Source organism: Thamnophis elegans, chromosome 1, assembly GCF_009769535.1.
Source record: "Thamnophis elegans isolate rThaEle1 chromosome 1, rThaEle1.pri, whole genome shotgun sequence".
Classification (NCBI taxonomy): domain Eukaryota; kingdom Metazoa; phylum Chordata; class Lepidosauria; order Squamata; family Colubridae; genus Thamnophis; species Thamnophis elegans.
In genome coordinates, this window is record NC_045541.1 from 128,412,423 (window position 1) to 128,700,780 (window position 288,358).

At 37.5% G+C, this 288,358-nt stretch overlaps 3 protein-coding genes across 5 annotated transcripts; 2 read left to right on the forward strand and 1 right to left on the reverse strand.

Moving 5' to 3' along the window:
- The first annotated feature begins 11,998 nt into the window (after window positions 1–11,998).
- On the forward strand, window positions 11,999–13,336 carry INSM2 (INSM transcriptional repressor 2). The gene has a single exon (XM_032213708.1). The coding sequence runs from the start codon at window positions 11,999–12,001 to the stop codon at window positions 13,334–13,336; it is 1,338 nt and encodes a 445-aa protein (XP_032069599.1).
- A 1,850-nt stretch (window positions 13,337–15,186) lies between these two features.
- Window positions 15,187–147,443, reverse strand: RALGAPA1 (Ral GTPase activating protein catalytic subunit alpha 1). Of its 3 annotated transcripts, none has more exons than XM_032230895.1 (40): window positions 146,965–147,443; window positions 141,107–141,217; window positions 139,573–139,622; window positions 136,960–137,017; window positions 135,251–135,294; window positions 134,437–134,614; window positions 133,389–133,504; window positions 132,469–132,607; window positions 131,745–131,953; window positions 131,216–131,455; window positions 129,179–129,370; window positions 126,916–127,053; window positions 125,260–125,408; window positions 124,901–125,030; window positions 121,721–121,958; window positions 119,753–119,914; window positions 99,844–101,403; window positions 97,968–98,092; window positions 95,191–95,407; window positions 93,582–93,755; window positions 89,946–90,098; window positions 88,692–88,885; window positions 88,494–88,592; window positions 88,223–88,378; window positions 85,067–85,195; window positions 84,452–84,577; window positions 81,094–81,152; window positions 80,408–80,516; window positions 69,373–69,483; window positions 67,536–67,604; window positions 65,354–65,488; window positions 63,409–63,592; window positions 58,511–59,375; window positions 57,233–57,304; window positions 55,626–55,749; window positions 53,351–53,506; window positions 45,465–45,623; window positions 40,631–40,758; window positions 25,911–26,035; window positions 15,187–16,386 (listed from the first exon to the last, which is right to left on the reverse strand). In XM_032230895.1, exons 1-40 carry the CDS (start codon window positions 147,068–147,070, stop codon window positions 16,238–16,240), a joined length of 7,638 nt encoding a protein of 2,545 aa, XP_032086786.1. In that variant the 5' UTR covers window positions 147,071–147,443; the 3' UTR covers window positions 15,187–16,237. The 3 variants fall into 3 exon arrangements, with proteins under 3 accessions (XP_032086786.1, XP_032086803.1, XP_032086795.1); XM_032230912.1 differs by having other exon boundaries at window positions 101,236–101,403; window positions 146,965–147,441; XM_032230904.1 differs by lacking the exon at window positions 15,187–16,386 and adding an exon at window positions 25,345–25,375.
- Window positions 147,444–152,503: 5,060 nt separating this feature from the next.
- Window positions 152,504–180,505, forward strand: BRMS1L (BRMS1 like transcriptional repressor). The gene is made up of 10 exons (XM_032230924.1): window positions 152,504–152,741; window positions 160,502–160,592; window positions 162,179–162,306; window positions 166,903–166,982; window positions 169,725–169,821; window positions 170,727–170,810; window positions 172,317–172,381; window positions 173,548–173,587; window positions 174,259–174,385; window positions 178,181–180,505. The coding sequence occupies exons 1-10, from the start codon at window positions 152,507–152,509 to the stop codon at window positions 178,302–178,304; spliced, it is 1,071 nt and encodes a 356-aa protein (XP_032086815.1). The 5' UTR covers window positions 152,504–152,506; the 3' UTR covers window positions 178,305–180,505.
- Window positions 180,506–288,358: the final 107,853 nt, after the last annotated feature.

Here is a 288,358-nt window from a genome sequence, read left to right on the forward strand (position 1 = left end):
CAAAAGAAGTTGTGATTTATGTACCTTTGCTTTCAGTGAAACAGAAAACTGTTATAAATTTCAAATTACCAGTGGCTTACCTTGCCTGGTTTGACATATTTTTAAAAATTCATTGTGGGCATTTTTATGTTAAAAAAACAAAACAAAGAATTCTGAAGAAAATACTTTTCCTTTAGGTGAATACAATTGCTCATGATAGTTTGATACAGTATACAATACTATATTATATATTTTTGATTTACTTTCTTCTTTTCATATAGAAATACATTTTCAGTACCAACATCTGTGCTTCAAAACATATTTTAAAAAGCCTACTATTTTAAAAGCTGAATATAGTCACTAAGATACGTAATTTCAAATGGAATGGCATTTTAGGATAAACATGTCATTTCTTTTTTCAATTAACATTTGCTTCTTTGTTTATAGTTTTTTTCAATTTTTAAAAGAAATATTTTTATAGTTCAATGGAAATAACATTGAACTTTGCTAATCAGCATGTCTCATATTATTGGAATATCATGGTAATGACCAATGTGACTAGACCAAGAATATGAAGCAAATTCAGCCGTTTTGGACCAGTTTGGGCAAACTGGATGCTAATTTTACATCTGGCTCACCCAACCGGTAATTGGAAGGACTAGTTGACCCTGCCCACCATGCCCCTCCCCTTCCAGGAGTCAACATGCAGCCCATTCATCATGCCAGGTAAGTGCAGAGTCCGTGTGGAGGCTCTGGAAGGGCAAAAAATGGGCCTCCCAGAAGTCCAGAAATGGCCCATTTCCAGACTCCAGAGGGCCTCCAAAGCCTGGGGGGGGGGCTGTTTTTTCCCTCCTGAGGCTCGAGAAAAGCCTCTGGAGCCTAAGGAGGGTGAAAAATGGACCTCCAGTAAGTTCCGGAAGTCCAGAAATGGGCCTGTTTCTGGTCTCCGGAGGGCCTCCGGAGCCTAGGATACCATTTTCGCCCTCCTGGAGGCTTGAGGAAAGCCTCCGGAACCTGGGGAGGGTGCAACCACCCCCGCTATAGTGCAGGAGGCCGAGTAGGCCACGCCCCCATGGCCACCCAGCAACCGGGCAGAGAACTGGTTGCTAAAATTTTTCAATCCCACCCCTGCTTAATTCCTATATTATACCCCGCCATTTCAGAAAAGGATTAGCAGTCTGCCTTGTGAAATATAGATCAAAATAGATAAAGAATTGGTGAGGGGATACCTATTTGCCCTTAATAAATTCAAGTGTACTGGAGCAGATGGATAACATTTCAGGAATTAAAGGAACTGGTCGATGCCATTTCAAAGCTAGTGACTAAAGTTTTAGAGAAATCATGAAGCCCAGGAGAAGTTCCCAAAAGACTGCAGAAAAATCAAGACTGATCCAATATTTGAAAGGGGGAGGCAAGGGAGATCCAGGAAACAATCAACGTGGCATCAAAACTTCAGAAAATCCTAGAAAAGGGAATTAAGCAGTGGGCTTTCAAACACTTAGAAATGAACAGGGTGACCAACAAAAGCCAACATGGATTTCTTAGAAAGGGGTCACTCTAGAGCAGTGTTTCTCAACCTTGGTAACTTGAAGATGTCCGGACTTCAACTCCCAGAATTCCCCAGCCAGCGAATGCTGGAGTTGAAGTCCAGGCATCTTCAAGTTGCCAAGGTTGAGAAACGCTGCTCTAGAGACATCCTATTGATTTCTGTAACAATATGACTAAATTGGTGGACCAAAGAAATGCTATAGAGGCAGGGGTGGGTTCCGGCTTTTTTTATTACTGTCGGTTCACTCGGGGATGCGCTTCGGGTGCATGCACACATGCACAGAAGTTAAAAAATTGCTTCTGCACAAAAAACAAGATGGTGGCGCCTATGGCACCGCCCAGAACCGGTTTGGGCACATGTCCGGCCAAGTTACTACCTACTTGGCTGAACTGGTCCGAACCAGTAGTTTTATGTACGAGAAGGCGCTGAGGTAATTTCAAGAACGTTTTATTAACAGGAACAATACAACTGTCAGATCAGAACGCGCGCGCTGGACAGCGCCGCCTGACAGCTATTTATATGAATAGTTGTCAGGTGGCCAGCCAATGGGAGAGTCACAATTCTCCCGCCGGCAGCCAGCCGCGCGTGGACCAATCGGGTTCTTGCGAGGCGTGGCTTGGCTGCCGGCTGCGTCAGGAGGACGCAACAAGTAGGAACCCACTTCTGTATAGATGTACTGAACTTAGACTTCAGCAAAGCATTTGAGAAAGCAGACCATAACCTTCTTCTTGGAAGGTTTTTGAACAATGTGGGAGGGATGATTCCACTGTCAGATGGATTCATAGTTGGCAAACAATTGTAGCAAAAGTATGGTCCTCAATTGATCTATGTCCACATGGAAGGAATTAGGCAGTGGGCTATTTCAGTGTTTTAATAGAAGAGAATATGATTTTATGATATCTAGGTAGGGAAAATTTAACTACTTTGACTACTCCTACGTTTCCACTGTCTTGCCTTGTTTGTAGATAATGCTAAATTGGAACTTGTTTTGCCTAACTGTAATTCGATTGAATGTCTGGCTATATCTCAGGAAGCAAATCATGCTTTCTTTTGTTTTGTTAAAACTATGTTATGAAACCACAGCTCAGAATGGATTTTAAAATTCTGCTTGGTTTAAATAACATATTATTTTTTTTGGCTGGCATATTGGCTTATTCCTAATGTCATCCCAAACTTCTTGCCAGCCCACAGAAGAAGGCGAGGGCTGCTGAAAAAGGCTCCTTCTTCAGGCTCTCCTCATTCTTTAATCACCATGGCAACGCTCTTCTGTTCACATCTAAACCCTCCCTGGACATAAGAAAGCGATAGGGATCTGACCTCTAAATGCCAAATCACAGGTTTGTTTCCAGAAAAACACAACCAATTTCCCATTTCACAAAAGGCAAAATAGTTTAGCTCAGGAAAGGCTTGCCTTCCGTTCAGAAAACCCATAGAGCTCCCCCAAACAAATCCTCCCATAAACCCACGGGGGAAGTGAACTTTCCTCTCACAGGGGAAATGCCCTTTAACTGTCTCCCACAAAAAGAGGCAAAATACAGACATCAAAAGCCATTAAAAAGGACAACACAAGCACAGTAGCAAATACCCACAGTGAAGCAAACAAAACAGATTTTCTCTCACCTACACAGAGAACCCCCACATTATATTATGAACACCTAGAAATACAGCACATAAAGAGATGTCCTATCAGGTAATTGTAATTCCCATTCTATTTAATTTATTTGTTTATTTGTGCCCCACCTTTATTATGTTTACAAATAATTCAAGGCAGTGAACATATCCATCTATCTCCCTCCCCTTATTTTCCACACCACAACCACCCTGTGAGGTGAGCGGAGCTGAGAGAGAATAACTGTCCCAAGGTCACCCAAACAGCTTTTTACAGCTAAGGTGGGACTTGATTTCAACCGATATTGGGGACATTAGCCATCAATTGGTCAAACAAACCGTGTTTACTTTGCTTCTTTGTCAAACCATTGATACGAATCCTGGTTTACTATTACATTTAAAGCTATCAATTCTGAGCTATAGATATTATATAAAGAGCTTTCTGTTACTCTCTGCTGACATTTGCTGGTCATCTAGAGTATTGCAGGCCAGATATGGCCACCCTAGACATCAATTTACAGATTACCGGGAAGACTGATTTGTTACATCTTATCTTTCTTATCATTAATCTTGTCACTTGATGCTTTTTGATTCCTTATTATACTGCTTCCTTCCCCCTCACATACACACACCCAGACTTTTCAATGTGCTCTTATTTGGCTCACTTTATTCTGCCTTGAATGAAGACTTAGAGTTTAAAAGGCTCACTGCTGACAGTATCTGGAAAAATATATCATAATATTCATTTTAGTTAATGTCTAAAGCAACTGAAAGTTATACTGGGAAGCCTTGAATATAAATCTTGAACAAAAACAACACGCAGTTATCTCCACGTGATATGTTCTTAATGGGAACGGACAAAAATATTTTTTAAATGTTTTGCACAATATCATGCTAGGCCATATGGTGAATTGGAGGTAGCCGCTTAACCAATAAATATTGATTCATCCCATAGGAATCAATAGGGATTTTCAGAAGTATTAGTACATTAAAGCAGTTCAACATTAAGTAGAGTAATTTTTCTCTCGTGTGAAGTAATTTGTATGTTTACTGGCACTTGGGGGCAATTTTTTGAACATCAGGAGACTCAAAAGACACATTAATTGTTGCCTCTCAATACTAAAATATCCATTTAGGATATTGTCAATGAGACCACACTTAGCAAAACCTTAAACTACAGGTCAAGAGCATAAATGGTTTGGCATCTGTGGTTTTAAAAAAATGGCATGTCAGATCTTTTAAGCTTATCCCTCATATGGCTGAGTAGCAAAAACTCTGTCTCAGCAGAAGGTCTTTTTCTAGAGCAAGTATTTCTTCAGGTTTTTCCTCTCTCAACACCCCTTCCCATTTTTTAAAAATCATGGAGGATCTCAAACAAGGTCATGTTTGTGTGGGTAATATTTATCACTATTTACTGGATTAAAACATAACATTGATGCATTTGCTGCTGCTATGATTTCTCAAATTGTTTAATGGGATTTAAATGTTGCATTATTTTTCAACATAAGCTGCCAAATAATTTTGATTTTGCAACTCCTGAAAGAGTGTTGGAGGTCGGTTTGTAGGTCTACATTTTAAGAAACACTGTTGTGGAGCATGGCCTGCCTCAACAGGTTCCTTTGTTAGTATACAGGTCAGGGTATGAGACACAGAATGGTAAAATTGCAACATTTTTACTGTCCCAGGAGAAATTCACACTCATATGTTCTAAAGAGGAAGAAATCTCATTTTTTCTTCCTGTCTCAATAGTGTCATGTTACTGTAGGTCTTCCTGTCTCCTACCATCCTCTGGAGTCCATTTAAGCTCACGCCTAATGCTTTGGTGACTCCATCCATCCACCTCATTCTATGTTGTTCCCTTCTTCTTTTGCCCTCAATCATTCCCAGCATTAGGCTCTTCTCCAGTGAGTCCTTCCTTCTCATTAGGTGGCCAAAGTATTTGAGTTTCATCTTCAGGATCTGGCCTTCTAAAGAGCAGTCAGGGTTGATCTCGTCTAGGTCTGACCAGTTTGATCGCCTTGCAGTCCAAGGGACTCACGGGAATCTTCTCCAGCACCATAGTTCAAAGGCTTCAATTCTTTGGCACTCAGCCTTTCTTATGGTCCAACTTTCACAGCCACACATTGCAAGTGGGAATATATTTATAGCAACAAACATATATAAGAATAGGGTCTATTGTCTCTTTAGCACAAATAAGGACACAAGAATATATCAGAGCAAAGATCGAGCAAGGCATGTTCTTTGTTCCTGTGACCAAACTCTTAACTGATCCAAAACTATGATTTCTTATGGGGATTTAAGAACATAACAATAGCCCTGCTGGACCAGGTCCAAGGCTCATCTAATCTAGCTTCCTCTTTCGCATGACAGTCCTCAAGATGCTTTTGTGAGAAGCCCAAAAATGAAGCAGCTGGCCTTTCTTGCATACCCAGAGCCAGACTCCCATCTCATAATGCCCTTCAGACTCAGAGCCATGATTGACCATGAATCCAAAGCTGTCCAAGTTGATGTCCATCATCCCAATGAGAGGCATTATAAGGGGCTATTCTAGATAGGTCTGAGGTCTGTTCTTGTGTTCTTCCTAAGAACCTTGATAATAATCCAGAGATGTTTATTATTCTTCACCTGTTTTAGTCATAAAATCTCACTGGCTCTACATTTCTTAAAGTCTTCATTTGCAAGATAGAAAGTCTATTTGCAGCAGCAGCAGCAGTGGCTCCTACTCTGAACAGGTTATTTTCTTACCCGAATTTGTTCCTTTCCTGCAATCAGACAGCTACCTTGTTGACTTCTTCAAAGAATTTGAATGATGAACTAAGGGATTCTGGGCCTTGAAGTTCTCAAGTCACTAGACTTAGGAAGATGCACTACTCTCTGACTTTCCATCTGAAATGCAACAGTCAAGAAAAATTATGGGAAATCAGACTAAAACCTGCAGTTCTATCCTTCACGAAGCTTTTCTTTCCTACTGTTTTTTTTTTCAAATAAATAATTGCAAAAGTGCTAAGATATTAGGAAACAACTGAAGTGATAAAATCTGTCTTCTTTAATTCTAGAATGGCTGTTTAGGCTTTAATGAATTTTACTTCTTTTCTAAAAAGTTAAAATTACAGAATGGAATTAGCTAAAGGTAAACGTTGACAAAAACATCTGAAAAGTAATTAGTTAAACGTCGCGTCTACCTGATAACTCAGGTAGCTATGGGAACATGATTCCTCTTGATATCTACAAGAGAAAAACACTTCTGTGGTGTTTCAATTTAACTATACTGAGGCATTTTCTTGTTTCAGAAGTACAAAAAAAAGACCCCATTTAAGAGCACAGAACCAATGGTGAGAAATAAGACCCAAATGTTTTTTGTTAGGGATAATTGAAACCAATAAGTTAAATGTTGGGGCACATTAAAGTATGAGGTCTAGCCAATTACAGACAGACAGACAGACAGACAGACACACACACACACACACACGTTTGTCAGGCTTGGGGATTCCCTGGCAGCAGAAAGCCTGCACACTGGTTGCACACCCACCATATAACATCTTAATTAATCCTCTTGCAACCTTGCCTTTTACTCATGTTAATTATATAATTGTGTGAAGTAGTTTTTATATTCTGTTTTAGTAGTTGGTTTTATTGTACACCTCCCAGAGTCAACCTTATGTGAGTTGGGGAAGCTATATAAATTTGGTAAATAAGTGTGTTTGTGTATGTGTAAGTCCAATATAATTATATGAAATGATACTTTCTAAAGGTGCCATTGCAACCTCCCTAGGTCTTGTTGATGGATGGAAAGGCTGAGAATGGCCTACTTAAAGTTCAAATAGAAAGATGGGTGATGGATGCCTAAGCAATAGGAGAAGCATGTTTAAGCCGCATTAGTCTTGTGCAAATATTTTTTTCTAATAGTATTCTTATGTACAAACTTATCTATTTACCCTGATTTTATTTTAAATGCATTTTGGTCGGTGTGCTGTGTTGTAGAGCTACTGGGTTCCTGTTTAACAAATCATTTATGGTCATCATAAGAGGCATACACATAAAATAAATGAATCTTGATGCATAACTGTGCAGGAGTACAGATGTTTTATTAATGAAAATGAATCCAGCTTTTTGTAAGTCATGGCAGTAATATAAGCTATGATTGTTTAGTTTTTGCTAGACAGTCCCCGCTGTTTTCACATAGAAATTCCTGTAATACTTAATGGACATCTGGAAGAATTCAGCCAATTAATCGAATTCACACAGGAGCTAAGCTAATGGCTGGCTGAAAAGCAGTTTACATTAAATCAAACTTGCAATATGAATGAAAGTACTTAATCATACATGCAACATTCATTAGATGCAGCACAGCAAGTGTTTTGATTACTTTAATGAAAGATCAGGTAAAGTGCATCAACTGAACAGATTGAAGAGACAGTCTGCTTACAAATGTTTGATTATGAAGACTATCAACAGAAACAGTGCCAGTAATTTACAGCAAAATATAATTTGCAAGGCCAGAAAAGTTTGCTGCAACAAGTGAAAATTGGGGTTTGTTTCCAAACACATTAATAGACAGACATAACATAAAATGCCTGCAATATAGGTGCAAGCCAACTTAAAGATATTTGTGCAGGAGTTCTAATAATGTCTTATAAATCATAGAATTGATTGCTTAGTATGTTATTAAAGTATTAATGTCTAACATTCAATTCATATGTCATATGGTTTTAACTCTTTATACCCATCTGTAATCCTCTTGTTATTCTGTTCCATAAAGAATGAATGAATAGAGAGAGAGGGAGAGAGAGTGGGGGAGGGAAGGAGAGACAGACAAACTGACACACAGATCTTCCTCCTTTCTTGTCCTCAAGATATTCATTTGAAAGTAATAGAGCTACCCATCCACAAATCTTGTTTCAGCTTTTTGAATTAGAGCTGTTTGTGGCTAACTATTGCTATTAGATGCTGAAGTCTGCTTTTTCAAGGAACGGTAGCAACTTTGATCAGAGATGGTATTCAGCAGGTTCTGATGACTTCTGGAGAACCGGTAGTGGAAATTTTGAGTAGTTTGGAGAACAGTAAATACCACCTCTGATTGGCCCCGCCCGCATTTATTCTCTGCCTCTTGAGTCGCAGCTGATTGGGAGGAAATTGAGGTTTTGCAGTAACCTTCCCCTGGAGTGGGGAGATGGAGATTTTACAGTATCCTTCCTCTGCCACACCTATCATGCCATGCCCACCACATCCACCACGCCATGCCATACCCATCAAGCCACACTCACAGAATTGGTAGTAAAAAAAATTGAATCACACAACTGACTTTTATACTTTTCCTTCAGATGACAGTCCTCATGGTAAGCTTGTGACTAATAGCTCATTTCTAGTTTGAAGATGCTGAATCATCAGCGGGTAACTATTTTGGGGGTAACTAGTCAAAAAATCATCATCCCAGCTACTTAACTCTTCTCAAAATATTTTTGGAGCCAATTATATTGTCAGGCCTGCAGCTTTCTTGTGGATCTCAGGCCTGCCACACTTTCTATTATTCTACTATGCCTTTTTCTATTGTGGGAAAATGGGAGGAGGGATTGTACGGAGTTACCTACTGTGTACCAAGAAACAAAATTGTTTCTAGAAAGCCAAGGTCATCCTTTGTCTCTGCACCTCTGCACCTGACTGGAACTGGATGGGTGGAACTGCCAGCATGGCAGTGGGAGTTTGGACCATGTGATGGAATTGTGGGTGGGGGGCAAGATCTTAAACTTTCAACTAGTTGGGGAAAACCTGAAAGCTTTCAGATTCAGGTTTTTTCAGATGTGCCAACATGGGTCTCTTAATAAATTGGAACTTTGAGCAATACTTTGCCTTGGACTCTGATTTACGTTTGGATTCTATTTGGAACCTTGACATTAACCTAAATGTCCCTTAAAATACTTCACCAGCTACCCCAAATTTTGGGATGCTGTCCAAGGTCCTGAACCCCAGCACCGACCTGAGCCCTGGCAACATAAAGACTCAGGGAAGATGGACTTATATTTCATCACACAGCTAAAATTTTCTACGAAGAAAACCTGCGTTATCAAAGGTACATGGTAGCTTTTTGGTGTTATTTTGTACATGGTAATAATGGCATGCCATTAAGAGTGCCAGAGCGAGATAGACTTCTTCCTTTAGCCATGTAACTTCTCCAATCTTGTGGACATAGAGGATTTATGTCAGACGATGGCTGATTACACATTCAAAACTTTAGTTTAGGCAATCCACTTACCAATTCTTGAGGACATGAATATATAACATCATGCTCAATCTGTCCTTAGCCAATTGTAAAGGCAACCTTTCCCTGCCTTTTCTTCTTTCACAACAAAAGTTCTATTATCCAACCTCTAATGGCACAAATAGTCTTGGAAGGTCTGTCTCATTCAATTCATTGTAGGTGGTATCTCTGTTACCATTGCTCATTTGTGTTGCAGTTCCATGTTTAAATCTTCCACAATCATTTTATCCTAGGCTAATGGAACTAGTGAAATAGAGAAGCTTTTCCTTGTGTAGCTAAAAGTTTAATTTTTTTGTTTCCTTAAATCAGTGCTATAGAAATTGTTTAAAAGCAGTGAAATGGTGGATGGATAGAAGATCACAGAGTGACTATTTGGGGTAATGGTGAAAAGATTGCAAGAAAGAGAAGAGGCGGAGAAGAATCTTGTGTTTGGATGTACTTATGTATAACAACAGCAGCAACAACAAAGGTTTTCTCTTGTCTCAGTGCAGACGAATCTCCCAGTTGTCTTGGACTAGAATCTAATAAAGTTTTTAAAATGTTGGAATTCTTCTAATGGGTCTTGTAAAGCCATGACCTGGCATAAGGTACCTGTTCAGACTGGACACAAGAACTGCTGTGAAATTGACAAGAATTAGTTTTCCCTCCTAGCTCAAATGCTATCAGGAATAGTGAAATCGTAAAACAATGGTGTACTCCCCTCATTCAGAGGTGGATTGATGACATGTTTGCCATAAGCAAGCAAGTTCTGCACTGAGCATTGGACTGTATGACTTCTAAATTCCCAACAGTATAATTCTATGATGGGTAGATATTGTTTGCTCCTGCAAAGGGAAACTACATGTCTTCAAAGATACACCCAGATAAGAAAAGTGATTGCTTGCTTGTTTCTCTGGCACAAGAGGGGGAACCAGGCTTTGGTAACAATGCTGGCTATGTGTTCTTCCTGATGTGGGCTAATATAACAGAATAACAGAGTTGGAAGGGACTTTGGAAGTCTTCAACCCCCTGCTCAGACAGGAAACCCTATATCTTTTCAGACAAATGGTTGTCCAATCTCTTCTTAAAATATTGTAGTGTTGGAGCATTTGCAACTTCTGGAGGCAAGCTGTCCCACTGATTAATTGTTCTAGCTGTCAGGAAATTTCTCCTTAGTTCTAGGTTGCCTCTCTCCTAGATTAGTTTCCATCCATTGTTTTTTGTCCTGCCTTCAGGTGCTTTGGAGAATAGCTTGATTCCCTCTTCTTTGTGGCAACCTCTTAGCTATTGGAACACTGTGACCATGTCATCACTAGTCCTTCTTTTCATCAGACTAGACATACCTAGCAATCATTCTTTATATGTTCTAGCCTCCAGTCTCCTAATCATCTTTGTTGCTCTTCTGTGCATTTTCTCTAGAGTCTCAACATCCTTTTTATATGCCATACTGAATTAATGGATTCCCCAACGTTTGTGGCCAGCATTGTTCCCAAAGCTTGAAATTTGGACAGTGATTTCTTAAACCAGCTTCATTTCTAGGTGGAATTAGCACAGGAGGCAAGCAGTTTAAAGCTATTGTGTAAAACTATCCTTATCCTTCTCTCTCAACCAGCATGAATGGAGACAACAATACTGATGTTTCTGGCAAAGTTGTTGCACTCTTGATAGCATTATGCAAATACAATGCATTATTACCCTTATTGAAAAATAGTGTAGCTACCAAGCCAGTTCTGGATTATTAGAATTAAGGAACACCCCAGTCTGCTGCAGCCCAGTGATGAGATGGACATTAATCTTCAGCTTTCCATGCTGCGTGTCTGGTTGATAATGGGAAGAGGTTATACTATTGTGTCATGGATGAGCTCCATCATCTTTTGGGGGTGGGTGGGTGGGTGGGAGCTATTGAAGTAGAAATTTTCCTACTTCAATAACTCCCCCCCCCCAAAAGATACTTTTTTGGGGGGGAGGACCAGATACTTTCAGGAGCTTAGTTTACTTCGGATTATTTTCATTTTAGCAGAGGATATTCCTTCGGCGATCATTTCAGCCCCCAGAGGAACTTATTTATCGAATGAGCCAAACTTTATCTTACACCCCATCTATTGCAGGTAAAGCGCCGTCGCCTTATTGAATTCTCTGCCCAAAGCATCTGGAACTTCCTGGCCAGCGCTTGCTCCCTCAACTTCGCCTTGGCTTTTGAAGAAGGAAACCGAAGGACAAGCCTAAAATAATTATTCCAATGATGCTTGGAAAGAGACTTGCCTGTCTGGGAAGATCGGACCAGAAGAAGGGAGGGTGCAATGTGTTAGCACAAGCGATCAGGTAAGGGATGCCTGGGCGGCGAGGCAGTTGCTTTCCCCGGAGGTAAGCAGTTCGCCGTGTCCGGCCCCGCCCCTCGCCAGCGCCGATTGGGAAAGTGCCCAGGCGCTCTCCCAAGCTCAGATTCTCCCGCCTTTTCCAACTCGCCTCTCCCCTCCCTCCACATTTGTCCTCTTAACTTCCTCATTGGCAGCCTTGGGCCGAGGGAAGGATGACGCACTCGCTCCCCGAGGGACGTGGGCTATAAACGCCCGACGGGCACGCAGCGCCGGTGCAAGTGGAGCGCTGCCATCCGGTGTACCCGGAAGATGCCGCGAGGGTTCCTGGTGAAACGGAGCAGGAGGCCGGGGGGCTCCTATAGGATGCGCCCCGCAGGCGGACTCTCGGCGCTCCGCCTGGAGGAAGCGCCCCGCCTCGCAACGCCTTTGCCAGAGGCGCCGCAACAGCCCCAGCAGCTGCCTCAGCCCAACTCCCCAGTGATGGCGATCTGGGACGCGGGAGGCTCGGACCCCGTAGCCCCCGCCGCGGAGGAGCCCAGGCGCTGCGCTCCTTCTTCCGTGCCTGCCGAATCCTATCCTCTGGGCCCCGCCTTGGCTCTGGCAGAAAAGCTGCCCCTGATTCCGCGCACTCCGGTGCCTTTGCCGGTGCCACTCCCCTTGCCTGCTGCCCCGCTTTGCCCGGCTATCCCGCTCAAGCGCCCCTCCCGAGCGAAGGCGCCGCCCGCCAAGAAGCCCAAGGCCGTGCGCAAGCTGAGCTTTGCCGACGAGGTGACCACATCGCCCGTGTTGGGGTTGCGGATCAAAGCTGCTTCCGAGGCGGGCAGCGAAGGGATCCGTGTGGCTCGTCCGACGCTGCTGGGTGAATTTGTCTGCCAGCTGTGCAAGGAACCCTATGCCGATCCCTTGGCTCTGGCTCAGCACCGTTGCTCCCGAATTGTGCGCGTCGAATACCGCTGCCCGGAGTGTCACAAAATCTTCAGCTGCCCGGCCAACCTGGCTTCTCACCGCCGGTGGCACAAGCCGCGCCCGACCACCTCTGCCGGTCCCACCCAGGACAAAGAAAACAGCCGCGGGGAGCCCGGCCGAGATCAGCACCACGGCGCTGCGGACAGCTCCTGCTGCCGGGACCAGCCGGCTCCTCGTGCCGCACAGCTCGGTCCGGCCAGTGAAGCTGCCGTCGCCGCTGCCGCTGCCGCCTCCGTTTCCACTCCTGGCTCCGGTTTGGTAGCTCCTCCTGGCGAGCTCTACTTTTGCCCTTATTGCCACAAGTCTTTCCGGCGCCAGGCGTACCTGCGCAAACACCTGGGCACCCACCAGGCTGGTATCGCCAGCTTCACCAGCAACTCACCATCTCACCCACCCCCGCAACAGATCGCCTTTTCCTGTCATTTGTGCGGCGCGCATTTCCCGTCGGCGGACATCCGAGATAAGCATCGGGTATGGCACACGGTGCGTGAGGAATTGCTTCTGCCACTGGGGCAGCCTGAGGGCAGCCTTAACCACGGTGAGCAGCAGATCTTTTCCTGCAAACATTGTCCCTCGACTTTCTTCAGCTCGCCCGGCCTTACCCGACACATCAACAAGTGCCACCCTTCGGAGAACAGGCAGGTTCTTCTATTGCAGATGTCGGTCAGGCCGGGCTGCTAGACTCGTCCAGCAACGAGTTGATTCTTCTCTCCAGACAGAACTGTGAAATTACACACGTTAAGGCTAAACATTTGCCTGACTCTACAGAGGAGGTGCTCGGACTGTTTTCCCATTATCTGAAACTGCATTACATTTTATTTCCTTTGTCCCTAAGCTTTGTACCTTTTTCTTTGGTGATCGAAAAAAAAATCCTTTCCAAAGTATAATTCCAATGGGAAATCATAACCAAAAGGTATCACCATATTTTGTGTCAAATATTTTTAGTCCAGAAAAGCCAATTATTCTTGACAATTTTTCCTTGCTGCCTTATAGTGGGATGAGTGCACTGTACATTTTGTGAAATATCGAACTCTTAACTGTTTTCATACTGAACTGTTTACCATTTAGAAGCCTACCTTCTGCTTTAGGACTTAAAACATGGCATTACATTAAAAGAGGAAACATACTTTTCTGCCTGTGCTTAATACTGTAGCTAAACCTAGAACCAACTGTGTGCCTACCTGTGAGTAAGTCATCTGGGGAAAGTGGAACTGTGAATATTTAATTCTGGTTACTCTTGTCCCTAGGACCTTAAGTACATTCCAACACTGTTTAATTAAAGCTTAATTGGGAAGGAGTAAGTCAGATTTATATATTCAATTAGGGGAAGTTGTCTCCCCCATTTTCAAGCTTAAAAAAAGTAGTTTTTGTAACTGTTTTGTTCAATGTGTTCTGTAATATAACAATATATAGTCAGTTATTCATAGCAGATCAATGTCTTGTTACAAAATGCTCCTTCTGTCTGCTGTTGCTCATTACTGGTTATTAAAATCAGCATTAATTTTTGTTTGCTTCCTGAGTATATTGTGAAAGTTTTCAAGCTCACTAAAATACAGATGATAAAAGGAAACACACACACGGACGGATGGATGGGAGGGCTGCTTTAAGATTTTGACTGATAGGTAGAGATTCTTGGGCAATAACTATAATAAGCACAAGAGGTTATTCGCTTTTTAAACTTCATCGTCCATGGAAAGTGCTTTCGCAAAATTATAACCTCTAGCTCTTTCTCCTGGGCTCTTAATTAGAAACTAAATCACAGGAAAATGCCCAATTGGATTGAAAGAATAATAATATAAATCTTCTAAATCTGTTTAGATTTAGAATATCATTTAGGGGGTTTCCAAATAGAAAGCAACTTTGAACTGGATCTCTAGCTAAAACTCCTCCTTTGCTTCTGGTTTTCAGTTTGTTTGACAAAATATTTGGAAACTAAGCTAGCAGGATGTTGTCCAATTTCAATATAGTTTTCTAAAGATCTATTTTTTTCTGATTTGGGTTTTAGCTTTTATACAATAATTTATTAATATTTTAGTTATCCTAGTCAACAGGTATGGTTCAGTGAAATGTTACATCGGGCAAAATACTTCTTTTTCACTCTAGCTCATTTATTGAGATTTCTCAAATGCTATGAAAACTTAAAAATGCAACATATTTCTTACACAATAATTTTAATATACAATTTGCTTAAAACAGTAGACAATGTTTAGTAAGCTAAATGATTTTAGCTTAAAATACTAAAAATCTCTTTCTAAGCAGGGGAAAATTAGGAAACATTATTAGTTGTTTCTAGCATTATATGCTGTAGTTTGTGACTTTATGAATACTGTTTTAAACAGAATATGTGCTACATGACACAAAATCATTAGAAAATTACATTTGGAACAAAAGAATGGAATAAAGAAACTGATCAAAAAGATTTTGCATTTGAACAACTAAATCATCATTCCATGCCACTCTTTTAATGATATTTGTGCACCAAAAAGGTTTGCATAAAATAGTTTTTGTAATGAAATACAAAACACCCAAAGTGGTAAGAATAATTTTATTGTATTATTAAATAGCATGTCTTTTCTTCAACCATTACAAATTTGTATATACTACATGGCGAACAAATACATCAATATATAGTTCTATAGTTGCCCAGGTGAGGAACATATATTTACACATGCAGTTAGTACCAGTGGCATGCTACATTTTTGTTAAAGCAGAATACGGCAAACAACACAGTTGAATTTCTTCATTATGAAAATATTTCTGAGTAGTAGTGACAAATTGGAGTGGAATGTATTTGTGTATATATTTGCTACTATAAGGGCACAGCCTCCCCCCCACCCCCCTGATATTACTTGATTGAAAGCAAATGACTGAAGTGGCAAAGTGCTTGAAAATAGGTGATTGTACATATGTATACTTATACAGGTATACCAAGGGACGATCTCAACTTTTGGAAGAGAAAGATTGTGCCAATAGGGCCAAAAGAAAAGCAAATGTTTAGCAAGGAAGTTGGAAGCTGTTGATACTTAACAGTAAATACTTGCTGTTAAGTCTGTCCAACAGTGAATGAGAATAATGGAGCTGAGGAAGAGTCTCTGTTAACTTGGTTTATTCTTATAATATAATAACTCTGTACATAATTCTGTGAATTCTAGTGATATTTGCGGAGAACTCTGGAAATACATTTTAGTTGAAAAGTATACATGCATCCCTTTGAAGATGACATCTTTATTATTTTGAAAGGGTTATACAATAAATAAGAGTGGAACATGCCTGCAGTTTCCAGCTTCAGGGGTGGCTAGTAATTAATCACAGATGTTAAAAGAGCCTTACTTTCGTCTCACAAGGAAAAGTATAAAAAAAGAAACACAGTTTCTGTGTTTCTGTGCAGAAATACTCTGCCTTGATAAACTATGATTAGCGGGAAGCTGAATATTCTAACACAAAAGCTAAAATGTTTTCATTTTGAAATAAAATTCCATGTTTCTTTAAAATAAAAATAAGAGCAGAGGAATGAAGGAACAATATTCTTCATAGAGGAGAAATTTATGCCTTGATAAAAGAGGCTGGAGCCTTTACCCCTCGCTAAGTCTTGTAGGCTGAGCCGGAGGATCGCCGCAGTTTCATGGACATGCGACTCTTGCTAGTCCGTGGAGAAATGGGGAAAGCTAGATCGGACCTGTCCATCTGCGCTGCTGCTGGAACTTCGGACGCCTGAGCCTCTGGGTAGGGCCCTATAGAAAACAGAAAGGCCTCACGTATTAAAACAATCTGATTACCGAAGATGATTTGCAGAGTGCAAGCCCTAAAACAGTATCCTCTCTCTTGATCTGTCCCATCAACAGCAACTCATCTGCCAGAATCATTAACAAACCCATCTAGGTTAGATTATGAGTGGCTGGAGGACAGTTTCAAACAAACTAACTAATAAGAAAGGACTGGGAAGTTATTAAAAAGAAGCTAAGGTGGTATCTAATCAATGTTATACATACAGTATATATGTATGGGAAAGAAGTATGAATAAATCATGCTAGCTGAATATACTACGTGGCTCCTTATCTTTGTAAAAGGAACAAGATAATTTTGACAGGACTTGGTAGTATTGTTGACCCAAAGCAAAGTAATTTTCCTTGGACTGGCCCCAAGGCAAATAGCAGAAGCAATAGGTTAGGTTAATACGGTTATTGCAAACCCCAAAAAATCAGAAGCATGCAAAACAGGGCAGATTTTATGTACAATATATGATCATTCCTACAAGTTTCAGGTAAAATTCCATTCGCCAAAAAAAGAAAGATATTTCTTTCTTTATGCCGCCTTTTAAAATAAATTGTAAATCAAAACAGATCATGTCTGCATTCACCTGCAAAGATATTTATTTTTTAAGGAATGAGATGACATGGCTAATATTAGCAGAGATCAAAGCTCAAGGTATCAGTTGGCTACTACATGCACACTGCCCTGTATTCGGATCCTGCTATTTATAATTTAATTCTGTAATTATAATTCAGTAATAATTCTACATTTTCCCACTGAAAATGTGAAAAAAAATGTTTTTGAAAGTTGATAAAATATAGCTTTGTTCAACTAATCCAACTTATTCATAATATTTTTGGATTACTTGTTTTCATTCAAAGAATACTTGGTTATGTTGCACTTAGTAAATGATAATAAACAAAATTCTTATTACACAACAGATCGTGGCCATAAAGCCAGTTTTTTAAAAATCATCTATCTCACACATGAGCTACACATAAAGTGTAGTCAAAGATGGAACCAAAATCCTATAGTTATTTTAATGGTCCTCCATCATAAAGTATTCAGATTTATGTTTGTATATTTATATTGTATTCATCTTAAAATAAAAGTATTTTTCTCCAAGAATTAAAATCACATGGCAAAATTTGGTTTGAACCAAATTCTAAATAACACAAAATAAAAGGAATCCATTTGCAACTGGAAAAAACTTTCATTAATATGAAAAGTATCAGAATTGAGGGAGTCTGGTGCTGCATTACACTGCAAAGAGTTTTCTAATATTTAGGCATTATATTTTCAGAGGATAAGTGGATGCTATGACAAGATCACTCTGTAAATATACTCTAGTGTATTTCTATGGATGGCATTTGACAATTATAGTAAATCTCAAAGTTGCATTATAATTTAATGAACAGATTCTTCTGAAAAACACAAACACCCTTAAAATGATGTTTTTAGTTTTTCCAGTTTACAAAATACATGTTTATGACTCAAAATATTTTTGAGAATCTCAAGAGTATTTCCTCCATTTCAAATCTGAATGTACATTTTTTACTTTCATTTTGAAACATGCTGCAAAGTGATCTCTGCAAGCCATGTCGACTAAGTCACGAACGTAACTGCTTTTAAAACCAGAATGCCATAAATCTAACCTAATAATTCAAATGCTAGACAGGTAGTCCAGACTTATGACCACAATTGAGCCCAAAATGTCTGTTGTTAAGTGAGACATTTGTTTTCCCCCATTTTACGAACATTTTGTGTCACAGATGTTAAGTTAGTAACCCAGTTGTTAAGTGAAACTTACTTCCAGTTTCATAAGCTCTTTTGGACTAGAAATGATCCCACGTGTAACTTAAACTTTGATATTCCAAAACAGTTTATTCTCTTGTGTTCCTACCAATATTGCTCAGTTTGATGGTTAGAACGCTATCTCCTAAGCTATTTGATATGGGACATTTATAATGGGAGGATTGCTCTTGCAAATATTTTAATCTCTCAACCTCCTCTCCTTAGGAAGACGACTAGTATCTTTACTATAAAGACCGCGATGTTGAACTGTGTTTGGAAACAAGCTGGTAGCCAATACAATCTATAGGAAACTGATAACCTAATAAACAAGGGACGTGTCAAAAAGCAAGTTAATTGCTGCAGTTGCCAAATACCTTTTAAAGGCATCCACAGTTGAAACACAGTTTGTGATTTTCAACTGATTTGGTAATGGAGTATATAAAGCCGCAGTAAAATAAAATGTATTCTGCCTTAAAAAGCCTCCTCCACACGGGAGAATAATTTTGGGGGGCTTGTTTATTTAAATTCATTCCCACCTGCCCAGCACACATCAATATTCAGGCATTCTATCTTGTTCACGTTTTACAAGGAATCATAGCACTCCAAATGGTAGGGTAGTGCATAAAAAGTCACAGCCTACCATTCCCAGCTAGTGTGAAAGGCCTTCCAATTCAAGCCTTTGTGCCCTTTACCTTGAAGTGGCCAATTCTTTCTAGAGGTGGCTTGGGAAGGAGAAGAAATATCACACCATTTCTTTCTTTGTTGAGAATGAAGAAGTGATGGAGAGGTGGACAGAAGTAAGGAAAAAGGAAGAAAGATAAAAAAGATAACAGGCGTGAGACATGAGACATGAACAGTAGAGGTTGGAGGGCATTTACAGATGATGACAGAAAGGAGAAAGTTAGAATCTGTTATGTTGCTAACATGCAAGCTAAGGTTAAAGAGGGATGCATTAATGTGAAAAAATGATTCAACAGCTTAACAATCAGGAAGGATACTCACCAACTACAGGTTACAAAAAAAGAAAAAGAAAAAAAAAGAACAGAAAAAAGAAAAAGAATTCTATAAAAAGAATTCTGATCCAACAGCCTCATTGATACAACCATTACGACATAAATATGTTAGAGTGTTTTAGAAACTGCTTATAAATACTGTAAAAAAACACTGCAATCGATAAAACAACAAAATGTTAACACCCCTCCCTGAAAGCAATTTTTTTCAGCTCACATGAAAAATAAAATTCTTTCTAAAATTCTGCTGTGTAGCTTTAACATACATATATTAACTGAAAAACATTCGATATTAAAAATCACCAACTTGCAAAAGGAAGTATATATAGTTATAATACATTTTACATGTCTAAAGAATTCAAAACTGGTAATACTTTTTAGCTTTTATGAAAATAGAAGCCAGGTAAACCTATAGTATACATGGAATACAATCCATTTTTTTCTATAAGATTTCCCCTTTTTATCATTCTTCATATTTATTTAACTTGAAGGTAGTTGAAAAAGAAATAGAAATGCAGTGATTTATGTTGATATGTTCCAACAATTCAAATACATATTTTTATGTCATAAAATGTTTTCATTGTGTCTTCTGAGGTGGGCTATAAGCTAAGATCTGAAATGATGTAGAGAATACAGTGAATTAATAAGGAGCTTTGGTCCCAGATGCCATCTGTTGTGTTTTACCCAATATTGTCAATTCAGGAAAAAATTTAGACTCAGGGAAGATTAATTTTGTATATGGTAACAGCAGCAAGATTAATGTATACATAAAGATGGAAGAATACTGAAATTCCCACAATGGAGGGTCATAATTAGGAGAAGCTAACCTGTTTTGTCAGGGAGCAAAAAAGAAGTCAAGTTTTTTGTTAAAGACTGGAAAGCTTTTATGGACTTTTTTGCTAAAAGAAAAGTGAAATGAAGATTTACAGATTTAAAGACAGAAAAGAATGAGAATTTAATATAGGGTTGAAGGGATTTCTGGAAGAGATAAGAGGGAGGAGAAATGATGGGGTTGTTAATATCTGTTGAAGAGAAAGTTGGAAACCATTAGTTTTCTTTTTTTTAAAAAGTATTTTTATCAAAAGTTTTAAATACAGCAATGAAAAATAATACAAACTAAAAAGAAAAATTAACGTGCAATACTGCTACTGAGAAAGCAAACCTCCTGTCCCTCTTAGTTAACAAATATAAAATTCTTCATCTGATAGCTCAACTCTTATCTATAGGCAACTCCAATAAACAACATCTTTTCCACTCCAGGCATAGGCAAAATGTCCAAATAGAGCTGTAAAATTTATTAACAAATATAAATCCCATCATTCCACATCTCAACTCTTAACTATAAGAAAATCCAATACACGTCTTTTCTAGTCCACGTGTCAAAAAGTTCAAAAAGACCCCCCACAACGTATCTGATTTGAACAATGCTCAAATAAGCCAACTTTATGTTCCTTCTTTTTACATAAAACTATCTTGCTCTTTAATCCATTCAAATGATCATTATTCCTTGTCTTGAATTTCTTTTTAAAGTTGGAAGTCATAATTTTTCATAACTTTAGCTTTCTTTTTTTTCTTTTCTTGCATTCTTTTCTTTCTTCTTCCTTTCCTAACCTTTTCTTTGGATTTTTCTGTTTTATGTAAGATTCTTGATAAGTCTAAATAAAAAAACTCAGAAATAAATTTCATTAGATTCAGACATAAGTTTAGCTGAATTCCACTGCCAAAAGAGGGAAAGGAGCAATTGGATCTTCTGTCCAAAGCATCATGAAAAGTAACTGGAGAAGGGGGAATGAAATATTTTGTCCTTTTTTCTCCAGATCCAGTGAATTCCATCTGATCCTAGCTCGCTTCCAAAATAACTAAATAATAAAAAACCCTTCAGGTCAATGATCAGCAAAGCTAGACTGTAAGGATATATTGGAACTCAATGTAAAAGTCATTTTGGGAACAAAGGGGAAAGTCTTTTTTTAATTTTTTTTAAAATTTAAACTTACTTCCCTTCTCCTCTTTTTTGCATACTAACTTTTCTGTATCTCATTTAGCAGCTAGGATAAATTGTTCTTGACAAGACTTAATTAGTCAGAATTGAGTGCAAAGGGCTTCTGAAAGACTAAACATTATATGTGGTCTAGGGCCTACCTTAAGCCAGCAATATTCTGTTTCTATCAATATATATACTGGATATTATTTTGGCTGGGTAACATTTTTGGAAATTAGTTGGTAAATGCCAACTTGTAAAATATTAATACAAAAAAATATTCTATTTCCTCTAATAAACTTTTTGTGGTGAGCACGACAGACTTGGAATACTGCATTTTGGAGACTCATTATAAGTTACATTGAAGAAGTGCTTCAAATATACATTGTACAATAATACACTGCAGCAGCTCAGCAGCTTGCTCTTTTTCATTTACAAAGGGTATGCATGTTTTAAGGAATTCACTCATTGAAGTTCATATTTGTTAAAGAACTCTGACTTTTTTTCCAGGCTCATGTAAAAAGTATGACAATGACTAGCAGATGGGGTTTGAAGCACCTTTTCTAGATCACTTTTACTGTATGCAGACCTTTAAATTTAAATATTCTTTTTGATCGTCCTATGTTTCTTGATTAATGGTATTAAGGGGATTCATCGGCAAATTATATAACTGCCTTGAAATATGGAGTCTTGCTGATAGATGAAATATCTAATTTTTAGGCCTAAATTATATATTTAGAAAAATACCTAACATTTTTTTCTAAAATATCTGCAATTAACATAAAGGTTAATATCCACGTCTTACTGCAGTAACCCTTCATAAATGAACCAGCCTTCACAATCTCAGCAAAAAACAAAATCCAGAATTTTCAGTCAACAAATCTTAGGGCCATCACATCTTGTGGGACTTGCTTGGGGAAGGCTGGTATAAATTTTACACTGAAAAGATACAAAACTTTTTGGATTGACTACGTTAGCATTGCATTTTATTTTGGGAGGTTTTTTGGGGGGGGGCTTTGCACACATAAAAATAAAGCTTTGCTAAAAGGTTCTCTTCCTCTAATCAAATTACTTTTGGTTTGGTAGTTTAATTTATTCAACAGGTAACTGGCAAATGATACAGAAGATACATCTAAACATATTATGGGCTGAAAAGACCCAGGGCTGTTTTTGTGTTTCTTTCTAAATATACCATTAGAATTGTTTCAAATTCTCTGGGGGCTCTTACTAACATTATTTATGCATGCAAACAATTTCATCAAAATGGAAAGTTAGCATTGATAGCAATGTAGAAATAATTCAGGAGGCATTATGCTTTATCTGGAAGTTTCATTACAAGAGAAATTTATTTTAAGAAATAGATAAGCTGCAAACCTCTGCACACTGGCCTAAGAATAAGTTGTATTAAATATAGAGATTAGTTCTGGTAGTTGTGCTAAGGGGGACATTGTTTATCTTAACTTTTGAGGTGGATACTATAAACCACTAGCCTCTCTTCTGTAATGTTTATGATAAACAACTAGTTGATTAAACCTGCTACAAACGGTCATAAATCTGCTATTACTTGAATTTCTGAATCAATTTTAAATTGAGTTACAAGAATTCTGTTGCGACTGTCTGAATATTGAATCAGGAAAGAGGTAAAAGATCTCCTTCAAATTGAGGTGGATTCCTAGTGGGTATATGGACAGGTACATGTAATATCCTTAGTAAACAAGATTCATTTATCATTGCTGTCTTATTTTCATAGTTTCATCTTTAGAAAGCCAAGTGGAAGATCAGACACCCAACCATCTTTCTTTTCCTCTAACTTTCATTCCCATCGCACAAAGAGACTTTCTAGAGAGGATTTTTAAAAATACTTATTTATGGAAAATCTCCTGAAATTGAGCAAATGAATCTTTTACTGATACTGCAAGACACTGGAGAAGATCCACCTGGAGAAGATACTTGAGCAGAAATCTTCCATAAATTAGTACTTTTTTCCGTCTACTACAAGGTCTCAGATATGGCTGAGAGCCTGACCTGATACTCTGAGGCTGAAAAGTTTATCCGTCACTATAGTCATAAACATGCACACATTATTAATTTAATGAGGAATTGTTCCTGTCCTCACTGAGATTAGTGTGCATGTGCAGTTGGTTGGCTACTGTGAAAACAGATTTCTGGACTAGAAGATGGGCCTGGGGTCTGATCCAGCATGGTACAGTTTATGTTCCGGCTTTCAGCATGTTTTTCATTCCAATTTAGTCTGTTAATGTTAACCCACAAAATCTTTCACAATATCTGAAAGAGTGCTTCTTCCCATGCATGGCTATCCTAAGCTCTGACATAATCAAAGGACTTGAACAAAATTCCTTCAGATGATAAATTAACTAAGTACTCAAGAGTAGGTCTTTTTAATGAAGACAGTCTAGCCCTGGAATTCTCTGGGAAACAGCTTTTTCTAAAATGTCTGCTTGGAATCTACTCCATTGCTTTTTCTGCCTGGCAATAGTTGTGTACTCTGTCAGGGCATTTATTCATTCATTATGTCTGTATATGATGTGTTAATGAACTTTATCTTTTAGAAACCTTTCTGATTCATTTTAAATTGCTGCTTTAATTAATTGTGTTTTACCGTTACTATTTTTCCCAGAATTCTGATGCTTTTAGAACACATCACTCTTTCAGCATCCTGGGAATTAATTCCTCAAAGAAATAAATTAAGCCATGAATTTACTCTACCAGATACGAATTTAGACATGCTTAAAGTGCTCCTGCCAAAATCAATGGGGCTTACATTAGTCATTCCAAACATTTACTTGTTGCTCTGTAACATACATTTTATTGAATGATAGGGAAACCTTCAGTAAGAATATTTCACATTCAATATAAATAAATGAGCCTTCACAAAACATAATGATCATGGGATCAGGTACCAAAATAGTTTTAAAATTTATTTATGGTTGACTATTCTATTGAGCATTAGAACTACATATTGAAGGTGGAGTTCCATGATGGATTCTGAATTGGGGATGGGGCAAATTTAGAACTGCATGCCCATTTTGTTTGAATTAATCAGAACCCTGATCTTCTTTGGGTACAGACTGAATTGGAGCATCACAGATATTTTATTCATATATAAAATGTTTTGCTTTGTGCTTTAGACATGATAGGACAGAAAAATAAATCTAGGCCCACAAATTATTTCTGAAAAGTACAGTAGTCAATTCCTGCAATCACTATTCTTGCATAGTGAGATATTTTATATGTTAAAGTTTAACATCAGGTATCATAATTACTGACCAGACCATAAACAAAGTGTTTATTTTCAGAAGTTATTTCCCAATGTTAAAAAATATTTCTTTACCTTTTTTGATGTATATTTATTTACAAAACTCTTATTTTTCACTTAGATGTTTATTACACTCAGACATTTTCATTTATTGTTAAGTTTTCACTTTATCGTTCAATATTTACTGTTCGCTATTCATTTAAAACCTGTCAGTACCAGAATAAATAAATATTGTTTTGAGTGGTGATACTCATATTCCATATATTTTGCGTTATCTTTAAATTTTATATAAAAATCCAAACATGGTTTTCAAAGCTTCTGTTTCACTGATGACCAAATTTCCATCTATCGTATTCAGGGAAAAAAACCTGCTGAGATTTTTCTCTCTTGCAAGTAGGTGATGATAATAACACTAGTAATGTTTTCAATTTCTTTCATGTCATTACAGTATAAAACTTTATCACCAAAACCAAATGACTTTTCTCTTATCATTCCTTGTTACACTGAATTCATAATCTATCTGCTGAACATCGAAGAAAGACAGGACAGGGGACAGATCACACCACTGCCATCCAGTACTATTTGTTCATGCTGAGAAACAAAAGGTCAAACACAATCAAGAATGACTTGCTCAACAGATGTCTCTCCATTAGTTACCTTAATCCCAGAACCACAGTGTTAGTGTTTCATGCAGACCTGGAGTTAGTAAAATACTACACTTGAATAAAATGTAGTGGTAATTTGTCAGTGTGAATTTCTCTCTTGTTTAATAGTAAAAATAAGGGCAGTCAGGAAAGTTTGCATACAACAAGGTTACAAGCTTAGTGCTTTAGTAACAGATTAATAAAACAGAGGGTTTTTTTTAGACACTTTGTCTTACCTTCTGATAAACAGAACTGACATTTAATGATCTAAAGAGGGGAAATAAATGAAATAATCATCAGGAATTCAAATTATTTGTACAGATAGGCCTTGAGAGCCACTCACATTCTTAAGTGATTACTGTTTTATTAGTAACTGAAAAATGCAGTATCTTTCTTTATAGAAGATTTGATTTATTGGTGAAAATGACAATGTAGCAACATATTTTAACAGGATAACAGTGGTGATATTGTTTCTGGTGTACCGACCAAGACTAGAAATGGTTTTTCTTAAAAACAATGTAGATCAATTAGGCTTATGGATCAGTCCCTATATTTAGAAATCTTAAGTATTCAGAAACATTCACAAATAATATAAATATGAAAAGTTTTATTATAGAGTATAAAGTGAAAAATTTAAATGCCTTTGATTTTTAGAGAAAGAATAAAATGTCATTGTTTGAGATGCTATACATACACACACATACACACACTCATACACACATATACATACATGGTTACCTGTAAATACTGCGTTTTAGGTATCATTTAACCAACAAAACCTTTATTTTTATTATATTCTTACCAGTTTCAGGGGGCAAATGGTGGCAGGATGCTGGGCAGAAGACCTGAGATGCATAATCCTCAAACGTTGAAGGATCTAGGTGGTGTTGAATAATTGTTTGGAGATACCGAGCCCTTTCCTCATAGCTGAATTCATAGAATTCAAATGTTAAGGAGAATTTACATTTTAAAGCAAAGAAAATTCAGTCTTAATCAGTGATATTTTTGGTTTTTAAAAAATGGATTTATGTACAAAGTATTTTACAACTGAACTGTAAATCCTTATTTCTCAATCTCTAGAAGCTAAAGGATCAAATAAAAGAAACATTTTGTTTTAAGATTTGTATACATAGTACTCCACTGACACACTATGCTTATTTTATAGCTTTCCAACTAAAATTAATAGTCTCTCAACATCTACTGATCATTCCGTTTACAAGTCCTGATTGTGTTAATTTAAGCTCTATTTTTGAATAAGCATTTTATTTTCAAATTAGTCTGAGTTTCTCTTGAATTCTTTTAAAATGATCACACAGTTTTATAACCACTCTCTTGATGCCACTCCAAAGTTTTTGGAAGAGCAAAGCCATATCTTTGTGTGATCACAGTCATAGAATGTGATAATAAAAGTGATAACAACGAAAGTCCAATGGCTTTGGTAGGATGTGGGGTTTATTTATTAGATTTCTAATCCCAGCTTTATTACTTTGTAAATAACTCAAGGCAGAGAACATACACAACACTATTTCCTCCTATTTTCCACACAACAACCAAAATTTGGCTCAAAACCATTCAGCTGGCTTTCATGCCTAAGGTGGAACTAGAACTCACAGTCTACTGGTTTCTAGGCTAGCACCTTAACTACTGTACCGATATGACTCATAATTTCTTTCATCTAGCTAAAATAAATGGTTCAGAAAGCTGGGTTATATTTCACATTCAGTAATCCAAATCAAAAGCCACCAATTTTGAAAATAACTTTCAGACAAATGTTCTGGTAAGTGATCCCACACACTGATGACCTGAGGCACCCTACAATCAGTTGAGGTGACCAAATCCAATTTGTCCAAATTTTGACAAGCCACATATATATTTCTGCATTACACAGCAGTTTTCAGATAAAATATAGCATACACAAGTATAACCAAACCTCTTTCAAACTACCTTGGGTGCCTGCATCTTAGCTTATAAAAAAGTTTTATTTTAAAGTCACCATACTCTCAAAATAGGATTTGACACTGAAATTCTGTACATATTTCCTTATATGTTAGTAGCAGATGAGTGCAAGACTTCAGTTTAAATATAAGTAACAAAACAAACTTTCAAAACCCAATCCAGAATGAAAGCATGTAATGAATTTCATTTGTAAATGCAAATTAAAATATTTTGCATAAGGGAAAAAAAAACCCGATAGCATCCCTGAGCACTGATTAAGAAAGTAAGCATCCCAAGCATGTCAAAAGAAAAGCACCGTCTTCGTTCTTTGCCTTTGTCCTACATCCTCCTCTTTCTGAAATTATTGACAAGAGGCTGGTACCTTGAAGTGCTGCTTTTGAAGAACCCTCTCCAGGCTGCTTGTTCCAGAGGCCCTGATTTTATTGTTAGCAGAGAGAAAGCGAGAAAAAGAGAGAATATTTCCAGTGTTCATGAAAGCAGCTATGGAAATGGCTGTCAAAATGTAAAACAGCAGGCAGCAACATACAATTATCAAGAAAAAAAATATCATGCTGCTTTGGTGTTATAGGCTGCTTTATTGAGCTTAGAATCAGTTCTCATGCAACTTGCAAAAGTTGTCTTGCTATATTCATTGGATCAGGAAATCTTTGCCAGTCTGTATTTTATTTTATTTTGTATGCAAAATGATGCTTAACATCACTCAAATTTATTCTTCTAATAAAACAAAATTATTTGTAGGCCTGTTTTAAAATGTGCAAGTGAAACAAATGAAAAGTCAACAGTGGAATTTTCATTGGAAAATAAATTCTACTTGCTCTAAACGGTTAGATGCTAATGTATTCCACTGAAGGATATTAGAATCCCATTCCTGTTGATTTTGAGATCTTTTGCTAGAACACAGAACCACTTTTCTTAAATCTACCTACGTCAAGAAAAGAAAGAGTGTTACAAAGACTCATACGTTATATTCAAAGTACCTTCTACAATCAAACTTCAATAGACCTGCCCATCCATCCATTTCTCTTTTCTCCTGGTGACATAAAGTAAACATGCATGAGAAATTGTCATCTACTTTGTGTCTGGAATATGACACAGAAGTATTTTAATTGCTTATTCTTTTGCAAACCAAAGGATGTCTGCTATGGATTGTCATTTCATTTTTCCTTGCTTTTTCTTAAATTTTTCATCTCAAAATACAAAACTCATTCCTTGTCTTTGGGACCTTCAAAAACTAAACGTACACATTCCTAAACCACAACCTCAGGGCTGCATTCATTTTACAGTTACAGTCAACCAATTGATGTTTATCAATGTATCTTCAATCCTGTAAAATACTTTTTTTTTAATATCCTTATATCATCGACCACAGAAAAACAGCCAAATATCTCTTCATTATCCTCTCTCCTGCATGAAATGAATAATTCCAAGCTCTTACCTGTAAAATAGTCTTTATTTTTGATATATTTCCTTTTTATTTTTGCTTTTATTACCTCAGTTTTAAAACATTATTTCTTCAAATAATTTATTAGAAATGGGGAAATAACAATTTCCTTTTCCTTTTGAGGTATTACTGTTTTATCCATCACTAATAATAGACTAGCAAAGATTTCTCTCATGATTGCAAATGGAAATTTAAAGAACAATAAATACTGAACCCTCCACCTTAACCTTTATATTCAAATAATTAGCTGGATTTTGCAGTGATCGTTACTTTAATTATATATAGAACATGTGCATAGAGAAAAGTGCTTTGAATCAGAAAACGCAATAATAAACCTGATTACTATATTTATATGTTGCTTTGGCTCAACTGTCTCTATAAAATTAGACTGCAAATCATTTTTTTCCTTGAAATAATCACAACTAATAGCATAAGTAGTAGAACAAGGAGAAATAGAACACCTCCTTGTTTTGGAGCTTCTTAGGTTGTGGGACATACACGAGATTAAGCCTTAACACAGAAGAGTAATATAGTACTGTTTTTAAGAGGCAGTATATAAGTGGTAGAGGATGAAACTGATGGTTGAAGTCTAAATAATACTACATATCTCACAACTTGTTGAAAAGCACTTTTTCCATTGGGGGAGATTCACAGCTGCTGAATTTTCTGCAGTTAATAGAGTCCTTTGATTCACAGCAGTGCCCCTTGCACAAAAAATACTGGCCTTTGTGTATTACCAGAAACTAATTTTCTATTTGGCTGAAAAGGGAAAAATTGGGTTATTGCTTCTCCCTCCTACGGAGCTTTTCATTATGCCTGATGCACTCAACTTCTAAGCTCTTCTGAGAAAAAAAATAACTGAAGAGGCAAGAGGTAGAAAAATGAGCTTGTTAGCACATTAGAAGTGAAGTATCTTGGTGGGCCCCAGAAATTCCCAGTGGTGTGTTAACTTATCACTCTATGCATGCTGGCACTGATAGTCTCCCAATTGAGCACTCTCTTTTCGCACCAAAGGTGCTGCCAGGAAGCAAAGGCTGAAGGCCCACAGGAGAACAGCCTGCTATCAAAACAAGCTGTTTTTAAAAGTCTGTTTGAATGGGTACAATGCTTTATGAAAAGCAGGGTGGAGACACCTACCTGCTTTCAAAATGTTCCTGTTTCAGAGGTCTCTAAATGAAACCTTTTTAAGGTTTATTTTATTATATATAGGGTGCATAGATCCAGAGAGGACAAAAGTGAAGCAAAGTTTGTTTTCAATGCTTGCAGTTTGAGTAAAGAGGCTGCAAAGATAAATCATCATGAGAACTGCGACAATTGAAGGATAGCATTATCTTTTCTTACAAAGACGAAGGCACAGAAAATAACAAAATAGAAATTGTCCTTCCGATTCCAGAAGAAATGGGGGAAAATCTGTGAGTCCTGATCATTCTGTATGGCTTGTCTTTAATCATATGAGAAAAGCTCAGTTGACAGACCAAATAGCACTTTCTTTAAACCATATTATGGTAGCCAAAGTTGATGTAACTGTATTCCATACTCTTCTCATTTCATACTATTATTAGAATATATACCTATTAACTACAAAAACAATCTGCTATGAAGTCTTCTTGACGAAAGATATGTTTTTGGAAATATATTTGCAGGCTATATCTACTTTACAAAAGCCTCTTTATATACTGATATAGATGGGATAGTTAGAAAATAGCTACAGATGTTAAATCCTGTTAACAGTTTTAATAAGAGATTGTTAGTAGTAATAGCCATAATCATAGATTCAAAGAAGATAAAAGTTAAGCATGAAAGCTTTCAGGAAGAGATCAGCTAAACAACTTCTAAATGCTGCCTATATAATACTTGGCCATACCTAAAATTCTGGCAACAGAATGTCAGTACTAGAGGCTACCTGTCTTTTTCATTACCAAGGAAAAATTTTTTTTCCTTCTTCACCTAGATGGCCCAGCAAAGCCCCATTAAAGCCCATGGGGAATTTAATTCCTTTCTATTGTCTGTGCTTGGCCTAGGAAAGAGACAGAGGAGACACTATCATCTATAATAGATAGAACAAACAACGTAAAAGGAAAAAAAATCTAGGTGAGTTATAGGTTTTAGAAGTAAAAACTGAAATTAGAAAAAGAAAATATATGAGGAACAGTTAAGGGAACTAGGTATGTCTATTCTAATGAAGAGAAGAATTAGGGATGACATGATTGCTGTCTTCCAGTACACAAGGCACTGTGACAGAGGTGTGTGGTTGATTTACTCTCCAAAGCTCCTGTGGGCAGGACAAGAAGTGATGAGTGGAGGTTGATTAAAGAGAGATCCAATCTGGAACAAAGGTGAAACTTCCTGACAGTGAGAATTAATGAATGGAATAGCTGGTCTCCTGGAGTAGTTGGTGTGCCATCGCTGGGAGTTTTCAAGTAAAAATTGGACAACCATTTGCCCAGGTTAATATAAAGTGTCCTGCCATAGGCAGGGATTTGGATTAGAAGATCTCCAAAGTGCCTTCCAGCCCTGGGATTCTATGATGCTGGGAGTTTTTACTTCAGCTAAATAAATCCAAGTATCCTATTTTTACTGAACATGCACACTGACAGACTTCATGAAGAAAAATAAATATAGAAATTTTACAGTGCACAATTACTTAAGGGCTATCTGTATCTAAATGTGCAGTAATTTGATTACATTTCTATTTAATATTGCAATGATCAAGAATACAAAATAGTGATTTTATTATCAGAGAAAGCAGTAATTTTGCACAGCAAACCATCATTTAAGACTGTGTCACAGTATCTTTGATAAGCTGCATATTGGTTTAAGCTAATGCATTATATGCCTCTAGGGAATGGCAGGTCAAGAGACTGGATTTTAACATCAAAAACCATCCATTAATCTTGACTTAAATATAATTTACCCCTGTGGTAAGCGGAAGAATGGGTATTCAATGAATTACTATTATGAAATATAGCAGTAATATATTTTCCCAGTAATATAAGCAGAAATTTTAGTTTGAACTCTTATACATTCTAATCAATCAAATGCATGAGTGGCTTGGTTTTACTTTGTTTTTATGTTAACTGAAAAAAACTGAAGAGAATCACAGAACTGTGCCCATGCAACTCTATCCCATCAATTCCAACTTACTTTTTAAAGTATTATTATGCCATCCTATGCTTATCTACTTTAATGTGAATGACAAAGAAGTGAGAAACTTTGTGGAATACTATATTTAAGATCAACTTGTCATAATGTTACCTAAATTATGGGAAATCAAAAGCAAATGCACGGGCACAAATTGACAAATGTTTTGTGCTAGTTTTATTTTAAAACGAACACAAGATTTTGTCTAGGGAGCTTGGAATCTGTTAAGGGTTCCCTTACATGGCTTTACTATTAGTTGATTAATGGCTACTGCTTATTCTTATTTGTTTTGGGGATCTTTTTATTATTTTAATGGTGTAAAAATTGTTTTGTTTTATTGTTAGAATGGTTAACTGCCCAGAAACACTTGGTTAAGCTGGGTGGTTATAAAATTTAATTAATTTAATTAAACAAACAAACAAACAAACATGTTAAATCACACTACCAATACAAATTTAAAATAAACAACTAATAAGAGTAAATTATTAAGGAAGTCATATGAATACCATATGACCCTTGCATTATTATCTAAAGATCTATGCACATGAATATATACCAATTATATTATTTTCCTTCATATGCTGTTTTCTAAATTCACATCTCTCTGAGGATTTCACCAGCTCTATTCAAAGAATACCACTTTTTTGGTCTTACAAATCCTTTTGATTCATTCACTCTTGCTTCAAGCAGCTGCTTTGCAATTCAATGCTCATTCATTATCTCTATATGACCAAATCATCCATGTCAATGTACTAGTCACAACACCCTTTCATTCTTGACTCAATCTCTTTCTCCACTCATTCCCTTCCCTGCTTTTACCCACCTTCTTAAACAACCAATTTCCATTATATATACTTTACTGTTTCCCCTGGCACATACAACTCTCAAATGAGGGCAGAAGTATGATTCTTAAGCAAACATTCGTTTGTTGCAACTGACCAGATATTAACCACAAAATTAACTATTGGCTCTCTTTTTTTGCCATTTTGAAATAGATGCTTTATTTTCCTGCCAAACAACTATCTTTGTCTTAACTCTATTAACATTAAATTCATACTCCCCACTGCATTGGACTATCTGTCTAACATTTGCTGCAAACCACTCAGATTGTCAGCTAACAACATGGCACTGGCTGCACTCACATCCATGGTATTCACAAACAATGCACCACTAATACCATTACAAGCATTTCTTATATATTAATTGAAAAATGCATTAAGCAAATAGACATTTCATGTCCTTCTCTTACTTCTTACTCAATGTTAAATGAATTGTTCAGCATCCCATTTATTCACTACATCAGAGGTGGTATTCTGCTGGTTCACTCCGCTCACATGTCTGCACATGTGCACACGCTCTCGGTTCCGAACCGATAACGAAGGTAAGAGTATTTCATGCCTCCACTATATGCTTTATTTCCATCATACATACATCATACATCTTATTCCATTCCCAACTCCATGATTTATGCAAAACACTCCCATATTCAGTTGCTCTAAATCTACAATTATACTATAATTGCATACACATACATGTGTGTGTAGATGGCATGACCTGCTCAGGAACAAAACACTGATTTACCCTGGGTCAAGCATAAAGCTGTCCTGCATTTCCCAAATTTTACTCATTATCAGCTCTTGAACCACTTCAATAAGAGTTCTGCTAAACATCTTCTCAGGCAGATTTAGCAAACTAATTCCCCTGCAATTTCTTCATTCACTTTTGTCACAGTTCTCTTTGGGTAAAATAACAATTATTTTAATTGTCAAGCTCAGAAATCTTTGCCAATATTGAACAAGAACTCTGTAAGCAGTTCAGATTCATACTCTACCATTTCATCAGTCATAAGCAATCTTACTATTTTTTTTTCATTCTCATAATATTTATAACTTCTTATACTCATTTTATAGAACTCTCTTATCACATTCACTGGAGCATAATATGTGACAACTATGAGCTTTTATGAAACCTGAAATAATTTGTCAAAACATACAATACATACTTTCTGGCATAAAGTTTAGCTCTTCCATTCATAATTAAATATTTACTCTTATTCCATGTATGCGTTCATCAATTCCATTCCATAAGATCAGAGACCTTTTGATTTCATAAACAATATTGTTTTCATTCAATTTATATATCATGTTCCTTTACTATTCTGTTATCTTCCATATGCTATGATTGGCAACAGATGGACCCATAAATATTGATCTCTACTTCCTACCTTCAATCAACCAGTTTTTATTTAATTTATTTTCCTTCAATACTTTAAAACACTTATCAGAAAATCCTTTTTACTCAATGTAGGTAAAATACTTTAAGACAATCCATATGTTCCTATTGTGACTAGGTAATGGTTTTGTGTGTCATCACCCAAAGAAAAAACACATTTATCCAATTTTGGGTAATTTATCCAGGTTTGGGAAGCACTGCTTTTGTATAATGATTTTTAATAAGAGAGAGACAAGACAAGATCACCCAACATAGTAACGTGCTTTCTCTGTTAATGTTAACAATACAATACTTGTCAGTCCTGTCACATTTTACCACTAAGACACAATACTTGTCACTTCTGGCACATTTTACAGCAACTGCATCCTTATTTTATTTTAAGCATGCTCCTGCTAGTATCCTTAGTCTAACTAAAGAGTATCTGACAATTCAGGATACAGTTACCCGTATGCCACAAACTGTGAAATATATGCAGCATACTGATTGGATATTGTTTAAAAGCAAACTAAGTCCATGAAATTCCAAGAAGCTCTTTATATTTGTTGACAGAATAACGGTTTTCTCTGAAAAAAGATTCACTGAAATTGTTTTATAATTTGCCAGGCAGCTACAATCTGACTCATGTATAATAACAACAAATTGAACTTTCCTACACATTGTAAATTATTCTGACCAACCCAAAAAGGCTGCACTGGATGTAGAATTTTGTGCAGACCATTTTCAGTTCTGATTGCCTAAACAAATTATTAGAGTAAATATGATATATTAATTGGTGAATAATGTAGTTCTGGTAAAAAATGAAGCTGACCCTACAACCTTATGTCAGCAGACTTCTAGAAAAATTTCCTGCTTTTCACGATCAATTATACTCATGATCAAATACACTCCCTTAAAAAAATAAAAAATCAAATACACTCCCTTAAAATGTTTTTGCCTTGATGCAGCAGGTCCTCTGAAAATCAGAAGTTAACAGATTTTATTTGGGTTGCAATAGTGATGAATCTTTGGACAAATAATTTGACTCCAGGGTCAGAAAGTTCAGACAGGTTTTAGGGTAAAATATGTACCAGAATGCTCAATCCACAAAATGTCTATATCTACACTGATGAGCAGCTATAATCAGGGAGAGGTGGTCCCTCAGATAATCCAACCCCATGCCATTGAACGTTTTAAAAGGCAAAATAGCACCTTGAATTGGACCTGGAAGCGAACTGATAACCAGTGGAGCCCATGGAGCACAGATGTAACAAGTACTGTTCCAGGGGCAGGCAATTGTCCATGTTGTTGCATTTGGCAGCAGCTGAAGCTTCCACATAGTCTTCAAGGCAGCCCATGTTTAGCGTATTGCAGAAATCCAAATGGGAGGTGATTAGGATATGAGTGACAGTGAGCAGATCTCCCCAATCCAGGAATAGGTGCAACTGTGCACTACATGAAGCTGTGCAAAGATCCTCCTAGACATGATAGCCAACTGCTCTTCAAAGCAGGAGCTGTGAGTACGGGAGGATCCCCAGTTTGTCCATCAGATCTGTCTGAGGCAGTGCCACTCTACTTGGCACCAAAAATGGCATAGCCTGAGAATAGGAAAGCTCCAAAACTCAACACCATTCAGTCTTGCCAGGATTTGGCTGAAGCCTGTTGTTCCCCATCCAGATACGTCCCAGGTACTGGGATAAGATATTTTCAAAATGTTATGGCTCTCAAGTTCAAAGACTGCTTAAGAACAAACTAACTTTAGTTAGTTTGTCTAAGCCATAACAAACTAACTTTACTATTAAAAGCTCTATCTGTTGACTCAGAGGGGTATCTACTTAGGAACTTAGGAGACAATCCTGATCACTGAATATCTGGCTTAGAGAGAATGGACAATAAAGAAGGCTTAGAAAAAAATCATAAAATTAAGACCTGGCCAGGATATTAATATTTTTATCTGAACAGCACAGTGTATATCATGGGTGTCAAACTCGCAGCATTATGTTGCTGACGTGACAAATTGTGATGATTTTCCCTGGGCGGAACTGGGTTGGGCATAGCCCATGGGCCACTAGTTTGACACTACTGGTGTATATAAATAGAAAAGAGCAACAGAAAGAGAGTGGTTACTGAAACTATCGTTTATGCATGGTATCATAAAGGAGCATCTGATGGGGCACTGGGTTGATATTGATAATGTTCAAGCAGCCATGTTGCAGAATTCTGGTAGACAAATTATCCCAAACAGATGTGGATGCTTTTCATCAGAATGATGCTATAACTTTGGTAAATATCAATGGCAAATTATAACTAGCCACCACCTATACAGGGCTCTAGAAACTGACACATTTCTGTCAGTAGACTATATTTTGGGAAATGAATGTTGCTAAAGGCAGACAATTGAATTATTCTGAATGCCAGAGAGCCATTCTGACAATCATCCAACTCTTCTGTACCTTAAAAAGTAATAAAATATTCTAAATCATCAAAGAAAAGAAGATTATTCATCATTCATTCATATTCAAGGAAGTCACTGTAAATAGGACTTTGGGGTTTCTGCTGCCAAAATATCTACTTTCTGTATATAAAGGCACACCAACTCAGTACAGTACAGGATATGATCTCAATGTAGTGCATATAAAGCTGCAGATTGATTTTTCTGAGTGCTTTATACTGTTTAATTACATCTCCATGTAGAGCTGAAAAAAATTACCTATGTTTATATATAAACTGTGTTGCTTTTGATGTTGTGTTTATTGCCCATAGCAATGTGGGCAATAAAGTTTTTGCATATGGTCCAGGTAAAGCACGAAAACATTGCAAGTTAAGTACTGCTTCAGTTCATTGTTTACACTGGAATTTTTTCTTCCCATGGAATGTAAGTAAAACGCAGTGTTTGTCCAATAAATGGTAAATACTAAAAAAAACACACACAAAAAAAACAAACACCTCCAACTCTCATTTTTATGTATTTTATCAATCTGGATTTCTATTGTTTCATGAAGGCAGTATAGATACTAAAGGCTAGAAACATTAAGAATACTTACCAATATCTTTCCCTTTCCCTTCTAGTACATTAAAATATGCCTTCCTATATATTTCTTTGAAGACTAATGGAATTTCTTTTCTGAATTTTGAAAAATAGGAATATTCAATCTGATTCATAGGATTAAAATAAATGTTTTAGTTACATAGGTCAGCCTCCCTCAAGCTGTATAAGACTACAATTACCACCAAGGAAACTAAAGTGAAGAAAAGGATGGGGAAGACTGATTTACTGATATCCAAGTGTTCTAAATTATATTTTTGCTCATGGATCTGTATAGACTATAGCAGATTGTATATCTTCACAGATTTAATTAGAAATTCTTACACTAAAATTTGTTCAACCCAGAGACTTGATAACTCCTGACCTTTTATATTGCCATTCCTATATATGATGATTATTATAGTTTTTTTTTAAAAAAAACAGGCAACTGTTTATTATTACAAGCTGATAATATTATAGAGAAAGAATCTTAATAAATCAGCACTGTGTTTTTCACATCACTCTTTTGAGCACCAATTTGAAAAGCAACACTTCTCTCCCCCTCCTTAAAAAGCTGTCAAGCTGTTCAGAGTAGTTTGCAATATGACAATAGTACTATTGTGAACTGTGCCTGGGTTTCCTTCCCACCGTGAGTTAAAATGGGCAGTTCCTGTTGCCTATGATTGGTGTCCAGTGAAACAATACAGAGCCAGTTTTTATCAGCTTCTCACTACAAATGTAAAGCGAAGGAACCCAAGCCTCCATATCATGCAGAACCATATGCCAACCCTGCTGGTTTATCACTAAGAATCAAGATCCATCATGTCTTCTGTGAAATTTCACCTCACATACCTTCTGTGAAATGCAGGGTTTTGCTGAAAATTGAACCTTTTCACAACAGCAAGAACAGATGGATAGGAACTGTGGCTTGGCAACAGGGTTTTTAAAAAAAATCCATACTAGTAATAAGTAGACACACTCTAAATGAAATGGATAATGTATGACCTTTATCCCATTTCTTTTAAAAAAAGAACACATCACTTTGTCATAATGTCAGCTTTTTAAAAAAAAAATTCAAGATTTTATTCTACTAGAGGTAGTATTAAGAGAAGATTCTGTATAAACCCTTCTTTACTTCGCTTATGTCTTAACTAAACATTATTTATATATATGTGTGTGTGTGTGTGTGTTTTAATTTGTGCTGATAAATAAATATTTATCAGCACAAATATAAACTCACTCTCTCTCTCTCATCTATCTATCTATCATCTATCTATCTATCTATCTATCTATCTATCTATCTATCTATCTATCTATCATCTATCTATCTATCTATCTATCTATCTATCTATCTATCTATCTATCTATCTATCTATATATATATATATATATATATATATATATATATATATTCTGGATTATTATACCAAAGAATTGTGCAGTTACAATATGTAAAATATACATTTTTTTGTTAAAGGAGCACAATAGTACATTGATTTTAGCAATTTTTCATAAAATAAGTACATTTTCTCCAAAGTAAAAACAAAATTGATCTCACAAAAGTCACATCTTGTGTATTTAAATCATTAAAATTTTAAAATAAAAAAATTAATGGAAAAAATAGATAAGTATACTCCATCATATTAATTTCATTTATGTTTTATTCCTTCACAAATTTGTCAATCCCTTTTTAAACAGAAAGAGCAGAATTTTGTTTGTTTAGAGGAATTCATTCAGTTACCTGTTAAATTATCCCTAACTAGATCTCTATGTTTAGTGCAAATAATCACAGATTAGAAGAGTTAGCAGAAAAGGTGATATGACATATTTTCAGTATGATCCTTAGGACATACAGATGCATAATGTAAAAAAAAAACCTTTTAAATCTCTGAAATGAAGATGTGTAAACAACCTACCAGTATATTACAAATTTTAAGAGAAAAGTTTAAAATTAATCACAGTTTTCTATTGAATCTAAAATCAAAGATATTTAAAGTGATGCTTTGGAATTACTCATTACTTCCCTCACCATAAAGATACAACCAAACCATACTCTTTCAACGTCTAATTAATAAATGATTGATAACAAGCTTAAACTGCATTCGCAACCCAATTGTTAGGCAAAATATTGCCTACCCATGCTCCCTGGTGCTGTATTTTATCTCTAATTTCATGATCAAGCCTATAAATTGGTTTCAATCGACAAAAAAGGACCATCAAGTATCTACCATGACAATACAAGATGCTTACAAGAAAATGCACTTTAGAAACAAGTAAGAAAAGAAGACAAATGAAGGAAAGGTACCAACGTCTGAAAGACAGTCATCAATACTGACAGATTACTGTAATTTTGGCTGTCAGAACAATTGATTTAGGCAGCATATGCCAATCAATACACTTGTAATTTACTGAACAACATTTGATATACAGTTAACCAAGACATGTTGCAGTCCCAGACTATTTTTAATGGACACAAATTTCACAATATGTGCTTTGGAATCTCAGCACTATTTATTGAGTGGAATTTAGCTGACATTGCTATATAATTATTATCATATAATTAAGTAAAATTGTTAGAATTTTGATATTTAAAGATTCATTGTTGTCGCCTATACTATGTATTACGATCTTCCAGATATTTGCTAAAAAGATCATTTAGATAAGTGTTAATTTAAAATGCGTATTTTTGACCTCTTATAAAACCTTAAAATTGTATTTAATTACCATAATCAGGTATAGATTTTAAACTAGGTACATATAATTAAATCTAACTTCATCAAATAAAATACCAGTTTCAACTCCATGGGAAATGTCCAAAAAAGCCTGACTTACCTTAACATATTACACTATGTCCAACCAAGCATCCTCTATAAAAAATAATAATTAAAATACTAACCAAACAATAAAATAACACAAACCTGTTCACTACAAATAATTATGTCTAATAAAGAAATGAATATCATTGACAAGAGATGCAAAGACTAGCAGCTCACTACTACAATTAATGAAATTTAACAGAAATATATGACAACAGCATTTATATAACATATGTGAAATGAGTGTCCTTTGCTATTGATTTTGAAAATTATTTATGGATTGGTTTGTAGTCAAAAAATGTTTCTTCACGTAATTTAAAGATGAATAAGTTTAGAACAATATATTTTTACAAATAATTTTAAATGTTTAGAAGTCATTCAAAATAAAGTATTTTAAATCAAGTTAACTTTGTTTTCACTTGGAGACCACTTCTGGATCGTGAGCATAAGGCTGAAAAAAAATGAAATTCTGAGTTTGGATTTTTCTGATTAGATGGGTTTTATGGTAATAGAAATGGCTAGTATATATTGAAAATTTGAGACTGTATTTATTATTTTATTCTATTGTGCTATAGTAAATCAATTCTTTTCTTTCTTTTTTGCCTTTTCCTTAAACTTTTTCTTTTTCCCTTTTTCGTCCCTTACTTTCCCACTATTCTCATTTTTTCTTTGTATTTTATATTTTGATAAACTAATAAAAATTTGGATAAATAAAATAAAATAATCAAGTTGGAGCCAAATCTTTCTATCATCTCATTTTATTCTTGCAATTTATGTTAATCAATATTATCTTAAGATTGATCAAAACTGAATATATGGAAACCCCGGATATAAATCAAACATATGATACAGTCCTAGGCATGATTATTTGAAAGCAAATTACTTTATGCTCAGCTGAACTTGTTTTTGAGTGTTTTCTTTTTGTTAAAGGATACAAATTTTGGTATAATGGAATGAGCGATTTCAGAGCTCTGCTAGCATTTATAGCTGTTGCTCGAACCATAATAGGAAGAATTTTTCCATTTACAATAGCACCATCAAATAATGGACCAAAGAATGGGACCTGAATTCAAAAAGTTGAGAAATTCAGCCATTAAATTAGTAGTTTCTACAACAATTAGCAATCAGCTTTAACCTCTCATTAATCATAAATTATTTAAAATACTGCTTCTTGATGACAATATGATCATCTGAACATTTTCAAAAAGAGAGAATTCTTTCTATATTAATGTCTGCTTCAATAATTACTTATATTCAAATTTATTTTAAACTTAATCTGATATACGCAATAATATCACAAAAAATATTCTCTTAAAGGCTAAAGTATAACAAAGGCTGTAGAGGTTGCAAATTTACTGTGGGGTATTGTTGTTTATGAAAAAATATGAATAGTTTGTGGGCACCTTAACATACAATTAATTGTTGAATGCAATTAATATCAAAATATAAATATATGTTTAAAAGAGATAATGGTAATTTATGCATGTATAAAAGACCATCCATATCTTACTATATCTTACAATAATAATTAAAACACAGAATATACCCTGTTTCCCTGAAAATAAGACCTTCCTAGATAAAAGGAAGGCGGGGCCTGACGTCGCTACAACTTGACATGCAATCTTGGGGCTCCAGGATTGCTGTCGAATCTCTGTTGCTGGACGGTTCTTTTTGGACCTAAACTGTCCCGAAGAGACAGTGATAGAGAAGGGCATGTCCTACTGATCTCAGGGACATCAGAAAGTCCCTGACTGATCCAGGAGAAAGCTTTTTTTGCCAGCTACAAGAAAAGCAGCCATTTTAAGCTGCATAAGGTTGGGACAGACCCCTGTGCAGGAGAGTGTGTCGGAATTGGTGAGATAAACTTTACTATTTACTATGAGAGAAGATAATACCCAAAAGACTTAAAGTAAATTAAAATTGAAGATAGAAGAGAGCAAATGAGGGATTAAGCCTGTATTAAAATTAGAGTGTTATCTTTCTTTTTTTAACTCCGTTTTTATTGGGTGGAACTTTCTTCCTTTTTCTAACATTTGGGTGGATTTTACCTTTTAAGCATTTTTTCCCCCTTAAACCTCATAACAAAGAGAAGGGTAAAAGCAGAAGAAAATGAAGTAACACTGTCATCTAGAGGCTGGAGGCTTGGAAACACTAATTCCTTTGATCATTTGACTGATATGTTATGTGTTAAAGTTCTAGATTTTGTTTACTGAAAGGAACAGTGGGAAGAGCACGAGTTGTTTATACAGGTGTTTTTTGGAATATTATCAGTAGCTGGACTGGAGTAAAGATAAAGCTTGGACTTGAAAGACTATAGTAAATTTGTTTAACATTTAGCAATAAGCCTTGGATGTTTTAGTGGCAGTGTTTACAACTTGGAAAAATGGTGCAACAGGAAGAAGAAAAAGAATTTTGCAAAAAAATATGCAAGGAATCCAAAAAGGCTAATAGGTACAGAGAACATTGAAAAGAATCTTGAGATTATAGAGCAAAGAGTAGAAAAAATGGGAGGAAGAACCAAGAATATCCATAAAACGATGATGAAATTTGAGGATAGAATTAAAAAAATTGCAGAAAAACATGAACAAAGTGATAAGAAAACTGTTGATATTTGAGAGGTTGATGAACTGGAACTCTATCTTAGACCTTAAAACATGGAAGAAGAAAGGGGAGAAAATTTGGCAGAGATAAGGAGAATACCTTTGGCAGAAGCACCAGTGATAACCAAAGACAAGCTGATGGAAAGAACAGATGAAGGGTTTCGAGCCTTTAAAAGATATGCAATGAACAATAAGTTGCTAAGAGAAGGCCACATAAGATTTACTAAGAAAACTAGGCGAGGAGAGCGGAGATTGCGATCTTTTTGAGTTGTGGTCTGGGACGAACGGAGTTGGGAGGCGCGTGGGAGAGGGAAGGGTAGCGAAAGCTTAATTAGACTACCTGGGGCTAGAATGCAAGCTGATGTTTGTTTGAGTTGCTATTTCAATATAAGGTCAAGAAAGATTGGTTGGAGAGTCTTCAGGAAAGTGGAGTAAATATGGGAGGAGCAATGGATGCGGATAAAATATATATGTCGATATGGATAAAGGCAGGGTGGAAGGTAAAAAATTTACATGTGGAGGTGGGTAAGGATAGAAAGGGAGGTGTTGGAAATGAAAAATGAAAGAAGTACTTGAGTTTAATGGTTTTATAGAAAGGTTTGGATATTCGGATAAAAAAGAGATAAATTAAAGGTCTGAATAGATAGACAAAGCAATGAGACTTTTAGTTGGGGAATCCTAATTGATCAACTTACCTGGCTCTAATACAGTTTGAAACCCTGCAAGTAGTAAAATAACCGAAATTTGGAATGAGCTACATTGTTTAAGATTTACAGATAATGGGAAGCTGTGTTAACGTAGTGGGTTTATTGACCCTTCTTGTTTCTCCTTTCTTTTTGTGTATGTGTGTGTGTGTGTGTGTTTTTTTTTTTTAGTTTTTACTATTCTCTTTTTTTTTTGGCTTTACTTTTATTTTATGTTTTTAATTTTAAAGTTAGCTGGCCTTATTATACTCAAATGCTTGTTAAAGAATTATGCCGGGTATGGGACCTGCGAAGCCGTAAGGGGGTTAGGGAGGGGGGATTATAGGGGGGAGGGGGGAGGGTGGAATTACAGTTTCAATTCTTAGAACAATAAGAATTCACTTGTATACTGCGGCTTGTTTTTCTTTTTTCTTTTTTTCTTTTTCTCTTTTAACAAACTGAATTGTATGGATACACCAAAGCGAGGAGAAGAGGGAAAGAGGAGGGAGAAGTAAAGAGGGAGTGAGAGGGAATGTAAGGAGGGTGAGATGGAGGGAGGGGGAGATGTCTGAGGGGGAAGGGAAGTAGAAGAGGGGAATGCTGGAGGGGTGAAATGAAAGTTGGAGGGGGAGAAGAGAGGGTGTATGGGGGAATGATGTTGGGTTTTTTTTTTCTCCTTTTTTTATGCACAGTATATAAGTGATTGTATAAAATGAAAATGAAAATGAAATAAATAAAATGTATTTAATAATCAAAAAAAAAAGATTTACTAAGAAAACAACTAGAATACAGATTTTACAAATGGCAAGAGATATTGGATGGCACTATTTCTGGAAGGATACAGGATGACAAAATGAAATGTTACAACGAAAATTAAGTTAAACTTAAGTTAAATTTTGAGTATTATGTATAAGATAAAGTAATATTAGTTATAGTTGAATAAATGATTAACAATGATAATAATGTATCTATATATACTAGAGGGATAATATGGAATTTTATATAAACTGCAAGTGAGAATATAAAGATGTAATATCATTGAATGATTCCAGGATGATGTAAAGAAATGCCATAATATATAATTTACTTTAAATTTAGCATGCTTCACATAAAAGGGAGGTAATAATAGTTATACTCAATGAATGTTTTATAATCATAATAATTGTATCTATATATTTGATTGATGATCTGAACAATGGAATGTGCTGAAATGAGTAAGTTGACATATGAAATTAGAGAACAAGAAGATAAATAAATTTATAGGATATGGGATTTATCTTATCTGTGGTTAGATTTAAAAAAATACACATGGAATTGAAAAGTATTACAGAATGTTACCAAAAATGAATCAGAATAGGGTATAAAAATATTTTATTATTGGATATATTGAAGATGATGTAATGAACTACGACAATCTAAATGAACCCATATTTAGAATATTTTGTTTAAAATGAGGACACAATAGTGAAAGTCAAATAAATGAAGTACTATAATAACAATGTATATAAACGTATTTGACTGACAATGTCAGTCAATTTATATAAAGTTTAAGTGATGACTATGGAAAGGATGCACAAAAACCTTGTAACCAATCGACACACTGTATGTAATGGAAGATGTTTTTATGTTTTATGTTTTATGTTTTTGTCTGTCTATGTTTGTTTAAAAATAAAAATAAAAACTTTTTATATAAAAGACCTTCCTAGATAATAAGCCCCATCGGGCTTTTGAGTGCATGCGCTAAAATAAGTCCTCCCATGAAAATAAGCCCTCGTCGAAAATATTGCAACACAGCAGCAGCCATGAGTGACTACGCTTGCGGCCTCCTGCACCTCACAAATAATAAGACCGCTCCGAAAATACGGCCAAGGGATCAGGGATCAAAAGAAAATAAGACCCTATCTTATTTTTGGGAAAACGCGGTATAATCCAAAGGAAGCTTTGGAAAAAACAACAACCATGAAATAAAAAATTGAAACACCCCACAAGGAATCTACAATCCATTCTCACTCAGAACTGGAAACAGACCCAAGTTTTAAAGGTTCCTTAAAAAGTACGGGGGAGGGCTACAACTCTCAGATGGGAAGGTTGCAGATACTACAACAGAGAAAGCTCACTAATATATGCTCTGGTTATCCATAGCTATTGTTGAACTGCAGCTATTTAATTACAAAAACAATACTAATGCCATTGTTCTATAGCCCAAACAATCTGTTGAAATCTGTGCTGAAGATGAACTCTTCAAGATGTTCAACTCAGGAACAGCACAGCACCTCATCCTCTATTGATGGATATAGCATAAATCATTAGAAGATGCCTTATTTTTTCATATTCTTAATGCTGAGCATATTAATTTTTCACTGAATATATATTTTCAAATTCTATAAAAATGATGTTTTCTTCTGAAATCCATAATATCCTTTGACTAGACAGTGTGAACATCATTTTCTAAACGTCTTAGCTGAATAGGAATAGTTGGAACATACCTCAGGTTTTTTCATAATCTGAATACTGAACATGTAATTTTTCATTGGATATATAACAATAAGTACATCTCCAAATTCTGTAGGAATGATTCCTCTTCGATAGTCTCGAATATGCTCTGACCAGACAATGTGAACTTCATCATTTCCTAAATGCCTAAGCTGAAACAAGAGAAATAACATAGTAGTTCCCAAATGTCTATGGAGATTCTCAGTTGTCCAGGTCATAGTTGTCCCAAAGGTGCTTACTTTCAAAAGGCAACTGGACTTTCTTGTTTTGCTAGAAGACATTTCGCTTTCTCATCCAAGAAGCTTCTTCAGTTCTTCATGACTGCAAGGAATATAAATCCTTCCGTTTTCCATCATTCAGTGAGAACTGAAGAAGCTTCTTGGATGAGAAAGCGAAACATCTTCTAGCAAAACAAGAAAGTTCAGCTGCCTTTTGAAAGAAAGCACCTTTAGGATAATAGTTCCTATATAATACATTAATCAAGAAATTCCCAGAAATGAAAGAAACATTCAAGATGGCTACATTGCATATAATATCAAAATGCTTTATCCCAGTCTTTTAAAGAAACATATATTTTATTCATTTTATTTATAAGTTTTAATATTTGCTTTATGGTTTATTTTATTGTATACTGCCCAGAACAACATGTGTGAGATGGGTGGCTATATAAACTTGATGAATGAATGAATAAATAAATAAATAAATATAGGAAATGATCTTAGTAAACCACCAGACTGTATCCCTAGAATATAATGATGCTACTACAACAGTTACTATTAACAACTATTTTTATTACTTTTTTTTTTATAGTTTATAATTATGTTTAAACGAACAACTTTTTAACATAAGGTTTTTGTTTTGCAATTATTGGTAGACAGAACTGTCATAAACCAATATGATCAGTTAAAAGTATTTCTATAGTTACAGCACCAGGTTACAATTTCTACTAAAGCACTGAAAAGAAATCAAGCACTGGAAAAGCAGAGATATCTGAAATTTCATTAAAAAAAATCGAAATAGTTGAAAACATTCTTCCTTTATAGCCTCATCATGTGTCAGCTTTCATAATAAGTTTACGTTAACTGAATACAAAAGAAATGTGAAATAAATATAACCAGAAGGGACGATCAAATTTAATTTTGATACATTAATGTCATATGCTGTATATGTTACAATACCAGCCAGAGTTAATACTAAGCTGCAGGCTACACTGTGATTTCCAAATGGCAGATCATTCTAAGTGATACCAGGTATAATTGAAGTAATAAACAATAGTAAAAGCAAAGAACACTGGCAAGAAGAATTCAAGTATTTACTTTAAAAAAATTAAGTAAGTTAGTTTTGGAAAGAGAAGACAAGTGAAATAATGCAGGCTCAATTTCCTTTTATTTATCTATTACATTAACCCTTGAACTCTTGCCAAAATTATCACTAATGTGTAGAACCCACTGATCTAAAGAAGAGATGAGGACATTACAATTTTTTGATGGCTAGTTGCTTTTGTTTAGGGTGCTTTTGTTACCCACTTCACTTTTTTACCAATCCTAGTTAAATTGTTAACCTTTTTTCTTTAAAAAAGGGGAAGAGGAAAATGTACTCTCAAAATGGATATATTCAAAGTACCCATAATGCAATTCTCTTTTAGCATAAATAAAGATATGCAGAGCACAGCATAGGAACAAAAAAAGCGAGGAAAAAAAACTAAAGGAGAAAGTAAATACACTCCATATAATTTTTTAAAACATACGTTTATCTTTCTCTTCATTCTAACAGTATATAAAGCAATTGGAAAAAAAACATGAAAAATGGACTTTGTAATCATTTTTTTAACAAAAAAATAGCAAATAGATTACACACTTCCTTCTGTGCAAAAAAATAAATGCACCTTTGGTATTGCCTTCTTTGGTAGAGAACCACAAGTAAGTGTTCCTTATAACCGTGTACCAGTGTCAGATATTGGCTGGGAAGAACTTTTTTCCTATTCCTCCATCCAGGTTATTTTCAGCTGTGTGATGATTTAAATGGTTTCAAATCACTTTACATCCGCATGATGGGATTTAGATCTGACCTGGCCACTCCCAAACCCTTAGTTTCCTTTTAGTCATTCCTTGGTGGATTTACTGGAATGCTGAGGATCACTGCCATGTTACAAGATTTTCAGTTGAACTTTGATCTTCTGATAGACGATCACACATTATCCTCAGGCATACACTTATTCAATGAAGAATTCATAATGGATTTTATTATGGTGAACTGCCCAGGCCCTATTGCAGCAAAGTAAACCATAACATTTTTACTACCATGCTTTGCAGTTGGTATCAGATTCTTCTGGTGAAATGCTGCTTTCTTTCTTTCTTTCTTGGCCAAACATGTTTTCTAGCCTTACAACTAAATAACTCTGTATTTGTCTTTTGGTCCAGAACAAATTTTCCAGAAGTCCTAGGTATTTATGAGCAAATTTTAGTCTCCCCCTGATGTTCCTTCAGGACAGTTAAGGTTTCCTTCTGGGATATCTCCCATGCAGAGTTTCTTTCTTTTGATAGACTCATACAGCTTTAATATCAATAGTGGTGAGAACTCTCTGTAGGTCACTTTATGACATTAGGGGATTCTTTTCGCATTGTGTGTTCTGTTCTCTGACTGAACCTACTGGGATGGCCTGCCACAGGCAAGTTGGCAATTGTCTGAAATCTCCATTTGCAGATGTTGTGGACAGTGGAATGATTGACGTCAAATTGTTTGGGTTTTTTTTTTAAATCCCTTCTCAGACTTACAGGAATTTATACTTTTTTTTGAAAGGTTCAGAGAATTCTTTTGACCTAAGCATGGTGACACTACAAACTTTAACAACAAAGAGCAAATGAAATGTCTGAGGATTAAATGAGATAGGTTCTCCCAGATTTCTCTAAAATGTTCTAATCATCTATACCTGATTCTGATTTTAGATATTTGACATTGCGATAAATATAGGATGCACTTATTTTTTTCTGCATGTAAAATTTGCATTTATTTTTATTTAAATTACACAATTACACAACGGACTACAACATGTAAATGGTGCATGATATTTGGTAGAGATATCCCCCTGAAACCCACAACTTCCTCGCCCAGTTGGCATTCCAGGAAACCGAAGTCCTGGATTTTTTCCAAATCTTAAGGTGGGTGGAGCCCCTTGTTGGGGGCATCTTTTTGATTTTTGTTTTGGTCAGTTTATATAACATCTCATCTTGATTTGTGTTGGGCTTTTTTGTACTGTATTGTGTGCTGCCCAGAGTCAGTTGGAATTGGGTGGTGCCTAAACTGAATTAATTAATTAATTAATTAAATATCATGATCATGCAGATTATCTCTGTGGTATTTTCTGGGGATTTATCTGTGCTCTCAGAGTCACCTCAATCAAAGTGCAATTGGTCCATTTGCATTTGAAAGGCAAAAGCCACTCTTTTGAAGATGGCAAAGTTCACATTTTGGATTGGGAGGACCATTGGTTTGAAAGAAGGGTAAAATAATTCATCTATGTTAGAATGGAACATAGAGGGGGAGGAATAAGACACTATCTATCTCCAGTCTACATTGCAACCCTTGCAGCAGTTCCAAGAAGATTCCACAACCAATTGCACCCTGATTCAAGTGGCTCTGAGGACATAGATAAACCCCCAAGTAATCTCAACAGCTCTTAGAGAGTGCTAATGATTAGATGACTGCAAAGAAATACAATCCTTCCATTCCCCCTCATACCACCTTATCCTTGCATCTTACCACCATCCAGTCTCAACTGTCAATACCTGTCCTTTCATTCCCCACCCCCATCAGAACTGATGAAACTTCTTGGATGTGAAGTGAAACATTTTCTTCTTCTTCCTCATAGGAAAAAAAAACCAGCCGAATTTCCTTTTGAAGAAAAAAAGCACTTTTGAGATATTTCAGCAAAGGAACCATTCTTTATTTAGAACTGAAATATATCCATTTGCAATGTTTAGGGACTTTCTGATTTCTTTTTCTCACTGACTTATAGTGTGGTGGTAAGAACACGAGTCTTTTTTCTAATACTGGGACTCTGTAATAGTTGCTTAGTTCAACAATAGTAATTTGAATGCTAATCTATCTGGGAACCAATCCCTGCCACCTTAATTTCAAAACATGTTTTTTTTTAATTAGGGCCTGAAGAAATAAATTTCAGTTCCCAATTGTGCAGAATATATACCATGTCTTTTTGCAAATGAAGTTTGTTTAATTGTCTTTACCATGGAGAGCTACATTCTCTGTCAGGTCTTCTCATAGTGCTTCCTTTGTTGAATCTGATAAAATACAATTACTTAAGAGCCACTACCCATTCGGTCTTCTGACTTGTCAAGCACTGCTATTAGGTTACAAGGCTGAATTTGTTGCAAATATGTACCAGGCTGTTCTCAGGCAGAAACACAAACATGTCACCAGCAGTGCATCCCAAACTGACTTCTGTCTTTTAACCTTCACTTTTGTTATTGAAGGAACTACCAATAAAGGCTTCATTTCTTTTTTCTCAGTCTCTGAGGTTAGCACACTCCTGACTTAAAAGAAAAAAGATATGCTTCTTAAATTTCTGGATCAAACTCCCATTATATCTCCACATGTGCTTGTCCAGTGAGCTCTTCCTGGAACATGGCTGCCTTATATTCCTCTTACAATCTCTGCTTCTTGAGCAGGAAGCAGTCACTCCATCAGCTACTCTCAGCAATCAGCAATCAAGATATACCCCTTGAAATCAGTAGCTATTCGAGAGATTACTTTTTTTACTCCTCTCAGCTAAACTCCTTAGAACAGTTTCTGTGATATTCTTCCTCCTTTTCCCTAATGAATTTCATGGCAAAATGATCTTTGTTCATTCAGTAAAATATACAAATTTTATGATTTAATTTTTAACTTTAAAAATAATTGGATTCCATTTAAAAAAATCAAATTGGAAGGAAAGGTATTGCTTTCTTTTTAAAAATATGCTGGACTAAAGAACACAATGTGGAGTACAGAAAAATCAATATTTCACTTAAATGCTATACAGGACAATCATACTCCTTTAGTTGATGTACTTCTATGTTAAAGGCTCCAATATTTCTAAGATCTTTCTGGAAGAAATGAGATGAGCCACATTTGAATCTTTTTTTTCCTTAGCTGGCTCAAAAATATGCTTCCTATTGGGGAAATACTTTAGACTACCTCAAGGAAAGATCATGTTTTGCTGTAGGGTGGAATTATGATTTGGGATCACTTCAATCCAATGAAGTACCACTTTTGCTCTGAGTATACATAGTATTTTCTTTATATATTGAATTAGTATTTCAACAACAGAAATGCAAACTCCTTAAAGGAAGAGAAATGTTTCTGTAACAGTTAGAGAGATGGAGAATTGAGAGAAATCTGATCAAAATTCAAATGGAATGCACAAAGACTGAAGGATAGCAGTCTTTATTGTCTCAGGTAGCTGTTAATAATCTATTAGGTTTTTGTTCTGTGTTCAAATTTGCCAACTATTAGCAGAAATTATCATGCATATAGAGGCCACTGTATATGAATTAGCTGAAGACAGGAACAAAATAAACTATAAAAATATCTAATAGAGGAGACAATTTCACAATTCAAAATGCACTGACGATGTCTTCTCGAATGGTAACGAAACATCTGCAACCAAATTGCCAAGCTCGGAGCTCAAACCAACAGCCTAACAATTTCACAAATCTAGAAAACAGATGCTGTTATGATGTCCCTTTAACAAGATGTTTGTAATCACTTGAGAAGTGGAGCACATCCAGAGCTTTTCCCAACGAGGACCCAATTGTTGGGGGCAATATGCTGACTGTAAAAGCTTAGAGAGGGCTGTAAAGCACTGTGAAGCAGTATATAAGTCTAAGTGCTATTGCTATAAACAGCTGTCATGGGAATGAGTGATTCTGAGTTTCAATTCTGCATGGTTTGATGATGTTTCACTCCTACAACAATGAAAATCCCCAATGTATTTGCTTATTCTGTTTTAACTGCAGTTTGCTATGATGCCTGAATCTGGGCATCTTTAGGTACTGTAGATGAAACACGTCTAATTCAGCCTGAGCTACATCCGTAATCTCCCAATCAGAATTGCTGAGTTCATGTTATGAAATACTGCTTAGAGTCTCTGGGTTTGTCAGTCTATATATCTAAATAAATAGGCATTTTGAATTGTAGAAGAAAAATGGCTGTTTGATGGGAGTTTTTAAGGTATCAGTGGAAATTTTTAGAGCACAAAGTCTGTTAAATAATAACACAGGAAATTATTAGAGACTGAACATAGAACAAATCTGAAAATTGCCAGAGGCATAGCTATTTCTCTGTACTAACTGTTGATGATATAATTCAGTTACAGGTATTAAACTCCATGCTGAGGTCAATCTGCCTCACTTCTTCCAATATTGCACTTCTACAAGTGCTCATTAATGTGTCTGCGGAATGGATTAGAACATCTGAAGATATATGTACAGAATAGAAGGTTTTAAAATCTAATGATAGCTAACCATTCATTGTAATAAGACAAATATTCCCTCTCTCAATTTATGTCAGTAATGTGGAATTTATTGGATTTTAAATGAAAAAAGAAATACCAATAGTGCAAAACAATTTATTTTTGAGATTGTTATAAAAGGTCTGGAGTTGCTGATTACATATACTGGCTACAAATATATGTAATTGTTAGATGATAATGTATTTTTGATATGGTTGTTCATGGTAAAGTGTGCACCCCCTATCTATTTGGTCAGAAGTCAATGTCTAAATAACCAAGTTGGAAGTGGATCAGGAAAAAAAGAATTTTAAACTGCCCCAATACTTTTAGATCCTGGATTTATATTATTTTGAAAGACTCCCCTATGCTAACATGCATGTTAATGAATTTAACTCAAAATGAAACTCTTTTTATTACCCATTCCAGATCTGAAGAACTGGGCAGTTTACAATAAATGCAAGCCAAAAAAAAACCAATTTCACAATAAAAAAACATAATTATAGCCACAAAGTGCCAGTCAAATGGGGCCAAAATGTTTGGAAAAGAGCTGCTTTAAATTGTTTTTCAACTATTAATAAATTTGGGTTATTTCTTGGGTGAGGATATACCTGAAGCATAGACTATCAGAGACATGTGTCATTTTTCCTACAGTTCACTTTGAGACTACATGTATTGCTTGTATACAAAATACAGAACAATTTTACAAGCTTATTCTTTAAGATTCCTCCCATTATTCATATTGTCTTTTACTATGACAGACTATAATTGAGAGGATGCAAAATCCACTTCTTTAGATTTCCCAAACTGAAACACTTCACATCTAACAAGACAAGACGATGGCTTGGCCAACTCAACAGGATCTGGCTAGAAGAGTTCAACTCAATAGTGTAACCAAGTGAGTTTATTTGCCAGATACATAGAATATTTTTCATAATGCCCTATAGATACTGAGATTCACACTGAACCAGTTCCTTTAAAGAGGGTTACTATCTGGCTCAATTATCACATGAGAAGAGTAAAAAATACCTGAAAGGAAATAGCCTTTCCTGCTTTCCTGCTAGTGTGACTCTTGCCAGGTAGCTGTGTATGGTGGAATGGCAGAACTTTGAACTGGCCTCCCAATCATGTAATGAATCAGCCTTTATAGTTGTTAGATTTACTGAATATCCTGTTTTTCCTCTATTAGTGTGCATCCTTTCCCAAGTTTTGCCAAAATAACTCAGTGAGGTGGATTTGATGGAGAGGCAGTCAGTGGCCCACGGTTAATCAATAACTTTTATGACTGAGAATCTCTCGGGTTTTAGTACAATAACTTAATCACCACACCACAATAACTAATTAGAGTGTGAAAGGTTATTTTGGAATACCTACCTTTTTTGTTAGGGAGTCATCTGAATCAGAAGGCATTCTGGTTGATACATGAAACATTACTTCAACCATAGAGGTAGCAAAATATGGAGTGGTCAATCCAGTGCTTTTGTTTTTCTGTAGTCCTCCCATAAAACCACAATGATTTGTTAGGTTCACCTAAAATAAAAAGCCATTGCAACATAAAGTATCTGTATAATATAAAGTAGAGATTTTTTGGACTAGGTCTAAAGGATATGAAATGGAAGGAGGAGACATGTACATTTGTTCATTGCCATTCGAAATCCATTCGAAATCAAGATTATTGATTTTTTAACAACAAATATTTCGGGTTCACAAAGCTAAAAAAAATTAGCCCAACCTAGTGAAATCTATATAAATAATTCTACTCTGCCACAGAATTATTCTTAGGCACATGTTTTACGGTGGTTAGATGGCATACCTAGCACATGGGACTCCCAAAAGTGAGCTGATCTACATTAATCCCATCTATTGTTATTTCCAGTAGCAATTGGAATGGTAATTTTCAAGCATACTACAGGTAGTCCTCGACTTACAACAGTTCATTTACTGACAGTTCAAAGTTATGTTACTGAAAAAAGTCACTTATGACCGTTTTTCACACTTGTGATCATTGCAGCCTCCCCATGGCCATGTGATCAAAATTCAGACACATAGCAACTGGCTCATATTTATGATGGTTGCATGTCCCAGGATTAAGTGAGCACCTTTTTACTTTCTCACAAGTAGTGTCAATGGGGAACCAGACTTACTTAACAACCATGTTATTAATTTAAAAACAGCAGTGATTCCTTTATGGCAAGAAAGATCGCAAAATGAGGCAAAGCTCACTTAACAAATGTTTCCCTTAGCAACAGAAATTTTTGGCCTAATTATGGTCTTACGTTGAGGACTACCTGTACTCTCATACTGGTGGTTTAACAATGACTATGACATTTTAGTAACCAAAATTAGGCTCAATGCAGTGGACACTGGAATTGTGAGTGGGAAAGATCTGTCGTTCAGAAATAACATTTCCTCTTAATAAATGGAGCTCTTCTAAAGAGAGCAATTTTAAACAGGTGCTAGCTAGGATTTGATATTGTTCCTAGATGTAAAAGAAGCAGAGCTGGTCTTCCTATCACCAAATATAGAACTGGCAAATTACACAAATATTGAAATGATTATGAAAATTTACAACATAATCTCCAGGTATTATAAGAATAATTGTGAAACTAACACATGTCCCTGTTCTTCCCACCATTCAAAGAGAACTTGGCTTTTAAGAAAATCACATACATCACAAACTCCAGTGATGTCTATTTTTTCTGCTGATAAAAGTCTGTTATGACAAAAAAAATCTGCTTCAGATACATGATAGGAATGTTAACCACCCCCTTATAAGTCCTATAAGCAGCTTGTGAAATAGGATGATAGTTCTTTCAGACTGAAAGAATAACAGAATAAGAGTTGGAAGGGACCTTGGAGGTCTTCTAGTCCAAGCCCCTTTCTAGGCAGGAAACCCTACACCACGCCAGACAAATGGTTATCCAATATCTTCTTAAAAACTTCCATTGTTGGAACATTCAAAAATTCTGGAGGCAAGTTGTTCCACTGGTTAATTGTTCTAACTGTCAGGAAATTTCTCCTCAGTTCTAAGTTGCTTCTCTCCTTGATTAGTTTCTACCTATTGCTTCTTGTTCTACCCTCAGGTGCTTTGGAGAATAGCTTGACTCCCTATTCTTTGTGGCAGCCCGAGATATTGGAACACTGCTATCATGTCACCCCTAATACTTCTTTTCATTAAACTAGACATACCAAGTTCCTGCAACCGTTCTTAGTATGTTTTAGCTTCCAGTCCCCTAATCATCTTTGTTACTCTCCTCTGCACTCTTTGTAGAGTCTCCACATCTTTTTTACATTGTGGCAACCAAAACTGGATGTAGTATTCCAAGTGTGGCCTTACCAAGGCATTATAAAGTGGTATTAACACTTCATGTGATCTTGATTCTATCCTTCTGTTTATGCAGCCTAGAACTTGGCTTTTTTGGCAGCTGCTTCACACTGCTAGCTCATATTTAAGTGATTGTCCACTAGGACTCCAAGATCCCTCTCACAGACCACTATTGAGCAAGGTACCACATATACTGTACCTCACAAAGAAATCTCAAATTGTTTTTAATGTTTCTAATTCTTAAATAAATGCTGTTATTTAATACATCACAACATTTTAAAAAAATAAATGAATTAATTAGATTGGGATGAGATAGAAGTGTACCTCCCAACCAAGACCTGCTACAAAATCCTCATATGCTTGGCTTCCTCCAGTGTTAGTCAGGATGGAGTGTTTATCTTCTTGTCCCTCAGCAACATAAAATACTGCAATTTTGTGTGTCTCTCGGCTGTAAGACATATGATTGCAATTATATAAGAATATTCTCTGACATCACTCATAGTGGACATATAGAAAGGCTAATATAATTTCCTTCATTCTGAAGGGGATTGAAGGAGATTTCAGTTTTTATTTATACGTGTCTTTGCTTATTTATTTATACTCCTAAAGCAAGGATCATTAAAAAAAAAAACTCTCTTCATAATATACTGTATAATCAAAATTATGTACTTTATTATACTATAGAAATACTTTTTTTGATTATATAACATTTGTAACATTGCAAAAATAAGTTTCACAATTTTTTCGGGGGGGGGGGGGGATAACGTGAGAAGCCATATCTTAGCTTGGTTTCTAAATGTTTCAAATCAAACATTTTCACTACTATATCTTAAAATAGGTCAATGCTAAAATTCATATGCACAGAAGACTGTAATTCCAAAATTTGTTTGCATTCATACAAACAAGTTTTTCCCCCCAAACAGCAATAAAATCTGGCAATCTGCAATATTTTCTCCTGAAATGGCTGAAAATAATCTTTAAATTTGCTCTAATTGGAAGATATGAACACACATATATTAGCAATATTTTCACAAGTTATGGAGTTATACCTTTCTTTCATTACAATTAGTTATAAGCTTAAAGACCCTATACACTTCATAAAAACTGACCTTGTGGCCAATAAAGAAATACAGTTCTCTGGTTGAAATAAAGCTCTTCTGAAATATGCCTTTTTTTTTTTACATTTAGCCCTTGATTAATGACTGTAATTGACCCTGGCAATTAAGGTTGTAAGACATGATGGTTGTAAAGCGGTCATCATGTGACTGACCTGATTTTATTATCTCTTATGCAATGGTCATTAAGGAAACCCACTGTTTGTTATGGGCCAGTTTTTGCTGGTAACTGGAAGTGAATGCTAGTTTCTGTCAAAAATATTGTAAATTGCAGTCATGTGACTGTGAAACACTGCAAATGGCTGTAAATTAGGCCAGTTGCTGAGTGCCCAACATGCAGTTATATGATTGGGGGTGGGATGATGTTGAAATGTTAAAACCATCTTAACTATGAATGTCTACTAAATGGCCAATTGTAAGTCAAGGACTACCTATAAGCTGACAGAAATACGCTGTGCTTCATATCTAGTCACTTCCATTTCTGTTAAAGCATGAAAGAATCATTAAAGAATGATTCAGTTCAAATGTTAAGAATTAACATTAGCTATTTTATGTTTTTAGAATGTAAGAGTTCTAATAAATTAAATAAGATTGTATTAACTTAGAACTATAGGCACTGGCAGATTTGTGCTAAAAACAATTACTAAGAGGCAAATCTTTTAATTCATTTTTTAAATAAAAATGTCTATTGTCACAGAAATTGGAATATCTTATAACAATTTGAATTCTACATGATTTTAAAAAGTAATGACATTGAAGTGCAATTTAAAAAAGGAAATTACCACACTTAAAAATTGCTTATAGCAGATAACTTGCCATTGTCTTGAATCCAAATTTCGAAGTTCTCGAAGTAGTTTTTCATTTTTTTTCAGAAGATGAAAGCTTCTCCTAAGTAAGGAAATTTAATAAAAAATGTTTTCATTATCTGTGTAGAATGACAGATATAGCAAACAATTACACCTTTTCATTTCGATTTATTATCTCCTACAGTTTCCTTGCCTTTTGAAAAATCTTTTCACATAAAAAATGAAAAGATCTTTATTTATAAAAAGCACACACAAACTTTTTTTTATCCCCGATAATTTTCTGAATCCTTATTAGGGTCTTTACTGTAATTCTTACTCCATTCCACTTCTTTAACCTGGTGACTTGAACAACATTTCCCTTGGAACATATAAACCACTAAACCAAACTGGCTCTCAAATTAGGACTAGAGATTTGGGAATATTAGGAGGCATCTAGGAAGGCATCTTTGAAAAGTAGATAGGATTTTGATGATTCATTAATACATTATGGCATATATTTAGCTGTTCCTCTTCTATAATGTGTCATAATACAAACAAAACAACACCACTATCCTCCTACAGTTGTGTAGTAATTTACATTATGTACACTCATGGCTAAGAAAATCTTAATACAGAAGTGAGAGAACATTTGGATTTAATTTCATTACATCCTTGTCTTGTTTAGCGACTACAATTTGTTCCGTGATTTTGTCGTTAAACAAAAAGGTTGCTAAGTGAACATGTGACACAGAGAGAGGGGGAAAGGAGGGAGAGATGCTCTGAAGATCACTAGTTGCTGCTCTCTCATTCATATAATGTTATCTTCATACAGAGCCCTATGCCTGACAAGATTTTTTTCCCTTTTTACCTCCTCTCAAGGTGGAGAGACTGCTTAAACAAGCTTTCTCTTCCTGACCTACCTTTCTTGATAGCATAGCACTTCCCTTTTAAAAGTGCTAGTGATAGGTTAACCTCTATAACCTTAATTAGTTCATTAAACCTTCTGCCAGCTGGCCTTCTGCCTGAAATTGACCAAACCTTAATCAGTTTAACATTGAAAAAAAAAATTTTTGACCCCAAAATTTTGGTTGTAATTGTACACATTGATTTTTATTAGTGTTTATTAATATAGAATTTGCAAATAGTTGCTAACTGAGATAGTTGCTAAACGAGGAGTGGCTGTCCTGGAAAGAGAAGATATATTCTGCTATTGTTTTTAGTAGCAGCATGTATGTCACTTAAAATCTCTCTCTGTTCTGAAAAAGATCAAATTATGTTGATTTTAAGAGCAAATAATATTATCATTTACCTTTTATCCCAAGAATTCATTCCAAGAATACTAAGGAGTAACCTGCAATAGTAAAATGCCGAATAGGGCTTTTGTGGAATTGGTTCATCCTGCTCCATAGCCTTCATATTTAAGTCACTGAAGTGCTTTTCAATAAAATCTCTCTCTTCAGTGTCCTGTTTAAGGATTGCATTGATTACATCATTTTCCTGCTTCTCTGACACACAGATAGGCTGAGGAGCAGGTATATTGAGAGACACACCTGTCCTCTGTAAACACTCAGGACTAGTGATTCCCACATATTGCAAAAGCTCATCAAGACCATCTTGTTCATCCTTTATAGTATCCCATGTTGGCACAGTGTCTCTAAGTCTTCTTTTTAGTGGAAGAGTAATTCCATCCTTTACATACATTTCTTCTATATATGCAGGAGGTTCTGAGGCATTTTCTGATTTCTCTTGATGGGGCAGTGAAAGCATAAAAGTGGTTGGTTCACTTAGGCCACATAGAGGGGGAGGCCCATACATGATGGCAGAATCCCAAGAATATTTCCCAGACAGATCCCGCACTATAATTCGGACGTTTGAATTGGCTGAGACAAGTCCAGCAGACAAACCTCCTCCAGGCATGTTCTCTTCGGCTCTTATCTGTATACATGAAACTAATGTGGTATTATTTAATACAAAGAACTGGAGATTGGGGTTCTCAAAAAGCTCAGGAGAAAGTTCAAGGTTCTCGCAGAAAGGATTGTCATTATTTTCACATACTTGACTTGTTAGCATAGCAGGCCCCCCACTCATTGGATAATGGCCTAAGTGGTTTACCAGATGAGCTATCACAGTACGAGCCGCCACAGAGATCAGTCCTTGTTGCATATGAGATTTTACTGAAAAACACAAAAACAAAATTCAATACTTTAGGTTTCACTCCTAGCAATGTAAAATGTAATTTCTATCTGTTTAAATGTTAATGGACTCTGAAGAGATGCAGTATGACTTGCATGGCAAGTCATAAAGTGCTGTAAGAAAAATACTGTTAACTGCAGATAATATGCATTTTAATTAAAATAAAAACAATTATTGTTCCTACGAAGGAAACTGATATTTCACAGCTGAAATGATACTGAGAGATATTTTCTCATAGACAATACTGTTTAAGAAAAATTATGACTATTACCGTATTTTCACCCATATAACCCGCCCACGCAGATAACCCGCACACGCATATAACCCGCGGGTTTTCTGGATCGTGTAAAATGTTTCCCGTATACCCCGCCCACGCATATAACCCGCCCACGCAGATAACCCGCACACGCAGATAACCCGCACACGCATATAACCCGCGGCGAGTAAAAGAGAAGGGAAACAGCTGAGATGGGGGGGGAAGAAACGGAGAAAGAAAGAAGCCTGCGCACGCTGGGGAAGAGGAAAGGAACGAAGGAGAAGGAAACAGCTGAGATCGGGGTGGGGGAAGAAACGGAGAAAGAAGCCTGCGCACGCTGGGGAAGAGGAAAGGAACGGAGGAGAAGGAAACAGCTGAGATCGGGGTGGGGGAAGAAACGGAGAAAGAACCCTGCGCACGCTGGGGAAGAGGAAAGGAACGGAGGAGAAGGAAACAGCTGAGATCGGGGTGGGGGAAGAAACGGAGAAAGAAGCAAGCCTCCGATCGTGTAAGCCTCCGATCGTGTAAAATATTTTCTGTATACCCCGCCCACGCATATAACCCGCAGGGGGGCGCTGTGCATGTAAAAACCGCATATAACCCGCGGGTTATATGGGTGAAAATACGGTAATAGTTCTAATAAATTAATTTCATTTTATGGTGTGTATGTATGCCGTTGAAACGTCACCAAGATACTCTCAATCTTACCCGGGAAAAGACCCGAATACACCAAAACCCGCATACCTGTACCCGTGAAAATCTATGAGAAAACACTCTCACTCTCTCTCTCTCTCTCTCTCTCTCTCTCTCTCTCTCTCCCTCCCTCCCTCCCTCCCTCCCTCCCTCTCTCTTCAACATAAATAGTTACAAAGAAAAGTGCTTGTTTTTAAGAAAAGAAAACAGAAAAGAAATAATTACAATCCTGAGGTTAGGTTGAAATCCTAAACATGTTTTGCTGGGAGTAATTTTTACTGAATTTACCGAAGACACTAAATAAATATGTTTAGATTTATACTGTTATTCATTAGAAGACTTTAATAATTTTTCTACTGAAGCTAGTTAATTATAATGCTTTGAATTAATATTCAAAAAATTGATTGGAATGACAGCCAGTTGTGAATTAATTACAATATTATTAATATATTAAAAACAATAATTCTTCTAATCCTATTTTCTAATAAGCACAAATCTTTTTGCTAAAAAGAAGGCTTGCATATTCCCAAAGCCTGAAGCTATAGAACAATCCAAATGGTGTCTTCATTTAGATTTGAAAACGAACAGGCAGATATTAAAAAACATGACTCTTTAATTTTATTACAGACTTTAGAAAAGCTGTTTTCAAGGCAGAAAACTAGCACCTGGCAACTATAGGCCTCAAGCCATTATATAAATATAGAAACACAGAGAGAAAGAGATATACAGATACCCTCAGGTTTAAATTTTATGTTTTTTTTCTTGACTATGAGATTCTTAGTGGGAAGAATGGCTGACATCTGTGTACAGAGTTATTGTAAAAGATGAGTGTAATGCCATAATGTGTGTCCAAACTTGGTTCTTCTAATCCTCATAGTGCCTTTTTCTTTTAGTACAGTTTATATAGCATATTTTGTGTTGTAACTAATTCATTATCTGCTGACCTTTAACGACAGTTGCCTCATAGTGGAATCAGCACTTGACCTGTAGTTTCCTCTTTTTCATTAATATTAATTCTGAGAACTTGACATATTTATAAAGCTATGGATTTCAACATTGTACTGAATGGCTTTATAGAGTTCTTAATATTTCCTTATAAAGCAGGGGTATCAAACTCACATCGTTACGTTGGCGTCACGTGACATATCGTGACTTTCCCCCCTTCACTAAACCACGTGTGGGCGTGGCCAGTGCGTGACGCATCCGGCCCCTGGGGTGGGAGATTGATAGCCCTGTTATACAGTGTAAACATTCTGAAGCAACACAAGCTTCAAACAAGCTTTATTTAATATACTTCCTATTTTTGCCGGATTAATGACTTAAATCTGAAAGTAATGTATTTTTTTTGGAGAATAATAATATTGTGATAATGTTTAAGAAACTTATTTTTGTAGGCCAAAATAGCAACATTTCTTTCTGACATAAACAAATTGGACAAAGTCTTAAAATAAAAGGAGAATCTTAGGAAGTGAGAAGAAAGACAATCAAAGAATTATATTAACACTGTTGTGTACCAAATATAATTTAGGTCATGCTTTTTGATATAAGCTCATTCACAACAATCAGCTTTGTATCTTTTAGAATTGTAGGCTGCTGTGGAAAATGAAAATTACTGAAATTTTAATATTATTAGGAGTACCAAAATTGACAAAATATATACTGGTCACCCAACCACAATTGTCAGGGATCTTTTTAAAATAGGTTATTAACTTACCTAAGACAATATAATAGAAGGGGAAAAAAAATCTCATTTAGGATTTTAAAAAATACCCAGGACTTACTCCTGTGTGGAAATGCACAAATAAAGGACAGCAATGCTGGTGTTTTCTCCAATAGATACTAATTTAAGAAGAGGCGGAGGGAACTATTCAAGGTTGTCTTTTCAAATAGGCAGATTAAACAAATCACAGAGTATTTGCTGTGAACCCATAATTACACATTATTACAGCATACAAAAGCAGTAAGGCACAAAAACCGGCTGCAATTCTTTACCCTTGCAATGTAACATGTAGAGGAAATTAATCTTGGCAACTAGTTTAAATATTAGCTTTGCATAATATGTATAGGTGAAACTGTAATTAGGAGGGAATGAATCCTTTGGTGCTGCTTTCATTCTGACCCTGCAGATGATTACTCTTCACTAATAAGACCACAGCCATTTGACAAAAAGCCAACTACAGTAGCTTGCTTCACTGCTCAGTAAATTTAATAATTACCGTTCCTCCTGCCAATAGTGCTCAAATCAGATTTGTTCAATCCAATACTGAGCTTATTAGAGGACAGCTCTGTGTTCAGAATTCTTTGGCCAAAAAAGTACTTGAAAATGATGAAGCATGCCTTAGACAAGGGTACAATGATTAGCCATTTTCTCCACATAAAAAAAACAGCACGGAGTCACTACAGACCACAAAATCACCTGCTGTTAGCACACAGCTGCTACAAAAAGGTTCTGTATTTATCTAGTCCTTAATACCTTTAAGGAAGCCTAAAGGGAACAGCTTAATATTGGAGGAGAATGATCCTACACAGAATATTTAGCCTCAGTATGAAAGCCTATGTCTCCCAAATTTCTTTTCACTAGTACCATTTAATATTTCATACAAGAAAAAAATCTAAATTAAAATTATTTGAATTATTAATTCAAGGTATTTAATTTTTAGATAAAAAAATAAAGTTTGAAAAAAATAAGTTCATAAGCATGAAGTAAATTTTAAGAATTACAAAATAGTGCATACTAAGTTAAACATTTTGTAATTGCTTGCTTGCTAAATAACATATGTAAATATTTGTTATCAATAAAAATTAAAAAAGTTTTACTTGTTTACTGGGGTAGAGAAAAATCTGTTATGAAGTTGATGTATGTTGTAAAGACGTACTTATTATACCAAAAGGAGTTGTAATTACTCAAAATTATATTAATCTATTCAATGCTTACTGACACTACCTATAATCTATAACGGAACTATTAGAGTGTAATTAAAGAATTAATACTCGAGACTGATACTTCAATATTAGAAAATTTATGATACGTGATCAGAAAAGGAAGTCAATTAAACCAAACAAACCTTCTGTGACTGGCTGGAGTTTGGAAGACCGTTCTGAATCAGGTGAATGGAGTGGTTCTGGTTCTTTTAAATTTTCCAAATGCATAAAAGGATCATAATCCAAAGATGCTAAATCAGACAGGCTCATTGGAAAATACTTCACGTTACTAAAGCACTGAGATCCATAGACACATCCATGAAGAACCTTAAAAAAAACAAAATATACTAAAATCTATATATATAAGTATGAAAGACTAAAGTGAAACCAGGATTGCTTCTCAGAAGATTGACATAAAATCCACCCAGGATACACAGATTTCTTATGTGATATAACTACATTTATACAAAAGAGTACATAATTTTATTTGTCAAAGGAAAAGATGATGAAAATCATTTCATACTATTCTGATTTGTAACTGTTCTCATGATATGTGATTATTATTTAAGGTAGTATCCATTATTGTATTCATATCCTGCTTTTCCTTTCACGCAGTACATTTGTTCCTGTAATTGAGCTACATTGGTCTAAGAGAGAAAGGGAAAGATATTCTGAGTTAATCAAGTGAAGTTAGTATGTCAATGAGTGGCTTCAACTGGATCCCTTTTTTCAGTCCAAACTGACTGTCACATTCCTATCCAAGAGTAGCCTTCTAAAATAAACTGCTACTGAATATGGCTGGGTACTGACAAACCTTGTTACTGGTAATTTAGAATACTGTTTTGATTTTTTAAGGATTTTTTAGGTTTGGAAAATCACTATTAAAAAAATAAATCCTCAATGCTTTTACCTAGATTTGAGATTTTATCTGAGACTGATGTTTGAGTCTGCCTCCCCACAGAGGTATAAATGAAAACACCCCTTTAACTGTGGTACACTAACCAGATAGGATGGGCATGTTCCTAATGCCTTCCCCCAAATAATGCCCTCTGATGGGAGCACACCTTTATTATTACATACCCTGCGGTATGGAATACTCCACACACAAATACACCTGAAGTTCATTAGGTCTCTACCATCCGAGCCTTTTATAAGGTACTGAAGTACTGCTTTTCCATGAAGCATTAAGATAAGATTCGATAACTGCAGATTAGAAGACTGGCTTGGCATCAGGTTTTTGTTGTTTGTAATTTTTTTTTACTGTGTTTAGTTTTATAGTTTTAATATGGCTTTATATGCTGTTTTAACTTTTGATTGGGAGCCACACAGAGTTGGTTAGAAGATGGGCGGCTATATAAATGTTTTAAATGAATAAAAAGGTTTATAATGGCCATCTTCTGCTTGGGTCCATGCAAAGGCCTTTCTGGTTTCTAAAATGTTTTCAATCTGTCCTAATATTTAATATTGTTTTATTCTGTTAGCATTAGTTCTTTGTTTTTATTTATAACATCTGTAAGGTTTCAAAATAATTTATTTTATTCTATTTTAACTATTTTTGAACTTTTAATATATTATTTCTATTCAATGAATAGTCCAAAGTACACTGTGATTAGGAATGTCCATCTATTGTCAGATTTTGTCTTGTCAGGGAATAGAGAAGTTTCTCCAATTATTTCTGCTGGTTACTCTTCTCAACAGGCATAGCTGTGAAATCTGGATGGTTCTGCTCATGATATGTTTTGTACGAATTAGGTATTTTGCCTTTTTTCTTTCATTCGACATATTCTCTGACTTATACACCAGTAAACAAGCTTCATTTGGATTTGTTAGCTGTATCTGCTAGCAGAGCCATCAGTGGAAGTGAAAGGAACAGGGTGCAACATACTTCTCATTCACTGAGGATTACTGTATGTTACACTTCTCAAACTTGTTCAGGGTCTTTACAATTCTGAAAAAAATACACATGAAAATAACTTATATTTTTGTTCAGTTTTACTTCTTTTCTTATTCGCAAAAAGAAAAAGTTAAAAAAATCCAAAGAGAAAATTTTTATAAGACCAAACTAAAAGTAAAAGGAGTAGCAAATACCTTATATATGTAATTAAGAACAGATTTTTCAGTTTTATCATTTTCAAATGCTGCAGGATTAATAGGCTGTAATAATGTCCGTAGTGGCAATGCCATTGTCCAGTCCAACAAACAAAGAAGTAGAGATACCACCAGCTGTAATAGAAATATTTCTAAATTATAGATAACCATGAAGTATAATTTATTTGCTTTGCTTTTCCATGCTTCCCTTTTAACTGTAGCTTCAGCAGGAATCCATATATCTCAGTATGTGTTATGCCGTTTGATAATAGAAATACATAAACAAATATGTAAATCTTGATCCTACTAAAAGAGAATGTCTTTAGTTTCAGTAGGAGAGTTGAACCCAACAGAACTTCAAAGAAACATAATTTTAGATGGACTATATTTGTAACCAACGTATAGCAGACTGAATAAGCAAAGTGTTTTTATTTTTGTACATAAACATATAAAAAAGCAAAGTAGACATGTAATCATTTATGGTTCATGTTCTCAGCAATCACTGAAATTCTAATGTCAACTTTTAAAATTTTTACTATTATGAATAAAAAACATTAAAGAACTTTAGCATTCTAAGAAAGCAAACATGGGAAACCCTAAAACTATGAGCCATTTCTGAACCATTTCACCATTTTTCGTGGTTCATTGAGGCAATTGTCTGATATGTTATTTCATCCAATATGCTGCACTTGAAATTCCCATTGAGCTGGATTCCTGGAGTCACGTTCAAACAGTAATAGCAGTGCCTACACACAACTTTTCTTTCTCACTGCCTTAAGCTGCTTGAGGTAGAGTATAAATCTAACATATAAATAATAAATATTTGGGAAATCACCCCAACTTATAGAAGACGATGCACACCTATTCCATGGATAGAAACAGACTTTCTTTTGAAGACTGCAAGCTTTGGATCCAGATAACTGTGCTACTTTTGTATGAAACTAAAACATTATTTGTTTCACATTAAAGACCCTTGCTGGATGTTACTCATTGATAATCGAACCTGCTGTAAAATAACTTTGTAGTCAGTGGAAGATAAACCTAGCAGGAAAATACAATAAAATAAAGGCTTTCTTTTTTTTTTAGAATGTGTTGGATAGAAATTGGGAAGCACAATTTTGTACGTCTAGCTAGAAGAGGTTACAATTTCTTCCTTTTAAGGAAACCCTTTCTATTCATTCATTTGTACTGATTGTAGTTCAGTTGTTTTATCTCTTCTTTTACTGTGTGTGTTCATAACAAACTTGTAACTGCTAAAATGCATAGAAATGGAAGAATAACATTTAACGCAGTGATGTAACTTGTATCCTGAATCTCGGGTCACTTGGTTTCTTAGATATATTTTTCTCTTCTTTTCAAATGGGGTGAATTGTTGGATCTTACAGTGATCAGAAAGGGAAGCCCAACTACTGTGAGCGGAAAGGAAAGGGCTAGACGATAGCAGTGTTCTCAGGGTAAACTGGTGTAACAATTTACAGCACTTTTTGTTACACAGCATGACCAAAGGCTGTGTCTATGTCGTACATATCTATTTTATAATATTTCACAAAGGTCAATGACTCTGCAGCCTTATACACTTTTATTAACAATATTCCAGTTAATAATACTGTTCACATGGTGACTCCAAATTTACAGAGTGTGTTCTGAAGTCAGAAGGAGGCTTTGTATTACTATATTTCGCAATCATCAGCTGATTGTAAATGATGAAACTCGACTCTGCTGATTTCTTTTTTTAGTAATAAATAAATAAATAAATAATTGATATTTTGCTCTTCTGATGTACATTTGAGCTTGAGTGACTTTGGGCCATTCCTTGTCTTTTAGCCCAACCTACCTCACACAGTTCTAGTTTCAGAAAGAATAGCATGCAGGAACATTATTGAGGTATACTGCCTTGAGCTGACCAAATAAAAAAATAATGGCAGGATAAAAATCTGTAAATAAGTAAGTGAAATGGAATTGATGGTGGTGAGAGCAGGAATGTGTCAATGAGGAAGCAACACAAATGAGGGGGGAACCTAAGCTCCCTATCCATCCAGGAACAATGGAGCCGAAGCCTACGTATGCAATTTGCACATACACTTCATGCTTTCATTTATAACCCGAACTATCTGTACCTCTTCAATTTTGCATTATCATAAACATACATTGCAATACAGTAACATAAAATAAATCTGCTTACCCTTTTATCTTGCTCATAAGAAGAAGCTTCTGTACTGGGCAAGAGATGAGTGATAGTAGCTATCAATATCTATGGATAATAAGACATATTTTAAAAAAGAAATTAGACTACCAATGACCTGTTGGATTATCCTTTCAGAAATATTTCTTTGCCAGATTCCTCAATGCCTTCAACAATGACAAACCTCTAGTGTACTATCTTCAGTAGAACAGCTGGGATACATTGAGGGATGTTTTGAAAACAGCAAATGTTGAACTGTATAGCAGTCAAACACCAGCAGAGGAAATGTTTCATGACATATTATCTTAACTATTTTATGATAATGTTTATGTCATGAAGTGTTTTATAACATTTGCCAAATTTCATTTCCATTGGAATCATGGATCCCAGATTTTGGACACATTCTGTAAGTTAGCTTGGTTGAGGTACAGATAATCCTCAACTTAGGACCAAAATTGAACCCAAGATTTTTGTTGCTGACAAATTGGTTGAGTTTTGCCACATTTTACAATCTTTCTTGCCACAGTTGTTAAATGAATCACCGTACTTGTTAAGTTACCAATACAGTTTTTAAGTGAATCTAGCTTCCCATTAATTTTGCTTGTCAGAAGGTCACAAAAGGAGATCACATCACCTTAGGACACTGCAACCGTCATAAATATGAGTCAGCTTCCAAACAGCTGAATTTTGATCATCTGACCAAAATTGGGTGGTGCAATGGTCATAAGGGTGAAAAATGGTCACGTCACTTTTTTCAGTGTAGTTGTAACTTCAAACAGTCACTAAATGAACTGTTATAAGTTGAAGACTATCTGTACCTTGGTTCAAAAATTGTTGCCTATGATGCATCATTTTGCTTAAAGGAAAGTTTTAATAATATATAGGTCTATCTTTCTAAGCGTAACATTTTTTTGAACAAGAAAAATGATGTTTTTATTTTTGCATATTGTATGCGCAATTGCCTTTATCCGGTGAATAAAATTTGTGTTGTATGGAGATAGCTTTTGTAGTGTTTAAGACACATAGATTCTTGTTTGTAAATTAATTCTTGTATATTTAATTTTTCTATGCGGTTTTAATTTAGCATTGTTAATACAAAACAGCTATTTCATTCTCTTCTATATAATCACCATGATCTTAGCAACTATTTAAACCTCTTCAAAGTCTTAGGTTATTGTTTGGAAGCTGATTATGAAACTGAATAATATCAAAATATCAGTATTCAAGAATTACTGCTATCAGTTCTGTAAAAATTGATATTAATCACATTTACTCAGAAGTCAGTTACCTTGATTCAGTGTGAGTCAATGTAATGTATTTTAAAATATTTGCTGTGTACTGGTGTGTAAAAAGCTTTTACTGTCACGGCAAAACATTGAGATTACATTGAACGATATTAAAATATTATTCATATACTTCATATTAAACATTAAAATGTTATTCCTACTTCAGATCATTTTTTTTTGTTTTATTTACAATTGTGACATTGCCTTTTGCTTCTCTAATGGAAGAGATTGAACCTCTGAGATATCTTACTGTAAATGACCACAACTAATTGGTTGATTTTAAATGAACCTTGGACACACACACACACACACATACATGAAAAATATTTTTAGTCCCTGTTTTCATTCTTCCTCATAGTATCTATATTTGAACTGGACTTCTTGACCAATATGTGTATTGGTAATGAACAATTCTGATGAAAATATACAATATTGTATAAGCTGTAAATTTCAATATTACACTGGCACATGTACCATGCGGCACTCTGAAAATATTTTACTAAATATTATATGAAAATCCATCTTCAAATATATCTTTTGCTTTTACTTACTTGAATTATTTTTAATGGTGAATCAGACTGGTACAATTGTAGCCTGTGTACATAATGAACCAGCATATTAAGCATATTACAAGCCACATGTGCAACTGTTTTATTTGGAAACTATAAAAAAACACAAAAAGAACATTACTGAATGCAATATAGTAATGTAATATAGTAACATTTATTTATTTATTTTTACCCCACCTTCATTAATTTTATAAACAATTCAAGGTGGTGAACATACCTAATACTAATCCTTTTCCCACTGTAACAATAATTCTGTGAGGTGGGTGGGAGGGGTTGACAGGGAATGACTGGCCTAAAATCACCCAGACAGCTTTCATGCTTAAGGCAGCTTTCATGGCCTTCTAGTTTCTAGCCTAGCACTATAATCACTAGACAAAGATAGTTCATTTCATTACTATTTTATGTTGAGAGGAAAATATACATTCAAAGTAAAAAAAAGTGGTCAGGTAAGAATCAAACTTATTCTCCAATTCTTGAATAGCTTTAAACCAGAAATTAATTATGTCTATGAATCTAAGATAGGTATACAAATCCAAAGAATACAAATAATACACTGTAAACAAACTCTAAAACACCTGAGATTTATGCAGATTGAGAAAAGGTTTATTTCTGTTAATAAGGGTATGTTCTTAAAAGAAAAGTTCCATACCCGACATATAGAAGAAAAAAATTCAGCTAATGAAAACATTTAAATAAAACAGAACAGAACTAAGTAGTATGAGCTTTGGTGCGACAGTATTAGAATGCAGTATTGCATGCTAATTCTGCTGACTGCCGGCAGTTAGATTCTCACTGGCTCAAGGTTGACACAGCTTTCCATCCTTCTGAGGTCAGTAAAATGAGGACACAGATTGTTTGGGGTAATATTCTGAGTCTGTAAGCCATTTATAGAGGGCTGTACAGCACTATGAAGCGGTATATAAGTCTAAGTGCTATTGGAATAGAATGGAATAGAATAGAACAGAATAGAACAGATTAGGAATTCTTTACTGACCAAGTGTGATTGGCTACACGAGGAATTTGTCTCTGGTATATAAGTTCTCAGTGCACATACAAATGTAAATAAATAATAAATGACAAAATATCTAAAATAAATGTTACTATAATGAGCAATAACAAATGTAAATATATATAAAAGATCACAGTGGTTTTTACATTACCATAATTACAATGGGAATACATTAATTTGGATTACTGTAATTCATTCTACTGATGGTTTTCATTTAAGATCTTTGTAAACTCCAACTGGAGCAAAATGCAATGATCCATTCTGCTGTTGGTGACACTTACTTCAATATTATAACACCAATGCTTTGAGATTCAAGAATTAGTTAAGAGGATATTGAAACTGATTAAAAAACAAGAAGTAAAATGTAAACCTATATGAACAATTGTTACATTGGGGAGACATGCAAAATTGGGCCCTTCAGGGATCCATTTTGGAACCAGTGATTTGTACATACATGATCTGATTGTTCATCAAACTGTTCAGGACAATAAAATCAATAAGGGATAAAAAAAATTCCACAAAGATGTCTGCAAATTAAGGGAATAAAAAATGGGAAAGGTATTTAAATGTAAATAAATGAAAAATATGGAATTTGACAAAACAAACAAGCAAAACCTTAAATTTTGCCTTTACATTAATAAATCTAAGCTGGCAGTGATAGACCTGGGAAGGGATTTATAAGTCATAGTGGATATCTCAATGGAAATGTCAACTCATTTTGCAGCTGCTATTAAAAAAGTTAATTCAGTGCTTGAAATAATTGGAGATAGAATTATAAACGTTATGAAAAAATAATAATGTCCTTATACATGGTACCACATCACTGGGTATAGTGTGTAACACTGAATCCTAAGTAAGTTTATACAGAGCTAGAAAGAGTGAAAAGGTTACAAAAATAATAGGATGCTGGAGTAGTTTCCCCTATAAAGAAATACTATAGCAGCTAAGGTTATTTAGCTTGGAATAAAAGCAGGTGAAGGTGCAAAGCCATATAAAATCATGCCTAGTATAAATAAAGTGAAGAGAGAATATACTTTCTTTTTTCATCCATAATACTAAAACCTGAGGTCATCCACTGAAATTAAACACAGGAAGATTTAGGCCCAATGGACAGAAATAGTTTTTTACAAGGCATACAGTTAAACTGTGAAATTTAATTAAGGTAACAGCAATCAATTCATATTACTTAAAAGTGTGGCTGTAATCTTCTAAATCACTGATATAAGTGTTGGTTGCTGGAAACTACCTCCAGTTTCAGGCTGGAGCTTCTCAAACGCAACTAGTTCAATATTTTTCACATACAATATCTAAGGTTGGACCCAAGAAGGCTCATTCTGTGTTCTGAGAGTAACTGGATATTCTAAATTGAACTTCTGATTCATAATATGGAAGAATTTGGGGCTTTCTAAATCCAGCTGTTGCTTGGTATAGGAATTTTTGAGTCAATACAATTTAGATGAACTTTCAGCTTCTGCTTAAAGCAGAGCTCCCCAACCTTTCGGGGGGGGGGGGGGAGGCAAGCGCCTTTATGCACACATGCCCGGGTGCCAAGAAGGCCTCAAATGCACACGTGATGCTTGCAACAATGGTAGTTCCTTCGTGGCGCTCACAACAATTGTGTCCATGCAGCACTCATGGCGACTGTAGCACTTGTGTTGCGCTCATAGTGACACAAGGGCCCATGCAGTGCTCGTGGCAACACTACTGTGAGTGGGGAGTGTGCATGCACACAAACGTGTAAGCACTGGCCAGCCAGTCATGTGGCCCGGTGGCCAACAGGTTGGGGACCCCTGGCTTAAAGACTTCCAAGGGATCCTTTCCTTCAAATAGTAGTTTAAACTCATCTTTTCATTGTATCAAATATTGTATATATTTATCCTAATAGATCAAGACAAGTTTGCTAACTGCATATGATGTACCACTAGCATAGCAGCAATTATTTATAAAATGCATACATGTAATTCAATCATAAAAAGACCCTTATTTTTCCTGGAACCTGTTTTGAAAATCCAATCATAAATTTAAGAATTTGCCTTTTTGGTTTTGCATATCTTCGCTTTAATTTTGGACGGAGTCAATTTTACATTTAAAACAACAACAACATAGGTTTTTTTTGGTGGTTTGAGTTTTTGGCTCATGGCAATTGCCAGGAGTTTTCTTGGCAAGAGTTTTTAGAAGTGGTTTGCCACTGCCTCCTTCCTAGGACTGAGAGAGAATATCTGGTCCAAAATCATCCAGATGGCTTTGTGCCCAAGGTGGCATTAGAAATCGCAGTCACCTGGTTTCTAGCCTGATGCCTTAACCACTATAACAAACTCATATACTTTTCTATTACTATTTTCTATACTGTAACTCAAATTGCAGTTGTCTATGGAGATTCTCAATCATCCAGATCATGGTTGTCTCGAAGGTGCTTTTTTCAAACTGGTGAGGAATGGAAGGATTTATTTAAATCCTTCCATTCCCCATCAGACCATTAGAACTGAAGAAACTTCATGGATGAGAAGCAAAATCTTTTCAAATGAAAAAAACAAGGAAGTCAATTTGCCTTTTGAAAAAAGCACATTTGGGTTAAATTGCAGTTAAGAGTCCGGAGTGATCATGTGGCCTGTATGTTTTCTCAAGTATCAAATTTCAGCAGAGTGCACCTATTTTTAAAGAATTGTTTGAATGATACTTTCTGCAGCATAGTAAGGCTTTCTACCCACTTAAAAGACGTTATTTTGGAGCAGTGTGCATCACAGCTGCTAACTGCAGCAGTTGATAGGAGTGGCTAGGATTCCAGTTTTTCAATATGGTTGAATCAGAAAAGTTGTGACTTCATGCTGTCTAGAAGAAATAAATGCTCCCTGTATTTCGACACAACAGCTTGGTTGGAGTTCAGAAAGTGTTGTTCATCTGTTATAAGCCTGCAATTTGCTTTTGTCAACTGCCATTTCATTCTAATAGTGTACATACTGTCTGTAAACAAAACTGACAAGTTATAAAGCATACTTATTCATATTTCTTCACTAGAAAATGAACCAACGTTCTTTTAATAATATATATTCCAAATAAATGCCCAATAATGGTTTACCACAAACTACTGTTGAGCTTTACATTCAGTTTCCAAACTGTACAGAGAGGATATATCTCAATTATTTTCTCTCACTGTATATACTGCTTTAAAATTATACTCTATTTTTAATTTAAAATTAAAAGTTAGGCATTGTTTAGACTAAATTGGGGATTTCAAACTCAAATAAATACAGAGTCACATAACCTAAAACACACTGATCAATGGGCTGCTTTGATCCATATGCAAAGATACAAGTAACATTTGTTAATTTTTAATTAATAAAATAAATGAAATAATTAAATTAACATCTGAAAGGTGCTCTTTCAAAAGGTTCTCTTCAGAAGTGAAGAAGCTTCTTGGATGAGAAGCAAAATGTCTTCAAAGAAAAACAAATAAAGTCCAGTCACCTTTTGAAAAAGCACCTTTAGGGCAACCATGTTACCCCCGGGGATGTGGACAAGGCCATGAGGGCTGTAAGTGCCTCCACCTGCGTACTGGACCCGTGTCCCTCATGGCTGGTTACTAACAGCAGTGAGGTGACACGAGGCTGGATCCAGGCGGTTGTGACCGCCTCTCTTCGGGAGGGGAACTTCCCCGCCGCACTGAAAGCGGCGGTGGTGAGACCCCTCCTAAAAAAGCCATCTTTGGATCCAGCTGTTCTCAATAACTATCGCCCAGTCTCCAACCTTCCCTTCCTTGGGAAGGTTGTTGAGAAGGTGGTGGCCTTTCAGCTCCAACGGGCCTTGGATGAAGCTAACTATCTCGACCCCTTCCAGTCAGGCTTCAGACCCGGTTACAGCACGGAAACCGCTTTGGTCGCATTGACTGATGATCTCTGGAGAGCCAGAGATGGAGGATATTCCTCCATCCTGGTTCTCCTTGACCTCTCAGCGGCTTTCGATACCATCGACAATGGTATCCTTCTGCGACGACTGCGGGAGGTGGGAGTGGGAGGCACCGTGTTGCGGTGGTTCTCCTCCTACCTCTCGGACAGGTCGCAGTCGGTGTTAGTAGGGGGGCAAAGATCGTCCCCTAGGCCCCTAACATATGGGGTGCCTCAGGGCTCGGTCTTATCCCCCCTACTATTCAACATCTACATGAAACCGCTGGGAGAGATCATCCGTAGGCACGGGATCAGATACCATCAATATGCGGATGATACCCAGTTGTATCTGTCCGCCCCGTGCCACCTCAATGAAGCGGCAGACGTGATGAACCGGGGCCTTGAGGCCGTTATGGACTGGATGGGGGTTAACAAGCTTGTACTCAATCCAGATAAGACCGAGTGGCTGTTGTGTTTCCCTCCCAAAGATCCCACCAACATTCCATCACTCAGGCTGGGGGGGTCAAATTTTATACCCCTCAGAGAGGGTTCGCAACTTGGGAGTCCTCCTAGATCCACAGCTATCGTTTGACCACCACCTGACGGCTGTGACTAGGGGGGCATTCGCCCAGGTTCGCCTGGTGCGCCAGTTGCGACCCTACCTGAACCGGGAGGCACTCACAACAGTCACTCGGGCCCTTGTGACCTCTAGGCTGGAATACTGCAATGTGCTCTACATGGGGCTGCCCTTGAAGAGCATCCGGCGACTTCAGCTAGTACAGAATGCGGCCGCGTGAGCGATTGTGGGTGCACCTCGGTTCACCCACATAACACCTATCCTCCGCGAGCTGCGCTGGCTACCTGTCGATCTCCGGATGCGCTTCAAGGTGCTATTAGTCACCCATAAAGCCCTGCATGGTAGTGGATCCGGATACTTGAGAGACCGCCTCCTGCCAATTACCTCCCTGCGACCAATTAGATCTCACCGATTGGGCCTCCTCCGTATTCCATCGGCCAGCCAATGCCGGCTGGCAACTACAAGGAGGAGGGCCTTCTCGGTAGTAGCCCCGACCCTTTGGAACGAACTCCCCGTGGAGATTCGTACCCTCACCACCGTCCAGGCCTTCCGCACAGCCTTGAACAACTGGCTAGCCCGTCAGGCCTGGGGACAAGGATAGCCGCCCCTCCCGAATGATGAATGTATGTTGTTTATTACTTTTATTATATGTGTCTATGTCACTGTTGTACTTTCCCTTCCCTGATTTTATGTGAGCCGCCCTGAGTCCCCTCAGGGAAAAGGGCGGCCTACAAATGCTAATAAAATCTAAAAAAAAAAAATCTAAAAATCTAAACCATGACCTGAATGACTGAGAATCTCCATAGACAATTAAATCAACACATTTTTATTTATGTCTAACTAAAATTTAAATTAAAATAGCATTATTGATGGTTGGTAAAAACAAACAGTTTGCCTGCTATAAAACACTAAAATATTCTACTTCTGTGAATGCAATCTCTAATGGGCTGTTGTCGCAATTCTCGCCAATGTCTGCATTAGTGCCAACTAGCAGAGACAAATAACTCCCACCAGCAATGTTCCCTCTGTTAGGAATATAATCTAATGGTTGGGTTGGCAATATATAAACCATGTAACAATGCTATACCTGTTTCGTTAAATCATACTGTAAAATGTGATTGGTTGCTGTTTTCCTCAATCGGTCATAAGAAGGAGCCAGAATGACTTTTAGCTCTCTGTTTGTTAGATGCTGGGTTGATCTGATCTGAGTGTTTTGGAAGCTGGCTGTTAGAAAGTGCCGTGAGCTATTGTAAGTTTTGCAACTGCTAGCAAACTTTGAGTACCAGACTGTTTATATGATACTGGACTATGTTATTTGGATTATCCCTTAACTGAAAGACATTGATGACTGGCTGTCTTATCTGTGTATGACTTGGACTGTTTGATGGACTCTGATATCTCTATTTCCATGAAAGTAAAAGCCTATTTAAACTGCAGTGTCTCTGTATGCTGATTTGTGTGTTCTCCAACACAATTCTCACAACGCTTCTCTGAATGTACTCGCTCTCCCAACGGGGAGCTTTCCTAACACTGGCTATGGGCCCAGGTTATACCAGACATAGCTAAAGTGAGAGTTGGTGTTGATACGCAATACCGCATACAGACAGCTGTTTATTTAGTGATGGTACTATTTTGGAAAAGATGGCGAGCGACCCATCAACAAGCCTATCGATGATAACCCGGTTGGATGGAACAAACTATGTTTCCTGGTCTATGAAATGCAGTCTACCCCTGCGTAGGGAAGGTTTTTGGGATGCTGTACAGAATCCACCGGATGTAACTGCTTGGAATCCAGATGATGATGATGATGCCAAGAAGATAGCAGGTTTTCAGCGATGCAATGAACGGGCGTTGTGTATTATTGGTCTAACACTGAATGACCAACAGATCGTTCATATTCGTGGGGAAGATTCTGCTGCAAGATGTTGGGAGAATTTGAAGAGGATTTATGTACGTGACACTGTAGGTGCACACATACATCTTACACGCAAACTGTTTAGGGCACGTCTTCTGAAAGGTGGAGATATGTTCGCTCATTTAACCTTTATGAAAGGGGTTTTCCAGGAGCTACATGAAAAACAACTAATTTTTTCTGCGCTACATCAAGTTTATATCATACTCTCCTCACTGGATGAGAGTTATGATGTTTTTGTATCTTCTCTTGAAGTCCTAACCCGAAATGAACTAACACTGACTGACATTACTGCACGACTGTTGGAAGAGTCAAGAAGAAGGATGGAAAGGGAACAACTGAGAGAGAAACCACCACAACATGAGGAGTCACCTTCTATTGCCTATACTGTTCGAAAATATTATTCTTGTGGGGCTAAGGGACATATAGCTAGGTTCTGTAAAAGGGCAAAGCAACAGAATACCGGAAGAATGCTACTGTAGAAAAAATGCTAATGTCAACTTAGCTATGTCTACTTTGGCTATGTCTAGCAATGCACCAGTAAACCATGATTTGTGGGTTGCTGATAGTGGAACATCACAGTGCATTGCTAGAGATAGAAAAAGGGTTGTAAAAATGACCACGAGCAAGGAACATGTATTTTTGGAAAATGGATGGAAGGTGAGGTGAAGGTAATGCATGTTGTTCATTCCTAAATGAGCAGTTACCAATGTTATATGTACCTAACCTGAAATTCAACTTACTATCAGTTAGGGCTCTGGTTAACATTGGCTGTGTGGTAACCTTTAGGGGAGACCCCTTCCAGTCAGGCTTCAGACCCGGTTACAGCACTGAAACCGCCTTGGTCGCATTGATGGATGATCTTTGGAGAGCCAGAGATGAAGGGCACCCCTCCATCCTGGTCCTCCTCGACCTTTCAGCGGCTTTCGATACCATCGACCATGGTATCCTTCTGCGAAGACTGCGGGAGGTGGGAGTGGGAGGCACCGTGTTACGGTGGTTCTCCTCCTACCTCTCGGACAGGTCGCAGTCGGTGTTAGTGGGAGGGCAAAGATCGTCCCCAAGGCCCCTGAAATATGGGGTGCCGCAGGGTTCGGTCTTATCCCCCCTACTATTTAACATTTACATGAAACCGCTGGGAGAGATCATCCGTAGGCACGGGATTAGATACCATCAATACGCGGACGATACTCAATTGTATCTGTCCGCCCCGTGCCAAATCAATGAAGCGGTTGACGTAATGGACCGGGGGCTTGAAGCCGTCATGGACTGGATGAGGATTAACAAGCTTGTGCTCAACCCAGAAAAGACCGAGTGGCTGTTGTGTTTTCCTCCCAAAAATTTGGCCATTAATCCAACACTCAGGCTGGGGGGTCAAATTTTACACCCCTCAGAGAGGGTTCGCAACTTGGGAGTCCTCCTGGACTCACAGCTGTCATTCGACCATCATATAGCGGCTGTGACCAGGGGGGCATTCGCCCAGGTACGCCTGGTGCGCCAGTTGCGACCCTACCTGAACCGGGAGGCCCTCACAACAGTCACTCGGGCCCTCGTGATTTCTAGGCTGGAATACTGCAACGTGCTCTACATGGGGCTGCCCTTGAGGAGCATCCGGCGACTTCAGCTAGTGCAGAACGCAGCCGCGCGAGTGATCGCGGGTGCACCCCGATTCACCCGCATTACACCTATCCTCCGCGAGCTGCGCTGGCTACCTGTCGATCTCCGGATGCGCTTCAAGGTGCTATTGATCACCCATAAAGCCCTACATGGCAGTGGATCTGGATACTTGAGAGACCGCCTTCTGCCAATTACCTCCCTACGACCTATAAGATCTCATAGGTTAGGCCTCCTCCGCATTCCATCGGCCAGCCAATGTCGGCTGGCAACCACAAGGAGGAGGGCCTTCTCAGCAGCGGCCCCGACCCTTTGGAACGAGCTCCCCGTAGAGATTCGTACCCTCTCCACCGTCCAGGCCTTCCGCACAGCCTTGAAGAACTGGCTCACCCGTCAGGCCTGGGGATAAGGACCATTACCCCGCCCGAATGTTGTATGCATGTTGCTTATTATTTTATTATGTGTTGTCGTCTTAGTGCTGTATTCCCCCCTCCCTGGTTTTCTGTGAGCCGCCCTGAGTCCCCTCGGGGAAAAGGGCGGCCTACAAATAAAATCAATTCAATTCAAATTCAATCATTGAAAAGGAGGATAACAGGGTTACTGCTACTTTAAAAAACAGTTTGTATGTTATACCGGATGGCCAGATGGCTAACAAAGCTTATCATAATGTTAAACCCCATGACAAATGCATACATTTACTACATAGACACATGGGGCACATTAATTTCAAGATGCTGCAACAAACTGTTAAGTTGGCAAAAGGAGTAAAATTAAAACCATGCGGAAAATATTTAAACTGCAATGTTTGCAATCAGGAGAAAAGCAAAGTTACTCCAGCAAACAGACTGAATGGTTTTAAAACAAAGGAACCTCTGGAAGTTGTTTTCGCTGATTTAATAGGAACTTTAGATGAGCCGAGGTGGCGCAGTGGTTAAATGCAGCACTGCAGGCTACTTCAGCTTGCAGTTCTGCAGTTCGGCGGTTCAAATCTCACCAGCTCAGGGTTGACTCAGCCTTCCATCCTTCCGAGGTGGGTAAAATGAGGATCCAAATTGTTGTTGGGGGTGATATGCTGACTCTGTAAACCGCTTAGAGAGGGCTGAAAGCCCTATGAAGCGGTATATAAGGCTAACTGCTATTGCTAACTGCTATTGCTTTAAAACCCAGTTTGGGAGGTGCCTGTTATGTTTTGAGTATCATGGATCATTATTCACGATACGGTTTCTGTTACTTAATGAAAAACAAAACAGAAATGTTTCAGAATTTCTTTAATTGGCTGAGGTTTGGGGAAAGAAAGATGAAAGCCAAGGTTATTACTGTAGTTACTGATAATGGGATGGAGTTTACCAATTATAAATTCCAAACAATGTTAAAAACAGCTGGAATCAAGCACAAACATTCTGCTCCTTATAGGCCACAACATAACTCGTTTGTAGAATGAAGGGGGCAAACATTAGAGGCCATGGCTCGAACTATGATAGCTGATTCAGGTTTGCCGGAAACACTGTGGGGTGAAGCTATGATGTGTAGTAACCATGTTTTAAATAATGTGGTGAATACAACAACCGGTGAATTGCCATTCACTAGGTGGCATGGCAGAAAACCAGATCTGAGTTACGTACATACATTCGGAGTCCCAGCATGGGTGCATATACCATCACAAGTGAGACTGAAAGGGCAACATAGAGCTCAACAGTTATTTTTTGTAGGATACGAGGCTAACCATAGATCATTTAGGTTTTGGGAGAAGGGCACAGCTAAGATTTACTGTAGCACTAGTGCTAAGTTTAACTTCCCTTAATTTGCAGCATACCATCCATGCATAGGAGAAGGCAACAGAATAGACAGGCTCTGACAGCAAAGTATTAAGTTTGTGAGAAGTTGTAAGCTGCATGAAAGAGCTTTAATAGGCTACAAATTTGAAATATATGCCTAAAATAGATTAAAAACTGCCCACACAAGAATAAAATTAGTTAAAATAATTACATAAATGGCTTGTCATGTTCTAATGATTACATACTTACTTTCAATGAAGCACAGATTACATTCAGAGCTTCCTTGATCTGAGGATGATGGGTTTCATGTACTAGTTCTTCACAAATCCAAATGCCAAGGCTACAAATAGCAACACACCTACAAAACAAGTTACAGACTTATATTAAACTAACTGTATCTGATAATATCAAGGAGTGAAAAACCGTGATATATTTCTTAGACAGATCTTATGCCGTGGTATGACTTCTAATCAAAGTAAAGATTTTTTGATCAAGAAAAGTTTCTGTCAACATGTTGGATGAAGGAAACTAATGTCATAAGTTCTCCCATTAACACTCCAAACTAGCATTTGTTCTGTTCCTATGGTTACACAAATCCTTTAAAATTGGGGAGGAGAAACTAGTTGTTTTGATTATGGAAATCTTCAATGGATTGCGTTTACTATTTGTAAAAGGCTAGTGTTGGCTACATTTTTTTTAAATTAAAATATTGTGGCAGAATATTTAGTGAAGCAAATGCCAACATATATTCACTATATATTGGTTATTTTCTTCACTAAATATTCTGCTACAACTTTTAAAAGTATGTATTATTGCTATTAAAATGTTAAGAAATGTTAAAAACATATTTGATAATATATTATTTAAAAATTTAACCAAGTACCTGAATTAACCAATTTACAAAATGCTTTGGAGCATTCCTTGTTTATCCATACCTTGCAGGTCCCGATGGCTCCTCTTTTGCAGAGCTTAATATTGTTTTGATAACCAGCTCCTAAAGTAAGAACATTGAAGATAAATTCTCTCTAAACAGCTTAATGTAATATAAAAAAATTCAGCAATTTACAAATTTCAAAAATAGAAAATTGATTTATATTTTAAGTCTTTAAGTTGTATATGTATGCCAGTGGTGGGTTGCAGATGGTACGCCCCAGTACGGGTGTACTGGAGCCTGCCCAGAGCACCGGATACTGTTCCAGTACGGTGCTCCAGAGGGCCCACCCGAGCTCCTTACTGGTCTTTTAAGTCTTTGGCGTTTCCGCGCATGTCACCTACAGCGCCTGTGCGACGCTCCGCTGAGCAGCTGGATGTCACAGAGGCTCGCGGAGGCGCTAAGACGCATGCACATCCTGCGTGAGTGTGCATGCGTATGTGGACGCCGCTAGGGCCGTTCCAACTGTACCGGTTGGAACGGGATCCAGAACCCACCATTGATGTATGCAGACAATTTGGGTCATGCAGTCAGATATACCTGCCACTTTCTATCCCAAGGGTGCTTTTCAAAAGGCAACTAGACTTTCTTATCTTTTTCCCTTGAAAATGTTTCGCTTCTCATCCAAGAAGCTTTTTAAGTTCTGACTGAATGGTGAAGGGAAGGATTTATATTTCTTGCAATCATCTGGTCATTAGCAGTCTGAAAGTCATTAGCTCTCTGAGGATCATTGAGGCTACTTTGGGGGTTTATCTGTATGCTCAGGATCACCTGAATCAGTGCAAATGGGTGTGGGATCTTCTTGTGATTGCTGAAAGAACTGTGTTGTAGACAGGAGGTATTATATCCCTCCCCCTCAGTTGAGAGAGGGCTGCTCAATTTTAAAATAGATGGCTTATTTGACCCCTCTTTCAAATCAATGGTCCTCTCTGTCCAGAATGGGGACTTTGCTGCCTTTAAAAGAATGACCTTTGTCTTCCAAATCCAGATGGACTGCTAAATCTTGTCTGATGGGTTTGTTCTCCTATGTTGTGCCATGCGTGTATGAAGTGGTTGTTTTGTTTTTCCAAAGTCCAGTTGCTTTTTGAAAAGCAGCATTGGGACAACCATTACCTGGATGATTGAGACTCTCCATACACACCTTCACTGTCTACTTGTTTCTTCATAATAACACCCCCCCCCCTCCTAATACCTTTCTTCTTTAAAACTAATTTTAAAATATTTTCTTTTAAAGTGTTCTGGAATGAGTTAAGTTTAATATTCTCTAGTAGTGAGAAAGAGGAAGAGAGTAAAGTCTTCAAATTCCTGCTTGCATGGAAAAAATTACCACAATAATTTTATTTTAGATCAATAAAAATAAAATTATGGTAAGCTGCTATCAATGAAGATGAACTTGAAAAAGCTATATTTCCAGGAGATAAAGTCTTAGATTTTCTGCCCATGGCTCCTTTCTTTATTCCAGTTCTAGGAAAATTAGAAAGCAGTATGTTTGGCTCTGCTCACCTAAACCCAGAATTAAAGGATATTAAAATCCTATTCCTGTCCTGAAACACATTGGATACCTGTGCGGTCATGTAGATATACTGTATTTTTCGGAGTACAAGACGCACCGCAGTATAAGACACACTTTAGTTTTTGAGGAGGAAAATAGGAAAAAAAATCTGCCTACCAGGTATTTATCTGGCTAGCATCCTTAGTCTGATCAGCTTCAGCACATAAGTTTGCTGGTTTTGAGCGTGCACACTTTTTGTCGCCTGGACTATGTATTCCAAGTGAGGCCACACTGATTAACAATCACTTACAATCATTATTGAGGGCAAGTGAGAAGTCTATTTGAACCAAAAAGGAGTAAACTTTCCTATCTAAACTCTAACTGAGATTATCAACCAGCATGATCGATGCTATTTCTATTCTGGAAACTTGGAGCAGTAATACAAGCAAATATCTGCTCTACAGAAAAGTTGAAGGGCGTTCTTAAATGAGAAAATTCGAAGAAGATAACCACAACTTGCAAAAGAATGTGTTGCATTGGAGAGAAATAGATTTTCCATTCCTTGAGAAATTGTTTTTGAAGCAAACTCCATTTTGTTTTGTCTCTACTTTTCCAAGCCTCCCTTAGATGTACTGGTATCCAAAGGGGTAAATATACCGCAGTAAAAATATTTGAAGCTTTTTTTCAGCCCTAATGAGATGCTAAGATCATTTCACTTGTTAGTGTCTCATTAGGGCTGAAAAAAAGCTTTGAAAAAGATATAAAAAAGCTTCGAAAAAGTATAAGACGCACTCACATTTTCAACCTCTTTTAGGGGGAGGGGAGTGTGTCTTATAGTCTGAAAAATATGGTATGTAGGGGACATAGCAAAGAACAAAATAAGTTGATTCAATGTAATAAAACAGACTTTGACTTACCCTCCTATGTGGAGAGACCACCGAAATTGTTTTTTTTTAGCTTGAAACAAAGATAGTTTTGGATAGATATATCCAATGTATGGCGTACATAACCCATAGAGGAATTTATTTTTCTCCTATACAATATTAGAACTTAAGATCATCTACTGAAACTATGTGCAGGGAGGATGGGTAGAAGGAAGGAAGTACTTTTTATCTCAATGGATATTTTAAACTGTGAATTTTGCTGCCAGAGGTTCTGTCTGCTAAATTGGTAATGACAAGTAATATTAATGTTTTTTGAAGGGGCTGGATAGGTTTACAGAGAATTAGGCTATCTCATGCTAATTCTCTGAATCAAAAGAATGTGCTTTAAATACTGGTCACTGAGAAGTGACAATGGAAAGGGACTTCCCAATTCTGCTTTAACAACTGGCACCATATATCACAAAATGTTACACAAACAGCCTGTATCCCAGCAGCATTCTTCATATGCTGTTGTGTCATATTTAAGTAGCTACATGGCCACATAAATTAATTTATACTGCAGAAGACATAAAAATAACACTGTCAACCCTGAAGTCATTTTGGAGCGTCTTCAGGGCTGCCACAGCAAGGCTGGTTGGAGCTGTGGCAATGGGAGGGGGGGGGGAGTAGAGATACCTGGGGACTTTTAGCCAAAAAAAAATCTTTCTTCTGGGAACCAAGGAAGTTCTCACCAGTTGCTGGGGAGGCGTGAATTGAAACCAACTGGAGTTGGGACTGTGGCCTAGTTGGACCATGTGATGAACATGTGGACTGGTGCAAAGAATTTTGATTTTAATTTGGGACCTTCAGAGTCAGGTTTTCACCAGATGTGCCAATATAACATGCCTAATAAATTTGGACTTTGAGGAACACCTTGGCCCTGGAGTTTTGATTGCATTGGGTCTGTTACTTGGAACCCTGACAAACACACAGATTTCAAAACCTACCTTTACTTCTGTAAACTGAGACACAACAATATCAGGAGTGTTTGGGTGCAATGCTGGTAATTCACAATATAAATTGGGTAAACACACCAGAGAGCCTAAGAGAACTTGTGCTTCTAGTCTTGGTGCCTGAGTAATAAATAACAATATGATATGTTAGTAACATTTGAGTTAGTATTTAATCACGAACAAAATTGAATAAGAGCATTTACTATTTATATAAATTTCATTATATTTGCTCCCCTTCTGCTTTGTTGTTTAATGTTCGTAGCTCTCCATTTACCATCTCTTGCACTGGATACCTTATACTAAATGCTCCCTGCTATCATTTTAGCAAACATTGTTTTGTAAAAAAAACTGTTTGCCAGTTTAAATTAAAAGGCAGCCTAACTTCAGCAACTTTATTGTGGAAGGCATAATCAGCTTTACATATAGAATATTTGATATTATAATAAAAGGATTCTGTAATTACTTTGTACATAATATACTGTTGCTGATAGTGTTACAAGCTTCCTGCTATGAAGAATTTAAACTAATAAACATTGCAACTTACCATAACTTTTATTGTTATAGAAAAATTAATATTAAATAGCAATACTTGAAAAAGAATAAACTTACATTGAGAAAAGATGATGCTGCTACTCTGCCAGCAGCTACAATGAAATCCATTATCAGCATGGTAGCACCAGGCAAACCAAGTGAAAAAAATTGTGGAGAACAGTGCTTTATGATTGTATTGACAATGTCCTTGGAGGAAAAGAAACACGAGATTCTGATTGTCTATCAAGGAAACTGTAGATAATGTGTTAAACATAAAATACAGGAAAGTATCAGAATGGAATGAATCTATTTTTTTTAAAAAAAGGTTTCACATTAATCATAGTTTAATATAAATAGTCCTCATTTAGTGACCACAATTGGGACTGATAACTTGGGTTTTTAAGCATAGGACAACTTAAGTACACTCACAAATCCAAGTGCTGCTGGTCTGATAACATAATGGTTATTCTTGGCTTGCAACCACAATTGGGACTGAATTTCTGGTTGTAAGTTATTATAGTCATAAGTAGAGACATTGTGGCCAGACCTGATTTCATAACATTTTTTGTGGGGTTTGTTAAAAGAATCTACAATCATTAAGCAAAAGCACAGTCCTAAGTGTAAAACCATTCTTCAACACGAACTAAAAATGCTGGAAAACAGAAAAAAATACCTTAAAAGTATAGTTGGCACTGAGTGGTACAGAGTTTTACAGCCTTAACTAATATCTCCTTTGCTCACGCTTTTCAACCTATTCTGCTGTAAATGGTTTAGGATACCAAAAACTTGCTCTGCATTGATTTTAGTCACTAAGAGTTTGTTTACTTTTCCATCTCTTTAATAGATAAACTGCCAGTTAAAATTTAGACAAATCTGTGTTTGGTTCTCCAACAAGTAACAACATCTTATCCTAGATAGAATTATGATGTCCCACTAAAATATTCTTTCAAAATATATAATTTGCTAAATAAGAAAAAAATAGGAGGCTCAAATTGGAATTTAAAATTTTTGTGCATGAAATCATTTTAATGAAGCTGAATATATTTTAAGAATAAGGCAACATTTTTCCAACCATGTATGGAAAACATAAATTTAGAACTTTACCTACAAATGATGTTTACTTAGTAATAGGGATGTAATATCATGTTATATAAAAGCACACTTTATTTTCAAAATAACTCTCTAAAACAAGATGAAGTCTGAATAATATTACAGGAATCAGTGTTTCATTTTTGCTAATGACCCGCAGATTTCTGGGAAGACATCTTATTGAGCAGTATGATAAATTCTGGCAATTATGTTGAAAATACTGCTTTACCAGAACTGTATAAAATGGTAATTAGATTGTTTAGCAAGAAATAGAAAGAGTATGTACAAGGTAAAAAACTTGTAACTAAATTATTTGTCAGTCAAATTCTGAGTAGATTGCCTAGAACACTTGTACAATTATAAAGCAGTTCTTTTAGACAAAAGTTGTTTATAGCTTTACTGTTTTACATTGTAGTTGCAACTCAAACAATTAAATATTATTTTGGGTTTTAAAAAACTCTTTAATATAGACAATGAAATATCAATAAGAATATTTGTCTAGAATATTTCTCTCTGTCATCTAGTTCATTTATACATAAACTTCTTTTTCTAATATAGAAATCACATACACAATTCAAAATAGCACACCTAAAATAACTTCAACTTTTTGTCTGTAATTGGATGGCATGTACCAATATAATAGATTCCTCTTCTCATTTCTATTTTTCTGAAGACCTTTTCTTCAGAAAGTTGGAGACCTTTTCTGAAAATTGGGAGAGCACTGTGGAGTAGATTTGGAGCATGCAAACAGATGTATTGAGCAGGAAGAACAAGGGAAAATACTAATGTTCAAGTTTAAGTCCGTGTAATAGTGGAATCTTCAAAGAAATAAGTGGTATAATGAAATTTGGAGTATGGCAACAAATGATAAATTAACAACAGAAATTAAATTTAAAAAAGGGATGATTAAAGTAAACAATTATAATAAAATATGGGGGGGATTTTATAAAAACAGTGTTGGTGGAAGACAAAGGGAATAAACCTGCTCAAGAATATATTTTGTTTTGGAGGGGATAAGGGAACAATTGGAATATATTGTATATCTTTTAGTTGTTATAGAAGAAGAAATATAAGGAAAAAACTGCTCTCTGGGGTGTGTTTGCACTGTAATATTTGTAATTTCCCCCCCCTTTTTTGTATTTAGAGTTATATGTATTACTTGTATTAAGGTAAAGGTTCCCTCGCACATGTTTGCTAGTTATTCCCGACTCTAGGTCCGGTGCTTATCTCCGTTTCTAAGCCAAAGAGCCAGTGCTGTCCGAAGACATCTCCATGGTCATGTGGCCAGCATGACTAAATGCTGAACGTGCATGAAGCGCTGTATCTTCCCATCAAAGTGGTCCCTATTTTTCTACTTGCATTTTTTTCGAACACTAGATTGCCAGAAGCTGGGACAAGTAATGGGATCTCACCCCGTTAGGCGGTGCTAGGGATTTGAATCGCTGAGCTGCCAATCTTCTGATCAGTGGTAAAATTCATTTTTTTTAAACTACCGGTTCTGTGGGCGTGGCTTGGTGAGTGTGGCAGGGGAAGGATGCTGCAAAATCTCCATTCCCACCCCACTCTGGAGCCAGCCAGAGATGGTATTTGCCGATTCTCTGAACTATTCAAAATTTCTGCTATTGGTTTTCCAGAACCTGCTGAATTTCACCCCTGCTTCTGATCGATAAGCTCAGCGTCTTATCCACTGAGCCACCGCGTCACATATTTGTATTATTTGTATTCAAAATTTTAAAAAAATATTATTAAAAAAGTCTGTGTAATAGTGGACAATGTCCTCAGCTTGTCCATTGTCAAGAAAACTAATCTAAACCATTTTTTTTCCAAAATGTGTCCTCAAACAAATCTAGGATTTTTAAAAACTTTTTTGGTGATTCCTGAATAATTTAGAAAATGACAAGGAGATATTCAAAAAAAGTTGTCCATTTTTTCTGAGCTTCCCCTGAAACATAAACCTGCAAAAATGAGTTGGAAGAGAAGTAGAATATATTTTCAGTAGCAGGAGCTGAGTAATATTTGAACATTATGTAACCAACAAAAATACTTTTTATGGATGCTTTAATGACAGGGATGACTGCCTGTAAACCACATAAAAAAGGAAATTGGATTTTTTGTTAAAAGGTAAGGTGAGGTAGAAACTCTTACCTGATCAACGTGAAGCAGTCCACAATGCATTATATTGTAAAAATGAGTTAAAAAGTCCTTGTTTGGAGAAACATCTTGTCTTCGTTTCATTGTATTACAAATGAGCTTATAAGCATGCAATTTGCCTTGTTTGTACTTGTCACTCAACATAGTTGCCTAATAGTAAAAAGGAAACTCAAAATATTAACAAAGGTCTATCACATAACTTAAAATAATAATAATAACAACAGCAGCAGCAACAACAACAATAATAATCAAATTAAAATTATACCTTAAAAAGCCATGGAGTAAGAATTCTCAATGGAGGAATTAAGACTGGTGGAGATGGTGATATCATATTATCAATTGAAATTCCAAGATTATCTCTAATCTGAAAATATTACAAAGTGTAACAAACATTTATATGAGTAAGATATTGCCAAAATAATTCTTCTAAAGATTATTCTTCAAGTTGAGATTCTCTCCGTACCTTAGCAAGATTTTGCCAGAGTTCACAAAGGTAATCAAAAACCTGAGCATGTATTTCAGGGTCCATAATGCAATTGACATCTCCTAAAATTCCTAGCATCCGCCTCCACATTACAGTTGCTACATCTGCATGCCAGCCAGTCAGGGTTCCTCCTGCCATCACACTGCAACATTCAGATGGAAAATCACTGGTTTCTATAGGAAGAGAAAAACACATATTATCAGGCTGCTGTTCTTTGTTGTGAAGAGATTCAAAGCAAAGAAATATACCATGAAACTTAATTTGTACTAGTATTTGTACAATTAGACTGAAGCAATGCTTAACCTAATACAAAAAGACAAAGGAACACAATTTTTTTTCTTTGCATTCTCTTCCCAAATATTTTCACAGTGTAACCTCTCTTCTTACCTTCAAAAAGTGTTTTGAAGTAGAGGAAGTTTAAAAAGCAAATTGAGAATTCAGTGAAACACTAGCCTTAGAACAAATTCAGAAAAATTAAGGCATTGTTTTTATGTGCACACCTGAAGTGTAGTCCATCTTTTTACAATAAATGTGTTGCATTTATCTAGAAAACAAGGTTGAAGCCAAGGCGTATGCATTGGATCATGCTTCCTCCTTAACTGTTTCATTCTCATTGGTCATACTATTATATAAACCTGTTTTGTGTATGATGGCATGCATCTGGTGCAAAAATCATACTGTATGCATTATATCCTGGACCACGGTATAATGGTACATTAATGCCCCTGCACCTACTGTTTTCTACATTTTGCTGCAGCATAACTGGGAAATGTTCAGATGTAAAGTTATAGGTATATCCACTAAGAACTACCTAGAGATCATAGTAACGTCTTATTTTAGGCTTCCTTAAGACCACATACTCCTGTTTATTCCAGCTAAAATTAGCATAGATAGGATAGGCAATTTATTAGCCCCACTAATCTGGAGGAAAGCTGGAGAAGTGGGACAGTCAATGAAAGTACATTTTCACGTGGCAGTTAGTTCATGATAGGAAAAATAATTCTACTGTTTTAAACTACCTTGAGTTTACACACTTAGATATATGAACAAGCTATGTAGCTTCAGTCAATGATTAACTTAAAAATAAAAATCTGTTTTATTTAAGAGAATGAAGGCCTCTTTATTATTTACAACTTCAAAAAATGGCCCCAAATACAAGCTTTTTAAAAACAGTCTGTACTAAATAGGGAATGAAAGAAAAGGTAGTCTTAAATTTGCTATTAAAGGCATTGCCTAGATCATCCGGTGTCTGTAAAACAGAGTGGTGGAGTTTCTCATCCAATTGCAGGTCCTTTTGTTCATTGTGATCTGCACTCAAAGTAGCAGGTGATGGAGTCTGGGACCGTGATCCAAGAGCAGACTGAACTGGTGAAGCACTTTCGGAACCTGTAAAAGAATTTTAACTATCAGAATAAAATGAATAGCCCTGCATGCGCCACAAAGACCCATCAATCAGCTGGCTAGCAGGAGGTGTGTGCACATGCGTGGCAGAGCTGAACTGGGACAACGGCTTGAGTGCCCCCAGAGGACTCTGCGTGCCACCTGTATGACATAGGTTCGCCATCACAGCCTTGTAGAGTGTTCTAGAGCTGCTCCCTGCTTTAAGGGGGAATGGGATGGGGAATTGCATCAATTCTTGTTCTCTTTATTTTCTCAAAAGCCTTCTGTATTCATCTGTATTGTCTCTAACAGTTAGATGCTGGAATATAGTATTATGCTAATTATCCTCCTTCCACTGAGATCAGTTCCAGTTACTGTTGATGTGGGGGAGGGGGAAAGGGAAGGGTTCTGCTTTAGAGATCCTCTTGACTGGAGTGCCTCAGGGCTCAATACTCTTGCTATGTCCATTTAATATCTATATAAAGCGTTTGAGTGAGGTCATTCGATGGCACAGAGTGAGCTGTCATTAATAAGCTGACTGTATCTCTCTGCTCCAGGCTAACCAACTGATGCTTCTGTCAGTGCCCAGAGGTTATGAAATGGAATGGGGATGTTCTGTATGTGGAAAACAGATTTCGACTCAAGCCTAGCAATATGGAGTGGCTTTGGATTTTTAGGAATCTGGGTCCTTAATTCTAGATGAGGTTATACCACCACAGGCAGAATGGCTGTGCAATTTGGTGGTCCTTTTGCACTTGGGGCTCTGGTTTAAAGAGCACTTGTGGCCAAAGGATGCTTTGCTTTATGCTATTCCTTCATTGTACCCGTTCCTTGATCAGGAGGCGTCATATGTGATCATACATGATTTGGCCACCTTCCAATAGATTATTGCACTCTATATTGATCTTCCCTTGAAAAATATCTGGACACTTCAGTTAATTCAAAATTCAGCAAATATAGATATGCCTCATTATCCCCATATTGCACCTTTGTTTTAAGATCTACAGTTGCAAGAAAAAGTATATAAGCCCCTTGGTATCACGTGGAGTTTTGCATGAATTGGTCATAAAATGTGCTCTGAACTTCATCTGTCACAACAATAGAAAAACACAGTCTGCTGAAGATAATACTATACAAACATTAGATGTTGCCATGGTATTTGGTATTTGGTATTTATTAATGCTTATAGGCCGCCCTTTTCCCTGAGGGGACTCAGGGCGGCTTACATAAAATAAGGGGGGGGGTATACAGACAATAGACACAACAATACATAGAAGTAAAATAGTAAGCAACATTCATTCATCATTCGGGTGGGGACAGTTATCTTTGTCCCCAGGCCTGACGGGCTAGCCAGGTCTTAAGGGCGGAAGGTCTGGACGGTGGTGAGGGTACGAATCTCCACGGGGAGATTGTTCCAAAGGGTCGGAGCTGCTACTGAAAAGGCTCTCCTCCGTGTAGTTGCCAGTCGGCACTGACTGGCAGATGGAACTCGGAGGAGGCCTAATCTATGTGATCTAATTGGTCGCAGGGAGGTAATTGGCAGGAGGCGGTCTCTCAAGTACGCAGACCCACTACCATGAAGGGCTTTATGGGTGATAAGTAGCACCTTGAAGCGCACCCGGAGATCAACAGGTAGCCAGCGCAGCTCGCGGAGGATAGGTGTTATGTGGGTGAACCGAGGTGCACCCACAATCGCTCGCGCGGCTGCGTTCTGGACTAGCTGAAGTCGCCGGATGCTCTTCAAGGGCAGCCCCATGTAGAGCACATTGCAGTATTCCAGCCTAGAGGTCACAAGGGCCCGAGTGACTGTTGTGAGGGCCTCCCGGTTCAGGTAGGGTCGCAACTGGCGCACCAGGCGAACCTGGGCAAATGCCCCCCTGGTCACAGCCGTCAAATGGTGGTCAAAAGTCAGCTGTGGGTCCAGGAGGACTCCCAAGTTGCGAACCCTCTCTGAGGGGTATAAAGTTTGACCCCCCAGCCTGAGCGATGGAACACTGATCGAATTATTGGGAGGAAAGCACAACAGCCACCCGGTCTTCTCCGGGTTGAGTACAAGCTTGTTAGCCCTCATCCAGTCCATAACGGCCTCAAGGCCTCGGTTCATCACGTCCACCGCTTCATTGAGTTGGCACGGGGCGGACAGATACAATTGAGTATCGTCCGCGTATTGATGGTATCTTATCCCGTGCCTCCGAATGATCTCACCCAGCGGTTTCATGTAGATGTTAAATAGTACGGGGGATAAGACCGAACCCTGCGGCACCCCATATGTTAGGGGCCTAGGGGTCGATCTCTGCCCCCCCACCGACACCGACTGCGACCTGTCTGAGAGGTAGGAGGAGAACCACCGTAACACAGTGCCTCCCACCCCCACCTCCCGCAGTCGTCGCAGAAGGATACCATGGTCGATGGTATCGAAAGCCGCCGAGAGGTCGAGGAGAACCAGGATGGAGGCATGGCCTCCATCTCTGGCTCTCCAAAGATCATCGGTCAATGCGACCAAAGCAGTTTCTGTGCTGTAACCGGGTCTGAAGCCTGACTGAAGAAGAAAGAAAAAGTATATAAACCCCTTGGGATTACGTGGAGTTTTGCATGAATTGGTCATAAAATGTGCTCTGAACTTCATCTGTCACAACAATAGAAAAACACAGTCTGCTGAAGATAATACTATACAAACATTAGATGTTGCCATGGTTTAAGGGGTTCATATACTTTTTCTTGCAACTGTACACTACATACTAATTTGCTTCTGGGAGCAACTGAAAGTGCTTATTACTACCTATAAAGTCCTACATGGCATGAGGTTGGGGTATTTGAGGGACTGCCTTAATCCCTAGTATTCTACTCATTTTATGATGTTAGTTAGGAGAGAAATATTGTAGGTCACACCAATCAGGGATTGTCATCTAACAGGACACTGGAGTGTCTTTTCCATATTGGTGCCTGCACACATGCTGCCTGAGATGAATTTGGTCCCAGCTCTGCTCACTTTTCAGAAAGCCTTGAAGATCTGGCTATTTTTCTAGGAATGGGAGCTGCAAATGTAATTTTTTTTTTAAAAAAAATTGTGAGCCAAAATAGATCTAGAAAATGAGTAGGTGGCTAGAGGAAGACTGAACTACAGCTTCTCAAGATGCTGAAAAGCTTGTTTCATTTGGAATGGTATAATCCATTGGCCAAGCAACTCTTAATCAAATTAATAATATGCAAGATAAGAAACCTGTTATTGTTCTGTTTAGGCATGCTTAATTTGCCATGGAGTAGAATTAAACATATGGTAAGTGGATTTTATTCCCCAAAAGCTCATAAAGTAATATATATGCTACCTTTAAGAGTTCTTGAATTTGTTTTGATTTTGCTGTAATAAAATGACTATCTAGAAAATGGTTAAACAAAATATCTTAAAACCTAATAGAGACAGCTATAGGATGGAAAGGTGATATAAGCATCTACAATTAGATTTTTTTTCTCCCAACCCCTTTATTTCACCTGTAATTGTAGCAGCTTCAGCAGACAGTGCTTGCTGATTGAGACTGCTGGTCTCAGAGTCAATGTGGAGGGTAGTCAAACTAGCCACTTCTTGTTCTTCAGCACTCTGCTGAGGGCCGGAACCTGCATCAGATTCAGCAGAAGTTGTGCCACCTTCAGGGCATACACTGAAATCTAAAAAAAGGCCATTGTTCAGACCTAAGTTAAAAACACAGCCATTACCATTATAGAAACAGCCAACACTGAAGCTTTTGCAGAAACAGTCTATTGCTACTTTTTGTTTTATGCTTGCTGCAATGTTATTAAGATGTATAGTCAAGGGAACTGCCAAAGAAATGTTATCTATATTTGGAGATATGGTGTATATTAGAGTAGATAAAGGAACAAAAAAGATTGCATTAGAGTTCTAGAAATAATATTTATTTTTCCTGGAAAACAATAAACTGGGACTAACTTTTTTGGCGATGTGCTCTTACTTGCAGTTTTTATTTCTGAAGTGTTTTATCATTGCCTTCTTCTGAGGATTGTGAAAGAGCAACAGGCCCAATGTCACTCAGCTGGCTTCAAAAGGGGACTAGAATTCCTAGTCTCCTGGTTCCTAGCATAGTGCCTTAACTACTACATCAGACTGGCTCCTTTGCAGTTGGCTTATTTATGTGTAAAAGCAAGATTGTAAAAGTTTAGCCACTGGAGATTGATCTGTTGAGAGAAGTACCAAAAAGAAGGCCCAAGATAGGACCTCATCAAGGGAACTTCATTTCAACTACAACATGCTGAATGTATTTAACATGTGTACATCTAAAAATAAGGACCTTCTCCAACTAAGATAATTCTTGAGGATTGGTTCTGATGAAATAAGCCCAAGGAACTCATTATCGTGAATTCATGCTGTTGTAAACAAGAGAGAATGTGTGTTGTTCAGACAGTTATAGGACACGCTCGCATCATTTTCTCTATTGGCTGAGTATTCACTAAGTCTTATTGGATGCCATATGTACCCTGTAGCTTGAAACATTAATAGTAATGTTATTGAAAAACAAAACAAAAACCTCATGTAGTACAAAAAACGCTATTTAAAATATCTGTTTAAATATGTATTACCCATAGGCAAGATAAACCTATTAAGACAAAAATTCCTGCTCTGAAACTATACATTTTGATAAAAGGCTCTTCCTTGTGGATTTTACTCCAGATTTTTAAAATTAATTTACTAATGTTAACCCATTCAATTTTAGATTTACACCAAAATCTATTGCTACATTGATGGAAAACATTTTCATACAGCAGAAGCTTACATGAACTGAATAGGGGAAGAAGATGGTTATCAGCAATTTACCCTTTCTGCAGCAATCTACACCTTACCCATCTGCTCTGGATGATTGAGGCCATTCTTCGAAAACATGGGAGATAGGAATATAGATAGGTAGGAGATTGTCTGCAGAGAAAATAAAAGAATTCTGTCTCCCCTCCACACATTTCAGTTACATGCTTCCACTCGACTGAAAAATGTCCTGCCCATGAAGCGATACCAATCAAACAGCAATTGAATTTTCTCCTTAACACTCTTTATTATATAATTGTATGTAAGATTCAGTGAGGATATACTTGCTTTCAAATTTATGGCCATCATATTGGAATGCACTGAAGGAATCAGAATGGCTGTCAGAACTGACAAGGTCGCTGCTGCCTGCACTGGCAGGAGACGTCCATTCAGAAGGTACACCGGGATCATCAATAGGACGCATTTGATTCTGCTTGTTCAATATATCAGGAAGATCTTTTGGTACTTCTAAGCTTCCTGGACTGCTTCCTCTTCTTGCCACGTTCTAATTGAAATAATATTTCAGGTAATTTAAGAAAAAAAATATAGTCAGAAATGACAAGAATCTTACAATTAATTGTACCTGTAATCCACTGGTTCTTATTCTGGTCTGAGGCAATGGAATCTAAGGCTATTCCCTGTTCTACGTGACAGTCTTTCAAATAGTTAAAACTATCATATTTTCCCCAATCAACTTTTCTATAGGCTAAACACGATCAAGATACTTCTGAATGGTTAATTAATTAGTTATTAGTTAACTGAGATTTATATAGCTGCCTATCTCCCCCCCAAAAAAGGATACTCTGAGTGGCACATGACAATAAAATGGTTTCCACTTCCCTTGCCATTTTCTTGAATTTATCACTATCCTTTTTAAACAATGGAGTCCAGAAGTGGACACAATACTCTAAATGGACCCTTCATAATTCCATAAGGTATTCTAAGCTCCTATTAATGCTCTTCATGGAAGCATTTCCCTTTTCTAGAGGCTGCATCTCTTTGCTGACTCATGTTTCAACTATGATTGATAAGAACAACCAGATCTTTTTCACATGTAGTTCAGCTAAGCTGGGTCTTTGCCATCCTATATTTGCCTTTCATTTTTCCTAACCAGATGCAGAAGTTTACATTCATCCTGATCATTTTAGTCCACCATTCAAACCTGATCAGAGCTTTTAAGATATGAACCATCTCTGCCATTTTTCTGTCACCTACAAACTTGACAAGGGACTTTCAAATTCCTCATCAAAGTCATTAATAAAATCATGAATGATACAGGGCCCAGAAGAGAACTGTGTGATTCTCAACACTTTCCTGGAACTGATTAATAAGTACTCCTTGGGAGTATTCATTCAAACAATTAGGAGTCCATCTAGCCCATATTTTACCATTTTACTAAGGAAAATATTATGAGGTATTTTGTTGAAAGCTTTCCTGAGGTCCAGATACATAATGTATATGGCATTTTTACAGTAACCTAGCTAGTAACTCTATCCAAGAAAAGTTAGTTTGGCATTATTTTATTTTCAATAAACCCATGCTGACTATTAATTGTATCATACCTATTCAAATGCTCACGTACATGCTGTTTAATAATCACAGTAATATTGCCTGGTATAGATGCACATAGATCTGAAGCATTCTGGATGCTCCTTCTTTCATTTTTTGAAGACAGGAACTTTTGTTTTCTTCCAATCTTTTGTCCCAAAGGTGTTTTTTTCAAAAGGCAACTGGACTTTGCTTTTGCTTGAAGACATTTACTTCTCGCCCAAGAAGCTTCTTCAGTTATCATCTGAAGAAGCTTCTTGGCTGAGACATGAAACATCTTCAAGCAAAAACAAAGGAAGTCCAGCTGGCCCTTTTCAGTATTCTAGGATGTAATCCATCGCTGGTCTGAATTCATTTAAATGAATGCCAATGTAGCTTGAGGTATTTATGCCTAAATTTCCTCCTTTCTCCAGTGGGTAGAAAAATGATCAGTGAGAGTTCCATTCTCTTCTGAGAGAAGAGAGATGCAAAATAGGAGATAAGAGATTCTACCTTCTCATCACACAATCAACTATGATCAAGTTACCATTTTCTGCTCACAACTGATCTGTAGGATCTTTGGTTTTCTTTGTATTTATGATAGAATCCACAGTTAGTTGTTTATTTACTTGTGGTATCTCTCACAAATCCCTGCTCATTTAAAACTTAACCCACAATTATTACAATTTTGTATACCTTGAATTCATCATTAGTCATATGTTCCTCCTTTCATACTCCTCTTTCTCTTCAGCATTTTGAAGAGTTCTGCATAAATCAATCTGATCTCTTTATATTGCTCCTATTTTTCCATCTTTGCTGCCATAGATTAACACAATTATTTTCTTTTCCTAAAGCATCTTTAAAGTGCTACGTTTGCAATCAATTTTTCCCTGTTCATGTGGAGTAGGTTTGGGATAGCTGACACTCTTATTTTTTGTTCTACCTTCTGATAAATAAAGATCTCAGTGAGAGAAGATAAGACCTAACCTAACTTGGACCTGTGACTTATTAGATTCCTACGTTGGTAAGGATAATCAAAATTCTCTATTATTACTACCATTTGTACTACATTGTACTAGTACTACTATTACTACCAGACTATCACTCTTTGAAAGACTGGTCATCTGATGGCAAAAATCTTCATCCACATCTTCTGACTGCTAGGTTGCTTATGATAGTACCACTTTCGTTTCCCTTTTTTTTCCAATCCAAACACTTTCAATAGCATTTGATGATACTTGAGTTTCTGCGCAAGCATGTTTTTCTTTGCATAACAGTGCAACATCACCCTTCTTTGTGGGAGATGTTCCTGTGGAATATGTTGCAGCTTTTATTGTTATGTGTCAATCATGAATATCACATCACCAAGATTCCATTATATCCATCACATCATATTTGTCTTCCTCAATGAGGATCTCTAGTTCTCCTTATTTATTTCCCAGCCCATTAGCATTTGCAGTTAAAATTAATTATGCAACTCAATCATAATCATCATTGTATCTGATACTTTAAGATAAAAGAAAAAGCTAAAAGCTTACCAAAGAGCTACCACTGCGTAGTCTTTCGGCTATAAACTCATCCATGAGGTCAGGAATATTTGCATTACTACTGCCATTATCATTACCAAGAGGGATCTGCTTTTGGCTCATATCCTCCCTATTGGCTAAAAGCAAATGAATGACTGTATATAGTAAAAAAAACATTTTCAACAAGAAATACTTTTAAAACATTATAAAATAAGTTAGACAATACAAATAATTATTTACTGATCATGCAGTTAAAATATGTTCTTTAAAAACAGATTTAGTTATAAGAATTAGTACAGCTGTTTCACCTATTAAACCATCCCATCCCATCACCACTGAGCAAGTGTTAGTCAATCTCCAGTGTGACCTTGAAAAAAGCAAGAAAGCTTACAGATAAGCACTATTAAAGTTGTTAATGCTTGCTTCACTCCTTCATATCAATGAATGTGTAATGCTCTAAAGCTTTGCCAATGTGTGCTAATGAAAACAGGTAGATTGACATTATACGCATTATTTAGAGTACACTGAATTATATGTTTCACTGCATATTCAAAACACAGCATTGAGAATGAAAAATTGTATCGTTACAAAATGGAATATAGTTGCTGATCAATACTGCAAAGCATTACACTGTTACTCATCCTATGCATTTTGTTACTTTAACCTTGAAGGTCCCAGATGTTCTGGTTTATTTTTATTAATCAAATGTTGTCTCTCCCAAAAAAGAGTAAATGTATTGCTACTCTGAGATACAATTTTGATTTTGATATTACACTTTTAAGGTATTAAATAAAGTTTAAAAACCCTCTCTAAATGTTCCTAGTATTCAAGCTAAACATCTTCAACAAGGAGATGCATTAAATAAAATAAATCAATCTGAAATAATTTGTTGCATTATTGACTAATTTGTTATGATATGCTAACAAAGACTGCCCTCAGATGGCATTAACATCTCAATGCAGGATGCATTATAGAACATTCTGTTAATCATGCCAGCATACAATGTATGAAAAAAAACAAAACAAAAAAACACCAAAATCCTACCTCACTGCTGAAAATGAATTGAATTCTGATTATTTTTTAAAAGTTACTTAGCATGTCAACTAAGATGGTGATATTAGAATGACAGCCAGCCTTGTCCATTTTTATTAGTACATAGAGGCGTCACAGTTAGTTCCAGAAGAACTATCATGGTTCCTTTATGCACTTCTGTGATTCCAGATAACAAAAGCAGTGATAGATGTTGCCATGAAAATGAGGCATCCATTTTAGTGAATGCACCTAGAAAGCGCTAAAGCATATTTCGAAACTGCTCAGATAAAATGTCAAAATCCACACTTGACTGTTATGATGAAGTAATCCAAACATGAAATGTTGACATCCGCTTTAAATTTTTGTTTTCAGGAGGAGGAGGAGGAGGAGGAACCTAATTGCACCTGCAATTAGTTCAAATACAAGTGATAACTAAGGAGTAAGTGATAACTAAGGAGAAGCACTGGAGATATCACACCTACAGTTTCTATTAGAAACCAAATATATGCCAATTGTATCTAAATGGTTGGATTCCAGGGTATGCCAGGAGAAGCATGGCAAACAATCTATTTGTAGATTTACTGTCTCTTCCTCTTCCCTACCTTAAGTGTTCAGCAGCAAAGTGATTCATTAAATGTTTTTTTTAAAAAGATAATTAGTAATTTATAGTTCGCATATTTAATTTACACTTGGGGGAAAAAATTCAGCTGGCCATTGCGCATGCAAAACCAAACAAGAAAAAGCACTGATCACCCCAAAGCCTTTTGATTGCTTTGTAACAGCTTGCTTTAGGTGCATAAAGCCAAACTGATGCTGCCTTTTCTCCTTTTGTGCGCTGCACAGTTTTAGTGCTCACCTGCAGCTTTCTTTCCAAAATAGCCCATTACATGACTGTACAGATCCCTCAGTGGAGCCTCTGCTGGCACTCTGCTCTGCCTCTGTGGGGAAACATTTGCCTTCGGCTTCGAAAGAGCATGTACAACAGATTTATACACACCACCCAGGGAGCCCTGCTGTTGTCCCGACTCCTGATTTGATGGTTTAGGTGGGCTACGATTAGACATTTGATTTATTCCAACACTTTCCTTCTGCAGCGGGAATGCTGGAACATCTCCTGATTCTTTATTTTGCTTACTATTAGCAGATGTTGCACTGACTGCATCTAGATGCCTATAGATTCCAGGTCTGACCAGCACAGCCCCAGAGGATGAGCTGGTACTTGTGCTTGTGCTTGTATTGCTGCTGCTGCTGCTATTGGTCCCACTACTGAAACCACTGAGTTTACGCAGTCTTGCTTTCCATGGGGCCTCTTTGTTTTCTAGAGGATTATAAAACTGAACACATTCAGTAGATGGCCTAAAAGTAACATGGACACTGTTTCGCTTTTTAGTTGCTATTTTCATGATTTTAGCCTTATGAGTTACTGTTTCAGATATACTTCTCTTAGTTGGTGTCACTTTGCTCATGCCTGTAAGTTGAAGCATTTCAGGGTTAACTAAGGCTTTATGTGGCATTTTCTTTGCATGCATAACACTTGTGTTGGTTATTTTTTCATTAAAGAGGGCACTCTTATGTTTTTCAGCTAACACTGTTTCCACAGATACATCTACATCAGTGGCAATTTGTCTGTACAAATATCTCTTCCTTTCTTTGTCAATAGGGATACTTGACCTGGGATCAAGCAGATTTTGGGTGTGATTATCAATATTTAATTGTTTAGCATTATCAGCTTGGTTTCTTGTAGAAGTATCTACTTGTGTAGGTGCAATATTACTTATAAAGCCAGTTTGATTTTGTTCCAATTGTAGTTCTGTATTATTGGTATTTTCTGCAACAATAGTACAACTTGCAACAGTCTGGTCTGTACACTCTACTTCATCCAATGGCAAGTTATCACTCCTACTTATTCCTGCAACAAATTCATGAGGAGAAGACCCACGCTTATCTATCTCAATGCTACTGAAAAATTCTTCTTTTTCTTTAAAATATTCTCTCAGAGATGAAAGAAGATCATCTTCACCTTCAAGGTCAACATACTCGTTTTGTTCAAAAGCTGCATCTGCAAGTTCTACAGGGCCTACCAACTGACAAAGATGATCATAAATACTATCCCCAACTTCCAGAGAGGACTCTCTGCTATTTGTATCGGTAATGTGACTTTCAGTGGATCTACATATTGAAGAGGCCTCTGTGGAACTCTGTAAGCTTGGCGCATGATGGGATGAACCGTCAATGACAGGAACTGCACCTTTGACTCGCTCAACAGTGAATGGTTCCAGTATATCAGATGTGCTGCTACTTCTTGGAAGTGGCTGCTCCTCATTCAGTGCATCGAAAACTTCACTAGGAGTTTCTTCGCTCTGTGAAAAATGTCTGATGCGAGATGGACGTGGGAGGATTTGAGCATCATCAATGTCTGCAGAAAAAGTATGCATTTAGAACATATTATATCCATATTTTTATTTTCCTAGTATTTAATTGTTCAGTACAACAATATACAATTTAAAAAAGGTTCCCAAAATGCTTTGTTAAGTAAAATGAAATACTGTTTTTTTGAAGTTTTATTAAACATCTGCATTCAAATATAAAATGTATACAATGTGAATCATCAGGACACTTTTAAAATGTTAACGTTCATAGAAATAAACAACAAAATAATGAGAGATTTGGAAACACTGTTAAAACTAGGGCTGTGCCAATGAATTATTAAATACTAATTTAATTCAGGGACTCAAAACAAATATTTAATTATATTGTCTATTTAGAGGAAATGCAATGCAAAAATTGACAGTCTGTCATAATTTAGATGGCTCTATATATAGGGTAAGATAAATAAATAAAAAGTCCTAATGTGCAAATCTATATGAACAAAAATACAAAGCACAAATATAAACATGAAAGGGTTATGCTGTTTTTAAATATTGCTTTAAATTATTATAATCATGCATCACTATCTTTTCTCCCACTTCTCAGGTTTGCTTAAAAATATGCACGTACAAAATACTTTTCAGCCTCTAATCGGATCCTTCAAAAACAGCCTAGATTCCCCTAAACATACAAAAACTAGTTTTTAAATAAAACTAGTAAATAAACACAACATAGTATTACTTCAGAAGCCTAACAAATTGAACCTATACTCTATGTTAATATCATAATATTTACTTTATTTCTGTCTCAATATGTAAAATTGTATCTTGATCCTAACAAGTAAATGGGATCAGCACTTGTAATACAGAATTAGTCTTTGCTGTTTTAGATCAGTCCAAATACATGAAGACGAACAGAAAATCAGTAAGCACTGAACAGAAAAAGCAAAGTTGTTCATACTTTTCTGTGCCAATATTTACTGTATAGGAGCTTAACTCTTATGGCCAGCTCAGAGGTTAATGAAAACAATTATAACTGCCTATTGCAACTTTTTCCAAGGTGACCTAACACAAAGAAGAGATATTTTAAAGTATTATATCTGGCCATAGAAGTATGCCTGCAATTTTTAAGGGCCAATGATATAAGTTGAGATATATTATAAAGTGTTCTGATAGTCATTTAGTTATTTTATTTCAACAATGTTTTCAAATTCTACATTTTATTATTATTCTCTTTTAAACTTCTTTTTGGTTAGTTTGGTGCTGATAGTTTTACAAATATTTAGCTTTAATACTATTTGGTTGTGGGACATCTTAAGTATTTCACCGAAAAATGGGATATACATTTTTTTTTAAAAAACTAAATAAATATTCAAATCAGTGTTTTAATCAATTTATAGACAAATACCGTATTTTTCAGACTATAAGACACACCATGATTTTGAAGAGGTAAATTTTTTTAAAAAAGTTTTTGCACTCTGCAGACCTCCTAAACCCTCTGCAGGCCTTGTTTTTTTGAAAAAAAAAATGGGGGGATGCAGAGCTTTGGGAGGCTTGTAGAGTGCTCCTGGGGACTAGAGCAAAAACGAGCAAAAAATGGGCCACTTTTTGCAAAAAAAAAAGAGGGCATGCAGAGCTTTGGGAGTGCTCCTGGAGGTTTGGGTGGGGGGCAAAAATGAGCAAAAAATGGCCTGTTTTTTTGCAAAAAAGGGAGGGCATACACAGGTTTTGGGAGCTTTGTAGAATTTTCCTGGGGGCTGGGGGGGGACAACAATGACCAAAAACACCCCATTTTGTTTGTTTCTGCCCTCCCCAGCCCTCATGAGCACTTTGGAAGCCTCCCAAGCCCTCTACAAGTCCATTTTTGCAAAGGGGGCAGGGTTTCGGTAAGCCAAAAATTTTGTATTCAATGTATAAGATGCATCCAGATTTTCACCCTTTTTTGAGGGAAAAAGGTGTGTCTTATACTCCGAAAAATATGGTATTCATCAAGAACAAGGCTGTTTTATAATGTAATATAAAACTTATGTTTAGTGTCTCACACCTCTAATGTTCTCCCAGCGGACTTAAGCAACAATATAATTGATAGATATGGACTGCAACAATGATTTTGATTAGATTAGTTTTTCTAGGAAGACGTTCTAAGTCTATATCAGGAATATGCAGATCAGAAATGGCAAAATAATGTCCCCATAGTAATCTAGTCTAATCATAGAATAGATTAATGTTCCTCTTCATGCAGCAGCAGACAGCACTGTATAAATATGGAAACTTGGTTCTGATAGTTACTAGGAATTCTATTTAGCTTTACTGTATACACTTCAGTATACAGTATGTGACTGCTGAGAATGCAAGTCATAAGGTGTTCTAAGTGGTTTAATATATTTGTCATTTTTTTTAATATTGTGGAAACAGCTCTAGTGGAATATCCTGAATTGTATGTTGTGCAATCAAGCAAATGAAGCAGATAAGAATTATACAGTCCAGGTCACATTTTATAATACATAGAAAATAAATTAAATAATGAGAAATAAGTTCATTCCAAACATAAGCTCTTCAGAAACTATTGCCTATTATATCTATAATAGAACAAAAAAGAGGATTAAAAAAACAACTATGATAAGATTTTTTCAGCAAATGGTAGTGTTATCTCCTCTGAGCTCAAAAATTAAGCAAGTTTAGACCTGGTTAATACCTGCATGGGTGAATCTCGGGGAATTCCAAAGATGCAAGTTAGACTAAGAAGGAAGAAAAAACCTTCCTGGAAGAAAAGCAACAACAAATCAGTTCTGCACTGTTGCTAGGAAAACTATACAGTGACAGGAGGAACAAAGGTCAATACAGAGTCTTTAGCTTTCTTAATGAAAGAAGAATATAGATTCCCCACTCCCCAAATTATGCCAAGTCGAGTTTCTTTTAATCGTCACTTTTAACAAGAATTCTGATACTCAGTAAGTTTACAAGCAATGCATTTTTTTTAAACCTCACACACCTTTACTTCTAAACTGCAGCTAGAAATTGTGGGGAATTAGCCACAGATATAAATATGGGACAGAACAGAAAAGGAAGTTCAAGTCCCCAATCCAAAGGACTCCCAGCAAAAAAAAGCATACTGCAGTTCAAAACTAGCCAGATAAATACAATAAAGGTGAATAAATACAAGTTAAGCGGATCCACCCAAGTGAATATGAGAATATGCTAGGACAGCTGTCCTTTTTTCCTATTATAAAAAGCAATTTACTAAAATTAACCATATATATCTCACCCAAACATAATATAATGTATTGTGTAAAAATATCTCCCTGTAGGCAGGCAGAAGTCATGAGTACGCAATCACTGCAAAAAGCTTCTGTCTCTAAAGACAGAAGGAGCAAGTTTATTTTTTCCAAGGGGAAGATCGCTGCCCTGGGAGAGATAGAAAACCTGAGAAAAGAGGGATTCACAAGGGACAGAGTGGCATGCTATTCCAGGTGTGACTGCTTCTTAGAATGAAGTTCTAAGGGAAAGAGGTTATAACTGCAAGAAAGAAAAGGGAGACACTCCTTTAAGGTTAAAAATATTTAATTTTGGATTAAGGATATGCCTCTAGGAGGGAGGAGACTCCTGATTCAATTAATAGGAGTGCAAATAGTTAGAAGTATCTACAGCCCAAGATCTTAGGGCATAGATCTTGTATAGAAGTACAAGGAACAACATCTTAGAGCCAGTTTTTTCTCTGTAAATCAAAGAAAGAATAGAGTTCTACAAAAAGAACTCATAAATGGAACAATCTCTTCCACAGAATCATTGTGGTTATAGCAAGAAACCATTTAGAAAGTATATTATTTTCAAATAAATTGAGACATGGTTATGAAACTAATTAGAAACAGTGATGCTAATACTATTATATTCAACGAAGCAAAGACATTTTTGAAAAAGGCAACATGGTAAAATTTGAATTGAAAAGAGTAAAGTGCCAGAAAATAGGAGACAAGAAGGTCAAGACTCTAGAAAGCATGGAGATTATTAAACATTACAGAGGTAGAGATGCTCACTCTATATCTTAAACCATGAGAGATGCCGTGAGGTATGGAATAAGAGAGGCTAATAAGCAAAACCAGAAAAAACTACTAGCTACATTTACAAAGGTGCTTAAAAGTTTGTGACTCCTTTTGAATCGTCAGTATTTTTGCATAAAAATACCATAAAATATGATTTATTCTCTACACAAGCCGTAAAACTAAATAAAGAGAACTCAATTAAACAAATGAGTCCAAAACATTACACTTGTTTATTTATTTATTGAGGAAATAATCCAAAGCTACTTATTTGTGTGTTGCAGAAATATGTCAATCACACATACATTTCATGTGACATAGATTAGGATAAAAGAAACTGAGTGGCCCACGGTTACTCAGGGAGCTTCTGTTGCTAAGCGTAGACTTGAAAATTAATGTTCCTCATGCCAATCCAACAATTTACGATTGATTGAGGATTAGTGTAATACAGAGGCAAGAAAGAATCCTTTATAAAATAGAAGTCTTGCCAAAAAAAAAAATGAAAATAACTTAAAACTTTTCAAAAGAAATATAAATAGTTGAAAAAAAATACTGAGAAGCACAGAGATTCAAAAGATAAGCAACGTTGGATATTGGACATTAAACAAAAGGTTCTAATACTATAGTAATACTAACCATAAAATAACATAAAATAACAAAGCAATAGTACTTAAACTTATATATTGCCCCATAGTGTTTTATAGTCCTCTCTGAATGGTTTACAATGTCAGTATATCGAACCCAACAATTTGAGTCATTTTACTGACCTCGGAAAGATGGAAGGCTGAGTTAACCCTGAGTTCCGTCAGGATTGAACTCCTGGCTGTGAGACCAGTTTGCCTGCAGTATTGCATTCTAACAATTATGCCACGAGGGTTCAGTGTTTTTGGGAACAAATACCAATAAAAGTTGGCATTTGTTCTCAAGACAGACACCATGACTCCATTTATTTTGTTTTATTTTAAAAAAGGATAATTAATGAAAAGGAGATATAGATAATTATAGACTTCTTTGCTTGGTAAAAAGCAGACTTTTTTAAAAAAAATATATCAAACAGATAATAACATATATTAATTCTTGCTGAAAAGGAGTCAGTGATTTCTGCAAGCGTAATTTTTGCCTCATTAACCTTTTGTTTGCTTAATCTTTAGTAGATTAAAAAAAATCTGATAAAATACCTCACCAAATGCTCCTGAATAAATGTAGCAGCTATGGGATCTGATAAGACTTAAAACTAACCAAAGAACAGAAACCAATAGGAAATAGTGGACAGTATTCAAATGGAGAGAGGCTTAAGGAGGGGCTTCCAGGAATCATTGTTGAGACCAATAGTTTTTAATTTAATTATAAATCATCTGGACTTGTACACTACAATAAGCTTTTAAAAGACACCTCCCAATTAGTGAACAGGCTCAAGATGACAAATGTAGTTCAATGTAAACAAGTGCAAATGAATGCATAATTGCACAAAATCTCATTCGTATATACTACTAGTGAGATTTAAACTGGCAATTAGTGATTAATAAATAGATATGAGGCAAATGGGGATAAGTGGTGGGCGGATAGGTGACTAGTGAATGCCAGGTTAAAATGGGCCACTGTATTTGAATTGCTTAAGGTCAACAGGCAGTTTTTACAGGCAGTCCTTGACGTACAACAATTTGTGACCATTCAAAGTTACCACGGCACTGAAAAAAGTGACTTTAACCCATAGTCATGTGATCAAAATCCAGACACTTGGCACCTGGCATGTATTTATGACAGTCAATGGGGGAAGCCAGATTAGTTTATGACCGAATTATTGACTTAACAACTGCTGTGATTCCCTTAAGAAATCTTGCAAGAATGGTAATAAAAAGGGGGAAAACACAATTAACAGCTATCTTACTTAGCAATGGAAATTTTTAGATCAAGTATAGTTGTAAATTGAGGACAACTTGTATTAAGTCAGGAAGGTGAGAACAAGAAGCATACAAGTTAAATCTTCAGAATATATGTATCAGTTTCTAATTGCTTTTCTAAAAGGTCAAACTTTTTTAAAGAATTTTGATTTCCTACTAACGTTGGGTATGTGGCCTGACAATTATTAGAAGAGGAACTGAACATATAACACTTCAAGAGACTAATACCTTTATATAATTATTATAAGACTGCACTTGGCAGTTCTGTGTACAATTAGCATCACCATACTTAAAGACTATCGTATTATAGTACCTGCAAAAAAAGCTACCATAAATGATGAGGAGAGTGGAGCAATTGGTTTATGAGGCAGGGGTTTTAGCTTGGAACAAATAGGAGGTGGCATGATAGGTATATATAAGATTTGGCATGGTATGAAAAATACACAGTAAATTTTCATTATATGAGCATTTAGATTTAAGAGAAATTAATTCAAGACTCATAACAAAAGGTACTTCTTTATGTAATATAATTTAGAAAGGGAATTAAACACATTCATGACAGATCAGTTTATCAAAGGTGACTACTCCTGATAGTTTGCATTACTTCTGAAACCAGCAATATAGTATCATATAGTATAGATAACAAGTGTTAGGGAACAGCAGTGAATAATGATTAATACCCTCCTGATCATTTTTATGAGTTCCCTGTATATACTGATATGTTAATATTCAGGATAAATTCTTTTATGCGATGAGATTTTGGACTAAACCTTCATGATTCTTCTCAATACTGTTCTAAAGTATTTCTAACGTTGCATGGAAAAACTATTAATAGAATGGTTCAGAGGTGGGTTGTTCCTGGTTTGGCACGGATTGGTCAAGCCGGTAGTAGCGGTGGTGGGAGGCTCCGCCCACCCACCTAGATGCTTCTGTACATGTGCGGACACGTCTGTGCATGCGCAGATGCTTCTGTGCATGTGTGGACACTTCTGTGCATGTGCAGGAGCGTCACATGCGCACAAGCGAACTGGTAGTAAAAGAATTGGAAACCCACCACTGGAATGGTTTCATTATAAAATAGCCTGCTTCTTATCTCCATTCTATGGAATAAGATCATCTTAAACAGCTCTGGAATTGCATTCACCCAAAGGGTTCTGCATAGGTCTTTTGTACACATAGTGTTCCAGATCTTTCCTTGGTATTTGAACACAGTTTGCTATATTACCTAGATCAAGATATTAGCTTCCCAATTCTTCCATACACAAGTGTCTGTATTTGATAAAAATCTTCAATACTTTATTAAATAATTACTTCAAACATTGATTCTTGAAGATTAGAGCAAATAAATTTAACCAAAAGCTTCAAACGAAGAGAAAGCAGACCTAGAATGATCTTTATGACCCAACATCTAATTACCAATACCTATTATTCCAATAATATTTTTCCAGCAGTGTTTACTTCCATACTGTCTTCCTTTCTATTAAAGTTGGCAAATGCTTTAGATTCATCTCAAAAACATTCTCTATTAGAATATTGTAATAGTATATAAGTAGTATATACTAGTAGTAATTGCATTATTTCCTAGGAACATATGGCAGATATTTAGGCCAGCTACGTGTCCTCAGGAAAGATATGGTTACTTTAAAGCAGGGGCTAGGGTTGTGCCACAGCATTCACTGAAACATCTGTCTGGAATTGAACCTAAGGTATTGCACTACTCTTTTATTTACATAGAAAATCTTTATTGAGACAAGTAGAAAAGATACAGTCACACACTCATATACACATGAGACATTTTAGTGATGTTATCTATAATTATACAAGTTCAATAATATCTTTATGACTCTAGTGCTTTGGAAACATTTTCAAAAGCCAAATATAGTTTGTTCAAAAATAATCACAAGAGTTAGCTCAATTATTAATAGTGAGTAATTCTTTTCTGCATTTGGTTCCATGCAATAGGAAAAATTGAAAAAAAAAATTGAAAAATTCTATACCTGAAATTTTCAGCCGTACTAGAGTTAATTAGTAAATGATTGATTAAACAAATAAATTAAACAAATAAATTGATTAAACAAATAAAATAAAAACAAAAATCCTGAACAAACTATTTTCAGGGCATGCTACAAGAAGATAATTCTAATTGTTTAGAAGTGGGTTTTCTATCTTTACTTTATCTTAAAAGGAGGCAGCATTGCATAACTTTCCAACTCACTACAAAACAAAAAGAACAAGGAGTAGAATCCAACAAGGGGCAGCCTGCAGAAAGTTTCTACTAATATGTGCTGAGTGGCTGACTCCCTCTCCCTTCTTCTTCTCCTAACTTCTTTAAGGTGGAAAAGACGCTAAGAAAAAGGGCCAATCAGCTGAAATGAAGAAGAAAGCAAAAGTAAGCTCACACTAGATGAGGCTCAAGAAATTTATACTAGCTTTTGCAACCATGATCAACATTAGCTGGAAGAAAACAGCAGGTAAGAAAATGGCAAAATATTAAGGCTCTGTAGAATGAAAATACGTAATAGTGAATTTGATTTCTCTTCACAGGGTAAAAATTCCATAAGTGTACAATGATTCAATAACTTAACTGAAGAAGAAATTACCATAGCAGATATGAAAAAAAATATGGCAAAATCCACAAATAACCTTAAATAGATAACTAGAATCAGATGATCCAACTTACAGTCATTTATTGGTAAGTGTACAGAACTTATATCAGTGTTGCTTACCGTAACCTTACAAAACATTAATTACTGAGACAGCACAATTCAGAAGTAATAAGGTAATAACACAAGCAAAAGCAGATGTACTGGTTATAGAAATTACACAACACATTTAGCCATTCAAAAAGAGTTTTTATACAAGCAATCCCTTAGTTCAGAATAAGTTTTGTTTCTAGTTGTCTTTAACTTGAATTTATGTATAAGTTAGAACTTGTACTTGTCTATTACTAAAAATGGTGGACAGCATTCTGCTTCCTCAAGCCGACAAACTCCTGCAGCCATGCAAGGTTTTCATGAACGGCTGAAAACCACTGAAAACAAATTGTAAATAAAAACACATGGCTTCCATGGCTCATACAGGCACCGTGTAGCTTCATCAGCTACACTTGAGGAAGGACAATGCCATCTGCCCCTTTTAGGAATATGCAGCCTGTTCATATGTACAGATTGTCTCTAAGTTGGACGTTCCTAACCTGGGAACTGCATGTACTGATTAAATAGGATTGTAATACCTAACCTGGAAATTCTCTTTGGGCATATGCCATTCTACTTGAATCGACTGCTACTGAATTATTTTTCCATTCACATCTTCCAATACTTCAGATAAAATTGTGAGAGGGACAGGAATTTCAGAAAATGAACAATCTACCCAATGGGATCAATTAAAGTTGTCAAAAATTTCCCTACGTATCTGAAGCAGTCTTTAAAAGGAGATAGGCGTTTTTAATGTACAACATCTCCACTTCTTTGTATAAGGTACGATGGTGTTAGAAACTTATCACTGATAATATGCAAACCCTTTTGGATTTGAAATACTCTTTTTAGTCTATCAAAATATATTCTTTGCTTTCCACTACAGAAATTTAACACAATAATTTGCTCTTAAACTAACATTTCAAGTTGAAACACTAAACACAACAGCTAAGTGGCTAAATATATCTGCTGGTCTGATGAATGTTTCAAGAAAAAGGGATTTTCAAATAATGAATAATAATATTATCATACACTGCATATTCTAAAATAAAATATAAATATATCTGTGCTGTATTGCAGCCAATAAACATTTATGGAATGAAATGTCATTCTTAAAATATGGGATTATAGAAGAAGCTGAACACGGCAATATGTTAATCCAGAAATACAATAGATCAATATAAAACAATCTGACTTCCTGGTTTTATATCTGAGCAAAGTGCTCCTCCGGATCCATTCCTTGAAGGTTTAAAGTGGCCACAGATGAAACCTCTTGAAGTATTTATTCTGGAAGCTGCTTCACAGCCTACCAATTTCTTGTCTATTTATGAATTTTAAAGAATTTAAAATCAGGCAAGGGAGGGACTTTGGTAATGTCAAAATAGAATTTAAATTGCCTTTTTCTATAGTAAGAAATATATAATTCACAATTCAGAGGCATTAAGAAATAAATCTGAGTTGCTTGAGAAATTATCATCAGTGTAAGGCATGTCAAACTATTTAGCACTTAACGTAGAACGCAGGGATGTAGATTAAAAATTAGTACAAACTAGCTTACTGGGAGCATGAAAAATTTCATCAGATGGTAATTGATTTCATTGCCACAGTAATAATATAAGTTTAAAGCCCTCCTTTAAAAGCCAGTTATAAATAATTAGTTATTTTCCTTAAAGTTATTTGTACAATATTTAGTAAAACAACTCTCATACTCATTTAATAATAATTGTGCAACTCCTACCATATTTCCCTAATTATAAAAGCAAAAGCCATGTCAGAAAATAAATCAAAATAATAAACAGCAATTACAGTTTACCAAACAGTATGTTGAAAATTCCTCAACATTTCTTTGTTCAAAAAGAAAACTTACTTAAAAAATATTTCAGATCCTTGAATCAAAATTTTTAAAATGTAGGTGCAGAGGCAGAAAATTTGCATTTTGAATAGCAATTGGCACAGCACTAGCTTCTCACAGTACCAAAATGAGCCAAAAATATAGCATGTCACAAAAGTCAAATAGCTGCATCTCCGTTATTTTCTCCCCACCCCTGAATGTTTTACTTTGAAAAAGTACTGATTTTGCAGATTTTTGAAAGCAGAAGGATTAAAAAAGTGGAAAGGGAGTGCAGAAATTAGCAGAGGTGGCACTACCTGAAAGCTCATCAGAAAGGGGAGTGAGAACAATATCAGGCAAGAAGGGTTTGGAAGTATGGATCAGGACAGGAGCACTTTTAGCACTGCGTATATAGGCCGATGGCAGAGCACATTCACCAATGGATCGGCTTCTCATGGCTTTAAAAAAGGAAAAGAAAGAAGTAGGGAAGGAAAAAAAAGAAGAGTGACTATAATGAAAGATTGTGTCACAGAAAAAGCAGCAACAGAGAAAATAAAGATAAAAGGAAGAAAAATTAAATTAAAACATTTCAGCACGGCAGATATTGGCAGAGCTGTAAGGAAAAAATAATCAGTGGGCACATAAAACAGTTTTGTATTCATTTCTTTCAATGCAAGACAAACAGTAACACTTATATTTTCATAAGTACAAAAACCCTCAGTATTCAAAGTAAAACACTGACAGATCAATGTTATATACATGTATTTAGAATTAAATCCCCAAATTGAATCCAATTTACTTCCAGGAAAATTTGTGTATGATTGAAGCTTAAAATGATCTATTTTTCATTCCATCAGGGTTTGGAAAATATTGTCATAAACATCATGAAATAGAAGAAAGCATTGTCCTATACCTACCCTTATTTTCTGTTTTGATTATTTTTTTAGACAACTATTTCTTAGTATATCTAAGATGCTTTTACTTAATGTCAGAAGTTTGTACGTAATGATTCTGACAGTCTGAGCAATACAAAAATACCTGCGACTATACCTAAAATTATTTTCTTTGGCAGTAAATATAATTCTCTGAATCACTTCATTGATTCATAGAATGTTATTAATCTTCAGTGAAATATTTACAGATATTTGATATTAATATCAAATCAAAGACTAAAATTCTGTTGAAGCACTACAATTTAAAGCAAGCCACAATAACAAATTACAAGATGTGCCTTGTAAATGGAAACGTAAGACAAAAACAAAACAAAACACAAAAAGAGCAGTTAAACACAAAATGAAAGCTCAACTAACTTTCTGCTTAAATTTTTGGATCTAAATTACCATATTCCGCCCCCTCCCCTTAACACAGCAAATTAAATATTGTTTTTAAAGTTCTTTTTTAAAGGAAATGGAAAGTAAATATATTAAATACATAAGAAATGAATGTTATTTAAGTTAAATCTAATTTAGCTTTGGATGTTTAAAAGAGTATATTGGAAAATATTGCATTATTAATTATGGTATTTTAAATGCTAATTACATACTCTTCCTAACTCAGCTTAATTTCCTCATTTCCTATTACTTTTCAAAACTCTGCAAAATTAATTCAATGAGCATCTAAAGAAAAATGGGTATCAGCTTGAATGTTTGCTTCATTAAAAAAAGCCTGAAATGGATAAAGCAATTGAGATTTAAGGGTAGTTGCTTTTATTTAGGTTGCTCCTGATCTGCAAAAATACTAACAGAAAACTCGTCAATTTTATTTAGTTTTGTTAAAGGATTCCTTTCAAATGGTAACAAATTTTATTTTTAATGAGAGATAATGCAGTGTCAGAAATTCAGAAAATAAATAAATGAAAAATGACCTGAGTAAGTGAAAAGGGCAATATGAGTGTTCTAGCAATACCTAATTCACTTCAAGGAGGTTCCAGTGTCAGTCTAGAGTCAATAAGCAACTCTGTTGAAATTGGACACTCCATTTCATAAAAATGTCAGTCATGTGAACAAGGTTTATACCTCATCTAAAGAGTTGTGTGTAAATAGACTATTTGATTAAAATAAACAGTAAAAGCTGCCTGTAACAATAAATGTCTATTTTTTTAAATAGAGAAAGAAACAAAGGATTGCAAAAATAAAACTACACATTAAAGTACAGTATGTTTCACAAGATAAGATTCCTCAACAGATTAAGATGTATGAAATAAAATGACAAAAGTCTTATACTTGAAAGGTCTGATCGGTTCCATTTTATAGCAAGATTTACCTTTTTAAAGCTAAATATAGTAGAGCCGTTTGGAACCCTATTCACCGAATCCTCAACAACTTATAAAATACTACTTAAAAATCCATAGACATATCTTATATGCTATTGATAAACTGTCCAGGTTCATCTGTCACTGTGCGTAAGATTCAACTTTTAGCAGCTTTGTTGTTCAGTCATTAAGTCATGTCCGACTCTTCTCAACTCCATGGACCATAGCATGCCAGTGCTTCCTGTCCTTCATTGTCTCCTGGAGTTTACCCAAATTCATGTTCATTTTTAATAGCATATCTAGGCAAATACTTAAAGAATGACACTTCATAGGAAAAAAAATGAAATGCTGGTTCCTTATATGACTCAAGATTAAATTTGTAATATATTTATAACCTATTTGATACATTTTTCTTGACAAACTGAATTTTGACAAATACTCCAGACACTAAAATTCTGCAAAATGAAAACAAAACTATTACCATTCTATTTTTGAATAGAAATCTAAAGCAAAAAATTAGAATGGGCTGATTAAGTATCTTTTCTGACTAACACTAATATAAGTTTCCCATGAACTAGCATTATATTTATTTATCATGTAATATTCTCATTTTTAGTTTCGTTCATTCTTAAAGCTAACACTTCCCATATTCCAACTGGAGCTGATAATCAGATTTATAATTTATAATTCTAGTCCTTTCCCTACCAGAAGGAAAAAAATTGAACTGACTAAATTTATTTCTCTGATTACTGAAGGCAATTAAGGAGGAGATATTACTTATTATGTTTTGGTACAAGTACAAATTTGTAGAGTGAATTCTAATTGTGATTGTTCTTTATCCATTTTATTTCATTTCATATTTTCATTGTGATTCTGTGTCTTGCCATAATTTGTCTGCTAATTGTTTTCATTTTCATATAGTTCTAGAAATTCCATCCATATGTTCAGTGGACCCAAGTAAGCAAAGTAACAAAAATCAATTTTGCTAACAGCACAAGTCACTGTAAATATCTGATATCTGCTCCCAGGCTGAAGAGATACAAATAGGAATATATGGGGAACAATTCACAGATCAGCTATTACTTAAAGAGTAACTGAATTGCTACCTGTCATAAAGCAATAAATATTTTTACCTGTACATAAATACATTTTTAAATGAGAAGCTCTCTTTGAATAACCTACTAGGATTTAAACTTATAATGAAGATGCTGCCTAGTAAGTTTTAAATAATACTATCTTGAAATCTTTAAAATGCCACTTGATTTAGGAATAACTGGCAAATTGAACTGTGGGATATATAAGAATTAAGCAGAAGTGGGATTATTTTATACCACTGAAATATTCTGCTCTTAGGCTGACAGGAACTTTTAAAGAAATGAACTGCAAAAATACTTCCCCAAAGCACATTAAAATGATAAACTTGGAAAAGGCTTCATTTGTTTGTTTATGTTGTCTGGTAGAAAATGCAAATGGATGCTTTGTTTTTATTTTTTCTGATCAGGGACTATTTTAAGATGGTATGATATCAAGCATTTTAAAATATTTCCAGTTTTTATTAATTGTTCAAGCTGAACATCAGGAAAAAAAATCAACTGCCCAATTCATTGAGAATAAATGAGAGAAAACAGAAAATGGGGTTATGACATATGTTATTTTTCAAATTATAAATAACATAGTAAGAAATATTCATATATTGCTATTAGCCTTTATTTTCTGAAGGAATTCCTCAGATCTATGTAACAGGAAGACTTTTAGGAAAATGTAGTTCCATATCAAATCACCATCTTTCTTGTACATATAAACAAATTACACAGTACAAGAAAATGCAAGGAACATAATGGATCCCCCCCCCCCCTTGGTTACATTGATATTTTCACAAAAGAAAGGACTCAGTCCTGTTCACTGGCTTGCTTCCTCTTATTGACTTTAGAGCTAGATGTTGATGAACTCCCTTCCTCTAGATTTCAAAGTAACGCAAGTGGGATAAACATTGACAACAGCTTACTTTTATTAGCTTATTAATATAAGGTATCAATATATAAGGTGTTATCTTATTAATGACTGCAAAGGGTTCTAAATTGAGCACGCCACAGAACTGATTTTGTGGAAAAATAATCAAGATTAAAAAAAAATTACACCCACAATGAAAGATCTAGCTTGTGGCACATGACATGAAACAACCATTATTCCAGTTTCATATATAAATAAGAGATACAAGGATACTTTTTCTTCTCCTCAATATTTAACTATGCTTGCTCACTCACATTCAAAAGTCCGAAAGTGGTATACAATCTGATGAATGTAAGCAACCGGAGTATTGCTGACTCAAAGCTAGTTTAGAAATTTAAAAAATGAACACATTTGCCTTCTACACTATGGTTGACTTTCAGATAAATACAAGCAAGTTTCTATATTGGGACTTTTCTCGGATTTATTTTGAATCTCCTTGAAAAATAATCTCTGAAAAAATATGTTTCAATAGAGCATGCAGATAAAAGCAAAAGTCTAAAACATTTTGCGGACTGTAATGCACTGTACTTTGCAAGCTAAAGGACCTGAACCTCCACAACAGGCATATTTGATCCACATATCCACTTGTTTCCAGCTTTTCCACTCATATGTACACCTCACAAAATCTGCATATTATTGTATCTGATTTTATATCAAACTTGATTCTTTTATGACCTCTGTCAAGTATTTATCCTATGCCATCTCATTATAGCCTAACAATTGATGTTGCAAATGAAGAAGACCAGATAATTATGTATTATAAGTAAGACAGAACACTGCCTGGTAAGGGTACCAAGGTATCAAAATACCAAAATGTTCTTTTAATCCTCAAAGAATGAAAATCACACAATATTAGTTTGCATCAGAATCAGAATTTCTGACATAAAATATCAAGTAACTGCAATATATTTAGAGAATAGATACAAACTACTTTGTAACTTGGCTTTGGGCCAGTAGAAAAATAGATTTTAGTTGGAATGACTAAATGGGGATATGCAAAGCATGTAAACAAGGCACTTTGTAACATGTAGGAACACAAAGAAAGCAGTTCTCTGAACTGTCAGTTGACAAGCTATTCCCAGATGTTTCTGCAGGTGTGTGTTTGTGTATGCCCTTCATTTTAAGTGGTCCCAGAATAAATTTCTAACAGTGTTCAATGCACATGAATGCTGTGAAAGATTCAGGTGCTTTAATGATATGAAAAAAAATCTTCTCTCATCTATGTAGCATGAGTCACCTCTTCTGAATTATTTTCAGAGTCCTAGAAATGTTTCCACAGTGATATTAATAAATAATTTGAAGATTAAATGCAATAATATTACCTGTTGATGTAGAATTATATGTAGATGGCATATATTTCTATACATAGAAGTGCTGCTCAAATATTTAAAAATTTAAATTTAGGTATATAAAATTAAGGAAATAATCTCAGGATATCTTTCTTCTTTATGCAAGGAACATTTGGATTTATAATTTATAAAATTCATTTCCTATTTATAAATTTCATAAAGTATACCAGTATACTACCCTGTATAAAAAGTGATTATGGGGGTCATTTCTGAAATTAAAATAAGCTATTAAACAAATAAAATGATATCTATTTGGGATTTGAAACTAATTTTGTTTGGCAAAAATGGAAGGTGATTGATAAGAGAAACCCAGGAAACTATTTCTGTTCATTTAACTGTTCTGAATGGGTGCCTTCTGGAAGTTTTGGATTAGAATTCACTTCATGCCTTGGAATGCTGGAAGTTTTAAAAGGTAAAGGGTTCCCCTCGCACATATGTGCTAGTTGTTCCTGACTCTAGGGGGCGATGCTCATCTCCGTTTCAAAGCCAAAGAGCCAGCGCTGTCCGAAGACATCTCCCTGGTCATGTGGCTGGCATGACTAAATGCCAAAGGCACATGGAACGCTGTTCTCTTTCCACCAAAGGTGTTTCCTATTTTTCTACTTGCATTTTTACATGCAATAAGAAAGGCTAAGCTTGCAATGACTGACTGCAGCTCTGAAGCCTTTTCAAGTCTTATGCTGAGATGCCAGATGTTGAATTTAAGACTACCCATATGCAAAGCATATGAAGACCCACATTGTTGGGGGCAATATGCTGACTGTAAACCACTTAGAGAGGGCTGTAAAGGTATATAAATGTAAGTGCTGTTTCTATTTAGATTTGGTAGGGAGACAGCATCAAGGCAGGAGCTGGACAGACCTTAAATATGGGATGTACAAGATATATGTAAGATTTATCAAGCAGGTGGCTCAGATTACTGATCTATCCTATAATATATTCCCTTTCATTAGAGTCTCTCTCTCGTCTTTACTCACATGGATATTATAATAGCCTAGTTGACAAACTGCTGTCTGCTGTGCATTTCAAATACTTTAATTTTAGACTGAGGCTTGAAGACAATACTATGATAATCTTGCAAGTTATAATGGTAATTTCTTTCAATTCTTCCTTAGCTTTCTAAATACACTATAGTTTGGTGTATTCATTAGACTTTTATGACTAAAAAGACAGAGAATATTTGCTATTTCCACTATTTCCTCAAAGTTTTTATGGCTTATAGCTCTTAAACCCTAGGGAGAAAAAAGACAAATGGAAATATAATATTTAAATCTCTAAGTGTGTCTTCCTAGTAAGCAACTTTGGCATTAGCCTTGTTCATCTTAGTACAATACAGGTGAAATGCTTAGCATAAGATAAATTTGATTACAAATGAAATGTTGAACATGAAGAGAATTCTTATATCATATCTCTCATAACTGAATTTCCAATCATTCTATTTTAATGATTTTAAAAACCTTGTCTATGTATCTGTAGTTTCCAAACATTAGCCAGAAAAATTATGGTAACTTAATCATATGTCTATTTGATGTGTTAACAATTCGCAAAAAGAATCAGGATTTAGTATTTTCTTATTATTTTTGGCAAAAATAAACATTACCACAAGCTATTATGTTACCTAAAACTATTAATAAGAATGTAAGAAAAATGATGATCATATCACTGAACTGTTGTATCTGGAAAACACTTATATTAGAAATACATTATTTAAAATAAGATTTTCCTAAAATATATATATATTAGGCAACATAGCACTGATCTCTATCAAATTCAGAAAATGGAGGCATTTACTTTTTTTTAAGCATCTCTTCCAAAATTGTACAAATTCAAAACCTAAGTAACGTCTGCAATTAATTCCACATTTTTTATCTATGGTAGTTTTAGTGTTTTTCTTTTTAACTTCATATTTGATGTTAATTATATTTTTATTTTCACAATGAGATCTTGTGACTGAGACTAAGACTTTATAGGAAGGCAGAATAAAAACTGAAAACATATTACCGAATTCAAAAACTTCAAGACATACCTATAATAGGCTTTTCTAAAAATGTCAACGCTAAACACCAGGTTATTAGTTGACGCATATATAGTGGTTTATACACCAGAATATAACAACTACATATTTAGATACATCTGTTAAACAATCTGTATTTTGCAGGGAAAACATCCAATACAGAGCATAAAATTGCCTAAAACATGCACACACAATGTAAATGTAATACAGATAAAACATATGCAGGAAATCATTTATGTATGGTTAGAAGTATTTAACCATTATTTTTTCTTTTAATTTTGCATCCCCAATATCTATATTTTCTGTAACATACCAACTGTTTTCTGTCGCACTATGCTTCTGGCCTTTTCTGTTCCTGGAGATCCCGTAGTTGTTGCACTGCGCTGTCTCATTGGGGCCTGCCCAGGTTGATCACGGCTCCAGCCTTTCGAAAATGACTTGTCCACAGATGCTTTTTGAAACTCATGTCCAATACCTGATATGGGAGCATTCACACATCCACTGAGAATTATGTATGCACAATAATTTAGAATGACATTATAAGAAATGAAATGCTATTATAGTAAAAGTTTAATTGATGATTTTGACTCAATAACACATTACTAAACTATAGCCAAGACTTATTTCAATAAGAAAAAAGAAGTTCCTCACAATAATATGCATAATTTCAGACATATAAGCAAACCTCCTCCCCCTATATATAAATCTGCCATGTCTGTCTATCAGTTCAAATTTGAATGTATTCTTACAACAATCCTGTAAGGAATGATCCCCCCCACCCCCCGTACAGAGTCTCTTGAGCCAAGTTTAATTTTGGGAAACTACTAAGTAGGGAGACAAGGCAGGAGCAAAAGTTTTAAAAGTTTTAAAAATTTATAAAAACGTTAATATCCAGATAATCTGCTAGTGTTAAAACTCTGACCTAGTTGAACACTTACTGCATACACATATCATCCTCGACTTAATCCTTGGAATTATGAGCCCAAAATTTATGTTGTCAAGTGAAACATTTGTTAAGTGAGTTTTGCCCAATTTTATGACCTTTTTTGCCACAGTTGTTAAATGAATCACTGTAGTTGTTAATAACTTGTTACGTGAATCTGGATTCCCCATTGACTTTGCTCGTCAGAAGTTAACAAAAGGGGATCACATGGCCCAGGGACACTACAGCCCTCATAGTCAGTTGCCAAGTGTCTAAATTTTGGTCACATGATCATGGGGATGCTGCAACAGTTGTAAGTATGAAAAATGGTCATCAGTCACTTTTTAGTCACTAAATGACTAAAAAATACAGTTAGTCAAGGACTAACTGTACTTCCCCACAAGTGTATGTTTGCATAATCCAAACTCAATTGAAGATTCTGTTCATTCCTGGTTGTAGTATGCAATAGCAAAGAACAGAGGGGGAAAAAACCCACATCCCAAGCATCTCAGTATGGCCTATGGAGCAGTGAGATACTTGTTTATGCGGCTATACAAGTGGTAAAGCTTCATACTGACAATTGATACAGAACTTAAGAACTCTTAACAGTGTATTTCCAACTTAAGAAAACATTCCACGGTGAAGTGTAATCCTCTTTCTCATGTTGTGATTACTTTACATAGCAACTAAGAGTGCTTATACACGAGCAGATTCAATTTCTTCATAAAACTGTATATTGTGTAAAAATTATGGCTTTGATTTTAATGAGGATTTCACTTTTTAAAAGCCAGACTAAAACCTGAAATACTACTTCCTCTTGCTGTTTGAACTCTGTATGCCAATCTCTTTATTAAACCTTCCAGAAGAATGGGAACATGCCCTGACTTATTTTATTTTTAAAAAGTAGATTACAGAATGATGAAACTGAGTATATTTTATCTAGACAGTTTCCACCCTGACGGCATTCCACAAGGCCTTCCAGACCTGGCTGCGATCCCAGATCTTAGGGTAGGGTGGATTGTTAGATGTGTTGATCATATCTTTTGAAGTTAGTGGTCTAGATTTGCCATTTTGTTCACTTCCCTTATGGTATTTTTTAATTGATCTTATTGTATTTATTTTTATATTGTGAACTGCCCAGAGATGGTTTGGAGTAGGGCAGAGCAGGTCAAATTCATAAATAAATAAAGGAATGTATAATACGGTATGTATTATTATATTTATTTTATATTATTAATAGATTACATAACAAGAAGTGGTTCTTTAAAGGAGAACCATATTCTGTAGCTCTGGACTCATTTGTTTTGGGACCACAATTTTTCAACTTTAATTAACTCACACCTAAATTATGTCACTTACCTTTGCCCTTATGCTTTTTTTGTTTCTGCTCACTTAATTTGTCGAGTGGTAGATCACTGAGATCCAAGCTGTAGAGGTTTCTAGCCAATACTTTTGTCAGAGTTTCCATAGTTAATGACCACTCTGTGGCCAACTCTTCCCAATATGTCAGTGATGACAATACTGCTAAAAGGTCATCCCAAAGTTCTCGGGAAATGTACACATTTAAATTTGCTTTGATCCAAGCTACAATAAGAGTCTACAAAAAGAAATATAAAGGGAGGAATATACATATTTTTAGCAGAACAACTGAAATCTCGGTCATTTTTATTAAAATTATAAAAGCTGTGTGGTTAATTAGCTATGAAATATTTTTTGATGCGAGTTGATAATATAGCTTCAGTGTGTTTAACCTTTTATCTCGTTGCATATCTTTTTCTTCATCCTACATCATAAAATGTTGCTATGGATCTCTGTATCACCTAAGTTCATTTTCCCTGTCTTTCAACGTTCACCTTTCCTGTATGGTAGGGGAAAATAAGCTATCCTTGCATATAGCTTTTTGGAGAAGTTGAATCAGCCTCCACACACAATGTGTTTTAAGTCTAAGGAATTCTACTTGTTTTAAATGTGCATTAGTGACAAAACACATAGCCCCTCATCTGAATGACACATGCCACCAGCAATTGTTTTATTTGATGTTGCTTTCCATGTGGCTTATTTTTAGCTCCATTACAGATAATTAACTATTTTTACGTAAAGGAATCAGGAGAAATATTTAAAGATGAATAGATTTCATCTGGTGTTTCGGTTATTTATAAATAAAAATATTTATCACTGAGCATTCAGACAATAAGATAAACTGCTATGAAAACTAACATAAGAATGTAAATACAGTGAGGCAAAAAAGTATTTAGTCAGCCACCAATTGTGCAAGTTCTCCCACTTAAAAAGATGAGAGAGGCCTGTAATTGACATCATAGGTAGACTTCAACTATGAGAGACAAAATGAGAAAACAAATCCAGACAATCACATTGTCTAATTTGGAAACAATTTTTTTGCAAATTATGGTGGAAAATAAGTATTTGGTCACCTACAAACAAGCAAGATTCCTGGCTCTCAACCCTAACCCTAACCCTGTAACTTCTTCTTTAAGAGGCTCCTTTGTCCTCCACTCATTACCTGTATTAATGGCACCTGTTTGAACTTGCTAGCAGTATAAAAGACACCTGTCCACAACCTCAAACAGTCACACTCCAAACTCCACTATGGTGAAGACCAAAGTGCTGTCGAAGGACACCAGAAACAAAATTGTAGACCTGCACCAGGCTGGGAAGACTGAATCTGCAATAGGCAAGCAACTTGGTGTGAAGAAATCAACTGCGGGAGCAATAATTAGAAAATTATTACAAGACCACTGATAATCTCCTTCGATCTGGGGCTCCACGCAAGATCTCACCCCGTGGGGTCAAAATGATCACAAGAACAGTGAGCAAAAATCCCAGAACCACACGGGGGGATCTAGTGAATGACCTGCAGAGAGCTGGGACCAATGTAACAAAGACTACCATCAGTAACACACTATGCCGCCAGGGACTCAGATCCTGCAGTTGCAGACGTGTCCCCCTGCTTAAGCCAGTACATGTCCGGGCCTGTCTGAAGTTTGCTAGAGAGCATTTGGATGATCCAGAAGAGGATTGGGAGAATGTCATATGGTCAGATGAAACCAAAGTAGAACTGTTTGGTAGAAACACAACTTGTCATGTTTGGAGGAAAGAGAATGCTGAGTTGCATCCAAAGAACACCATACCTACTGTGAAGCATGGGGGTGGCAACATCATGCTTTGGGGATGTTTCTCTGCAAAGGAACCAGGATGACTGATCCGTGTATAGGAAAGAATGAATGGGGCCATGTATCATGAGATTTGGAGTGCAAACCTCCTTCCATCAGCAAGGGCACTGAAGATGAAACTTGGTTGGGTCTTTCAGCACGACAATGATCTCAAACACACCGCCCGCGCTCTACATGGGGCAGCCCTTGAAGAGTGTTTGGAGACTCCAGCTGGTCCAGAATGCAGCCGCGTGAGTGATTGTGGGTGCACCCCGGTACACCCACGTTACACCTATCCTCCGCGAGCTGCACTGGCTACCTATTGGTCTCCGGATACGCTTCAGGATGCTAGTTATTATTTATAAAGCCCTACATGGTATTGGACCTGGGTACTTGAGAGACCGCCTTCTGCCGATTACCTCCACAGACCCATTCGATTCCACAGATTAGGCCTCCTCCGTATTCCATCTGCCAGCCAATGTCGGCTGGCGACTACTCGGAGGAGGGCCTTCTCTGTGGCTGCCCCGGCCCTTTGGAACGAGCTCCCCATGGAGATTCGGACCCTCTCCACCCTTCAGGCCTTCCGGACGGCCGTGAAGACCTGGCTGTCCCAGCAAACCTGGGGTTGAGTTGCCCCCCTACTCGAATTTGCTGTGTCTGTTGTGCTTTTAAACTGTTTGTATTGTCTGATTGTCTTTGTCTTACTTTTTGTAATTTCCCCTCCCTTGGCTTTGTTCAGCCGCCCTGAGTCCCTTCGGGGAATAGGGCGCCCTACAAATTGAATAAAATCCAATCCAATCCAAAGGAGTGGCTTCGTAAGAAGCATTTCAAGGTCCTGGAGTGGCCTAGCTAGTCTCCAGATCTCAACCCCATAGAAAATCTTTGGAGGGAGTTGAAAGTCCGTGTTGCCCAGCGAAAGCACCAAAACATCACTGCTCTAGAGGAGATCTGCATGGAGGAATGGGCCAACATACCAGCAACAGTGTGTGCCAACCTTGTGAAGACTTACAGACAATGTTTGACCTCTGTCATTGCCAACAAAGGATATATAACAAAGTATTGAGATGAACTTTTGATATTGACCAAATACTTATTTTCCACCATAATTTGCAAAAAAGTTCTGTCCAAATCAGACAATGTGATTGTCTGGATTTGTTTTCTCATTTTGTCTCTCATAGTTGAGGTCTACCTATGATGTCAATTACAGGCCTCTCTCATCTTTTTAAGTGGGAGAACTTGCACAATTGGTGGCTGACTAAATACTTTTTTTGCCCCACTGTAACTAATGATTTCCTACAGAAGACAAATGAAGGAAAGACCTCATCTATAATATTTGAAATGCGTAAAATATTAAAATGTATTAATTTGCCTGAAAAAGAGGACCAGCAAGTCTTCCTGCTAAAGTTAAATTCTTTCTTCCTTGATACTGTATAAAAAATTGAGATGGTATTTTCAATACTGATTCTGTTACTCGGAGCAGCACAAGCAGCATCTGTTCCCTGCAAAACAAGAGTAGTTAGTATTATTTAAAGTCAAATAATTAACTTTATTACTGAATATGGGCACTCTCCAGAAAATAAAAACAAAAATATATAGGCTATGAAGTAAATTATCTGCAACTTTTTCAATTTCCAATGATTATTTATTAACAGTATTTTTAGATTGGGGAAATATTACATTAAGTGGGAGATAAGTATGTGCCATATTATCAAAACAGAAATACTTTACCAAGTTTTCTTGTCCATTGTCACTTGTACCACCATGTAGCGGTAGATATTAAGAATGCGTTTACACATATCTGTATGCTCATCTAACAAACTTTTAATCTCATTTGCTGGCTCAAGAAGAAATATATTTGAGGAATTTGTTATAAACACCTGTAATTAAAAGAAATAAAAACAATTATACTTAAGAAATCAGCTAAGTATTACCACATTGATTATAATGAGGAAACAAATCCATCTGAATTAACTGAATAAAATCTAATTGAGCGTTTTTAAGAAGTGAAAAAAGACACTTCCAAAACAAGTATCAAACAGAATTTTTCAAATTCAGAATGGTTGTCTGAAACACAGAGAGTAAATATGTGCTGATATTTTGGTAGACATATTGCTAGATCTCAAACTCAGTATGTTAAGAGATACACATTCTCGTAAGTCACCAGGGTTCAATCATATGGAATGTTCATAACCAATTGCTAGCCACTTTGTAGATAACAATTGATAACTTTTCTCCCTATTTAAATTACTTTGATATTTATTTGTATGGCCTCCTTATAAGTATGGGGAAACAATAGTTAAATTGTACCAGGATGCTGACACTCTACATGTCTACTTTATGATTTGGCCCTTGTTTTTAAATTCTGCATTCCATGCTATACTGAGTTATCCAATATAACTGTCCTAATGCGGGAAATTTATTTATATACTCCCTTAGTTCTCTGTTTTGGGAATTTATTCTTATTACAGGGCAGAGGCTGTCTTAGTGTGAGCCTATTCATAGTAATAAGAAGGCTAACAGCTGTTTTTAAAGTAATTTGCAAGTATAGGCTGCCCCTGCTTGAAAAGGTTATCCTTGCATTAAAAAAGTGCCAGGAAGAACACAATTTCTTAGGTAGATATTTCTCATTTAAAAGTAAAAGTACAACTGGAATTCTTGTGGTGTCATATTTCTTAATAAATATTGGTCTTAGTGACACAAATTCCTTAGATCAGAGCTGTCAAACTCCTGACCCATCGGCTGATGAATCACATGCTGGCCACGACCATGCCTGTTTTTTTCGAAGGGGGAAAAAGTCCCAATACGTCATGTGATACCGCCGTGACGACATGAGTTTGACACCCTGCTTTAGATGGATAATTTCCATTACTAATTGATGAAGAAGTCTGACATTTTTATCGTATTCATTGTTCCAAATCTTTGAGGGGTTCCGATACTTTTGTCATCCTTCCAATTGCACTTCATATATAAGGAGCATCTTTATGCTATTCATAATTCTTCTTTTGGTTGTTCTGATATTTTCTTGCTTCACTTTTTTTTCTATTAAAGGCATTATACAAGTGTTAAATATTTTGGTTTGCAAACTCTTGTCAGCATTATTTATTAGTGATCTCAAATGATATTTTTAGCAGGGGAAGTGATCTGATGCCATATTGAAGTAACAGTCTGTATGTGTCCCCTTCTTAAAACTTTGTACTGTAGTTTAGGTGTTCATTATAATCTCATTTTATCAGAACATGCAAGAACAACAAAACAAAATACATAAACATTTTAGTTCTAGTGTAAATTGCATCCATTTCACTTCAGGAAAGATTTTTGCAAAAGGCACAACCAAAGAACACTGGAAAATGTTATGTAGGAAATAAAAAAGAAATAGATGCTTACTTGTAGTACTGCTTGTATTCCAGCTCGTATACCTTGTTCCAGATTGTCCAACTCAGATGTTTTATAGGGAACTTCCTGATAACAACCATTTCTTGTCCAGTTTGAATTTCGAATAGGACAGGAACTACCTGTACTTTCCTATAACAGAGGTAATTATTTCTTTCCAAATATCCAGAGAGATACAGAGATATACATACAGTTTAAATTTTCTTGCTGTTCTGAATTATCTGATCAGCAGTGACCAAAAATATTAGGGAATTATTTCTACTCTCTTAAAATTATCAGCGTTCAGTAAAAGTACCTATATAAGCTTCCTATAATGAATAGCCGGGTTTCATCTGTTTCAACCAACAATACATTTGTTAAAGAACAGTAAGTATAATCTAATTATCATTGTACTTTTTGTATTACATTTCTCTTGGATCTCACTGTTTATACTCTCATATAGACTGTGCAAATATATTTGTAATTAAAAGCAGGATCTCATGCTATCAATGAAATGAACTGCAATTTTCAAATTTAATTTATCACAATAAACTCTGTTGTTCCTTCTAGGAGAAAATTCTTCCATTGCTACTACCATCATCAAACTTCAATAATGTACTGCTATTATAAACTATGATTATATTCACACTACACATTCTTCAACCATGTGAATATTTTTTTTTTAAAAAAAAGATATTTATCTGATCACACAGAAAATCATGAAAATCCCATGGCCAATCATATGTAAACAGAATTAAACATCCCTGGAGATAAAACTGGATTTTATTTAAAAATAGGTATTATTATTCTGGGACCTACAAAATATGGAAGAAAGATAATCCATGAATATAATGTTTTAGTCTAAGAATGGCCAAAAATTTCCAAGTGCCCTAATAAATAATAGTTCTCCCTCACTTAATCTTCAAATGAGTTTGTTAAGTGTAAAAAGTGTAACGTGTTTCCCCGAAATTACGACATGTCCTGATAATAAGACCATGCCATATTTTTCCTGTGGGCAAAAATATACGCCCTCACCCAATAAGCCCCCTGGACAGCCCCCCCTCCAGCCAGGCAGAGCGCCACTCACCAACCTAGTGATATCCCAAAGGCGCAAAGCCGCAGGAGCTGGGTGGAGGGGAGCAAAGGCGCTCACATGGTTTGACGCCTTTGGGATACCGCTAGATTGGTGGATGGCGTTGTGCCCAGCGGGGGGGTTATGTTGGTGAGTTGCACTGTGCCCAGTGGGGGGGGTTATCTGGCAGCTGCTCTCATGAGCAGCAGCCCGGCAATGCCCCTTTCCAGCCACTCCCGACCCAGTAATATCCCAAAGGCGCTAAGCTGTGTGGTGCTCTGCCCGGCTGGAAAGAGAGGTTGCGCAAGCACTTGTTGTGCCTCCAGCTTGCGTGGCTTCCTGCCTCACCATGCCCAACTCTCCCTGCAGGGCTGGGCCAGGGTGCCGCCACCACTGCCACTGCCCTGCTGCTGCCGCCGCCATGCTCCGAGTATAACCGGCTTCCAAACTCCGGAGATCCGCTCTATGATTGTGGGCTGGCTACGGGAAGACTCTCTGTACCAGTCTTCCAACAGCCAGCCTGCAACCATAGAACGTAGTCCCAGAGCGGCCGCTGCCGGAAGACTCGGCAGTGGATCTCTGAAGTTTGGAAGATGGTTATGCTCCGAGCATGGCAGCAGCGGCAGGGCAGTCCTGCAGGGAGAGTTGGGCATGGTGAGGCAGGGAGACACGTGAGCTGGAAGCAGAACAAGTGCTCACGCAACCTCTCTTTCCAGCCGGGCAGAGTGCCATGCGGCTTAGCGCCTTCGGAATATTACTGGATTGGTGAGTGGTGCTCTGCCCGGCTGGAAAGAGGTGTTGCCGTGCGGCTGCTCATGAGCATGGTCACCTCATGGGGCTTTGTTGCATTGTTGCGACAGCGCAACACAGCTGTTTGCCCCTGAGGCTGTTCCCGGCTTTTCGGGCACCCGCTCGCAAGAGAGCAGCCACCCGGCAACTCCAAACCAATAAGCCCCCCCCCAATAATAAGGCCCAAGCAAAATTGGGGGGGGGGGGTCAGAAGAAAATAAGACCCTGTCGGAGAAACATGGCATTATACATATAATCTTATCTTTCCTTTTTCTTTCTTTCCAGGAACAAGTTATACTAGGTAATTTGGTTCTCACAATCTTCTTTTATGTATTTACTCAGATGTACAATGAATCAAGATGCTGTTGCATAAACATGGGAAAAGAGAAATCAAAGAATGATTTCAGATGTTTTTACCTCCTCTCTTTCTTTTCCTTTCTCTGATGAATTATGTTCTGCAATGTTTTCATCACTGTCTATGTTCAACGATATAACAATTTCTTCTGGTTCTTTCATAAATAATGGCTTTTCTTCTTGTTGGATCCATTCTTGATATACTTTAACCACTTTCCTCATCGCTGCTGCTTCACATATTGGCAGTAAAAATGCCTAATTAAGGAAAAAAGGAGTCATAAAGTAGATTATGGAACAAGCTTTCTATTACAGTTAAAAAGATTCTTTGGTTTAAATTTAAGGCATTCTGTTTAAAAGCCAATGAATTCTTTCAGTGACAGTAGTATACTGAAAATGTCATTTTCATTAGAAATTCAAAATCACTCAATTTGTTTTTGAAAAGAAACAGAAGAGCAAAGCAGCACAAAAATCAGAAACTGCCACCCAGTTTAGCAATTTATTATTTGTCTACATTTAGAAAAGCAGAACTCAGAGGCATCTGAAGGGGGAATAATGAAAGCAGCATCATAATGCTGAGGAAAACACCATTGCTAGATCCCACCTGACTGGACAAGCCCCACCAGTTTCCCATCTCCCCTTTTTAGGATCCTGGATGAAACAGATTACATCAGGGGTCCCTCACAGTGTTGGGGAGCCGGACTGTCTGGTGGGCATGACTAGGTGGTCATGTGACTGGGTGGTCATGGCTAATTTAGCAGTCCATTTTGCCTCTGTCCTTGCTGTACCTTGCTCAACCTAAGGAATCTATTTACTTAATGCCCCCCCCCTCCCTAGAAAAAGAGCACAAACTTTATTGCCACTTGTCTAACTTCATTAAAACAGCAGCTTCAGGCTCCTTAAAATAGGCTATTAAAAAAAGAATAAAACAAACAGAATTTCCTTCAAAATAACTCCGGATCATATGTTTCAGATGACCACACAATAAATCAGACTGAGAACTGTACCAATTAAACTAAAACCCCCAAGATGGGCATTGAGAGACATCTGAAAGGCTGTTTTTAAAGCGTTTTTAAAGCTTTTTAACACACTACTTTACAAGCTGACAGATGCTTTGCAAGCCGGGACCACCCCCTCTCCTACTCACCCACCAGCCCTGGGTCACATGGCTGTGGAAAACATCTGAAAGGCTGTTTTTAAAGCACTTCTAAAGACTTTTAACACACTACTTTCCAAGCCGGCAGCTGCTTTTCATCCCACCACTCCACAGACTAGATAGTTTGCATTGGCGGGCTGGATCCGGCCCATGGGCCATAGTTTGAGGATGCCTGGATTATAGGGACTCCTAGTCAGGATTCAGGTCCGGTTATGGGACAGAAACAGCACCGGTTACACTTGTGGATAATCTCTGGCGAAAGCAGAATAGTGGTACTGCAATCATCCTAGCTCTTCTTGACCTCTCAGGAGACCTGGCTGCTGAGCTGCCTACAGGATTTGGATGTGGACAGCATGGTCCTCCATTAGTTTGGCTCCTTTTTCATCTTTCTTTTCTCCAAGGTCAATTCCAATCAGTGTTAATAGGGAGTGAGATATTCAGCCCTTGGCTGCTCTTTCTGGTGGGCTGAAGGGCTCAGTACTCTCTCCTCCTTTTTAACTTCTATATGAAGCCGCTGGGTGAGATAATCCAACACCACGGATTGACGTATCAGTATGCTAATGATATTAAACTCTATTATCTCCACCCAATGGCCCAAGTAATGTTGCTGCTGCCCTATCGCGTGGTATGTGTGGGCTGGATGGGGGACAATAGGCTTTGGCTTAACCCTGGCAAGATTGAATGACTTTGAGCGCATAGAGCTGTCATTCCTATCCAATGATCTGGTATATCTACAGCTTCAAAATTTTGTGATGTCATGATGGATGTATTCAGTTCAGGGAGACTGATACAAATTATTGTGTTGAGATTTTGCCTCTGACCCTCTATTAATTAGGAGTATAATGAAAAATCTACATTTGTGAACATTATATGAAACACAGAACAGATTCTATGATAAACTTTGATCCAAACATAAATACTTTTCAGAAACAAAGGATTTTTTTTACCTGACGAAATATTTCTGTGAGAAAGTTAACATTACTCCTTTTAGAAGAAAAAACTTTTCGGACTATTTCAATGTCTGTAAGATGCTCCTCATCAATACTGCAAAGGCTGGAGGAACTCGGTTCTCTTTCAGTCAGTGTGCTTGTGTTAGAATGAGATTGTTCAGTTTCTGGATTTCTATCAGATCTATCAGTGGCATCACTTTTGCTGTCTTCTCTGGATGCCAAGGTAGCAGCTGCTCTCTGAAATAAAAAAATGAAATGACAAATAAAAAGATAAGCCTTTCTCTCTCTCTCTCTTTTGGAGAAGTCTGGTAGAGAGAAAGGAGGATATTTTAGCCATTTATTTCCAGTAGCAAAGCTCTGAACTAGTCATCCAGCTTACTCTACATTATAGACTGCTGTGAGGATAAAAGAGAAGGGACCATATTTGTCATCTAGAATTATTTGGAAAAAAAGTGAGAATGAAAATTAAATAAATAGGATCAGCTTTTTCCCTATTCAGTTGATCATATCACCTTCTTGGTTCTACCTGAATATTCTTTGGCACAATTTCCCCTTCCATTCCAGGAATCTGAGGTCCTGCAGGAGGTTTTGGCTCAAGCCAGAAAGACACCAACCATCTGATGACAATAACGCGAGCTTTAAGGAAAGGTTCCTTTGTGCAATATACTGTTTCATTTGTTTCAGCATCTTTCTTCATGATTACATAATGTGGCTTTGGTCTCATCTGAGGCATATCTGCAGGAGAAACAATGATAAGATGGAAAAGATTTCAAGCCAAAGTTAATTTTGGATTACTAGTTACCTAAATATAATCAAACATGCATAATGGCTAAAATTTAAAGATTTCAATGCAAACATAATCCTGCAGTAGATAACAGACTGAGCTAGGTGATCTCCAAAAATCCTTCCAATGCTTCTATTTTATGAAGTACAAACAAATGATTTTATTTATTTATTCAATTTGTATAGCCGCCCATCTCAAAGTGACTCAAATTGTTTTCTTCTTCAGAACCATATAGTTCTATTAACTATATGGTCAAGTTTGAATACTGTGATAAAAATATAATATAAAAGCCCAAAAACTGCAATTGTATAGAGGCATTTAGGACTGTGTTTAGATAAAGTCAATAGGACAAATTTCCAAGTAAATGTTTTGGGTTTCTGATTTAACTTAGTCGTCTTATATTTCCTCAGAATTAAATTCAATGAATCATGGAAAATGCTTCTAAAAACACTGAAATAATGCTTACCGAGGACTGGGTTATACAAGCTGTTTTCTTTACACATATTTGGGAAAATATAAGGCAAGTAATATTTCTTAAAATGTGAAAATAAGAATGAAAATCCCTTTTCTTGATTTTCTCTGTTCTTCCATTCCAGACTTTTGACCTACAATGTGAATGTTGGATTATTTATATCTATTTCAGAGGCAGATATAAAGCAATTATATATTTTAAATGTATCAACCATATGCTATTAATAGTTATTTTCACTCATTTCCATCTGTTTCATTCTGCATTTTAGTATGTTCCTATTTTAAAATGAGTAGATTGTGATTTTATTTTTTCTTAATCTCTGGGTCTTCAGCAAGATATAGTAGTAGCTCTTCAGCGTGATGCATCGTGACTGAATTTTCAATGTGATGGAGTTGAAACTATGACCTTATTTCATTTTTTTCCAGGAATTAAAAAACACAAGGATAATTTCAGAGGCAGAAAAGAAGATTACCATCATCAATTTCCCCATCAGAAGGGGAAGGTTTATTTTTATTTTTGTAATATATATTGTTTTTATTTACAATTGCTTATACAACTTGCAAACTGTTTTGGGGGATACTATTACCCTGAAATATTAATACAAATTATTTTAATAAATAAATATATACTCTCTCATTTATAGAATTGCTCTTTTAAGAAACTATGTTTACGTAAATAATGTTATTGATTAGTAAATAACTAAATATATTGTAATGTGCATAATATACATTAAATGTATTAATTTTAAACAAACATTTCAATTCCTAATCCTTAAAAATACTTCTAAAAATATGCTCATTTTATTAAAGAATGAAGATATCTGAATTAAACTGAATCTTATCCAATTATTAATTTTGGTTTATATTAGAAAACCAATCTCTTCCCCCCCTCCCTCCAAAATACAACCAACTTACCTGAATTACTAAGTATTTTAAAAGTGCTTCTAAAAAATAGCTTGTCAGATCATCCTGGCCTTTATCTCCTGACTGTGGTGGGACAAGTGGAGTAATTTCTTCTACAGTCACTTGTGCTGTTCAATAATAAATATTAAGACCATTAAGTTGACAAAAACCTAATATGGATTTTTATCAGCTTATATGCATAATCACACAATAAAATTTATTTATTTAGCATTAGAAGAATATTCAGTTGTACAATTTTTTCAACTACGAATTGTAATTTTCAGTATATTATAAACCTGTAACATTTATGTCAAGTCCATCCTAGTTTCTCTCAAGCATGCAGATTACAAACATCAGAAATAGTATGCTTCATAAGACTTATTGAGGAACTTAAAAAGAATGCCGTCCTGCTTGCTAGGCTTATTTGTTTTATTTATTTAATTTAATGTTCTGTCTTTTTGTTCAAATAAGCACTTAATGTAGCTTAAGAGTAATTAAAATACACGATGCAGAGAGATTTGATGGGATTGGACTAGAAAGGTCTTTGCCATAATTCAGCATTATCTACTCATGCTTGGTTTTTTTATTTAAATATGTGTATTTATCCCTCCATTCCTGGAATCAATCAAAACATGCAACAAGAACAACACATACACAGTTTCATCTGAAGGATGGAGGTAAATATTGGAAAAAACTACACACACACACACACACACACACACCTTTTAAGTCTAAGATAAATGTAATGATTTTGTCTGGTATTTTGTATAAAATGATCCTGGCACTGTTAGCTAGTTGATATTTTGCATTAATTAAAGTTCACATTAAACACACAGAGGTTCTTATTTTTTCTTAAAAGAATACTGAGGAGGTTTCAGCCTTCACAAGGGACAGGAATACACTCCTTACTTTCTACATAACAACTGACATACTCCAACAGAGCACTAATTATGAGGATGCAACAACATCATAAAAACTAGGACTTACATCTGAGTTAATATGTTTGGGATTATATTAATTATCACAAATGTTTTTTTGAAAATGCACATTTCATACTTACTTTCTTGTACATTTAGCACAGGGTTTATGAGATTATCTAGAGTCTGAGGACCATGTTCAGATTGTGGTGGCGGAAATCCAGGGATTAAACAAGAAAACATACACAGCTGTTCTTTACTACAATTATTTTGAAGTGCTTGCAACCATAAGAGGAATAGACGGACACCTTCACGACGAATCTTAAATAATGAAATAAAAAAAGTTAACATTTCACATTTATTTAATGATAACTTTGAATACTTCAGTTGTATCATTCCAGTGCTAAAATAACAATTAGAGATACTCCCAATATATTAAATAAAATGTTGTGAATAAGATTTTTAAAGTTCTGACCCAATACAAGTAGTCATCAATTTACTACCAGAATTGGAACCAGAATTTCCATTGCTAAGAAAGGCAGTTTTTTTAAGTGAGTCACACATGATTTTACAATCTCTTTCGCCATGATTGATTAGAGAATCACTGCAGTTGTTATGTGAATTGTACAATCATTTAGTGACTCTGACTTCCCCCATTGAGTTTGTTTGAGAGAAGTTGGCTGATAAAGTTGCAAATGGCAATCACATAACCTAAGACCCTACAGCAATAAATACATGCCTGTTGCCAAGCACCTGAATTTTATTCATGTGATTATGGAAATGTTACGATAATCGTAAGCATGACGAATGGCAATAAGTCACTTTTTTTCAATGCTGCTGTAAGTTGGAATGGTTGCTAAATGAATAGTTGTAAATAACAGACTAGCTGTATTACAAAAAATATCCACGTGTCGTCTCCAGTTCTTATATTTTATACCTAAAACATTTTAAGCATACCTTTAAAGAATTCCCTGTGTGAAGTAATTTCTTTAAAATTAAGCCTGAAAAATAGAAAACAGTGTACAGTTAATATTCATCCCTTTACAGGTAAGATAAACTGTGAGAGTTCTCGGTCAGACTTGATAAAGTCCTTTTAACAAGTCCTTGGCAATCTCTAGATTACTTTTGGTGATCTTAATTCCAACTGGTAATAGGCTGTATACCAGAAGTGACAAAAGATCACCTTTGAATCATTTTATGACTCTATTTTCCAAACAAATACAATATACACAACAATATATTCTTGACAGTTTAAAGTGCATCTTCTGTGAATGAAAAAGTGCAGCATTGGTGAACTTTGTATGGTCATTACAAAGAGCATTACAGGATTATAACAACAACAGGATATTCATTCTTTATAAAACATTCATCAGATTGCAATTTGAATTAAATTCATAAACATAAATAATATAAAAACATATATAACTAACCATTCATACAGAATCTTTCTTATAGAAGAGAATATTTGTAACTCAGGGTTGAACTCCAGGGTCCTTGGTTCTTTTCTTGCAGATGTTTCATTATCAAATTAGGTAATGCAGTGGGTTAGAATGCAGTACTGCATGCTACTTCTGTTGGCTGCAATTTGGCAGTTCAAATCTCACCAGACTCAAGGTTGACTCAGCCTTCCACCCTTCTGAGGTGGGTAAAATGAGGATCCAAATTGTTGGGGGCAATATACTGACTCTGTAAACCGCTTAGATATGTCTAAGTGTAATTGTTATTGCTAACATTATCAGTGCACTAGTAATGAAACAACTGCAAGAAAAAAACCAACCTCAGAGAACACCAAGGAAGGACCCCACAGAATCTTTCTTAACATATTTCGATTAGTTACAAAATATATTCCTATGAACTCTTACCAAGAAGAGGTAACTAACTTTGGCCTTCTAGCTATTGCGGCATGTAGCTTCCCTAATCTAGGCTTGCAGTTCTTAATAGCTAAAGGGCCATAGGCTCCCATTATTTGCTCTAAGGCCAGGATGGTGAACCTGTGCCACATAGAGCGCTCTCTGTCGGCATGTAAGCCATCACCCCAGCTCCACTGCGCATGTGCGTGCACCTCCCGCTGGCCAGCTGATTTTCAGGTCTCTGCCGTGCATGCTTGGGGCACATGTAGGAGACACGCACACATACACAGGAGGGTGCAACATATCCCCCCAGCCTGTTTTTGGTCCCAGGAGGCTGCCGGGAGGCCTACTAGACCCAAAATGGAATGCGGGGGTGGTGGTCACGTGTGAATGTGCGGGGAGCACGGGGGTAATGTGCGCATGGACGTGGGGGGGTGTCATTGCATCATGGGTGCTGTCACGCACATGTGCTTTCAGCATGCGACGATAAAAAGGTTAGCCATCACTGCTCTAAGGCAATGTCTTCTATCTTTACATCTCCTATTATTTTCTTCATGCATATTGGACCCACTATTAATATATGTCTAGCATTTCAATCACATTAATGAATACAATCATTTCAACAAATCACATTAGATTTATTATTCAGAACATTTGGTTCTGAAATCTCTCTAGTTCTTAGAACTGCCAACCTTTTTCCTGCCAAGACGATAGTGTAGTCAAGTTTTTAAAACACACTGACATTAAATTCAAAATAGGAACCAAGGACAGAAAAATTATTACTAGGCAAGTCCTTACTCAAAAGCAAATACATACCAATACTGTGAAATTGCCATCTCTGGTGAATTCTTTCTGGAAGAAGTTGTAAAATTTTCTAAAAAGCAGAATGAAAACAAATCATGACATAATCACTAGGAATGGAAACAAATAGCTGATGTAATAAAATTAAGTAAAATCCATTAAATAAAGTAATACCGTATTTTTCGGAGTATAAGATGCACCTTCTTTCCTCTAAAAAGAGGCTGAAAATCTGGGAGCGTCTTATACACATACAGTATTTTTTCCTCCTGAAGCCCCCCCCCCCTTCACCAAAATGGCCGTGCATAGCCTTATGGAGGCTTTCAGACAGCTGGGGGCTGGGGAGGGCAGAAATGAGCAAAAAATGGGCCTCCCCCCCTCCAGCCCACAGCAGCACTCTATAAGCCTCCATAAGGCTATGTATGCATTTTTTAAAACAAAAAATGGCCCATTTTTGCAAAACATGGGCCATTTTTTGCTCCCCCCGCCCCCTAGGAGCATTCTGCAAGCCCCCCCCAAGGCTAGTCATACCTTTTATTTGAAAAAAACGGGCCCACTTTTGTGAAAAGCGGGCCCATTTTCACGAAAAATGGGGCGTTTTGGGGATGTTTGCAGAGTGCAAAACCTTTTTCTTTTTCCTTTTGGAAAGCTGTTGGTTGATTTTAGGTGCTACAGGTTGTCAGCGATTTCCTTTTCCAGCACATGGATAAATACACCTGGAAACATTTACCTACCTACCTACTCTCTCTCTCCCTACCTACCTACTGTATTTATCTGTCTCTATTTCTCTCTCTCTCTCTCTCCCTCCCTCCCTACCTACTCTTTCTTCCTAATTGCTTACTGTATTTCTCTCTCTCTCTTTCTCTCTCCCTTTATCTACTTATATACCCACCTACCTACTCTCTCTCTCCCCCTACCTATCTACTGTATTTCTCTCCGTCTCTTTCTCTCTTTCTATCCCTCTACCTACCTATCAACACACTCTCTCTCTTCCTACCTACCTACCTACCTACTGTATTTCTTTCCCTCTCCATCTTTCTCTCTTTCTCTCCCTCTACCTACCTACCTACCTACCTACCTACCTACCTACATATATACACTCTCTCTCCCTTCCTACCTACTGTATTTCTCTCTCTCTCTCCCTTTATCTACCTACCAACCTACCTATTCTCTCTCTCTCTCGCTACCTATCTACTGTATTTCTCTCCGTCTCTTTCTCTCTTTCTATCCCTCTACCTACCTATTTACACACTCTCTCTCTTCCTACCTACCTACCTACCGTATTTCTTTCCCTCTCCCTCTTTCTCTCTTTCTATCCCTCTACCTACCTACCTACCTACCTACACTCTCTCTCCCTTCCTACCTACTGTATTTCTCTCTCTTTCTCTCCCTCTCTATCCCTCTATCTACCTACCTATTAAAAAAATGCCTCTTCAAAAATCTGGGTGCGTCTTATACTCTGAAAAATACGGTACATAAACTGCATTTATAACATTAATAATGTTCATTATTTCAGTTAAGACATTCACTGTATGTCCTGATTTTCATTGTAGAGATTTATTTCTAGATTCTATTAAGTTTTTTTACTTGAATAATTTTTTGCATTCCAGTATTCAACATCAGAATACCTTGAAAACTGCAAAAACTATAATGCCATTTCACAAACTAAAAATACATTTTTTGAACTAACAAAAACATTACTCTTGTGAATGATCAGATTTATAGGTTAATTCACAGGAAACATTAAATTGCCCTGGTTATTGTGAATGCACACATTACAATTTGTTTTTGTCCCATGCTTAGTCATGATGTATTAATTCTTTTCAGCTTTTTAAATTAGCCATGACATAGCTAATTAACTTTATGATATAGGCCTATGAAGGCAATATTGATATTAGCACACAAATGATATAACACATTGTGCAAATACATCTATTGTAGCTGCCTACTTTTAGGCCTCAAATTCTGACAAGCTACAACAAGTATTTATGACTGCCATGGAGAAAAAGCAAACTGACAATCCAGACTAGTATGAGTTAAATTTTCTTTTGTGAAAAATCTGAATGGTTTCATATATTGAAAGCAAAAATTATTACTCAATATTTATTGTTTAACTCAAATTATTTGAAAATTCTACTTTTTCAAGCAAGCTGCAAGCAAGGAAAGAAATTGTATATATGCTATCTAGAGTTATGAGAATATGGAATTCTATGCATGACACACAATTATTGTAATACAAGAAACCTATGAATAGAAGAGATAAGATTTGCTTTGCAAATATCCACATTTTTAATAAAGTACTTAAGATTTAATTTCACTTGTGTTCAAATTTGAAGATAATGCCATTAGCAGTGAATCAGAAGTATTTTTGAATACAAGGATTTCTGTTTCACCTAAAAGAACTATCTAGACTATGTCCCAAGGTAACATTCTCTACAGCCCTCTCTTTTTTGCCACTTAAGTTCTGTCAATGTTGAAGAGAAAGAAAGAGAAGCCAATTAAAACCTAAAGTGTAAAAAGCATGGAATTATTAGAATAAATTCTGGGTTTTTACAAGTGAAGAAAATATATCACAAGTTCACCAAAATAAATTATGTTCATGGTACAATGGAAGTACGTCTATATCCATACCTCAAAAATAAAAAGTATAGCATCTAGTTCTTCCCTTTGAGATTTGTGACCTAAACAAAAGAGAAAAGGGTAGGTTACAGCTACTGAGTATTAAATGATGAAAATAAGCATAATACTATGACACAATGAATTCCATTCAGAAAAATATTTTTCTTACAATATACTGTGTAAGATATATGTCACCTATCTAGAGGCAAAGGTGGAACAGCAAGACCTGATCCATATCAACCTTTTGATCCTCTCCTACAAAAATAGGTTCTGGTGTCTGCTGTTCTATCCACTTACCTCATAGGTAAAATGAAAAAGCAAGAATCTCTACAAATGGATTAAAAATATCTGCCATTTAGCCATTTATAATCAAGTTTCAATTTATACAATTCCATACCCATTGACAAACTTTGACTAGGCTTTGACTGGGTGCAAACTTCTTGATTGCCACCCATCTGCTTTAATATTCTTTTTTCTCCCAATGTTGTTGATATAAGAATTTTTAATGATGGATCAACAAGTTCATACAGAGAGTGTTCAACTTATAACCATTCATTCAGCGACCATTCAAAGTTACAATGGCACTGAAAAAAGTGACTTATGACCAGTGCTCACATTTACAACCGTCTCAGCCCTGCCCAGGGTCATGTAATCAAAAATTCAGCATGTATTTATAATGGTTACAGCATCCCAGGGTCATACAATTGCCATTTATGACCTTCCCAACTTGCTTCTAATAAACAAAGTCAATGAGGGAAGTCAGATTTGCTTAGTGACTGCATGAGTCACTTAACAACTGCAGTGACTTGCTTAACAACAAAGCAAAAAATTCATAAAATAGGGCGCAACTCAATTGTGGTCATAAGTTGAGGACTACCTGTACTGAAATAACATTGACATGAAAGTGAAGCCAGTTTAAAAATAAACTTTTGTTTGTCTGAACAATTGGAACTGTAAACAAGTAAATTGAAGTCACACTGATATACAGAAATCAGTGAAGAGTTTTAAAAAAAAATCAAATTATTATCAGGTTTTAAGTACTGAATCTATATTGGCAGGGTATTAGTTAGATTTACATGCTGCTTTCTTTTCGGAAGTTCAAGGTTAAAAGGATAAAGCATTGTGTATACTACCCTGAGTTGTACAATATAAAGGTAGGGAATAATAAACTAATCAGAACACAGCAGTCCTATTTTTCTTTATATCAACAATATCAACATGAGGTAGGCTGAGCTAATAGTATGTTAATAGTTAATAATCATCCATTAAGTTTTCATGGCTGAGCACAAACATGAACCTGGCCACCATGATATCAACCCAACACTTATATCGTTTATATCATAAATAATGTTTTACTAATATGTATTAATACAGCCATAAAGTAGTGCCTTATTAATGTGTATCAATAGGATTAATCACAGCAGTAAATAGTTGTAAACTGAAACATTTTGATAAATCCTTTCAATAAATTATGTTTATACAAAAATTATACATTTCAAAAACCAGGACTACAAATGGAAGTTATATATTTAACTTTTGTTCTTACCTTTCTGTTTCAGACTTATTTCAATAGTCACAAAATTTTCAAAAAACACGTAATATATATGTGAAAAATGTAATTCAAAAAACTGCTTAAGGTCAATAGATTCTGAATTCTCTGCAAAATAAGTAGGATATAATGTTAATGTATATAATGTTTTAAAGCAAGCCAATCAATGTTGAAAGCATAAACTTTTTACAAATAGAAATAATCAAATCTATAAAAGGTATATTTTAACAGTATATAAAACAATACTTTCATGGGAAAACAGGAAATTTGTCCTGATTTAATTTAATTTAATTAATTTAAATTAATCCTGTAATTTAGTAGGGAAATATGCAAAAATAGTTTTATCTTCTACATATAAGCTAATATATACTGTATCACATTTCAGATATTAGCAATCATAAACTCAGTGCTGATAGGGTATCACACATGTTCTCACACTCTAATATGTTATTGTGTATAAGCCATTAATTATTTTGTAGATAAAACAGCAAAACACCCCAGTCCTATTAATTTAAGAGGCACTAGGCAAAACAACTTTAAATATCAAGTTCATTTGCTTGGCCAAACCTGCAATATAATTGAGGTGCATGTTTTGACTGGCAGAATATTTCATTTGCCCTTTGATGACATACAGGAGAGTGTTCTTGCTAAAACAGGCATGGCTAAGACAAACTGCATTTGTTTTACTTTAATTTCCCTTTCTGTCATGTTATGGGAGCAATTTTTAGGTACCTGAGTTATGTACTTCTGACTGAAAATATGATTAATAAATTAAACTAATTTCCTACCATATAAATAACAAACATAGCTACAGAGGAGATCATTTTATAATATAATTGTGATACATTTTTCCTATGATTTGATGTTTGGTACTGAGATACCATCAACTTCTTTGGCCTAAAATATGGTCATTGAAATTTCTTAAAATTTGAAGACTCAATCACAGCTATATGAACTAATTGAGCCTTAGTATCAATACCAAGGAGCTCAAAAGTGTCCTGCCACTAAGGTAAATCAGGACTATTTATTTTTTATAATATTTATTATCCTTTTGAAACCTAGTGAATTCATGGCATGGCAGATGAAGTTGAATTTTATCTATTTTTCCAACCCAAAGAAATATTGGCAAAAATATTTAAAGGGGCTTTAGGACTCTTATTTGTTTGTTGGTCAACTGGATTATTCTTCTGGACCAAATCTGGTCTACTTTTATTGTGTTTGAAAATGGGCAAGATCTGGCCAGGGCTGGATAGGAAGAAGAAAGTTTAAAATTCCTATATATCCCTATAGAAAAGGGACTTGGGTAGCTGCTCAAAATTTGCTATTTCCTCAGTTCTAAGCTCTCCTGCCACCTTTTACCTGGTGATATTATCAAGAACAGAGCTTGATTGAAAAAAGCATCCAAAAGCTATGGTTTGTATGCTATCATTATTTATGGCAATTTATGTTAAAAGCAAAGATAAAAGTAGATTTAATTGAGAAAATAGAATCTGTAAGGAGTGATAAGAAAGAGATGGAGCAACATGACTATAAAATAATAGATTGAGACTTACATAAAGGACTATGGAGGGGATAACAAGATCTCTTACTGTACTTATAAAAAGCCTTTGTAAGAAGGCTTGTGTAGACATAAAGGTTTCTGAAAACCTTCACCTTCACTGTTAGCATTAAATGTAACTGAACCCAGATTCAATGTAATTGGAGTTGCTAAAATTTTCTGATGATGCAAGATAACATTATGTCCCAACATCAAGATAATTTGTTGATGGAGACAGGACATTTTCTGTGACAAAAAATTGGCTAAATTTTGGCTCACTGTCAGAAGGTTATATTAACTCTACCTTTAATAATATCAAAAAGGTGACAATATTGTTTGGCAGGACTGTCTCACCTAAATATCAAATTAATAAATATTTCAAATATACTGTCTATCAGATTAAATCTACCCTTAAAAAGTAAATATGATTTAGACAGTGTGAATGTTTATAATTAAATGCCTTTGAACATGTGTTCCTCTTTTTCACCAAAAAAAGTTAAGATTTGTTTTAAAAAGTAGCTCATAAAATAGAATGCACAGTTATTATATCAGTGACTCTGACAGGCTTTATTATAAGTGCAGGACAATTTAAAAAAATAAAACTTGCACATTTGCAAATCATGCTAATCCTTGTATGAAGATTTAAAATATATGCTCCTAGTAGCTCAAGGCCTCATGTAGTCTCTGAAAGAGTAAGCCAGAATACATATTAGCGCAAATGTCAAGATACATGTTAATGCAAATACTAATCCACATTGTAAAATGTTTTCCATTAGTTTTTTTTTTCATAAATCTGCAGAACAATACCCCTGTCAAAATCTCTTCTACTGGGACATCTTTAAATTCCATCAAATAATTATTTTAAACAAACTCATGAACTAAAATTCATTCAGAATATACCTGGCATATATATGTACCTTTTTCTCATTTTGAATCTTTAAACTAAATATAAATAACAAGTATGTATTCAAATTTCGAGCTGTCATGTTTTATTCTGTACCATGTAGAGGTTATGCCAGCTTCTATTGTTTCTTATTTATATATTTATTGCATTTGTATAGCTGCCCATCTCAATTACATATGACTCTGGTCTAGGCAGTGTACACAGTTTAAAGTGGAACTAAACAATCAACATAAAACCTTTTTCTTTTTTTCAGTTGGGTCAGATTCTTGGAGATTGCCTGGACAAATCGTTACAGTTTTGTTGACAAGTTTTTAAAGAAATTGTTTGTCATTGCCTTCTTCCTAGGTCTAAGAAAAAGTGAGTGGCCCAAATTCATGCAGCTGGTTTTGTGCCCAAGGCGGACTTAGAACTCACAAGCCTTCGGTCTCTAACCTGATGCTTTAACTATTACATAAACTGGCTCTCATTACAATTCAATCAATAAACCTATTAAAAATAATTAATAATAGAATAACAAAAAGATAGGGAAGAGTCCAGTCTAAATTTATACCAGCCATTTAATAAATTCCATGCTTCTGTGGGATCCCCAGGCTCAATGGCAAAACCAAGTTTTGAAAGCTTTCCAAAATTGAAAATAAAATTTCAACAGAGGTTCTTAAACATTTGCATTTATTGGTGTGTGTGTGTGTGTGTGTGTGTGTATGCGCGCGCGCACACACACACACAGAGGTAGTCCTCATTTAGTGACCACAATTAGTATTGGCAACTTTACTAGTAAGCAAAGTAAGTTTTAGTTAAGTTTTCACTAAGTGAAAATGTAACTAACTTATGATCTTATTTCAGCTATCTTTTGCTTTACAGATCTGTGAAGGTCATAAATGCAAGGACTGGTAATAAAGTTACATTCTCATCAGCAACTAAGAATGGTTTCTAAGCCAGCCAGTTACTGAATGAGGACTATATATTGAAACTTGATGGCCAGAGTATTGGAGATTTTGTTAAAAATAAGAAACAGGAGAAGCGTCTACATGAAGTCTACTTGGTTTAAAATTTCAAGATTTAGAGGAATACCTTATTCCATATGTCTGTTCCTTAAGACTATAACAGAGGCACCTCAAATGGTAATTTGAAGAACTGGTATGGAAAGGAAAGCTTTTCCATTAGTGGCTCTCCTTTATGATCACTTCCCTAATGTTCATGTTATAAGGATCTTATATTGCTAATTGCTATAATCTTTTTGTGTTTATTTTTATAAAAAATACATATTATTAAATGACTAACAGAATAAATAAGACTGCATATTAAAATTAATACAGTAATTTGGCTTATGTGAATGTTATACTTTATAAATAAAATTTGCCCTAGGGAATGCTTCTGTTAAATATATTGCCTCTTAGTTAATTATTTATAAAATGTAAACCCCCCCCCCACTGAATTGCCTTAGCTGTTTACAATGTACAACAAAAACATCACTAATATTTATTCAAAGATATGTATAACTAATAATAGATATATAATGCAAAATATAAATAATGGCACTAAAAGTCATGAGAAATAAGTATGGCATGTATCCATTCTTTAACTTTAGTAGTAAGAGCCACATTTCCCTCAACTTTGGTGCTAATTTATCCACATAATAAAGGTCCTAACATGGAGAAAATTGAATTAGTTATTGATCTCAAAAACATACATATTTCTACATGTATTGTTTTAATTATATTCATTTTATAGAGCATTCTTCTTAAAAGTGGAATCTGCAGAAATACATGTTAAAGTTAACAGGAACTTCAGTAAACAATTTTATTTCTTTCAAATACTAATGCTTATCAAGTCATAGAATGCAATGTTATTGCAAATAAAGGTTCTTTTATCATCAAATCTAAAAACCAAACCATTTCAGAGTTTTTATGATATGTAAGTTTAATTGGACTGACAAAACTACATTTAGACAGGCCTATTCTTTATCTGACTGTTTTATTGCTTGAAACAATTGTCATGAGAGACTGAAGAAACTACTGGTACTTTAAGGAAAGTCAACAAAACGTATTAATTTTCTTGGCAGTGACATTCATGTAACATATACATCAGGGAATGTTATAATTCAATAGCAGATCATATGTTTTGTATTCCAAACATTCTAACACCAGCTACTGGAATCTCTAGATAACATTGGCAAACATTTTATCTGAAAAGTTATCTGAAGCATTAATTACTTGCTGTACCAACAGTCAGATACTTTATGAGGCAACTTTCTCCTATTCCTTATTTATTAAGAATAATTACAGTGTATAAATCCTTATCATAAGGCAAAGTCACAAGATGTCTCCCCCCCCCCCCCCCCCCGAATTCTATGATTCTGTAAATAGAAGAATCAAGATTAAGTAGATTCCATGCCACCGGAGGCAAAGTTTTAGTAAATGTATTTGTCTCTAAAATGTCAAAATATTCTTGTCTGACCCAACAGCATAACACAGCAGCCTCTCTGGAAATTGTCAGAAACAGAGACCAGAAAACTGTAAACTGTTCATTAAATGGAACAGCAAAGAGAAACAAAGAGACACAAATTTTAGTATTAGGGACTATCCAGGTGGTCACTTCATGCAACTACACAAAAGCCAAACAATTCAGATCGAACAGTATCCCTTTCTCTTTTAGATGTCTGAAGCATCACAAAGTGTTTTTCTGCAATCTAGACAACAGGTGCTCAAAGTTACATGGCAGTACACTAGTTTCCCAAACTAGGACCTTCTGCACAGGACCTCCTACATTAACCACAGCAATGAAAGCTTCTTAATCCAGTTGAGGAAAGCACATCCTACACCCTGTTGGAAAGTCGAATTAAAATATTATGGTGACAGACACAGCAGGGAATCTACCTCATCTCGACATGCCTATAAACAGGGAATAAACAAGGGGTAAACCTAGGCTTGCAAAATAGAACAGAACAGAATCGAATTCTTTATTGGCCAAGTGTGATTGGACACATAAGGAATTTGTCTTTGGTGCATATACTCTCAGTGTATATAAAAAGACAAAATAAACACCTCCCCCCCCCCCATGATTTCAGCTCATTTCAGGTATTTCTTCCCCGCCTTTGGCCTCCCCATATTGCCCTCAGTTGTCATGCCAACAAAGCCTTGGAGCTTCTTGGGGCTCATGGGGGGCGGGGTGGGGGAGAAAAAACACCTATTTTTCTACATCCCAATGCGCTGTTGACACCTCCTCAGGTGAAATAATTCTCAAAAAAAAGTAAAATGCTGTATAGAGAGGAAAGAGCTCCCTGCGCAAAAGAGGATCCGATCCTTCCCTCGGGCTACACAACCTGGTCCAAAGAGACGCAGACACAGAGAACGAGAGGGAGCAACCCCTGCTGCCAGGGTCCTGCACCTCAAGCCCTTAAGCTCCCCTTCTCACCGATAACCACGCGCAGGTGCTTCAGCCGGGTCAGTGGGTCCTTGCGGGTATCCAGCACCTTCTGGGTGGATTTCCGCACATCGCCGTGCGGCTTCTTGGAGAACATCCCGACTGCCGAGCGCTCGGGGACGGGTCGTCGCGGTTCCCGGTCCTCGGGCTGTTGGTGCACCAATCGCCGCCGGGGACCCCTCGCCCCCTCTCCTCCCCGAAAACTCGGGAGGAGAGAGCCGCGGCCTTGAAATCCGCCCCCCTCCCTCCCTCCCCAATTCGGCTTTCCCTACATAGCCGAGGCGCTGCCTCGAGGCTTCGAAGCAAAGGGGGTGCGGCCGGCGCAATCCCAGCGAAGAGCAGGACTGGGAGACCGGGGAGGGGGGGGGGAATGGCTTTAGGCTTCCCCCCCGCTCAGCATCGCGTTACTCCTCCTCCTTCCCTACGCCCTCCGTGTTCGTCTCATTTCACGACAGCCGTCGGGCGCGAATGCGAAGGTCCCCATGACAACTCCTCTCCTTTGAGGTCATCACTGTGAGACTTGTTTATTCGCCTCTCCTCAATCGTCGCTTGTCTTTTAGGTCATGGGATAACTTGTCTTTATGGATTCTTTTTGAGGTGGGGGGGGGCGGGGAGGGAACCGATTTAGAGAACAGGGATGTTTTTTGGAAATCTTCGAAGACCGATGTCGTAGCTGGGTTACTAAGTTATTACATAGCAGTGGTGTGCATAGTCTGCAATTCTGTTCTGGTCCTAAGAAGTCCCTTCCACTAATGATTCTATGCTAATTTTTGCCTATTTTAGATGTGCAAAAGTTTAGACAACAGCCAAACGAAAGTGCAATGATAGATGATTCCGGAATTCAATATATAAAAATTGGCAGAAAAAGAAAAAAAATTGAAGCACGGATCATTTTTATTATTAGAATAATGTGTCAATAATCAAAGTACCATATAGGATTTGCAAAAAATCTGAACACCACTGGATGGCAACAAACGGCCAGAAAAGTGCTTTGCTGCCATCTTATGGTCCAGATTATATTATTCAGACTTAATTTATCTTGTTCAAGTCACGTCAATGGAGCTGCAATCATATGGCAGGTCCTTTGTTTTAAGAAATGCCGGTCAGATATTAAAAAAACCAAATGTAAAAATCACCTGAGAGAATTCACACTATATATCCTCTCTGCTACACAGCAAATGGCATAATAATGTGCAGCATATAATATAGGTAATATAGGTATGTGGTTGCACTGCTATATTCAGTCTTCTATCTTCCTTCAATGTGGACAGAAATTGGGTGAGCAATTTTCAGGCTTTATTAAACTCTTTGAAAGTTTAAATGTGGTTCCTGATAATTTCCCCTTACATATGGCAAATAGTGACATGTACAAATCTTGCTTGGTCAAGATTTGAATTTCATTTTCTGGGAAGATTAAATGCTTATTAATTTGTGACCCGCCTTTGTTTTTATGAATAACTCAAGGCGGTGAATATATCCAACACACCTTCCTCCTATTTTCCATACAGCAACCACCCTGTCAAATGGGCTGGGCTGAGAGAAAATGACTGGCCCAAAGTCACCCAGCTGTCAAAGTTTCCCAAATGGCTAGCCTGGTGCCTTAATCACTATTTTCCTATGTTTTCCTATGTCTCATACTGGCCAAGCTTAATTCAGTTTAGAATCTAGCATTTGACTAGCTATTATATGTCCTCCTGTCATAACTAACCTTTTTTTAGTTGAGAAAGTTTTGTCTATATCATATGTCACCCCAATCAACATTCACAAAACTCAAAAGGACTAAAGGAACTCCTTTTCAAGTTTTCATCTATATTTGCATGATCTACTATTTGACCAAGCTTTGCAGCTCATCATGTCATCTGAATGCAAAACAAATATCATTTGGGTTTTCCACCACTTGGGACCTGTGTGCAATAACTTTTTTCTTTTCTTTTTATCTGCCACTCTGCCCAATTTAGGCACACCCTGTTGCCCACCATTCTTGCTATCACTGTTTGATATGCTACTTCTCTCATATACTTGGCCATACCACTTATCAATCCAGTTTGGCATCTACTGGAGATAGGCAAGTGAGAAGACATGTATTATACAGTAATGAAATACGTGTGTGTGTGTGTGTGTGTGTGTGTATACGTGTGTGTATGGAGTGATTAAACTTTACAAGGTAGTCTTTTCTCTACCTATTGACTGACAGTGAATTCCACATGCAACTGGTTAAAAAGAACTTGCCCTGCTCTTTTGTGAGTAACAATTGCTAAATACCATCATTTGTGTTTTCAGGTAAAGGAGAAGGAAAAGAATAGACTTGTGTTACAAAGATAGTTAATGGTAATTTATTAAAATATTCCTATTTTATTTTAATAACTAACAACATACACTGGTTCATAAGCTGGCATATAATGCTCTAGTACAGCAATTGCGAACCTTTTTTGGTTCGCGTGCCAAAAGCGGGGGGAACGCAGGGGGGTCATCCATGGGTGTGCCGCACCCATAATGCAATGCATGACCCCCAGCGGGCATGCACGCATGACAAGCGCTCCACATTTTTTGCATGCTTTTTTCGCCCTCCCCAGGCTCCAGAGGCTTTATAGAAGCCTGGGAAGGGAAAAAAACAGCTTCCACTGCCCCTCCGGAGGCCCTCTGGAGGCTTCAGGAGCTTCCCTGAGGCCTCCAGAGTGCAAAAAACCGGCCCTACGGGCAAACTGAAAGTTTAGGAACGGACTTCCGGTTTGCTCATAGGGTTGGTTTAAGCTCTCCGGAGCCTTCAGGGGCCTTCCGGAGGCTCCCCTGAAGGCTCCGGAGGACGAAAAACGACCCTACGAGCAAACCGGAAGTCTGTTCCTGAATTTCCGGTTTGCCCATAGGACTGATTTTTTGCACTCCGGAGGCTTCAGAGAAGTTCCTGAAGCCTTCAGAAGGCCTCGGGGGGGGGGGGAGGCTGTTTTCGCCCTCCCCAGGCTCCTATAAAGCCTCTGGAGCCTGGGGAGCACAAAAAATGGCCTCAAAAAAAGGCTAAAGTCAGCTGGCCAGCGCGCACATGTGCGCTGGCCAGTTGACAGGGCAACGCCTCATGTACCCTGACAAATGGCTCATGTGCCCTGACAAGTGTGCCATAGGTTTGCCATCCCGGCTCTAGTAATACAGGTGTGTGATCTTAGCACATCCTTCAAAATACCAGAATTCTTTATATAAATATTTTTTGAGAAATGAATTATAGTGATGTAGCACTTCTTATAGTTTCAGATTAAGATGTATGGGTTTGAATATAAATATCTATATTATATTTCTCATTCATACAGGATACAGCTTTCTCGAAAATGCTTATGGTTCTATTCATCTTTATCTATGATCTTATACCTTTACTATATCCCTTTGCTTCCTTTTGCTTCTAAATTGCCTATTCTACTAATTCCTTCCCATTTAAAGCCTAAGCACACACATCACAGTAAAAAACGTGGCCACCCAAGTGGCTGTACAATATGTACTCCTTTTAAGTTTTAATCCTTCTGAAATCAACAAAAAATGGGTCCCCTATGGCAGTGTTAACCTTTTTCCTTCAAAATTGGCTTAGCTTAATTATTATTTGGAAAAAACCTACAAAACTATTAAATTTTATTTCTGTTAATGCATTTCAAGTTGTAAGCTATATTAGTATAATTCTAAATGAGTTGATTCATATGGTGTACTAGCATTAAATTGCCATCATTTATATTTTTTGTTTTGTTGCTCTTAATTATATTTGATTGTTGTCACCTACCCAGAGTAGTTGGAAATTGGACAGCATATATTGGATATGCCTGCTACTTTGAGTTATTTGTAACAATAAAAAGAGTTATAAGGCCAACTTTAGCGGGACATAGAAGAGATTTTTTTTTAAATGATGTTTGTTTACAATTGCTGTAGATTTATTCTTTTCCATGGGCTTTCTTGCTGCGAAGGGTGCTCTGAATTGCAGCTCAAGAATATGGTGATCACGACTGTGGGACACACTGACAGTTGTAAACGTGGGGACTGATCATAAGTCATTTCAGCACTACTGTACATTGAATGGTTGCTAAACAGGGCAGTTAAGTGCGATCTATCTATACCTGGATTATCAAATTAAAACTAATGCTATTATTGAAAACATGGAATTCTGCAATATGTATTTTTTTTAGACTTATATACTGCTTCACAGTGCTTTATAGCCCCCTCTAAGCAGTTTACAGATATTTATACAACAATCTGGATCCTCATTTTACTCACCTTGGAAGGATGGAAGGCTGAGTCAACTTGAGCCTGGTGAGATTCAAACTGCCAAATTGCAGGCAGCCAGCAGTCAGCAGAAGTAGGTTGTACTACTACTTACTAACCACTGCGGCTTATATTTGTTTTATATGACCATCTTTTGCCATTTTGACAATGAAGTCCAACTTTAAAATCAATTTACTCGGTCTAAAAGTGACAATGTTTCAAAATAATTATTTCGAGCATTCTTTTTCAATTTGCTGGGGAAAAAAAAGGTGTTAATGAGTCATCGAAAAACAATCTCCCAGTCACTCCCCATATTTTCTGCTTCTAAGATCGGGCCTCACATCTCTGAGGGAGAGATAGCTTTATGCCTTAATGTGTGGAACGAACCAGCCAATTGCAAGTGATAAGTCGTGATTTTAAAAACCTTCGCTCTGGATGCTAACGGGGTGACGATGCAAAAGCGACGCTGCAGCTACTCCCTTCGGCCTCCGGGAGCGCTATTGGGCTCAATCCTCTCACCTACACAGAATCCAGGGAAAGTGAGCGCCTCAGAGGCAGGAGGAGTAGACGCCGTCTTCACTCACGCGTCCCCCAATTTGTACTCTTTTCCCCCCGCCCCGGCTACGTAAATGTAGCAATCCCTGAAGGGGAATGTAAACGAAAGTTTCCCGCCGGGAAGAGAAATAAATCGGTGGCTATTGTTCCTCTCACCAATTTTGTTCTTAATTTCAAACAAGATGAAAACAGCGTTAATCTCCCTGCTCCAAATCTGTGTTTAAAACACGTAGACCAGAGACCCCCCCAAACTTGGCAACTTTAAGATTTGTGGACTTCAACTCCCAGAATTCTCCAGACAGCATAGCTCACCAATTTTGTTGTTAATTTCAAACAAGATGCAAAATGCGTTAATCTCCCTGCTCCAAATCTGTGTTTAAAACAGGTAGAGCAAATTTGGCAACTTTTAAGACTTGTGGACTTCACCTCCCAACATAGCTGGCTGGAGAATTCTGGGAGTTGAAGTCCACAAGTCTTAAAGTTGCCAAGTTTCGGAACCTCTGACGTAGACCCTTCAGTAGCCTCTCTTCCACCCTCTCCTTGCCCTACTTCTATTACCTACTACTACTGGGATCTACAAGCCTTCCCACGAAAGACTCCATCTCCCGAAATCCTCAGCAACATAGAACCCCCGCCCAACCACGCCCGAGTAAGAAACCCCGCTCCGCCGGCAAGGAATCCCCACCAATCAGCGACCGAGAGGCGGGTCGAGCGGCGCGGCCCTAAGGTGGATGGCGGGGTTTCGATGGGGCGGAGCTTCGGCGCGTTAGAGGGCCGGGCTGGCGAAGCTGCCGTCCTGGGTCTCCAAGCGGGTGACGCCGGGCGTCTGCCGAGAGCGGGCGCGATGCCGGTCCATTCGAGGGAGAAGAAAGAAAACAACCACGATGACATGGAGGTGGACTACGGGGAGAACGAGGGCAGCAGCTCCGAAGAAGAGGAGTCGGAGAGCTCGTCCGTCTCCGAGGAGGGCGACAGCTCAGGTGAAGCGGGGAAAGGGCTCCTCCTGGGCGGCACATGCTAGAGCGGATCTGCCTCGCCTGGGGTTAGATGGGGGCAGAAGGGAGGAGGGCTCAGCCCCGCCCCGTCCGGCTCTGTTGGTGTGCCAGGGGTGGGGGCGATTCCTCGGTTTCTGCAACCCTTGTGGCCCCTTTCGGTATTTCCTCCCACTCCTTCGCCCCGGGCGACTTGTTAGGAAAGCCCCCCCCTGCCCCCCTGGGCTTCTACGCCCCCTCACCTGGGCGGGCAAGGCAATGGCCTCACTCTCCTATAAGTTTCCTCCCGGGCTCATTGGGGGGAGCTATGCTCTCCTTTGCCTCGAATTCCCCCTCCCTCATTCGGTGATAATATAAACCTACGGTGTGATGTATTGTCTGCAGCCAGCCCCGGGTGGAGAGGGTAGGAGGTGGCAGAGGAATTTCTATAAGCTGTAAAAGAGTTGATTTGGTGTGGCACCCAAAAAAGAAAGAAAGGAAGGAAGGAAGGAAGGAAGGAAGGAAGATAGATAGATAGATAGATAGATAGATAGATAGATAGATAGATAGATAGATAGATAGATAGATGCATCCAGGCAGATAGGCAATTCTTGGACGAGTGGCTTTATGGACTAAATTGCAAGATGGAACTACTAGTAAGAAGGCTGCAGTTTTGTTATCTTGCTGTTTTCTACTTCCCTTTAAAGAACAAGTGCTTTGTGTATTGCCATTGCCTTCTACAAACAGGGGATGCGCCAATATAACTTAGTTTGTTGAAGCCTCTATTATTGGTTTTTTCTCCTAACCAGACATCACCCTGTGAACTTACTCCAGGCCAACTAGTGCTGTTACATGTTGACATGCATCCTTTTCCACTAATGTAGGAATAAATTTTTATTTCACTATATGCTGCTAACAATAGGACAACATAAAACAGGGCAGCCTATTAAAAAGTACAGATGGAGATACTTCTGCTAGTTAAAGACATTGTCAGGCTCCTTACTTGCTTTTCATGTCTTACTTTGGGAAGGTTAGGGTTTTTGTTTCTTGTTTAATCATTGTGTCTTTAGTTACACTTAATGTTTATGCTCTCTGTATGAGGAAAAACAGTTTCTGTATGTATCTCCAGCATTCCTAAGAGTTATTAAACTATAATAGTATGCTCTCAAGTTTCTCCTGCTTCAGTTTCAATAGTGAGGAGGCACCAAAATTCCTCTTTTTCGTAACTGCTCTTTATTTTATCCAGACAGATAGGAATACAATCTATTACAATTTATTGGAATGGGAAATATTTTTTTAATCTTTGGGTCAAAAGGTCATCTCTATTAGTTTACAAAACGGATCTAAAGTAATATTTTGTGGCATCTAATCTTAGCAGTTGGAGGAAAATCTTTTAGCTTTAGTAGGTCTGTGTCTACTTAATATTTCTCAACCTTGGCAATTTTAAGATAATGATGGGTAAGAAATTCTGAGAATTTGAGTCAACAGAAGATGTCAAGGTTGAGAAACCTTGAACTAATTCCACTGCTGAAAAGAAGTCATTACAGTGGAACAGCACTTATACCACAGAAGATGCATCTAAATACAGAATCTCATATATTCTTGGAAGACTTCAGAACAGCATTTTTCAGGGAGGAATGGAGGAATATATAATAAATAGAATGATTCACCCCTTAGTTTCCTTTATACTTCTGGAAAGACCCCTTAATTATGTTATCCGCAAGCCAGTTATAGACCCCTTGGAATTGGAGGTTGCATGCATGCAAAACAGAAAGCCAGGGTTCTAAAGACTTTCATTGATGCCTTAAGTTAAACAACTGATTAAACTAGGTTTCTTCAGTAGGTATAATTATCTTATACAGAGCTTAAAAAATTGATGTCTAAAACACTTTTGAAAAACTCTGGAATGGTTTTGAATAAATCAAGAACAATTAATAAATGCAATAAAATTATTAGAATGTCTAATTGTTAATGTCTAATGATGTTCCGCATCATTTTTTTCAATTATATATTTTAAAGACTTGTTAACGAATGTGGGAGGTTCTGAATTCTATCTAATGTGTACTTGACAAATTCAATTTTTAATTGTGGAAGAAAATGAATTAGTTTTAGATAAACAAATTGGAATATTTACTGCCCAAATTTGTGAGTATATTAAATTGCTTCTCTTAGAGGGACATACTGTATAACCTGTTAACACAGTACTCCACCAATTCGATAGAGATGGCAAAAATAAAATTTTCAAATAAAAAAAATGTCCACGGGTCAAGGGAAAATATCCATTTAATTGACATAAGCTCTTAAACAGTGAACAGAAAACAGAAACAGAATAACATAGTTGGAAGGGACCTTGGAGGTCTTCTAGTCCAACCCCCTGCTTAGACAGGAAACCCTATACCACTTCAGACAAATAGTTATCCAATATCTTCTTTAAAACTTACAGTGTTGGAGCATTCACAACTTCTGGAGACAAGTTGTTCCACTGATTAATTGTTCTAACTGTCAGGAAATTTCTCCTTAGTTCTAGGTTGCTTCTCTCCTTGATTAGTTTCCACCCATTGCTGAAAACTATATATTAAAAACTATATAAGAAACACTATTAAAGACATAGACATTAAATAAAACACTTAAAATTACATAAAACCTATAGAATAAATATGGAAGATTTTAAAAAACTACTATAATTTTGGGTCCGATTTTCTATCAGCTACCTTATACATTTGATTGATTGGAAGAAGGAATATGGATGAACTCTTAGGCAAAAGAAGGGATATAAATTTAACAAAGTAATTATAGGAACTTGAGAAGAGACTTTGAGATGAAAGACAATGGCAGGAGGGTGAGTTCCCTTATCTCTTGTATCTGACAAGATTATATAGACAAGGGTTGATCTTGATGTATCAGTTACTCTACTTCCCAGAAACAGGGTAGATTGCCTGGGTGCAAGCTCTTCTACCCATCCAACCCACTTCCTCAAGATCATAAAGTCTGGGCTGAGTACACCAGGGGAGACTGTTCAACAAATTATTGGGCTCTAAGCCTTTTAGGCATCATGTCAAGAGCACTTCTTCAAACAAGCAGCTGACACAGATTCCACATCCAGATAATAGTGTGCTAATGTCTTATGGGTAATATAAATTAGTGTCTTGGTTTCAAATAAATTCTTATTTCAAATATTATTATGACTTCATTAACTTACAGACCATTAGTCTGGATGGGTGAAGGTGGCTGCCATTGAGTAACTTGAAAAATTATATTTTAAAGCATCAAGAATTAGAACTGCTTCTTCTCTCTACATGCTTTATGTTCTATCTTTGATTCAGTCCAGACAAGAATGTTGAAATCCATCTTGTGCCGAAAGGTCATTTGAGTTTCTTTAGGCCAATCATTGTTTCTTATCTTAACCCATCTCACAGAGATGCTGATTGGACAGGCAGCATTGTGTGGGCCACCTTGAACTCTTGAGAAAATAGTACAATACTAGTTTAACAAAATCAATATACAGTTGTATGTATGAAACACATTTAAGTGTTTGTGACTTGTTTCAGTATAAATTGAAGTTTAGGATTCAGATGAACTTCTGATTGCTTTTTTACAACTAGAGAAAGGAAAGGGGGAGCGTAAATTAGTAGGGAGACAGATCTTTGCAATTGATGGTGTAAACAACATTGAAAAAATACTTTGAGATACTGTTTCTGGGTGATATGTAAATCATCAGGAGGTGGTTTCTATTTCAAATTTTGGCTAAACACCAAACAGTTTAAATGGGTTGCCCAAAGGCATCATTTATTGTAGTCAGTCTTCCATTTGTAGTATGGGAAAAATAGCATCTTAGTTTAGTTTAGTTTAGTTTATTGTCATTGCACATGGTACAGTGAAATTAAATGCCATCTTCCATGTACATTACAATTATAAAAATAAACACACTAACATACATTCTTTACATTCTATATAATTGAAATTGAAAACCCGATATTGCACTATATCATAAAATTCAATATGGTTATTGCCCTGGGATAGAAGCTGTTTTTCAGCCTGTTTGTCCTTGTTTTTATTATCCTGTAGGTCTGCCAGATGGTAATAGTTCAAAAAAAAAAAAAGTGCCCAGGATGAGATGGATCTTTGAGAATGTTTTGAACTTTCTTAAGGCAGCAGGAGCTATAAAGCTCTTCCAAAGATGGGAGAGGGCAACCAATGACCCTCTGGGCAATGATGTTGACTCTCTGGAGGGCTGTCCTATCTGCCACTGTGCAATTGGCAAACCATACATAAAAGCAGTAAGTTAGAATACTCTCTATGGTGCAAAGGTAGAAGGTCAATGGCAGTTTTTCATTCAGTTGTTGTTTCCTTTTTTTTTTTTAATATAATTTTTATTAAACATTATTACCTTTAAAAAACAGAAAAAACAATACAGCGACATAAATACAACGACATAAGCAAGACAAATCATACATAACAATATAAAGTAAAACATACAGATACAAATGCCGTTTTAGACATACAACCCCCCCTCCCCCCCCCCACGGTGACAGTCATTCACAGCCCAGTTTTTCTTTCTTTCCTCATTATTAGGTCTCTAAGCCACATCTTCTCATTGCAAGATTCAGGGATCTATTACGGTACCTATGTTAACTTTCCCCATTTTAAGTCCCTGCTGTTCTCCTAGTCGCCCACATATACCATAGGTTCCAGCTAAGATAATGTTCTGTTTCTCCTTTGTTCCTCAGCCAACCCGTCATTCTGTCCATTTCTGCACATTCGTAGATCTTTTTAATTAAAGCATCTTCCGGCGGTATAGTGGTGGATTTCCAAAATTGTGCATAGGTTATTCTTGCGGCCACAATTATATGCAGGCTCAAATGCCATATTGAACTGCTTATGTTATCTGGTTTGATGCTTAGTAACAGGTTCTCAATGTTTGCCCCGGTAACCTCTTTTAACCATTTTTTAATCCTTTTCCAATATTTCGTGGCCTCAGTACAGGACCACCAAATATGGTAGAATGTGCCATCCTTTCTTCCACATTTCCAACACAATGGAGATAACCCAGGAAACATCTTAGCTAACCTCGTTGGGGGGAAGTGCCACCTATAAACCATCTTGTATATGTTTTCTTTGAATGCAGTAGATGTTGTAAGTTTAATGGTCTTACTCCATAGATCCCACCATTTGCCCATTTCAATTTCATAACCTAGGTTTCTCTCCCATACTGTTAGAAGGCTTTTGTCCATCTCTTCACTAGTATCTTGGCAGGTCAAAAATTGGTAGATCTTCGATAACATTTTTTTGTCTCCACCAAACAAGATCTTATCTAGCCCCTGAGGGTTTGGGTAGATCCCGAAACGTGCCTTATCACTTTTAAACCTGTTTCTAACCTGTAAATATTCCCACCATTCCAAATTCCTGCCCTGTTGCTCTAATTCCATCTTTGTTTTTATGTTGCCCTCTTCTGTCATGATATCTTTATATGTTATGTTTCTTGTCCAATTAAATAAACTCGGATGCGTTAAGGCCTCTAATGGTGCCAACCAACACGGAACCCTAAGATAATATTTTTTCCTCATTTTTTCCCAGACCCCCATCAAAATATTCCGAATATAATGTCCCATGAAGTACCTATGGGGGGTGTCTCTTTCTTGCCAGAGGGAGGCATGCCATCCCTGGGGGAGGTCATGTCCCTCTATAGCCAATAGGCGCCTTCTATTCAACATCACCCAATCTTTCACCCATGTCATGATTGCTGCGTTATAGTATGCTTCCCAGTTGGGTACTCCGAAGCCTCCCAGTTCTCTGCGTTTTTGTAAAGTTTGGGCTTTGATTCGTGCTTTCTTGCCTTGCCATATAAACTGTGTCACTATTGTCTCCAAGGATTTAAAAATTTTTTTGTCCAATTTAGTTGGTGCCGTTTGAAACAAAAACAAAAATTTTGGTAATACATATGTCTTGACTGTCGCGATCCTGCCCATCAGAGACAATTGTTTGCTACTCCAATTAGTCATATCTTTGGATACTTGTTGTAGCAATTTCATATAGTTATCTACCTTGATAGAGGAACATCTCTCCGTCAGCCAAATTCCCAAATATTGTACTTTGTGGGCCATGTTGATCCCTAACAGGCTTTGTACTTCCCTTTTCTGGTTCAGAGTCATATTTTTAATTAACAGTTTTGTCTTCTCTTTGTTTATACGTAGCCCCGCTATCCTACCGTACTCTTCTATTTTACATAAAAGTTGTATCCCAGACGCCATAGGGTCCTCCAGGATAAAAACAAGGTCATCGGCGAAAGCCTGGACCTTGAATTCCTGAGCTTTAACTCGTAACCCTTTAATTTGTGTATCGCTTCTCGCTATTCTAAGAAGGGGTTCTAATGTGAGGATAAACAGTAGGGGGGATAGCGGGCATCCTTGTCTTGTGCCTTTACCAATCACAATGTCACCCGCCTCTTCTCCGTTTACCAATATTGTCGCGGTTTGTCGTACATAAATTGCCCGAATTGCATTTAAAAAACTTTCTCCAAACTTCATGTTTTCTAGTTGTGACAACATAAAATTCCAATTTACCCGATCAAAAGCCTTTTGTGCGTCAAGAAACATAAAGGCCACTTGTTTATCTGGCCGAGCTTCATAATATTCTAAGGCAAACAGTTGTTGTTTCCTGAGAAGTCTCAGGTAGTATATTCTCTGCTGGGCCCTTTTGACCAGTGTTGCAATGTGAGTGCCCCAGGTCAGGTCCTCTTTTAAGATAACACCCAGAAATTTAAAACTGCCCACTTGCTCTACTTGGTCTCCATTGATAAGCAAGGGCTGGACGTCTGATCTATTCTTTCTTTAGTCCACTATAAGCTACAAATATAGGTTACGAATATGCAATTGGAAAATGTATGCTAAACATCTTGAGTGGCTAAAAGGTGCTGCTTAGATTATAAACTTGATTTTCTAATATGCAAACTTGGTATAATATATATTGAATTGAGTGTGCATTACCATATTGTTAGAAGCTGGAACCATGTACATGTTTAGGTCCTTGCTGTCGGAATTAAGAAGTGATGTTGTATAGAAAATGTTTATCCATATGATGTTTTTACCTGGGTGAGATAATGAAGTGTTGAGGAGAAGGGAAGAATGCAACAATGAAAGAAAGAAATATTCTTGTAACTGTTGGCTCTGCTCTTCCACAAGAGATGACACATAATATCTAATAGGCCTACAATAGCAAAAGTTTAAAGCTGCTTTATCAGTTAATGCAATGGCATAGGGTTATTCATGCAATCTAGAGAGCAAATTGAAATGTTGCTGTAGGTATATAGAGTTTGTTTTATAGGACTAGCCATATTATTATGAAATTATGGAAACATAAGAAGTTACCATTGTTTAAACTGGCAAAAAGGTGAGCAAGTGTCCAAAATGTGGAAATGTGACCCTGGGTGTATGTGTGGGTGTGATAACTCAGAACAGGGTGGTAAGTATGGTAGCTAAAATTAAAGGCTACCTGTATAACATAGCTGGCTGTAAGATGAAACGAATGCTTATCAGTTTAGTTCTTTCATAAGATTAATCAAAGAACAGAGATATATTGAAATAATTTTATATATTATATCTGTTTTCCAATCTTTCATAAGATTAATCAAAGAACAGAGATATATTGAAATAATTTTATATATTATATCTGTTTTCCAGAAGATTTAATAATTATTCCATTAATTTATTAGTAAAGTACATTGGAAGAGACAAACTAGTTATATTTGTAAAAGTGTATAATTTTCATTGCAGAAATGGATGATGAAGATTGTGAAAGAAGAAGAATGGAGTGTTTAGATGAGATGTCTGATCTTGAAAAACAGTTTACAGATCTGAAAGATCAGTAAGTAAACCAATGATCTAGAACTCCTCTTAAGTGCTAATTCATCTTTCTTATCTATCTAAATCAGACTGCTCATTAGCTTTTGGTAAATCTCTGAGCAACTTACAACAGAACAAGAGTTTTTAAACTGTCAGTTATTTATGAATTACTACAATTAAAAAAGAATTCTTTTCTTAGGACTCTGAAACAAAGAAAATGTTAGATACCCCCCCCCCCTCTCTCACACACACACACACTGAAATGACTTCTGGTAAAAATCTTGTTCATTAATGCTCATTGCATGTTATTGTTCCTTCTCCATTCTAAAAACTGCTGCTGAAATTAAGAACTAAGAAAATAAGAACAACCATTCAAAATCCCCCCCCCCCTGGCAGTTAGGAGATTGCAAGCTTCTCCTGTATCTTGCTTGTAGAGATGGTAGCTAATAGAATAATGTTCTATGCAAACTTCAGAAACTGTAATTTGTTAATTTAACTCTGTCTTCTGAAGCATACCAGAGACATTCAGGTCGGCATTTGTTTGGACAATCACAGGGATTTCTAAAGAATGGCAGTTTGATAAAACAATCATATTGTATATGGGTGGATTTAGTTCATACATGTTTGTTCTTGTTTGACATGGAATGTTTAGGAGAGCAGGAAGAGAAATTAGCGTCTTTTTACCTTATCAATTGTCTCCTGCTTCTTACAATTGTTTGCTCTCCTTTTGAACTGGGACTGGGTAATGAGAAAATTGAAGTTTTCCAAAGTGTTGGGCAAAGTAAGATTTTCACATTCTTCACATAAAGAACTGTCCATTCTTATTGTATGTGTAAATAGAACTGACTTCTGTGATCATAGCCTGCCTTTGAAAAATGTTTTGTTAAAGAGACTGAAGTTACTTAATATTTTTATTTTAGCAATGTGAACATAATGGCAATGATGGTTCTAACTATTTTAGACTCATTTAAATACTTTAAATTCTTAACTTTCTCATCAGACTACTTTATTGTATTTTATTTACAGTTGTGTATTATTTGCTGAATATTTATTTTTATTAGTTTTCCTGAAAGCAGCAAGATTTTTTATAAAAGATTTATTCAAAGAATGCAGAAGACACTGATTTAAATATAGATATTGCTTCCTCAAATGGGACATCCCCCAAGATGTAATTTGTCTCAGGAGACATTCTTTCTTCCTGAAGAAGGGTGGCGGTGATGTTTTTAAATTATTTCTCCTTGTAACTAATTTTATTTTAAAAAATTAGTCCTTTCTTAAAGACAGTGAATCAAAACAATTAATGTTTCTCTTTCCTGCCAGAAGGTTCATTCATGAATAGGATTGGGCGGCCTCCGGGATTGGGCGGCCTATAAATTTAATAAATAGTAATAGTAATAGTAATTTCAGATGCAGTCCAAACAATGTCTAAATAAAAAGTTGACTGTAATTTAATGTATATCTCAGTCTGTTTTTGAATCTTACTAATTTCTTCTGGGCTGATGGGCTTTATAGAATGCCCATTGCCTGTTGAGAAAATCTTAGAAATATTAATATACGCGGTGCTGTGCCTGGCTTTAATATAATGTACTCTATGTTCGTTATATTCAGACTTTACAAAGAGAGATTAAGCCAAGTGGATGCAAAGCTACAGGAAGTCATTGCGGGAAAGGCACCAGAGTACTTGGAACCACTGGCAGCTCTGCAAGAAAACATGCAAATCCGAACAAAAGTGGCAGGTGAGTCCATAAAGTAGATGTTGTTAGATATACTATATCACTGCATGGCAATGGTAGAAGTAAAATGCTAATAAAAGTTTCAAGGCTTCTGAAGCGAAAACAATTGGAGTTGGATTTTTTGTTACTGTATATTTTTTATATACTGTATACTCATATTTTAATAGTAGTAACGTGCAAGGTCATCCATGACAGCATAAAATAAATCCCAAATAAATGCATGTGTATAATCTTTCATCAAAAGCAATCATAGCTGTGTTGCTCCTTAGGTGAAGAAGCTTGAAAATGCAGAGCTGGGTGATATATTTATTAAAATCAACCAAAATGATGTATTTTATAATGATGTATTAAAATCAACCAAAGTGGTGTATTTTATGCATGTATGTAGGTATGTATTTAGTGTATGGCATATCATGAACTAGCAATTCTCTGTAATGGCCTCATAAGCCTGGAACATTTCTCCAGAAATTAGACTGGCCCCCTCTTTGACACTCTTTCATAAGGCCCTGAAGACATGGTTTTGCCAGTGGGCCTGGGGAACCCAGAGTGGAGCCCATTAAATGGTTGGTTTGAGTGTGTGTTATTGCTGAGGAGGGGAGGGATTATTATTTTATTCTTCCTACATTGTGTTTTTATTATCTGTAAGCTGTCTAGAGTTGCTATAAGTGACTGGCGGCTATATAATCTAGATAAATAAATAAATATATATTAACATTTCAAGTGGTGTACAAATTTCTCAGACCTCTTCCTCAAGAAATATGTTTCAGAAAGCAGGGGACGAGAAAGAAGCTAACCAGTATTTTTAAAATACTAGTCAGATATTTAAGATATGAGAACTTGTTATTGCAAATTAGTCTCAAAATGGCAGCTATGTCTCAGTCGGAATTGGGTGTTGATTACAGGTTAAATTGTTTTTTTAGGAAAAAAAGAAAATGATTATTTCCCTAGTTGTGAAAATACAAAACAATTAATCTCTAATCTATATTTGCCCTCCATTTCAGTTGCTTCCATAGCTGCTATTATTTTCAGAGGACTGGTTTAGATGTAATATATCTGATGCTCTAAGATTGTGCTGTTAAACACTACTTTATAAATCATCTTTAGTGTTTTGTATCTAAAAACTGGTTTAAAAAATACTAGTTTCTTGCTCTGTCCAAAACAATGAAATTTGGTTTATTATCTTGGATCATCAAAGAATAATTAAAACTGGATGGTAAACAGAGTTCTTTAGGGTAGATTGTGGTTTAGGATACTTGGAATCAATGTATCAAAGGAAGAAACATACAATGTCCATGATGGCAAACCTATGGCACGCATGCCACAGGTGACACACGGAGCCATATTTGCTGGCACACAAGCCGCCAGCTATGGCGTGCATGCACATACCGGCCACCTGATTTTTGGCCTCCCGGAAAGCTGGGAGAAGCCGTTTTCCCCCTCTCCAGGCTTTAGGAAAGCCTCCGATGGCTGGGGAGGTGAAAAACAGGCCCAACGGGCCAACTGGAAATTCGGAAACAATCTGTTTCCGGCTTCCGGAGGGCCTTCAGGGGTGCTGGGGAAGGCCGTTTTTGCCTTCCCCAGGCTTCAGAAAAACCTCCAGAGCCTGGGATGTGGTTGTGCATGTATGCACAGGGGTCATGTGCAGGTGGGCAGGGAAGATTGAATTGGTGTGGGCACGTGTGAGCGTGCACACATACAATTTTGGCACGCCATAAGAAAAAGGGTTGCCATCACTGTACTATGTGTTTATTTCTGTTTTAGAAAACTGATTTGTTAACACACGGAACATGTACAATATATATAATATTAAGACAAGTCTATACAATATATTTGCATGTAAGAAATATACTGGGGTACTATACAAAAAAGGCTGGATCAAGTAGATTAATGAATATAGTGTCATAATATTTTTGGCATAATTTTAATTCAATTTGGATTGAACATATTTATTTTCTTTCCTTCCCAGTATTTTGGATGTTTTCAATTAAGTTTTCCTGTATACATCTTGAGCAAAGAGGCATACATTTTTATCTGTAAGCCGCCCTGAGTCTCCCGAGAATGGGCGGCATATAAACCCTATAAATAAATAAAATAAATAAATAAATAAATCCTCTTTCTTGCGCAATGAATTATTTGCAAACCAGAATGGTTTGCAAACAAGAATTTGGAAACTTAGTAACTGAGATGCTGTTGAAAGGCGAGATGGAACCCATCTTAATGATCATACATTTGCAAAAAACCTTTTGCAATCTACTACAGATAATCCTTGATTTATGATCACAATTGAGCCCAAAATTTCTGTTGCTAAGCAAGACAATTGTTAAGTGAGTTTCGGCCCATTTTATAATCTTTCTTGCCACAGTTGTTACGTGAATCACTGTTAAGTTAATTAATTATTAGCAGTTGTTAAGTGAATCTGGCTTCCCCATTGTCTTTGCTTGTCAGAAGGTCTCAAAGAGTGTTCGGATGACCCTATGGCACTGTAACCATCACAAATACATTCCAGCTGCCAAACGGCCAAATTTTGATCATGTGACCACGGGAATGCTGGAACAGTCATAATTAATAATTAATTAACTGTTATGTCACTTTTTTCAGCGCTGTTTTAACTTCAAACGATCACTAAATGAATGATTGTAAGTCGAGGACTACCTGTAAATTGAGCAGGAAATTTTTATATCTTGCTGGTTGCTACATATCTGCTTACACATTGTTGCTAAATTGAAATAAGTTTTTAATACTTTATACAAAGTATTACTTTTGCATACTTTTTTGTTACAGTTGATGCAAGAAGAAAATATATTCTTGAATCACAGCTTAGAGCAGTGTTTTTCAATCTTTTTTCTGCAAAGGCACACTTTTTTCATGAAAAAAATCACGAGGCACACCACCATTAGAAAATGTTAAAAATTTTTAACTCTGTGCCTATATTCAATATAGGCAGGTGTTTTTCCCACGGCACACCTTACACTATGTCACGGCACACTAGTGTGCCACAGCACAGTGGTTGAAAAACACTGGCTTAGAGGCTAGGCAGGGTTTTGTGTTGGCTCTAGAAACTTCCAAGGTTTTTCTCCTCATACTGTACCCCCACCCCCTAAGAATGTTTCTTGTTGTCCATTTTGTTTTTCTGCAAACAGGAAATGCCATTTCTCCCTTCTATCCAGTCTGTTTCTTTACTCAGAAAGAAAAAAACCCCAAGTGGATTGGTTTTGTTTTGTTTTTACTGCCTATCAGGTGTACAGCAGGCAAGGATCAAGGGCTGATTTCTTATTTGCTTTCTACAAGGAAGTGGTTCCTCCATTCAATAGCATAGCAGGAGCACTTAGACTTATATACCACTTCATAGTGCTTTCCAGCCCTTCTAAGTGCTTTACAGAGTCAGCATATTGCCCCCAACAACAATCTGGATCCTCATTTTACTGATTTTGGAAGGATGGAAGGCTAAATCAACCTCGAGACCACCAGGATCAAATTCTTGGCAATAGGCAGAACTAGCCTGCAATACTGCATTCTAAAATGGGACGCAGTGGCTCAGTGGCTAAGACACTGAACTTGTTGATCAGAAAGGTTGGCAGTTTGGCGCTTCTAATCCCTAGCACTGCATAATAGAGTGAGCTCCCATTACTTGTCCCAGCTTCTGTCAACCTAGCAGTTCGAAAGCATGTAAAAATGCAAGTAGAAAAATAGGGACCACTTTGGTGGGAAGGTAACAGTGTTCAATGCGCCTTCGGCATTTAGCCATGCTGGCCACATGACCATGGAGATTTCTTCGGAGAGCACTGGCTCTTTGGCTTTGAAACGGAGATGAGCACTGCCCCCTAGAGTCCGGAACGACTACCACATATGTGCAAGGGGAACCTTTACTGCATTCTAACCACTGCGCCACCACCACTCTTAGTTGTGTAGAGCAAGTAGCAAACAAGGAAGACAGAAAGATAAACACTTCAGGGTTGTTGGAGAAATTCAGTGGTGCTTTTCAGAGTTGTCAGAAACCTATCTGCATTGGTGTCATTGTAATCATCATTATCTCAAGGAAGGACGGGAGAGGGAGTGAAGAAAGTTTTTTGAATCTTGGTTTTTAGAATTAAGATTGCATTATATGCCACTTGTTCACACTCTCCAAACTGTTTACCATCAGTGCTTTCCTTTTGATTTTGATTCTTTCAGGCCATGCAACAAATGATGTAGAATTTCAAAAACATGGGGGAAGAAGGGTTGTTCAATTAGTAAATGGACTATAAACTTTAATGGCTGCCCATGTTGCTGGTCTGAATTAATGTTCACTGGGCAAGTCTAATAATAGATTAATATTAATTCAACCAGTGCTCAAATTCTATAACTTTGGTAAAATAGCAAAGATTCTTACAGATAATGTTAAGATTTATAATTTTCAAAGCAGCACTTGAGCTTTGTAAAATCAGGGCAGATATCTCATTGAATTGGGATTAAAACTAATTTAGGTTTTGCACAAATGGAGATGTAAAGCAAATCTTTTTTATAAATCCCACTGTTGCCTGTAGGAATTTTTAGAATGACTTGGAAATACATTCCATGATGCCCTTCTCCTATTAATATTAAATGAATGTTTATTTGTAGGTATCTACAGAGAACTCTGCTTGGAATCCGTGAAAAACAAATATGAATGTGAAATTCAGGCTTCCCGACAGCATTGTGAGGTACTGTTTTGAGCTGGAAATGTTTTAATCTGTCTATAATTGATTGTTCTTAGTTCTGAGGTAATAAACTCACTACACTAAGCTATATAGTTGAAGAACAATTTGAAAATATTATATACTTACAGATTTTATTATATACTTTATCTACAAAAAAGTCAGGTTGCTTTAAAACATCTTGACAGCTTTGTCAGTCTTACTAACTGTTCTTGTGAAATTCTTGCTTAAAGTTTATTTTTTTATTATTATTATGTTTTTGCAGTTTTGTTGAAAGCCTATAATGAATCAGTTGGATCCAGCTTTTGTATACTTAAGAGATACTATACATCCTGAATAAATTACACCCAGGCTATTTTAAGATATGTATCAGTTTTATAACACTACATTTTGCATCTTTTGGGTGCAGTTTTAGTTTCAAGAAACACTTCTGTGATCTGGCATATAAATTGCATACTCAGGAAGGAAAAAACCCCCATTCAAATACTATTTATTTCAATTTGTTTATAAGCTATTTAGTATTATTAAATGACATCAGAGTACTGAATGGAATTTGTTTTTTTCTAAAAAAATTAGGCACACAGCTATAACAGAAACTATATAACTAATATTTTAGTATATTAATGATTTTACTATTTTTATTGTTTTTAAAATGTTTTTAAGAATTTAGTTGTAATGTATGTTTCTGAATTGTGAGCTTCTCAGGGTCATTTGCCAAGATAGAAATTATATGAATAAATGAAACAAAACATTGTTTTACAAGACGATAGAGATTTCATGAAGCCTAACAATAAATTCTACACACACCCTCCCAAAGTTGTTTATGTAGCACATATGATTTTTGTAGTATTAAAATAATTCTCAAAAGCACCAAGAGCAGTTATAAGATTAGTGGATTTCTATTTATGATGGTAAAGCCCAATTATATTGTAATAATCTTGGACTATATATAGTCTTTAGTCAATTACAGCAGAATGCACATTTGATGGATAAATGAGCGGGGACAAATTATAACAATTTATTTCACTTATTTCCCATAATCTTGTATCCCCACCTACTTTTGATGAAATATCTGATAAACAGCCTTTTGTTTTCAGTGAACCAAGAAACTGCTTAAAGCCTCTCTCCAAATCAGAATCTGATGCTAATAAGAGAGAAGGCATTAGGACACAATTTATTGCCAATTTGATAAACCATGTGAACCTTTCAAAGAAGTATGCCTAGGTTAACTGTTGTGGCCCGGCAGGAGCCGTTGGAGCTGCCACCAGACTCTGACAGCAAGGAGTCGGCCCTGGAGGATGTGGAGGACCCTGGACAGGGTTCCGACTCCGAGCAGGGAGCAGAGAGACTGGTTGGCCACTATATTTTCTGAGCCTTGGATCAGTGGGGAGGAGACAAGAGAGAGTGATTCAGAAACCAACAGTGAGTTGTTCTGGGATACATGCTGTCGAAGGGCTACTCGGCGTCAAGAACAACTACGTAATTACAGGAGATAATTACACTCAGCTGATGGTCATTAGGCTCCTCTCCAGACTATAAAAGAGACTGCTTGTGCCACGCTCTTCTTGCAGAAGTCAACGCTTGGACTAAAGAGAAACTAACTTGGCAGGCTGGATTGCTGCCAGAGTTAGTCTGAATTGCTGCCAAGGTTTGTCGGACTTGCTGCCAAGGTCCTTATCTGTTTGTTTATTTGGCTTTCAGCCACCGAGATTCTGGTCTTGTTATTAAAGGACATTCCATTTTACGCTTGTCTCGGCTTTCGTTACTAGACGGAGGAGGGGGTCAGAACAGTTAACTAATTTTACTTCATTATAAGGTTACATTATCAGAAGCCTGCAAGTATGAAAATACATTTCTCCCCTCCCCCTTGCCTTTAAAGCCCAAGAAACAAGGGAGAGTCCCTCCTGACACATTTGCCATGCCCACATTCCTTCTGCAAGCTAAGCTGCCTCTTTTCCAACTTTCCCCCTAGTTTTGGCTCTTTCCTCTGTCTCCCAATATCATTCCCGCATGCCATTTCATTCCATCTCATACAGTCCCTAATCATTTGAAGATATTCAGCTCAGATTCAAACAAGTATGGAAACAGAGGGTTTTGTCAATGGCGAGTAGCCCCAGGCCGAATGTTGAACATGTCATATGGATTTTTGCTCAAACAATGTCAGAAATATCAGTGCATCAGGATTAAATTTTATATGAACTTTTATATGAATCTCAAATTCCTGCTTGCAGTGGCAAAAACTGTCTTGAGGCAAGGCTGATCATTACTGGGCAAAACTGATCTGGATGAGTGTAACAGATATAAAAGTTTGCCATCTGGATTGTTTTTGCATATAAATGGGGTTTAGAAAGCTTCAGGGCCTACTTTATTTTGTCTGGCATTTATTTAAAGTAGCTACAAATTGTAAAACATTTTTTTAAAAAGTGGAATTCTTTGTTTTCTAAGTGTAATATGTTTAGGGAATCTCTTTTACTGAAAACTCATACACTTCTCCTTTTCTGTTCTTATTGTTGTGTTTATTTAGTATGTTTTCATTTTCCATACTTATGAAATTAGATTTTATTTTATTTTATGGAGTTTAAATACTACTTGGGACAAGAAAATCCCTTTTAATGCTTAAAATGACATATACCCACTTGGAATTTCTGTGAAAAGAGAACATCTCTACCATATTTGGAGGATGTTATCTGCTTCATGTAAGTGTTCATGAACTTTCAGTGGGAATACCCTATTAATTTTTTCTTTCAGAGTGAAAAGCTCTTGTTATATGATACTGTTCAGAGTGAACTAGAAGAGAAAATCAGACGACTTGAAGAAGACCGACATAGTATTGACATTACCTCAGGTAAGTTACTATTCAACAGATAATGTTTGAATGAATGAGTCACTACCCAAATTAATTAGAATCTGTGTAATAAAGATTGCAGTGAATTACAGCACTTACTTGATTTATTTTTGGAGCTGCTATTTTGTCTACAAAGCAAATTAAGAAGAATTAAGGGTCTTAAGTTAGATTTACTTCTGCATTCTACCTCAAAAATTTGATCAGCTAGCTCATTGTTTTTCCACTTCAGCAACTTTAAGATGGGTGGACTTCAACTCCCAGAATTCCGGAGCTAGCATGATGAATGTTGAAGTTTACCCATCTTAAACTTGCTGAGGTTGAGAAAGATTGAGCTACCTCATGCCTCTTAGTGAGGCCTCAAGTTTGTTTTCTGTTGCCTTCCGATACTTAAAATTAACCTAAAACAGGCATCCCCAATCTCTTTGATTGACCCTTCCATGAAATTTCAGATTTTTCATTGATCCTCAAATATTTATTATATGAAAATAACTTAATAAGTACTACTTTCACTAATGATAGTATCAATAACAATAATGACAGACCCCTGGATAATCTCATTGATCCTCGGGGACTGATATTGATCACTTTGGGGAACCCTGACTTAAAGGATCCGTGAATAAAAATGATTCACCATTCTCCAAATCCCTGACCTATTTGAAGGTGGGTAGTTTTTGAAAGAGAGGAAGAAAGTGTGGTGGAATAAGGGAAAATAAACACACTTGTGGTGGTATGGGAAACTTTGTTTCTTCCTGTTTTAAAACAGTCCTCATAATTTCTTAAATATGTTTTAAGATATGAATCTGATTTTTCCCCAAATGTAGAAGTTTGTCTTTTTTTGAAGGGCTTAACCTACGAATTGTGGGATTAAAAAGGTGTAATTGCAACATTTTTTCCCTCTTTTTTAGAGTTATGGAATGATGAACTTCAATCTAGGAAAAAAAGAAAGGATCTATTTAGTCCAGAGAAGAAGAAACCTGTTGTTGTTTCAGATATCCTTTAGCAGCTGCCATAAACATACATTCATCATGCTATTCTATTTTGGAATAAGCAACATTGTGCAAAGCGTTGAAAAACAGCAAGAAGCAGTAAGCAAAATTAATGAAACTCAGGAGATAAGACTAAAGAAAAAGAAAATCAAATTAATTTTAGTTTGCATCAACACTGTTCAACCTATCTCTCCATGCCTTTCTAATTACAAATCAAGAATTTTTATAAACTTACCTTTTATTTTTCTTTTGGTTCCTTCAAATCATTGTTGACTTTTGATGCCTCCCTGGACTAGACCCTGCAAGGACTTTTGGCAAGATTTCAGAAGGCTTTGCCATTCAGTTATTTCTAGACTGAGAGAGAGTCATTGTAACAAGGTTACAATCTGACTTTTGTGCCTAAGAAGGGACTAGAACTCACAGGCTCCTGGTTTCTAGCCTGCTACTTTAACCACCACATAAAATTAGCTCTCATTTTTATAACTTTAATTACTGGGTATAGTCAGTTCAGTTACATTGTTGCTTATTCGTCACCTTTCCTAAAACATGTATAGGGAAACATAGGATGGTAGTTTGAGACTATGATAAAATCATGAGCATTACAGTATTTTTCGGAGTATAAGACGCACTGGAGTATAAGACGCACCATGATTTTGAAGAGGTAATTTTTTTAAAAAGGTTTTTGCACTCTGCAGGCCTCACAAACCCTCAGAGGCCTGTAGAGTGCTCCTGGGGGCTGGGGGGGGAGGAGCAAAAAATGGGCTATTTTTTGCAGGAAAAAAGAGCATGCAGATGCTTTGGGAGGCTTGTAGAGTGCTCCTGGGTGGGGGGAGGGTAACAAGCAAAAATGGCCCATTTTTTCTTGCTTTTGCCCTTCCCAGCTCTCAGGAGAACTTTGCAAGCCTCCCAAACCCTCCTCATGTCCATTTTTGCAAAGGGGGCGGGGTTTTGGAAGGCCAGAAATGCTTGTATTCAATGTATAAGATGCATCCAGATTTTCACCCTCTTTTTTAGGGAAAAAAGGTGTGTCTTATACTCTGAAAAATATGGTATATTTTAATAGAGCTTTAGGATAAATTTGACCACTGTAGCTACTACATGTCTAGTGTGAACAATATAGTATCATAATATTAACCCCTCTAAATATTGTCATCTATAGAGTAATAAAAAGATTGGTGCTGACATCTTGTTATGAACACATCTATCCCAAATTAATTTTCACTGGTTTAGGACTTTTATGTGTATGTGTGGATCAGATTTTTTCCAGAAAAAGATTTCCAGATTTTTTCCCCTTCCAGCTTGAAAGGATATACTATATGCTATAAAATTATAATTTTAATCTCTGCTTGAAAATAAATGTGGGGAAATAGTTTATGAATTTTTACAAAATAATCTTAGCCTTCTTATGCAGTTGATTTCTGGTTGGATCCACTTTGGTGGGGATGACACAGAGATTTTTTAAAAATGTGATCCATTTTGGAAAACGTACAACCTCCTTAACATATTAACGGCCCTATATTGTGTATATGCTACAGGATCTTGATATACTTGAAGACTGGACAACAATTAGGAAGGTATATACATTTTTAAGTGACTAGTTTTAAAATATTTACAAGTTGTCGTAGGCCCATTTTTAGACTATGCAAATAAAGAAAAAGATAATCCTGTAACTATTTTGTAGGAAGAGAGATATATGATGGTGTATCATATTGATTGGTCTGATGGTGTATTCATAGGTTGCTCCTACAAAATGTGTGTATATATTCAGTTACAGTAGTACCTCAGTAGTTGTTTATTTATTTATTTTAGAAAATGTATATTGCCACCTACTCATTCATGGCGACTCAAGGTTTACAGGAATAATTGTTAATTGGTTCTGTGAGGCACAACAAATACTAAAAACAAACCACATGACTTAACCACGTCATCTTTTGTTTTGGCTGAAATGGACTTCCTGTCTCTCCCTTTTCCTATATCAGCCACCTTCTCAGCAGAGCCAACTTCCTGTCTGCCCTCTGCAGTTGTTCCCCTCTTTTTTTTGCAGCAACTTTTCTGGTGTGGTTGATTTCCTGTCCACTCTCTGCAGCCATCCCACTTTTCCTATTCCAGCGCATTGAGTACCACACAGATAATGAATACCCAGACAACATTTTCATGTCAAAATGTTTCAAGTACCAAATTCAATAAGTTTTGAAGCAGTTGAGTACCAAAGTACCACTGTATTTGAAACAAGAAAGAAAATAATCATCTAGCATAATCATCTGCTTTCATTCGGTCTACTGTTTTAGTAGCATTCCAGGTTCTCTTATTTTTTCAGTGTATGGTTTATTCCAGTAGCCCACTTTTCATCAGATTGTCCTGGTTCTACAACATCTGTTTCAGACCTCATTAATCTGGGGGATATCTGATCTGGCATGACTTTCTTGGGTCATATCACCCATATCCTGAGGTAGGCTAGTGAAAGGTTGGGGAAGTCTTTGCCCAAGGACCTCTACTGGTAAGATAAGTACCAACTGAGATTCAAGCCCTGAGATTCTCCCATATCAAAGGCCAGTGCTCTAATCACTATGCTATCCAATTGCAATATACACACTTCTTCAAAATAAGTTGTCTATGTGTCCATATATTTGTTTCACAGGAGTTGTCATGAAATTGTTCTTTAAAATGAAATTTCTTTAGAAGATAGCTTGCTAAAGAATGACTTTTAAAAAAAATGAAAACTATTTTTTTTAAATTTCAGGCAATGGCTACATTGGGACCACATAGAGTGAAAGCAGAACGTAAGGCAACTTACTTTACTCTTTTGCAGTTTATTCATAGAGTAGCCAATTATGAGTCATGCCCTACTCCACTGCTGCTGAAAAGCAGAGGCACTGTGACCATGAATTCACTGATGATGCAGTCAATTCCCCTTTTTCCGGCTGTAATCCTTTGTAGAGTACCAATATCTACAATGGCTTCCTTCTTACTTTCTATTTCCTTTCCCACCCTAAAAGCTAGGCTGCAGTTTCTGGCGATTAGCTGAATATAAGGTCTAAATACAAAAAATACAATAATGGGAAACTGATTTGTGGCCTTGACGATTTGAGGGCAATTTATTTTGGAAAGTTGAGAAGAGTTGATCTGAGGCAGGTGGTACCTACATCAAATCAATCAATAAATGGGTTTATTAAAAAATAATAAATTTGTTTGAACGTTCCTATAATATGAATAATATTTATCCAGCAATAGACAAAGTTTGCATCCCAAGCTAACTATTACATAGCCGACTCAAGAACATTTATTCTTATGGATGCATTTTCAGTAAGAATCTACAATCTATTTCTGCTTAAGAGCAGAAGGTAAAATCACTCATGCATGTATTAACAGGATGTAAATTAGAAAGAAATTGGTTAACTTCTTAAAGCAACTGTTATATTTCATTGGCATTGTTTATACTGCCTCTTTTCAGCACCAGTCAAGATGGAAAAACACCTACACAGTACACGATCTGAGGAAGGAAAACTCTACTATAATGGGGAATGGTATGGACGTGGACAGACAATATGTATTGATAGAAAAGATGAATGCCCTACAAGGTATGATTTTTAAAAAATAAATTGAATAGACTTCAAAGATTCCTCCCCCCCCCTATTAAATGGTTTAAGCATATGTAGCTAATTTGGGCATAATAGTTGTGTAGCTGGGGAGGGTGTGAGTTCATAGTAAAGCATCCTTAGGGTGCATCAGCCAGATAGTAAAGCAGGATAGCATCAGCCAGAGCACAATAGCAATAGCATTTGGGCTTATATACTGCCCCATAGTGCTTTGTAGAATTTATCGGGTGCTCTGCAATGTAGAATCATCATTTGCATATTGCCCCCAAATCTGGATCCTCATTTTACTGATCTTGGAGGGATAAAAGGCTGTGTCAGCCTTTTTTTATAAAGTTTTTTATTTTTCATTTTCATAACATATAATCACACGTATATTATTACATAGCCAACATCGTATTGTATTGTTAACATCAATTCATCTTACCATCAACTCCCAAAAACAATTATTTGCTCTTCTGCTCTCTATACACCATATTTGTAACTTACCCATCACTTTCTTCTCCCTCCCTCCTTCCCTTACCTACCTCCTTTCTTCCCTCTGTCATCCTTCTCTTCTCTATTTCCCCTTCCTCTCTCCTTCTCCTCTCTCCCCTTTCCACTCCTCCTTTCTCTCCTGCTCTCCCCCCCCCATTGCCCTCTCTCCTATCCCTCTGTTCTTCCCTTACCTCTATCCTCTACTTCACATTCATCTCATTTACTTGGTATATTTCAACTTCTGCATAAGCTCCATTTTATGTTGATGGTATTTATAATTCCTTTTCAATATAGATATTTAATTTTAACATATATCTTCCTCCTTTAAAAAAATAGAATTAAAAAGTATACATATATAGTCATTGTGCTTTTAATCCTCCCACCCCCAGCCTAATTTTGGTTGAGATGTAGACCTGATTACAATTCCTAGCTATTCTCATCATTATCTTTATATAATTATACATCCTTACACGCCCCCAATTTGTGATTCTGTCTTTAAATCTCAATAGTTTCCCATTGTAAGTATATTTCATTTTCCCTCTCCATTTTTCCATATCTTGGATTAGATTATCCCTAATTGTCTATAAATGGCAATCCTTACTGTTCAATGTTCATTATGATTCCCTTAATCTATTACACAGAATAACAAGTGGTAAACATCTCACTTTGTTTATCATCTTAAAAAATTCTATATATGTCCATGTTTCACATATTTTAACCCATGCTTAATTGTCCCTCTATTGTCATATTCAATCAATTAGCAATTCAGTTTAATTATCATGTATAAAAGTGAATCACAAACCTCTGCTTTTTTTGTGGTTTTCCTTTTTGTATTGTCCTCCCCCCCCCTTGGTTTTGTTAGCCGCCCTGAGTCCCTCGGGAATAGGACGGCATACAAGTCGAATAAAACCTTCAAACCTTCAAACCTACAACTTCCTCCTATCAGTTTCATATTTGTCCATAATCCATATATTTTAACCTTTATTTAGCTGTCTTTTCATTATCATATTTAACCAGTTAGCAATTCCATTTTATTGTCATATTTAGGAATAAACACCTTATATTAGCTTTATATTTTCCCATATAACAATTCCTAATTGCCTGTTTTTTTCCTAGTAAATCTTTTGTCCCACTTCTCTGTTCCTGTTTTCTCCCTTTTCTTCGTTTTGACTCCACCCTCTTCAATTTTCCCCATTAAAAAGATCTTTTATGTGTGTTGGGGCATAATATTCTGCTTCAATTTTCCTTATGCCACTGACAACCTCTAAAACATCTTCTGTCTGCTTTTTATTCCCTTTTGTTGGGATACCTCCCCCTTTTCCAATTTTCCTTATACAACTGCCAAGACCAATGGAGTTTTTTGTCTGCTTTTTATTTCCCTCCATTTCTACCCCTTCATTATCTTGCCCCCCTCCTTCTCTGCTTTCTTCTTTAGATATCTGCTTCTCTGGGTTCAGAATTCTATTTAGGCTTGATTTTAATGATTTATGCATATTTCTTATAATTTCACATAGTTCTTCAAATTCCCAGCTTTCCATGATGTCCAATTCCAAAGTTACAGTTAGTTATACTGTTCTTATTTCGGAGTTCTTAAATTTATCTACTTCAGCTGCTGTGGAAAAGATGGGCGCCATCTTGGTCTTTTGTTCTTCCTTAATGTCCAGTTCCAAACTGGACATTAAGGAAGTTAGTTATACAAGTCTTATTTTGAGGTTCTGGTCCATCTGAAATTTAGTTAATTCAACTATTGTGAAACCGGAAGAGAAAGTGGAGCCATTTTAATCTTTTGCAGAAAAAAAAAGGAATAAAAAAACCCCTTTGTATTTCCCAGTTCTTGGCTCTGTTATTACTTCCTTTCCTTACCACTCCTCATCTCTTGTTAGTCATAGCTGCTCAAAATATAGTCGGAAGCCAAATTTAGAGTTAGTATTTGAGAGGGGTTTGTCACTTCTCTACTTTATCCCTTTCTGTCCGAATTGTTTCAAACAAATGGCTTTTGGGGGAGGGCCTATAGTGTTTCACACCTCCATTTTCCTCTTTCTTTCTTTCTTTCTTTCTTTCTTTCTTTCTTTCTTTCTTTCTTTCTTTCTTTCTTTCTTTCGGAAAAAAAAATCCCAAGATGACCGTCAATATTATTTATGCTCTCAAGATTCTTTGCCTTTTTCAAGTTTGATTTATAGCTGTGGGTTAGATTAATTTTCTTACCAGTCTTTCATCTCTTCCTTGCCCTCCTGTTCATTAGCTTTGACTGGAAGTCAGCTTCTTATCAGCCATGTTGCCATGCTGCTGCCCCCACTCCGATTCAGAGGGCAAATCTCCGACCTGTGAGAGCTCTGTTGCCTCTCCCTAGGTCTGATGAGAGACTGCCCCTTCTTCGCCCCCCCCCCCTTCCAGGGGGGTTCTGATCCAAAAAAGGATCCCCAGAGTTGGTTTGTCAGACAGGGTTCATGTTAGGCTCTTCAGCGCTCACATCCCCCATGTCTGTCCAGCTGGAAAACTTCCTGTCAAATCTGTGTCCCACTTGAGCCCCATCAGGATTGAAATCCAGGCTGTGGGTAGAGTTAGCCTACAATACTGCATTTTAACCACTGTGCCATGGAAAACTTGCAGCTCGATGCCTTTATTTCCACTTCAAGCAATTTTTCTTGTTTTATTTTCCAATTCATCTGTTTATAATGGGAGGAATATTCATATGGTATACTGCAGCCCTTGTGTTAGCTTTCCAAGAACTATAGCTGTAAGCCTTACATATTGTCGTTGAAACTGGATGCAATATACTTCATGATCTGCATGAAATATGTCTTCCTCCAGTATACATATCTCTGTCTCTTTTTATGCATACCCCAAGGAAAAAGAAATACAGATGAAATGGAATAAGCATTCCCAGTTGTGCTCTGTTTTACCTTATTGGGCCACTGTTTTGTAAATAAAACAGACCTAATGATTATACTTAGATTAATGTAGAATTTCTATAAATAGGCAACAAAACAGATAAAAGTTTTGAGGATGTCAGTGTTCCCTATTTATTTAGTCTCTTATTGTATCTAGTCCATATATGTTTTTTCTTGGCAAAAGAAAGCTGTTTAAAAAAGTGAATTATTTTCAAACCAATGCAGTAATATTGAATATTCTTTTAGTATTGTAATAATCTGTTAATTTTCCTTCAGTTTCCAGGCATTTGCTATTATACTTTAAAGTTTTATTACCAGTAATTATAGTCCTGTTTATCAATTGCCATGCAGGTTGGGGTAATATTACAGTTGTATAGGGACACTAATTTCTCTTTTCCTTCTTCCTTTTCAGTGCTATAATTACAACAATTAACCATGATGAAGTGTGGTTTAAGAGGTCTGATGGAAGCAAATCCAAACTATATATTTCCCAGCTACAAAAAGGAAAATATTCCATCAGACCTAATCACAACTGACTATTAAACTAACCAGACAGTGTTAGCCTGCTTGAAGTGTCATAAGATGGAAAATGTATTTACTGTATGCTCTCAACTATCTTTGTGGCCGTATCTGTGTATTTTTAGTAGTACAAGTAATCTTCATGCCGATGTTTTAGAATAGATAACACATTATCATGTTGAACATGACATTTTGCCTCTAATTTGGGTTCAATGCGTGACACAGAAAATAGCTTTGGATTGTCTGGAATTCATGGTTAATCCTGCAGTCCTGTAAGGCTTTGTGCATGTATGAGCTAAAATTGTGCATACAGGTACAAGGCACTTTTATTTATATTTTTCCTTTTAACAGCTTGTATGACTCAGTCAACAAGGCAATTTTGAACTTGCTTAATTGCAGAGGTGGTAGATTTGAAAAAGGATGCATGGAACTATTCTTTCTGGATATTGTATCTTCATGTGGATCTGTGGCTTCCAGATTTTGCTGCACTACAACTCCCAGCATCTCTTTCCATTGCTCCTTTGAGCTAGAGCTGCTGGGCTTCCCCACCTCTGATACTGGCACTTCTCTTTTTACAGTTATACTCTAAAAACCAGTTGTATAAAATTGACAGTAGTAGAGTTATCTGAAATCATGTAATTGTGAAGTCCATTGCTGCCTAGCATTTGCTCTTGCTTTTTAGCAGTCTTGCTTGTCTTGCAAATATAGATGACCTTTTGCAGGAGTTACATGGATATAGTGTGGTAGTGAAATATTTTTTAAATTAATTGAAAACAACAAAAAGTTGAGGTCTCGAAGGGTTTGCCTATTTATGCTACTATATTTGTGTACCAGTTCCTTTGTGATGACAAAAATAAAAAGTAGCCATAAATACATTGCTTCAAGGCAAATGGCACTATATCCTGTAGTATTAAATGGTCTTTTTCTTCAAGTTAAAAGTGCCAATTCAATAAATGATGAAATAATAACAAAACCTACTGCTGCATATACTGCATATTGTCCTACAGTGAAATGTATCTATAGTTAAGCACAGTGTAACCTTTCAAAATTGTATATTGGGCAAAACAAATATGTGATGTTTGCTGCTTCAAAATTCTAGGAAGGTTTGAATTTGTAAAATTTAATATGGAGGTAGGATCTTCTAGCTTTACATGTTTGAAGCAATAGAAGGGGGTGTTGTGGGTATGGGGAGAAGACATTATTTGGTGGTTTCTGTGCACTTTAAATCCATTATGATGAAGTTTCTGGAGAGGGACTTTGTCTGATGGAAATAACTGCCAAAAGTGTTTGAAGCTTCGGCTTAGATTGGTGCTAAATTTGACTATTAATAGGCGGCCTCAGTCTTTCTTACAGTCTTGACTAGAGGTTCCGTGGATAAATTAATAATAGCCTCAGCAAACATTGTAATGACAAGAATGGGGAGCTATGTAAAGAAAACTGAAACTTCTTTTACAATGGAAATGTGAACACAGTCATCCCTGGAAGATGTAAATACCAGAAGGCTATATATGAATCAGCCACTCAGCTGCAGGCAAGCATTTTTATGTGTTGTTGTTTTTTAAGTGTTAAAAAGTCTTGGGGGGAATGTTGCTCAAATCTCAATTCTGTGGTCTTGATTCTGACAACTCTCGTTTCAAGTCTTTACCGTGCAAGCTTTTGGCAATCAGAAGAATATCACCGTCATTCATCAGAAAGTGCCTGTCACTATTCAGAAATGGCTTTGTGTGTCTTGGAATGTATTTATTTTGTTTCTGGCATGAAGGATCGGCAGCATCTGTTTTTGTACAGATCCGTAGGTTGGAAACACATCTGTCTCATTTTGTCTGCAATGTGTTACAAACTCTTTGCCTCCCAAAGTAGGCCACAAGCATAGTGTGGCGGGGAATTGTGGAGGACTAGCCTATTGCTTAAAACTGTTGGTTATGTGCTCATGCCATGTTTGCTTGCTTCTGTGTAACTGGCAATAGGTCTCAGTTGCCAGTTAAGAAATTATCACCTCTCCTGCTTGTCAGTTTACTTTGTTACCGTTACTAACCCTCAAAACAACAAAACTGCTTTCAACTTTTTATGAAAATGCATTTGCTGATGTTGGAAGACAGTTTGACCATTGCCAAAAGTCTGCAGAAAACTGACCCAGAGGAGTAATTTTACTCTACTCTACTCTACTCTATCTCAGAGGTTCCCAAACTTGGCAACTTTAAGACTTGTGGACTTCAACTCCCAGAATTCTCCAGCGAGCTCTGCTGGCTGGAGAATTCTGGGAGTTGAAGTCCACAAGTCTTAAAGTTGCCAAGTTTGGGAACCACTGCGTCTATCTTATATTAGCCAAACGTATATAAAGTATTAATGACAGGTTGGCTTTGACAACCCCTCTGTATGTACACAGTTTGATAAAGCTTCTTTTGTAATGATGAAATATTTGTATTTTTTAACCTAGTGTATAAATAAAATAACTCATCATGGAAAATCCAGATAATTAAACCTACTGTCTGTGTGGTTTCTATTCTGTAAATACGGAACTGAATTCAAGAGTCTCTCATGAAAGTAGAATTTTAAACTATTTGCCATACTGTAGCAGAGCTAATAGGTTTGGTATGTCAAGATACACACAATACCCTACTGTGTGTATCTTAAAAATATAAATAGCATGCTGATCAATACTTGAAAAGAACTATATATGCAGTAGGAACCCCTTTCAGATCAACACTGATTCCTTGAGTGCACGTACTTTTGATGTTATTACTTCTAAGGAATTATAAAAGTTATACACCTCCATAGTTATATACTTCTATATTTTTACTGCCACGGGGGTAATCCATGAAATGAGGTTTTGTGGGCTTGGCCCTTTTATAGTCAGAGGTGGACTGCACTTACGTTCACAAGCGGTTCGCTAGCTTCGCTCACGCAGTCTCCTTTGGGAATGAAAAGGAGCTTCAAAGAAGCAGGTAATCAACTCAGGCAGCTCCGGTGGATAAAGCAGGGGCGGCGCGAAACTCCAGCTGGGCAGCAAGGGTGGAGGGAACAAGCCAAAAAGTTAGCAATAAAAGGATAGCTCCGCTGTCTGCTGACCGGCCACAACAGGTGGGTGGGTGGGCCCAGCCAGTGATCAAAGCTAGGGCTTTGCCCGAACCCATGTGACCACCACTGTTTACAGTACAAGGTGTATCACGATTTCTTAATGGTTTTATAAGCTTTCTGGTTAAAACTAGGGTTTAGTATTAGTCTCATTAAGTCTGGCAGATTGATCACTATATCTTCCATCAACTCCCTCTAAAATGACTACTTTCTTGGTGTCTCCCACCCTCCCTTTCCTGTTGGGACTATTTATGTAAATCTTCAGTTACCAAGCTGGTGCTATTTATCTCTTGACTAAGTTTATCTTCAGAATTAATAACTATCTGCTTAAGCTAGTTTGTTAAGCTCATTGCCAACTCTTTTTAGCCACAATGGTTGAGGGAGAGTTCTATAATTTTTTTTTTTTTACTTTCACTGAAAATATTTTATATTTTATTTAAGAAACATCTCATCCTAAGTAACTGCTAGGAATAGTTGACTGGGTGAAGGACAGCCAAATTCTTTTCTGAAAAAAAAAAGGCTGGGAGACCATTGAACTATTTTTAAATCTATTGATTGAGCTGAGCAATCAGAAGGACCCTGCTTAATGACTTAATTATACTGTGTTTGTTTAACCAACTGTCTTTGTTTGTAAAGTTCATTTGTATCAGCAAGAAAAGTTGCTTAAAATGGAACACCCTGCTGAGTTCCACCAAGAAATTTTTAGTTGAAATGTAATTGCAAAGGATATAGTTTGAAAATCTAGCATGCTTAATGCACTGTGCACTGTTTAGTTACAGCTGTTTAAAGCTGTTTGCAATTCATTTCTGAGCAGGCTGACTCTTTTGTATTGTTGTTATACAACTTTACCTCAAGAATCCTGCTTGTGATCCAAAATCAAAAGCCAATCAAAGATGGCTGTCCCTCTGGGCTGTGAACAGATAGTGTTCATATATCTCGGGGGTACTTTGTGCAAATCTCGGGGGTAATGGAGAAGTTTATGATTGCTTGTTTGTCATCAAGGTTCTTATTTGGGACTATTGCTGCCAGAATGCCAAGATGCTACAGCATCTTCTTGGTGGGGAGGGGCGCAGGGGTAATGACATTATTTGAGACTGGGGGAAAAGGATAATTGGATCAAATACCCCATGGATACACTGTATCTCTTTTACAGTTAAATTGGGGAATATGCAGCCTACCCTCTGCTTCTGTAAATCCTTCTGGATTATCTCCCTCCTGCTGGAACAGGAGATTTACAACAAAAATAACATAAGGTATCACCTTTTAGACTCTTCCTTAGTGGTTTGTGCACTTTGTATTTAGTGCAACAGATGATGTGTTCCATGTTGAGCTGCTGCCCTGCTTTCGCAGTTGATCATCCAAAGCTAGGACATTGCCACTTCTTATGAACCATCTGGCTGCAGGGAACTGGCAATTCATGTTGAAAAATTGATGCTTACGGGCCGTTCTTGCCAACACATTTCAAATGTCAAAGGAAAGTTGTCAGAATATCCAGTTGCCTTGCTAAAGAGGACTGGAGAGGTAGAAAAATAAAATATATTTTAAAAAATCCTGCAGTGTTCAAGAGAGTGCCATTTGTCCTGGCACCAATACAATTTGGAATGGCTTAGGATTTGAGGTTTTCTGTTGCATGAGCTAAAAAAGAAATGTTGATAGCAACGTAAAATGACACTAAAACCAAATATGAAAAGCAAGATGAATGATACTGAATATCTAGCTGCTACACGCTTGATTTTTATCCCCACTACAAAATAAACAAAGTGTATTTTGTTTATACTTTAAAAAATTTCCTTTTACAGGTAGGTCCAGTGTATTCAGAAGCTTGGTCTACTAAACTCTGCTTCTGACAAGTAGTTCTAATGCAAGAGATAGTTTAATACTGATGCCTGAAGATGGCAGCAAATTCCTGCCAACAGATATAGATGCTCCCATCGCTTCTTGTCTCTTCCCATATCTGCTCAACATCAGTTATTTAGCTTCTTGGTTTCAAAAGATGTGCAACTGAATTTAATCTTGTGGCATACTAATTAAGGGATATTCAGAAAACAGAATGTCCAGAGTTCTAAAGAAGGATGATTTCTTCGGCTGTCTGCTGAAAGGAAATCACCATGTTGAAGCATAAGAACTGAAAATGATTATGTTTATAGTTGCTATAGTTACAAGTATGTAATTAAAAAAGAAAAATACTGTAATGGCTACATTGATAATCTAAGAACAGAATAGATTTAGATTCTTGTACATTTATGATATAATTGATCAAATCCCAAAAGTGTCAGCTGTCAGCTACTACAGATTTTTAAAAAAATCAAGCAACACTTTAGACTGCTCCATGTTCTATTTTCCTTTTCTTTTTAAAATAAAAAATAATAAAAAGAATTGGACTTCTTGGGATGGAGATATTCCAAAAATTGGAGTGAGGAAATACTGTAAATTACATAATGTCCCCAATAAAAATGTTCAGAAAGGCAATTTGTTTTGCCTTTTTTGCTAATACTCTAAAGAAATACCTTATTCATACTGTGACTGAAATTGGTGCTGCAGGTTTGTGTAAGTGGAATTTGAGTTAATTTTGATCATTATTAGATATTCTAAAAATAAGTTTCATTACCCTCTATATCTCATGTAGAATATCCCTGAGTCTTATATAAATATGCACATATTCAAACAGATCCTAATTACAATGAATCCAATTATGCATAGAAATGCCCCGTTCTTAGCAATACATTTCTTCCACTCAGCAAGGAGTCATTTCTGACTTATTACCCCATTTCTCTGAAAATAAGACCTCTCTGGATAATAAGCTTAATTGGGCTTTTGAGCACATGCACTAAAATAAGCCCTCCCCTGAAAATAAGCCCTCCCCAAAAATATTGCAACACAGCAGCAGCCATGAGGTGACCACACTCGCCGCCTCATGCACCTCAAAAATAATAAGACCTACCCAAAAATAAGGCCAAGCACTTGTTTTGGGGGACAAAAAAAAATAAGATACTCTTTTGTTTTTGGGGAAACACGGTAGAAGAAAACCAAAAAGTAATCTCCAAATATGGGGGAATTCCTTGGCATACAAATCCTTAGATAAAAGTGGGTATATCAAAGATGTCACAATGGTGCTCATGACTAAGGAACTGAAACCTCATTCTCCTTTAAAGGCCATTCTATGCATGTAAAAGGGGGAAGGTCTTCCATTGCCTGGTTCAGCTTCCCATTTTGATGTAATTGATCCCCCCTGCAAGCCCCCACCAGCATGCTCTGGGCTAGAACTGTGCTGTTGGACTACATGATTTATGGTACTCTCTAAATCTTTATTTATTATCCATTTATTCAATTTCTAGAGGTGACCAGCTCAGCCAAGTGACTGGGCAGCTTACAATTCTAAAAAAATAATAATAATTAAAACAATTAAAAAGAACAAAAGCATCCAAAAATTAAATACATTCAGCAGCATTAATACATACATGCATTAATCAACTAACAGTAAAACCAAGGAATGTGGCCATTAACACATTCTGAGCCCCAGGCCTGGCTACACAGCTAAATGTTTAAAGACTTAGGAAAGGCTAATAGGATTGGGACCATTTTAATTTCTGAGGGGAGGATATTCCACAAAGCAGAGGCTGCAAAAGAGAACGCTCATCTTCTAGTTCTTGCCAGTCAACACTCTGGCTGATGGTATCTGCAACACACCTAATCTATTGAGTAAGTGCTGGTGATTACCTTTAAAGCCCTACATGGCATTGGACCTGGATATCTGAGAGACCGTCTCCTGCTACACACCTCCCAACGTCCGATAAGAACTCACAGGTTAGGCCTCCTCCGGGTGCCGTCTGCCGGACAATGCCGGCTGGCGACCACTCGGGGGAGAGCCTTTTCTGTTGCTGCTCCGGCTCTGTGGAACGAGTTGCCAACAGAAATCCGGACCCTTCCCCCCTTGCAGTCCTCCAAAAAGCCACCAAAACCTGGCTGTTCCGGCAGGCCTGGGGTTGCTGACTCAAACCAGGTCAACCCCCAATTAATCCGGATGTATGTTGTGTTTTTAAAATGTTTGTATTGTTTTATGTTCTTCCCATGTATATTATTTTATTCGTACTTGTAAGCCGCCCTGAGTCCCCCCCGGGATTGGGCGGCATATAAACCCATTAAATTGACAATTGATTGATCTGATTGAACTGGACAGGAGGAGACTGGAAAAAGATGGTCCCTAAGGTAACCCAGTCTAATTCATGTAGGGCTTTAAAGGCGACACCTGGAATTCAACCTGAAAACACTAGTAGCCAGTGCAGCTCATGTAATAGTAGTGTACATATACAGCACTATTTACTACTTCCATAGCCACGTTCTGCATCAGTTGAAGTTTCTGAATGCTCTACAGTCCCATGTAGAGTGTGTTGCAATAATTTGAATTGTTGCTATACTTCTACAAACATGGCTGAAATTTATTTATTTATTTATTGGTTTGTTTATTTGTTTATAACATTTATAGGCCTCCCTTCTTACCTCAAGGTAAGTCTGGGAAGCTTACAATCATCACCACAGTTTCTGATGCTTTTCCTTGGATTTGAACCTGATTAAAAAAATTCTCAGATGCTTGAAAGTTTGTATAATTCAACTCATAAACTTTAGTTGGCATAAAAGATTGTGATTGTATATGAACTTTCCTAGCAGTTATTACCAATAGCCAGAAGAGGGAGTTCTCTATTTTCTTTCCTACTATGCAGATCACTTAGGTGGCATTTTCTCTTTATTGAGTGAATACTAACTTGTCTAAAGTTTCATTTTTGCTGTTTTACTGTTAAAAATTACCTTTCAAATTGAGCTTAACCCTTGGTGACTTCATGGACACCTTCATGTAGGTTTCACCATAATTATGTAAAGGTGGGTTGCCATTGTGTGTGTGTTTTTTCTGGGAGTCTCCTTTTTAATTTCTAACCTAACCTAACCTACCTACCTCATAATCTGCCATCCAAATGCTAACTCAATTCTATCTGGCTTAGTTTTATAAGGATACCCAAAGCTGCTAGGTGTAGCCACTCAGCTGGACATCATTTCAAATCAATGTTGACTCGTGACTGCCTGAACATGTCCCTTCAGCTTTCTTGGCAAGATTTTTTGGAAATATTTTGCCATTGCCTGTCTCCCAAGGCCGACACAGAGTGATTGGCCCAAGATCACCCAGCTGGCTTCATGTGTAAGACAGAACTAGTTTCAAGTTTCAAGCTTAATTTTATTTATAGGCCGCCCAATCCCGGAGGACTCCAGGCAGCTTACAGCGAGGAAAAGAAAACAATAAAAGAAAATAAAAATAAAAAATAGACAAGTTAAAAACAACACAGATACATTCGTTTCAGTCGGGGCTGGACCTCAATAATGAGGTCAACAGCCCCAGGCCTGCCGGAATAGCCAGGTCTTGACTAGAACTCATGGTTGCCCAGTTTCTAAAATCAACATGCCTAAAAACAAAGGAACATGTAGGGAATACAATTTGATGGCAGCTCTGAGCCCAAACTCAATGTTTTATAGGGCCACATATGGCCTCAGGTTGTAGATTGCCGACCCCTGATCTACAGTTTGTCTGGCTTGGAAACTTTAGACTAAAGACTGTGTATGTGTGTGTGTGTGTAGGGTGGGGAGAAGTCCATGTTTGAGCATTTATGATTTTATAATTTGAACTCGAATAGACGGGCTAAATATTCTCTGTTTCAGAATTAAACATTTATCCCTATTGCTACTTATGTATATCTGGGAAAGATTGAGGGCCAATGACAGAGATTGAGATGACTGGATGGAGCCACTGAAGCAGTAGGTGTGAGCTTAAATGGACTCCAAAGGATGGGAGAGGACAGGAAGGCCTGGAGGAATTTTGTCCATGGAGTCAGGATGAGTCGTATATGACTTCGCAACTAACAACAACAACAACAACAACAACAACATACATATATAAATCATATCAGGCCGGGTTTATTTTTTTTTAACATTTATTAAGCCTTGAAATGTTAAATTAAATTTACAATATATAGCTTGCACATGTTTATAAATTATATTTTATCATAGATAATTCTTCAAAATGATGGTCAAGGTATTTTTTGTTTTTTTGTTTTTCCAAGTGTCTGCAAGATTAGAAGTCCAGGAACTGATGTCGTAATACCAATGCTGAAGTAAAGATAAAGTGTCCGAGTTCTCCTTGACTCTTGGTGTTTTGATGGACACATCCATGGGAGGCAAGGGATGGGGATTGGCAACATGAGAGAAATTGATTTATCATTGCTTTCTTCAGAGACTTGTTTTTCCCCTATTTTTCAGTCCAGCCTACAGTTAGATTTCCTGGTATTTTCCCATACATTTGACCCTACATAGCTTTTTTGAGTCATTGAAGGTTGGTGAGTTGAGCAAGCCTAACAGGTGGTCACATATTCTGCAATTCTCCTGCAAAGCTCTATATTTACCATTGTGGATGGATGTTTCTTTGTCTCAAATTTTACAATTTCTTATGGACTTCCCATCAATTTTTTAATCTCAGGTTTCAGCTGAGCACCAGAACCAAGAAGCTTCCTAGTTATTTATCCATTTTAGAATAATTAGGATGCAGCTTGGCTGCATGCTCTAGTACCAATTTTTAAATGGATCCCCCCCCCAAAAAAAACACTCCAAACAACTAATTATGAATAAAAATCATAATAAAATATTAATTTGCCTTAACATAAGGGATTTCCTTATAAAGACATTGTACCGCATGGTAAAATAAAAAGAAAACCTCAAACCCCCTACGTCTATTAAATGGAAGAGCAAAAGCAGTGAAAGAAAAGATAAACCTCCTTTGCCTACCATTTAATAGCTATTTGCATTCAGATTAGTCAAAATCCAGTTTTGGATCTGGTCAGATTCTCTCTGGAGAGCAGCAGTCTTTGACATGGGGAAATTTACATCTGGCACAGGATACTCCTTTCAGTCTTTTAGCCTTCAGAACTCAACCGGTAACAGCTTGAATTGGTGATTGAATTGGTAATGATTCTAAGACAGTTCAAATATGATGATAAGGATGCTGCTGCTGCTATCCATTCAACTATGTCCGCTTCTTGGTGATTCTATGGGCCAGATCTCAATACAATACAATAGCAGAGTTGGAAGGGACCTTGGAGATCTTCCAGTCCAACCCCTGCCTAGGCAGGAAACCCTATACCCTTTCAGACAAATGGCTATCCAACATCATCTTAAAGACTTCCAGGGTTGGGGCATTCACAACTTCTGGAGGCAAGCTGTTCCACTGATTAATTGCTCTAACTGTCAGGAAACTTCTCTTCAGTTCTAAGTTGCTTTTCCCCTTGAACAGTTTCCATTCATTGCTTCTTGTTCTGCCTTCAGGTGCCTTGGAGAATAGTTTGTCTCCCTCTTCTTTGTGGCAACCCCTGAGATATTGGAACACTGCTATCATGTCTCCCCTAGTCCTTCTTTTCATTAAACTAGACATACTCAATTCCAGCAACCGTTCTTCATATGTTTTAGTCTCCAGTCCCCTAATCATCTTTGTTGCTCTTCTCTGCACACTTTCTAGAGTCTCCACATCTTTTCTACATCATGGCGACCAAAACTGGATGCAGCATTCCAAGTGTGGCCTTACCAAGGCATTATAAAGTGGTATTAACACTTCACGTGATCTTGATTCTATCCCTCTGTTTATGCAGCCTAGAACTGTGTTGGCTCTTTTGGCGGCTGCTGCACATCTTACAATCTTGCACTACTTCTTTGAGGTTTTTCTATGCTCTGACTGGTGTCAGCTTTGATGGTATCCAACCATCATGTTCTTTGATGGCCTGGTTTCCTTTTATCACTAACACTTCTAAACACAACTACTTTCTCCATTGCTGTCCCCTTCCATATAACATGGCCAAAATAAGTGAGACACAATTTCGTGATTTTGTATTCTAGTGACAGATCTGCTGATATGAGCACCAGCAGTTGCTTGTTAGTCATCTTTAGTGTCCAAGGTACATTGAAGAGCTACCTCTAGCACCACAGCTCAAATGAGTCAATTTTCTTTCTATCTTGCTTTTTTAAGGTCCAACTTTCACAACCATAGGTAATAATGGGGAACACAATAGGTTTGAGGTTTGAGGTTCATTTTATTTATATGCCGCCCTATTCCCAGCGGGACTCAGGGCGGCGCACAAACCCAAGGAGGGGAAGGGAAACACAAAAACTACAATAAAAATACAGGGCATTTAAAACAAGCAACAGCCATACGATTCGAGAGGAGAAGGGAACTCATCGATCCCAGGCCTGCCGACATAGCCAGGTTTTAACGGCTTTTCGGAAGGCCTGGAGAGAGGTGAGGGTCCAAATCTCTGCGGGGAGCTCATTCCAAAGGGCTGGAGCCGCCACAGAGAAGGCCCTCCCCCGGGTAGTGGCCAGATGACATTGGCTAGTAGACGGAACCCGGAGGAGGCCTAATCTGTGTGATCTAATGGGTCTTTGAGAGAGTGGCCTAACCTACATGTGGTTGCTAGACCTTGCTTTTCCACATTCAGTTTATGTTCATCATTGTTGTAGGACCCGGTGCAATTTGATATTTAGTTGAAATAAGAACCAATGTTAAATACTAGCAATACTGTAGTAGTTGCCCTTTGGATATAATTTAAGGGATTAGCATGCAAGCCCACATGGAAATTAAAGGAATGCAATAAAGTTAGGTATAAATCAATCTTTACTGTAAGAAAGAGGATTCCTATCTTGCTTTACTCTCAATTTAATTAAATTGGGAATAATTGTGGGTATGCAGTATATTGCTGGGTGAATATTGGTGGGAATACACTGCTGAGTGTTATTCCATATAGGTGATATTCAGCCTCATAGCCCTTGATGGACTATCCTAGTAGTGTCATGTAGATGTAAAATAACTTCAGGAACACTATAGATCCTTGAGGGATACCAGAAGCTGGTTCACAGTAGCAAAGAGGCATTTCCCAGTGACATCTTTTCAGGACTGCATGTCTTGTATGATTCTAACTGAACATAATATAATTCCCAGAAAACTTCCTGAACAGGGAGTTGCTTCCTTTTTCCCAATTGATATGGGTTTGCTTACTCCTCAGTCAAAGCATTCCCCAATGGGAAGGGCATCAAAGCATATCCAGAAAGTTGAGTCTATTTTCCTGAAAGAGAATTGAAGTAATCACCGATAAAACATTATGTTATACTCAATGTGCAATATGAAATAACATTATGATTGCTTTGATGTAGAGATTTTAGCAGCACATTTTAACTTTTACTTCACTCTGTCCAGCTTGGAATTTTGAACTACCGTCCTCATTTTCATCTATGCAATATTTGAAATTCTCCAGTTATATTGTCTTGACCCACATTTGGATGACTGCCACCTTGAAAGGATGAGCACAACCTGCATTAAATCTAAAAATAGGTTTTCCCGATAGCTCTTGTATCTCAAAAGTGTTACTTCATTCTTGATCATTTTTATTTTGTTCATTCATGCAAATCTATTCCAAGTCATCCAACTCAAATTGCATGTTAGTTAAAACTAATATTTCCTTTCACAAATTTCCTTTAAAAAGGCAGGACTATATGAATTTGTGAATTGGGCTACACATATTCCTCCCTACATTTTTTCCTAATTGAGGAAAAAGAACATGAAACTCTAAATATGACAAAGACATTTCATGGTTTCTCCTTATCTTTTATTGCATAAATTATGGAGGAGATGTGGCTGATCATGTAAGACCTCTCCTATAATGCTCTATTGTATTTTCAGTAAATAAAGACCTCTGGTAGGAAAAAACCCCTCAGGTATTTTTATATCATCACAATCATTATTTGCAGCAGTAGCATAGTAATAGCTTTCAGTGAGAAAGAAGATTTCCTGCCAAATTCACTGCTATGTAAAATGCCTCATTCTTGTTTTGCAAATAATAGACATTGTATGACCCTTACCCAAGCAAAAAAAGTTTTATTTCAAAGACAGGGATCTCTTTCCTAATTCCCTTGTTGTGCTTGAATTAATGGGGAAGATTTGCAGGTAAAATAACTGTACTTAGTTGAAAGAGATAACTATAACTTATAATGAGTATGGTTGTAATTGTACTGCAAACTTTCACTATCAACACAGTAAAAGGGTGATAGTCTTATTTAGTTTGTTTTAATCCAGTTGTGTTTTTTTGTCCCAAAGCAGTCTTTTTGCATGTATTCTTTTTGTAAAGAAAACAATTTCTTTTTCAAAGTCTATACCTAAATGTGATTTAAATTAATTACCTGATGAACAAAATGCAAGGAAGTGCCAGAAGGCTCAAGTGTACTGCCAATTATGCACAGTGTAAGAAATTTAAATCACAAATGTTGGATATTTTGCTAAGCAGACTATGAATGAGCTAATGGTAAAAGAGCTTTGAAACACAGCTTGATGTTTTCCACAGTGAGTTGTGAAATAAAGAGGTTTAAGATATTCTCACAATGAAAATTCAAACGTAATTCTGTAGCTTTGTATATGGAAATTGAATAGTTTATAATGTCAAGGTTAAATCATGTGTTATAGTAAGAGCCTGGTTGTTCTAGCAATTATGTTGTATTGTCACTGTGTAACCCACACCGATAGATAGATAGATAGATAGATAGATAGATAGATAGATAGATAGATAGATAGATGGATGGATGGATGGATGGATGGATGGATGGATGGATGGATGGATGGATGGAGAGAGAGGGAGGGAGAGAGCAGTGGTTGCTTTTCAACCCACTACTCATATGAGTTACCATTTTACCACAGTTTCACCCAATATAATGCTTTTGTCTTCATTAAAAACATGCTAGTTTAAAATAAGTCACTGTATATATTGCATTATTCCATGGGAATAGATGACAATCTGTTATCATAGAACAGTAACATTATACATCCTTTCAATTATTCTAATAATAATAATAGCACAGCACCCAAATTTAATTCTAAGTCTGGTGAACAGATTTGTCTTAAATTGCCGATTACATGGCTATGATTAGAGAAGGAATTCCACATTGTTTTCAAGAGAGAATTCTCTCTCAAGTGAATTCCTGGCAAGTATGGTGCTCTCTTAAAGAAAGTACTTGGTCTTTAACTATATTCATATATATGAATCGCCCTGAAAAAGCCTATGTATGGTTGCTAAGAGTTCATACAGATTGAATGGCACATAATGGCAGTACTCCTATTCTTCCTTGGCCAGTTAGCTGTTGGTAGCAGTCCAGTTGCAGATGACCAAGCTAGGCTTGTACACTAAACACTCTATTGCTAGCAGAAAATGTTTCCTAAGTACAAATTTGTGTTCTCCAAAACAGTTCCTGCAATAACACTGCTTCTGAGCAAAGATGACCCAGACAGAATCTAGGGACTTTTGTTAGTTCCACTTCCTCTTCTAAGGGTGACTCTTCTTAGATTCCTTTCTGTGGAGTCCTTCTATGCTCAAGTCAACTCAAAACGTCTGGCTTTCTCTCATATCACATTGTCCTTTTGGAAGAAGTAGACAAAGCAATAGCAAATAGGTACACTGGCTCCGCACCTGAGCCCAGCATGATGCTTGGAATGAAGAAGCACAGGGAAAGGATGTGGCTGCTTCAGACCACAGATGCAGATGCTTCTTCCATCTACATGAAAAGTTCTGCTTAAATTTCCATTTCTCTCTCCATAATACCTTAAAGCAGCATCTTTTACCTTGTCCTTTCTTTACTACTTTGAATCACAACCCTCCAATTCTGCAATACACAATGTATAATAATTTCTCTGATAGGCTCCTGGTTGCCTTTTTTTTTTGAGTCAGTGTGACATAGAAATCCTTACTATGTTTCCTCAGTTGGAAGTCAGATTTCCTGTGAGCTCTTTCATAGTGTGACCCCTCTTCGCTTTCTTCTGTTTTAGCTCTGCTTCAGCATCTTTGTTGCTAATATTTACATGATTAGTGAAAACATAGTATTTGAGGACTGATATATGGAGCTTGGATGTATCTGGGGTGTATAAGAATGCTGTTAATGTGCTTCCAATTTGATGTCATGGTGAGATTGGATGCAAGGAGCAGGGCTCCATGAACTCACGCCAAATCCACCTTGTAGGAGGGTCCCCCAAGGGGCTAAAGTCACCCTATAGGGGTGACAAAGAAAGGAGGAGCACCCTTCAGGTCATGGAGAGCAGCAGCTCTCCAGCTGGACACAGGGATTCCCTCCCTTCCAACAATGAAAAGTGAAGCTGGGGTAGCCAAAGAAAAAAAAAGTGTGCTGGAGTGGTATAGATGAACAGTGATTGGAACTGGGTGAGGTGATTTGTTTTTTACCTAGAACCTAATCCCAAAGAAAATAAACCCTGGAAAAGAGACTCTTTGAAATGCTTGTCAAAGTGGCGAATAATTACAGAGAAAAAAAATCATATACCTGAAAGAAAAGGAACTAAAGGGAGAGGGCAAAATTTTTAAAATATAGAAAAATTGTATTTTTAAACTTTATTGGCAATATTTTGGTAAGGCATTTTAAAATGCTGGAATTATTTGTCTGAAGATTATTTGCAAAAAACTGAAATAAGTATCTGTTAGATTTTGTGTAATGTTGACATTTAAGCTGAAGGCACCATCTACTGGTGTATGGAATATATACTAAACTCCTACAACCTTGAGATGTACAAAGGACAAAGGAAAAAAAGACAAAGGGAAAAAAGTGGAAATAAATAACACCTGGAGGACTGCTATGCTATCTACTGTTCTATATCTGTCTACTTCATGGTTATTGGAGATTTAACGATGAGATTATGGAAGACATCTAAAGAAAGCAACTTTTAAATGCCAGGATCTATGATTGAACCTAGAGAGTGGACTTAAGCAGACATTTGGAAATCTTCCTGGATTACCTAAATGGAACTAATTGACTAACTGTGGGACACAAAGAACCATAACTATTGCAATCCCCTGAGGAGCAACATTAGGATTGAGTAAATGGTTTCTAAGATGTCTTTCTGAGGTCATAGACAATTGAGACTTTGGGGCAGTGACAGACTACTGACAGGCTATTGAACAACATTTTGACATATCAAAATAAGACAAGATGTTGCATCAGGGGGAGATGAGTGGATTTCAAAAAGAATTGGTGTTGATGCTCCAAAGTACTTATGATATGTTGGTAAAAAACCACAGGGAGATAAAAGACTTAATGTATGACATTGTGGTGAAATCAGAAAATGTTCAACAAGGAAGAATGAATAAAGATCATAAAACACAGGAAATAGAGGAGCTAATAGAAAGACCAGAGAAAAAGACAGAACAGATAAATTAATAAATAAAACGAGAAGAAGGAGAAAACAATAAAGACTTATGAATCAAATAAGGGACAATATATATTAAGAGATCAAAAAAATGGGATTGGATAAAAAGAAATGTATTTTTGAAGAGAAGGTAGGGGCTTGGACAGATCCTCCATAGCTACAGCAGCAAAAGATAGTAGAGATGGAAGAAATATTTGGGTTAAATAGGAAAGATGTAGACAGAGAAAAAGACCCAAGGGGGGCGTTTGGGAGGCAAGTCAAAAAACAAATAAGAATTGAAATACTAAAATGGTCAAGAGATGATGGTTAGAAAGGGAATGCTGTTTAATATAAGATTGGCTTTATTGAGAGCTAGAATAGAGGCAGAAACAAGATCAAGGGGGAATATTATTATACATATTTTATATAATATACTAAAAGTAATAGCTAGATGTAAAGATTAAATGTTGAAAGATGGTATCACAATGTACATGTAAATAACATTGTGATTGTTATTAGAATGGTGCACAAAAACACTGAACCACTAGACAATAAAGGCACACACTCTAATACAAATATGTAAAATACCACCACCATTACATAAGCATGATTATGATAACAAATATTATTATTAATATTATTATTATTTGTATTTAAATGAATGATATCCAGATGCCTCACTGTTCATATTGCTGTATATCACAAAAATTAAAAAAACAAACAAATTAAAAATAGATTTCTGTTAATGCATCTATTATATATCACTTTTTTATGTTGAATTGAATTATTATATTTCTATGCCGCCCTTTTCCCCAAAGGGGACTCAGTTGCCTGGATTTATTTTTTTCTGAAGTAGAAGTATATTAAACAAACAGAAAGACATATAAATAAAGTCTAAATGCCCTTTGTAACTATTTGTAATAAGGAAATGTAAATATCCTTTTTGGAACATAAGTTCCTGGTATAAGTGCTTCTGCACTGGGGATGGGGGTGGCCAGTGTGTGATGTATCTGGCCTGTGAGCCACGAATTTGACAACCCTGAGTTAGTGGGAAATCTGTTAAAATATTTCCTACATCAGAAAGAGTTGGAAAAGTCCCACCTTTTCATGGAAAGTATTTTGTGTCTCCATCAATATGAAGATTCCTAGTGTACTCACATATGATGCTTCTTCATTCCTTTAGAAGACATGCAGCCTCATCCAAAGCAGATCCAGACCGTAATTCCATACAAGGGGAGTCATCACCATGTCCACTGTATTTTTTTCCTACTTAGGTTTTCTACCAAGGGAGATAACCTATTTTAGCAGCATTTTTAAAACATATTTTTTAGAAATGGAGAATCATAAAATCTTCACTGCTCCTTACTCTTGGATTGTTACTGATTCATGTCAAACTCACGCCCCTCCATCAAATGATAAATGCAACTTATTATAATGTGCAATATCCCTTCCTGCTAAATAAAAAAAAATCCACATATATTGTGGTCTGCCTTTAAAGATGAGTTCCAAATAATTTGTCAAGACCCTAATGGTGGCTCTTAACTAAGAAAACTAGATTGTCATTTAGTTAGCTTTATTGTAAGAAAAGCAGACTAGTTATTCTGTAAGTATCTTAAGACAAGACTTCTGATGAATCTCCCTATGTAGGCATGCAGAAGTAAACTATACAGTGGAATAATGAAAAATATACATTGAACCAAGGTTGTGAATTAGGAATCTCCACCCTCAAAAAAATACTGTGCTGGAAAGTTTTTTCTCACATTCACTGAAACGAGATGCATCTGAGTTTCATTCCACATTCAGATGTGGAATTCATATCTAATACTCATATACCAGAGCTATTATCCTGCAGTCTGCTCAGGCGCTTACTATCTAGTATATTTTTCTTTTGCATTTTTTTCCAGTTGCTATATGGATTTCGAGGAGCACGGTATTTTTATCTGCTTCACCACCTTGCCTATGACAACTCAAAATCAACTGAAAAAAGAATTCCAATAGAAGAGAGTATATGTAGCCCAGGGTTGAATTGTGGAATCCTTGGTATTCTCCTTGGTATCCTTATTTGCTTGCAGACATTTCATTACCCAATTAGCTAACTTCCTACACATAGAGGTAAACCATATTTACACGCCATTCAAAAGTGACAATAAAAAAGTTAAGAAAGAAACAGAAAGACCAGAACACATCCTTTCCAGCAACTAGCACCCAAATAAGCAGGAATTAGCATCAGATAAACAATCAAGCAAAAACCATTCCCTAATCAAGAAACTATGAAGAAGAAAACCGTATCTTCACCAACAATGGCAGGGCAAGGTATTGTATATAAACAGGGATCAAACCCCATGCTTGCTAACATTGATGAAATTACCCAGCTAAGTAAGGAAATGTCTGCAAGCAAACAACCAAGTTCAGAAAGCATCAAGGACTCCATGAAGGGGGAAAAAGAATTGCTTAACTTTTCTCTTTTCCTTTTAAAAAAATCTTGATTCTGCTTATACTTTCTGCGATTGATTAATTATATAAGCTGTAAGACCCTATCCCTTGTCATATTCCAAGAAAAGTAGTTGTTTTTAGGGCACATATAACACTACTCTTCCATGAGCTACATTGGTTATCTGTTGTTTCTGAGTTTCAATTCAAAGTGCTGTTGATTACCAATAAAGCCCCACATGGCTTGGGATCAGGGTACCTGAGGGATTGCCTTTTTTCCAGAATTTCTACTAATCCAACTAGATAAAATAGGATGGGCATCAGTGGTGGGTTACGACTGGTGGTACGGCCCGGTACAGGGGTACCGATGCCTGCTGGGAGCACCAGGTACCATTCTGGTATGGTGCTCTGGAGGGCCCACCTTCCTGCCCATGCTCCTTTGAGGTTTTCGAGGCTACCGCGCATGCACATGGAGAGTACGGTGCTTGCGCAATGCTCTGGCGAGCAGCTGGAGCATCACAGAGCGTCGCAGGTGGTAAGTATGCATGCACGTGCCACATGTGTGTATGTGCGCTGTGCATGTTCATGTGGTGGATGCCCAGCCCTTGTTGCACCATGCCAGTTGCAACGGGATCCGGAATGCACCACTGATGGGAATGCTGCAGATCCTGTTAGCCAAAGGATGTCGGCTGATGGGGACTAGAAGACAAGCTTTTTCTTCAGCAGTCCCTGCTCTGTAGAACATCCTCCATTCCAATTACAGATTAGCACGGCCCCAAACCTGTTTTTAAAAAACTTGGCTATTCTTCTGAGCCTGGGGCACTGCATTCTCCAAGGGCCCCGCCTCCTGGCTACATTGTTAACAGGCCAGATGTCCTGCTTTGTATATTTTCCAGTTAGTTTTTTTAATGTTTTAATAGTTTTTACTGTTTTTATTTTAAAATCGTTTTAAGACTTTAATTGTAATATATTTTTGAATTGTGAGACACCCAGAGTCATTTGTTGAAATGGGCAGATATAGAAATTAAAAATAAGTAAGTAAGTAAGTAAGTAAGTAAGTAAGTAAGTAAGTAAGTAAGTATGGTAACTAACTAACTAACTAACTAACTAACTAACTAACTAACTAACTAACTAACTAACAACTAAGCAAGCAAGTGTTGTGACCTAGACTTCCCAAGATCATGAAGCAGACTCCTTGTCCCGATAAAACCTCTTTTATTTAAATTAAAGGGAATTCCTCTTCAGCAAAGTCCCCGCAAACAGTCTTTTATGAGATTTCACAACTACAGACCTTTATCAGGCTTGGAGAGTTGCCAGGCCAATATCTTTCAAATGCCACGCTGTAGTAGCAATTACTTGGCAAGAAGTCAGGAACAGATCTTCATCCTAATGAATTGAGAATCTGCTGGCCACTGATGGGCCACAACAATGTAAATAAATAAGTAAGTAAGTACCGTATTTTTCAGAATATAAGACGCACCCTTTTCCTCCAAAAAGAGGCTGAAAATCTGGGTGTGTCTTATACATCGAATATACCAAAATGGCCGTGCATACCCTTATGGAGGTTTTCAGAGAGCTCCTGGGGGCTAGGGAGGGCAAAAATGAGAAAAAATGGGACTTTTTTGCCCCCCAGCAGCACTCCATAAGGCTATGCATGCAATTTTCTTGACAAAAAACAGGCCCATTTTCACAAAAAATGGGCCATTGTTTGCTCATTTTTGCCCCCCCTGGAGCACTCTGCAAGGCCCCCCAAGGCTATTCATGCCTCTTTTTTGGGGGGGAAAACGGGCCCATTTTTGTGAAAAATGGGCTGTCTTTGGGAGGTTTGCAGACTGCAAAAACTTTTTTTCCCTTTTGGAAAGTTCTTTAACTGATTGATGAGAATTAAATTGATCAAGTGCTGTGCCAGCAGAAACAAAATCTTAGGTGCTGCAGATTGTCAGCAATTTCCTTCTCCAGCACATGGATAACTACACCTGGAAACATCTACCTACCAACCTACCTACTCTCTCTCTCTCCCTCCCTCCCTACTGTATTTATCTCCCTCCCCCTCTATCTACCTATGTACCTACCTACTCTCTCTGTGTGTGTGTGTGTGTGTCTCCCTACCTATCTACTGTATTTTTCTCTCTCTATTTCTTTCTATTTCTCTCTTTCTATCCCTCTACCTACCTACCTATCTACACTCTCTCTCTCCCTACCTACCTATTGTATTTCTCTCTCTCTCTCCCTCTCTCCCTCTCTCTCGCTCTCTCGCTCTCTCTCCCTTTATCTACCTACCTTCCTACCTACCTACCTACCTACCTACCTACCTACTCTCTCTCTCTCTCTCTCTCCCTACCTACCTACTGTATTTCTCTCTCTCCCTCTCCCTCTCTATCCCTCTATCTACTTACCTACGTTAAAAAAAATTGCCTCTTCAAAACCTTGGTGCATCTTATACTCCGGTGCGTCTTATACTCCACAAAATATGGTAAGTAAGTATGTAAGTATTTCCTTGGAAGAGAAGTAGTAGCAAAGCTAGACTAAGGCAGGAGATGAGAAGAATGCATGGAGGTGCCAAAGGGTTTCTGAGAGAGGAAATTTGAGACTTTTACAGCCTTTCACTCTGTAAATTCAGCTCTGCTGCTGCTGTAGCGTAAATCTCAGAAACCCAATAAAAATAGAATTGACATCTTAAATTTAACCTAAATTTTATTATTACATTAAATAGTTAACACTAATGGATTAAAACTACAGGCAATCATACATCCTAGGAAGAACACATATTCAGTGTCCTTGAATTCTTAAGGCTGCTTCACATTTTATAGTTTTCAGAAATATCAACTTCTTGACCTATGCATTTATGACAAAATAAATGCCATCATAGTACTTTACTTAATAACATGTACATATTTCTCTTTATTTGTAAGAGTATTATGTAGTTCCATAGAACACATTTGCAATTTCAATGTCCTGTTGAATAGATGCTTCATAAAAATGCATGCTGAATACATTTTATTACATTTTAATTTCACTTGACTTTCATTTGATAGAGAAAAAACATGTCATGATGGTGCTGTTTGGCTGGAAGGATCACTTATTCAATTTGAGAAATTTGAGAAAATTTGTCCAGATGAACAGATTCCAACTACTGGAATCACCATAAAATGGTGATGATCTGTTAGATCTGGTGAATAAGCCAAGCGAGATATTGTAAAAATTGGGGGATGGTAGATGTTAAAACAATACATGAGGCAGTTTTCCCTGCCTCCTGCTTAAATAAAATCCAAGCTTAATTTTATGTGTAAGAGAAAGCGAACACAAATTTCATTTGTGCACAGAATGGAAACAATGCTTTATTTACTATCTATTTAGTCTATTTTGAGATTCTGGCTATAGCACTCAGGTAACAAAGTTCATTCAATTGAGACTAGGCATCCTAACTTTATTTCTCTGCCAAAGAATCTCAAGGAAATGTAGGATATTTTTTCCCTGTGGAACTTTTTTCAGACTAGGAGCAAGCAAGAGAGATTTGCAGTGATTTCAATATATCTATACTACCCACATAAAAGTCAAAGCAATTCTAATATTCTCTTACAATGAAAGAGAAAAACAGAAGCTTCTTTTGCCAAGAAAGAAAACTTTTTGGAAATTGGAATTTATAATCTGGTTTGATTCAGGATTATTAGAAAGCTCCCTTACTTATTTGTCTATATAATGTATATTTCGATACTTGAGTCAGTGTTGACTCCTGGCAATTGCCTGGACAAGTTCCTTCAGTTTTCCCAACAAGATTTCAGGACTGGTTCATTATTGCTTGTAGCACTTCTGGGTTGAAAGGACTAGCCAGTGACATCATCATTGCCTGGGGGACATCCAAGGAGGCTCCTTTCACATCCCTGTTATTTTCCCACTGAAATGGTACTTATATATCTACTTGCATTGCATGCTTTTGGATTTGCTAAATGGGCAGGAGCTAGGGCAAATTGATGTGCACTTGTTCCGTCACATGATTCACTCCCGGGTTTTCAACTGCCAAGCTGTCGACCATTCAATGTCCTTTTGACTCAGTGTCCTAGCCACTTGAGCCACTGTGGCCCCAAGGTCCCCCTGTCCAGTCATATCCAATTCTAGGGGGCAGTGCTAATTTCTGTTTCTTAGCTGAGGGAGCCAGCATTGACCAAAGACCTTTTCCATGGTCATGTGGCCAGCATGACTATATGCTGAGGTACACGGAATGGTATTGTTACCTTGTTATTGATGTGTACCTACTCCATTTATCTACTTGCACATGCCTGCTTTCAAACTGCTAGGTGGGCAGGAGCTGGAACAAGTAATGGCAGGTCACCTCATCACACGTCTCTCAGTCTCGAACCTGGGCTGCCAGCTCTACAGCTGACAGGCTCAGTGTCTTTAACCGCTGAATCATCATGCCACTCTAAATACTCTATGCATATAGTATATGTATGTGTATGTGTATGTGTACATGTATATGCGTATGTATAACATTACTTTTTAGGTTCGTTGAAAAGTTGGATTTCAGTGTAAGCTGTTGTGTTTGTCTTGAAAAGGGAGATATGATGAGCCAAAGTATTTCCTGTGATTTTTTTTCTGACGTTAGAGAAGGTGATGAAAAAAAATATATCTGGATGAGTAACTTGTGAAAAAGCACCTTGATACGTTTCATATTTTATGAACACTTTTGCTGAATGCTAATCTCAAGCAATCAGTGAAACCAGTGAATGGATGGATAGAGGAGAGGCTCCTTCTGTATGTCAAGTATCTTGCTCTGTTAACTTACTTCAGTAGAATAGGTTTGAGTCTGGCCAGTGCCAAAACAGGCAACTGTTTTCTTAGGATTTGAAAGAAACTATTTCACAGCACAAAAATCACATGAGAACTGGGTCAACATGATACTGTGGACAAATTGTCTTACGAACATTATCTTCTCAATATTTGACTTGCAATTCTTCCTTCGGTAGCCTTACCTGAAATTTCTTTTTGATTACTTTGGAACACTCGCCTGCTATTTAACAGCAATTCACCATTGAAAAGTGCTGTAAATACGTCATTGTTTGCATATAATGGGTATTTTAAAATTGTATTATACAGTTATTGTGCTGGGTGACCTCTGCCACAGTTTATTTGCTGGATGTCACCCTTTCATTTCTGTTGCAGCCATGCTTCAGAGTAGTTTCATTTTTCTATGAAGGACAATGAATGCACAAAGCCTTCAAACATGGAGCAGTAATTAGTCTAGGAAAGATCAAAGTGTGCTCTTCTAAATCCAGCCAATTTGCTGTGGTTGTGCAAAACCAATAGTCTTTCTTTTGCCTTGGTCTCTTATTAATTTTCACTCTCGTTTGTTGCAGTGCAGCTGCTTTCTTGTCAATCCACTGTGCTACTTTTTAAAAAATCCATTTTGAAGTCACAAATGCAATTTCAATGAGCCTTAGGCATAATGAGTAGCTTTCTAGAGACAGCCTATTTGAAATGGAAACTCAAAATGAAGAAATTCTTTGCATTACATATAATTTTAAAGATTTGGCCAATTTTAATTAGCACATTTTTATTTGTATTTCACCAATACATAAATATGTGCCACTAATTTCTCCTAATATATTTATCTATGCCTATTGCTCACTAATGCATGTTTTATGTACATCTGGGAAAACCCGAATCTGAAAGCTTCCCGGTTTTCCTCACCCAGTTGAAAGTTCAAGATCTTGCCTCCACACCCACAAGTCCTTCACATGGTCCAATCTTCCACTGCCATACTGGCAGTTCCACCCATCCAATTCTGGTCAGGTGCAGAGGTGCAGAGACAAAGGATGACCTTGGCTTTCTAGAAAGAATTTTGTTGTGACTACATAGTATGTGACTCCTCACAATCCCCCTTCCCATTTTCCCACAATAGAAAATGCATAGGAGAATAATAGAAAGTACGGCAGGCCAAAGACCCCCCCCCCCAAAAAGATGGCTGCCAGACTGACACTCATGTTTTTCCAAAGCAAAAACAATCTTTTTTTGCTTTGAATACAGGTACTCCTCAACTTACAACAGTTTGTTTAGTGACCATTCAACTTACAACGACACTGAAAAAAGTGACAGTTATGACCTTTGCAGCATCCCCATGAACATGTGATCAAAATTCAGATGCTTGGCAACTAATTCATATTTATGACCGTTGCTGTGTCCCAAGAACATGTGACCCCTTTTGTGACCTTCTGACAAGCAAAGTCAATGGGGAAGGCAGATTCATTTAACAACTGGGTTAATAACTTATCAAATTGTGATTCACTTAACTACTGTGGCAAGAAAAGTTGTAAAAGAGGGAAAAACTCACTTAACAACAGAAATTTTGGGCTCAATTGTGGTCGTAAGTCGAGGATTACCTGTAAGGAAGACTGGTGAAGAGCAGAACTGGAGTAAACCATCTCAAAATAAACACAAACTCAAAGCCAATCTAAAATTTATCTGAATATTTTTAAAAATATATTTAAAATTTAAAGATATGTACACAGTATTTATACTGAGGAAGTGTTAACTGAACTGCCTTGGGCAAACCTGGGGCAAACTGAGTCACAACCTGTGCTTAGCCAAAATGTAGCTTTAGCTTCATATATTGTGTGAATGCAAACCCAGAAAACTGTTTTGTTCTACAGCTGTGCTGAAATTAGTTATTAAATCATTGTGCCTCATTTAACCTAACTGTTAGGTATATTATTTGGCAGAGGTGGGCTTTGCATTGTTTAGACAGAAGGACAGAAAAAAGGCATGCAATAACAAACCAAGCAACAAATGATGGCATTTTGCAAAAAAAAACCTAATGCTAGTTATTTTGCTTAGCAGCAAATGGGGCAGCATCTTCATTGCAATGGGGAAAACAACAAAACTCCTAAATATTCAAAGGAGGCATTCTTTGGGGAAGGTCATGGGTTACCTGCAGGGGAGCTGACTCTGCTATTATTCCTAATTATTTATAGAACATAAACGATCATTAAATAGCAGGTTCTTTTTTAAAAAAAAAAAGTAATTACAATTTAGAAAACCGCACAAGGAAGATGACAGGTGAAAGGTGGAAAAAATAGCTAGGCTTTATTGACATAATGGGGATAATGCTATGATTGGAGTTATACATGCCTTAACCTGGTTGTAAATTTCTCCTAAGATATATTACCTATTTGTTGGAAAGCTGTGTCCTGTGAAGAGGGAAAAAATTGCATTGGGTGGGGGGAGAGATAAGGGGGAAAGAAGGAAGCTGTGTGAGGGAAAAGGTCATGTGATCTATCCTTTCCCCAGATGTTCACTTGAACTCCATCAAGAGAGCACATAACGGGGCATCTCCTAGGGTGTTTTTCGTCCTAATGGTGTTTTCTTCGCCTTTTTTTTTCTTAAAGAAAAACCACGAGCTTTTCCAGCCAGATCCCAGATGAGTGTTTCCCTGCAGGCTGTGCGAACAGCAAGAGAAACAAATTGTCTCAGAGAGATTGAGAGAACCAGGCAGGCACACTAGAAAGCGAAAGAGGAAAGAATGACCTGTGAATGTTGCCCTGTGGTTTCTGCACTGAAGTGGCTGCATCTGGGCCACCTGTTGATGGCATGATTGGAGCATTAGCCCTTGCCTGGCCTCAGCACCATTGATAACTCTGCTTAACGTCGCCACAGGGGAGCCTTTGTTGGAAGCGGCAGTCACTTTGCCTGAGCAATGGTGTACATTGGCTCCCCCATTCAAGCCTTTTTTCCTGGACATTAGCACATTTGAATGGGCCACCAGAGAAGCTATTCAGTGAGAACATGCACCAGGGCTTCTGGGTGGCCTGGGGTTGAGCCAAAAACTCTTGTTAATGGACTGTGAGTCTCAGCCTATTGATGTACATGAACTCGGTGACCAAAGAAAAGTGAGACAAAGATGTCCTGCACAGGAACAGATAGGTCACAATTGGACAAAAGCAGACTGTGTCCAGCCAGAGCTGTTTGATTACCAAATGCAAAGCAGGATATCTAGAGACATGGGGTTGCTGCTGTGGAAATGATTTAAAAGCAATGTCCTTTTATGCAGCAGCATTACCTGCAGGCTCAGGAACCCCCTCCAGATTCAGAGAATCCTTTGCGATTCAACCAAGAGGTAGTTGCAATTAGCTGAATAAACATCCTGTGAATTTCATTGAATAAGGTACATTCTGTCTTCCATGTGGTTGTTCTAGCATGATTCCCTAAAACAATGGCTTCATAAACAAAAAATGAACACGTGCAAAATATAATCACAAATTGAAATGTGTTTGCATCCCAAGTACATTTAGGAGAATAGATGATTATAAACCTAGGGTGGTCTTTTAACCTGGTGACCTTTAGATGTAGCTTTCAGAATTCCCACTACCCATACTAGCTAGTTGGCACTTGCTGATGTACAGTCTTGGTACAGCTGGTGAAGTCTTATCTTGTCAATTCAATTTGTCAATTTTAATAGATTTGTATGCCGCCCAATCCCGGAGGACTTATCTTGACTATAAGAAAACAAGAAGAGTCCCATGCTCTGGTTTCTCTTCAGATCGTACAAATCTTTCGCCTTTTAAAGAAAATAAGAAGAGCCTTAGCTGTGATAAATACATCCTAATTGTCACATGCCCAGATTTTGAACAGATTACTATGGGCCTATGACAGTCGTAAGTGTGAAGACTGGTCATAAGTAACCTTTTCTGTGCTATCATAACTTCAAACAGTTGTTAAACAAATGGTTGTAAATCAAGGAGTACATATAAAACAAAAATCTATTCCTGTCTTCCTTGTATTTTATCTGAGGTTTCAGGGAAAGCAAAATACAAATTGTCTAAAAGATAACAGTTCAGATTTACAGGAATTGAAATCCCTCCCCAAATAGATAGGCACTTGCTGGTTGCAGATATTCTCTAGGTGTCTGGTGGTAATGATATGTCAGGTTGGCTTTAACTCACAAAGAGGACAGAGCGGATATTGGCCTTTGGCCCTTGACTTCTTCTTTTCCTAGAAATCCAATCCAACTGAATAATTTTGTTGTGTCTCAGTTTTTTGTGCACTTGTTCACTTGAGCCAGTGAGGTTCATTTGAGGTGACGGTTCATTTGATCTGGCTATCAGAGAGCTAACTCTGAGCTGCATGTCAATTTTTTAGCAATTCTTTTTATCGGCCATGTCTCAAATAAAACCAATAGCAAGTTATCAATAGATGTGGGAATTACAATTAAAACTGTGAAACACTATAGTAGTGGAAAAGAAAAAAAAAAGCAACTTTTATGAAATGCCAAATGCTAGCCATAAACACGAATCTTTTACTTTTTAAATATTTTAAAAAGTAAATATTATCTCTCTCTGCCAAGAGAGATAATATTTAAAACATTTCACATGCAAGACTTACCCCATTCCTTATTCATTGTTGAATTCTTCCTGAAGATCAGAACTTGTTTCTCTTTCATTAAATCAAATCTGCAGGGGACGGGATAGTAAGCATAAGAATCACGAAAGATTACTCATTCTAGTTTTGACAGCCTGAAAATCTCTCATTGTTTCAAGAGGTGGCTCTAACTCAGTTTAAACATTTGTTTCCATAGGTCTCCTTAATAAGTATTCCCTAGTCAGTTTTACGAAGGTCAAAAATAAAACATGCATCGAGGTTTTTTTTTTTACAGTTGTTGCTGCTGTTCTAAGAAATATACTGTACTTGCTAGTTTAGTAATCATTTTTCGATGATTACAATGGTGGGATGTAAACAATTTCATATGCATATCTAGTAACACCTCACCCCATATACCAAACTGTTTCTTTAATGGTGCAGACTAAAGGATCACCTTTGCAGTACTTTGCAGAACTCTCAATCTCTATTCTGCTGCTGGTGCTGTGTACATAAAAGAGTTAAATCTGGACTAATGAAATTTGATTCTCTTTGGAACTGTCCATGCAAATCTAGCAGTATTGTGGGAAATTATGTATTGATCAATTGATCAATAGATAGATAGGTAAATCTTTGCCGTTGTTCATGTTTCTCTGTCTCCCTGCTTTTGCCTTTTTAATTCAATTCTGCCAGTTAACTTTTTTTAAAAAAGATTAGTGATGTTTAATAAATACCAAACTATAGTTTTGCTAGCTGAACGGAATGACACATACTGTACTATATGCTTGCCTTGATTTGAGTATCTAGAGTGCCTGAGTGTGTGATGTGTGTAAAAGAAACAGTAAATTCTCCTCCTTCTGTGTATAGATCAAACTTTACATTGGCAGAATGAAACCATCTTCTTGGCTTTGTCATTAACAGTAAATTAACCACTAACAAAGAAGCCACATTGAATTCACTGGACATAGTTCCATGGGTCTGTAGTCTGAAAGTACATTTATCTGCCTATTATTGTTGGATATGAGATGGGCAGCAAATTTGTTTATGAACAAACAAATCCAAACATTTAAACAATTGATTTCAGGTAGACAGTGCTGATTTACAATGGTTTCTAATTTGTGAAAAAAAGGGAAGGTCCTGGGAGGGTGGCATAGAAGAAGGGAGCATGCAGGGAGGTAGCATGGGCCGGAAATGATGCACAAGGATCCTCCCCTCCCCATCAGGCAGGTAAGTGGCTGCTGCTGGTCAGAAGAGAGTGAGGGATTGTGAGACAGGGTGAGAAACAATGTTCACAGAACATTGAAAATGAAGATCCCGTGACTGCAGCAGCTGCAGCAAAGCTGGTGGTACTGAAAAAGCCACAACCTTCCCAAGTTTCATTCCTTTGGGAATCGTGGTTCCTGGATTTTGGACACATTCTATAAGTTAGCCCATTTAAGGTACCTTAGCTCAAATATTGTTGCCCTGTGATGCCCTGTTTTTCCCTGTTAAAGGTTGTGACAATGAGAGTTTTAGTAATATATCGATGGACTAACAAGCAACCTTTTATCTCTAATTGGAAAAAACAAGTGCCAGCGAAGTCTCCTGTTTTTTATTCTTTGGCCCGTGTCTTTCTCCCTTTTAACCTTTCTCCTCTCTTTATTAGGAAACTGATATTAATAATGGCCTGAACACATGCCAATGGTAGCTCACACTAATGATTCAGAGTTCTAGTTTGAAACACAACGTTGCAAGGTTAGAGATGGTACTCATAGCAATCATCCACTGAAGTGAATTCTTTAGAGTGCACCATAGTTAACAGAAGCAATCGAGGCTCAGTTGACAAAGCCAACAAATGAAACTACCTGGGACCAAAATTATGAACATCAAGTACACTTTACCTCTGAGAGCAATAAAAGTGGCACATATAAATATATAGTAAATCAACTACAGTTCAGGCATAATCTTGGAAAAAAAAGTACTTTGCCAGACTTGAAAACTATAGGAGAACATAGTTTCACAATCTTATTTCTGCTGTACTCATAAGGTTTTTGATCATCAATGTTCAGCATATGGTGAGATTTGTGCCATTACCTGGAGTCGCTAATTATAGTAGTTGCTTTGAACCTTTGGTCGACTTCCCACTTAAGTATTTCTGAAAATTGCCACTTTCCCCTTCTCTCCATTTGCTCTATGCACATAAGCCATTATCTCAGCCCCCATTTTGACCAGTTTAATGTAGCTGAGAGCATTACACTGGGGTGGGTGGGTGTTGAATAGTGAGGTTTCAGAAAATAGTACAGCAATAACAGTGAACTTCCACTGCCACCCAACACCCATTTGATCAAATTGAATTACAATATGAATGGGTAAGTTTTTGCAATCTGCGAGCCAGACCATGTAGTAGTGTAAGCCACACCTCAGCATCAGTCTATGACTCTCCTGCAGACATACATCCTTGGCTACACATTCATCTCCTATACAGTCATTATGTATACACAATATATACATGCCTACAAGCTCCCATCAAAGGCCAGGCAGATTGCTGTATTTCTATTGTCCTTGGCTGTTTTCCTTAGAGAAAAGAGGAAGATGTGAATAAGATCTGAATAAGCAATGCTTGCATTGTGGAAGAATCAACATTTTCTTTGACACTGAAAATAGAAATGCAGCAATTCTGATTATTGAATCAAAGCAAGGAAAAGTGTTTTGATGTAAGTATGACTGGATTCAGTGACCAAGGACAAGCAAATCTGTAATTCTATTGTAATCTGGATAGAGTTGGGTTGGATAGTGAGAGGGGAAGCAAATAATTTAAATAATAAAATATAAAATAAAATAACACATATTTGCACAGTTTGAAGGTGATATGCAGTTTAGGCATTGGAGACATTGGAGCTGCCCCATATTGCAGGACGCTATTTCATGTTCTCTAGCAAGTAGCTATCCCCTACATTCTGAACATAATTCTTCATTTACAATAGATGTGTAATCATATACCTTACTATTGAGTGACCTATTTAAGGTGGGAAACTAGGAAAGTGTTAAAGGTGTGTAATTCACGAGCAGATAATAACCTCTCCCAATGATTCACTCAAGTGAGGAGTTTCAGCTTGTTTTTCCTGCTTACCCATCTGGCATGGGGCAAATTTTATCTGAAGGAGAATAATTCACCTTGAAAGATTATTTAAAATTTAACACTCCTAAAACACAATGCTTGTCTTACATCTCCAATCCCTGTTCCAAACCCCTGTTGTTTTTGCATGCTGAATGCCAATGATCATTTTTGGGGATTTTAAAATTAGTAGTCTTAACCCCAGTGTTTATGCCTTTAAATCACTAGTCTTAATCTCAACATTTATGTCTCTTTATTTAATATTTATTACCCTAACTATGTCTATTTTTTTTTTAACGATGGAGTCCCTCAGAGTATAGAAGCATCCTCTGAAGCTTTCTGCGGGGTTCTCTGTGTGCTGAAACAAGTGGTTAGTGAAGAATTTTCTCAATTGAGAAAATGCTCCTGATTATAGCATACACAAAAGCAGGGAATTGGTCAGTAGAGCTTTAAGGATAGGAAGCAAAGAAAGAAAAAGAACTACCTCTAAGTCTTAATTTGCTCATTTCTGATTCCTAGTCAATGTAATATATGAAGCTAGGATTTTGTGTATGGCATAGATTTCTGTAACAAAACACATCTCCATGACCATAATTAAGATGTCCCCCTTGCAGATAGGATTGTTAGCTAGATCAGACCATCCTTTAGTTTGTGGCAACCAAACGCAAAGGAATAGAAACCAATTTAGGATGGCAAAAATATTTTAGAGACCCTAAGAGACACACTTCAGACATGTTTAATTTTCTTTCTGCGTGACTAGAGATTTCTTAAGTGTCTGCTCCTGACCTAAGTGTATTTCTCATTAGATCCTACTTAGATACTGAAATAACATTTTATTATTTGGAAGACTGAAAATATGCAGCAGGAGTTTAGCGCCATTCCTTTAAAAAATACTTCAGTATTTTGACATCCTGAAAAACTGAATGCAGCTCATTGAAACTGTAAAAAAGAAAAGAAAAAAGAAACCAAGGTTGCCTTTAATCTGAATAATGTCAGGAAACCAAACTATTCATTGTTCTTCACTAAGAGGTCATATCCTTATCTGTTTCTTTGAATATGCTGGACACATCTATAGGGCAATACCATAAAGCAAAAATATTTCCATTTTAGCATTCAACTTATGTAACCTTTGGCAACATGTGTTATCAATGGCTCTTTGTTGATTTTTTTTTAAAACCGTAAGGATTTACAGGGCATTGCTATAGCAACACAGTCTGTCTTTTAACACCACCAAAGAGGTTATGAATAAAATATGGGGGTCTGAAGACAACCAAATAGAAAAAAAGGAGTTTCAACCTTTGTGATACCTGACATTTGCAGTTACTTTGTAATACGTAGAAATTAAAAAAATCTTAGGAGAAGATATATCTTGATTAGAAAGTAGCACTAATTTATCTTTTTTTTCCTAGGGAATACACACTTCATACAGTTTGCCTTTGAAAATGGACAATAAAGCAGCAATGTTATATTTTTTACTTTTCAGTAGAACTCATCCATGTGAGCGATACTTATTTCAAATCATGTTGCGCTTTAATTGTGATACAAATAAATTAGAAATCAGAAGGTTTATTGATTGAATTAGAATTGTTCTCAGCCTGGCTGTTTAAATCATAGGTTGTTGAATAGACCGTAGTGGATTGGCTTACACATAAAAACAGAATAGCAGAAATAACAGAAAAACCGAGTTGGAAGGGACCTTGGAGGTCTTCTAGTCCAGCCTTCTGGTCTACCAACATCAATTCTTCCAATGTATATATACTCTATACATTTTATTAAATACTATTACTTTGAAAAATAAAGCATTTTATTTGTTATGGTTATTGATTTTGTCTGAATATCACTAAAGAACCTGAACAAACATGCCATCTAGTTAACAGGCAGCTGTATTGGTCTTCTGCACTTCCCACAGAGGTTTCTTGGTTATTTGGGACATTTGACCTTTCAAATAAACTACATGATGTGCTATTGTTAAGTCTTTGACATTTAAAATTGATTGTTTTCTCCTCTGCAGATAATAGTCCATACAATAGTTATTATTGAATTTGGACAATCAGTTCATAAATGTAGGACTTTCTGCTTTGGTGAACAGCTTTATCAAAGGTACTTTTACTTTCCTTAAGAGTAAAGAATGAAGGAACCAAACGAAAGCGAAGACATTGACTGAAAAACCAGAACATTGTGTATCTTTCTATAAAATAAATTGGCAGTATGACTTTTCCCTTGCAGTTTAAAAGAGGAAGCAGGTCATAGGTACAGTAAGATATAATAGTTTCCAAGTGTGTATTGCAGTAGTGAGTAGCCTCTGAAATGCTGAAGAGTGAGCCATCAGTGAGATTGAGATAAAGGAGATGAATCTGGGAACTGCTTGCTACTCAACCCAGATCTTGTTACTCAACCCAGTGCTACTCAACCTTACAAGATATAATGGCTAGGACCAGTATTATCATAGCCGTTCATTAATCATGTCTTGACAAGTTCAAATAATGTCTTGACTAAACCATCTATCATCTGTAGTACTCTGAGGCACCACATTGTACATAAATACCAATGAAATGTCTTCAAGAATTTCTAGAAGTTTTTCCCCTGTGTACAAGGCTTTTGAATAACAGCAATTTCCTTAGATTTCTTTGAAGGTGATAGTGGTGATTGTGACTATGATTCATCACACAGTTGTAGAGTTTAAATAGGATATGGTATTTTTGTCCACTGACCAAGTCCTTACCAAGGATTTGATATAGGTAGATGCTGTCAGTTTATGATGATGTAAGCCTTTTCAAGTAAAGCTGACTTTTGCAATTGACTGATGGTGATTTTCTCAATGCCAGTAGTGTTCAAATGGTATTCCAGTTGTTTGCATCCAAGGTATCTAGTACTATTAGTGGTATCATTGCAATTATTATTATTATTCGCAACAACAGAATTGTAACACAGCAGCCAGTTGTTTCGCCAGATTTGGCATTGATTACTAGTCGGGCCCCACCCAGGGGCCTAGGACATCATAACGTATTTTCGTAATATGCGTGCAGATCCAAGCAGTGCAGCTTTTTGCATTTGACTGATGGTGATTTTGTCAATTTTTAACTGTTTTAAATGTAATTCCAGTGCTTTTCGAATAGCACCCAGTGTGCCAATTACCACTGGAATTACCACTTGAATTTCAATTTTTAAGTCCTGGTATTTCGCGATTTTTTCATATTCCTTCTTGTCGACCTTGCTATCATCTGGTATTGCGATGTCTATGATTGTAACCTTATTTTTCCCAACCAGTGTGATGTCTGGTGTATTATGAACCAGTATTTTGTCCGTTTGTATGCGAAAATCCCACAAGATCTTGACCATCTGATTTTCGGTGACTTTTTCAGGCTTATGTTCCCACCAGTTTGTGCTGTTTTAATATTATAATTTTTGCACAAATTCCAATGGATCATTTGTGCTACTGAATTGTGCCACAATTTATAATCAGTCTGCGCAATTTTTTTTACAGCAGCTGCGAATGTGATCAACAGTTTCATCAGCTTCTTTGCAAAGCCTGCATTTGGCATCATCAGAGGATTTTTCGATTTTGGCCTTAATGGCATTTGTGCGGATAGCTTGTTCTTGCGCAGCCAGGATTAGTGACTCTGTTTCTTTCTTTAATGTCCTGTTGTTAACCATAACCAAGTTTTTTCACTGTCCACTTTATCTTTTATTTTTTCCAGAAATTGGCCATGCAATGCTTTGTTCTGCCAACTCTCCATTCTTGATTTTATCCCATCTTTTCTGCATTCTTGTTTCGTCTATTGGATCTTCAATAGATTTTTGTTCTTTACTTTGATTAATAGATGTTCTTGACTTTCTTTTAAATAATCAGCCAGTGCATGTTTTTCTTCTTCAACTATTTGTTTCACTTATAATAATCTTCTGCCACCTGATTTTCAGGGCAGGTATGGTCTATCAGTATCACCACGTGGATGTAAACTGTAGTGCATTGTCATTAGTTTCCTGGTTTTTCGGTCCAAAATGTCCAAATCAGTTTGTGTCCAGTTAACTATACCAGCTGTGTATCTTATAACTGGTATTGCCCAGGTATTTATGGCCTTGACTGTATTTCCACCGTTCAATTTAGATTTCAAAATTTTCCTAACTCTGTTGGTGTACTCTCCCCTGACAATAGTTTTTACTTCTCCATGCTTGATGTTATCCAACTGCAGAATGCCTAAATATTTGTAGGCTTCATTTTCGTTGCATTTAATTAGTTGGCCATTGGGTATTTCATTTCCCAATTGTTGTTGTTGTTGTTGTTGTTGTTGTTGTTGTTGCTGTTGTTGTTAATCTTTGGTGAGATTCACAGCCTTTGGGGCTGGTTGGTAGCTCAACAGCTTGAGTACTGACCCAGGACCTAGAAACTGTTAAGGTAACGTCGGAGGATATAAGCTGTTCCAAGTAGGGTGGTTTTTTGTAGAATCAGAATGTTCAAGTCTGCTAAATTTAAAATTCCCAAATAGCGAGGTAGCCCTTTAGTTATTGCTCCAAAGGCTCCAATTACAATCGGGACAACACACAGTTTCTTTTTCCACAGTCGCTCAACTTCAATTTGCAAGTCCTGGTACTTTGTGATTTTTTCTTGCTGTTTATCTTCAATCCGGGCATCTCCAGGTATTGCAATGTCAATGAACCATATTTTTTTCTTTTCAACTATTGTTATGTCAGGTGTGTTGTGGGCCAAGTGCTTGTCAGTCTGGTTTCTGAAGTCCCACAAGATCTTGACTTTCTCATTTTCTAAAACCTTCTGAACCTGATGTTCCCAGTGGTTTTTTCTATACTCAAATCCAAACTTTTGGTACAATTTCCAGTGAATGATCTTAGCAACGCGGCCATGGCGTTATAGGTAGTCAGTTTGTGAAATTTTGCTGCACCCATTGATCAAGTGGTCGACTGTCTTGTCTTTCTCATTACAGAGGCGACATTTGCTGTTGGTGGTAACATGTTGAATTTTTCCCTTCATGTAGTTTGTGGCTAAGGCTTGTTCTTGAGCTGCCAAAATAAAGCTTTCTGTTTCTTTTTTCAGTGCTCCTGATGTTAACCAGTTCCAAGTAAGCTTTTGGTCAGCAAAAGTATTTTGCTTTCAATACTTTTCAAGTATTGGTTATGCATAGCTTTGTTTTTCCAATTTTCAGCTCGCTTCTCAATTACTTCTTTCTTATATTCAGCTTTTGACTTAGTTCTCTTTAAAAGGCCTCCTTTATTTACTTCCTTAATCACTGGTTCTTCACTTTTCTGGATGTAATCATTCAAGTTGTGTTTTTCTTCTTCCACAGTCTGTATTACTTGTAGGAGTCTTCAACCACCCTCTGCTCTTGGGAGATATAATCAGTCAACATCACTTTTAGGGTGCAAAGCATGATTCATTGTCATAAGCTTCCTTGTTTTTCTGTCCAAATTGTCCAACTCCATCTGGGTTCAGTCAATTATTCCTGCAGAGTATTGGATCACAGATACTGTTTCCTCCACTCAGTTTGGACTTTAATATCTTGTGAATTCGCTGATAGTACTTGGCTGAAGTTAATTCCTTGACTTTATTATGCATTAAGTCAGAGGCCTCTAAAATCCCCAAGTACTTGTAGCCTTCTTCTGGTTTTACTGCCTTTATTATTTCTTCATTCTCAAGTTCTATTCCATCATCTTCTATGACCTTGCCTGCTTTGGTTGCCATTGTTGCACATTTGTGAATTCCAAACTGCATACCAATGTCTTGGCTAAATTCTTGTGTGCTTTCAATTAATAAATTCAGTTCAGCTTTTATTTTACCAAACAGCTTCAAATCATCCATGTACACCAAGTATGAAATTTTCAGTCCTTTCTGTGCAAGTTGGTATCCATAGTTCATCTTCTTCAAAGTGATTGTCAGTGGTAGCATTGAGAGTATAAAAAGTAGGGGTGAAAGGGAATCGCCCTTGAAAATGCCTTGTTTAATTTCAACTTTACCCAATACTTCTTCATTAGCTCTAAGCTTTGTTTTCCAGAGGTTCATTGAAGTTTCCATGAATTTTTCTATGTTGCTGCTGATGCCAAAGATTTTCAGGCATTTTTTGATCCAGCTATGGGGAACTGAATCAAATGCTTTCTTATAGTCTATCCAAGCCATGAACAGGTTGGTTCGTCTTTTCTTTGAATTCTTTAGGATTAGCTTGTCAATCAGCAGTTGGTCCTTTGTTCCTCTTGAATTTTTGCAGCATCCTTTCTGTTCCACAGGAAGCAAGTTATTTCTTTCCAAGTATCCATAAATTTGGTTTGCAATGATACCAGTAAGGAGTTTCTTTGTTGTTGGCAAACAGATGATTGGCCTATAGTTTCCAGGATCCTTTCCTTTTACTTTATCTTTTTAGATCAAAAATGTCTTTCCAGTTGTCATCCATTCATCATTTTCAGGTGTTTTTAACATCTGGTTCATTTGGGCTGCCAATCTTTTGTGCACACTTGTAAGTGCCTTTAACCAGAAGCCATGTAACTCATCTGGTCCAGGTGCACTCCAGTTCTTCACTTTTCTTGACTGTCTTTGCACCATTTCTTTTGTTATTTTCACATCTTCCATTTTACGCACTTTAATAGAATCCTCAATCTGTTTGATCCATTTTGCATTTGTTGTGCTTCTGGTTATGAAGGCTGCTGCATACATCAGCTGGTTTGTTTCAGCTAATGTAGTGGTTTGAATGGTTTGCACAGCCTCATTGACCTTTTTTAAAATTTCTCAATTTTTTTCCGGTTCACTTGGTTCAGTTTTGGCAAACGTGTTCTTTCAGCATCTTCCATTTGTTGCTTTATTTTCTCAGCTAATTGAGCAATATCTGTTGGTGTTTGTTCTTCAGTGCTTCCTTGTTCTTTATCTTCATCCATTTCAGCATCCTCTTTCTCCCTTTCTTCCTCTGTTTGCTTTTGAGTCTGCAAATCATTCTTGATGTTACTCTTCTTTGTTGGTATACTCAGACCATTAGTTGCTTTCTCTTCGATTCCTATTAATTCTGCTGTAGTGAAAAATTTGTGGCTTAGAATTACACGTCGTTGGTCCATTAGCCTTTGTTCCTTTATATCACAGTCCATGTGATTCACCTTCCAAAGATGATACATTCATTTTTGAAATCCATGTTTTGCTGGCTCAGACTGATAGTAAGCTTCTATAATAGAGATGTTTTCTTCCCTAGTCCAGATTTTTCGCTTTTTTGCTTTTTCTTCCAATAGCTTGTCAGCTCTATGCCTTGGTTGCCTAGCAGAGGGTGCTGAGCCCTGTAGCTCATTTTGCGCAGAATGCCCAGGAGCCATAGCATCCAACAGAACCCTTGCTAATCTGGGCAACGGTTCAGCCGCCATAAATTTCATTTTTTTCATATTCACCATATTTGAATGGGACGTGGAGCAAATTTTGTCTGGCCCTTCACCTAAGACCTGTCTGATATGGTTGTACCTGTTCAGCATATCCCTTAGGATCATTAGAGTGTGCAAGCCCCTCCACCATGACAAGGTAAAGTTGTTGTTGTTGTTGTTGTTATTATTATTATTATTGAAATAAATAAATAAATAAAAGCAAATATGCAAAAATGGAAAACAGTTCTAACAACAAATGGGGAGAACATTGGTGAAGTCAACATCAGATGAGGAATCTTCCAAGGGGATTCACTTTCACTACTACTGTTCAACATTGCATTAATTCCACTGACAATAATCCTACGAAACACATAACTGGGATACCAAATCTCAAGGCAACATGGTAAGATAAACCATCTACTATACATGGATGACTTAAAAATGTATGCAAAAAGCTCCTTGGAACTTAAATCAATACTCAACACAATTCAAATGTTCAGCAGTGAGATCAAAATGAACTTTGAGCTTGAAAAATGTGCTATATTATCCATGCAGTGAGGAAAAATGGAAAAAAACAGAAGGAATAGAACTGGAAAATGGAAATATAGTGAAAGCATTAGAAAAGATGACGGCTACAAGTACCTAGGCATATTGGAAGCAGATAACATCTTGAATGGTAAAGTCAACGAGTCAATGCAAAAGGAATACATCAGGAGGGTCCGCAAAATATTAAAATCAAAGCTGAATGCACAGCACTTGAAAAACATTGAAGGAAAATGTGATGACAGCTTGACATGGACATGGCTTAAGATGGGAACGATCAAGAAAGAAACGGAAGGTTTAACACTGGCTGTTCAAGAACAAGCACTACAGACTAATGCCATGAAATCGAAGATACAAAAATCCACTGACAACCCAAATTGCCGACTTTGCAATAACAAAGTCAAAACTGTTTCACATTTAATATGTGAATAGAGCAAAATTGCATAAACTGATTACAAAGCTAGACATAACTGAGTTGCTAAATTAATCCATTGATCATTATGTAAAAAGTATGATTTGCCCGTATCCAGAAAGTCATGGGAACATAAAGTGGAAAAAGTTATAAAAAATGAAAAGGTGAAGATCTTGTGGGACTTTCGAATACAAACAGATAGTCATTTAGAGCACAACACGCCAGATATCACAGTTGTAAAGGGCTGAAGTATACAGTTTATTGATATTGCTGTTCCAGGAGATGACAGAGTCGAAGAAAAAGAACTAGAATAAATAATGAAATATAGCGACTTGGCCATCGAAACTACACAGCTATGGATGAAGCATGTAACAGTGATACACATTGTCATCAGGGCACTTGGCACCATGTCCAAGAATTTTACAAGATACATCAACAAATTGCAGCTTCCTGCAATAACACCAGCGGAACTGCAAAAAACTGCACTACTCGGAACATCTCATATTTTAAGAAGGAACTTGGTTGATACCTAGGACGCTGGCAGCAAACCGTATCAACCATTAACACCAGTCACTGGTATTTGTAATGCATTTTTGAATGTTCAGTTGTCTGAGTTTCATGTTTAATGAATAAAGTAAATAATAATAATAATAATAATAATAATAACAACAACAACAATAATAATAACTCCGCCATTGCTGGTCCCAAGCCCGGATGAGAAAGGAGGAGGGTTGGGGTCAGGTTGGCATCTGGTCCCGTAAAAAAACCCCGCCAAACCATACAATATGGTGAAAAAAACAAATAAGAATTCCATACCGCATCGGTCGTCGCGCGGGTTAACAAGAGCCGCAGCGGATGTTGGGGTCCCTGGACATCCGTCGACAAGTGGGCTACAAGTGGACCAGCCAACAAAACGACAAAAATATAGTGCAGATGAAAATCGTGCCATAATGGCCTGTTACTACAACTCAGAGCCAGAAAAAAGAGGCTATTTAAAGCGAATGTATGAATTATGGAAACAACAATATCCACATTCAAATGTTAGTGAACAACGACTAGCAGATCAAAGGCAATTTATTATACGGAATAAAGTTTTTAGTGAAGTTGAACATGAGGAAATTCAGGCAAATTGCAAAACCCAAAAAACAATATCACAAGCGGAAATAACTGATATTCAAGACACAACTAAAGACATTATAGTAGAACTCCCAGAAGAAGCTCTCGGGGAGGAAATAACATCACCACCACTAGAACCAGTTATCACTGAACCAACTGATGAACTAACTCAAAAACAAAAAAATTGAAGGATAAGATCATGGAGCATTTTCTGCTTAATGAGGAAAGGCAACGTTTACCATCACTAAAAACTGTGCCTAAGAAAATTTTGGCCCCTATCATGAAAATGGTTAATGCAGTGTTTTCAACAATTGAATTGGGATCCATCTTGGAAACAAACCAGTTAATGTACAGCACAGCTGTAATAGTCACTAATGAACTAGGCATTAAAATCAAAGTACCTAGTCACACAACAGAAAAAGCATCAAAGCCAAAGTGGAAAATCCAATTAGAACAAAAAGTCAAAAAATTAAGGGCAGATGCTAGTAACTTAAAGAACATGCATGAGCAACAGCTCAAAAACAAAAAAAATCATAGATCGGCTAATCAGAAGATATAGATTGGATACAAGAAACATCAATGAAGCTGTAGAGATTGTAAAACAGCAGATAACAGCAATAGCTAGAAAAATTGAAAGATATGAGGCACGAATCATCCAATATAAACAAAATCAGCAATTTCAATCAGACCAACGGCGTTTTTATCAAAGTCTTAATGTGAATGGTGACACCAAAAGTGAAAAACCAGAAAAACAGGCCCCAGTTGAATTCTGGAAAAAATTGTGGGAAAATGCAAAGGACTACAACAAGGAAGCAAGGTGGATACATGACTTTGAGAAAAGCATTGGCAACAAACAAATGCAAGTATTAGAAATAACAACGAGATGGTCAAAAATCGAGTTAAAAAGGTAAAGAATTGGACATCACCTGGAAAGGACCAATTACATGGTTTCTGGCTCAAATATCTGACCAGTTTACATGCAATATTGACCAGGCAACTGAATGAAATTTTACAAAAGGGCCAAATTAATGAATGGTTGGCAACTGGAAAAACATACTTGATTCAGAAAGATGCAACAAAAGGAACAACACCTGAAAACTACAGACCAATAACATGCTTGCCAACAACCTTCAAATTACTCACAGGCATTATTGCAGATAACATGATGGATTATTTGGAAACAAACAACATCTTGCCAGTAGAGCAAAAAGGCAACAAAAGAAGGAGCAGGGGCACAAAAGATCAGCTCCTAATTGATAAAATGATATTAGGAAATTGTAAGAACAGAAAAATGAACTTGAATATGGTCTGGATTGATTACAAAAAGGCATTTGACTCACTGCCACATAGTTGGATCATAAAATGCTTAGAAACAACTGGCATTAGCAAAAATATTACATCCTTTACTGAAAAGGCGATGAAACAATGGAGAACTGAGTTGGCAGTAGCGAATGAGATCTACGGAATGGTTAATATCAAGCGAGGAATTTTCCAGGGTGATTCACTTTCACTCTTCTCTTCATCATCGCAATAATCCCACTATCAGTAATCTTAAAAAAAATGAAATTAGGCTACCAAACAAGCCAAAGAAGCTGAAAAAAACTTACATTTACTATATATGGATGATTTGAAACTCTATGGAAAGTCAGAAATAGAAATCCAATCATTGACAAACACAGTCCGAGTATTTAGCACCGATATTTCAATGCAGTTTGGCATGGAAAAATGCGCCACTGTATCCATAAAAAGATGCAAAATCACTGCATGTGAGGGAATTGAAATGCCCAATGGCCAACTAATTAAATGCAATGAAAATGAAGCCTACAAATACTTAGGCATTCTGCAGTTGGATAACATCAAACATGGAGAAGTAAAAACTATTGTCAGGCGAGAGTACACCAACAGAATTAGGAAAATTTTGAAATCTAAATTGAATGGTGGAAATACAATCAAGGCCATAAATACCTGGGCAATACCAGTTATAAGATACACAGCTGGTATAGTTAACTGGACACAAGCTGATTTGGACATTTTGGACCGAAAAACCAGGAAACTAATGAGAATGCACTACAGTTTACATCCATGTGGTGCTACTGATAGACTGTATCTGCCCCGAAAATCAGGCGGCAGAGGATTATTACAAGTGAAGCAAACAGTTGAAGAAGAAAAACATGCACTGGCTTATTATTTAAAAGAAAGTCAAGAACATCTATTAATCAAAGTAAAGAACAAAAAACTACTGAAGGCCCAACAGACGAAACAAGAATATAGAAAAGATGGGATAAAATCAAGAATGGAGACTTGGCAGAACAAAGCACTGCATGGCCAATTTCTGGAAAAAATAAAAGATAAAGTGGACAGTGAATAAACTTGGCTATGGTTAACAACAGGTACATTAAAGAAAGAAACAGAGTCACTAATCCTGGCTGCGCAAGAACAAGCTATCCACACAAATGCCATTAAGGCCAAAATCAAAAAATCCTCTGATGATGCCAAATGCAGACTTTGCAAAGAAGCTGATGAAACTGTTGATCACATACTCAGCTGCTGTAAAAAAATCACGCAGACTGATTATAAATTGCGGCACAATTCAGTAGCACAAATGATCCATTGGAATTTGTGCAAAAATTATAATATTAAAGCAGCAACAAACTGGTGGGAACATAAGCCTGAAAAAGTCACCGAAAATCAGATGGTCAAGATCTTGTGGGATTTTCGCATACAAATGAACAAAATACTGGCCATAATACACCAGACATCACACTGGTTGAGAAAAATAAGGTTACAATCATAGACATCACAATACCAGGTGATAGCAGGGTCGACAAGAAGTAATATGAAAAAATCGCAAAATACCAGGACTTAAAAATTGAAATTCAACGATTATGGCACAAACCAGCAGTGGAAATTCCAGTGGTAATTGGCACACTGAGTGCTATTCCAAAAGCACTGGAATTACATTTAAAACAGTTAAAAATTGACAAAATCACCATCAGTCAAATGCAAAAAGCCGCACTGCTTGGATCTGCATGGATATTACGAAAATATGTTATGACGTCCTAGGCCCCTGGGTGGGGCCCGACTAGTAACCAATGCCGAATCCGGTGAAACAACTGGCCGCTGTGATACAATTGTATAATAATAATAATAATGATAATAAGCACTGGAATTACATTTAAAACAGTTAAAAATTGACAAAATCACCATCAGTCAAATGCAAAAAGCCACACTGCTTGGATCTGCACGCATATTACGAAAATATGTTACGACGTCCTAAGCCCCTGGGTTGCCCCTGAAGAGTGTTCGAAGACTGCAGTTGGTCCAGAATGCAGCCGCGCAAGTGATAGTGGGGGTACCTAGGTACACCTACGTTACACCTATCCTCCGCGAGCTGCACTGGCTCCCCATTGGTCTCCAGACACGCTTCAAGGTGCTAGTCATTACTTTTAAAGCCCTACATGGTTTAGGACCTGGCTACCTGAGAGACCGCCTCCTGCCATTTACCTCCCAGAGACAAATAAGATTACACAGATTGGGCCTCCTCCAGGTACCATCCACTGGTCAATGTCGGTTGGCAGCTCCCCGGGGGAGGGCCTTCTCTGTAGCTGCTCCGGCCCTATTGAACGATCTCCCCGTAGAGATCCGGACTCTTACTACTCTTCCGGGCTTCCGTAAAGCTACTAAGACCTGGCTGTTCCGGCAGGCCTGGGGCTGTTGATTTTATCCAGCTCCACTCTAAGCTGTATGCATGTTGTGTAATTTTAATGATTGTATTTTTATTTTTATTTTTATATATGTCCCCTGTCTTGTCTGTGAGCCGCCCAGAGTCTCTAGGGAGTGGGCGGCATACAAATGTTAATAAACCTTGAAACCTTGAAGTTAAAAATTGACAAAATCACCATCAATGATGCAAAAAGCCGCACTGCTTGGATCTGCACGCATATTATGAAAATACATTACGACGTCCTAGGCCCCTGGGTGGGGTCCGACTAGTAATCAATGCCAAATCCAGCGAAACAACTGGCCGCTGTGATACAATTCTGTTGTTGCAAATAATAATAATAATATCTTCCCTGTAACACACCTTTCCAATTTTTTGTAGCCTCTATGGCTTCTCTTGCTTTCTGTTCTAAAAAAATTAATTTATTTCATGTTGCCTTCTTATCAAATTTAATCAAAGCATAGTAAGGTTGCAAAGTCTCAGTTCAGTAGGGAGATAATTATACAAGAGATGGACATTTCGTGGATCCCTTTCTTAGCCTTTATAAACAGAAATGTAAATGCAAGAACCTGTATCTTATTCACATTTACCTGACATCATCTTCTTCAGGAAAAAAATGCGAAGCAATTTTTTTACATCACACCAAATGAACATAGTCAGAACAAAAACGTGTACAAAATTTTCAGAGAAGAAAATTTTCTGTGGAACACTAAATGGCCATAAGCAGTTCAGTTCAGTTTATTATAATCATAGATGAGCTCAAAATACATTCAGAAATGTAACATACAATTTCCAAATAATGAGTGAAAATAAACAATAGTATTCAGAACTTATTAAACCTATGTCTGAATAACAGATTGATTAAAGTAAAAGTAAAAGTGTATATATGTGTGAGTGTGTGTGTGCACGCATGTGTGTGTACACACACACAGACACACACTTCTCTAACAAAAAAAGACATTGAAAATTTGTTAATTGATAAGTGAAGCTGAATTCTACAGATAGCAGAACTGTATTCTGCTATGTTCAATGAACAGATAGTAATAGGTAAAAAGAAAATGAATTTGAATGACCAGATCATTGATTTCAAAATAGCTGTAGCAACTTTTGATCTGAAACAACATAATAGGAACAGTATTGCACAACATGGCCGTGTTCTTCAGTGGTTCTTGTGCCTTAAATGGAATATCTTGGTATCCCATCTCAGTGTTCTCTGTTGGGAGGTATTAAATCTAACCAAAGAGAAAGCCCTCCTAAACTCCTAAAGACAGTTTGGAATAAGACTGACTGATTCCTCTGAAGCTGCAGGTCCAAAATGTACCATTTGAGGTGGTAAGCTGGACTCCAACAGCAGGCCCAAGTGCAACAGGATCTGCTATATTCCACTAAATATGAGCCATAGTACAAAACAGAAGTTCCTTTGCTCAATCACTACAAATTTTAATTGGCTACCTGTATCTCAGGCCTCTTCCACCTCTTTATTCCACAAACCTCCAGGTACAATGCAAAGCTGGTCCCATGCATCTTAAAATTAGGAACCACACATAAGCCAGCAGCCTAGTTTGAGATCAAACAAAGAAAGCATCTAACCAGCATCCTGCTCCCTCCTCCTCAATATGTTAGTTTTGTAGGGCTGCACAAAGCATTCACAAATGCTTTGTGCAGCCATGTCCTCCTGAAGGCTCAGGATGGCTGCTTTGAAGCCTTTTTCAAGTCATGTGCATAGGGCTTGCCAGCCTTTGCAACAATCACACTGAGCCTTCTGGTGAATGCTGCTGTCTCAATATTTCAAAGGTTACACAAAGGAAGCTTTGCGAATGCTTTGTGCAGCCCTACAAAACTAACATATTGTTCTGCGCATGCGTGAAGAACGTGAAAAACTACTAAAACATGCCAGCAATGACAGCGGCGACCCAGGAACCGGTTGATGGGTGTGGCCAGCCTTGGTCGCTGCCGGTCCTGCAGCCAAGGCCAAATTACCACTACTGGTTCACTCAAACTGTTGCGAACCAGTAGAAACCCACCTCTGAATAGGACTCATAACATGTGCTCTTTGCTGGTTCTGGTGGGGTGGGGGGATGAAAACAGGGAGAGGTGGTGCCTCACATAATCTGGTCCCATGCAATGAAAGGTCAACCCTTGAACTGGACCTGGAAAAAGGTTGATTATCAATGCAGCTCAAAAAGCACAGCTGTAATGTGTGTTCTACCAGAAATCCATATAACTGCTCACACTTCCACATTTTACATCAGTCTCTTCAAGGTATATATTCACATCATATTGCACTAGTCCAGCTGGGAGGTAATCAGGGCAGGAGTGACTCAGAGTAGGGCCCTTCAATCTAGGAGCGGACGCAACTGGTGCACACTATGAAATTGTGCAAAGGCCCTCCTAGCAATGACTGACACCTGCTCATCAAGCAGGAGTCATGAGTCTAGGAGGACCCCCAAATTACACACAAGGTCTGTTTGGGGCAGTACAACCCCATCCAGTGCCAAAGATTGCATAGTCCCAGAATCAGAGGGCAGCTGAAGCCTGTTATTCCTTACACTGGGATACATTGCCATAAGCAGAGATAATACGGAAGATACCTCATCCCATGATGATGGATAAGCTCACCCAATAGGCTCATGTAGATGTTAAATAGGAGAGGTAAGAGCACTGATCTCTGTAGCACGCTACTTAGTAGGGCCAAAAAGGTAGGATTTGCTTCCATGATTACCATTGACTGGAATTGATTCCCAGAGAAAGGAGGTGAACCAGCATAACACTGTTCTACACCCCCCATCCCTCCAGTCCTTTGAGATGATTCAGAAAGATGTTGTGGTTGATAATATTGAAAGCCACCAAGAGCTCAAATAAGGTAAGGAGGGACAGACACCCACCCTATAATATCTTATAATCATATGGGCTAGAGCTTTGCTTTACAGAGTGGAACAGTGAAAGGGTCTTTGCATTCCCACCCCAGTCCCTCAATATTGTTGTCTATTTACCATAAAAGAGTCAATTGTTACTGTTACTGGGAAATAGATCCAGTGCTATCTTTAAGCTATGATAAAATGAAATAAACCATAACAATTAAGATTATTAGACGTGGAACACCACAAATTGTCCAGTGTCAGGTCAGAAATAATAAGAATCCATAACATTGCTTTATGCCATGTTATGTGCCTAGCTGAGTAGTGTTTACTCTGACGAGCAGCATTTCTCCAAATTCTTAGCGTTAAGCTGAAACTAATTCAGTACTTGATCCTTTCAAATCTTCTGCCAGAACCTGAGAGCTTCTACATGCAACCAACTATAGTCTCCCATCTTCAACATATCAGATTTTCATGGAAAAGAACAGTTTAGAAGAACCTGTGGATTTTTGCTCTAATCAAAGCAATTCTTACCTGTTTATCTTTACCCTCATTCAATATCGCTTTCCATTACTTTTGGTTTAATATCTTCCCTGAATGGTCTCCTCCATTAAGAACTGCTTTTCCTCTTCCCCTCTTAGTACTAGTCTATTTAAATATGACCTGAAAGCATTTCCTTTTCTTTTAGCCTTTGGCAGACACTCTTTCTGAAGTGTTTTGGAAAGGTCTATAAAGAATGGCACTTCAAACATAAAATGAGAAGTATAGCAAGATGCAAGTATTAATGGCTATCTGAGAAGTAAAGTCTCAGTTCTTAGTGAGATGGATGGGAGTAGCTAATTTTTTAAAATTAAAAACAGTGTATTTATATCTCCAGAGTGATCTAATAGTTTTAAGATATGATCCAAACTCAAGTGATTAATTTTGTTTCTTGCAGAACTGCAGGCTGTTGATCTTGATTGTTGTCACTGTAATTTTCACTAATTTTGAACGAGATAGCAAATATTACTCACTATGCAGATAAAATTGAAGTTTATTAAACTTTTGACCTTCTTACAGGGTTTAATGAAATAGCAGGGATTATGGATTGAAACATACGCTGCCAAAATGCAGTGTTTTGAATTGTGTTACATCTGTAGGTCTTTGTACTCCTGCAAATCCATCTAAATTGACTTTTGTCATGCTCATGCATGGCTCAGTGTTTTCAAATGACTTGCAATCAGCCACAGTTGTTGGTTGAAAAACCATCCGAACAAGATTGATGGTGTGCTGCAGTTTGTGTATATAAGAAATTCCTATGATCAACAGAGAAAAGACTGTCATTCAGTCTAATTGTGGTCGGTACAATGTGACAATTACTGGAATGTTTGGGGGATAAATTAGTATAGTAATTTCTTTTAGGTTATTTTGTCTTCTGAACAACCTTGAGAAAGGAAGATATACAAAATAAACATTTTTTCCTGACAAAAATGGATTAGGGTTTTCCCACAGAATACACAAATACAAATTGCTGATAGATTGAAATAATTCCCGTGAGATTACTACTAACTTTCCAAATTACTGTGTTTGGAACTAGAATATTTTTTCAAGACATTTCTGCATATATGAATACCAAAGCTGTCTTCCTTCTCCCTCCCATTTCTATCCTTTCCTCTTTTAGAATGATTTTGATAATAATCAGTTATTCCCATAGGTTTATTTGTTCCCAACACAAAACTTTCCCAAGGTATAACATTTGAATGGGATATGGAATAGGTCAGAATTACTTCTTAATGAATGCTTGATAGTTCAAACAGGCTGACCTTTTTCAGGTATTTTCACTGGGGCTTTACATTTTCATTTTTAGTAGCCTGAGAAGGAGCTGGGATCTAGAAGAAAAAGTAATATCCATGAGGCTCCAACCATATGAAAATTTTATGATTCCTCTTTAAACTACTATGATGTTAACATCTACAACTATTATGTAGATGTTAATATCATAATTTCTGGAAGTAGATGAAAAATGTTAAGGGCTGGGAGGATGGGGAGGAAAAAAAAGATGACAGCTTAATGTGTTCTCATCCCCCTATAAACAATAAATCAAATATTGGCAGTATCACAAGAGGTGCCAGGATGCTTGCTAAGCATGTGACAATAAGCAAGTAGTATAGAATTTCAGGAAGGATTATTTTCCCTGTTTGGAGGCATCAATTGTTTCCTTTCTTCTGATCTATCCTAAGCACAACCCTAGAACAGTTAAGTCCATTTGTAAGGTTGCATGAAACTATTAAACTGCTTTTGAATCCAGGCACTGGATTGTCCCATTCTTTAAGTCATGTTTTAATCAAAAGGGATCCTTTTGCCTCAAAATACTTTCTCCTGGATAAAACACCTGCCAGGCCCAAAGCTTACCTCACGGAATGACTGCCATTGCCAGCTGGTTTTGCTACTGCTTTTAGTAACCCTTTTGATATCTGTCAGAAAGCCTGTCAATAAATAGGAATTTTGAGATATCTCTAGTTAAACACTTGAAACAACAATTATTTGCCTTCTCCCATCCTTTTTAAATCAAACTCTTTAAATCAAAATCTCCTGTCTTTGGGATTCATAATAATATCCTAGACATTGTGTGACCTTTCCAAATCTGTACTGCTGAAATGCATTTTTTCAGGAACTCATCTGATGATATTTCTGTCCAAAACCTAGTGCCCAAAAGTTTGATCTACTTTTATTTGGTCCCCAAGTCTTACTCTTTAGATACACAAGACTGTATCAGGAATATGTAAACCAGTGAAAAAGAAACCTGCTCTGTTTTACTATCTGTATTCAGAAGAAAGTGTTTTTGTCCAACTATGTATTTTATTGCCTAAAGCAAATCTTGGGAAAATCTGCAACCATTTATATTTTTAAGTCTTCTTGACTGTACAGTGCCTTTTTACAAAACTTTCCCTTACTTGTATAGCTTTTAGGGTAATTTCCACAGAAGCAGCTTTTGTTTACACTAATTGAGATGGCAATAACTCTTTGGTATGCAAATGTGCCTGCTGTAAGCTCTTTGTTTTTAGGTCTTTTATGCAACTGTCCAACATATGCTGTTTTTGGCCACATCTTTTGCAAATGAACAAAGGTTATTTTGTATATTTTTGAGCAGAGACATATGGACACTAGCAAATCCTGCCAGTCTTGGCATGGATCATTTTGTACAAAAAGGAATCCATCCTGAATTTTCTTTACAAATTTAACCTTTGTTGCCCTATATATCAGAAGAGGCCTTTAGGGGTGATATTTTTCTGGAACAGACAAACTTTTAACTGCTTTCTTTGCTTTTCTTTCTATAATGATCATTTCTCTCCCCTCCACCATTTTGCATTTCTATTAATTTAGATAACAAAAATAACAGAAATAATAGAATAACAGAGTTGGAAGATATGTTGGAAGTCTTTTAGTTCAACCTCCATCTTGATTAGGAAACTTTATACCATTTCCAACAAATGATTGTTTAATGTCTTTTTTAAAACCTCCAGTGTTGGAGCACCCACAACCTCTGGAGGTAAGTTGCTCCACTGATTAATTTTTCTGTCAGTATATTTCTCTTTAGTTCTAAGATTGGTTCTCTCCTTGATTAGTTCCCATCTATTCTTTTTGTCCTGGCTTCAAGTGCTTTGGCGAATAGGTTGACTTTTTCTTTGTGACAGCCCCTGAGATATTGGAACATGCTATCCCTAGTTCTTCTTTTCATTAAACTAGACATACCCAATTCCTGCAACCATAATCATTGAAATATTACCAGTGATGATAATAATTGAACTCCAATAATTCTCCTTCTTAACTAATGATGTATATCAACAGACATCTGTGTAGATGTAACTACTGAATGGAGTGTCAACTGGCCTGTCAATTAAATTCTATGGATGTTTTAAAACCAGCTGGCTATACATGGCTATAGATGGCTAATCTTTGAATGATGTTGAATTTTGTTGGGATGCTTTGTTTTTTTTGTTAATTTTGAAAATAAGTCATTATATATTTCTGGCATACTGAATTTACAAATACCATTATATCTGCTATGGTCTGGTTGTTCACAGAAAAATTAACCATAGAACAGCAATTCAGGCAAATGTGATCCTTTATTCCATACAAAGGAGTTTATATTAAATTGAAAGAGTTGATCTGTGATGCTTTTCAGGAGTAAGTCTACTTGTCCTGTTAACTAGGCCCAAGAGAAGATGATTACCATATCTAAAACCTTTCTGAACTCATTCTGGCAAAGAAGAAGAATTGTCATGTTTTCTTGTCTCTTCTCCACAGCCATTTTTTCTGCAGTGGGAAAAAAAATTGATCTATGCCAGCTCTTGAAATGTAATGAACACATGCAGGGTAGCAAGGTACAGAACCTTATAATTAGGACTACTTCCCCAACACACAAATAATGCAGAGAGACTTGCATTAAAGAGCACAATGCAGCTTGCTCTATACATAAGGTTATTCTAATTGGATATTTTAGTATCTGCCATCAGCTTTGCTTAGTAGGAATTGTATGGAAACTTATGTTTTATAAATAGGTTTCTGAGGAAGGGATAGATTATTCAGAAAAATTCAGCTGGAAAAAATGGTTTCTCCTTCGGTGTTTACAAAGAAGCGATCAAGAAAAGCCAAGCACAGATCTTCAGTACACACTTCGATCTTGGTACTCTTTGCTCTCCTAGGACTATCAATTGAGCAGTTGAGATATCAAACTTCAGAAAGTTCAATATATATATGCAAGTCTATTTTAACTTCGGCCACTCAATATATTCTGGATTCTATACTGGCAGAAGGCTAAGGACTAATAACATGATTCCCCAAAAATACAACCTACCCTGAAAACAAGCGCTAGCCCGATTTTCATGCCTGTGCCGAATATAAGCCCTACCTCTAAAATAAGCCTGAGTTAAGAGCCTGTGTAGTTGGCTGCCTGCCCATTCTGTCTGGTTGCTGCAGACATGAGGTGTGTGTGTGTGTGTGCGTGTGCCTGCACGCACCGTGGCCATTAAGCAAAGCAGTGGACAAAATGAGGTGGGGGAGTAGGAAGAAGCTTCTTCTCCTTACTCGTCACCACAACAGAGCAGGTGGTGGTGGAGAAGCTTCTTCTCATTGCTTGCCATCTCAATGAAGCAGAAGCCACCTCTCCGAGGCTAGGCAGTTGTTGGCACATTGATGGCCTGGCTGCTGGGCCCTCTGGTTAGCCAGTGCAGGGCATGTGGAGCAGATCTGCACCTCCTGCCTCGCTTTGTCCTCCATGGCACCAGTATATCGCTTCTTCCTCCACCACCCCACCATCTCTCTACAGCCTGCAACCCCCACCCCACCCTTGCCTCCTGCTCTGTTGCGGCCATGAAAAAAATAAGACCTCCCCGAAAATAAATAAGACCTCCCCTGGTGCTTATTTTGGTGACAAAAAATGACTGGCTCTTATTTTCGAGGAAACACGGGTACACTACTTCTGGAGTGCACATGGTTGAATATGACTAAATTATAATGTTGGAGGGAAGCCTGATCAATGCTGATGGATTGTACTCCAGCTTAATGGGTATTAAGATGTAATATCACTCATCATAGAGAAGTCTAGAATCAAAACCAAGTTTAAAAGACTCTTGAATAATGGCAGCTCTGGTAGGCCTCCTAGATGACTTACCCCTCATAAGTGGACAGCAATGACTAACAGTGGCTAGATCTAACTATTATTTTAATTTCATGTAATGCTCTGCAGCAATGTTTTAGTTACCTGGTACTATCTGGGGGGGGGGGGAAGGAAGCCCAATTCATCAACAGTGTGTTCCTAAATGGCATTGATGTTGTAGCAGTGATTTGAAATTGTCAGATCTGTTGAAGACAGCCTGGAATGCCATGATGGCATGAAATGTGTGAATGAACATTTTTCTATTAACGGGGGGAAAAAAGATGTGCATTCTGGATTACCTTTTTCATGAGCACAATACTTACATTGTGCATAGAAATATTTCCATGCTTCACATTTAGTGTTATAATTAAATGAATTGCAAAATTGCAATCATGAAAGTAATACTTAGAACTATTCAGATTTTATTGAAATAGTTGAAAGTTATTTCTTACATGTATTCAGAGCGATACCATTTCTGAAACAACATTTCTTTGTTTCTGGCAAGGGAACATTTAAGTTAGAATATACCTTTTGTTCAATTTGGCAAAGATCTTTTTCAACTCATTCTTGGGATGCTGTAATCTTGGGATGCTGCATTCTTGGGATGCTATCCTATGTGAACATCTGTTCTTCTTCATTTTTTTAAAAAAACCTTAATACGTTGTAGGTCTCAGAACTCCATCACAGCAGGTTGTATCCAAAATGTCTGTCTGCCTTATGCAGAGTTTATTTGGCTTTTATACAGTTTTAAAAAGCAAAGCAAAAGCAGGGGTAGCAAAAGCATCTTATTGGTAGCATTTTACTGGTCAATATCTAAGTCCATCCCAGCCAGAGTAGAAGCTTCACATATCTAAAGTTTCCTGGTACTACCTGGTTCTAACAAACAGTTAGAAGTTACAACAAGAAGTTACAACAAGAAGTAAAACATAAACAAACAAGCAAACAAAAAATAGAGAATGAAAAGCTCATAAAAAAGACGAAGTTAAGAATGCAAAAAAAAAAAAAGAAAGAAAAAAGTAAGAAAAGAGTAACTTCTGGCTTTCTTCAGTACAGAGATAAATATAAAGTACGTTTACTTTTTACTCTATGATTAAGAATAGCACACATTATTTCTATAATTATAAACACTTCTGTCACATCTCAAAATTAAAGTTTCATTTCTTTCAATTTCAAGCAAAAAATCCAAAAGCAGTCTCCAGGTAGAAACAAAGCTTAGCAAAGCCTTTTCTTGCATCAAATAGTCAATTTCACCATTTCAGCCAATTCCATTAACTTCACCATCTGCTCTTCCATTGTGGGAATTTGTAAGTCCTTCCATTTCTGTGCGTACAAAAGTCTCTCTCTCTCTTTTGTCATATAAAGAAACAAAGTCTTGTGTTGTCTTTCAATTTGGTTATCCAGGAAACCTAAAAGGAAAATCTCTTGGATTTCCCCATCTTGGCCAGTGCTCTGATGGTTTATCTTGAAATGGCAAGAGGACCCAGAAGCTTTCAGAGCCCCAACTGGTAGTAAGGAGACAATAATGATAAGGAAGGGTCAGGAGAAATTATTAAAAGAGCTAGATATGCTTAGTCTACATCAGTATTTCTCATCCTTGGAAACTTGAAGAGATATGGACATAAGTCTCAGAATTCCATAGTCAGTTTTGCTTTGCTAGCTATAGAATTCTGGGAGTTGAAGTCCACACCTCTTCAAGTTGCCAAGATTGAAAAATTCTAGCTTAGGTTGAAGAAAAGACAGCGAGAGACAATAGCCAAAAGTTGCCATGTGGACTTGGAATGGGAGCTTTCTTACACAGCAAAACCCTGCATTGAACAAGGAAATTGGACTAGATTGTATCTAAGTTAGTGTCTAAATTTCATGAGATCATTTCCTATAACAGGGAATGAGAGGACTGAAAATTACTGATACCCATCAGTAAAATAATGCCCCCCCCCCACACACACACCCCTCTCTTATTCTGAACAGGATAAGGAGCACAGAAAGGCCAAGACATCACAGTGCAGAAGTAGCTCAGTTTGTAGTGATTTAGAAAACAAGCATATATAAACTTACTTGGAAATCATTTGTAACTTGGTGTAGCTTGCTTTTGAGAGATGTGCAAAGTTTTACACTGTCAATTAGGGAACTCTGGCATCACACAGTTTTCATTCCTTTACGTTTCACTGGCCAGTTTGAAGCTGGTGATCGATTGTCTACACTTCTGTGAATTCTGAAATGCAGGCAATATGCCAGAAAAAAATCAGTACTATTCCACTCTAAGTTATTCAATTAATGCTCCCCCCATGCCAAATTACTGCAGTCACATTCCCTATCCAATCCATCCATAGCAAATAAAATAATTAATTAATTCCTGTTTCCACATTTATGTTTCCAGAACATACTGTGTACACTTAACTGATTGGGTACTACTACTACATCATCATCATCATCATCATCATCATCATCATCATCATCATATCTGAGCAGTTGGTTTTGAAGAATAGTTGTAAAGCCACCTGATTCATCTGTTGCATTTAAAATACTTTTTGCTAGTTGTGATTGTGAACAGAGAGCATGCTGGCAATTTTGCAACAAAGCATTTTTCCCAGTAACTGTAACCATGGTTGCATGTTGCTGTGGCAGCTGTTGGAGAGGAGAGAGAAAGATGCATTCTAAAAAAATGCCTATTAAAAGGCACCAGGAGCAGGACCCTGTTCCCTTTCACAAGGCAGTCCCTGTGAAAACACCCAACTAATATTCTGAAGAGAAGGAAGATACAGATAGAGTCTTATTTATTTTACTTCTGCTCTACCTGCTTGTTAGGTATGCAAAAACAATTGCAATAATTTGGCACAGTAATATAGAGATACGGAGATTATTTCAGAGCCTTGCAAGAGTTTTCAAGAATCGTTTGTGTTTACTTTGTGGCACACAAACTTTCGAAACCCCTATGAAATGTTCCAAGCAAATTCAAAGACCCAATACCAAAGGAAGACAAGACAGAAATCAGTTACAAAAGAACATGCAAAGACTATAAAAATCAATTACATAGGATAAGCAGCAAAATTTTACAGTAGTAGAACATATCCATGAACACTAGCTACCGGTCAAAAACTTCATTGATATTCCTTCACACAGATAAATCCTGGCGTAACTTCAGCTGGGAAAATTTAAAATGAGCTGGATCAAAAAATGGAAGAGAATTTTTGAAGTCTGTCTCTTTGCCCAAAGATCAACAGACATGTAAGACGTATTGTGAACTTGTCAAAGACATAACCAAAGACATAACATTCTTTCTCATCACAAAGCAATCAACCTCAGATAGGTCAACTAGAGCCATTTTCTTAGCAGCGTAATAATTAAACTTAACTACAATGATTACTGGAAAAGAACACTATCCTCTCAAGAAGCCTTCCTAGCATATAGAATAGCTATTGACACTACCAATTACACAGGAGGCAGTCAACACACAGGAAAAAATATATTCCCCTCTTTGGCCAGATAAATAATCTATTAATCACAAGACATTAATTGAATGTCAAACAGGATCTACCCATTGGACCATCCCTCCGAGCACAAGAAAAGCAGGCAGATAGATGAAAATGTAACTCTGAATCAAACAACAAACCTTATTTCCCCAAACTCACTTGCTTTGATGATGTTATCTAGTAGGGTAATGAAACCTTGCAAACCAAGTAAATTGGCAATATATTGTCATTTGTCTATCAGTTACCTACCTAAATATGAACACATAACACAGCTGTGAGGCTTTGTATCTCAAGACAAAACAAAATAGATATGTTTTAATAAGGAGACATGTTTTTATTAAAATACTTATGGAAATGCAGCTAATCTATCTTGTACATATTTTCTATTTTCTACTATTCTTCATATAGCATGTGAATGTATTCCAAACATTTGCAAAATGAATTCTTCTAAAATGTAGTGTTTTCAGATTCTAATATGTCAATAGTACTTGCAAATTATTATTGTTTTCATGTATGAATTGATGGCAAATGTGTATAAAGGAAAATATTCCTCATTGCTATTTTGTGACCTTGTTTGCCTTAACACAGAAGCCAAAGTTAATAAACAATGTTTTTTCTTTGAGTCAGGGTTGACTCCTGATCACTACCTGGATCAGTCCCCACAGATTTTTTTGGCCAAGGTTTCAAAAGTGGTTTGCCATTTCTTCCTTTGTAGGGCTGAGCGAGAATCACTGGCTCAAGGTTACCCAGCTGGCTCTGTGCCTATGGCAGGATTAGAACTCATGGTCTCCTGGTTTCTAGACTGGTACCTTATTAAATTGCCATGCATCTGATAAGCTAACTATACTTTTAAGCTGTTTTATTTTTCTTCTTTTGCTTTCATCTTTTGCCCAATTCAACCCTTTTATCATACAACCATAGGATTGTTAGGAAGATGGTCTGGCCACCAGAACATTTTCTGATTTGCAAGGAAGGAAGCAGGAGAAAGAGAAGGGGAAGAGAAAGAGGAAGAAAAGAAAAAAAAAGTCTGCCTCCCATTTTCAAGTAGGAGCCCTAGATGACTTTTCTTGAGCCATTCTCTGCAATGAATGTTTCTATCCTGTGTTGAAATCCCAAAGCAAGTAATACATGATTATTTTTCCACAAGATTGATAGTACTGATTTTTATCTGGAATTCTTTAAGTGTCTCTTATATTTCCTGTATTTCCCCTTTCCCAATGAATTGTTTTTTTTTTTAAATATACCTACAGATTTGTGTCATTGGCTTAAAAAGAAAGTTTTTATTTCTTTAAAATCATCCTTCTGTGTTGCAACTACATATCCAATTGTTGCACTTTGCAGTGGTTAGAATGCAGTACTGCAGGCTAACTCTGGCCACTGCCAGCAGTTTGATTCTCACCACCTCAAGGTTGACTCAGCCTTCCATCCTTCCGAGGTTGGTAAAATGAGGACCCAGATTGTTAGGGGCAATATGCTGTCTCTGTAAACTGCATAGAGAGAGCTGGAAAGCACTGTGAAGCGGTATATAAATCTATTCGCTATTGCTATTTCAGGTCTGGCACAAGATCTGTGTCCCTCCTTCTGTGTTTCTTTCAACTGGAAATATGTTTCCCAGCTAAGCTGCCTAGCGTATGTCAGGAGGTTGAGGCTATTATAATTACCTTTTACTGAGAAACCTTGGAAAAAGGGAACCTGCCAATGAGGTTGGAATTAACAGCCTTCCCAGCTCGAAATACCAAGCTGTTTGAAAAAAAAGAAAGATAGAAAGAAATAGAAAAGCTCAATCAGATTCTAACAGTTAATGTTTTTTTAGTGAATTAATTATGTTTGGCTTAATGGATTTGAGGTAGGAGGAGGAGTATATTTTAAAAAGTCCACTCGTTTCTGTCGTTGGATTCTTAACCCCACCCTTCATCTGATTTAAAAATTGCTTTAAGCTATTGCATCAATTGCGGTCATATGCTTGGAATCAAAGTATTTCCTTTTATTATTCAGTATTTTAATATTCATCAAGCACACATGTTAGCACTAGCACTTCTTGTCTAGTTTGAAATCTGATGAATTTAATTTTAATTTGGATATGAAATGTCATGACTAGGTTAACTCCACTGCATGAAAACCGACATTCAGATTACTGATGTAGCTTCTGGCATGAAGGTCACAATTGTGCCAGAGGCGGGTTACCAATTTTTTTACTGCTATTTTGGATGTGCTCCTGGATGCGCTTGTGTGCATGCGTAACACTTCTGCACATGTGCAGAAGCGTCCGGGTGGGTGGAGCCTCCTGCCGCCATTACTACCGGTTCCACTGACCTGGACCAAACCAGCAGCAACCCACCTCTGAATTGTGCCTTGTGAATGAGAGTAGACGTTGTGGAATTCAGCTACCAAATCTGAGGCTAATGTTAACCAGTGAGTAGAAAATTAAAAAAAAAAAAAAACAGAAGAAAATGCTGTTAATATTATAGTATTTTGAAAATTCAATATTTTGTCTGCAACACTGTTGCAAACTCTGAGATGTATTGAATGGATGTGCCTGTCAACTGAAATCAAAATTTGAATAGATTTAATTACTCAGCCCAACATTTAGTTAATTTTAAATTAATTGTAATAAACAAAGGCAATTTTAATTGGTGATGGTATGAGTTAAGAGCACATTTGTATATCAAGCTTTTTTTTTCTCCTGCTGGTATATTATGGATCATGCAATCATAACAAATTATATTTCATAAATTGTATTTCTGAAGTTTGAGTTCAAATCTGTTCCTCAGGTCCACTCTTAACTGTGAAGGCTATTTCTCCTCCCCCCAGTTCTCTGTGATCAAAATAAATATTGAAACTTTTTGGCACCCTCCCTCAAGAGAGACTTACAGAATTTCAAAAGGAAGTAGAACAGTTCTTCTGTAACAAATTAACCAATTTTCATTTCAAGCAAAGGAGGTACAAATTAATGTACATAACCATTTCCACTCCTAATGCCTTAGAAATAATACTTGTGGGCATAATGATACTTCAGAGGTATTGTGAGGGAATATGGTGATTGTGAGGGAATATGGTGTAAAAAAGATGACTACTATAATGTTTTTTTTAATATGAATGTTTTTAATATGAACAATTTATTTTAAATCTGTAATGCTGATGAATTAAATATCATTTCTATGACACTGGGAGGAGGCATAGTGTCCTGAAATATTAAGAGGTTAGAACTCTTATTAAGATAAAGAAAAACATGGGAAGATTTTTGTTTGGTCTATGAAAACGTTGGCTTGTCCCCATATCTGTTTCCCAACAATCCCCCCCTGACCTTGTTTTTTAACAGCAAAGCAAAACCAGCCAAAAAGTTGGATTCAGCACTAGGATTTCCCCCCCCCCCATTTTAAACAGCAAGCAAAGTAGATCTAATTTCAGCAAATCTGTTTTCCCCTTTGTTCCCATCTTCTACCTCTCCAGTTGTCTTGCGGTATTATTCCCTCTCTCACACACATACACACTCATGCACCCACTGAGAGGCAGGGGAACTGACTGTACATCTGGGTGTGATATCAGTGAGGGGCTCTGGATCAGGACAAGGAGAAGAATAAAATACAGGCCTTTCAATCATCTGGAAAGCCCTTCAGCAGTTTCACATGGTGAATGTTTTTAGTCTAGAAACAGTCAATTGGTTTAACAAGTGTTTTCTGTCTGAATGGCTATGCAAAGAATGTCAGGCATGCAATGTCTACACATATAATTGCTTCACAAATTATATTAATTTTCCTTTATTTAGCTGGAAAGTGCAGCGAGTTCAGTTAGTTCAAGGAAAGCAATGCTGTAAACAGACAGCTTAAATGCAAGCAGTGTAAAGAGCAGCAGCTCGCGGAAACACAGCCGTAGATATTAAGACCATATCCTGCCTTGCTACGGATCACACATAATTGAATCATGTTCAATAGAAGGCCATTAAAAAATAGGCATGATTTGCAATGCTAATGTGATGAAGACAGCTGTCACTCGGATTTAAATATGTTTATTGAAAGTCTGAATAAGCCAGGCATCTATTATCTTCTGCCTCTGCTGTTATCTGCTTATAAAACAAGCATGATAAGTCTCAATAACATGCTCCGTTTTGTCTTTTAGTTGTAGGAATATGAAGAAGACTGAAAGGAGAGAGGAGGCACATGAAATAAAACTACAGAGCGACTACTGGGAATATAAGAGGAACCAGACGGACCAATTCAGTGGAAATTGGATAATAGTTTCTTTGATAACAATTTATAAACACTATTTTTGTTAAAGAAGCTGGGCTGAAATGTGGCGGCTTATTAAATGTCAACTAGAAAATCATCCACAAGGATCCCAGTGAAGACTCTTAGGCTAATGTATTCCATAAGTGGGGGGAACTCCACAACTTCTTAAGTCAAATTCTGATCCTCCCTCGTTTGGGTCCTGAGTGTCTCACTCAGTCATCCGCATTGCTCACCACTGTTTTTAGCCCCACTGCAATTCACCTTTTCCCCACTCCCCTCCACAGGACTATAGCTTGACCCCCTAACAAGCACTGACTATGGCTTGTTTCCTATCACTAGTTTTAACAATTTGCACGATGGGAACAGGAGAGGGATCCTTTGCCATTAATGATGCAGTAGAGGGAGAAAAGAGAATAATAATGTTGTAATAATATCAATGGGCACAATTGGGCTGAACCAAATGGGTGTCAGTGAGGGAATCTTGGCAATTGCTTTTGCTTAAAAACCAGCCTAATAGTGCAGCACGCAGAGCAAAGATGTACAACTTGAAATTTGGTAGCACACCAGTCAAAAATGAAATGCGTGCTTCTATAGCTCTTGCACTACATGTATGTATGTATGTATGTATGTATGTATGTATGTATGTATGTATGTAAGTTCGTTCATTCATTCATTCATTCATTCATTCATTCATTCATTCATTCATTCATTCATTGTTTATATAGCTAATTAGCCATTCCAGCCAGATGGGGAGAGCTTTTCCTGCTTAATTCTCATTTTATGTCCTCAAAATCTACTCGGTAGGTTCATGGGACATGGAGTATTTACTCCATGTCAGTGATGTGCGGTCAGCTTTAGACCTGTTGAGGCACTTTTTAGACTTGTGGACTTCAACTCCCAGAATTCCACAGCCAGGCATGCTCAGTTCCGATTTAAAGCGACAGCATTTTCCCCCCTTGCAAAATAAGTTTTCCCATTCTTTTTCTTCTCCCTCCCCCTCCTTCCTCCCTCTATCCCTCCCTCCCCCCTCTCAAACAGACACACGCAAACAGAGAACTTTGATCCCTCTCTCATTCACTCACTCTCAAACACAAACACAGAAGTTGGATTGGATATATTTTCCAAAGGCTTGAAAGCAGCTCCTCTGCCATACCCCCCTTCCCCTGCTGCCTTCCGATCAAACTTTTTGAATTCCTCCCTCCTCCCCACACGCACCTTTTCCAGCTGTTTCAGAGATGATTTCTACTCTGCTTCTCCCTGCCCTGCCCTGCCCTCCCCTCTTGAAAAGCCAAAGCTCTGTCAGACTGAGCTAGTTGCTCCCAGAGAACTCTAAAAAGCCTCTAAAAATGCCCTCTACAGGAGGCGAGAGAATACGTGCCTCATTTGCATAAGGAATTCTTTGCTTGTTAACCCTTGCTTAACTCTTAAAAGGCGAAAAATTCCTTATGCAAAAGAGGCCCCTAGTTCTCTGGCCTCCTCCTAGTTAATACCTGAGAACAGACACCAAGCCACTGTGACTTGAAATCTGGTAGCAACTACCCTGGCTTTAATTATTTTAAAAAAATTATTTAAAATTCTTTCCTTTCCCTGAGGAGACTGGTGAGGCCCTGCCTCCCTTGCCTCTAGTGACTGCATGTCCCTGCTCCATGTAAATATCAATCCATACGGCTGCCCATTTCACAAATGTGAATCTGAGTGGGTGACAAACATTAACAAATAGAGTATACATGCAATGTAATGTTGCCACAATGTAAAAAAGATGTTGAGACTCCAGACAGAGAAGAGCAACAAAGATAATTAGGGTACTGGATGCTAAAACAGATAAGAAGGACTAGAAATGACATGATAACAGTGTTCCGATATCTCAGGGGCTGCCACCAAGAAGAGGTAGTCAATCTATTCTCCAAAGCACCTGAAGGCAGGACAAGAAGCAATGGATGGAAACTAATCAAGGAGAGATCCAATCTAAAATAAGGAGAAATTTCATGACAGTTAGTACAATTAATCAATGGAATGACTTGCCTCCAGAAGTTGTGAATGCTCCAATGCTTGAAGTTTTAAAGAAGAGATTGAGCAACCATTTGTCTGAAATGGTATAGGGTTTCCTGCCTGAGCGGGGGATTGGACTAGAACAACTCAAAGGTCCCTTCCAACTCTGTTATTCTTTTATTCTTTTATTCTGTTAAAGATGGAAACTATATACTGTAGAAGGATTAAAGACAGAACCCACTATGTGTGATATTGGATTTGTCTGAGTCTTTTTTCATTTCTTGTCTAGTTTATTACATAACCATTCCTAAATTATATATCGTAGTTCAATCTTTTCTTTTAGGCTTTGTCTTTATTAGTGGCTTATGTTCCTCCCTTGGATGCGCTCATGTTTTTTCAATTTTATGCTGGCTTGGTATGTTTTTAATAATCTCTACCTCTTAATCATCTCTGACATGAGTCTCTACTGGCAATGCCTTGCAGGTAAATTACTTGATCGTGATAGAGGACCAAAATTCCATTCCAACCTAGTCAAAGGAATGGCCTACATTTTGGATTTTCCTGATACAGATCCTTCAAGACATACTTGGGAAATAAAATAAACTTCAACAGGGTCAATATTTTAAGTTTTCTCACCTATAATTTGAGTCCTATATTATTTGAAAGCTATTTAGCGGTTCCAGCTAAATAGAAGCATGTTGTGAATTTCTACTTGAATGCTTTTAATGGATTTTGTATTTTCTTAGTGGTGTTTTTCCTCTTTCTTTCTTCTTCTTTTTAAGTATAAAAGAAACTATTCATTCTTTGCTTAGAATTGTGTAGGCGTCATCTGCCACCTATATAGTTATTCTGTTCAACAATAATTATGTAAAACTGATTTAGGTACAACTCTTAAACTCTATGCTTCAGACCAGTCTTCTCTTCCACAGCCCTATTCTCATGTTATACATTTAGGTACTGTAATTATGGTTTATTTCTGCAGGTGCTCTATATTTCTCTCTATATTTTTTTAAGTATTAAAAAAGTGATTTATCGTCCTGTTTGCATGTTGTGTTTGCATTGTGTTGTATTTTAGGAGTTCAAAGGGCTTTGGAAATTATAGTGTTTGAAAAGAAACCCCTTAGAAGGAACTGATATTGGTTTGAAAAACCAGTGGTCCCACAGAATGGTTTATCCCTCTGCTCTGTAATTCCAGAAAGCTTCATAGTTCAGAAATCTAGGCAACCATCATGTGTGGTACAGCTTTTTACATGCATGTTATTTTCTGCTTTTTTTCACTGCTGCAGAATGCTTTGAGTAAGGTATAGCTTTGTGTTCAGTCAATGATGAGAATGTTTGCTGAAGCTATTGGGGCAAATCCAATGTATTAATGGCACTGTGTGGTAACCCTGTTCTAGTCATCTTCCATTCATCTAAAATGATATTTATAGACATGAATGTATTATTGCAACAGTGGGCTGTGGGTGCTTTTGTGATTTAAACTTTGATTCTCTCTCCTTTTCCAAATCTGATTTATAGATCCCTGTCCTTTTCCCCCTTTGTTTATTTATGATCCATCTTTTCTGTCCCCTATATCAGGCCTTCTTTTTTTAAAACGTTTTCTCCTAAGCGCAATTCTGCTTATGTTATATTTTGTGAACCTAGCAGATAGAGTTGTTGGAGGACAGGAACTGGTCTTCTTATTTCTGAAGTATGAGAGATTAATTACTGGCTGTTCCGACAGGCCTGGGGCTAAAGAGCTGTTGCCCCCGTCTTGAATGGTATGATTGTTGTGTGTTTTTAAATTATGTATTGTTATGTATCGTTTATTTTTATTTTTTTGTCTGTACCCCCCCTCCCCTTCCCTGATTTGATTTGTTAGTCGCCCTGAGTCCCCTTCGGGGGAAAAGGGCGGCATATAAATATAATAAATGAATGAATGAATGAATGATTTTTATATTGCCTTCCTCATCTGTGGCACTTTCATTCTGCAAATTGCATGGCTGTCAAATACATTTCAATTTTTCTATACTTAATAGGTCTCAGGCTTTTATGATCACCTCTTCTTTTTGTATAGCATAAGAAACATAGAGTTTTGAGTCCAAGTCTCCATTCAGTGCAGGAATACAAATTAAAACATCTCACTAGATAGTCTTTGCTTGAACAATTCTGATGAACAGGAATTTACTGCCTGTCTGGATAATTGATTACATCATTTATCTGACTCTTTCTTTAACAAGATAGCACTACAGACGGAAGTGGAATTATTATGACCTGTGAGTTGGAAGTTATGGTTCTATTGATCTAGTCTAAACTTATATGTGTCTCCCCCACTTTTTTTTTGCAGCCAGGCCACATGTCTAAATAATATCAACTACAATTCTGCAGTGATAGATTAGATGCTCTATAAGCAAGTTTAAATTAGTTCTGGTTAAGCCTTCTATATTCTAGAGAACTGATTATTTTCTTGACTGTATTTCCTTCTGAATGGAAACAGATCTGAAAGCACACCTTATAGTAAATTGAAACATTTCAATTTTTATTAATTTCCTTCATTCATTTCTTTCATGCTTTCCACAGACTTCTTGTCCTGACTTTTTCTCCCTTACTGTTTGTTGAGAACACAACCTTACAACAGAGCCTTCTTCTTCTGGATAGGCTGCTGCTGAATCAGTGTGAAAGCCATACATATGTCTTAAACTGCTTGCATTGGTCTGTGGGATTTTATGAGAGATAAATTTGTAATATTTATAATTAATATGAATGAACGAACAAACAAGTGAATGAGGTAGTTCAAGAAGTTTTGGGTTTAAAGTAACATTTTTACTTGGACAATGAAAGAAAATATTCCATTAAGATATACTAGATAACATGGAGGAGTCTTCTTCAAATGTTGGAATCATGAGGAACTTCAACTGAATTGGTACGGGGCTCTGTGCCTCCATGGCCTTTATATTTGGCTGCTGAAGAAAGAACTTTTCCCAGCAGAGATGGTATGCAGCAGGTTCTGACCAGTTCTGGAGAACCAGTAGCGGAAATTTTGAGTAGTTCAAAGAACCGGTAAATACCACCTCTGACTGGCCCTGGCTATGAAGTATTTCTTCTGTTACCTGGAAGAGTAAAGGGAGTCCTTGATTTACAACCATTTATTCAGTGATTGTTTAAAGTTACAACAACACTGAAAAAAGTAACCTACAACTACTCCTTACACTTACAACCATCACAGCATCCTCATAGTCACGGGAGCAAAATTTGAGTGCTTGTCAACCAGCATATTTTTACTATGGTTTCAGCATCCTGGAGAGATATGATCACCATATGCAACATTCCAACAAGCAAAGTCAATGGGGTGAGATTCGTCTAATGACCTTGTGATTCACTTAAACCAGAGCTGTCAAACTCCCAGCCCACAGGCCAGACATGTCACGTGCTGGCCACACCCACGCCTAATTTAGCAAAGGAGAAAAAAGTCCAGATACACCCCGTGATGCTGGCATGACAACGTGAGTTTGACACCCCTGACTTAAACAGTGACATAAATGCTTGTAAAATCAGGCACAACTATCTTTACAAATGTCTTTCTTAGCAATGGAAATTCTGACCCCGGTTGTGATCATTACCTAAAGACCTACCTGCACAAAGAGGGAGTAGAGAAGTGAGACTGTATATGCTGGAATGTAGAGGGAATTGCTGCTTTGTGTGGATTGCAACGGGGACTGACCTTGATCAGGCTGACCTCAAAGATTGATAAAGGTAGGCTGTGTAGGCAGCAGTTTTTGTGTTCTATCTCAAGGACAGGAAGAAATCACAATTGTAATGCTTTGTGCAGGTGCCCTGAGATTGTCCTATTTAAAAATAAAAGTATAATAAATTCAAGGCAATTAATCCTTACATATTACATTTTTATGCTGCCTGTTTTAAATAATTCTTAGCAGATTACAGGGTACAGGAAAAGTTATTAAAACATTCACAATACATTTAAAAATGCATTTGAATAACTAAATCATAAAATATCAAAACCAGTGGATAATAGATAAAAGATAAATAGATAAAAGAAAAGAAGAAACCACAAAAAGAATAAAGTAAAATTTAAATGGGAACTAATTTGTTTTATAGATCATTGTTGTAGTCCACAGGATGAAAGGAGGCATTCTTATTGCTAAATAAGTATGCCATAATGGCCAATTCTGCCACTTAGAATGAGCTGAGAATTGAAGTCACACCCTGGTAAAAGGAAATTTAAAATGGATCTCCATGAATAATTGAGTCAACATTTCCCCACATATAAGCTACAGTTGCATAATTACTTTTTTAAATTCTTTTTGTCATTTTTGCAAAGCTGAACAAAGCATCTGGAAATTTACTAAGAAAGTATGATGAATGCACTTGGTGATGCTCTCTAGTGGATGCAGGATGAGGGGGTGATGCATCCATATTGACTCTCCTTGATATATCAGCAGTCTTCAATGCCATCTGTCACCATAATCTTCTAAAAGCTTATGGAATTGGGGGAAAGAGAGGCTCACTTTTACAGTAGTTCTCTTCCTTCCTTCAGGCCTGATTCCAATTGCTGTGCGTGGAGGAAAGAACTCTATCCCCAGTCCTAAATTCCTTCTGTATGAGGATGGCTAGTGCGCTACACTTTCTCCATTTCTATTTAATATCCATAAAGCTGCTGGGTGAAGTCATCTATTGGTAAAGGATTATAACCGATAATACTCAGCTACACCTCTCTAACCTGGGCCAAGTAAGCAATTCTGTCAAGGTTCTTACCTAATATCTGGAGCTTGTAGGAATTTGGATGGGGAGAAAGCAGGTTCAGACGCCACTCGGTCGTTTGGGTGATACGGAAGATGGCTGCTCGAACGAAACGCTCGAGTTTTGCAAAAAGAGAGGAGCGGAATTGAGAAGGACGGAGCCCCTGGAAACCCAAAGGGAGAAGCCCTCCGTGGAGGGGATTGAATAGACAGCCCAGGGATGCAATTTCGGCTGGAGGGGGGTTCCGCAAACACCCCCCAGGCACCTGGAACGTGCCGAATCTTTCCTTTTTATCCTGGTTTGTGGCGCGACGGCTTGAAGATCAGCTGTAGAGCGGTTTGTAGACCAGCTGTGGGGCGGCTTGTTTTGCGCTTGATAGGGGCGATAGCGGCGGCAGTGGCATCTAGCATCCAGGGAGTTAAGCCTGGGCGAGAAGAACTGGAGAGGACCCGAGAACGGTGGTTATCAGAGAGCCCCCCCCCGAGACGCTACGGACGCTACAGACGGCTCGAGTAAGCTTTTTAAACTGAAGAACTGCTGCGGGTTGGTCTGAGACCTGGGAGACCTGGGAGTCGGTGAGGAAGAAACATATGAGCAGCTCCCCCTCCCCCTTGACAGTACGGGTGGCATGAACAGCGCGAAGAGCGTTTGGTGGCCATCCGGAACGGCCTTCCCCCCCAGTCGAATGGGGACGGCACGAGGGTGGTTTGAGACCCCTTGTGCCTGGACTGTGCTTGGACTGTACTGGACGCTGGGCGGTGTGCTACACGAGGCACTTTTTGCCTTGCCTAAGGAAGGGGTGGTTGGATTCCAACAGCAGAGTGGTCGGGACTGGACGGCAGGTTTTGTTGCCGCTGTTTCAGTTTCCCAGGCCGCTTCTTCCCCCCACCTGATGGCGGCGCCTTATCTTATCATCGGTTGCCTGCAACATCATTTGCTAACACCCGCCCGGTTTGCAGAACCTTTGGGGACTAACTTGGATTGTTATGAACTTGGACTCCCCCTAGTGGCTATCATTTTAACATCATTGAACCTGCGCAATTTTTCTAATTTTATTTTTAAATAGGTATGTTGAGTGCATGGGATTGTATGGGATGGTATGAATGAACTCACTTTTTACTATTAATATTGCTGTATTTGTGTTTTAACTTTTTAGTGAGGACTGTCTGTGTGAGAGTTTGGGTATGACTGATTCGGAGGACCTGGCGGGGTATGCGGGGGTCACCGGGGTGGTTGGGGGAACTACATCCACGGGAGAGGGTCGGGGCATTGCGGTCATAACAGGGAGGGGCAGATACGGCGGGGACTTTAGGGCAGGCCATTACCGGGGAAGGAGGGTTCGCTATATCACAGAGATCCCTCCTTCCGGCCCTAGGAGTCCCACTCCAAGGTCAGATGGCGCGAGTAATCAGGACCCTGGTCTCAGGCTGCTGTCGCTAAATGCCAGGTCTGTTGTTCATAAGGCTCCCCTCGTCTGGGACTTGATTTTAGACGAGGGGGCAGACCTGGCATGTATTACTGAGACATGGCTGGGCACGGAGGGAGGAGTCCCCCTCGTAGAGATGTGCCCAGACGGATTTCAGGTGCTTCATCAGCCGAGAGCCCAGGGAAGGGGTGGCGGTGTGGCTATTGTAGTCCGGGAGTCTTTAGCACCTCGTAGGATCCCTGCTCCGGAGCTTGTCGGGTGTGAGTCCCTACTGTTGAAGCTGGACCTCAAGGGTCAAGTGGGTCTGCTACTAACGTACCTGCCTCCCAACTGCGTTGCAGCAGCCCTCCCCTCGCTCCTCGAGTCAGTAGCCGAGCTGGCAGTTGAGTTCCCTAGGCTTATGGTTCTGGGGGACTTCAACTTGCCTTCGCTCGGTGAACGCTCTGACGGAGCGCAGGAGTTCATGGCCTCCATGACAGCCATGGGCTTGACCCAGGTAATTCGAGGCCCAACTCATTCAGCGGGTCACACACTCGACCTCGTATTCCTCTCGGAGCAGTGGAGTTATGATCTTGGTCTGAGGGGTAATGAGATCATACCCCTGTCGTGGTCAGACCACTGCCTACTGAGGCTAGACTTCCGGAGGCCAAACCCCCACCGTAGGGAGGAGGAACCGACCAGGTGGTTCCACCCCAGGCGACTTATGGACCCTGTAAGGTTCCAGACGGAGCTTGGGGTTATTCCTGATACTCTCGCCCACAGTTCGGCGGAGACTCTTGCTGCTGCCTGGCACTCGGCAGCGTCAGAGTCTCTGGACCGGATTGCGCCACTACGGCCCCTCCGGGTCAGCAGCTCCCGGAGGCCTCCTTGGTTCACCGAGGAGCTCTGGGAGATAAAGCGCCGGAGGAGACGCCTAGAGCACCAGTGGAGATCCGATAGGTCCGAACCGAACCGGGCACTTTTGACAGCATGCACCAAGGAATACATCCGGGCATTAAGAACAGCTAAAAGAACACACATTGCCACCTTGGTAGCGTCCGCCGAGTCCCACCCAGCCGCCCTGTTTAGGATAACCCGCTCCCTCCTAAATAGGAGGGAGACGGGGGACCCCTTACAGGGTAGGGCTGAGGAGTATGTTCAGTTCTTGGCGGACAAAGTTGCTCGGTTTCGGTCGGACCTGGACTCCACTCCCGCAGATCCAGCCGAGACACAAGGGAATGACTTGGCAGACCATCTCTGGGTTGAGTTTCAGGATGTTGCCTCCGGGGATGTGGACAAGGCTATGCGAGCTGTGAGTGCCTCCACCTGTATACTGAACCCGTGTCCCTCCTGGCTGGTTGCCAACAGCAGCGAGGTGACACGAGGCTGGATCCAGGCGGTTGTTACCGCCTCTCTTCGGGAGGGGCACTTCCCCACCGCGCTCAAGGCGGCGGTGGTGAGACCCCTCCTGAAGAAACCATCCTTGGATCCAGCCGTTCTTAATAACTACCGTCCAGTCTCCAACCTCCCCTTTGTGGGGAAGGTTGTTGAGAAGGTGGTGGCCTTACAGCTTCAGTGTACCTTGGAGGAAGCTAACTACCTTGACCCCTTCCAGTCCGGCTTCAGGCCCGGTTACAGCACAGAAACAGCTTTGGTCGCATTGACCGATGATCTCTGGAGAGCCAGAGATGGAGGCCATGCGTCCATCCTGGTTCTCCTTGACCTCTCAGCGGCTTTCGATACCATCGACCATGGTATCCTTCTGCGACGACTGCGGGAGGTGGGGGTGGGCGGCACTGTTCTGCAGTGGTTCTCCTCCTACCTCTCGGACAGGTCGCAGTCGGTGTTGGTAGGGGGGCAGAGATCGTCCCCGAGGCCCCTAAATTATGGGGTGCCGCAGGGTTCGGTCTTATCCCCCCTACTATTTAACATATACATGAAACCGCTGGGCGAGATCATTCGGAGGCACGGGATAAAATACCACCAATATGCGGACGATACACAGTTGTATCTGTCCGCCCCGTGCCAACTCAATGAAGCGGTGGCCGTGATGAACCGGGGTCTTGAGACTGTTAAAGACTGGATGAGAGCTAACAAACTGGTACTCAACCCGGACAAGACTGAGTGGCTGTTGTGTTTTCCTCCCAACAATTTGGCCAACGTTCCATCACTCAGGCTGGGGGGTCAAAATTTATACCCCTCAGACAGGGTCCGCAACTTGGGAGTCCTCCTGGACCCACAGCTGAGTTTCGACCATCATTTGTCAGCTGTGACCAGGGGGGCATTTGCCCAGGTTCGCCTGGTGCACCAGTTGCGGCCCTACCTGAACCGGGAGGTCCTCACAACAGTCACTCGAGCCCTTGTGATCTCTAGGCTGGAATACTGCAATGTGCTCTACATGGGGTTGCCCTTGAAGAGCATCCGGCGACTTCAGCTAGTCCAGAACGCAGCCGCGCGAGTGATTGTGGGCGCACCACGGTTCGCCCACATAACACCGATCCTCCGTGAGCTGCGCTGGCTACCTGTTGATCTCCGGGTGCACTTCAAGGTCCTACTTACCACTCACAAAGCGCTCCATGGTAGTGGATCTGGCTATTTGAAAGACCGCCTTCTGCAAATTACCTCCCTCCGTCCCATCAGATCGCATAGAGTAGGCCTCCTCCGAATTCCATCCGCCAGTCAGTGCCGACTGGCGACTACGCGGAGGAGAGCCTTCTCAGCTGCAGCTCCGATGCTATGGAACAATCTCCCCGTGGAGATCCGCACCCTCACCACCGTCCAGGCCTTCTGCACAGCCCTCAAGATCTGGTTATCCCATCAGGCCTGGGGATAAGACTTTACTCTCGCCCCTCCCGAATGTTGAATGAATGTTGTGTTTTTACTGCTAATTATTTTTACTCACATTTTCTTTTTGTGTTTTGTCTTGCACTCCCCTCCCCTATTATTGTAAGCCGCCCTGAGTCCCCTCAGGGAAAAGGGCGGCCTATAAATGTTTAATAAAACTAAACTAAAACTAAACTAAAAAACACTCTAGCAATGTTCCTATGGACTTGAGGACGTTTCCAATGTTCACTTCCCCAAACAAAACTGGCATGCAACTTAGGGTCTCTTGGACTCTCAATCCCTTCTTGATGAGCAGATGAACACCGTAGCATGAAGAGGCTTTGCACAAATCTCTACTGGTTGCAAATGATGTCTGTTCTTGGATAGGGAGACCATGGTCACAATTACGCATGCCTTGGTTATCTCTCATTCAGATTATTGCATTACCTTTACATGAGCTATTCCTTGAAGACAGTCTGCAAGCTATAATCCTGAATGCAATGGTATAAATAGTCATGGGTTCATATTCATAGACAATTATGCCATAATACATATAATTATAAAAAAAATCAATTATTTCTATAATTTGTATGGTAAGTTTGTAAGAAAAATAAACCGAATGAATGAAGTTTAGCACATTCTGTTGTTGTTGTTGTTGTTGTGTCCGACCCATCACGACCCCAATCCTCCAGGTCTTCCTGTCCTCTATCATCCCCCCAGAGTCCAATTAGGCTCACGCCTACTGCTTCGGTGACTCCATCCAGCCACCTCATTCTCTGTCGTCCCCTTCTTCTTTTGCCCTCAATCATTCCCAGCAGTAGACTCTTCTCCAGTGAGTCCTTCCTTCTCATTAGGTGGCCAAAGTATTTGAGTTTCATCTTCAGGATCTGGCCTTCTAAAGAGCAGTCAGGGTTGATCTCCTCTAGGACTGAGCAGTTTGATTGCCTTGCAGTCCAAGGGACTTGCAGGAGTCTTCTCCAGCACCATAGTTTAAAGGCCTCAATTCTTTGGTGCTCAGCCTTTCTTATGGTCCAACTTTCACAGTCATATATTGCAACTGGGAACACCATAGCCTTGACTCTATGCATTTTTGTTCACATCTAAATTGAGCATGTATAAAGCAGATGACAGTAGTTGTGTGGACGTGGAAGTTAAGTCTGATTAGACAGAGATAGGAAGCTAATAGGGAAAGCTAGGACTGTTAACTGGATTGTTAAATTGAAAATGTATTCCTGAAAATAACAGCAAACCACTTCCATATTATTGTCCAAAACCTGCACATATTTCTCCATTTAGATACCAAGAAAAAATGCTATTGTTTATACTCCTTATACAGTGCATTTTGGAAACGGAATTTAAAGCTACTTGTTCCAATAGAAAAGAATACTTGTAGCTCAGAGCTGCATTGTGGAGTCCTTGGTGCTCTCTGAGCTTGGTTGTTTTCTTGCAGAAATTTCATTATTAAACTAGGCAACATCATCAGGGTTAGAAGGAAGTGGGGCAGGGTTAGAAGGAAGTGGGGCGGTTCAGCCCGGTTTGGGGCATACCGGTAGCTCCGAAGATCAGGTGAGAGCAAACCAATTTCATTGTATTTAAGTACAATGACAATAAAGATTATACTTATAAAAAACCTGGTTCGCTCTGACCTTCAGGTGAGCCTGCCCACCTGCCCCTGGGCTATACTCACCTATATTTCCTTGTTTTTTAGCCCAGCTGATAGGCAAGGCAGAGCTGATTGCTGTGTCTCAGCTGTTTTGGCAGCCTCAGCCACAGTAGAAGGCAAGTTTTTTAGCTTTGTTTTAACCCACTGTGTGTGTGCTCAGTGCACACAAAGCACGTGCTCAGCAAACCGGTTGTTAGACCCGTTGAATCACACCACTGAAGTGGGGTTTGCTCTCTGTTTATATATAGTACCTCGCCTTGTCAATATTGGTGGTAACTTGGTTAGGCTGACCAACAACTTCTACATACCATTCAAGAGAGACATCAAAAAGTTATGAAGGAAACAAAAAGACCCAAGACCCCAATGTTTAATTATAATTTAAAAACCCAAAATGTAACTAAAATCCTCAAGGCGTTTTTTTTGCTGGATTTTGAATTGACCACCTTTTCTATGCTGAGCAAAGGTCTTAATCCCTGAGCTATTTGAACAATGCTGGTGAAGGGAGGTGTAGAACCTATTACAGTGCATGGTAATCACTGACTCAATTGAAAGAGTGAGGCTTCCTCTGCAAACTAGCCAATCAACTACTGGAGTTAAACTACAACTAACTAATATATCTTGAGAGATCCTTGGTGCTCTCTTGCTTGTTTTCTTGCAGATGTTTCATTACCCTAACTACGTATCATCATCAGTCCTAGCACTCCTTACTAGCACTGATGCTGTTATCTAGTTAGGGTAATGAAATGTCTGCAAGAAAAGAAGGAAGCTCAGGGAGGACCAAGAATCATTTCAACCCTGAGCTACAAATATGCTCCTTATTGGTAAGATATCTTGCCCTGTGTGCTTGAGGTGACATTACAGGGGAAAGTATACTAGGAAGTAGAGCAGAGAATGTACTTGTCAGGCGTGTCTCCATCAATAACCAAGAAAGAAAAATCCCAACTCCATTGTTCATGGAATTAAAATACTTTTACTGGTTATGAAAAGATAACAATGAAAGTAAAGCAAGATCTGAGCCAGAAAGACGTGAACAAGTACATATCAAATGATAACCCAGCCCCCTCCCTCCAATAACCCCACCCCAGTGTCTAATCTGCAACTCCCTTAGGTGTCATGTGGATTGTATTTCCAAAAGGCATCATCATGTTGGTATGCAGGACGGTTGGCCTTAATCAGGTCTAAATACCAGCCACCAGCATGTGCAGAAGATGGTGAGAAGAATACTCCCTTTTTCCATATCACCTCCTGTATCATTTATTCTCATCCCAAATAACATGCCCCCACCCTCCCCGTTTCTATGGCAGCCAATAGCAAGTAAGCAAACAGTTAGTTTAACTTGGAATTGACTTGAAGGCTGTCTGTCTATATATCTCAGCAGTTATCATCTCCCTCAGCAGTTATCAAGGACACTTTTGAAAATAATTCTGGTGCCATAAGATTATATCCTTATGAAGTATCTGACTCATTGGTCCACATTTCATTATAGTGCATTTTCTACAGAGACCTAGTAATGTCTGTTATAAACAAATATTTCTTTATTTTCCTGGATGTTTGTATAAAATTAAACATACCATCTTTTTATGTTTTTAAAAACAATATTTTAAAAACAATATTTGTGGCAGCAGGCAGAATACACCAGCAACTAATATTTCATTGAATGGCTTATTTTGATTTCTCTCCTATATGTCATTTAGTTCATTGCTTCTCAACTTCAGCAACTTAATGAGTAGACTTTAAGTCCTAGCATGCTGATTGGGGGTTCTTAAAGTTACTGAGGGAGGGAGGGAGGGAGAGAGAGGGGGGGAGGGAGGGAGGGAAAGAGAGATAGAGATAGAATGAAGATAGAATTTAATATATTTCTTTACTTACCTACTGACTGGGGCTTGAATGTTGCTCTATTCCAGACGCTCTCCCCACAGAAAGGCATGGCTTTTCCAGTGGTGACCCTCCTTATAATGTAATAATATATGGCTACCCTCTTTTTTTTAGATGTGATATAAAAAGGAATACTTTTTCTCAGAATGCTTAATGAAAATACCTGTCATCTTGAACTTGAATTTAATTTTAGTTTCCAAATGAAACATATTCAGCAGCACTTCCATTTAAATAATACTATTAAAAACTTCATTTCACCCACAAGAGTGCATGTACAAGTGAAATACACTCCTCCTCTCCCTCCTCTCCAAACAACCAGTCATCCTCAATATGTGTATAGAAACACACTAATATAAATTAATGCCTTTTAAAATCACAGTAAACTCTGTTTTCTGTAATTATAACAAGCCCTAGAGTTTTAACCATGCAATGGTAATTTTTTTAGTCTGTATGCCATTATTGTCCTTTTGATTTTTTTAAAACTACATCTAACTTGAGCAAACAATGTTAAGTGGGGAAACAGATGTGATTAAATAGCCTGTAATTATGCCTTTAGTCATCTGTTAGCATCACAAGGCTTCTTCTGCTAGTATGACCAGGAAAAGTGACCTAGCTGATTTCCCAGCAGCTTTGCCAGAGACTGATGTAGAATAGATGGCCTTATTAAGCAATCAACAAAAAAAAATCAGCCATTACAGTGTTACAGTGGAATAGTAATCAGCAGTGTTTATACTATTCACACACTTGCCCCACAATACACAATCAGGCCCATGAATTCTGCTAATTGGGTACCTTCTGCATCCAGAGGTGCCTGCTATAGGAGACAAAAGGGAGCTGAAAATTAGTGTTTGCAGCAATTAGTTTCTGCCTAAAGGCTTAGCCCAGTTGAGGGAAGCCCTGATTCATAGATTTATTTTAGCAACTGTGGCATTCAAACATCCTGATTTTTGCTTGCTCTTAAGGGGGAAAAATGTTAGTTTGAAACCATGTATTTAGTTCTCCAGCCTAAAGCTCTTTATTTTATGCTTTCTGGTTTCTTCGGGACTAAGTATTTTACTTTTATATACCTGCACAAAACCAACTGTGAAGATTGAGGGAAAGATATTTGCCATCATGAAATGGCTTATTAAAGAAAGGTATATTTTTCCAGTCATTATTCGCCACATAATCTCTAATACGGTGTGAGAAGCTTTCAACGACATGCAAACACAACACCACATACACACCTGGGGAGAAAGACAGACAGAGAAAAAAGAATACAATGCGCCCAAGGTGTCACGCAACAACACATTTGTCTCAAAAACAAGACATTAAGAAACATGGACACAGAAGTACATTTGATTGGACTAAAGTTACAGGGCATTTATTAAGGGGGGTCCTTGACTGCTCAGTGGATTATGCTAAACGAGTTACAAAAATCCTACTTGCCCTTTTTTTCTTTTGAATCTTTAGTATTTCTCATATAATAATCTGGTAGGCAAATCTCCTTGCTCCGTTTCTTGCCACGATAGGCTCCCTGCTGAAAGGGCTTAGAGGGCAAATTAACAGTAGCACAACTTGCATGACCTCTTCACCTCGACTACAAAGCATCAGCTGCTTATTCCAGCTCAGCTAAAGCTCTCCATTTGGGTGGCTGTAGGACCTGAACAAAGGAAAGGGGAGGAAAGATGAATCCAGGAGGAAAAGTGGAAGAAAGAGGAAGAGAGAAACAAAAAGTCTTCTGTCAAACACTTCCTCTTCTTTGAAGGTCATCCTGGAAATATAACATGTGAATATGTTGCAATCTTCATTAGTTCTTGCTTTGAGCAATTATGATGAAGGATGTGACCTTCAAATGATAACTCTTAATACCAAATATTGCATTATGAAACTATTAAATTGTAGGCAAATATTGGTACTTTGAAGACAATCAGAATAAGTGTGATAGTTTGTAGAGACTCTGTACCGACATTTTCCTCAGGCTGATTGCATTACATATTGATATTAGCAAGTATCAGTATGTAGTGCAATCAGTCAGTAGAAAATGAGTGAAATGTAAACTAATGAGAGCTAATTGTCTCTTGTAATAGCAAGGACACAGAATTCTATCAATTAAATTAGTCTAAGCTGAAATAGAGATAAATGTAATCGTGTTGTGATACCAACCAAATTAGAACCCATAATGAAATGAATGATGTTCCAGCACCAAGATGACAGAGCGTCGAACAGAACACCTTTGACTGGATTTTAAAGTCTACGAAAAGCTGCAACCTTTGTTTTGTCATATATGATGGAATGTAGTAAGGAGGTGGAGTCCCAGGAGGGAGCGAATATATTTCAGAAGAATATGAGGCAACACAATATGAATGTTACTACATGTGAGAGAAAGACAAGGAAGACAGCTCCTCTCTAATAGTTTACAGAACATATTGTAGATGCAGATAGTAGATTCCTCAGTCTGGCAGGATTTTGTTTATAAGTGTGAAAAGGATAAAGAACACAGCTTGGAAGCATCACTATGCATCGTTCTTGGTTTTAGGCCTAACGTTATAATATTTTAAACCAGTTGTTCCTTATAAGAGCCGAGGTGGCGCAGTGGTTAAATGCAGCACTGCAGGCTACTTCAGCTGACTGAAGTTCTGCAGTTCGGCTGTTCAAATCTCACCGACTCAGGGTTGACTCAGCCTTCCATCCTTCTGAGGTGGGTAAAATGAGGACCCGGATTGTTGTTGGGGGCAATATGCTGACTCTGTAAACCGCTTAGAAAGGGCTGAAAGCCCTATGAAGCGGTATATAAGTCTAACTGCTATTGCTATGACTGGGGAAAGTACTGTAGGTCATCCCTTGTATGAGTCTCGAAATAGTAATAATATACCTAAAGGATGTCCTTGATACCTGGAAACATTGAATTTATCAAGCCTGACACCTAATTTTACAAAAAAGACAAAACAAAACCAAACCATGCTACTTGGAACTGCCTGTGTTCTTAAACACTACTTTAAGTATTGTTTAGTCCTTGATTAGGGCTTGAATTATTAAGTTTCCTCCAGTTTTAGATTGTGAATCTAACTGTAGATTACTCACACATCATAATAAGGAAAATAGGTGGGTGTGGAATATTGCAAGTATACCAGACAATTAAAGAAGAAAAAAATGTATTGGGAGAATATCTGAAGCACAGAGAAAAAGATGCATTAAAGCTAATGTACCACGAAGGTTTATTAAGTACTGAAAAGACTAAACTGGCTTACGAGAACGATCAAATAAAGAATAAGGGGAAAAAACACGGCAAGGCAATGGCCAGTGCATTTTTTTTTAAAGGCAGGCAAAGCAGATAACAAGACCTGGTACAGTAATGGCTAAGAATACGATAACTGAAGAAAGAGACAGAGGGGTTAATTCTGATTGCACAAAACCAAGCCTTAAGAACAAATGCACACAAAGCCAGAATAGAGAAGTCAACAGCAGACTTCTTTGCTGCCTCTGCAAAGAAGCTGAAGAAACAGTGGACCACCTAGATAGCTGCTGCAAGAAGATCACACCGACTGAATACAAACAATGGCATGAGAAAGTAGCAACAATGACGCATTGGAATATTCGCAAGAAATACCATTTGCCTGTAAGCAAGAACTGCTGGGACCACAAAATAGACAAAGTAATAGAAAATGAAGAAGTTAAAGAGTTCTGGGACTTTAGAATAGACAGACAAGCACTAGCCAGCTAACATCTCAGACTTAACAAGCAATGATAAGAAAAACAAAAAGTCTGGATAGTGGACATGACAGTACCTGGAGACAGCAGAAGAGAAGAGAAAGAATTTGAGAAAATCACAAAATATAAAGACCTGCAAATAGAACAGATTAACAGAGTTGGAAGAAACCTTGTAAGTAATCCCCCCCATCAAAGCAGGAGACCCTATACCATTCTGACAAATGACAGTCCAATCGCTTCTTGAAAGTCTCAAGTAATGAAGCTCCCACAACTTCTGAAGGCAAGCTGTCCCATTGGTTGATCGTTCTCACTGTCAGAATATTTCTCCTTATTTCAATCTCTCCTTGATCAGTTTCCATCCATTCCATTCCTTGTCTGGCCTTCAGGTGCCTTGGAAAGTAGCTTGACCCCCTCCTCTTTGTGGCACCCCCTCAAATATTGGAACACTGCTATCATGTTTCTCCTGGTCTTTTTCTTCACTAGACTAGTGATGCCCAGTTCCTGTAACCATTCTTCATAAGTTTTAGTCTCCAATCCCCTAATTATCTTGGTGGCTCTTCTCTGCACTTTTTCTAGAGTCTCAACATCAGAAGTAGAATGACTGTATCAAAAGAAAGCAAAAATAGTGTCAACAGTAATAGATAGCTTGGCTGAAACACCAAAACATCTAGAGAACCACTTGAACACCATTGACAAAATCATGGTTTGCCATACACAGTAAGTCAGATGTTTAGATTCGATTTGGCATTTTCATCCACCTATCAAATGCTTCCCAAGGACCTGAGAAAGGCAGATGTTGTCTGTAATGTTAAAGAAGAATGTAAGCTGTTCCAAGTTAGAAAGCCATGGAGAGGTATGATTATGATATATGGGTTCAATTATATTTCTTTTTAAACTCATGATTTATTATTATTTTACAGACAAATATTGGTGCTAAATTTATAATTTGCTTTTTGTAATGTTGGTTATCCTGAGAAGTATATAAGATGTGTGTATCATGAGAATCTATGACACCATTTATGATGATTACATGCCATAATGCCTGTGCATGTTGGATCCTTCAAAAATATGTAAAGATGGTGAAAAGGAAAGAGATGATTTGCAAAAACAAAATAAATGGTTTATAACAGCAGCTGATAAGTTCCACATGAAAAAGATTGATAAATTGATTAAGGACAATTGGGAGTCACTTAGAAAATTGCTGTCGAGCTGGGCTTTCATAGACAATGTGTGATCATATTATTGCATTATTAATGTTATTTAATATCAGAAGGTTTGTGCAAAATACTGTGGCAGAGATGAAAATTTCAGGAATTGAAATTTGCCAGCAATTATTTTCACCCAATGAGAATGAAGAATTTCTTCACAGCATTGTGACAATCAATGAAACTGGACATTTTATTATAACTCTAAAAATGTCAATCCTTGGACTATTACAAAGCTTCACCTGTGAAAAAAAAACAATTCAAAACCAAGCTTTTGAACACACTCAGAATTTTGAAACAATATTTAAACAGAGTTTAGAAACACAAAATTTTTTTACTACAACATGAGAATGCTCACCCAAGAGGCAATTGAAAAGTTGGATCTCAATGTCTTATCCATGCTGCCATATCATGCAGACCTGGTGCGATACCATGTCCAGAATGGAATGCCTCACCCAACTTGCCACAGCCAACTCATCATGGGACAATTTAACAATTCAGTTTAATTATTTAAAATAATTAAAAATATTTAATTTTTGCCATTCACATTTCATTTTGTCCTTTCTTTGGCATCTTTTCTTTAATGATTCTATCATTGATATTAGTGTAACTCTTGCCTTGCATGAGCTGTCCCATGGCAACTTGGCCATGGCGAGTTGACTGTGATGAGTGTGGCAAGTTGGCCATTGTGAATTGTTCTAGATTGCTATGTCTGCCTTTTCCCAAAACTGGAAGAATAACTTCATGGGCTTCCATTTGATTGAACTGAAGAGTTGGAAATGACTTAATAGGACTTGTTGAAGAAAGAAAAGAAATTCTTTCATAATGTCTTTAAGAAATGTATCCATCATTGGCAGAAGTGTGCAGCAAACTATGGTGATTATGTAGAGAATTAAATATAAGTAACAAAAGAGCTTATTTCAAGGATCACTTTCCTCTTTATTTATTTTAAATATCCTAATTTAAGTCATCCAAATGCTGTTGATAGAGGTATTAATTTTCATTCAGCCCCTTTGGTATGTGAAGTGGAGCTCTGTTTAGCCAACCTTTTGTAATATAAATCTCTAGTTGTATTTAGCCTTACAGGTATATTTTTTAAGGATTGATGGTCAAAGGTATTATAGAATCTGCAATATATTGTAATTTTGTTTTTGCAGGTTTTTGCTAAAGTTAGTCTAAAAAGACCTGCTGCAAGATAATATTACACTTGCAAAAGGTTATGAATTAAGCCCAGTTGGAATTCTTGCAGTTGCAGGATATGTGATTAGCTGAAGGAAAGCAAACACAGACCAAAATGTCACTAACCTTTACTGAATCCCGAGAATATCTGAACCTGCATTACAAGAAGCGCTCTTGTTTTTTTTACAGCATTAAACAGGTTAACACCCCCCCCCCCCATGTTTTAATAAACAATATTCAGGCTTGGGGCTCCTTATCCATTTCTCAGTTCTCAGGAGCTAAGCGTAGATTCTCTACCTGTCTCTCTCTTACTGTCTCTCTCTCTCTCCTCTTCCCCCCCTCATGACCAAGGAGGGAAAAAGATTGATGGAAAGAGAGTAAACTTACATCTAACCCATTCAGTTACAGTATAGCAAAAATTGAGGTGGAGGGAGGAGGGAGGAGGGAGGGAGGGAGGGAGGGAGGGAGGGAGGGAGGGAGGGAGGAAGGAAGGAAGGAAGGAAGGAAGGAAGGAATAATGGGAATATACCAGCCAATGTTGTGGCAACTGGGAAGAGTGTTCATGTTGAAGAGAATATTCTGGTATAGCACCTGCCTTGTCAACTGTACACCTAATCACATTTTTAAAATATGGCTTTCAAGCCAGCTCTGGATTAATTTAATAGACATGACATCCAGCCATATTTAACTAGCTTGCTAATTACTAAACTACAGGCATTTTATCAATGCTTTGTTGAAGTCAAATATATTCCATCCACGTTATTTAAGAAGTAACTAATTAGAAAAAATGTTCGATGAGTCTTATTTTTGATAAATCGAGCAGTCAGAACTAACTCGCATGACTATTAATAATGAGCATTAGATTATTAGAGCTGCGATGGGGCAGTGGTTAGAATCCAGTACTGCAGGCCACTTCTCCTGACTGCCATTCAGTAGTTTGATTCTCATCAGGCTCAAGGTTGACTCAGCCTTCCATCCTTCCGAGGTGGGTAAAATGAGGACCCAGATTGTTGGGGACAATATGCTGACTCTGTAAACTGCTTAGAGAGGGCTGGAAAGCACTGTGAAGCGGTATATAAGTCTAAGTGCTATTGCTATAACTATTGCTATTGTGTCCTTCTAGAATCCCCTCAAATTTCAAAGACAACTTGTATTTCATGTTCTATTGAACATAGAGATACCTGCCCAGTTACTGAAGCTTGGCCCATGTTGCAGATTTCAAAAGATACTGCTTCATCCCTCAGCAAATCTCTTTAGTAAAACGTGAAAGATTTATATGATGTGAGGAGAAACCAGCAAATCTCTTGAAGCCACTTATAGTTTTTAACTGTGCAATGAAATACAACAACAAATGTCAGAAAAGCAATGTAAAAGGATTACCTACGGGGAGTATTTTCCTTTCCTGTGTTAGCTTGGCTGAACTTTTTCTTATGCAAGAGCACAAGAATTGCATTTCCTACCATTGGTTAACACTAGTGAATGAAATCTCTCAGACTTGGAAAAAGATTTTATAGAGCAGAATGAACTCTTATCATTTTTCACTTCAGGAATCGAGCCAAGGGTGTCCTTAAGAGGAGGGGATTTTTTTAATAAAAAAAAATCAAGATGGTGACTACAAAGTCTCACATGCAGCACAAATAATAAAAATGCAGGGGGGCCTGGATTATGCAGTTTGCAGCCGCTGTTACATATTGAGACTGGAGCAATAGGCTCCACCAAGGTCCTCCATTCCGGAGGGAAAATACTGAAAGCCGATTGGCTGAGCCGTCTGACAGCTCCCTATAAAAGGGCTAGCTTTTCAGACAGGCCAAGCTGGATTTGTAAATAGCTGTCTATTAAAGAGCTGTTCGTTGTCACTGAAGCCTGACTCTTGTCTCATCCGTTCACCTGATCTAACAGGCGCCATCTTGACTTTTATCATACACATGCATATCTTAGTGCCTCTGTTTTGAATTCTTCTAGAATTCTGCTGTGTAGGCGTTTCACTGACAGGGCAGCATGGGCAAAATTAGAATCAGAACAGACATCCTAATTATTAAAGTTTTTTTTTTAAAAAAAATGCATTGCTTGAGCTGGAAGTGGAGGGTGATACTTAATTCCTTTTTCATATTCTGGATCGTTTGTTTTCCTCTTAATGTCTCTTTGGTCATATAGTAAATCACCCAAAGAGAGATTTCCTGTTCAGGAAAATATCTTTGAACAATTAGTTCCTACTGATGAAACAATATCCTGTACCATTAATTAGAAAGCTGGATAGCACACTAATGGTGAATCAACAGCTAAAACAATACAGGTAGTCCTCGACTTATAACAGTTCATTTAGTGACAATTTGAAATTACAATGGCACTGAAAATAGTGACCTATATGACCATTTTTCACACTTACAACCATTGCAGCATCCCCATGGTCATGTGATCAAAATTCAGCCGCTTGGCAACTGACTCATATTTATGACGGTTGCAATGTCCTGGGGTCATGTGATCCCCTTTTGTGACCTTCTGATAAGCAAAGCCAATAGGGAAGCCAGACTCACTAAACTGCAGTGATTTCACTTCAACTATTGTGGCAAGAAAGATCATAAAATGAGGCAAAATTCACTTAACAAATATCTCACTTAGCAAAGGAAAGTTTGGGCTGAATTATGGTTATAAATTGAGGACTATCCGTATAATTTTAATAGGCTACATTTAAGCAGGAATGTTTGATTAAACTTCCATCTTGCTGATATCCATGGATCTAGTCTAATATGCTGCCATCAATTCAATCAATCAACCAATCAGAATAGATCTGGAAGGGATCTTGGAGGTCTTCCAGCTCAAGCAGGCGACCCTACACCATTTCAGATAGGTGGCTGTCCAGTCTTTTCTTAAAAATCTCCAGTGATGAAGCACCTACAACTTCTGAAAGCAAGCTGTTCCACTGGTTAGTTTCTCCTAAATTCCAGGTTGCTTCTCTCCTTGGTTAGTTTCCATCCATTGTTTTGTTTTTCTCTTGCCTTCTGGTGCTTTGGAAAATAAGTTGACTGCCTCTTCTTTGTGGCAGCCCCTCAAATACTGGAATACTGCTATCATGCCGTTCCTAGTTCTTCTTTTCTCTAGATTGGCCATACCCAATCCCTGCAATTTTTCTTCATATGTTTTGTCTCCAGGCCTTTGATCATCTTCATTGTTCTTCTTTGCACTGTTTCCAAAGTCTCAACATCTTTTTTGTAATGTGGTGACCAAAACTGAATGCAGTATTCCACGTATGGTCTTACTAAGGATTTATAAAGCAGTACTATTACTTCAGGTGATTTTGATTCTATGCCTCTGTTTATACAACCAAAATTAATCCTACTGAATTAAAAATTAATCCTACTGTATTAAAAATTAATCCTACTGTATTAAAAATTAGTCCTATTGTATTTGACAATGGCACTGAGCAGGGTCTTGATACTCTGACCAAAGAGAATTGGGACGGACTTCAGTTGCTAATAAGAAATGTCTTTTTTCTTCCTTATTTTCTGCCACTATATAAAGTGTCCCCGTTACATTTTGTACTAAATGCTTGCTGCTTCATTGCTCATCATTATAACAGAAAAACCTCACCCACATTTTGTTATGAAAGGACAAGGGAAGTAGTTATGGGAAAGGCATTTGATTTTGAGTACGCTTGTAAATTTCAGACTCAATTGCTTCTGCCACGGTGTCTTTACAAATATGGTACAATCAAGCTGCCAAACAAAATTTGCTGCCAATATTGCTGAAAATCATTTTGAAGTGAGGAATAATTTTCAGAGTATTGTACTTTCCTAGTATAGAATCTGAATGTGGAAATAAGGAAAACATAACCAACTGTATGACAAATGGGATACGATAATAAGTGTTTTTACTCCATCACATCTTTTTTCACATCAAAAGGATAGGCCAGTGTATAACTTGTTCATGATGCAAACAACTGTACTTCACCAAGGCTTATTGCACTGAAGCTCTCTTCCTGATTTCTCCTTCTGCTTAACTGGTCTTCAGTACTGGAAGTAAAACCATCTGGGAGAAAAAGGTAACTTCCCCAGAAAAACTAGCCTAGGGTGGGTTAAGGGGAGAACCAAAGGACTGTGGGTCCCAGTGGCGGATTAAGGGTCACTGGTGCCCTAAGCACTGACAAATCTTGGTGCCTTTCCTTTCTACATACTGTACAAATCTTCATTGAGGTTTTTTTTTTCTTTCTCAACTTTGTGGTGCCCCCTTTGGGCCTGGTGCCCTAAGCACGTGCTTAATCTGCTTAATGGTTAATACACCACTGGTGGATCCATGTAATCTTGGCTGTGGGCTCCAGACCTCTATAAAATATTGTCAGTAAATTTGCCATAAATATAGGAAATAATTGTATTACTAACATTCCTTTATTTTAAATTAAACTTAACTTAATTTAAAAGGTAAGAAATCAAATTTACTCTTTCCCCCTGGCCCTGCTCATTTTCCCCCTAATGGCACATATTTTGGAGTAGGTCTCCAACATGCTACTCAAAGATCAAATCTAAAACAAATTGTACAATCCTGAGCAAGACAGAAAAAAATGGGATGAAGCAAAGGATTTATATGCTTCTGCGGCTAAAAATTGTACCAATCCATTTGGTATTCATAACACTGATCCAAAGAATTATTTTCTAAACTATTTAAGTAGGTGAGTATATCGTATCATGAGTGCAATGAAAATCTTGGGAAGTATTTTCCAACTGAATGAACAACTGGGGCAGCAGAGAGACTGGGGTTGTTTGCTTGGCTGCAGCCATATCCATTGCTAAGAGATGGGATCATAAAGCATTATGTCAGCGTACCACATTGTTTAGCAATGGCATTTCTCCTCTTCCCTTCTAGTTGGCCTCATAAGCCCTGGACTGTGTAGGTTGTTAAATGAGAAGAGGTGGGAGACCCAGACAAACAGACCAATGGGTGCACAGATGTTGTAGAAAGGTCTTATAAACAGGTAAACAGGTGTTCTGGAGTCAGGAGTGGGATTCAAAAATTTTAGCAACTGGTCCGAATCAGCTGAATTTCACCTCTGTCTGGAATGCAGGTGGATGTGTGGGTTCAGGGGGGCACAAGGTTCCATTGACAGGTGCACCATAATGTGAGCAGGAGCTTGGAGACTAGGGGGTGGTTGATGATAAGTACTAAGGAGCGCAGGTAGGTGCATGGGTGCCATTGTGAGATGGGTATGCATCACAAGTAGACACCAGAGAGTGCAAACAGGGGCACAGGTACCTTGGGGATGAGATGGGAGTGTCACGGGTAGGCACTAGAGAGTATGCAGGTGGAAAAGCAGGGCCAGCAGAAGTGATTTCAGATATCCTGTCAGCTTCCACACTGACTTGATTTGCCTGGTGGAAGTTGGCAGGGAAAGTCAGAAATGGTAATCACTCACTGCAACATTGTAAGGACAGCCCAGGTATCTAATGTCTGGATCATGGTCACATAACACAGGAATGCTGAGACTGCCTCAAGTTTGTGGATTGCTTATAAGTCCCTCTTGTTCAGAACTTACAACTTTGAATGGTTGCTGAATGATGGCATAACTTCAGGATTACCTGCATTTGAACAAGAACAGCTTATTCAGCTGGCAGAAACCCAAATGAGGGCTTCAGCTGAATTTGGCCTGGAAACAACACTGAGTTCCTCATTGCCTTGAAATTGATGTCCCATGATACATTTAGGGAGGAATTTGAATGAGAAATAACAATATTTGATTCAGAAATTTGATGCCTTAGAATCACCAAGCTTAAGGGTCTTGGTGGGAACAATTCAGCTTAAAGATGCTAATAAACAATTTGCAATGAATGTGGTAAAGGCTTTGAAAGAAACAAAGATACTCAGTCTGAGGGAACTTAGTTACAGCGCCTCTTTTCAGAAATAATCAACATTTTCTAAAATTCACTATAATGCTGGGCATGACAAAAATATGATACAACCAGGGATGGGCTTCAAAAATTTCAGCAATGGGTTCTCTGCCTGGTTGCTGGGTGGGCGTGGACATGGTGGGCGTGGCCTAGTCAGCCTTCTGCACCATGATGGGGGAAGGTGTTTTCACCTTCCCCATGCTTCAGAGGCTTTCCTTGAGCTACTGGGAGGGCAAAAACTGCCTCCCCTGGGCTCTGGAGGCCCTCCAGAGGCCAGAAATGGGCCTGTTTCCACCTGGGCAGCCAGAGGTGGGATTTGGAGGTTCTCCAAACTGGCCAAAATGTTAGCTACAGGTTCTCCCAAAACTGGGCAAACCCGTAGTAGGCCACCCCTGGATACAACAAATATTATCACTGCTATTTTAGAATAAGCTGAAAATTGAAACTGCTTATTGTGAGAATGTCTATTTTTATCCAGCAAAAAACCCCGAATTCCATTATTTTAAGTTTTATCTACAGAGGATCATATTCTGACTTTCTCTTGAAAAATGGGAAGCCTGAATGGAAACAAATACGAAAATGTTTTTTCCATCCCTTCCTCCACATACAGTTCAGAGGTTTGAGCAATTCAATAAAGTTTGGCAGTCAAATAAAAATAGATCAAATCTGGTTTTTTTCTTAGTACTGGTGTGAAAAAGAGTTTTGATTCTGCATTTGCTGAGAAATTTATTGTTAGGGACTCACCTAAGCTAAAGTAAGAGTGGTATTTTATATGTCTTTGCAAATGGTTCATTTTTAAAGGAAAGGTGAAGTTGATTCAGCTTTGATGAAGGTTCATGGCCAAACCAGCATGAGATTTTTAAAAAATAATTCTTTGGTTTTTGTTATAATCTTATTTTTAGATTTTGTTTGTTTTTCGAGAATTTTGATTTATTTTGTTCCTATGTGTTACTTTATGGGGTGCGGTGGCTATGGCTAAGATACTGAGCTTGTTGATCAGAAAGGTCGGCATTTCGGCAGTTTGAATCCCTGTAACGGAGTGAGCTCCCGTTATTTGTCCCAGCTTCTGCTAACCTAGCAGTTCGAAAGCACAGAAAAATGCAAGTAGAAAAATAGGAACCACCTTTGGTGGGAAGGTAACAGCATTCTGTGTGCTTTCGGTGTTTAGCCATGCCAGCCACATGACCATGGAGATGTCTTCGGACAGCGCTGGCTCTTTGGTTTTGAAACGGAGATGAGCACCACCCCCTAGATTCAGGAATGACTAGCACATATGTGCGAGGGGAACCTTTACTTTCTGATGGGTTTTTGGTTTTTCAAAATTTATATATTCCAATGGAAATCCCAGTCCATGTCTATACTTTGTCATAGACATTTTTGAGGTATTTGCATACCAAATTAGCATAATTAGAACATAAAGTTGATTTTGTACAAGAAATACATATTTTTCCACAAAGGAAAAACTTTTATCTAGGGTCTGGGTTGGTTATGTATATATTAGTTGAAATTCAAAATTTGATTTGATTTTATTAACATTTGTAGGCCGCCCTTTTCCCTGAGGGGACTCAGGGCGGCTCACATAAAATCAGGGAGGGGAAGTACAAACAGTGACATAGACACATATAATAAAAGTAATAAGCAACATACATTCATCATTCGGGAGGGGCAACTATCCATGTCCCCAGGCCTGACGGGCTAGCCAGTTCTTGAGGGCTGTGCGGAAGGCCTGGACGGTGGTGAGGGTACGAATCTCCACGGGGAGTTCGTTCCAAAGGGTCGGGGCTACTACTGAGAAGGCCCTCCTCCTTGTGGTTGCCAGCCGGCACTGGCTGGCCGATGGAATACGGAGGAGGCCCAATCTGTGAGATCTAATTGATCGCAGGGAGGTGATTGGCAGGAGGCGGTCTCTCAAGTATCCAGATCCACTACCATGCAGGGCTTTATGAGTGACTAATAGCACCTTGAAGCGCATCCAGAGATCGACAGGTAGCCAGCGCAGCTCGCGGAGGATAGGTGTTATGTGGGTGAACCGCGGTGCACCCACAATCACTCGCGCGGCCGCGTTCTGTACCAGCTGAAGTCGCCGGATGCTCTTCAAGGGCAGCCCCATGTAGAGCACATTGCAGTATTCCAGCCTAGAGGTCACAAGTGCCCGAGTGACTGTTGTGAGTGCCTCCCGATTCAGGTAGGGTCGCAACTGGCGCACCAGGCGAACCTGGGCGAATGCCCCCCTGGTCACAGCCGTCAGGTGGTGGTCAAACGATAGCTGTGGATCCAGGAGGACTCCCAAGTTGCGAACCCTCTCTGAGGGGTATAAAATTTGACCCCCCAGCCTGAGTGATGGAATATTGGTCGAATCTTTGGGAGGGAAACACAACAGCCACTCGGTCTTTTCTGGGTTGAGCACAAGCTTGTTAACCCTCATCCAGTCCATAACGGCCTCAAGGCCTCGGTTCATCACGTCTGCCACTTCATTGAGTTGGCACGGGGCGGACAGATACAACTGGGTATCGTCCGCATATTGATGGTATCTGATCCCGTGCCTACGGATGACCTCTCCCAGCGGTTTCATGTAGATGTTGAATAGTAGGGGGGATAAGACCGAGCCCTGAGGCACCCCATATGTTAGGGGCCTAGGGGACGATCTCTGCCCCCCCCACTAACACCGACTGCGACCTGTCCGAGAGGTAGGAAGAGAACCACCGCAACACGGTGCCTCCCACTCCCACCTCCCGCAGTCGTCGCAGAAGGATACCATGGTCGATGGTATCGAAAGCCTCTGAGAGGTCAAGGAGGACCAGGATGGAGGAATGTCCTCCATCTCTGGCTCTCCAGAGATCATCGGTCAATGCGACCAAAGCGGTTTCTGTGCTGTAACCGGGTCTGAAGCCTGACTGGAAGGGGTCGAGATAGTTTGCTTCCTCCAAGGACCGTTGGAGCTGAAAGGCCTAAAAAATCTACTAAATCTACTAAAGGTGTAGTGATTATATTTAAAAAGCACTCAACAATTACGGTTGAATAAGAAATAAGTGACCCAGAAGGATATTTTTATAATACTGGTGACAGTTTTAATCAAAATACTGCATTTATCAATTATTATGGTCCTTCTAAAGATATATTAAATAGATGTTTTGCACATTTCTTTACTTTCTCTGTGGATCAGATAATTGTGCCTGAAAATTTCAATTACGTTTTAGAATCTTTATTTGATTGGAATACTACTCCACCTAAATCTAGTTCATGTACATAGAAAGTATTGCAAATTTGGAAAATTAGTGTAGGATTCCTCTGATATAATAACAGAGCTCTACTTCAAACCACAGTTTTACTGTTTTCTCCATTAAAAGTGGCAGAGCATATTTGGAAGATCTTGGAATAGAAGTAATATTTTGACTTTATGATATACTTTCATTTCACACAACTCCAGTTTGAAAATGGCAATTAAATCATTATTTTAAAAATACCATGGACAGAATATTAATATTTTAGGTCATTTTATTGCCAATCAAATCCTGACAAATCTGAATTATGCAAAGAGGAATTTAGATTGCCAAATGACAGCATATTCAAATAAAACATATCTTGACTTCAAAATGTAGGTCTAGCAAACTGTGTCTGAACTTCAAAATTACTGGGATTTGTTTGATTGACAAATGTTAGTACTATATAGTCAAATAAAACATATCTTGATTTCACAATTTGGATCTAGCAAATTGGGTTTAAACTCCAAGCTATTGGAAGAATTATTCCAAAGGATTTTAGCCTAATGTATTTTTTTGATAAACTTATACATAAGTTCTCAACCCCATAACCATTATTGCCCACTTAATGAACTTTATAAGACACACCTTTTTTCCTCAAAAAGGAGGCTGAAAATCTGGGTGCGTCTTATACACTGACTACAGCATTTTTTGTCTCCTGAAGCCCCATCCCCTTCACCAAAATGGTTGTGCATACCCTTATGGAGGCTTTCAGAGAGCTCCTGGGAGCTGGGGAGGGCAGAAATGAGCAAAAAATGGACTGTTTTTTGCCCCCCCCCAGCTCCCAGTAGCACTCTATAAGCCTCCATAAGGCTATGCATGCAATTTTTTTGACAAAAAATCAGGCCCATTTTCACAAACTCTACAGTGCCATTTAGAACCAGTTCCAGCTCCCTCCCCCGGCCCATCCGTGCATCATCAAAATGAAGAGCGAGAGGAGGATTTCTGGGAGTTGAAATCCACAAGTCTTAAAGCTGTCAAGTTTGATCACCCCTGGGTTTTTTTTTCTTAAGGGTTAGGGGTGCAGGGGTCTTATAACTTGACAGCTTTAAGACTTGCGTGCTTCAAATGCCAGAGTTTCTGAACCAACATTTTGGTTGCTAAGCAAGAGCATTGTTAAGTGAGTTTTACCACATTTTACAAGTTGGCCATGCCCACCCAGTCACATGGATGGCAAGCCACTCCCACCCGGTCACATGGCCAGCAAGCCACTCCCACCTGGCCACATGGCTGGCAAGCCACTCCCAAAAGCTGGCCACACCTACAGAAGAGGTTCTAAAAAAATTTGAAACCCACCACTGCCCCAAGGCTATTCATGCCTTTTTTGGGGGGAAAAACGGGCCCGTTTTTGTGGGTGGGAAAACGGGTCCTTTTTGTGTGAAAAAAGGGCCATTTTTGGGAGGTTTGCATTCAATAATTCACCTGCTTTGGCTTTTGATCATTGGTCTGATGGGCCTTCTGACATAAATTTAGGAAACTGGCTGTCTATTTGTCCTATCAGCCTAGTGCTAGACAAATTCATTTGACAAGTCTCAGGCCAACACACTTTCCAGCATAGTGATATGGGACCCTCTTGATTTGGCAAGTCTGAGAAATTCAAGAATGCAAATTGTTTTCTCTTCCATTGAGCAGTCACTTCATACACGAAGATCCAATAGGCAAATTACCATTAAGATAAGTATGCTTGTTGCATCTCTGCTTCAAAATTGATGGAATGGCCCAATTATTCCGAAAGCATCTCCTGCTTCCAATGCAATATCAAAGCAAGCAATTCATACAGTAATGCAAGCTACTGTCTTTTCTGAGATCTGGGTCATAGGCAGTGGTGGAATTCAACCAGTTCGCACGACTTCGGGAGAACCAGTTGTTAACTTTCTGAGCAGTTTGGTGAACTGGTTGTTGGAAGAAATCATTGGGGCAGAGAACTGATTGATTTGAATCCCAACACTGGGCAAAGGTACCTTTATTTATGTTTGCTCATTTAAAAATGCAGGCCAACAGTGTAATTTACATTGTACTGAAGCCATGTTTGGGCTTGGGTGAGCTTAATTCGGTCTTCAATTTTTACAGAAATGTTTCTGCAATATATCTGGAAAGTACAAGATTGGTGTGTGTGTGTGTGTGTGTGTGTGTGTGTGTGTGTGTGTAAATAGATTGGGGTCTGGTCAAACAAAGCTGTTACTATCTACTTTTTATTTGCTACTCTATCTTGCTTCCAGAAATTTACTCACATTATTTATTGGAATAGGTAAGAAACAGAGAACTACTTACCAACTTGAATCATTGTATTGCCAAAAGACCTGGACTATGCCCATCCTGCCAGATCTAGTGGGATGTGCGGAAAACACTTAGAGACTGTCAGCCCTTCAAAGTAAACCTTAACATCAGAGTTATCAATGTTAATGCTACTTTATTAAAAAGTTATAGTAGCAGATTTTTTCAAGCTTGAATGTGCTTCTCTGCTCTGCTTCCCTTTACCTTCCTGAGAAATAGAAAGGGTCATGTCTGAGATGTTTATTCAAAATACATTTTTGCCCCTGACTCAGATTACTTTATTTGACTTTTACATTGTTTGCATATCTTCCTCTTGTCCCTTAAGGTTATTCCTACTGCCCATTAAAGACATAATATCCTGCTGTCAAAATCTTGAGTTGAACCTGGCAACCTACTGGAAGCCTGTGTGCCTTGTGTAGCAATGGTGTCATGCAATGGTCAAACTGTACATGCAAAACTGCCTGTGCTGCCACATTATGGACCAGCTTTAGCATTGGAATGCTTTTTCAGTGCAGCCCTACATAAAGCACATTGCAATAGTCCAACTAGGAAGTTGCTACGGCAGGAATGACCATGAAGGCAGCTTCTTGAGCCAGGAAGAGTTGCAACTGACTCATAAGACAGATTTATGCAAAGTCTGTCTTTGCTATGGCTGCTGCCTGTTCTTCAAGCAAGAGCTAGGAGTCCAGAAGGAACCCAGATAGTACACCAACTCATTTTGGATGATTGGTACTCCAGAACTGACAATGGAAGTTTTCAAGATTTAAGAGATGCCTAAAACTGAAGGTGCTCAGTTTTACTAGAGTTGAGTCAGAGACTGTTTCTCTTCATCTAGTTTTTCATAGTCTCCAAGCACTGGGAAAGGACTAAAAAACATCATTTGCTTTGCTTTAGCTTCTAAACAAAAAAAATTACCCATGAATGCTGGGAAATAGAGCCAAGGTGGCGCAGTGGTTAAATGCAGCACTGCAGGCTACTGCTAGATCAGCAGGTCAGCGGTTCAAATCTCACCGGCTCAGGGTTGACTCAGCCTTCCATCCTTCCGAGGTGGGTAAAATGAGGACCCAGATTGTTGGGGGCAATATGCTGACTCTCTGTAAACCGCTTAGAGAGGCCTGAAAGGCCTATGAAGCGGTATATAAGTCTACTGCTATTGCTATTGCTATTAATAGCATTCTGAGAAGAATTCTAAATACTTTTTGTCTGAATTTAACCATCTAATTCTTTGAACTATGGTGCTGGAGAAGACTCCTGCGAATCCCTTAAACTGCAAGGTGATCAAACTGGTCTATCCTAGAGGAGATCAACCCTGATTATCTTTTAGATGGCCAGATCCTGAAGATGAAACTCAAATACTTTGGCCACCTAATGAGAAGGAAGCACTCCCTGGAGAAGAGCCTAATGCTGGGAACGATTGAGGGCAAATAAGAAGGGGATGGCAGAGAATGAGGTGGCTGGATGGAGTCACTGAAGCAGTAGGCGTGAGCTTAAATGGACTCCAGAGGATGGTAGGAGACAGGAAGGCCTGGAGGAACGTTGTCCATGGGATCACAATGGGTTGGACACAACTTCACAACTAACAACAACAAACCATCTAATTTAATATTTTTAAAAGCTTTTAAAAAGGAAAGCAAAGTGAGTAGTATCATGGTAACATATCCATCCTAATCCATTTTTCAATACTATTACTGTAAAAGAAGCTGGCAGCAGCAATTTTCCATTGCCTTATCTTTAAGTGGTAGCAGAAGTCTATTCTCCCAATGAGAATATTACTTTCTGATTCCTTTCACCATTTCCTAAGAATATGCTGGCTTGTTTTGCCTATTTCCCAGGCAAGTAAGAAGTTATGACTGCTTGTAATGCCTCTGAAGTTTGTAGTTTTTGGGAGGGAGGGAGAGAGGGAGGGAAGGAGAGGAAATCAAAGTGTTTCTCTGATGACCAGATTTTTCTGAGCAGCAGAAATATAAAGAAGACCAAACTAATGAGAACAGGTACAACCACCAGCCTCAGAACTGGCAGTAAAGATATCAAAATAACTTCCGCCTTTTAGAATTAGCAGTACGGTGCATACACTCAGTTATAGAAGCAAAAGATGCACTGTTGAAGAACCTGAAGGATCAGTTTAGGGACAGATGGATAAAATCCACCTATGTGGTTACATCAAGAGCTGACATCAACTTGACAGCACATAATCATAATAAGTTATTCTGTAAGTTGTTCCTGTTCTGAAAAGTGCTTCCCAAACACCACAATTCCTCACAATTGCCACTGCGAGCTTTGTGCCATCATTTGTTCAGCCCCCATGGTAATCATGCCTTTCACACTAAAAGAGCATTTGTGTATATATTTATATATTTAACCACCTGCCCCCTCTAATTCATCCCACGCTTTGACTGATTATTGACTTCAGCAACAAGATAGGATTTCTGTTTGTACAATTGGAATGAGATTGCTTTTTTTTAGTAAGCAAAGAAAAAAAATAGATATTATTTTCCAAAGGCCAATTCAGATATTCACTCTTGTTGTTTGTGAATATATTAATGAAGCAATTTTAATACATCCATTCATCATTTTACCTCTAAATCTAAGTCCCAAAGCAATAACATATTTTGTCCCCCCAAATGCAGATTTTAGCACAATATCTGAAGTCAGTCATGCATGTTGAGATCCAAATTATTAACAAGCTTACATATTTGGTATAATGTCTTCCCCAAGAATTTGCTCTAAAAAAGCTAGTATTGCATCACCCCCAAATGCCACCCAAACTATAATATAAGCTACAAATATACAATTGTGTTGTCAATCATTTTTCTTGGTAGACTGATCAACCAAAGGTTGAATTGTAGAAGATCCTATTTCAATTAGTATGGGCAAATTTTTATAGGCAAGACTACAATTATAGAAATACTTTTATGTGAAAATTCAAGATTTATTGATTCAATGAATTTTAAAAAGCTTTTCTTACTTATTGTTACATCATTGCATAATGGGCACTGAGATGAATGGTTTATGGTAGGCAACTAAAACAATCAAGTAAGCTTGCAATTGAGGAAGTTAACTCTACAATAGTTGAACTGGAGATGGCCTTTGAAGATATTTTGCTATTTATTTATTTCATTAATTTATAAGGATTCATGATATAGGGTCATATGTTATATTTCAGGCACTCAATAACTGTGAACAGTGCTTATATACACAAATGCCTCTGAACGGAACACTTTGTGGATGCCCAAATTAATTAAAGTATGTATAAAAAGAATATAGATGGATAGAATTGCTATCCAAATGTAACTATGAATACTGCAGATTTGACTTCTGTCTCCCATTCAAATGCCCACATTTTGATGAATATTGAAGCTCATGTATGAATGTTGGAAGTTCCAAATGGATACTGTAAATGACTGGAAAAGAATGATCATTTCCCATTTTGGGAAATAATAGAATATTAAGGCTATACGATCCAGGGTACAGAAACCTGGATGGTGGGCACAGAAATCATATTTTGCTGCTACCTAGTGATTTCTTGATTTCTGCAGCTAAAATCTGGTGGCTTTAGGATATATTATAACTATCAAGGTCATTAACTGTCAAGGTCGGTAACTGCCTTTAGATGGGTATCTGAGTTTTTGTATATTCATACAACTTGTCAGAGTTTTCCAATTTTCACAAAGGAAAATTGTCTTTCATCAAAATATAGGCATCCACTAGAACACAGTCAGTGATATTGCTGACAATTATGAAGTGATAGCTTTTTGCTGAAATATCAATATGAGACTCTCATAAAGCAATTGAAAAGGAGAACAAGCTAACAGTTTGTCTGTTAACAGGTAAAATTCGTAATTATAATTATAATCTTTCTTTTTGAAGAGTAATCTTTATCATTAACTTCTGCTTTTAAACTTTTAAAGCTTAATTTGTTTTGATTGAATTTTTAATGCTGATTGGCGAGGATGATACAATTAAAGGCACTGAGAGCGTATAATTATATTCTTTATAATTATGTCATAATTGTTTTACTACGTTAAATGATCTAACTAATCGATTTGTTTTCCTGTTACATCCAACTCTGTTGTAGGAAGTAGCATTCATCAGTCTTTTCTGATGAAGTGCTCTCCTGATGGGTTGGAGTATAAATCCCATCATCCCTAGCCAGGAAATGGTTGTTCTGAGCAATATCTGCAAGCAGAATTTCAACTGATATTCATGGACAAATGAAATATTAATACATTTTATTTCCATCCTTCATGGACAAAGGACTAATGCTAATGCATGGCTTTCTTATACAGATACGACATTCAGTCAAATTAATGGACACTTTGAAATGCTATTGTGCTGGATAGTATTATATCAAACACACTTAACAATTGCTTAGGAGGGATGATAAACATAATTTCCACCATGATGAACAGGTAATTGAAACCATAGAGATATTAGGGCAACCTGTTGTATATATAGGCTGCATTTATATTTGTTTTTAAATTGCATTAGCAATCATAACAATAGTATCTGTAGGTTGGACTGCTTTAACTGAATTTCTGTTTTTCCCCAAAATCAAATGGGTTACAGAAGAGGATGAAATGCACTTTATGTATTTACAAGTGTCCAACATGAGCGGAACAACTTACCTATAAACAAAGTAGAACTAAGCCATTCATACTGTCCCCAGGTCTTACTGTACCCCTTAATTAAGCAGGATTTATATTATCTGTGATTACATAGCATTTCATAAATAAAAAACTCAGACTTACTCAGAAGTAAATTTCATTAGATTAGACCCGTGATGGTGAACCTACGGCCCACATGCCAATGGGGGCACACACTCTCTGGGGGCATGTGTGCCATCACCAGCTGCTCTTCTGTTCCCGGCAAAATGGCCAGATGGTCTTCGCAGGCACTGGAGCGCCAGAAAATGGCCAAAAAAACCCAGGCCATTTGGGGGGCAGTTCTCAGGTCGTTTTCATGCTGGTTTTGGGCCTTTGGCGGGGGTCTGTTTTTGGCCTGGAAACAGCAGAAAAACTGCCTGAAAAACTGCCAAAAACGTGCATGTGTGTTCCAGTTTGGGCACTCGGTGCTGAAAAGGTTCTCCATCACTGGATTAGACCTATGTTTCTCCACCTTGGCACATTTAAAATATGTGGACATTTTAACTATTTTAAAATGGTCAAGACTGAGAAATCCTGGGTTACATTCTACCTTTGTAACCTCTTTAGGATTACAGATTAATTAAATTTGAAGAATGCTCATTCTACAACAGAAGGAATAACCAATGTATTGTGATCACGTATGTTCTGAGGTGATAATCAATTTTCTCCCAGTGTCTTATTCCGATTTCTGGATTGATTGACTTCTTGGAAATAAATTAAGAAATAATATTAGTTAAAACACGCATACAATTAAAGTCCCTGGGGGATGAAAAGGCTTCAAAAATCTTGAGAAATCATACCTGCTTTTGTTTGCAAAACGTGAAGTTATTACAAGTTTATGCACTAGGAAGACGGACTGATGGAGGACTTACAATTTAGCTAAACTCAATAAGCCACCGACTGAGGACATCCCAGTGGGTGAGCCATGGATTTTGTATTTCAAGTATCAAGTGTTAGCCAAAAACAGTGTTTTTAAACGTAGGAACGGAACACATGAATAGGGTTAAGGCTACCTACCGATCTCTCCTACTTATCCTTGACCACTTACATGGGATTTCATGAAACCACAAGAGCATTCAAGGAGAAACAAGTGCTTACAACAGCAACCCTGTCTCATAAAGTACGCAAGTGCTGGCTCAGAGGCTTTGTGCTGCCTTTAAATAGATCCACCCTAGTACTTAATAGGAACCTTTAAAAGACTTGTACTTTATAACCAAAGTGCACCACAAATATATTCCCTTAAAAGGGTTACTCCTGTAACCTTTCAAGACAGTTTCCACACTGTTCCTATGCAATAGCTGGGTTTTTATCAAATGCAACATTAAGAATATTAAAGAGCTGAAAACCAAGGAAGGTGTAAAGTGGAGAGGAAGGGTTGTACATACTTCATCATCACAAATCATGGAGTGAAACACACACAGTTACGGACACCAACACATGAAAACAAGTTTGGAAAGGTTCAAGATTTATCTTAATAAATCTTTAAAAAAAATACTTACACCATAGGGAAGGGGGTTATGTGCCTAATGTCACACTCCAGAAAAGAGTGGTTTAGTCTGTGAAGTTCTGACAAAAAAATAAATATTATAAAGGGGAAAGAAAAGAATAGCACTATCACAAGGACCGCAAAAGTGCTTTTTAAAAAGGACAACTGGACTGTCTTTGTTTTTGCTTCAAAACATTTCGCGTCTCATCAATTCTGAATGAATGGCAGAGAATGGGATGGAAGAGTGCTAACAACCAGATGACTGCAAGGAATATGCAATAAATCTTTCCATTCTCCACCATTTATTCAGAACTGAAGAAGCTTCTTGGATGAGAAGCGAAACGTCTTCAAGCAAAAATAAAGAAAGTCCAGTTGCCTTTTGAAAAAGCACCTTTGGGACAACTATGACCTGGATGATTGAGAATCTTCATAGTCATTTCACAAGGATCATTGCTATGGAAGAAACCAATTGCTCAATGCCTATCATCCACACTCTGTAACATAGAAAATTCCAGACATTAGTAAGCCTAATGAAGAAACTTAGGTATTTGCTAAGAATTGTGAAACACGTGTAAATAATCCACATCAAATAGTGCTTATACTGTGAAGAAGAAAAAAAAAGAAAACCTCTAGATATATGATGGTAATTAAAATGAATTAAACACAGCAACAATATACATTCACAGAAAAAACAGTCTATATCATCAATATAAATATTTATAAAAAAAATTAATTACATTGCTTATTTCTGCTAAAGTTGAGAGTTTGCTTTGATAATGTTATTGATAACCAATGATTTTAGATTAGAGATTAGATTAGATATTTAATTTCCCATTATTGTTCTTACATATTTCTTCATTTTGAGAGGTGTTTTTACTAAGAACAAGGAGCTTTGGTCATACATCAGTTAAATAATTTATCTGAATTTTAGAATATGATTCCCAGATGCAAAATCTAACAAAAATAAATATGGAATGCATGTTTTACAATATGATGAACTTACAACTCTATACCTTTAAAACACTATTCTTTAAGGAAACAAAGCAAAGCTAAACAAAACAAACAATAAGCACAATTAAAAACAGACCCATCTTGGGTTGTTTTCTTCAACAATGCAAATTATTGTGGAATTGGCATTGAGGACATTTATGAGGAAGACATACAGACTCAAGCTGCAGATGTCTTTAAGAATGATTCAGAAGCTGTACTTCTTCAAAATAAACATAAGATTTCGAAAAGAAGTTTGTTGAGCTTTACTGACTCAATAAAAGCCAGCAAGGGGATGTGGCAAGGAGGTATGTGTGGGGGAAAGGAATAACTCTAGTATTGCTTCTCTTCAAGTCTGTTTTTATTCAAACACCATAAGAAACCCAACCAAGTTTGCACAACAAAAGCTAGGACTCAGATTGGTTGTAATTCTAGCTTGTATAGCTCCTTTATCAAGGGGTGTGTCTGGTACCCATATTGCACATCTTAGTTGCTCTTCTCTGAACTTTTTCCAAAGTCTCAACCTCATTTTTGTAGTATGGCGTCCAAAATTGATTGCAGTATTAAAGGTGTGGTATTACTAGGGTTTTATAAAGCAGTACTAATACTTCCTGGGATTTTGATTCTATGCTTCTGTTTATACAATCCAGGATTGTATTAGCTTTTTTGATTGCTGCTGCTCATATTCAAGTGATCATCCACTAGGATTCCAAGGTCCCTCTCACAGTTACTGTTTTTGATTTAAAATATAAAACACTAGCTAGTAACCTGGTGTTGCCCAGGTATTTATTTATCCCAATCCTGTATTAGACAGGAATGTTGATGTCAAGTGGCAACATAAGTGCGGACTTCCCTCCTTCCGTTAACATCACAGCAATTCCTGAAGAGATGGCAAGAGCAACTTCTCCCTGATTTTGTCGACAATTACATTAGTTAAATTAGTTAAAAATGTTTCCCCTGTGCCCCCCAGAAGCGTAATTTCTAATGTCGGATATTCCCTCTTACCAGAGGGGACCCCCTTGTGGAGTTCTGTGAAGTCGTTACCATGGCAGCTCTACTGTGTTGTACAGTAGAAGCCATTTTAAGGCACAACAGGCTGTATCTTAACAGAACACACCCCGAGGGATGTTAGGGATCTCTTACCCCCACAGTATGTCTTCCAGAGAGTAAGTCATCGGTATACCATGTTTGGTTGAAATAGCTTGTTCCAGAGTTATGCTGGAACAGACAGACAGACAGACATACACACACATATACATACATACATACATACATACATACTGTATATATACAGTACATACATACTGTATATATACAGTACATATAGTGTATATACAAACACACACACACATATATATATACACACACATACATATATATACTTGGGTATGGCTAGCTGATGAGAGCTAAATAGCTTGAAATAGATCTATACTAGTCTCCCTTTATTTATTTATCAGCATAAATATAACAAAATGTAACAAAAAGACAACAGTAAAAAATATTGGGTTTCTGTCTGGATGGTCTCTTGTGACGAGCCTAATGACAGAGAGTGGAAGTGTGACCTTCCTCCCATACTTGAGCATACCAGGGGTTGTGACTTTAAGTATATATATATATATATATATATATATATATATATATATATATATATATATATATATATATATGTCTTTGGTTATTCGGGTTTTCTTCCACATAAATTTGGAAGTGTCTTGGCGACATTTCGACGAAGTCTCATTCGTCATCTTCAGGCTGGTTTGCTCAGCTTTGTGCTTCTAGGAGCAATGTGAGATCGCAGCTGTTTCTTCCTTTTAACTGCCAGTGGGGGTGTGAGCTGATTGGGTGGGAACTTGGCTGTATTCTGATTGGGTGGGGGGTTTGTGCTCGGCTTAGTCTGGGTTGCTGGGGGATTTGAGCTGGTGAGCTGCATTGCTGTGGTTTGGCTTCGTGTTTGTGGCCGTGTAAGGTCTTCATGGTGGGTGCTTCATGTATGGAATGGAGGGGTTTAAAGTGGTTAATGATGCAGCTGGGGTTTGGCTTTGGGACTTGGTCGTGCCTCATCATCAGTGTGGGTTTGAGTCTGCTTTCTGCGTGGATGTGTGGTGGTGACATCCTGTGTGGCTCTCGTGAGTGTGGGTCTGGTGTCATTCCTCGTGCTTGGGGCTCATTTGTCAGTAAGGGCGGGCTTCCAAATGACTGGTAGGCGGGAGGTATCATCTCATTTGTTCATGCCGTGTGGGCATTTTTCTATCTCGATGGCTTCTCTGATTATTTTGTTGTTAAAGTGTTCAGCTTTGGTAATAGTTCTGGTCTTTTTAAAGTCAATTTCATGTCCTGTGGTTTTAAGGTGTTGGACCAGGGAAGAAGTTGGTTCCTCTTTTCTGACTGCGTTCTTGTGTTCTTCAATGCATGCATTTATTCTTCTGTTGGTTTGTCCAATGTATGTGGAGGGGCAGGTGGTGCATGGGATTTCATATACTCCTTGATTTTCTAACTCAATTTTGTCTTTGGGGTTTCTTAGGATGTTAGATATTTTTCGGTTTGTGCAGAATGCTGTCTTGATGTTGTGTTTGTGGAGGATTTTGCTGATTCTGTCTGTGGAGCCTTTTATGTATGGGAGGAGGGCTTTTCCGTTTTCTTATTCTCTGTCTTGGATTTTAGTGGGGGTTTCTTTTTGGATTAGGTTGGTAATCTTATTTCTTTTTTTATGAATACATTTTATTTATTTCATTTTCATTTTCATTTTATACAATCACTTATATACTGTGCGTAAAAAAAAAGAGAAAAAAAACCCAACATGACACTTCATTCCCCCATACACCCTCTCTTCTCCCCCTCCAACTTTCATTTCACCCCTCCAGCATTCCCCTCTTCTACTTCCCTTCCCCCTCAGACATCTCCCCCTCCCTCCATCTCACCCTCCTTACATTCCCTCTCACTCCCTCTTTACTTCTCCCTCCTCTTTCCCTCTTCTCCTCGCTTTGGTGTATCCATACATTTCAGTTTGTTTTAAAAGAGAAAAAGAAAAAAAGAAAAAAGAAAAACGAGCCGCAGTATACAAGTGAATTCTTATTGTTCTAAGAATTGAAACTGTAATTCCACCCTCCCCCCTCCCCCCTATAATCCCCCCTCCCTAGCCCCCTTACGGCTTCGCAGGTCCCATACCCGGAATAATTCTTTAACAAGCATTTGAATATAATAAGGCCAGCTAACTTTAAAATTAAAAAAATAAAATAAAAGTAAAGCAGAGACTTTGATTTTTGGCTCGCTTGATTGCTTGTCTTTTATTTTTACTCTGGAATGGCTCCCAAATCTAAACAGAAGCGCTTCCTTAATAACATATCTCCAAAAACTGCTATGAAGCCGCTACCCTTGCCTCCTACACCCTCCACGGGAGATTTGTTAACACAAGAATTTCTTCTCAAAACGCTTAATGATTTCAGACAGGAAATTAATCAACTGATATCGGATTTATATGATCAATTTGATGCTAAAATTGCTCAGGCAAAGAAGGATATGATCGGAGTAATGACAGTCATGACAGATTATATTGCTGAAACGGAAGATAAATTGGAACTTTTGGAAGAAACTAATCTTAATTTGATATCCAAAATTCAAACGTTACAACAGGAAATTGAAAATGCTCAAAAACAACTTGTCATGATAAATTATAATAAGACTGCCTTTGCCATAAGAGTTAGAGGATTGCGTGAAAACCAACAGGAGAATTTGAAACAGATCTTCTTTGAGGCTTTCAGCCGCTTGGTGGGAAGTCCGGGATTTAACTTTGATTGGCAGATTCAAAGAATTTACCGCCAGAATTCATGGGTAGCAAAACAGCGACAGCTTCCGAGGGACATAATTATATACTTTACCACAAGGGAATCCAGAAATGAGATAATACAGAGGCTTTACAGCAAGAGGTTGAGAATTGATGGACAGGACTTGATTGTTTTTAAAGAGTTACCATCTCAAATATTAAGATCAAGGAGAGAGTACGCTTTCTTAACCGAAGAACTCAGAAATTCTCAGATTCCATACAAATGGGAAGTCCCAGCTGGTATTACAGTTACATTTGGCAACCAAAAACACCGCATTAACTCTGTCTGTGAAGCCCGAGAATTTTACTACGAGACCCTGAAGGCGGGACTTCCTGATTCATCCGGACCTGGAGAGAGACAAGGAGAAGGAGAAGACAAACAGCGAGACACGTGGCTACAAGGCGGAGGGTGTTGCTTTCCTCTTCCGGAAGGGCAGAAGACTAAAGAATAAAGACTTAGCGATGTTTTTAAAGCTTTATGATTTCCGTCTGGGATAAAATGGAAAAGTTGTATATCGATGATGAGACATGGAGACTGAAAGAAGCGTTGCTGATTGTGGACACATATTGTATATAAGATTTGTCTGAACTCTAACTCAAATTGCGCATGAATTATTTTCCTAGGCGAGGAGAGCGGAGATTGCGATCTTTTTGAGTTGTGGTCTGGGATGAACGGAGTTGGGAGGCGCGTGGGAGAGGGAAGGGTAGCGAAAGCTTAATTAGATTACCTGGGGCTAGAATGCAAGCTGATGTTTGCTTGAGTTGCTATTTCAATATAAGGTCAAGAAAGATTGGTCGGAGAGTCTTCAGGAAAGTGGAGTAAATATGGGAGGAGCAATGGATGCGGATAAAATATATATGTGGATATGGATAAAGGCAGGGTGGAAGGTAAAAAAAATTTACATGTGGAGGTGGGTAAGGATAGAAAGGGAGGTGTTGGAAATGAAAAATGAAAGAAGTACTTGAGTTTAATGGTTTTATAGAAAGGTTTGGATATTCGGATAAAAAAGAGATAAATTAAAGGTCTGAATAGATAGACAAAGCAATGAGACTTTTAGTTGGGGAATCCTAATTGATCAACTTACCTGGCTCTAATACAGTTTGAAACCCTGCAAGTAGTAAAATAACCGAAATTTGGAATGAGCTACATTGTTTAAGATTTACAGATAATGGGAAGCTGTGTTAACGTAGTGGGTTTATTGACCCTTTTTGTTTCTCCTTTCTTTTTGTGTGTGTGTGTGTGTTTTTTTATTTTGTATTTTTTACTATTCTCTTTTTTTTTTCCTTTGGCTTGGTAATCTTATTTCTTTGGACTCCATTGGATGTCAGTACATTAGTGAGAGTGTGTAGTTCAGTTTTTAGGTGTTGTTCATCAGCTAAGTGTTTAGTTCTGGAGATGAGTGTCTTGGCTATGGAGTTGATCTGGGCTGGGTGGTGGTGTGAGAGTGCATGCAGATAGCGGTTAGTGTGTGTTTTCTTCTGGTAGATGGTGTGTCCTAGCCATTGTCCTAGCCATTGGATTTCCTGTAGACTAAGACATCCAGGAAGGGAAGTTGGTTGTTCACTTCTGTTTCCATGGTGAACTGTATTTTGGGGTGTAGGCTGTTGAGGTGTGTAAGGAAGTTGTCCAGTTTTTCTTTCCCATGTGGCCAGATTATGAAAGTGTTGCCTACATATCTGAGCCAGAGTTTGGGTTTGTAATCAGATTTTTCTAGAGCTTGGATTTCAAAGTTTTCCATGTAGAGGTTGGCAATGACAGGTGACAGGGGTGATCCCATGGGTGCTCCTTCTATCTGTTTGTATTTTTGTCCATTATAAATGAAGTATGTGTTGGATAGGCAGTGGTTGGTCAGATCTAGGATGTGTTTGGGGGGTTATATTTGTGTTGGATAGCTGTCAAAGCTTCTTTGATTGGCACTTGGGTGAAGAGGGATATGACATTGAAGCTCACAAGTAGGTCGCTGGGCTGTAAGTTTTGTTTCTTTATGATCTCTATGAACTGGAATGAGTTTTTTTGCATGTGAGGTGATGGATTCTGCATAGGGCTGTAGTTGTTTGGTGAGAAATTTGGCTAGATTTTGTAGAAGTGAGCCTATGGAGCTGACTATGGGTCTAAGTGGAGTTCCTTCTTTGTGGGAAACCATAGAGCTTAGGGCATCTGGATGATTTCTCTCTGGGAATGATTCTTTGCTGGATCTCTTTGCTGATGTCCCAAAGTGCGGGGTGGATCTTGTTACTGAGGTTGAGGTGAAGTGTAAGGAGATCTTTGTTGATTCGGTCTAGGAGGAATCTTTTTCTGTGAAGTTCATTTCTGTTTAGGGCCAATTCTGTTCTTTTCAGGATGCATTTGGTGGCTGCAGAGTTGGAGTGGAATTTCAATTGGAAGCGTGTGGGGATTAAATTTTGATCTTGGCAGTTGCATAGGAATGCGAGGTCACATAAAATGGAAGCTCTTTTGACTTCAAGTTTTTCATAGGTCCTGATCAGATGGTGGATTTCCTCCCCGTAGAGGTACGATATTTGTTTTCTGAAGTTTTCGCGGGTGTTTGTGTGTAGGTCTTTGGTTATTCGGGTTTTTTCCCACGTAAATTTGGAAGTGTCTTTAGCTCACACCCCCACTGGCAGTTAAAAGGAAGAAACAGCTGCGATCTCACATTGCTCCTAGAAGCACAAAGCTGAGCAAACCAGCCTGAAGATGACGAATGAGACTTTGTCGAAACATCGCCAAGACACTTCCAAATTTACGCAGAAGAAAACCCGAATAACCAAAGACCTACATACAAACACCCGCGAAAACCTCAGAAAACAAACAAGTATATATACATACATACATACATACATACATACATACATACATATATACATACATACACACACACACACATACACACACACACACACTATGGAAAATGTTAAGAAACACTAAAACATTTTAATTAATATTTTAAAACTTGGTTAGTTTTTACATTTTGACATGCTTACTGTTTTCAATATTAATTGCAAAGTTATTAAGTTTATTATTTTATTAGTTTACTATAGAATTGTTATTACTGTTAAATTACAGTGAAAAGAGTTTTGATTTAAATTTTATATTGATATGTATTTTACATGATATCCTTCACTATTTGCTTTATTTCTCAATTTATTCTTTTGCCTTTTGCAGATTTCTGGGGAAAGGTTTTTGCCTGGAGTTCCAGGGACAGGAAAGTGTGTTCTGCAAAGGAAAAGATCTGCGATGTTGATGGGTGATTCTCTAGTGACAGAAGTCAGTCATAAATTGGTTGACCAGTTGTGAAAATAAGTTTTATCTCTAGGGGAAATCTTTCAGAATGTGACTGAGAGGTTGACTCAACTAATAATCAGAAAGACTTTCTTTTTTTTCCTATTTCATATTGGAACAAATTACACTTCCTGAAAAGCCTGCAAAGACTATCAAGAGACTATTATATCCAGCTTCACAACCACAATATAAAAAAAAAAAATCTTGAGACTCTAGAAAGAGTGCAGAGAAGAGCCACAAAGATGATTAGGGATTGGAGGCTAAAATAGAAGAAGAATGGTTGCAGTAACTGAGTACATCTAGTTTAATGAAAAGAAGGACTAGGGGGTGATATGATATAATATGGCTGCCACAAGAAGAGGGGGAATCAATCTTTTCTCCAAAGCATCTGAGGGAAGGACAAAAAGCAACTAATCAAGGAAAGAAGCAACCTAGAACTAAGGAGATATTTCCTGGCAGTTAGAATAATTAATCAGTTGTGGGTTCTTCAACCCTGGGGGTTTTAAAGAAGAGATTAGACAACCATTTGTCTGAAATGGTATAGGGTTTCCTGTCTTGAGCAGGGGAGGGGGATGGACTAAAAGACCTGCAAGGCCCCTTCCAACTCTGTTATTCTGTTATTCTATGAAGAATTAGATAAAAAAGCAAAAATAATGTGGCAGAAAGAAAAGAAAATTCTAGAGGCTTGTAATGAATCTATAAATGCTGAAATAAGAAAAAAATAACTATTTTTACAGGAAAGTATGTGTAAATTTATTTTTTTTAGTACCCAAGAGTAGGACAAGAATCAGTAGCTGGAACCTCTAAAGTGAGAGATTCAAATTTGAATTTCCTGACTGAGAGAGAGATTAAGCCAGTTATGGATGGAACAGTTTGCCTCCTAGATTTGTGAATGTGTAGCTTCTTCAGTCTGAGCAAGTTAGTTGGGGGGGGGGGGGGCTCATATATGTCCTCCAGGGAGATTTCATTTCTCACTTAATCCGAATAGGCCAATAGGTGATTAGGCAGAGAGTTGTTGGCATGTAAATATTCAAATTCCTAAATCCTTTACCTTAAGCCCGTGATGGCGGACATATGGCATACGTGCCAGAAGTGACACGCAGAGCCCTCTCTGCTGGCAAGCACACTGTCGCCCCAGGTCATTCTCAAATCACAAACAAGACCCCTTGGGAGATGCAACATGTCAGAAAGAATAAGTCAAAGTCTTCTTAGTTAGAGGAAATGATTTATATGGTTGTCCCAAAGGTGATTTTTTCAAGAAGCAACTTCTCATCCAAGAAGTTTCTTCAGCTCTGACTGGATGGTGAGGAACAGAAGGATTTATACTCCTTGCAGACAGCTAGTCATTTGCATTCTTTTAGAGGTTTATCTGTGTCATCGGGGTCACCTGAGTGGTACAAATTGGTGTGGAGCCACCTTGGAACAGTTGAAAGGACTGTGTTGTAAATTGGAGATAGATGATGTTGTATCCCACCCCCCTCTGTTGTGAGAGGGCTGTTCAGTTTTGACATAAATGGCCTCTTTAACCCCTCTTTCATACCAGCCTTTTATTGCCTTGGCTTCACTATATTATATTAATTTACAACTGAAATATACATAATGGTGTTAATTCAGCTTTTAAATGTGGAGCAATAACATTGAAATATAATCATAGCTTCCTTGACAGCATAAATGGAGCAAAATATATCCAGGAATAGTTCACTCCTCAGAATATGTATTAACTTTTCCTATATTTAGTGATTTTTTAAAAAAGATCTTTTTAAATGTTATTGATCTTGAAACTGTTTCTAGACTGCATCTCCTATAGAAGTGTTGGAAAATTATAGCAGAAATTGCTCCATAAATTCACACACTCTGTTTAAGGCTCTCTCACTTCAGCAAACTTTTTGAATGCACTTGCACAAGTTTAAAAAAAAATCTGCCAGCTCAGAATAGCACATTTAAAAAGAAAGTTACTTTTAGTGTTCCAGGGGGTCTAAATAAATGGCCAAGGATCTTCTCCAAAAGATTTGCTAATTATAATGACTGTTGGAAGATAGATAGTAAATGAAGGCCTTTAAATATCTGGGAATAATGTTTTAATAGATTCCATGATAAGGAGATACAAAGAAAAGTTGTTTCTGAACAGACTCATTACATCATCTTGATTTTTATAACATATATAATAAATTTTATCTTTTACTATATATAATATTTATATAGTTTCATTGAAAAAATAAAACTTGAAAGATACGGTAGTCTTGAAAAGATCAATTTATTTAGCTGTTCCTCCCTTACCAAAAGCATTTATGGCTATATATGGTTCTGACCAGCAGATGGCACACTTGCATAATTGACTTGGCTCCTAGCAGCTTCTAGAAAGGAGCTGTTTATTATTACAAACATCAATGTCTCCCAAATTGCTCTATTAAAGGTGGAGGGCTTTGTACAAGGACATGTACTCTTGCTAATAATTGTCCAGATTTAGTGAAAGACAGAGAGTGGGCCTGGAGAGAAACCTTGTCAATATATCAGAAATGTTGTCCATCTCTCTGTGGGACAATTTTACTATGCAATATTCCCTATATATTTGCTCAACTGTGAGGAAGTAGTAGGCCAGTACTATTTGTAATCAGTATTTCCTTCAAGATTTTTTTAAAAAGGGGTGTGTGACAGGTTGATTACACTTTGTGGACAACTCTTTTACCTAGCAATTATACAACAACCAATAAAGGAGCATATTTGTAGGTCAGAGTTGAAATGTGGGGTCCTTGATGCTCTCTGAGGTTGGTTGTTTTCTTGCAAATCCCCATCCATCTGCACTCCATATTATTCATCTGCACCCAGTCCTCCCACAGCATTGGTGGCCCTCTTGTAGTTTCTGCCAACCTGCCCAAAGCCTTTGCTGGCCTTTGCCACCATCTGTCCATATTGCTTAGTGCTTGCCCAAAGCCTCCTCCCAAACCCCATGGCATCCATGAACCTCTCTGTGCTCCTTACATGAAACTTCCAATTCCTCCCACTTAATGACTCATGCATTCTGGGGTTATATTGGCAAATGGGACTGGAGAGAGATCGCCAGGTGAAGTACAAGAGATCAAATTAATTATTTTAGAGGTACAGTTATAACTGCAAAGATGTGGCTTTGACTGACTGTGGAACAGATCACAAACTGTCCAGATGCAGGTTTCATATAAGTTAAGTGGAAGAAGAAAGCCAACCACTTTTCATGATATGACCATATATCCAGTATTTTCAAGGAGAGCATCAGAAATTGCTTTGAAGTATTGGACCACATTAATCAGGAACAGGGATGGGTTCCTGCCAGTTCTAACCTCTTCTATAGAAGAGGTTCCACAAATCTACAGTGCCGTTT

Bases quoted from the DNA above. Each gene is read 5' to 3' on its own strand.
- BRMS1L (XM_032230924.1), top strand. From the start codon at position 152,507: ATGGGGCGGAGCTTCGGCGCGTTAGAGGGCCGGGCTGGCGAAGCTGCC. The intron at 172,382-173,547 runs GTATATACATTT...TTTAAATTTCAG, and splicing joins ACTGGACAACAATTAGGAAG to GCAATGGCTACATTGGGACC. The intron at 173,588-174,258 runs GTAAGGCAACTT...GCCTCTTTTCAG, and splicing joins ACATAGAGTGAAAGCAGAAC to CACCAGTCAAGATGGAAAAA.
- INSM2 (XM_032213708.1), top strand. From the start codon at position 11,999: ATGCCGCGAGGGTTCCTGGTGAAACGGAGCAGGAGGCCGGGGGGCTCC.
- RALGAPA1 (XM_032230895.1), bottom strand. From the start codon at position 147,070: ATGTTCTCCAAGAAGCCGCACGGCGATGTGCGGAAATCCACCCAGAAG. The intron at 98,093-99,843 runs GTGAGCACTAAA...ATTTGCTTTTAG, and splicing joins TTTTGGAAAGAAAGCTGCAG to CCAATAGGGAGGATATGAGC. The intron at 88,379-88,493 runs GTATAATTTTAA...TTTTACTATTAG, and splicing joins TTACTCCATGGCTTTTTAAG to GCAACTATGTTGAGTGACAA.